Source organism: Agelaius phoeniceus, chromosome 9 (assembly GCF_051311805.1).
Source record: "Agelaius phoeniceus isolate bAgePho1 chromosome 9, bAgePho1.hap1, whole genome shotgun sequence".
Classification (NCBI taxonomy): domain Eukaryota; kingdom Metazoa; phylum Chordata; class Aves; order Passeriformes; family Icteridae; genus Agelaius; species Agelaius phoeniceus.
In genome coordinates, this window is record NC_135273.1 from 10,103,727 (window position 1) to 10,349,264 (window position 245,538).

Sequence of the window (245,538 nt, forward strand, 5' to 3'; positions counted from 1 at the left end):
AACCTGCATAGGGACTGACTGAGTGGCTGAAACCATCAGGGATAACCCGTGTAGGAGCTCAACCCAGATGTACTGGTACTTTCATCAGACACTGGAAGGTCACAAAAAACATATACAATCTTCTAGAACCCTCAAAACAGAGGTGAAGTCTTTTGTCTTCACAGTTAGTGCAGCTTTGTATAACTTCAGTTGACGAGAAAACCTTAAAAGTGCTCTTCTCATAAAAGCAACCACAGAAGAGATATTTCCCATTTCAGTTCTGTTTGTAAAAGTACAGAACTCAGGCTTTGCTTATGAGACAGCCTGGATGTCAGAAATGAGGTAAGTTTACTAATTCCCCTAAATCATGCCTCCCAGCTCTTCAAAGAAAGCAGCAGTGTCACTAAAGACATTTTACTCACACTACCTTTCTCATGCAGAAGAAAAGCAGAGCCATTCCCCACCAGGTGACCCCCTAAGGGACATTCTGTGCAGACTTGCTGACAGACCCCCACCCCACCTCCTCAGACACCTTGAATGATCCTACACTTCATCAGCGCCTTGTCCCAAATGTTGGGCTTGGAGAATACAACAAATAGCAGAGGTTGCCTTTCAGCCCTGGATGGGATACTCATGAAGTCATGTCTGCACTGAAAAACAGTGTCGACTGTGGTTTTTCCACCCTCAAACAATGCTTTGACTTGATCCTAAGCCAGCCCCATTCCTGCCGAACACAAGTGTGTCCCAGCGCCATCTAGCCAAAGTGCTTTAGAAACACACAGCAGCACCTGGAGAGCAAACCCCAGTGCAGAAATTACCCCTAAAAACACAAACCCCTCACTACCGAACCCAACACCCACAGCTGCTCTGGGCCCAACCTACACCTTTGCTTGCTAAATTTGCTAAAGGCCTCTTGAATTAAGTTGAACACAATGTTCAGCACCATTCAGAGACTGTTTCCATGCCTTTGCTACCAAAGACAAAAAGATAGCAAGGGAACTGTTGTGGCTTCAACGATTTTTTGTTTCAGGTTTTGTATTTCCTTTGAATGAAAGCAAGAAGTGAAACTTTTGGGCGAGAGTGCAGTGTAAATCCCCAGACAGATCAAATCAGATAAAAACTGGAGTCTTTGTTTGGCTCCATAACATGGCCTGACCTGCCTCAAAACTGGACCTTACTGAGAGGGAAGAATTTGCAATGAACTCCAAGCAGGAAATCCAGAAAGAACTCAAAGGTAAAAGGGTTGTAACAGAGGTGGAAGGAGAACCAGCACTAACACAAGTTAGCAGCTTTCATTACAGATTTGTTTCCATCACCAGTTTAAGCCATTCTGAGTCTGCTACCTCCCTGCCATAGACTGACATCAGGTCTCTTGTGTGGGTACTGATCATCACAGGGTTAATTGCTGTGCCAAACTGGCCTGCTGATCCAGCTGAAAATCAAAATCCTGAAAAGGAAAAGTCTTGGGACAGTCAGAAACTAATCTTTCTCCACATTCCAAGTGCAAGCACCAAGAATGGAGGTGGTAGGAAGATGTAGCCAGATGTTCAGGAGAGGGCAGGACTGCTGCTTTTGGCTACAGTGCAAACCTAAAGCATAAATCCACACTCCAAGCACTCTAGAGAATCCATTTTAATTTGGAACAGCTTGCTAGAGTACATGCTCAGCATCCCCACTGAGCATGCTCACCTCCAAGCTGAACTTTCGTGTGAAACTGAAGATGAGGTAGAGGAAACTAGAAACTGAACTGCAGTAGCAACATAATAGCACCACCTGCAAGGTGACAGGTTTAAATGCTGACCCTTTTTACTGAAAGTTCATTCTGCATCTGTCAGACATAATAATAGAAATAGATATTTGCTTCATCAGCTGCAAACCAACCTGTTTTGCATGTACTGGGGGTCCTTAACATTGATACAATACAAATAAAAATAAATTCCAAGGTAGAGTGGTTTACGTATATTAGCTGAGCCAATAATATTTCAGGATTAATTACATACATAATTATACATTAAAATATGAGAATCAGTACACTGCACAATTCCTTCTGGCCTCATGTGGGTACAGGACATTAAATTTTAGTGGCGGAAGCTCTGTGACAGCAGATTTTTCCTTTTTAGCAAACAGTATGCTGGATATCCATGCATGCAGTTCTGTAAAGCTGGGCTGATGTGAAGCATTGAACATCCTAATAATGAGTTTCTGGTTTGTGAATGTTTAATTTCAGAGAATATGGGATTGGCAGCCCTATTCCACTCACCTGAGCAATGTCAAATAATCTCAAGAGTGTTCTGCACTTCTGAAAAGAATATCAGCTTTAAGGTGGTCCACCTTGGTTCACTGGCCATGGAAGACTGTAGCCTAAATCTGCACATTGAAATGAGACATCCCTCTCAAATGAGAACTTTCCTTCTTTAGCAGGGAAAGCTGCAAGAGAAACAACACAAACCATAAAGAAATACTGCAAACATCAATTTAGAGACTTGAGCTTGATGCCCTCTACCTGTGGGGCTCCCTGAGCAGCAGCATAAGCACCAGTCGAACGTAGGATGTTCTTTTAGCAAATATCTCAACCCTGAGGGGATGGTCTCTCCCAGTAGACACTTAGGAGCCATTCAGACATTTCCCCCCAGTTCCCTGACACAGATGCCAGGCAGTGCAAAGGGCACAGGCGGTTCCTGGCAGTGTGGAAATAGCTCTCAACTGCCAAGTCATGGGAGAGTGACTTGAAATGTCCAGATTTGCTTGTCCCTGGGGCCACAATTTCCTCACTGCAGCATGTGGACAAGACTGATTTTTCCAAACCTCTCTCCAGAGAGACAAGGTAACCCTTCAACTTGCACCCGTTTGTCTGACCCACCCCATCTAGAAGATTCATTGGACTGGCAAAAAGCAAAAGGATATAATTTACATGAGTTATAACCCATCACTCATTTAAGAATTTGGCCTTTTGATTTGTAAATGTACCTTATTTTAATTTGTAAGGATTTTAGTCAAAATTGGAATCTATGCTTTCACAAACACTGGAAAAGCAAAAGGCTAAAATCTTCAGTCCAGGTCCACATCCAGGTCAGAACTTGGTGAAGAAACCCCTGACAAGATCCAGTGTTTCCATCTTTTTTCGGATCTTAATGCTGATAAAAACCTTCCACAATGTTACATGAACTTTGATACAACTGCTCAGTGGGTACAAAGGTGACAGCAAATTTGCTGAGATCTTTGTTTCACTCTTGCATCACCTGTGCCTGCATTAACCATGGCAGAGTTGGACTCTTCTGTGGATTTTCAAACAGAAAACAAGAATACATAGCTGAGGAATGTGCTTTAAAAAACCCCAAACAAACCCACCAAAAGAAACAAACCCAGAAGTTACTGAGCTCAGCACCAGGATGAACTTCTCTAGAAAAACATGTTTCAAGTCTGAAGAGCAGCAGCTAATTTCTGTGTTGTAAACCAGGGGAAAGGGAGCACAAATGGGGTTGCTTCTGAGAGCAATCAAAGTTCATGCCACTGGAGGAGAAGGAGATGTGCTGTATCCCTGATTCTGCTGTGAATATTGAGTCAATCTGGTCTGCAGCACCATGAGAACCTGGAAATCTCTCCTGGTCACCCATTTAGTTACCAGGCTGCCCAAATCAACACTTCAAGTAGCAAAATGGAAAATGAAGGAGTGAATTGGTGTCACACCATGAGCTAAGTAGGAATTTATGTAGGAAGCACTTATTTACATGTTGGCTATAAGAGAGCAACTCTGTTAGGGCTAGTTATTCACAAGTTGCTAAGATCACTGAGTTGATGCAGAAAGGAGCTGATATTTGGGTAGATTCTCTTTGTTTATCAAAGAGATGCACACAAGAGCTGGCCTGGCAGCAGCCTTTTCTATATAATAACATCACAGTGACAGGAAATGCATGCTGTTTTCCGGCGTTGAATTTCTAATTCTGGCATCTTGCTTCCCTCAAACAATTTTTGTCCTGTATGTAGCTGCACTAAAGCATTATTATCTTTTGAAAGCCTGGTTTGCAGCTTTTTGTGCTATAGTCAGGAAGGCTTTTTGGCTTTGTAAAGAGTAGTACATTATTACTTCATCAATGGGAAATATCAATAAATTTCTTTTGAGGCAGAGAGGAGTTCTGGAGGGAGAGAGGGAAGAAATATATCTGTAGCTTGTTATGGGCTTGATGGACATACTCTGCTGTTTTCGTCAGTAGCTGTACAGCCCTTATATAATATTTTTGGGCATTGGCCAGCTCAGCCCCACAGAACTGTTTTGATCAATGTTTTTGGAAAACAGGAAATGAATGGAATATATCTGATCTGTGAGTAATGGAACAAAACCCAAAGATTATGCAGTCAAAGCTGCAGGCCACATAAATGGCTTCTAAACAATCCTTGAGAAAGGGATTTTATCAGCAACTCTTACCTGGTTATGTGAGGCAAAAGTACAACTGAGTGCTGTGAAGACTAAGAATCCCAAAAGTATCCAGGACACTCCTATACAGGGAGATTATATTATGCATTAGCCAGTCCCCCAGTGCTGCTGGTGGAGTCCCATCTGTATCTAGCAGAGAGGTGCAGTTTGCAGAGCAGGAAGGAAATAAGTTGTGTTATATAAAGAAATTCTTCTTAGAACAGCAGCATAGCCACAAGCACCTTTGTCACTCTCATGTGGAAAAAAAAAAGAGAAGTAACCACACACCTGATCAGCACAGTTATACCAGTACCATGTGCCCCTGACACCTACAACAGGACAGCAGGCTGGGTAAAATGAGTACCAGTGATTTGGCATGACAAATAAAGCATTTGGAAATTACTGGAGAGCAGGAATCCTGGGCTGGCCACCAGGGACAAAAGTATCCCTGCATTGCATAATGCCTGTAACATTATTATGGTGTACATATTTACCTGAGGGTAAAAGGGAATGAATTCTATTGTGAAATATATTTCCTGCTTTGAAATGACCAGTGTTCCAGTAAATGCTGAAAAGCCTCTGGAGATGTCCCTGTTGATGCCCTACTCTATTAAAGCTGCTCTGGTGCAGTAATTGACTGTCACTGTGATTACTCCTCTTGCTTGTCCATTCAGGCAAACTAAGCACATGGCACTGTAATTTTGGGCTTGCTGAGCAGATGACTGGTTTGAATAGCCTGAAGTCAGTCTCCGAACTACAGCATCAATATCAAATTATATTATTCCAATTATTCCAGGATACACCTTAAGCAACCAGCTACTTTCTTGGATAGTCCCCTTCAGCTGCACCTTCAACTCCCTCTAGTGCACTTGTGATTGTTCCAGCTCTCATTCTGAAGCCTCAGTGGGACACATGTGTGCAGGGTGCAGCATCATCAGAGACTCCTGAGGCCCCAGAAGTACCAGCTGACATCAGGAAGGTGAAAGGAAGTGGTGAAAAGTCATTACTCCTGGTGGCATTAAACCATTAGATTGCATCATGTGAACAAGAATAGCCTCATAAACCCCTCTGTGCCTGCCTGGGGATTTTTGATTTCAATGTTTAATTATGAGCTGTGGCCAGATTTAGTTTCAACCTATGACATTCCTTTGTCATATTTGTTCCCATCTATATTCTTGATTCATCCTAAATTAGCCCATGGCCCAATCTAGACTGTAACAGTCAAGGACTCAATTACAACTTGTGTTGCAATCAGGTCTGGGAACAAATTATTTCCGTTTTGTGGTGTTGATGGGAACTGTGCCCATGAAAACTTGAACCCAGAGAAAGCCAGATGGTCACATCAACTCCCTTAATGGGGGAGAGGAGCAGTGCTGGCAGAGCTGCTTGTGCACTGTTGTGGTGGCCTATTATGAGAGCAAATTTCTTTCTCTGTCCTTTAACCCAATCTCACATACCCTTTTTTGATGGGTGGCACATCTGGCTCTCAAACTTATTGTTTCTCTGACTGACAGTTGGCAGAGGTTGGTGGGTGATTTTCATGACAAAAGGGCTTTTGTTTGCCATTCCTTTCCAGTGAGTAAATGAGAAGCAAAGACACAGAAATATTCAATGAACACAGCACAGCTTTCCAGGGATATTTTCTTTCTGAGCCTTTCCTGTAATAAAAATAGCTCCTTCACTGAAGTCTACACATTTCTGGAGAATTTTTATGTCTTTCTATATATATAGATACATATACACTATTGGTGTTACTCCTCCAGAATAAACATAGATATTTTAGCCAATCTGCTGGGAAGATTTTTCAGTTTGAGCAGCCTCCCCAAGAGAATCTCAAAAATGCACTGAACAGATTGAATTCAAGTTTCAACCTGAGATTCCCCTAACCAGTCTAAGCAAATTCAGCTCAGGTCTGAATCCTATAAATGTGAACCAACTTCCTCATACTGCTCTGAAATAAGGAATGACTGCCTGCATTATATAAGATTATTTCAGTCTTGCTCAGAAATCTGCTTGCCCAAGGTCGCAAGAATATTCTGGCAGAGGCAAGAATAAGAATCTTGGTATCTTCTCTCCCAATCTGCCCCTTAGGCAACTAAAACCAAACAAGTACCCTTGGGAAGGAGATATGCAAGCATCATGCCAAATTGGAAAGAGGAGGGGAAAAGAATTTGACATTGTGACAGGACAAATATTCTCTTCCTCATGGGAACTTGTATCTCTAAGGCCCCTTCCAGCAGATGCTGGAGCACAAAGAAGAGGCTGATCTTTGGTCTTGTACCTCAGAAGCACTGGGAACCCATAGACAAGCAATAAAACCAGAGCACCAACTTTTCCCATCCCTTTCCTGACATCCCAGGAGAGTTCACATCCAACACCAATCATGCTACTCACTCCAGGTGATTTTCAAATGCATATCAGTAAATTTTTAAGGTGTGTTTTCCTTTTTAGTAAATGCTTTTCTGTATGGCTTAAAGAAATGCCCATGAATGAAAGAATAAGGGAGGAAAAGTCAGAGAAGTGTGTGATTGTTCTCCTGTACCTCACTTCCCAAATAATTTAAAGTCTTGAATTATGAAACCATTCTTCAGCACATTGAAATACATTAAATCAAAGTTCAGTTCCATACTTTAGGTGCCCAGAGGTGCTCCCTTTGGATCTCTCAGCCCACCAATGCTGGCAGCTGGCACCCATCACCCCAGGTTCTCCCACTGTCTCTGGCTGGTAGCATTGCACTGCCCCCTGTGCCACCTTCCTTTCACTGCTGTCCCCTGGCTGGTGCTAAAGAGCAGCAGCCTTCACGAGAAAGGCCAGACAAACAGAAGAGGAGAAGAGGAGCTCCTCAGCTTTGCCAGCCTGGGGGGCACACTGTCCCCACAGCACACTCACCTCTGCACGTCTGTCCCCACCCAGCCATCCACCAGTCCATGAATCCCACTATGCAGCAGTGCTCTTGTGAGGCAGCAGGCTGACTCCACTGCCAAGGCAGTTTGCAGTATGTACATTTTTCTACCTTCCTCTGAGAAAACCTCCATAAAATGACCATGTAGCACCTGGCTGCTGAGAGGAAGAGCAGGTGGTAAACCTTCATTATGCCATGCTCACTCAGAAGCACCCTTTGACAGAGAACTCATGGGCTCTGGTTTTCTAAGTGTGAATTTGAAAGGGCTAAGGGTATGCAGTGGAAGACAACAAATGTCTAAATGTGGAAAAGGCAAATGAACTCTAAGACACCATGCTGTCAGGAATGTAATCAGGACTGGCTTGCCTGGATTACCACTGTTGCAGCAATGCCTAGGAGACTGGTCCTGGGCTGAGCCAGCCCAGGCTCCTCCACACGGTGCAAACACAGAGCAAAGTCCATCCTTATGTAAAGAATTTAGCACAGGATACACCAGCAGCAGAGAGCCACCAAAGCCACTCACCTCCAGCCACTGTCAGTACAATGAGTCCTTCAGGTGAGGGGAAAAAACAAAACTGTAAAAGCCTGTTGGGATCACTGGAAAAGGCCCTGAGTCCCTCCTACATGACATCTGTAAGAAAAAATAGGTTATATTGCATTGGCCTCTGAGGATAAGTCCTCATAATAAAGCCTGGGCCTGCTTAAGTTAGCAGGCATTAATACTGACAAGAGTTCAGGGTTCATCAGTCAAGCTAATTTGTTCAACATTACCCTGCTGTTGCTTATCTGGGATAATCTTTCCTGCTGGAGGAGAGTAGCTGCAGGCTAATGTATTTGGTCCCCCTTTGCATGAACTAGTTTTATCCTTCAGCCAGTGTTCCTGCTCTGTTATAGCATTTCTGTCTAAAAGTGACCATAAAGAGGAAAAGAATACACATAGGTGTCATTTTTCTTTCTATTTCACCATGTGCCAAATAGACAAAGAAGGATTATTCATTACTATCTTTACAGTTTCAGTGGCAGCGCTAGAGGGCTGATAACATGAGGAGGTGAAAGAAAGGATTTAGGAACAAATCCATTTTGAAAAGCCTCTGTGAAACTTGTTTATGATAACCCTGACTTTAATTTATTTTCTCAATACACACTTGGGAGAAAAAGTTGTGTAGGAGATATGCCTGACTCTTATCAGGAGCTGAGAAAACCTTTACTCATTGATTCACTTGTGAAATTCCCCAGCAAAAAAACAACTGCCTGAAACCTTGCAAAAACACAGAATGTGCAATACTAGAAGGAATCTGAAAATAACTCTTCTCTTCACAAAGACTTCAATGAAGGCAGAATAAATTGTGAGACCAGAGCACTTTAGCAGGGAAGCATCAATGGAATGAGGCAGGGGAAGGGCTGAGAGAGCATGTGTTCACTGAAGCATATGGTTACCAATTTGCTGGACATATGCTGTATTTCCCACAGGGCACGGGAGGACTTTTGGATTAAAGGGTGTAAATCATTGGTTGTCACCATAGAATTAAGTTCTATTCTAAATGTACAGAGGCTAAATATATACCTTTTTCTCCCCAGAGATTTCTTTCCCTAGTCACAGCTCAAAAAATCTACCAATCACACTGTGCAGTGCTTTTAAGAAAGAAAATGAAAATAGCAGTTCACACAGAATTTCTTCCCTTTATTATAATACTTTTGGGGGGCCAGGAGGGGTAGAAAAGGGCAGAGAGAAAGTAGAAAGACAGAAAAGTGTCTTGGGACATTTTATCCCATAATTTCCAGAGGAAGCCATTGATCACAGATGTGCTTTTACACCACAGCAGCACCTAATTATTTTTCAGGACTGTTGCAATACATGTTGAGGAATCTCTGAATAATAGAACCATATGGTAACATTGTCAGAAGGAGAAAAAAAGAACCCAGTAGGCTGGGGGGAGGGAGAAGGCATTAAAATGTGCTGGCTGTAAATAGAAAACAATTTGTCAAACAAAGAATGAGGAAAAAGCAGGCGTGTGAATTGTTGGAGATAAAAATTTTCTTCACATTCTCTGGAGAAGATTCCAAGAGCCTCATTCTTTGTTGTTCCCAGAACATCTGTCCTATGAGACTGGGTACAGAGCTGTCACAAAACTTTTGGAGGATGGCAGAGGAGCTTGGACAGTAGCAGTACAGCAAGGCAGGAGATCTGGACATGACATGTAGTTCTGGATGTGCCATAAGTTATGTGAGGACAGGTTCCTCTGAAAGCTTCTCCTGGTGTCCTGAAGGGTGTGGAAGGAGCTACAGAAGTACAAGAGGCTTTGCCATGGAACCTTTTGCTTGGCCTCATCTCCAGCTTCACAACCTTATGAACACAGAATTGAGGCACTGCACTCTTTCCCAAAGAAGCTAAGTCAGGAACCACTAAGGGTTTGGCTCTCACAGGCACACAGAAAGAGCTCTTTATAGGCCCTTTTTCACAGGGCACCTCAGAGGGAAGCAGATATCTGACTGAGGGACCACATGAGGAATGCGTAGTCTGGTATGTCCATGTTGGTGTGAGCTCCATTTTACACACACTGCAGTTACAGTTCACCCAGAGCCTTGGACCTTCTTATGCTCTGCACTTGCAGATGGACTGTGAGATATCCTAAAATCCCAAACCAGTATGAAAAATCCTCAAAATCCTCCTGGCCAAAATGCTCACTTAGAAAGAAGAGAGGTGCCTGAGGAATGCCTGAGGAATACCCATGCCCAGTATTTGGTAGGAGCATGCAGGAACACTACAGCAACTGATCTCCTTTCCCCTGGCTTAATCTACAGCCTCCTGCAGTGTGGGCAGCTCAGAGCTCACCTTCAAACACAGCCTGGGCTCTGATCTGCCTCACCAGATGGACAAGAACACCCAGGCCAACAGTGTGTGTGCACTGGCACAAGGACTCCTGGCCAGAGCTTTCTAGCACCTGGAGCTGGGGTGAGTCTCCAGGATAAACCTACAAGGCAGCCCTGGACACACAAGGGACGTGCACACACGCAGGAGGAGGCTTTTTCCAGCACACAGCTTGAGGTAGAGAGACTCCATATGCTGCTCATGGGTGTCTCTCAGTGCAGGAATCCCTTCCATCTGAAATCAAGGCATCACAAGGTGCCTGGGGCTATGCACGGTGGTGGAAGGAGCCTCTCCTGAACAAAAGGATGCCACTGCAGTGATCACAATGTCCCCACCATGAGGCAGGGGGAGCAGTAATTGTGCAAAGTGCTTTTCATTCATTAACATTCACTGAAGCTGTGTTCTTGAGTGAACCTCTCAAAAAAACCTCAGGGCCATTTCTTTCTTGTCCTCAGCAAGGTGCAATTTCCTTTCTCCTCCTGGAGAGTACATTTAATCATCCTGCAAGGGACAAACAACTTTAATGGGCCCAATGAACTAATTTTGTATCTTCAATCCTGACTTCACATTCACTTTAAATACATTCTAATAATGAGAAATAGACATGCTATCAATTTTGGAATCTCATTTTTCCAAGGGCCCCAGAAATCTTCAGTGCAGCTATATTCTTTTGCATATATAAATAACTATAGTCGCAAATGATAATTGTAAATTATCTGTCTAATGTGCAGAAAGCATCAGGTAGCCAGATCTCCTGAGGACTTTCACTGCAACCACAGCTGATTGCAGGAACAAAATTGGAAACTGCTTCCCACGCACCGGCCCATAATGTCACTGAAGGATTGTAAAGGGGTGGGAGAAATGAAGACTTATGTTCCTCCCCTCAAAAAACCCCAAGAACCTGAAGGAAAGCCAAGAGAAGTAACTACCTAGCCTCTGACAAACCAAAAATGACTATCAGTGTATTCAAAATAACTATAGATGATATTAAGATATATTGCCATCATGCTTGCTTAAATAAGAGTTTCAAAGAAATAAGAATAAACTCTTCATGTTATTTTTTTTAATTTTTTTTTTTTTGGCTAACAATAAAGGAGCTTGTCTGGGCACACATAATCTCCCTGCACACCAGAAAACTCTCTACAGGCTGGTTTATTCTGCTAAGACTCTGTTTACTGCTGATAAATAAAGCAATGTAATGTTTTGTACTGACCTGTCATTAATTTGGCCCACACAAACCCTTCTGGGCTGCCTCAGGTGCTGGCTAATGAAGGTAGAGACCATGTGTTAGTCAGGTCTAGCCTCAACAGTTTCTCTGATCAATCTCCTGACTACCACTCTTTCAAACACTTTCCAATTAGAAATTCTTGCTGCTTTTGCTTAATCTCCCTGTCCCTTCTGGCTTTTTTTAACCCTTATAATTTTCTAGATTTCTCTTTTGCACAATATGAATTTTGAATTATTTTCTTGTCAGAGTCAAAAGCCTGATAAAACCTAAACTCAATATTAATTCTGCCTACATTATTAATCCTCTAAAAATCACTTTGTAGTGTATTTGTCAATGGTGGTTGTCATAAAATCTCTCATATCTTGCCATGACCAGCTTTTAAGTATTTTGTTAACCTTTTTTGCTCCTGGTAGAGGAGGAATATTTTAAAGTTTCAGCTTGGCACTGGAAGACCCTGGCACACTCTTCAGGGGTCAAGGCATTGCACAGGAAATATGTTCCCTATAGACATTCCTAGATGACAGAGTGGGAGTTGCATGTGACAGACAAAACTGTTTTCTTAGTGATTCATACGAGATTTGCGTGCACAACAGACACCCAACAAAACAATAATTACATGTCTAAATCCTTAACAAACTACACTGCAGGGAAAGACTTCACAGATGCACTTATCAGAAAAAGCTTCAAGCAATAGCTTCTGCTGCTGCTGTGCTTGTACCTCTGAAAACAAACACTGCTTTCAGGCTAAGGGCAGAGTTTCAGTTTCTGAGTCTCATGTCACCACTACTTAACACTTATTCTTTTATTACTGAACAACAGCAAGTGCCAACAAAGAGGGTATTTCTGTAGATGTCCATGGGAACAAGACCCAGAGCATCTTATAAAAGAAATTAAATACATGAAAAAATGCTTGTTGCTCCAGACACAATGGGGCAAAACCCCAACAGTGTAGGCTGAAGGTGAAAAAATTCCTTGTGTACTTTGTCTTATGCTTGCAGAGATAGCCCTGTTCTCTGAATAGTCAATACACACAAAATTGCTGTAAACGTGGCACCTTAGATAAATCCTTGTTGGACAGCAGTCAGTCAGAGGAAGCTTTCTTAATGATGACATGAATTTGAAAGAACATATTTCTTAAAATCATGAAGGTGAGAAGTGAATTCAATAATTCAGCCTGTGATCTACTATTAGCTGTCCTTGGCCTAGACCTGCTATCAAAATCTGGGCAAGAATAGGCTCCATGGAGCTAAGGTTGGAGGCTTGTACACACTCTGAGGATGCCAGTCTTGGAGTGTAACCACACCTGTGCCCAGTCTTGTCCTGCTCCTTTTGTGACCCAGGAAGAAAATTTGAGGCTCAACTCTTAAAAATGGCCACCTAGAGATGGATGTACTTTCAGACTGTGCTGTAACACGAGTGAGCAGTGGGTATGCAGCAACAGATTCACATTTCCAGCTCATCAGCATCTCTGAGCATCCTTTCACAGTTTCTTTTTTGCACCCTGGCAGAGACTAATACATCATGAAGCAAGGTAATATGATTGAAGAGCTTGAGAGATATTAAACCAAAAAGATTGCAATGAAATTTGCACCATTCTAACTGCTTTCTTTTCCTGTTCTTGAGAAGAGCACAGGTGGGGAGAAAACCTAAAACCAGAAAAGGCCTTAAAAGCAATTCATGGGAATCCTTTGGTGCAGTAACTTGAAAGCTTGCCTTTACCCAAGAAAATTCCCAGCCATGCCAGTAAGCAGGAAGGAGAACAGAGAGGACCTTGATGCTAACCAGGACATTCCCTGTGCTGAGTGTGGCTCTGCCATGGTTCAGTGGAGAAATCCCCAGATGACTCAAGGAGATAAATAACATGTATTCATTACAACCTTAATTTTCTGCCCTTTATCCCAAATCTGAACCCACCCTCTGTTTATGATATATTTCTGGTTTAAGTTACTTCAATTTTCTTACTAGACCTTCTGCTGAGAAACTCCCAATTCCTTCAACTTTAGTATCATAATGACACAGTCTTCCTGAAAGAAAGAAACCAATGAAAGATAGAAAGGACAGAAAGAAGAAATAGAATAAAAACCAACTTGCTTAGAAGTACTACCAAGATGTGCTTCAAAACTACACAACTGTTCTTAAACCCTTGCACCAAAATCTAGCTATGATTAGCCAAAACAAGCTTGTGTAGCATTATTAATGACAATAACAGGTAAAATTACAATCAAGTTTCCACTGATTACACAGTACTGCAGCTCCATTACAAGGGTGTCTTATTAAAGAAACCTTAGGCATCTATTTAAAATTATTTTTTCCACAGAAATATTCTTACGGGATGTCCATAAAATTATAAATAATTAACACAATGTGATATTACCACTCCTTTGCTTTCACCAGAAAGGGGCCTGCAATGTCTGTTGACACATGGAAAACACAGATTTTGAAAGAAGCACACCTTCTCATTTTTGTTTCTTTATGAAATGATTTTCTAACTTAAGCTAACTTAACATCTTTCTACTTCTTACTTTTTAGTGGATTAAAATTTTTAATTCTTGACTGGACATGCCTTTTATTAAAGTTTCATTTCAACCTACTTTTACACCCCTGATATTTCCAGCTCTTTCCACAGAGTAAAAAATATATCTTTTTTTTGGTCATTCAGAACATCTTCTGGTGCTCATATTGTTCATCCACCTCTTTCAGCATTGACTCATCTCTGTGATGTCCACTATTATCTGTCCTGTCATTTCTAATTCATGCCTTATGGTATTATGACGCATTTTCCCTTCTACTCTGATGGACAGATATGGCTCAAAAGAGAGAAGTTATGGGGAAAAAAGAGGACTTTCCTACTGATCTCACATCAGCTGGTTACTCCACGATGACACATTTTTCATTAGAATCCCCACCAGCACAGGAGGAAACCTCTATTCTCCCAAAGAAAAGCCTTTCTTGAGCTGGATGTCATTAATCACCATTTGTTAATTCACTACATTTCCACTCAGTGCTGTTCTATGCACACTTTTGCACTTGTGTAACTAGAGGTTAAAGATGAGCCATTTCTCTAGGAAATGTCTATCAAACATGAGCTTTAAAATATGTCAGGAATAAGTCCTACTGGTATAGGGACCTCTGTTCTCATTTAACTGCTCCAGTTAGCAGACATGCTCATACCATGCAGACATGCCCTCATTCACAGTCCCATCGGCACAGACCAGGCACAAAGGTGTGCACACACTATTTCTGGCCCTGGAGCCCCCTGTGGCAGTCACCAAGGGCGGCTTAACCCCCTCAGGGATAGAGGATTTAAGGGTAATTGACCTAATCAAACACAACAAATAGCTACACTGACATGTTTCACAGGACCTATAATGCCCATCACTGTCCTTGGTAGTTTCACGGGTTTTGGCAGAAATCACATTAATGCCCATTAATACTTGTGTGGGTTACCACAAGCCAGACTAACCCAATCAGTTCTGCTTTAAAGAACAGGAATGCATTAACACAGAAGGCTTCTTCACATGAAAAAGATGAGTAGATAACAGGTGGTACTTAACAGCCCAAATGAGTAGTGAGAGAGTAGGATGTGATAAAAAGGCATTATTTAGGGAGACAGAAAAGAGACAAATCAAATCATTGGCAACAGCAATCTGAGGACAGATAGCCTCCCCAGGAAATAGCAACAGGAAAACAGCATTTTATGTTGTCACCTCCTGTTGTCCTGCAATCACCTTATGGCCTCATCTCACTGCCATCAGCAGTGCCCCATGCAGCTATTAGCACTGCTCCCAGCTCAGCACTCTGCTCCCTGATTTCCCACTTCAGTGCAACAAGTACTTCATGCTCTGATCACAACTCCTGTGTTGTTCCCTCCAACACTTCTGATGGAGAGGTCTCCACAGTTCTCCTGGAAATCACATCTGTGAAAGATATCCTGAGTATTATACCCACGGGTGTAACATTAGAATAATTCCTGATAAAAACCAAGTGAATCATGGTGACCTACAAAGAAGGCTAGAGGTCATTACTCTCACTTCTTACAACACTGAAAGGTAAATTATTGCACACTAACATCATACATGGCTCTTCCTGTGAACTACAGCAGTAGCAGGCTCCCAAATTGAGGAACAACAATGGACAGAAAAGTCAGCACCATCTAGTCCACTCTCATGCAGGCTGCAGAGCCCTGTGAGATCAGGTCTGTGATGGGGGAAGCTTCTGATCTGTCTCACGCAGCTTGTGGTCAGTGAGCATCACCCCCCAGCTGGACTCTCCTCAGCCTGAGCTGAGGTTTCAGCCACACGTTTGTGTTTTGCTCCAAGATTTGGCAACTGCTTGCTGTTTTGGAAATTTGAGGACAAGGAAACCAGCAGATTCTGCAGACTGGTCAGCAATACCGATTCACACACCCAGACAACTGGGCTGATCCAAGACAGACCATGTTTGGGAAGGGGAGAGCTGCAGGGAATCAGCTTTGCTCAGCAGCAGGTGATGTAATGTCTCTGGAAAGCAAGATGGGCAGAGAGCTCGGGAGCATCGTCTCTCCGTCACAAGAACTGGGGATGGAGAATATTCACACAAACGTGAGAAAAAGCAGAACAGAGGGAGGAAGGAACAAGCAGACGGGGAGGAGGAGGTGCTGAAAACCGGCAGGGGAACAGCTCTTTCTGGGAGAGAGTAGAAAGGATTTTGCAATGAGGAAAGCTGTCGCCAGTTATTTTTGTATGGTTTTAAAAGTTCAGCGAACCCAGCTCTGGAAGTTGCCTGTTGTGTTTTTGGCTGGCAATATCAACATAGCATATGGAGAAGCCTCAGCATGAGCTTTACAATATTGTTTGGATTTGATATTGACGTATTTTCATTACTGAACCTGCCTTGAACTGTATGTTCTTTTCTTTTGATGTACTACAGATGAGACAAACACATAAAAAAAAAAGCCAAAGAAGCAAAAACTAAAAACAACAAAAGAAATGCACAGGGAAATACCTGTATTTTGAATTAGACTGGAAATTCATTAACTCCAGTATCCTGTCTTTAACAGCATCTACCAGACATGGTGGATTCTAGACAATAGGAAGAGGCAAGAAACACTATACTACTGTAGATACCATGGATGCTGTTTTTCCATCTGTCTGTCCTGTTATATTGGAGTGCTTCCCTATTTTAGGGATTTGCTGCACTACTGGTGTAAAGGAAGGGAACACTCCAAAGATATTCCTTACATTTACTAGAGTAATATGAAATGGGCAAATGAAGGCAAACTCTCACCTTCCAGGCTCCAAGAAGATCCCTAGCAGAAAAGAATCGGGAAGAAAAAATTGCAATGGATGAAGGCATAGAGGCTGACATATAGGGTACTGAAGAACCAGAGATTCCAGAAATATGGGAGCTGCATCCTCTTCCTAGTTTCCCTTCCTGTGAAGATATTACACTGCACTGAAATTGTGCTTTCTGTACTTTGAAAAATCCAGGGCTTTTGTCACTCCTGAGTACTGATCACAGCTGCCAAAGACAAGGTGGTCAGTTAATTAAATGCCATGCAGCTGCCCTGGTCACAACACTTGGCATTGAAGCCTGGGGACCCCCTAAGGTGAGGAGAGCCACCACGGCCTTTAAGGGCAGCCCAGCTAATGCCTGAATGGAGCTGCTGAGAAAGAGCAGGAAAAGTCAGAGGGTGGGCTGTGAGTTTCCACCCATGAGAATCACTGTGAAGAGGGGAGGATGGCTTACTCCACACACCTGGCATCCTGTAAAGATATTAATTAATTACATGGGCCTTGGGCATGTGGAATAGGAGAGCCACAAGAAGAGTCCTCTGAGCTGCACAGAGGTGCTGCAAGAATACAAGGGAATTCTAAGGGAGGCTGTCTTCCTGAGGCCAAACCCAGCACGTGGGTGCCTAAAACCTGCTTGTGACTTTGTTTTGATTTTAGTTTATTGGGTTTTTTTGTTGTTTTGTTTTTAAAGAAGCATTAAAATTGTAAACTTTTTAGAACATGAGCACTGCTGACTACAACATTGCTGTTGTGCTTAACACCTTGTGTCTGTGTGCTGGATAGAGCTGCTTATTGCTACTGTAATAAGAAATCCAACAGCATCTAGCAAATACCCTGGGCTAGATTTGAACCCAAGGGCTGTGCAGTGCAAGATTTTGCATTTTCCAAGTCTCTCCTGTGAGTCACAGGCCCTGGCTGATATGTTTTGTTGCAATACACACATGTTAATAAAACTGTGTCTTCCTTTGCTAATTACCATCACCACCATGAAAGGAAGCAGTAGTAAAAAGCTTTCCCACACATCTGTTCCTCCTCCTTACAGCCCATACTGCTCCAAACCATGTATTTGCATTTTCAGAGACTGTTTGCCTGAAATGTAAATGAAGACATATAACTCATCTGTTGACAGTAACACATCACAGTAATTTCAGTGAGGCTTTAATGACAATTTCACTGCTAACAGGGCTATTTTTGATATGAAGTTAAAACAGAAGAAAGATGATGGTGAGATGGCCAGAAAACCCACATTGGGTAAAAAAGAAATGCTGCAGTATTCTTTGTTAGGCAAAAGATACATAAATATAAGAAAAACTATACTGTAGAGAATGTCTCTTTTCCCTTCCTGGAACTCCAGATGAGTTCCAGCTATGTGACTGCAGCACTGTGTGATACCAATCTGCAGCCAGTGTGGGTTGTACTGGGCAAGAACCCTGCCAGACATGATCCTGCTCCAAAACGTTTCTTGAGCATCTCTCTGACAGAGACTTCTCTACTCCCTTCCCTTGGCATCTCTGTCTGGCTTGTAGCTGTTTTTTCAGGCTACAGAGTATATCCATCTTCCAGGTAGCTGCAGGAGCCAGGCAACACAACTTCAAATTGCTGCTTGATTCAACTCATGGGAGTTTCTACTACTGGTCATGACCTCTGGTTTGTATTTATTAAAATCTGGTGATGTGGGTTGCTCAGTGCTCTGCAGCAGAACTAGAGACACAAGAATCTTCTTCACTGGTCTCTTGTCACCATGACTTGCAGAAAACATTGTGTTCAAAAAGATTTAGAAAGAAACACAGATAGCAAAGAGAGTTTTCCCATTAGGGTTAGAACCAAGGTTTCCTGTAGAAACAGTTTATTCGTTACACCAAGCATTGGCAGAGAAACTCAAGAAAACACTGGCCAATGTAGAACCAGGTCTCTGATCTCCCTGTAAATATTCAGTGGCTGAAAAAGCTGCACTGGATTAGATATTTTCCTGCACAAGTGGAAAAAAACAAAGGGAAAAGGCATAGAATTATTTTGAATCTGTGCTGAAGGTCACACTTAAAAACTGAAGCTACACCTTGGTGGGGGGAGCAAGAGAAAAACCTGTCCTTGATAATATCACTGAAATTATTTACCTAAATAAGTAGGTGTGTCTGATATCCCACTAGCCTACCTACTTGCTACTCAGTTCCTGACACTCCTCTAGAGCTTTCAAGACATTTTTCCACCTCTGCTTGTGCTGAGGTGAAGTTGGAACAGTGGGAAAAGAGGAAAAAAACTCAGCACTATGACTGTGCCCTCATTACTCCTTGTAAGATCATTGGTGTAACCCAGCTCTGTCACCTCATAATCTTTAAGGTATTTATTACCACAAGCACTGCTGAGGTAGGAAGCAGTCATATCATCCCCACCACGGGGCAGACTGAACCTTTGAGGGATCAGCTAATTTTCCCAAAGACTCAAAACAACTTAGGCTTGGCAAACCAAAGCACAGAACTATGCCACCTTCCAACTGGTTCAGCTGAATTCTGTGTTTCTCTTTTCTCCTATGCTGTCAGAATAGCCATCAGTTAACTTCCAGTTTTAAAAGACATTAAAAGAAACAATTATTCGAACAAAGAACAATTTTTATCTATCTGAAATCACAGCTGAGCACATTAAAAGTCATTCTGTAACCAATTTTCTCATTGAATTTCACAAAATGATTTGTTAAAGTTCTTAAAAACGGCCCATAGTTCAAGTCCTATTAACAGATTCCTGCTGTTAGCAAAATTCTTTCATGTCATCGCATGAGGGAGATTATAAAGCACTGATGAAATGATGTAGATTAACAGGATACAGCAAGCATTACTTAACTACTCTGACCCCATTGCAGTGGCTCAGTTGTTTTTTACAAAGATCTTACTCAAACAAAGACAGCTGGACAACATTGTTGACACTGAGCACACGTGCATAATTGTCAATTAACTTCAGACACTAAATGTACATGTAAAGTAGTATTTTTGGGAAATGGCTGTGATGAACCACAAAGAGTTTCAGTATAAAATAAACAGCAATCTGACAGGACAGAGAAGTCTGACCCATATCAGAAAGGTACAATTTCAGGTATTTCTTTTTCAAGGAACAAGGGAAGATATGTAAAGCAAACAAATAGAAATATTCTACCAACAGCCTGGAGTTGTTCTATTTATAAGGGAGATGACTATTAAGAGAGTAAAGCAGCCTTGCAAAATTGACTTCATAATTTTTAGGTTGGTGGATTTTGGTTATATTTTTGAATTCTTTTCCCCATCTCTGACCTTCTGGTGAGAAATGAAATACTAATCTTCTGGAGAAACAGCCAGGCCACCCCTCCTGCACTTTTCCAAACCCACTCAACACATGGAAGGATGGTTCCATGGTTAAGTCAACTCAGAGTCAGATTCTGTTCCCAGCTTTCCCTGTGGCCGTGGGTGGCTAAAAGCTATAAATCATGCCTCTGATAAAAGAGAGGCTGGAGTGGAATTCCATTCATCAGTGCATGCAAATATGCTGGAAATGAGAGCATTAGCATATGACAAAGTCTCCATGTGCAAACTGTCTGCATGTTTTGCAGGTGTAATTACCACTGCATTAATCAGGTATGTTATTGCAAAGGCAGCAGTGTGTGCAATAGGATACAATTGAATTATTTGCTACAAAGTTTTTTTAAAGAATCTTACTTAAAAAAAAAAAAAAGTTACTTATGTGAAAAGAGCAGCAAATGGAGGAACCACCCTGGCAGACAAGTCTTCACTGCCAATAGCCTGCAAGGTCCATTACAAACACAGGAGGCCTGAGGCTGTGAAGCATAGATTGCTTCAGCTCTATTTTTACCTGTGTTGCCTACAGGAATTTCAGCTTCCCATCTCTCACCTATTTACCTATTTATATTATGTCCCAAAAACAAAGCCCCAAAAGAATATATGAGCTGGTGGCAAGCTCTGCAATCTACCAAGCTGAAGTTGAAAATAAATCAGAGATTCTCCTATAACAAATAAATTGAGATGGACTAAGCCTTAAGCTGAGCCAGCAGCTGACAGAGACAGAAAACTCTCCTTTCACTGTCTCTATTTCTGCAGCATGTCTCTGAAGATACAGCTCTGCTCCAGTCCATCCCAGAGTTCATTAGGCAGACAGTGCATGATGCATCACATGTAGGTGTGTGTGGGAAGCAAACTTCATCATTTCACAAAGCGTTTTGCAAATGCTTTTCTAAGCACATGTGGTAGAGTTTACTTCAGCTATTTAAACCTTTGCACTCGGGGCTCAGCTCACCAGAATACTTCAAGGTACACAAAAAATATTAATTATAGCTTCATAAATATCTCTGTAAAGAAAATCATGTGAATTATGTGCGAGCAAAGGAGCCAAAACTGACTGACATTTCTATGAGCTCAATTCTTTGATTTACTTGCAAAACAGTCCAAGAGCAAAGCCAATTTTACTCCTACACAATACACATCAACCTGAGGAACTTCCCAGGAAAGACAGGAAAGAATGCACCCATTCATTCAATTCTGTCCTAAAACTACCAGCTAAGATAATATAGCTGGGAAGGGAGAAGAAAAATAAAAGCTCTATATGAGGCAGCCCCCTGCTTGTAACTGGAGTGATAAAGGCCACTGAATTATTTTAGATCATCTTTATAAGAACAACCACAAACAAACAAAAAACCCCAAAAAACCAACAAAAAACTCCACCCCAAAACCAGGAGGCATTTTTTCAAATCCAACCTTTCTGACAGGGAAAGGATAAACTCCTACCTACCCTACCCTTAGATGATTCTTTCAAGAAGAGATGAAAAACAGCACAAAAAAACCCCTTACAGTGGTGCTAGAACCATATGACCATTTCCATTATAGGAGTGCTTCAGCTTCCAGATACATTAAAAGAGAAGTGACATTTTATAAGCCTTTTGAAAAGAGAAATAAAGAAAAGCAATGAAGGGACCAGTTGTTTCCCCTGCCTTCCTTCCTCTCTTGCCTCTCCATAACTCATATACCCTCCAGGAAGAAAGATTTGACTCTTCTTTTACTTTTCAGAACAGTTGCTCTGTCTCAAACAAATGAGGTACCCAGAAGAGGAAGTTTTGGAGTGATTGAGCTGCTGAAAGACATAGCTGACCTCAGGGCATCACCTCCCCTTTACTGGAGAAACCCAACCCTTCCTAAATGCCAAAGTTGAGACATTTCCTCACAGTAATTCAGGAAAATCTTTGTGAGATGCATATTGCTAATACTTGTCGTTGCTCAAATCCCACTCTCTCTTTCATTTAAGAAATGCAAGAACAACCCAGCCACTGCTGTTTTGACAATTACTGAAAACTGCTGTGAGCTTTACCCCCAGGGAGCTATGATTTTGGGTAGAAATTGTAGAGATGTTTCTAAACAATCAGTGTCTTCTGACTTCTTTAGAAATGTGTCATTTGTTAGTGAGTTAAGCAGCACTAGATTTCCCCTAGACAAAGAGAATCAATAATTTCAGATCAGAAAAAGAGCTGCTGCATTTCAAACCAGATTAATAAAAAAAGCTTTCATGTCAAGTGTTGCAACGAGTGGGAGAGTCCCAAACAATCTGCCAAGAAAGAGTTTCATAGTTAATGAGAGAGTAATACTGATAGCAGGCTATCTGCATCATTGTTGCACATCAGCAGTAGCGCAAACTGAGAGCTACAGTCAGGGCAAGCAGAGGGACATTGTGTTCATTAAGGGTCACAGATGGTATTTAAAATGTCAGCAATTGCTGCAAACATTCTTTAAGCACCTCAGTTCAAATAGCAAACACAAAACACTACAGGAATTGCACATTCCTCAAGTCATTTCCAAAGCACCAGCCTCAGCAAAGACCAGGGGACCAAAAGCTGCCAATGCATGAGCAGATGGGTTTTTGAATGATGCTCCACACTCAGCATCAAAGGTGACACAGAGTCCACAGCAATGCTTGTCAGAAACGTTGTCCAGCAGACTGAATGACAAAGGGGAATGTTTTAATTATTATTGACAGCAACCCATTTTTAAGAGCTCCTAAATGTCTTGAACTTGTACCCAGATGCCTATAGATTGTCCAGAAAAGTCACTCTTAAATGCTTCATCTTGAAGCTCCCAACCATAAACCTGCCTCCACTGTCCCTGCATGCCCATGGATAGCTTGGACAGCATTGCATCAAGTCGTTGAACTCTATATCCAGCTCCTATTAGAGATGAAGTGGCAAATTTCTGCTAGAAGATCTTCATTCTGCTACAAACTGGCAGCAATTGAGAAGCAAGATCTGATCCCTGTCTCCAATTTCCAGCAGATGTGTGAAAAAGCTAGCTTGAGAGAGTCAAGCAGTGGTAATCTTTGGTTCAAGCATGTACTGCCATAACATACCATGAAATTATCATCTAGCAACGACTTAATCAGTGACCTGAGAAGAAACCCCCTGCCCAGGAGGGCAGAGCAAACTGTCCAATCAAAGGCTGTCACTCACAAACCAAGTGTTATTAGCCAGAGACACGTTGCTACTGTTAATAACTATAATGAATCCCAAGCAGAGACACCTTCCCTGGCAGGCTGCTGTTTGGGCTTGAAAAAAGGTTTCAGAATAAATAAAACAAAACCAGAAGCCATCACATTAGTTGCTGATTTTTTCACCTCCTACTCAAGCACTCCACAGAGATCCACTCCAGGCTCTCAAAAGCAAGCAGTTACTCTCAATCAGAGATATCTGGCATGGAGGGAGTGACTTAGTACATTCCTACGGGTGGGTGGGTATTTTTATACTAATTCAGATAATGGAACTGGCTTGCTGAGTGGGAGAGAACTACTCATTTCCAAGACTACCTCCCAGCCCCCCTTCCACTCCATTTCTTGATTTTTAACATACTCCCACTGCTTTATGACTGGTGCATTACACATAACCAGCTCCTGAGGTGACTGCTGCTGGGTAATAGGAGAGAATTGTTCGCATTCCAATGTTGGGAGAGCTAATTTCCTTTCTCTTCTCTTCTCTTCTCTTCTCTTCTCTTCTCTTCTCTTCTCTTCTCTTCTCTTCTCTTCTCTTCTCTTCTCTTCTCTTCTCTTCTCTTCTCTTCTCTTCTCTTCTCCCTTCCCTTCCCTTCCCTTCCCTTCCCTTCCCTTCCCTTCCCTTCCCTTCCCTTCCCTTCCCTTCCCTTCCCTTCCCTTCCCTTCCCTTCCCTTCCCTTCCCTTCCCTTCCCTTCCCTTTTTGTACTGTATATAGCAACCTATAAAATGTGTATTACACTGCACTGCAGCAAACTCACATTTTTCACCCCACCTGCCCTCAAAGCACATGATTTAGAAAACTGAGACTGTCAGGAACAAAGAAATCACAGGATGCCATGCTGCGGAAGGAGCTGGCCACAGCTTGTGCCTAGTTGGGCACAGCTGCTCTCAGAAGGTACCAGACTGGGGGACCAGTTATCTCAGCCAAAACCATGATGGCAAAAGACCTGATGTCTGATTTCAGGATGACATTTCTCACCTTTCTGGCCAGGGCTTTGAGCCAATATCCTGGGCTGATGTACAAATGTCTGGGCATATACAAAATGCTCCCCATTTTGCCAAGCCAGCATTTGTATTTCTGGTCCCTTTCCCTTGTTGTTGGCGGACAATGTGAGTCAAGAAAAAAGCCTTCACAGGCAAGCCAGGACAGTTCCAGGCACATTTCAGGCATACTGCTGGTACAGGCAGCTAATTCCAAATGACAGCCAAGACCTAGGACTCCATTTTCCACTTCCAGTTACCTGAAACTCATTACTCCTATCTTGAGCCCATTAAACTGTGTGTAAAATGAGGTTGTATCTCTACAGCCCTGCAAGAATTTGATGGTGTTTGTACACTACTCTTCAGTTCTTTATAGCTTTTTACAAAGCCTCTTATTTATTGATACAATCTCTTTGTAATCTTGTCAGTACATTTCAGGAAAAGAAACACAAGGGAAATGTTAATGTCATTCCCTAATAAGGCACTTCCCTACTAAGCACAGTAGACCAATTATGCCATGTTATCAGTTATGCCATGTTATTACTGCCAGCTTCTCAGCACAGAGGTGTTTTCCTAGAAGACAATTTACTAGATCTACTTTTGTTTAACCCAAAGGTTTGTCTTCCTTCCACTTTTGAGCACACATTCTCCAGAGCAGAACTAGAGAGGTATTTACCCCAGATTGCTGATGACAGAATTGGCTAAATCTCTTTCTAGCTTTATCTGTGCTAGACAGCTGCCAACTGTGGCTGTCTGTGTAATCAAAGAGAGACATTTTCAGGAGCTCTACTGGCAGCACACTGCAGCAGGAGAGCCTGCAATATAACAAGGCTGGGGTTTTTAGTACAGAGTACTTTTCTTGCAAAAAAGCACTTCCCTTGTCTGCAAAATGCTGCCTGATGTACACCAACTGCATTAGGAGCAAATAAATTAGAGTGGTACATCCAAATCTCAGCATTCACTACAGGGAAACCTTGTGAGCAAATTTTTCACCATGGGATACATAATACAGTCTTCAAATACATTATCACTAGTAGGAGACAGCTGAAAGTCAAACAGCAGCTCTAAACCCCTTTGAGATATGATAGTGGTACCTTACAAATGGATATTGTTCAACACTTTTCTGTAATTTCTACCACTTTATTTTCTCTTCCATTATGAATCATGCTGGTTTCTCTGATATAATGCACACCCCAAGCAGGTAAGGTAGCTGGCCAAAGAAAGCAAATAGCTCTGTATGATTCCACAATTATTCCACAATTAGTCATATACCTGTTCTTATCATTTAAAACAATTCAGAAGAAGGGATGTACCTGCCATTGAAAGTTTATTTAGCTTAAGATAGATAAGATTTAAAGACAATAGTAATCTTTGAACAATTTGCTGCTATTAACTAGAATAAGGCAGGCCTGCTGTGACATATCTTCTTGAAAGATTTGCCGTGCAAATAAAAGAAGTTAAGCTGAAGGAGGTACCATGTCTCCAGAATAATATATTATTATTAAATATTAAACCACTAAATTGAATATTGTGCAGATAAATTCTCAGAGTTTTTGAAAAACCACAACTCTTTACAATGAAGAAAGAGAGGATCAGTTATTTCTGAAATACCATGTCAAAACAAATATGCAAGAGCAGAAGAGGAGGGAAATATAATGGAAAAGGAAAAAAGCTTTTAAATTGGGTGATGCATAAGAAAACAAAAATCACTTCTCTCAACATAGCTATGCTGAGTTTTTCAGTTATATAAATTTAGGCTTCAAATCCAGACTCAGACCTGCATTGGTATCACAACAGAGTCACTCAGCTGACTGACACAGAGACAGAACTCTCCAACTGAAGAACTTACACCTTTGCCTATTCAAAACAGACAGTCTTCTTTTTTTTTTAAACATTTTGCTCTTCTTAGAAATATTGAGAGTTTTAAAATGGCACAGTATAAATGTTATAACACAGAAAATAAATTATCGTTTTGGACAAGAGCCAACCTACAACTGAAAACAAAAGTTACCTTCTGTGACAGCCTGGTTAATCTAAAGTTTAAAACCTATTTTACCACTTTATGTAACTTCCCATGAGTAAAGTTGAAGCCTACCCCATGAATCGTCGTCATGGGAAAAGCCACAGCTAAAGTCCTATGATGTTTGACAACTGAACACTGGTTTTACTGTGAAAGATATAGAAATAATCCCCATTGCACAAGTATTCCTGGAACTCTTGAAGGCTGAGAGTTAGTTAGTTAGTTGTGAAAGGCTAATGAATATTGAATGCACTAACAAACCCAGTATTTTGTCACTCAGTTCAAGAAGTTCTGACCACAGTGGTTACTACAATGATCTCATATTATTATGTATTTAAAATCAAGGGTTAAAATGAAAATTGCAACCCAATTGTGTATCTCACTGCCGATTAACCTGCAAGTTGTCTCTTAAACCACTATTAATAAGCAAAGAGTAGCTCTTTGTCATCCTAGCAGATGAGAGCACTTTTCCATTAGAGAGTCACTTGCCCATAGATCAGAGTTTATCAGGAGCAGCATTGGATGTGCGTAAGCAGAGGGTAAGAGAGGCGCTGGTGGAGCGAGCAGCCGGCAGAGCCAGCACGCCCAGCGCGCTGCACCGGACCCAATGTGCGGAGCACAGACGTGCAGCACAGCTAATGACATCTTTTCTTGCCAGCCTCCAAGATCCCATTAACGGGTGAATCATTCTACCATCTGCAAAAAGCAGGTCCTTCCTCCCCCATCCCCTCACTCAGGACAAGCAAAGGGGAAGCTTGAAAACAACTTTCAGCTCTCTTTATTTGTCCTTGTGAGCAGTTTCATAGTCTCCCTTGGTGGTGTAACAGATGATAGCTCCACTTCTCTCTCAATGGACTTTATTACAGAGCAATGTGACATGCAAAGACCAACAGGTTTCCAAGCTGCACATACAGCAGCATTCAAAATGTCAACCAAACCTGACACCTTTGATGGCAGCTGCACAGACAAATAGATTGTTTTGTGTTTACTGCCATTAAGCAAAGCAACATTCATTACAGAGCCAGGATTGAGGGAGCACAAAGTATTACAAGTTGGGAGACTAAATGATAAAATAGAATCTAGCTACCAGTTAAGCCCCCAGTCATCTTGCAGTTTCCAGAGACCCCAGGAATCTCCTGGCAGGTCAGACACAAAGGCTTTACTTGGTGGTTTGGTGCTCAGATGTCATACAAAAACCCAGACAGAACTCAAAGAAGGAACTCACATCACCTGCCTATCTTGAGCTGCTGGTTGATAACCACATGCCGGGAACTGCTTCGCTTCCTTGTTCCAAGGAAGCCAATTAGTCACTCATTAGGATGGCCAGACCAAGGACTGTTACAGTAGAGAGTTCCTGGTTCAAAAGTTACTGTTCTTGTGGTTCCCCCAAAATTTCCTTTGTAGCAGTCCAGTTCCCACATGATTCCCACTAGAGCTGGCATGGCTATTTGGACACCCACACTGGCAACCAGACTGGATGTACTGGATGGTTTTTGCTTCCAGATGTAAAAAAAAAAAAAAGGCATTTTTTGCTGTGCTAGTATCATTGGGAACTTGGCATGAAAGCTGGTCAACATGACTTCAGCAACTTTGCTGTAAAAAGCAAAACCACAGAAAAATAATCTGTTGTGTCTAGGAAGTTGTTTGATGATTTTATTTTGTTTAAGGTTATTTTCAAAATATTGAAAGCTGCAATTAAAACTGCATTACACAGTATCTCCTCCCTCACAATTTTTTCTTTTTAACACTCATCTGGCTTTCAGATCTAAAAAAGAGTGCCAATAATAGTCTTGAAATCAGAGTAGGGGAAAAAACCCCACCAACAAACCAATTGTCAGTCTAACCGATCCATACTCATTCAGTGAGATTCTTTCAGACTTAAAAACAGCAGCCCACAACACTAAAACCTGCTCCCTGCCCACGCCTGGTCCAGAACAAGGGTGGAGGGAGCCACTCCAAACACCCTCCCACCCTAATCTGTTATTCACATTCAGGCTCCAAATCCTATCACAGTAAAGATGATATACGGGTTGGACTGGGTGACTTCCAAAGGTCCCTTTCAACCTGAACTGTTCAATTCTAAGAGAAGAGCAACCTAGTGCTTGGCAGCCTTTTTTCCTAGCCATTTCCATGAAGTCTCATATTTAAATAAACAAGAATGAAACAGAAGAAGGAGGAGGTTGGGGTTATAGTTGTGCCACTTTCAAGGTCTTTATGCTGAACTGAACACAACACCTAAAATCATTCTTGTGAACTTGAAGGATCATACCTATCTCAAGAATGACTTTTGCAGACCTTGTGGTTTTGGGACTTTGTTTTTCTGTGTACAGACAACAACTAATTTAGAAGTTGAAGATATTGTTCAGCTAATGTGCAAACACCCATACTTCCTTATGGCATGAAGCATCTAATTTTTTCACTCTATATTGTAAAGAATGCATCCCTGGGTTTTTTGTTTTGGCTTTAAAGAGAGCATCATTAAGTGCTGTGCCAAGAAACCTGATTAAGACACTATTCTAACTTGTAAGTTCTTCTAAAACAAGCATTCATTTGACAGCTTTAAGCAGATGACAAATTAGCTTTTTTAAAAGAACATTTTAAAATCAAATAGGTAAACCAATTCTATCCCGCAAGAAGAAAAAATTATCAATTTGTTAGACTAGTTTGACACATATTCCATCAACAAAAGAATGCAGATTGTCACAACTGTCTTAAGCAGTGATTAGGAATGAGTTATTCAGATGTACTATCCCTTCCTTGATAAGAATGATGCAAATTATTTTACTACCACTGAGTATGATGGCACTGCACTGACAGTCTCCTGAGGGTTCCCCAACATCTGCAGCAGCTGGAAGTGGCAATTTTGCACCTTCCAAAAGAAAGCTCCTAAGCATGGGTAGTACATGGGCTACTGTGGGCTGTGCTCAGAGAAAAATGACATACTAAAACTTTACTGAACTCTCCAGGAACCTAGGGGTTCCTGGTTTTTTCTTTTTTTTTTTTTTTCCTTCTTCTTTTTGTTTCCTTATTCTAAGGTTCCACAAATAATCCATTAATAACTTAGTGGTTTAAGTTCCCTTTCTTAGTAATGACTTCTGTGCTTCATGGAAAGTGCTGGCAGCAGCAGCTGCTCAGGCAGTTCAGGTGATGCTGTTTGTGCTCTCTGATAGGATGAGCATCTCAGCACTGCACTGCAGTCGCCACTGAGGAAGCCTCAGTGCCTCTGGTGTGCCACAGACACCACCACCCCATAGGATTTCTCCTTCCTTCCCTTGCTACCTCCTCTGGTACCTTCAGCTTGGATGCTGGCCCTTTTAGCTTCCAAACAGTCCTCACTGGGGCTATAGTGGCAGATGGAGGAGTCTGGGGAGAGGAAACAGACATCTCACTGCTCTCTCTGCGTGTTGGTGAAAAAACAAAACACTATTTTATTACCTGCACAGCAGCTCAGGTAATGCCTCAGTATTAGACTCACAGGATATCAGAATTACTGAGGTGGAAAAGGATATGAGTAGCTGGGGAAGTGTTAATATGACATGTTTAAAGCAGGTCTTTCTGTCATCTTGCATCAGGCAGCTGTCAGTAACCCAACAAATTAAATTTATAATTTAAAAAGAAAAAAAAAAGAATAAATGAATTCATGCTTTTTTTATGGTAAAAAAAATCTGATAGAGCCACCACACAGAGCAAACAACTTTCTGTGCAAGTGTAGGTGGTGACTCTCCCTCTGGGAAAAGTTTTATTTTTCCCTTCGTGATTTATCCACCACTCAAACCTTTACATCCACCCCAGCCTTCAGCTGCTGCCAGGTCACACAGTGTTCTGTGACATGACTGTCACCAATGCATCATGAGGTTTTATAATGCCACCTCAGCTTTCCACTCTGACCAACCCTCTCTCCCCTATACTTCACACAGGGAAAGAATTTTAAAGAAACAAAAGAGGAGTCAGTCACCTAACCTCACAATGTGTGGCTGCAGCCTGAGCTGACTCAGAATCGTTTGAAATTGAGTCATTTTGTCTAGTTTGCTGTAAAGTGATAAGCTAGATGGGATAGAAATACTCTATATTATTACCCAGAATTATTTCAAACATGGAGCTAAGATAAAAGCAGAGTCCAGGGAGGGCTAATCTGTGCCTGTCAGCCCACACTTTAATCACATGCCGATTACTTTGTTAGTCATCTCTTCATCAGTGCTCTCAACCCACTCCTGCTCCTCCTGCAGTAAACTTTAATTAACCAAAGAAACACTGGAGTTACTCACTGAGAATAGAGAAACAGAAAAATGGAGGAGCTGAATGCTAAATTCCTCTCTTCATAAGTGAGAGTGAATCAGTTTGAAGGCAGTGGAAAAGACAACTCTTTAAACCCAAGCAGCAGGAATTCCTGTCTGTAAGCAAACATTTTGAAACAATCCAAAAGGAAAATTTCTGTACCATTGCACTTTTATGTTTCTTTCCCTGGCATATGTTTTGGGTTAGCAGCTGATCTTTTACAATAAATTAAACCGAGAAAAAAAGCAAATAGAACACATGGATCACCTGCGTGGAGAGTTCACTAAAATCACTGCTCTTCATCTGCTATGCATTATCCTCACTCTGATGGGATAACTGTTAGCTAAAAGTCAAAAACAAGCAAGTCACACAATAGCAATGTTTGTACTTTGGGCTGAGCCATCAGTTCTTTCTAATTTTAGTGAGCTAGCACCACCCTTACGTGGTAGGTAATCGTACAGATTACCACAACAGTAACAGCATCTGTCATGCCACCAGCAAGTAACATCTGAGGTGTTATGGTTTTGTTGTGCTCTTAGGGATAATAATGATGGAAAGGAAACCACCACAGTAAAGCATGATCCCACTGTACAACAAGTTGAACAAGTTGCCATGACTTGCTGAAGAAAATCCATGACAGAACTAAGGCGTTCTCTTCCTGGATCAGCATCCTTGCACTGGCACTGCACTCTTCCCCACCACATCAAAGCAGGCAGCACAAGATCTGGAAGGTGATTAGTATTCACTTGTGAACATTTCCATACCAGCTCCAGAATGCCAAAAACCTATTACATGACCTTAGCTATCAGGTGGCATATTGGAGAAACAAAACAGACTGCTGGATATTTCAACAGCAGCCAGTACTGTGAGTCACACAGAAGAGCTGTGCTTTGGACAAAAGCTGCCTATTAGTCTTGCACGCTCATGAGGGATTCTGAGCAGCATCCTGCACCCAGCATGCACCTGGCATATTTGCATAATTTGCAGTATTAGAGTAGAAAGAGGATTATGAAAACAATTACTGAGGCAATATTCAGCTCCAAATGGATGTTCTGCTACTACCTTACCACAGCAGACTGTTGACAGAGTGAGCTTCAGATAGATTTGTCACATCCTTTGCCTTGGTGTCCCTTCATTCTTCTCTTAACCTTTCCATTACTCTTACATAGATGACTCTCCCAGCTTCTCTTTCCTCCCACTTTTCACCATGATCTACTCAGCCACTGCACCACTCTCTCCCGCTCATGATGATGCCTCTCTTTGTGCCAGTGTCTCTGCTTCAGCCACAACAAACCACTATCACCTACAGGATCCTCCTTTTGACAGCAAATACTGGCACAGCTATGAAAAGACAGTAAGAATCAGCCTCTTTTTCCTCCATTTATGGAGCCATACCAGTTCTTCTGCCCCTCACCTTGCTGTCAGTCAGCCATTGCTCTCATGCCGGATACAAAAGATCCTAACAACTAGGTCTGAGAGGAAAAGGAGCAAAGCTTTACAAGAGCTCACCATCTGGGCAGTCCTTGGTAGAGAGCTGTCACTCAGTGCTAAATTCACATGCCAAGTCAGATCTATCATTACAGAGATGCCTGTGCACAGGAACCATATTCTCAGCTGAAGCAGTACAAATCTCAAAGAATTAATCTCAGTTTTCACACCTTCTCATCTCAGGCAATGTTGTAGAAGCAGTGTCCCTGATCTAGCATTTCAAGATGCTATTGCTGCATCTTGAAAATAGCATCTAGCATTTCAAGATGCTATTGCTGCATCATAGTGGAGATTGATGATTGGACTTGGATGGGTCATATGGCCAGGGCAACGTATATGGATAGTATTATGCTCTCCAAACATAGTAGGGTGGAGATTAGGTGGGTTCGGTGAAAGGCTAGGCCTAGGCTGCTTGGGGTAAAGGCTGAGTAGAAGCTTAGGTGGAGGTAGGACATAAAGAAAGTTATAGGGTGAGAGCTATAATTTGTTGAGTCGAAATCAACCGTCTTAGTTAGACTAACTTTCTGTTACTCTGCTCATTCTAGTCCGCCTTGAATTCATTCGTGTACCAGTCCTAGGGTAAGGAGGAGGATAAGTATGGAAGTTCAGGTTAAGGTGGCGGTCGGGGATTGTACTTGAGTAGCTCATGGTAGTGGAAGGAGTAGGGCGATTTCCAAGTCGAATAGAAGGAATAGGATGGCTGCTAGGAAAAAGCGGATTGAGAAAGGGAGTCGAGCAGATCCTAGGGGATCGAATCCGCATTCGTATGGGCATAGTTTTTCTGAGTCAGGGGTTATTTGGGCAAGTCAAACGTTTAGTGCGGTTAGGAGGATGCTCAGGGTTAGTGATAAGGTCAGTATGAACAAGATTATGTTTATTACTCTTCTCTGGATTTAAACCAGATTCTAAGGATTGGAAGTCGATTGTAATTAGTATACTAGAAGAGTAAGATCCTCATCAGTAGATAGAAATGTAGAGGAATAATCATACGACGTCTACGAAGTGTCAGTATCAGGCGGCTGCTTCAAATCCAAAGTGGTGGTTTGATGTGAAGTGGTATTTAATTAAGCGTAGGAGGCATACTAGTAGGAATGTAGAGCCGATAATTACATGTAGGCCGTAGAATCCGGTGGCAACAAAGAATGTTGAGCCATAGATTCCGTTGGCAATGGAAAAGGGTGCTTTGTTGTACTCTATGGCTTGTAGGGCGGTGAAGTAGAATCCTAGGAGGACTGTCAGGGATAGGGCCTGGATTGCTTGTTTTCGGTTATCTTCTGTGATGCTATGGTGAGCTCATGTGACAGTAAACCCTGAGGCTAGGAGGATGGCAGGGTTTAGGAGTGGGACTTGATTCCAACGAGTGGTCATTGTCCTCCTAGTTCGGGTGTGGGAGCCAGGCTTGAGTGGAAGAAAGCTCAGAAGAAGCCCAGGAAGAAGAAGACTTCTGATGTAATAAATAGGACTATTCTGTAGCGTAGCCCTTTTTGTACAGGGCTGCATACAAAAATGTCCCAAACAGCAACACAAGCTGTAATTTATCTTGTAAACCAAGAGTAGTGAGGAACTGCTCCTCTCAGGCACACTGCAAAGGGCAGAAAGAATCTTTCCCTGTTACCCTTAAACAATCTCAATTTTGCTGCAGCTAACTGCCATCTCTCTTCCCCTAATCAACCCCCCAGAGTGGTAAATGCACTTGGCCCTTCTGTGTTTCACAGTGTAGGAAAAGAGAATGCCTGTTGTGTTTGCACAGGAAGGAGGCGCAGGCAGCCATGCACAAACTTGCTGACCTGTCACAGCATTCAGCTCCAGCACACAACTGCTTTCCCAAGCAACTCACTGTTAGTGTTTAATTGAGAATGCTGTAGAAAAGGCCAAGGGATTTGGATGGAGGTTATGGGAAGCAAAGCATGATCTGGAATGCTCTTCTGCAGTCTAGAGAGCAGCTGGGTAAAGACAGCAGAGGCTGCCTGGGTATATGGGGAAGGCTGGAACTAGCACCATGCAACAGCCTGTCTCCAAGTGCAAGTAAGACTGGATTGCCACAGAAATCAATTTTCATACCTACTCTCACAGCCACTATAAAAAGCATATAAATCACATCAGTAACAACTCATGTAAGGATTGCATGATTGGATTCAGAGGTGGAAGGAGCAAAGGGAAAATTGATCTTTCCCGTCACAGACATCTTCCTTTCATCTCTGAGGGACCCTTCTTAAGTCCCTTCTGACACCCACTTCCTACCAGGAGCCGTAACTTACCATGTCACCCAGTTGAAACCCTGCTTAGGATATTAAAAAGAAAAAATATATGCTTCTCAAGAGAATTCTCCAGATTATCTAGCTGATTTTTAGAAATTAACAATAACAATGCTAAAACATCCAGCAGCCTAATTATCAGCCACTTCTCATTTATATTCCCATTAAATTCACAGCTGCTTTGCAAAGAGACAGGCTGATGTATGAAGACTGCCTCGTATGCTCTCACCCAAGCCTCTTCCATTTATTCCACTGAGAATGATGACACAAATAACTCAAATGCCTGCTTGGTATTTGGCAGGTGCTATTGGTGTATGACACACTATTCAAAAAAGCAAACAGCAAGAATTACATGATGTTCTAAAGTGAAAAACCAGGGCATTTTATTCCTCTCATGGAAACAAAACTCTTAATTTTCAAGTATCCGCTGACCTTTTCACCATCCAAAGGAATTTTACTGTGAGCTAAATCTGCCAGCTTACCTGTCCTGTAATGAACCATAGCTGAAAAGTGGGGAGCCATGAACACTGCGACTGCTATTGAGGGGTGGGGGGAAGAACTGATAAGCAAGGTGTCTGTGTGACTGGCACACTACAGAGAGACCCCAAGGTGTCACTGTGCCATCTTCCAAAACTCACCCAGCTGGGTTCCTTGGCAGGAATACCACAAAAAGAAGAAGGAACCTGCAATTGCATTTTCTTGGCTTTGAAATATGCTAAATTGATTTAATATGTGTCAGCTTCATGCAGTGAGATATTTCAACATCTCTAAAATGTATTTGCAGGTACATTTCTAATTCGCAAGGACATTCCCATGCCAAGTACCATGTGGGTACTTACCTGATGACACAAATCTACAGCAAGAACAAGTCAAAGAAATTAAGTAGTTTTGCTAGACAGAACTAGGCTGATTTCAGGCAAGATGTTATAAGGAAACACAGAGAGGTGTATTATACCTAAGGATTACATTAGCCCTGGAACTATTTGTTGCCTGTAAGGTGGTCTGACAAAACTGATGCTGTTTTTACACACAAATTCCTACCCACTGAGATGCAGGCTAGGATTCTCCCATCTGTTTCACATTTAGCAAAAGGCTCCCACTGTAAAATTTTACCTACTGCATATTCCAGCTGGAATAATCCAGATGACCTAAGGACAAATAGTCTAATGAAGAGACACCCTGAGACATTTTGTTTTCCAGGATCAACTAATCACACCCTGCCCAATAGCTTGATTCAGTGTCTTCAACAAAAGTGAGAAGCACAACTGAGAAGCACGACTGAGATATTTTCAAGTAATTACATTTTCACAGCAAGCAATTTTATCACCATGTAAATTGAAGTTGTTTCTATCCACTCATGCTACCCATAACTAAAAAACCAGGAAAAATGCAGAACATGTGAAATACTGTTTTTATAGCAGCCCTCAAAGCTCAAACACAACTTTTGTACTCAGCTGCTGTTTGCCTATTCCTGATTTCAAACAGCAAGAAAATGGGTTATTTGGGACATATTTGATTTAAAGGTTCTCTCAAACAGACTCTTCAAAGCCAGCCATATGATAGCGAACAAAACATTTATCTAAAACATTGAAAATGCTCAGTTTCTGAAGACATTGATTGTATTCAAAGAAGAAAAGTTTTTCATGAAAGAATGAGTAAGAATGAGAATGAGTAAAAGAGATGCTGGACTCCAGCAGAATACGAAGTAATACAATAAACATGTTCAGCAGTATTAGTTGACATGAAAGGTGACTTTAGGGTTTTAAGAGTTGTAAAAAATTATCCTTATTACAATCAGGGCTGCTGCACTGACAGCAATACTCCCAGTAAATATACTGGGGGCAGAGGTTGCTACATTTTATGCACAAAGATCTTGGAGCAGGTGCAGATTATAAACAACAAAACAACTCCATAGTTCAAGACGTAGGCTTAAATAACAATTTGCAGTAAATGCTACAACCTAGCTAAAATGAGAAAGAAAATTTGCACTTAGGATTTGAGGGGTTGACTTAGCCAAAAAGTCAACAAAACCACAATGAAACATGGGAAAGTACAATAAGCTTTGCAGGAATTTGTGATAAATCAGATGTCAAGTTTGGATTCAGCCTAGAATTTAGCAGGGTTTTTTTTTTTTGGTGGGGTAACCAAACTATGAATAATATACTTATTTTAAGTTCTGTTTCCATGTCCCTCAAAAAAACCTGTGAGTTTTACAGTCTCTTCTAAGTAACCTCAGCCAACATACACAGGTTACCCATAATATAAACTTGATGAATTACATCTGGTTTCATCACCATGCAGCTCATAAACCACAAAGCAGACCAAAAGCACGTTTTCACAAAATAATTTGGAGTCAGTCAGGTTCCAGAGCTTTAAGATTTTGAACTTGGAAATCAGGAGCTAAACACATGTGAATTTAAGGCAGTGTGTTTACTATCAATGATGTTTCCTCTCTTGCATGGCTATAAACATTTATAGTGGCTTATTTTTGGTGGAGTAAGGAAGAGGCGATGAAATTAGGTTCAATGATTCTGTTTGCTACAAGAAAACAAGATATTTTTATTTACAAGGCATATAGCTGAGTGCTCTGGGAGCTCTCCTGATAAATGCTTCACCAGCTGAGTCACAGTGCGCACAGGATTAGTCACGGCTGAGGAAGAGTCCCAAGGTTTCATTTACAGCCGCAGATTTACCTGATGTATATTAATTTCTCCTGTGAGCAGCAGCTCTCTGAAGATGTGTGCTTCAGGAGCCTTGCCTCTGTCATCGCCTCCACGTCACCACACCCTGGAAGACGAGGGCCAGAGTGCCAGCAGGCACAGGGTAAGGCCAGGCAGGGAAGAGGAACAGAGCAATGGAGGGCTCCCAGCCTGTACATCAACATATGTTCTGTGGGCCTCGGCAGAGCGCAGCATGCGTCACGCTCGCTTGACGCTATTTCAGGCGACAATGGGTAAATAAAATGACTTAGCTGAGTGACCCAGCACACTCCTTTCATTACGTGCTCCAGCAGAGAAGCCTGAGCAACTGGCAGTGCTTCTGTGCCTGTGAGCTTCTACCCACTGTGTTCCCACTCTGCACCTGGGGAGCAGGGACAAGAGGAAAATAACTTAGCCCAGGGTTTAACTGCAAATGGCTGACAGAATAAAACCCCTACCAATATCTCAGGCATCCAGGTTCCAAGTCACCCTCTCCATGTAACCCCTAAAAATCCTCTGCCTGAAGGATCTGACCTAGCAAAGCCTGGCTCTTCCATGAGAGCTGAGAGCTGTAAATAACTGCCTTCATTGGATCACCAAACAAATACAGGGCATCTCTGCTACCTTTCCTCACAAGCTTGAGCAGTCTGAACATGGGTGCATGCTCAAGTTGGCTGCACGTCTTCTCTTTTGAGAGGCTCAGATGAAGCAAAAAGAAGATCAAACCTGCCCACATGAGCACCTGCATAAAACCAGAAATGCAGGATTCCTAAATGGCTAAAGAGTGTAACCAGGCTTTGAACTCTAAGACGGTTGTGTTTCTGCACCTTACCTCCAGTTTTCACACAAATGTTGAATTTAGACATGGAGAGCCCTTGCACTGGTGCCCACATCCTCCTGCTGCTTGTGTGAATGATGCTGCTTTCCAAACAGGCTGTTCACATTCTGCCCAGGGGATGTCTACATCTTTCTGCATCTCAGAGCCTTGTCCCCAGCCAAGTGAACTACTGACACACTTGAAGTTTCTTCAAGTGAAAGTCTATCTTAATGAAAAAACACTGAAAAAAAAGAGAATTGTAAAGTAAAAATTATTAAAACTGCACTTAAAGGCCATGTTATTACAGAATTAGCACCTAAATAAACTTACAATCACTGTTGAATATATTTTTACACAAAAGCAAACCACAGTGAAGCTGCTCCATGCTGGCTTGTATTGTTTATAGCTTTGAATACAAATATAGAGGTCAATTTGTCTAATGAAAATAAACAGCTCCATGAAACAGTTCTGTTTCTTTTGAGGTGAATATACATTTTATCTAGTTTAGCATGTCCATTGGGTATGTGCTAAACATTGGCTCAATTTTGCATTTCTTCCTGCAGCAGAACACAAATTGTTAACTTTCACCTGTAGGTTAAACCATGCCTAGTTTCCTTCCTTCTATTATTCTGTATTCTCTTTCCTCTCTTCCTGTTTCTGCGCTAAGGAGACTGACATCTACTTATGATAAAATTTTCCTCCTTGCTTCCTACAATTTCTCCAATAGACAAATTGGAACTTTTAAAAAATTTCTCAAATCAACACATTTTTATAGAAGCTTATTTAGGCCTTGACAGAGAGTTCTTTAATACCCTGTAAATGTAAATATATTGCCTGAAAGCTTGACAAGTTCTGAAAAAGAAAAAATCAATATCTACCAAACACTCTGTACTAAAATTACTTGTATTATTAATACAACTGATGACAGGACTAGTTCACAGTGATTTAAAGTTTCAAAGCCAATAATGTTTTCTTGTTCAAATCTATACAGATGCCCCAAAGAGAAGGAAGATTATTTCCCAAGTGGTTTCACTGAAAAAAAAAGTATTAACATAGCTGATGTAATACTTCAACTGATTTGCACCACAGTTCCTGACAAGATCTCCCTCAAGGCTAGCCTTAAAATTATATGACAGCCTAATTTGCCTTGTTTTACATTAATCTGAAACCAAGCCTAGATTTTATTGATTTTATTTTACATTTTATCCAGATTAAACTTTTAATATGGTTTCATGGTTTGAAAAGCATCATCATCTACTGGTAGGGAGTTTTTAGTGCAGCGGGAAATGGAATTAGGAGAGAACCACTGACTTAATTGAAGATGCTACTAAAAGCTTTGCCAGTTGCAAATATCCTGCCCTTCTGACTTCAGCAGTGATCCTGGGAGGGAGTGTGGAGCAAACTAAAGAAAATAAAAAAGGAGAAATTTACTATGAAAACTCATCTGAATTCATGACAATAGTATTTCTTATGGTCACCATTCTGATTTAACCAGGCAGCTACCATATTCATTCTATTACAATAAAAGGGAGGTGGAGACTTCAAATAAATGCCCTAAGTCTAGGAATACTGACACCAGGAATGCTAGTGAAATAAGTCTGCCAGGAAATATCTCAAAAAAATTAAAAAGGCAGAAGAAAAAAATATCCCTGTTTGAGTTTTGCACCATGTTTTCTCTCTGTGTCTTAAGATACCAGTGTCATGACTCACTCTGGAGATTTGAATTGCTCCCTGGGCAACATGACCTTCTCATACCAGCTTCGTTCCTCATGCTAGCAAAAATTGGTCATCCATGAATACTGAATGAAGAAACTTCCTTATTAGTCATCTCTGGATCTATAAAACTAATACCGGAAAATTGTGTTTAAACAAGCCCACTGCTGCTTCAGGTATGTGGCCTTCCAACATTGCAAATCTAAATAGTTTCATCAGGTGTGGGAGGAAGGATAGAAAAGGGAAAAGAAGTTAGATACATAAGTCATCTGTCTCTAGATAAAATCTATGGATCAGCACTACTTTCAGCAGTTTGGATCTATATTTAGGTTTTCATGTTTATATGCCTGACTGGCAAATCCCTTGGCAATTTTGAAACCAATGCCTAAAAAAACCCCCTTGAAAACCCACCGAGCCTTCAAACTGAGAAGATTTCTGTTTCACTTTAGCTGGTTAGCTGTCCATCCTCATGTATGCTGTAAACCACTGTGACTTCTCATACTCATGTAAAAACTACAGATCAAATTCTCCTTCCAAACACAGGAAGAACAGGTATTTGTCTACACATAGTCTTGCCTGCACCTCTCCTGAAATAGTTCAGTACATTCCTGACTGTGCATGAAACTAAAAATTCAGAGCAAAGCATATGCATCTCAATAATTCATGTTACAGGCACATTGCCTCATTCAAAAGATAGTCAGTAATATCAAGTCATACCCATTATAATGGTCACTGACAAAAAAATGTCACCTTGTTCCCCTGGACATTGGTTGCTTTTTTGTTTAAGCTCTCTCTGCTGGTAACAGTACTGGCTCAAATTCCATTGAACAGCATATTACACCCTCTCACCAAATTATGTGAATAGGATTGACCAAGATGAGACAAACATCCCCATAATTGCAGGGGACCTAATCCATTGTCTGTCCCTAAGTTAACAAAGCACTAAGCTAAGTGCGAAGCGTTCCTGCAGGTCTAAAACTTTGAAAAGACTTCAGATTGATAACTACACCAAAGAACTGAAACTTTCTCACATAGGAAGCATAGCACAAGCAATCAAAATCCTCATGGAAATCCTCATTCCAGTGTATGAAACAGCACAACATATTAACTACACCTTTTCCTCTTTGTAACTAAAAGATGTGGACAGCACTGCACTCAGGCAATGCAAGATGAAACTTGAAAGAAAATTTTTTTTTAAAAATCCAATCAAACCCCTCCCATAGATTTTTAGCCAATATATAATGAGTAAAAATTATCCCAGAGCCCAAACTTAGTGTTGATATTTCTGTGTGAAAAAGAATCCTTACTATATCTCTAAATTGCAAATATCTTACTATACCCTTGGCAACCTGTTATCTTGGTTTCCCATTAAGATGGATACCACAATACATTTTTATTAAGTTTAGCATTTAAAGAAATATCCACCAGTAGCTCAACTATTTTTGCTTTCAAATGACATATAAATAGGAACATTGATAAAAATAGTTCTAAATGCCCATCTGATATACTCTTCTTTTATCAGCAGCCTCTGCAAGGTGCCAAGGATTTGCTGGCCAAGAATCCAATCTGACTTCATCTGTAAATGGCTGTAATGAGATGCGAGACAATTTCTGTAAGAGACATTTCAGTTTCATTTTCAAAGGAAACATCTTTAGAGGCATTTCCAGTTTCTCTAAGTGTTGGATCAGCTGTAGGATGTAAGACAACACTCTCTGATTACCAAAAACTCTGATTACCAGGAACAGGATGCTAAACCACATGAAAGCAGCCCTGCTGCTCAAGTATTAACTAACATGATGTAGAAGGAATGTTTAACAAGTTCGTTCATGTAATAGGATGGGTGAATGCCATCTCTCACCACCATGTGCACGCTCCAGAAATTCTCTCACTTCAGGAAAATGTGTCTGAAAGTCTATCACTAGAATGAAGGATGGAAAAGTTTGGAACAGTGATGCACATATTTTGCATTTTATGTAAATTGTACATGTTGTTTATATTACATCAATGCATGTGAATTCTACAGCTACTAGAACATAGTTAACCTTTTTAAAGGTTCATGTACAGTTAGCAAAAATAAACTTATCATAGTTCAGAAACAAAAATGTTAACTGCTGGCAACTTCTAGGTTCACAGGATGGAAGTACAATGTGGCATGACAAAGCCAGACTACAATAGTCCTTAACACTGCTCTGATGCCAGCTAATCACAATCTGTTTCTGCATCAGTACATCTCACTATTTGCCATGGACTCCTTGAATTCTATTTAGAAAGAGAATTCTTTATTTTCTCACTGGATTTCATTTGGTTTTCATCATTACTATGTGGCAACATTTTTTAATTGTTCATTTCTACAACATAAGGTATCTGTATTACCCCTTGTTCTAAAGGAGGGCAAAGAAACAAGAGGTACAGAGGTCCAAAGGTGTCCATGTGACTAATTAATATTTTGATGTTAACTTCAGAAGAGGCAGAAAATAATTAAAACCCTCTGTATTAATAACTCTGTTTCAAATCTCTTCCTATTTTTGACTACCCCCAAAACTACTCATATGGCCTAAGTAACACTGATCAGGAGTGGCAGCTCTTCCAAGACAAAATGCTATGAACTTTCAAAACCTAGGAAAGTATGACAGTTCCTAAAAGCAATCTAACCATGCCCCTGTGGCAGAAAAGTTACCTCCAGATGAATCAGAGCTTTTGTGGTCAGTTCTCAACTACAAGTCCCATGGGACAATCAGCTCTAAGTTACACTCTAAGCTTTTATTCCACACACAGATCTACATCACTCACAATATGTAGATACTCCTACACAGGAGAATAAACCCGGTTCTTTACAGGGCTATTCAGTAGCCCTCTTGCAAGGCTCTCTTCCTCTTCTTTCAGCTCACTTTCCTTTAAAATTCAGCAAACAGTAACACAGGACCCACAAACAACTGCCTATTTTTAACTGTGCATTTTTGGTTACTGTAAATCCTGTGTTCTGAACAGTGCTCAGACCAGGCTTGTGCAGCTCCCATGGGGGTGGACCACCAAGGACTGACTGCTGGCATGGAGCTGCAGCCGTGGGCCACAGCAGAGCAGCTCACAGCACCCGAGGCCACACAACTCGCGGTGGGTGGCTGCTGACCAGCTGCCACAATCCCCAGCCAGAGCGTGGCACGCAGCTGGCAGCAGCCCTGCCCCGGGGAAAACACACACAGTCGTCACTGCTGTCAGCTGCACCTCGTATCCCCTTCCTCTCCTTTCATGTGCTCTCCCTGTGCATAGAGAACCCTCCTGTTAGTCTGCCCTCACTGGGCAGGACCTGGGTCTCCTCTCCCCCGCAGCAGCCCCACAATCCATCCCAGCAGTCCATCTTGTTCCTTACTTCCCAGGTCCCGCCCCACACACTAACCAAAATACCCCCACGCTGTTCCCATGTTAACCTCAAGTTCCTGCTTCCCAAACCTCCCACACTGCTGGCTTGCTGCTTCAGCTCTTCTCCTAATGCTCCCAGGCTCCTCTACCCTCTGCAATGGCCCTTGCTCCCTACTTTCCAAACTTCCCTTATCTTCTCAGCATTCCTGCCACTCAAACACCTTCTGGATGTAAGGAGTCTCAGGAGTACAATTCCTGGCACCCCAAGAAGAAGAACCAGCATGTCCAGCTGCCTTCTCCTGCAGTGCCCAGGCCTTCAGGGCTGACTCTCCCTGACACAGATGGCAGAGTGTCTCAGAGAAAGACTTGGAATATTGCTCCCAACCAAAGGCTCACACGAAGCTGCAAATCCCATCTGACAGTCTGTGTTGTGTGGGCCAGATCAAAACCCAGTGAAGGGACCTGCTGCTTGTGCCAGTAAACAATCACACTGGAGGCTGTCATTTCCCACCTAAGCTGGCATTCCCACAAGCTGTCAGTTGCAAGGGAATGGAAATCCAAGAGCCTCAAATCCTTCTGAAGTGGATGACATCATGAAGGATGCAAGTTTTCAGTCCATTCTTTCTAATTCTGATATTTTCTTCTTATCCCCATGTTGCCCCACCCATGGATCTTATTCTTCATTGAGTTCTGATTCACTTTTCCTCCTCAGTTTTAGTCACTGTGCCTTTTTCACCAATGGGAATAATTTCTGCAATAATTCAGAGGACAGAACATGTTTGAACTCAGTTTCTTTGCTTAGCACCACAGTTTGTACTGATTACCTGGGCTGCAAAGAGTAAAATTATCTTCAGGATTGCACATACTACCCGACTTCCCTTCCACACAAACTTCTGTGTAAGCGGGCATTGAAAAATCTGACCATTAGGCCAAATTTCAGGAGAGTATACTGGCAAAAAATGGAGACTCAAAACACACAGAACTTCCCTGAGAAATGTTCAGCCCACGCTTTAAAGCAAAGAGGCACTTGAACCTCTCACCAGTGTAAGTGTGTATTTTAATCAAGTGCCTGGGAAAGCAGAATTTCTTTCTGAAACTTGCTTTTATAAGAGCCAAGCTTTGAACTGCTAAGTTCAACCAGACTCACACAGCTGGTGCAGAAAAAAACCCAAAATCAAGTGGTAGAAGTAAATTTTGCAGAAGCAACAACAACAAAATGCCTCATAATGGGAAATATTGCATAATGCATCTATGGACGAAGTTGACAGTCCATAGATGCAATTAATAATGACAAATGGTAATCCCTTCCTGCTTATAATGAAAAATGGCAATCCCTTCCTCCTAAAATAAAGCAATTTTTCCTTAGAGGCACTGGACAACTGAACAAAAAAACCTTCAGGAAAACAATCCTAAAAACTGAAATATTAATACAATATTTTCTTAATCCAAATTAATATACCAATAACTTTCAAGATGACATACTGCCCCACTGACAGAACAATGCCTGCCATGCAGGCAGCCTACCAGAAAAGCCTAAAAAGATCCAGTGTCTCCTTTCTGGCTAGACTTGGGATGCAATTTCTGTCATGAGGACAGACCAGTTTGTTTGCAGAAGCCAATTTTTGGCTAGTGGCTACGTCTCTGTGCTGAGCACAACAACACATCCATACAAAACTGAAAAACAGGACATTAAATCATTTTGACATAATAACATCTTCAAAGCATGCTGTTTTGAAGATGTTATATATATAACATAATAACATCTTCAAAGGTTGCTGCTCAGCACTCAGGTTTCTGATCCTTAAGTGCTTCAAGATTTAATGTTTAGGAATTCAGAACATTGTGGATTTAAGCGTACTTATTTACCAAAGCACATCCATGTTTCAAAAGACTGCATAATCCCAGTTGCCTTCAAAAACAACTTCCTATATATGTTCCCATTATCTAGGCATAAAAATCACGCAGCAGTCTGTAAAAAAGAGGCGGGATTGTGGAGCCGTAGCAGAGCTGTTTCCGAGCAGCCGGTTAAGCACGGCTGGCGATGCAGGCGTCTTGCGCAGCACCACCACCACCTCCTGGACAAGCCGAGTGGGGCTGCGGGAGCCGCCAGCGCCTCTCCCAGCCTTGATTTGGGGCAGGCACCCCTTCCTCCCAAAGCACGCCCAGCCATCCCCGCTGCTGCAAACCTCACCTTCCCACCCAGCCGGGCCATTCCCGGCTACCATTCCCAGCACGGCCACAAAGGCTCCGGTCACACCGATTTTACCTCGTTGTTCCGCAAGTACAGCCAGGTCAGTCGGACAGCTTCCCCTGGGAACCACAGCTGAAAGCCCCAGTGCCAATGGCAAAAGAGTTTGCCTTTGGTAAAAGGCAATTAAGTTGCCTTTTTTTTCTGTAGCTAAGTTACATGTATTGTTATAAGTAATAGTAATGTGCTACTATGTACGTATCCGTTCAAGCAGCAAACATTTAATGAACTATAAAACATATTTTAAAACAAGTGTAATCTGTAAGACAGCAGGAAGATGTCCTCCCTACACTGTTTTTCTCAATATAGTATAAAAGAGCTTCTTTAGTCAGAGACAGAAAAAAAGGTCTCTATTTTTAGGTGAAGATAAATCCAGTGTTAAGGATGCAATTAATGAGAATTTTCAATTTCTAGGAATTAAAGATCAGTCATTTCAGGATCTGGTTTGTCTTCCTATATATAGCATATATATATATATATATATTTTAATGTTGGTGCCTCTTTTTAGATGTCTGCAGATCACATAAAACTCCATACTCTACTTTAAACTACATACTCTACTATATAACCATAAATCTACTTCAGTATTAACTCTCACCAAACCTTTTATAGAAATAAAACGTCTCTTTATGCTTGCTCCTGCTGCTGCAACCACAGAAGTGTTCTCCTGTTTGCTGTTGCACCCTTTGGAGATAGCTGGACAGTGGATGCCTTCTCAGTCCCTCTTGATCCTACAGATAGAGCATAGATTTCTTAATTTCTTAATTCTTGTCCTGAAATGTGAAGTTGAAAGTGATTGTACTAATGCCTGTTCTAACTGATAGGTATGCTCACAAAGTCATTAGGATTGTTCTATATAAAAAAAATTTGTATGTATTTCAACAGTTGCTATGTCTGCAAAGTCTTATCAGAAAATGTTTCCTTAACTATTTCTAGTTTATTATTGCATAAAAATGAAAACACCAAAAAGCTGTTGTTGCTGTTTTCATTGTTACGCTTAGTCTCATCAATAATCCCTGAACAGTGTCCAGTAATTTCTGCATTTTAATTATCAAATCAATCACCAAGATACAGAAATTTGCTTCATTCTGGGTCAGGATATCCTCAGAGGACATACACCAAGTGCCATAGAACACAGTAGATATATTTTCCTCATAATACATAAACAAATCCAATGAGTGGAGTCAGCTTCCTGTGCAGCACCGTGTGCCTGTGACCATGAGGGCCAGGATGTTTGCAGGAGACACTGATCCTCCTGTTAATATGAAGAAAATTTTGGGCATCTACTTAATTTGCCTGGCTCACAGCCAAATTAATCAGTGGTTTTCCACCAGAATTTTTTTTTTTTTCCTGTGACAGGCCTGAAGAAGTCACTGAGCTTTTCTCCTCATTTTCCTGTCCTGTTGCAGGATGAAGATAGCAACTTACTCTCTCCTAAGCTGCTCAGTAGTAAGTTTTGCGTGGTTCTGATAATCATGTAAGCAAGCAGCCAGAGGGTGTTGCTGTACTTGGTATTGTCAGGAACATAGATGTGAGATGTGGGTCCAGGCAGGGTCAGGGACTCCTGGTCCCATGCAGCAGCATGTGCTCCGAAGCACAAATCCGCCATGGTTTCTAGAGCCCTGTACTTCTACAGTACAAATCTGCCATGGTTCCTAGAGCCGATCCGCACAGAGCGTTAAAGAAGGAATTGTAAATTCCCGGCGCCGCCCACCCCGGCTCCCAGCCGGCCCCTCAGCCTCGGCCCCGCCCCCTCACGGGGCTGTGGGCGGGGCACCCAGCCACGTGACCCGCTGGCCGCGTGACGCGCTAGCGGGCCGGTGGCACACGTGACCGCTCTCGCGAGCTCCGGCGCGCGCCGGCCGAGGCCCCGCCCCTGCCCCCCCCAGCCCGGCTGCGGCGGCGGAAGGAGCCGGAGAGCAGCGGCCGCGGCCTGACGGGACCCCGAGCGGAGCCCCCGGCCCGGGCACGGCCCGCACCCCGCACCGCCGAGGTGAGACCGCCGGATGGGCCCTGCCGGCCCCGCGCGATGAGCTCCTGCCCGCTCTGAGCGGCCCGGGGCCTGGGCTGGGCCCGGCCTGGGCCTGGGCAGGGCCCGCGCCAGAGCAGGCCCAGGCCCGTCTGTTCTCCCGCGCCGCTCCGAGCCCACGGGAGCCCCGGCAGGGCCCTGTTCTCGGGGCCCGCAGGGATTTCGGTGTGAGGCTCGCTGTGTGCGGCGCCCGGAGGGCACACACCGCCGTGCGCGGGGTTTGTTGGGACGCGCATTCATTTTCTAAGGAGCCGGGGCGGTGCGAGGCTTGCCCAAGGCCCCGCTGCTCACACGCTGTGTGTGAGCTGTGCCTGTACCCCGTGCACGGGCACGTGTTTCTGCCCTCTGTTCCTCACAAGTCTCTTAAGAGCAGCCGGAACTGCACAAAAATTAAATGAGCGGGTATCTATAGTGAAATTACTGAACAAATACTCATCATTGAAACTTAATGAGCTGTGTTTCTAACACGTTAGTAACAGCTTTTTTTGTTGTTGTCATTTCACCCACTTGGACCACAAAAGCAGCAAAGCCGTTGTTTTGATGTGGGGTTTGTATGTGTATGTGTTCCTTGTAGATGTCAGAAGACCTTGCTAAGCAGTTGGCCAGCTACAAAGCTCAGCTCCAGCAAGTCGAGGCTGCCTTATCTGGCAATGCAGACAATGAGGATTTACTGAAACTGAAGAAAGACTTACAGGTGAGAACTTGAGGGTAGGTGAAACATCAAGGTCTTTTGCAAGTGTTTTAATTTTCCTAAATATTTGTCCTGCAACAAAAACAGACACTTGGTGGGCTGGTTACTTTCATTCCATGTAGCTTGATATACTCACGGTAGGCTTAGTTTGGAAAAACCCAAAGTATGACCTATTTAAAATATTTTTTTAATTATTAAAAGAGATGTACTAATTTATACAGCAAACTCATTTTCTATAAACTTTGGCCAGAGAGGTGAAAGATATGCCAGTGCTGTCGTTACTATGTGCTGGGTTTAAATTTTTTTTCCCTGAAGCATTTCTCAAAGTCATTATTTTTTGTTGCTTTTACTAATGCTGAAGCCTCATGGTTTAGCTTACCATGATGTTCATACTAAGTTCTCAAATAACTTGATCCAGAACCTGCTTACTCATTAAATGCATTTGCAGTGTTTAAAGCTTTGGAGTGTAGTTCTGTATTCCTTGTGCATCTGAGTCTTGATTGTGTTTCTATATAAGAAAGGAAAAGAGTGGTGTTTTTCATTTGTCGCAAGAGCATAGTGTGTTCCTAACAGCTAAAACCCATTTCTGGTCCTTGGGATGTGGTTTAGTGACAGGAAGGCCACCAGCCTAATTTTAAAATATATGAGTGGTCTTTTAGATTCTTGTTCATAAAAAGACACATTGGCATATAGCAAATCCCAGCAGTGCTGTTAAAATCTGTCATGAGAGTGCAAGATGCTGCTTCATTTCTGTTGTGGATTGCTTTAGCCATCAGGTGTAAAAATATATAAAACTATCCAGTGCAAGGTTCAGTGACCACTGCTCTGTATGGAAATAACAGAAATAAATTGGGGCTTCAAAACCAAAACACAAGTAGTGCCTCCAAACAGTGATCTTTAGAATTCCTTTTAAACTGCAAAGGCTTTGTGCCCACAAGGCACTTTATAGATCATCTGAATGTGCTCTGTTGTACACTGTTAAAAGCATGTGTATATTTTTATATTTTTAAAATGCACAGCAAAACCCATATGGGATGATATTTCCGATACCAACACGACCTCGGCTTTGATATGCAGAGATCATTGATGTGAAAGGACAACTTGCAAACTTTTTAATAAAAGCTTTCTGCACAGAATGGGGAAGATCTTTACACTTTCGTCCCCAAAAGGTTTGCTATCCGTATGTTCCACCTTGAAAATGACATAATGTTTTGCAGACTTGATATATGCCAACTAAGCAAACAGCTGTAAGAGTGGGTTTGATGCATCAGTGTCCCAACTAAACAGCTTTTTGTCTGTTCAAAAAGATGGTTACTATGTTACTGAAACATCTTTTTCCTATTATAAATACTGATGCATTTTGTATGCTTAGATTATTCAAAATTAAATTATTAGAAGAAATTGTTAGAAGTACTTAGCTTTTTGCTTTTTGGTTCACCAAAACATTTCTAGGACAGTGTCTGTGCACCCAAAACCAAAGTTACCTTTTCTAGGCTTGATGGCAGCTGTCATCTTGTGTAATTGGAGATGAGATGTGTGGGCGTTGTGCTCTGGAGTGTAGGGCTCTGTCTGGCTTTGTGAAGACCAGTTGGTCAGGAAAAATCTTGGCAAACTAAGTAGTGTTCCCTGTGGGTCACACCTCCTTATCACAGGGATGTGGCACCAAGCCATGTTGTTCAACCTGTTTGGCTGTACTGAGCTGCTGTGGTAGTCCAAGTCCTGCTCAGAAATTTTCTTGGAATGATCTCCTCTCTTAAAGACTTGGGAACTGTCTCATGGCTTGCAATAAAATTAATGTCTCTATCTTGTGAGCCGAGCATTACGGTAGGGGGATATCAGATGAAGATTTTTACCAAAAGTTTGGTAATTTTAATGGCCTCGTGTGTAAGGGGCTTTATTAAATTCAGAGGATTCTTGGTAGACTTGTCTGAAACTATTCACATCCAAGTTCTAGAATAAGCCATCTCTGAGGCAAGAATTAGTCAACAGTTTGGTGCTACTTGGTAGTTGCAATACCTGAAACACTTGTTTTCAGGAGTGCCTTGTGCCTGATGTGATGTACTTGACCTGCTGAGAGAGATACTTAAGCCATGATGCCTCCTGGATTTGCAGAATACAGCTACCTGTATGTTAAGAAATTTTGCACCTGGGAGGGAAAATTAGGTTAATGCTGTATGTTCTCAAATTAGGTAACTTGATAATGTTAATCTGTTATGCTTTAGGAAAATGGTCAGCTAAGTAGTAGAAGTAATTGTGTGTTCCTGTGCTCACAGTTGCTACTGATTGTGCTCACTGGAGTACTTATTAACCAGCAGCTCCTCCAAAGCAAAGAGCAAAACTTCTTAGCTGTTGAAAATTCAGACATTAACATGCTGCAACAGAAACAAACTGTTAGGCCTTTGATGTTAGTTGTATAGTTTATCAGATAAAAGTGCTTGCAAGTTAATACATCATAAACTTGGGAAGTGCTTACAATCCTTTAGGTTCTTAAGGGATGATGAACAGCTCCTTTACTGCATTTTCCTGAGTCTTTGTATGCTCATAGCTGAAGTAAGATGTGAAATGGGGAGGGAAGTTCAGGCTTTGCATACTTTCTGTAACCCTCCCCTGACTTAGATGTTTACTGTTTGTTAGCAGAGTGACTGGTTTATGCTGAGGTACTCAAAGAATTGAAGACTTTTTCTTTAGGGCCAGCAAAGTTTCTCTGTATTATATATAAAGTTCATATGGCCCTTTAGATGCTGTCTCCTTTGACTTTTTAACCCTAGTGAAATCCAAGGGAGGTCTTGATTGCTTAGTTTTTGATGTAACATTTACAGGAAGTTGGGAGAGCTTTTTGCAAGCTCCTGCTTGCAAATGAATAATGTGTAAAGGAACTGGGAAATTTTGTTACTTTGTCATCTTGAATTAGCAAGGGGAAGGCCTGACCTGAAATCTCAAAGTCAGGGAGTTTAGGAAAAAAACAAACACTTCTATCAGAGTGACCTAAGGAAGCCAGTTCTTTAGTGTGCTCCTGGATGCTTTCTAGCAAAGAGAGAGGGCTTCACAGCTTGGAGGGTGCTCTGCCACCCTGACTCTGCATGCTACAGTTCAGCCAATGAGAGAAATGCTATAAAAAATAATAGGCTACTTTTTGAAAATTGGAGGAGGGCATGGGCAGCTTTACAGCAGTACAGTGAGGACCATACATATTTTTATCTACAATTGCAATTAATGAGTTTAATTAAATTATTAAAAAACCACAGCGAGTGTAATTCACACATCAGCAATGAATATAATATAGTAACTTAAAAAAAATCAAACCAAAACCAGTAAGCTTGGGGTAAATATATGCTTGGTAAGAAGAATTTGAGAAATTATTCTTTGTGGGTTTTTTGTCTTTTGTAGGAAGTCATAGAGTTAACCAAAGATCTCCTTTCAACACAACCTTCGGAAACCCTCGCGAGTTCCGACAGCTCCGCGTGCGCCCTCCCCAGTCACTCCTGGAAGGTTGGGGACAGGTGTATGGCCATATGGAGTGAGGATGGACAGTAAGTGTAGAAAACTTCTCTAACAGTTACATGAAATAGTTCAATGGTAAGAGACTTTCATTCAGTTTGAATTGACCAGGGTGACTAAAAGCAAAAAGAAAATACGAAATAAATGTGGTATTAAGTGTTCTTGGACTGTTTATTAAAGGTCAGTATTTTAGGTAACAAAGAGATGGGGGCCCTTTTTTTCACTAACCTTATAAAAGTAGGGTGGCTTTTGTAAATTACCATTTGCTGGTGTAACAAATGGTAGATGGAAAGAATTGGTCAGTTAGGACAGTCTTTTTTAAAGCTTTTGGGATGTGTAATTCATGATTTGTCATTGCATTCATATATGTGTGTCACTGATTACTATGAAGAAAAATTCTTGCTGTATCTCAGTTTGGGTCTCTAATTGGAAATTAATTTTCAATTTTAATTAAAAATGCTGGGTTTGGCTATAAAATAACTATGTAACGTAACTTTAGAATTAATCAACCTTTTGGGTTTGGTCTCATATATTATCCTGTGTAGTTCTGGGAACCCAAGCAAATCATTTTGACTCCATAAACTTTGAAATAAACATTTAGAAATGACTTTTCATACTGCAAATGTGTAACTATTGCAGCATTAAAAAAACTGCTTTCACAGGACCAATACTGCAATTGTTGCCACTTAGAGAGAGGCTCTGTTGTTGGATGAACCTGCTTCTCTTAACAATGTAATAGCCTTATAAAGATTTTGGTATAGCTCTTGATGTCTTAAGTAGAAAACTAGTCTAAAAGTGAACAGTTCTTCTGTTTATTAATGAGTAAAATGTTTTTGTGTTAGAACTTAAAAACTGAATCTTAGTCTTAGGTCACCACTGGATCATTGGTTTTGGTCTGATCCCTTGGTTACAGGATCAAAGCTTGGGGAAGAGTGTGTCAGAGTGTTCATGGAAGTGCATCTTATTGGACTTTATTGTTCTGCCTTTTTTAGAAAATCCTTCTTCTGTTGCAGCATTTCTTAAGAGCAGTGTTTCATAAAGAGCTAGCCAGAATTTTGGGTTTTCCTATGTTTGCACCTAACTCAGCTCAAGATGTTGGCCCACTGAAAACACACAAGAAATTAATTTAGTAAATGTTAATTGGAATACTGTCTATGAAACATTTCCTTTTTTTCCTCTGTTTGCTCTAGATATATCCTTTTGCCCTTAAGTTAGGCACAGTTATTTTAAATATTTTTGGAAATGTCACTTTTAAAATTTTTTTTAAATTTTTCCCATATTTACGTGTATGAAACACCAATGGACTGTGTTTTAGATTACTGTGATTACTGTGAAAATTTCAAAATTTCTGTTTTAAATCAACATGAAAGCTTTTAAGCTTTAAAGTGTTGAAGAGGGAATGTTTTGAAAGCTTCAGTTTTTCTTCGTTCTTTGTCTTATGGAGAAAAATGGAATGAAAGCTTTGCACTTCTGAGCTGACATTTTCTAAAACTCCTCAATGAATTCTGTGAATGCAGCTTTTTTTTTTTCTATCCCATGACTTGCCAGAACTAAAACCAAATCAGGATAGCTGATTAGATTGGCCCCAGCATGAATCATTAGTTGTGATAGCTGTGAGGGCATTGCTTGTTGAAGCTAAAGGTCAAATACAGCAGATTCCAGTCTTTGTACCTGTGTCCCTTTGACCTTAAGACAATAATCTCTTGGTTTGATTTGTGTATTACCCCTGAAAATGAAGGCTGGTATCTGCATATTTTTCACTTAGTGGCATTAGCTGGCTGATGTAGGTGTTGAAGGGCTGAGTATTAAAGCTTTACTCACATGCTTACAGCCATGATATCTTTACAGGTGTTACGAAGCTGAGATTGAAGAAATAGATGAGGAGAATGGAACAGCTGCAGTTACATTTGCTGGATATGGCAATGCTGAAGTCACACCTCTGTTCAACCTCAAGCCTGTGGAAGAGGGAAGGAAAGCAAAAGAGGACAGTGGCAACAAACCCATGTCCAAGTGAGTAATACACAGATGGAAGTCTGAATGCTGATTTGTGGTTGGTTTTGGGTTAGTTGTTTTTTCTTTTTCCTCCCTCAGCTATAAAAACTGGTTAATGAAATAGGTGTTTTTCTGTTTTGTTTGTGTTTTAAATTTACATTTACTTAGTATCCTGCTATGTCTAACACAGGAAGGTATTTGTAAGGGCTAAAAACTTTTTGTTTTTTTACTTTGGAAAAAACAAAAGGTACAGTTCCTCAGAGTTTGTTATAGCCAGTGATCCCTTCCCTAAAAGGTTGTTCTGAAGATGCTGCATTTGTGGTGGCATAGATTGACTCCTTCAACTTCCTTGTCTTCACTGAAGTAATCTCTGTCCTTTTCCTTCCATCCCTATCCAATGATTGGTAGCAGAGTCCTGCAGACCTCCAGAAAAGTTTGGGCTTTTCACTCCAATGGGTTATTCACACTTTCCAAACCCAAGATGTTCCTGAAATGTAGAAGTGCTGATAGGTCCCATTTCACCCAGAAATGAACTGCACCCAATGCCATGGGTTGCTGTGTTTGGCATGGGCTCCTCGGGTGTGCTTGGTGGTTGTTGTTATGCCAAATGCATCAATAAGTAAGGTAATGCTTATTAATGGATAGATTAGGTTTGGAATTTTAGGTTTTTGGGATTTTTTTTTTTACCTCCTAGAAATGATAATTATTTACAAGCTTTATTTCTGTAAATTCTGCGAACTTCTGGAAAGTTAATGTGCATGTCTGTTTTACAGTCAAATTGTAGTTTGTTACAGGAAGAGGCATAAACATGAAATGTGGGGTTTGTTTTTTGTTGTTTTTCCTTTTCTCCAGAAAAGAGATGATAGCCCAGCAACGAGAGTATAAAAAGAAGAAAGCTTTGAAAAAAGCTCAGAGAATTAAAGAACTTGAACAGGAACGAGAGGACCAGAAAGTCAAGTGGCAACAGTTTAACAACAGAGCCTATTCTAAAAACAAAAAAGGCCAGGTTTGTTTACTTTTGTCAGTATGTGAGTAGCAACAGGGCCCAGATTTCTGTGCAGTAACTTGGGAGAAAGGAGGTGGTTTTTAAAGGGATGCATCACAGGGATTTGGGTGTCTTTGGGATTCTGAAGTGTGCATTTTTGTATTTTGTGCACTTCAAATGCCTGTTTTTTTACTGGATTGTTTCAGAGGAGTGCTTCTCCTAAGTGGGTGAGCTTTCACTTGGCTGGGAGAACTAGGCTTGCATCAGGTGCCAGCTGATGTTTGTTGGAGCCAAGAACCTGAGGTCCCCTCTAAACCTCCAGGTCTGGCTTCTTGCTGTGTTTATGACCCAGGAGCACAGTGCTGAGGACGTGCCCTGGAACAGCAAGTGTGGGGTAAAAAAGGTAGCAAGGACATTAAGTCTTATTCCATTTCTGTCATGGCTTGACCAAGAGTTGCCAGACATAGTGGTAAAACTTCCTTTTGAGCAATTATTAGAGATGCCCTCATGAGAGGTGATTTTATTCCTTATTGGCCTGACCTGAGATCCTCAGTACCACAATCACATCCAGTATCGAGGTGCCAGAAGTTCCCAGCCCCATTGCTTCACTCAGTGACAACACATCACAGCTGGGCTGGCTGTTAAAAAGTGTCCCCATCTGTAGGGCAAAAGTTGAGAATGCTGAAGCACTTCAGATAGTAATGATTGCTTGTTTGTTTTGTTTGGTTTTTTTTTGTAAAATCCAGCTGGTAATTATTCAGCAATGGTGTTTTCTGTTTTATTTGCAGGTGAAAAGGAGTATTTTTGCTTCCCCTGAGAGCGTAACTGGCAAGGTTGGCGTTGGAACATGTGGAATTGCAGACAAACCTATGACACAGTATCAAGATACCTCTAAATATAATGTCAGGCATCTGATGCCTCAGTAACAGGTGGAAAAGGTGGAACTTCATCTCTGCAGGGCTTTACACTTACCTTTTTATCATTATATTTTTCTAAAAGTAAATTATTTGTTGGCACATAGTGAGTAGTCCATTTTGTCACCATCACTTTGGCTTCAGCTGATTTGAGCCTTAAATCTCCAGCTCTTGATTTGAACACCCCCAACCATTAAACTTTTTGTAGCAGGTAAACATTAATGAGTTCATGAACTGCTGTTGCCTGTTACTTTCAAAGCAGTATTTGTCTTCAGCTTTGAATCTTTCATTCATACCATTAGTGAAGGTTTTTTTTTTTTCCCTTCAAAAAAAGTGGTGGTATAAAAGTGGCACCTTAAGAGCCTCCCTGGTTTCTGTAGTCACGGTGCTGTCTGTGACATGCTCAACATTACAGAGCTGCTGCAGCTCTGGGAGAGAGCTGACATGTCACATGGAATTGCTAAGGAAGTTTAAATAACTCCCTTAAATAAATCCACTGTGGATCAGTTTGTACAGCTGTAAATGAGGGCAGAACAGAGCTGATTGGATCTTTATTACTAATGATCACTTACATTCTAGAAACAATAAATTTGACTTAATTCCAGTCCAAATTTCTTACACTTGAATTTCAGCAGAGGCGATGCTGTTTCTTGTTGGTTGTTTTTCTTTCTTTGTTTGTTTTATAAATACTCATCAAATTATAATAGGAAGTTAATGAAATGTAACCAGAAAACCATAGGACAAGGAACTGTACTTAAGAGTCCCCACCCATCCCCAGGGGTCAGAGCTGGTGCTGTGGAAAGGAGCTGTCCTGTCCTCCCTTGCAGATCTTGTAGTGTGTTGGTGCAGTCAGAGCAGTGACAGCCTGGGCCCCCATCCAGACACGGAGAACCACAGCACAGCAGATGTGAATGCCTGGATCCCACTTAGTTAGCTGTGAGTGAGTAAAGGTTAGCTGGGAATTTCTGTCCTTACATAACTGACTGGCCCTAGTGTCCATTGTACCTTCAGCTGTATTCCAGTGCTGCTGAGCCCCTTCAGTTTTCTTCAGGAACCCACGTGTAAAAGCTCTTGCTTTTTTGTACTCTCTGTGATTTGCTTTCCTCTGTTCCTTGTCTCGCACTTACGGTAGCGATGCCACCTCTGGACCCGTAATGTGTTTCAAGAAGTTAATGGGTAGCCCTGTATACAATGTAGATATTATTTTTGTAAAATCTAGGGCTGAGTTAATGGACAAGAGTACATCAGCTATTTCCCCCATTAAATAAAACGTGTGTCTTGTCCATTAACCCTGACCATTATTTCCCTGTATATTATGTTAATGTAGCTCATTTTGTAATTTGTTAACTAGATCAGGTCACGTCAGCAATTGTTGATGCACTGATTGGTGGAAATGTCCATCAGTTACCTGAGTCACAACTCAAGCTAAACTCTACAAGCAGTAGTTTAGAATCCATACATAGAAAAAGGTTCTCCCTGTAATGGGAGATGGTGATTTTTATGAATACAAAGTGTGTTAATTTCAGTTTTGTATGTTTAACTTTTATTAAATAAAGTGTTTAAAATCTGCTGGATATATTTGTTGAAGTGGAATTATTCATGGGGGGAAGATAATGGTAAATCAGGACAGGGGTGAGTACAGCAGAATCTGCTGGACAGAATGTCATACTCAAAAGTGGCTCTGAAGTACAACACACTCACTGCACCATAAGTAGGTGCTGCTTAATTCCTTATCTTCACTGGTAGCAGGGGGGTTAAATTTTCTTTTGCATAGAAAACATCACATGAGTAAAATAATCTGCTTTTTAGAAAGGGAGTTTGTGGTACAGCCTGCAGCTACAACCACATGTCCCAGCAGTGACATTAACTAGGTGACAGTTGTGCCACACTGACAGCTCAGTGCTGAGGAAGGTCACCTGTTGTCTTTCACAGGTGCCTGTGATACAGTGTCCCTTTCACTTATCCAAAACGAGCATCTTGAAGTCAGAACTGACACATGCTACAGCAGGCAGAACTGGAGTTTTCAGGAAGCCTATTCTGAACTCCACCTGTTCTTTTAACAGAAAACAGTCTTTGGAAAAGAAGGCTTAATCCATAGCTGACATGAGCTACATCTGCTTGTCTTTAATGTAATAAATACAATCAAGAGACCATCCCAGGGCTATTTATTTGTTCACTAGCTCTGGAAAGCAATAGAGTCATCAGAACACAATGGGTGCTGTAAGCCTCTGCAAGGGACAGTCCAGCCCAAGTTGTTTTGGCTGAACCTTTCAAAAATTTTAGCAAAACTTGTACCTTTCCACTGAGTAATTTACTCTCACCTCTTGTAATGGGGCTGCCTCATGGACTTTGGTGCAACTCTTCTGTTGGGCACTGCAAAGAAGTGCTGAAAGAAAGTTTTGACTGCCTTTTTTCTGAAACACCTTACCTGGAGTAAGTGAAACAATGAGACCACTGTGCCTGGGGTGGTCCAATCTATGAAGAGAATACATCTTGAGAACAACTTGTATAAACAAAAAAAGCTGCCCAACCACAACTGCTGTGTTGGCCACACAGCCATTCCTTAGAGCACATCAAGATTTTTTATGCTCTTGCCTCATCTGCAGGATGGGCCAGTTAATTGTAATCTGGCTTTGGAACACAGCCTTAGTAAAGTGGCTTGAGAAATTCATGTAATAAAAATAAATCTTGTGTGAAGCAATGCTGGTAATTGCCAAAACACAAGAGTTTCTTACATTACAAATTCTGAGTTGACCTGAAATGTGGCTGATGGTGTTTTGGTTGGTTGGGTTTCTTTTAGAATTTATTTTCCAGTTTTAATAACTGGTCTAGACAGCAAGAAGCCTGGGAACTCATGCTCTGGGCCTTTGCACACAAATTACCTACCCCAGTGCCAGCAAATCCTGCTATAGCCAGAGACTACTTAAAAACACTGAAATTACAGGGAAAGTTACTGTAAAAGTAAAGAGTTCAAGCCCCCCCAGGCTATAGAGATGGAAGAGATATTTGTCAGAGATTTGTGCTTGTCAGATAAGGGTACTGTGCAAAATGACCAGTATGGGCTGCATGTTTCCTCTTCAACCATTTCCTATAAGGCCTTACTTTTATCTAGCACAGCCTCAGTCCTGTGCAAACTGAAACCCATAGTGGAAATTAAACCAGTATAAACTTCACTCAGATCTAGGATTGCCCCAGTCAGTTTAAGTATTTAGAAGTCTCAACAGTAGCAAATTGAAATTCTCATGGTCATGGCAATCCATTTCTACTTTGCCTTCCCTAAAGCCAGTGAATGCTGTGTCACTTCTTATTTATGTAGCTGCTCGGTCTCACAGGTTTGTAAATACAAAAAGGGACTTTATCTGAGAGGACTGCAATTCAAGAGTGGAGATCTTCAGAAGGCAAAACCTACAGCAAACTTCTGTGCTTCCCCTTGAGGTTCTGCTCACCTGCAGCAGCTGTGGCAGGGTCTTGGGAACAACCACTCTCTTTGCAACAGTTCTGTGAAGAGTGAGGCTGCTGAAAACATTCCTGGGTCAGGCCCAAGAGAAGGATTGCTGCTGCCTGGGAGCTGGTGCTGCTCTTTGCATTGTAATTTGTCCAATCTTCATCTGGGCTCTAAAAACTTTCACTTAGACAGTAAAATAAGGAGGGACATTTGCATGAGGATGATGGTGCCACCCACCCAAGCCAGCTCTGGTCTTGAGCAAAAGGCTCTGCTACATAAAAGCACTTGCATTGCTTCCTTCTGCAAAGCAATTCCCTTTCTACACTGAACTCACCTCACAATGACTCCTTGGTCTGTACAGAAGTGCAAAAACTTCTTACAGTGGGTGCTGATTGAAAAAAGTTTGCTCTCACCTAGACTGAAAGGTGCTGTTACTTCCCAAAGAGACTTTATCCATGAGGAATATGAGTGAGCTGCATTTTACACCTTACCTGTCTGACTGACCTGCTGAAACTGGGATTTCCTGGGGTGATGGATACTATTTCATACAGTTATCCAGCACTCTGGGATAGGAAAGAGCTTTTGTATTTCCCCATCAAGCCTTCCAGGAGGAGATCCAAAACAATTAATTGAGACATATTTTTGAAAAGGGATTAAATGGAAAGAATTTCCTAACCTTAGCTGAATGGAGCATTAGCAAGAGCACTGGTAGCCCAAGTTATGGCCTAGGCCTGTGCACATTTTAACAAGAAACCGCAATATTAAAACCACCATAAAATACTTTAAATTCCTTCATGGCTTATTCTGCTTTGCTGCAACATCCCTCAAGATCAAAATTAATCCTTGCTGAAGCTGTATCCTTGCTGTATTAAAATAAAGCTTCATCACATGTCTGCAGCACAGAGGTCTGCAAGCCAAGATGTTGGATGACTTGCTGAAGGCCAAAACTACTCAGCTCACCCCACCATTTGCTGCAGGCCTCACTGGGGTACTACAAACCAAGGTGCTGATTTTTTCCAGTATGATAAAAATAAATTGCTGCCCACAGCTTTTACAGCATGGCTAATGTTGAAGATCTTTCCCCAAATAAATTACATTTCACACCTTTGACCTGCATCAGCCAGGCCAGCAGCACAATGTGACTCAGCTATTCAGCTCTGTATGAGCCCACACCTTGAAGGACACATCCACCCTTCTCAGCCATCCCTGATCCTTGACACTTTTGAAGGGATCTCAACACATGCATGTTGCGAGACAACTCCACAAACAGGACCCCTCCATAAAAGGTATTTAGTACCACAGCCAAAACACCAGTACCCACAGACTCCCTGTTCCTGCCTCTGCCTAACAACTACACCATCAGCCCTCTTTGCAGGAGGAAATAAGCAGAGAAGAAGAGGCCGGTGCTGGTGTATTATTCCCAGTTAAACAACCTGCCTTTCAGTAAAAGGAAAACTTTGCCTGTGCAAATACCACTCTCCTGTATTCATCCTCCCAAATGTCACTCAGATGTGTTGGCACATTTCAAGAAGATGTGACAGCACATCAGTGTTCTCTAGGTATTCTGTGCAAACTGGGGAACAGAGAGGCAGAAGGACACACTCCTCTACCCCGAGGGTCCCACAGGACAATTCAGAGATCACATTGCTGATGCAGAGGAGTTTCAGTCACTATCCAGTCACGGAATTTCTCCCTCACTGGACAATGTGTCCATGGGAGAAAGCTCCAGGAAAAAAAATAGGACTTTATTCTACTTTTATATAGCTTTTCATTGTTATCACCTCTCTAACCTCAGAATGAAGTCCTGTTTTTTACCATTCTCTTCCAGGAAGTGACCTTGATTTCTCTCTCCAATGATGCATGTTTGGTGTCAGAAAAAATGCAAGAAAATCCTATGATCCTGGGTGGGGAGGAAAGAGAACAACTATCTCCAGTTAGGGCACCCAATGGATCCCACTTCCACTGAAACCAAATGTTTCACCCATTCCAACAGGGCAACACAACAAACAGGGAACAGTGAGTACATGAGAACAAAGCAGAAAAGCAGGAGGCCGGAGCTCACAAAAAGATGGCAGCAAACAAGCAAACAAACAGACAAAAGGAAAACACAATCACCCACCCCAGAAAATGATAAGTCTGTCTAGTTAACCCCCTTTCTATTGACCTACAGATTTCTTGAGACAGACAGATGTGAGACCACCTTCGTCACTGACATGCTGCTAATGGAACGGACGTTAAAATGACCTTCAAGTGACAACTTGCCACAGGATAACCGTGACAAATGCAGCCAGATAGTCATCTCCACCTTGTCTGCAGACACGAGGTGACATTCCATAATACACTCGTGTCAAAAGAAGGAAAATGCTGGATGGTCTTTTTAATGGGTTTGTCTGTAGCAAAGAGACCCACTGGGGATCTAATTTACAGAGGGAGGACTTGACAGAATGAGCTTATGAGGGAGCTGTGCGTGCGTGTGCATGTCTGCCTACTGCATGGGAAGGCTGCCTCAGGAAAGCGCATCCAATTCTGCTTTTACAGGAAAAGTCACCATATTCTTGTAAAATTATACCAACACCTCTAAAAATGGGTTATCTTGAACACTGCAACAGAAAAGACCAGAACAGTGAAGGGAGATTTGAGGAGGATGGCAGCTGTGTGAGGTGAGAAAATGCAGGATCCACAAAGCAGAAATAAAGCAAGGCAGAACAACTTTGAAAGGCCAGAGAAATGTTTCATCACATAAGAAATTATCAAAACTCTGGCTGAAATCTGCTAGGATCTGCTACAAAGAACCCACCAGCACCAGAGCAACCAATCCCAGGTCTTTGGAGTTATTAGAAAGGTTCTTAGATTTGTTTTCTTCCTTGACCTCCCCCTGGCTGGACCATTGCTGCTGAGCATTCAGGCAGGTGGCTGGTGATGGAAGTTCATCTCCTGTGACATTTTCCCCATTTACTTGCACTTGAGATCAGGATCCCTTTGAGACCACAGTACTAGAAAAGGTAGGAGATACCAAACTGCCCCAGAGCATTACAAACAAACATTTTAAAAGCATTTATTCCAACCATAGACATGTCACTGTTTTATACCAACTAGGAGAGCAGGGCCATTCTCCATCCCTTGAACTTCAGTGCTTCTCAGCTGTTGTATTGCTTTCCCAAGTGGGCATTTAACACAAACAGGAATAACAGGAAAAGAGGTGCTGTGACAGCTACAGAAAAGGGCTCATAAATAAATAAATCCAACTGGTATCCAACTGCTCAGCACCAGCACTGCCAGTTGTCAACACTTCCAAGGAGAATAATAATGAATAAATAAGACCTTGCTAGAGCTGAAGTTTCCTACCTTTCACCACTCTACAGACTGTTTCAAGCCTTGTGTCATCCAGATATCATATAGATCCCAAAAGTAAATTCAAGTAGCATTTCTTCTTTCAAAGCCCTTGGGCTCCATTTGTAACCTAGAGCTTAATTCACTCTGTGGCAGACTCCTGCTCCTGCCAGGTAACCTCCCAGAAAGAAGAACAGATGGATTGAGACACTGGATTACATGCACACAAGTGAAAACACGTTTAACAACTGCAACCAGATGCAAACTTAGTAAGCAAATTAAAAAAAAAAACCCAGACTGGAGAGAAATCATTCATTACAGCCATGGAAAGATTATTTCTCTACTCAAGCATGTGTGTTGTGCCTCTTACAGGGAATGACACATTTTGGAGAGTGGAAGAAACATCAGAGTATTTAAACACAGGCAACTTATCACAGTGCAAAAGTCTACATGAGACTTGCTCAGGATGTCACTGCAGGACCAAAGGGCACAAGAAGAACAGCAGCTGGCTGAAGTGACAGGAATGACCAAGATGGAAGAACACAACTCATTTCAGATACAGAAATGTTTAATGGCGTTAAAGTGCTACTTTAATGGGGACCATATGCTAACATTTAAACACAATTCCACTGCACTGCTAAATATGGTTGTCTTTATTTTTTTTTACTTTATTTTACCTCTTTTTACCCAACCCTATCTAAAACAATAAAATAAAATCTAAAGGACTGAAATTAACAACCCATTCAAATCAGCAATAAGTTATGAATTTTATAAAGCATTTTTTCCTCTTTTTTTCTTAGTAATGAGGGGTAATTAAATTACTTAAGGATATACAAAGTTTCAAACAATGCCATAGGTGAAGACTCTATTAAGGTTTTTAAAACTTGGAAAACAAAATAATCCTGGCCATTAAAAAGACAAAAATAAAAAAGCAAAGCCCTCAAAGTGCAGGTTAGAATGCTTGTCTTGGAGAAAATTAGAAAACATTCGCTATAACAGCTCTTAACAGCACCTGCACAGATAAGGTGGCAAGGCCCTTGGGAACAGGACGTGCAGTCAAAACGTTACATTAACATGAGAGACGTGCTGAGCTTAACTAGGTTAACTACTGGACTGGAACTTCAAAAGTCAGCAAAGGGAATGATTCTAAAAAGAAAACTGAAGAAACCCCCACCAAACCTGGCCTCTTCCAGCTTAGCACAGCCTTCATCCATTGTGTGCATGGCAAAAAAATGTTCTTTGCATTTCATTGGGTCAAGTGCTTCATCAAAACAGAGATCTTTTCATGGCATAAATTCATATAAAAGACATCTAAGGTTTCATATGGACAAGCTCTAAAAAGATGCATCAGACTTGGGGTGTTTTCCCTCCCAACACATTTACAAATGTTTATCAAAAAATCACTTCAAATAAAAAGGTCATAGTGGCTCAGTATCTGGGCATGACTGTCTGGTGTGTCAGCTCTCGAGTGCTGGTTTCGTTCTGCCCTCAGCTGGCCGTGTGCCTGCGAGGGGCACACATCTACCAGGGACCTGCTGGCGCTGGCACAGCCCCAGGCCTGACAGCCCACCCTGTGCTGGTAGGTTACAGGTGTGTACCTCTCGCTTTAGCCACGCTTCTGAGGTACTCACTGTTCAAATGATGTCCAACAGAAAGCTGAGTTGAATGGTGTTCTCCCCTGAACATCGCTGCCCCTCTCCCTCTGGGCACAGAATGAGACCTTCATCATTATCGGCACTGTTATTCCTAGGCTACGTAAGCCTTCTTAGATTTCCTAGTACATTATGACAGCATTAGATTGTGGTAAACTGTAGGATACAGTCCTCTCAGGACCACAAAAGCTCTTCAGAAGGGCCTAAATTAGGTTGTTCAATCTGAATGCGGTGTAAGAAATTTTGACATTTCTCAGATCTCATGACAGAAAGAGAGGGATGAGTTTCTAGTATCCTCTTTCAAACAATTTCAAATAAATTCAAAACAAAGTGTTTCATCACTAAGGTCTAGATCCAGGTCCCACAGAAACAAACGGATTTCATTGACTGCAAAGGGACTAGTATTTGGCTAACTTTTTGCCAGCAGAAATTGGGATTGGTAACATGACCAAATGAACAAATATGGGTTTCTGGGGAGGCTTCCTTCACCCAAAAAGCTCTATATACAGGTCTCTCCAGGCCTAGCTGTCAATATGTCAATTCTGAAAGAGGATACTGGCATCTAGGACCCAGTTTGATCATCCCAGTGAAATCATTCACCCTGCACTGTTGTCTCACTTGGTTCTAGGAAGCAAACGAGAGCTTGACACTGGCGCTGGAGTAACCCTCATCACTCCCAATACTCTGCAAGCTGCTGTGATCATCAATGTCACTGATGCTGGTTGTGCTGATATTGTCCACTTCTCCATGGGAGAACTCTGTGCTTTCAACGTCCACTTCAATCTCTTCTAGAAAGGGAAATGAGAGAAATGCACACAGGTTAGCACTACACACCCAACTGCCCCTTCATGCCAGTAAGCTCCTGGGACTCCCCTAACACTGAAGGGAACTGAAGCAGTCATCTGGCAGGTTCCCCCTGGAATGGGCTGTGGTCATCGTTTATAAAAAGACTAATACCAGCTTGGAGGTTTTTGTAGGGATTTGGCAAATGGATTTCACTCCTCCACACACCAGCCACACTGTCAGCGTAGTTGAGCCACCCCACATACTGAGCTTGTCATACCACCTCTTTCTTTGGACCTCTAATACCCCAGTGTTAAAAAAAAGAAAAAACAAATAAAATTGAGTGCAAGAGAGAAAATGGAGCATGAAGTCAACCCTAAACATGCTAGCTGCTTGACTTTATATTGCCAAAGCCAGGACCACACACAATTACAATGCATTACCATGGGAATCTGGGTTACTTTCACACATGCTCAGTGGATTTTGGAACAGACATCTTGTTTTTAAGAAAGACTTAAAAAGCAAAGATCTAATTAACCAGGTATCTTGGTTCCCATATTGTTCAGGAATTTTCCAAAGGATTTTTGTTTTAAACTATAGATTCATACCCAAACTATCTATCATCTTCTGGTCTGTCAGTAAATATCAAACCATCTATTGTGCCTAATGGTCTGTCCACTGCAGGGATATATTTAAAAAGGAAGTTATCTTAATTCAGTTAGCCATTCAGATATATCTAGCCAGTTTTGACTGAAGAGGTGAGCTCAATGGGAAGTTTGGTGGGGGGGCTGGGGGGTAGGTGTGTGAAACATTGGTTCCAGTTTTATTGATATCTTACATTTTCCTCTTTTTGTTGCCAAGAGATTCAGCAGACCAAAAATCACAATGAGCATCTCAACTTTACCATCTCTTTCAATGCCATGGAAATCAGTTCAAGTTGACAGCAACAACAATTCTTCCAGACTTAGAATTAATGCAAAATACTAAACTCTCTATATGTATGTGTGTGTATGTGCCTGTGTATGAGCAGAATCAGCAACCTAAACACCAAAGGCCATGAGAAGGGGAAGCTGAGAGATAAGAAATGGATGAATCTCATTCTCTCACTTCAGAGTCCTGGCAATTCCGTGCTGGTTCAGCAACACCCACCTCGCTCCGAGTCCGAGTGATCCGAGGAAATGGTAGATCCAATGCTGTCCATTCGTATTCGCTCTATCTCCTGAGGACCCTGTAGCTGTTCCAGTCTTCTCTTTAGGAATCTTTGTTCTCGTTCCAGGTTCTCAAGCTGGTGTTGGCTTCTCCTCTCAGCCTCTTCAAGTTTCTGAGATGATCAAATATAACTCAGTAATTGCTTTTATCCTTTTCTCCTTCCCTCCCACCTCCACTGCCCTGCCACCTGCCTTGCTTAGACCTTCCCAGTCCCAGAAGGATTCAAGTTCAAGTGCCCTGAACCAAGCTGCCTCGCAGTCTCCAAGCACAATGCTTTCTCCCCACATCTTTCCACCTCTCAGCTCCTGATAAATCATACCCATTAGTACGAAGAGTCTCTGAGGACTGAGGCTCTCCGGGGGACGCGCTGTGAATGGCAGCAGTCTGTGGTCATCCCACCCGGCATCAGACACCTGCATTACCGCCTGTGCCCACGGAGGGGCCTCACACCCCCAAACCAATCCACTCCAGGGTTTGTTACGAGCTGCTCCAACATAAAAACGTGGCCCGGGAGTTCTGTGTTCTTTACTGCATGGTTTAGAAGGATTTCTCAGAAACAGTTTTCTATTCAGTGAGTGATTTACATAACCTACTACAGATTTCTTTGATCACAGCTGGGAAATCTACCAGGGCACTGTTCTTTGTTTCCTACGACAAGCACATTGCATAAGGAGGAGTCATTTCAGGCTAACTCTGTCCCTTTGGCAGCACTTTTCCTCCCTCATCACCCATCTTCCCTCTCTATATCCTGACCTGCAACGAAGTATTTCAGCCTCTCCCAGATACTGACAATGCTGCATTCTCTTTTCACATCTCTCTTTGCCAAAAGTGGAGCTGGAAGAGCTAGGCTAGCTGGAAGGTTCACACATGGAACTCCAGCAAGCCAAACCTGTCTCACACTCTTGTGGTTTGTGCTTATGCTTTGGCAGTGGAAACTCAGTAGCACACCAGAAAAAAAGCTGCATTTCCCATCAAAATGCAGTCACTCAGCAGTAGGTATGTTTTTCTTTAAAGAGATACAGCTGTCAACAAATGATCACAATACAGAACAAGATCTTTGCTCTTCAAATCCATCATTTTTGTACTTAAGGAGTTCATTATGGACTCTTCCAACAATGTGGCTTGTGGCAATGATAAATGGCTAACCAAGGGGGCAAGGCTTGCTTGCTCTTTTTATTTATTTATTTACGTTTTAACTGTGTTCAACAGAGTTAGCTCTAGGCAGCAAGGACGACACTTGCGTTGCACTTCCCAAGAGCCCATGCTGAAAGCAGCAGGGAAAGGCAGCTCTTACCTTGATATGTGCTTTGGCTTTGTTGAGCAGCCCAAGCGTGGTGTGCCGGGTGCAGTCTGGTCCGAGCGGTATCAGAACTTTTAAGCGTTCTAGACACAGGCGGAGGTGAGCTCGGCTACAAGGGGAGAACAGGAGGATCAGAGCCATGCTTTCTGCAAGGGAATGTCACTTCTTTTATTGCTGCCCCCCTATGAGGCAGTTTTCAGGCTTCCCTGTTTCCAGGCATGACAAGATTCCCCTCAGGTACCAGCACAGACTGCCGCTGAACTATTTACGCTTCAAACATCAGCTGCTCACCAATACTTTCATTATTGCTAACCTCTGACAGACACTGTTTATTTTCTTGCTGTCTGAACAGATAATCTGACCCATCTGGATGAACTTTGTGCAGGGGCAAAGGCACAGAAGAAAATGGTACAAGTATCTCATGGATTTCCACTCTCTCTGAGCTATTTGCTATCTGTTTTGCTGAGAAGAACTTTTGTGAAAGCAGTTTTGAATGACTGCTACCCCCTGCATGCTTGTCCATTGCTAGCTCAGGGACATTTGCTATGAACTGACCTGAACACCTTCTTTTTGCATGAAATTAAGACCATCAATGGAAAAATGGTCAATTCAAAACACTGAAACAATCCCTGGCAATTCAAGGAGCAACAGAGATAGTAGTTCCCAAGAACTGCACTCTTTCTCCTTCCTGGGCCCAGGTCTGAAATGTTGCTGGGGGTGCAAGGTCTGTGGGAATGAGAGAACCCAAGACCTTCCCCCAGGCAGACTTCTGACCTTGGCTACAAAGACAGGCTCCAGCACAACAGCACTGCTGGTGATATGATCCATTTTCTGCAGTACATGGCAACATGTTCTGGGGTAAATGGTTCAGGCAGCAGTGACAACCCACATCGTCCTCAGGCTGCAGAGGAAAACTGTTCCCACTGTCTCTTCCTCTGGATCACATATGCAGGGATGAACAGCAGATTTATGGAAAACTATCGAGTGTGCGTTGCCTTTTTCCCCTCCCTCTCTCTTTCCCAGACATTAATGATTTATGTCCAAAGTTGTCATCCCAATCAATAACACAATGACATCAGCTTTACCATTCACATGCAAGAAACACCAGTGCAAAAGACTCCTGAAAGCCTATCCCAGCCCCTGCTCATGCACAAAGAAACTGAATCTTAGCCTGATCCATCTCAATGCAGGGGAAGGAAAAAAAAAAAGAAAGAAAAAAAGAGCATGGACAGTTCATTTCCATTTGTTTTTCAAATGCACTATTGCACCCAGTTTGAAAGGGGTGGGGGAGAGGAGTCTGTAATCAGGCAATTATGTCAGTGACAAGCAAGGATGATTAAGGGTGGAAGGGTCAGGGGTTTTGCTGATGAACTGTCAGCACAGGGGAGTGTTCACTGGCCGTGCTGTAGAAGTGAGCTCCTCACAGTTTCTACCATAAATCTCTTTACGAAGGGTTCATCATTCTGTTTCAATAACAGTCACAGGGCTGCATATTACCAGCAAGAGCCTTGAAGAAAGCATGTTTTCCATTAAACATTAACAAATACAGGGGTGGGGAAAGGGAAATCATAATCCAAAAATCAAACTGAAAGAACAGTAATCACATCAATCTCATCTCCTACTTCTTAAGTTGCTCTAGGGCAAACCCCACTGTCATTAAACTCATATGGTTGACATGGGGGGGATTTATTTTTACCTGAAAGCCAGTTTTCAACACAGAGCTTGGTCAGGAGTGTGCACTCACTACAGGTGTTTGGCCTGTGTCCCATGATGACCAAAAGGGGAAGCAATGAAAAAGTATTGCTGGTTCACAGTGGCACTACAGTTCATGTCATCTCTTGGGACCCTGGACACTGACTTCTTGCACAGAAATGAATCTTGTGGTCAAAGAGGGGTTTGAAACCAATTTTTGGATATGGCACAGACTTCCTGAATGGCCACACAGGCAAGTCACTGAGTCAGAGGTGTCAGAGCACAGCCACTAAGCTGCAGCATGGAGCAGCATGTGTCTCCTCACAGCACAAGTATCAGCTCCAGCCACACACTTCACCTACAGACCTGCCCAAGTAAAACACACTGATCAAGCAGAGCCCAGATCTGGGGCTCCACCTAACAGCAGAGTGCTACACAGCATCTGCTACAGGCAGGTACCACAGACCTGGAGGCAGCTCCCAGCCCATGGTGAAAATCAAATTATTTGTGTAACAGTAACAAAAGTTTGGGGAATCAACATCCAACCAGTAACAAAGACATCACAGTCCACTCTTGAATGCAGAAAGAAATGGACAACACATCTACAGCCTGAGCTTTGGGCTGATTCTCAGCACTGTGTTTTACCAGGAACTGGGAAGGTGCTGCACCAGGAACTGCAATTCCTGGAACCAGAGATCAGCTTCAGGCAGGAGCAAGCACTGGCTGGATTGCTGAGACAGCGATCAAGGGTGGCACTGATCTGCCACGTCAAAAGCTGGGTTGTGTGCAGACTGAACAAGATCAACCCTGTTAAGCACCTGAAAGCTACAGGCAAAGGTCCAGCCATGTAATAAAACCCCAGACACTTGAAAACCTTCCCATTGTGCCCCAGGATCACAGAGGAGTGAAGAAGGTTACTGCTTGTCCCAGGCTCATGCAGACCATTTTCAGAGAAGCCACTCCTGCACCTGGCTCTGCTGGCTGCTGGCCAAAGGCTGTGGCCTGCAGCAGGGGCGATGGCCTGTGCCAGCACACCAGGCATCAGGAGGGGCCACCTGCCTGGGGTACAAGTGTGGTGTGAGCTGATAAGCTCCCAACGGCTCACAGCACGGCTCGGGCTGGAAGCACACAGCAGGGGCAGGTGGTGTTGGCTGAGCTAAGGCAGGTTTTGAAGAGGTCTGACCAAAGCTGGTACTTCTGTGCTGCCACTGGATTTTCCCCCTATTTTGCACTTCAAGCTGAGCCACACTGGGATGGGAAGGAGCAAACAAGCCTGCAAACTGTCCTGGCATGTGAGCATGTTGCTTTCCTTCAGAGATCCAACTAAACATCTTCCCCAGCTGTCACCCCTCTGCAGCATTCAATACCTTCCTTACTTTTTTATTTTTAAAATCTAACCCAATCACAGTCCCTGACCTCAACTTCCAACAGCCCCAGTGGACCAAGATGGGTTCTTAAACTGCAGAGCACACACTGCAGGTCTGACAGACTGGTGGGTGCATCAGAAATAAAACTCCTGAGCCCTGGGAGCAGATGGAGTCACTGCTCACTGAACTAGATGTTGCACAGAGGGCTATGGTCTAGCTGACAAAATGGTGATCGGTCAAAGGTTGAACTCAATGGTCTTGAAAGTCTTTTCCACTGAAATGACTTTGTGATTCTTTGAAAACCATCACAGAAGACTTAGTTAAAAGACCATTTCAGAGAGAAAGCAATTGCAAAGCCATTAATCTTTTTTATCAAGTCCTGGAGCTGCCCCTGGGCAGCTGTAATTCCCCAGGTCAGGCCATGATGTGAGTGCCTTTTCCCCTTGTTTACCTGGACTCTGCTGCAACGTGGCTTTGACAATGCTGCAGGCTCTTGTTTTCAATGAAAATAGCAGCATTGTGCAGCCTCCAGACAGAGCCAGACGGCTTTCCATGTAAACCACTGGATTATGCCAATATTTGACGCATCTGCCAATATCTAGAAAAACAAGTCTAAAAGCCCATATTGTTATATAACAGAGAAACAAGGCAGGCTTGGTGCAAAGGGCTGCTGCCTCTTGCTCTCTTGATCCTCAGGAAGACAGAGGATGACAGAAGGAGAATTCCAGTTTCAGCAGAGGCCGAAGCTTTTGCATGCTAGCTGCAGGGGAGATGGGAAAAGCTGCAGCCCTTCCTCCTGCCAAAGTGGGAATAAATCAGGCTCTCACAGCAGCATACTGAGCACATTGTAGATGCTTCATGTGTTGAAAGAGAAATCTGTAAAAGATTTGAAAGAAAGGGGCTCTCCACTTTCCCAAGGGCTGAGCCTGGTCCCCTCTTCCTGCTCAGCCTGATGAGAGGGAAAATTCCTGTTTGAGATTCCCATGTTGGGGGGGCATCAGAATGGCCAAAAAGGAGGAAAACACCTGAGAGGTTTCAGGAAGTCAGAGCCAAACACAAGCCCTGTCCCGAAGAGCTGAGGATCACCTTTATCTTGTTTCACCTGGCCACTCTGGCTAGGACAGAGCCCCTCTGTTTGTGCTTCTTTGCCTGTGTGGGGCCAGGAAGAGACTAGAAGCAAGTTTCTCTGGGATGTGGAGGGAAGGAAAGCAAGGATGCCCTCTCTTCTCTACCAGGAGCTGCAATAGGCCAGGAGACTGAAGCAGAAGAAGGATGAAAAAGCCCAGCAGCCCCATAGCCCTTCCAGCAGATTCATAAACTGTAGAAGACTGCATACAGAGGAAGGGATTGCTGGCCCTTGAAATGGCAGCCCCAGTGCTGCTCACTAGGCACCTGCTGTTCTCCCTGCTTTCCCTTTGTGCCTGTGCAAGAGCTTCTGACTGTATTTGGATTATCTGACTGTATCAGGATTATCTACTTCTACCCCCAGCTCCCCTCCAAAGTCCTCTGTCCTGAGCCTGTATCAGAGGGGAGCCTGGCTCTTGCTCTGTGCAGCCCCCCCTTGCACTTGGCTCTGTCTGGCTGCAGAGGGCTGTAATTTCACAGCCTGCTCTCCTCTCCAGCTCCCAATGACATCACCCACTCTGATTATATAAAGCACAGGGAGGAAGCCTTTATTTATGCGTGCTTTTTGCTCACAGCTTCAGCTGTCTCAGTGTACAACACACATGCAAATCCCACTGCAGGAACTGGGCTCTCTTTTGCCTGAATCAAAACTGCACTGCAGAAAAAGGTGTGGGTGCAAAAAAAAGTCTCTGTTTCCTTCCCCCACACCTCTGAATACGTTTTTGAGGAGTTTGGGTAGGAATCAACCTAGCACAACACTCTGCACCATAGCAAGCTGGGCACAAAGCCATCAGCTTCCTCCCTGCTGGGAAGTCCCCAGAGAGCTGAGGGACCTGTGCTGGCAGCTCCAAGCCCTCTGTCTGCTGTTCACAAAGCGGCTACACAGGGGCTGGAAACCTAACCCCCAACAATGCCCAACAGGGTCCCTACAAGGGCCAGCCCAGGGCTGTAAGGCCAGGGAGAGTTTCCCTTGCTGAGCCCAAGCCCCTGTGCAGCCCCTGACAAGGGGTGACCCCCACTGCCTGCTCCATCCTCCTCTGGCCCATGCTGCAGAAACGCTGCAGACACGAGCAATCCCTGAATGTTAACATTGCCAGAGAGACAGCAGCTTCTTTGCCAGAAGTGGTTTGGGATTTGTGCAGGGTCGTTGCCAACTTCCACCATGGGAAGAAGCGATGGAAACTGAGAAAAGAAACTTTCTCTGCTGAGGAGTCAGGCAAACGCACGCACACTCAGCTCTGGAGCAGCAGCTTTATCAGACTCAGCACTATCCCCCCGTCAGACACTGCTGAGAGACTTTGCTGAATCAAGGCCTGAACATCTGCAAAACACACACACAGACACACACACACAAACTCTCTTCCCATCTTTGAAAGATCAAGCCTCCCTCCCAGCAGGAAATGACCAACTCGCCTCCAGCAGCAGTTCAAAATGCTGAATTCTTAATTTTGTATGTTGAAAGAAGGGAGCATCTGAGGGAAAAGAAAAGCATTTCCCAGATATTTTTGTACTTATGCCTCCAGGTCTATAGGGCTTGAATTCAACAGTGGATTTAAGCATGTGCTCAACATTAGGAATATGCTCAAGTTCCACTGATGCTAAATCAGACACTTGATCTTTGTGAGATGTTAAAAAAATAGAAGCAAACCAAAAGAAGCACCAAAAGAACCAGAAGAAGGAGGATCCTAATATGGAGAAGGACATTATCATATGTCTCCTCTTCCCTCAAAGCCTTTTCAAAGTCGAATCTAATTCAACCCTGAAATCAGAAACCACCAACTTTGTTTGATTTCAGAGCCTAACAGATTGTTTAAAAAATTCAGGAGGGATCACTGGTTAAAGAAAGCAATTCCTGGAGAAACACATGTGACCCCACATCAATAATTCAATGTACGGGAATGATTCTGAGATAAAAGTAATGAGAAACACATGCAAAAACCACAGGGCAGGGAAAATAGGCTTTCCTTCTAAAAGCAGTTCACAGGTCAGAGGCTGCTTATCTCCAACAGCCATCATACGACTCGATGTTTTTTCCTTACTCTTGTCCCTGACCCCCAGCCCAGCCCTCTCAGCGAGGTATCCGCTCCCTGCTTTAGCCACGCTTGTCTCCAGAGGTTTTCCCAAGCGCTGGCTGCGGGCTGGAGGAGGCAGGAGCGGGCAGAGCCCGCTGTGTGTCGGTGCTGCAGCGCGTTATGCAACTGCTGCGAGCCCTCCGGGCAGGCAGCAGCGCTGCGGCGGCGCCCGGCCAGGCTGCGATGGATGAGCGGCCAGCCCCGCTCAGCCCGAGCGCGCAGGGCACCACGGACACGGCCTTCAGGAGGAAATCGGACTCACAAATGCACAGCTGAAAGTCAATGTTCTCCACCTGAGCTGTGAAATCGCTCGCAACAAGCCTTGCTTTCAGATTTTAAATCAGGTCTCTCCTGATGATTGTTTTCGTGCCTTTGCTCCCAGTTGGAAGGGGATATTTGCTCATCTTACCCTGTTTCCAGTCAGTTTCTACCGATGGCTCCCTGGCATGTATGAGTATTTGTATTCCAAAAGCTAATAACATCTGCCATAAAAATTAACTGAAAAAAATCCTTCATATTTTTAAATTTTTAGATGTAAAGATCTACCATTTAAAATAAACAAAGAAATGAAAATTTAAGCCCGACAATAAAAAGAGTTGACAACATACTATAAATAGGAATTTAAAGGAACAAAAAAGTTCTACAAGCAACATTTTCAACCTTATCTTAACCATGTCAGGTCTGTCTGCAAAAGTCAGAGATGAACATGCACCCAACTGTGTTCTCAAGTCAAGGCCAAAGGAAAAACAAACTGCAAATGATGAGATCTGTGACCTAACAATGGTAAAACAATAATAGAAATAATTTAAAAAATCCAACCCCAAGGCAATGCAGTTTTTCACAGTCACACAAATCAATGTACCTCTGCCTGGTCACAAGCCATGCACCAGGCAGATAAGGGGTGGCACAGTGAATAAGAAAGCTGAGTTGTGATTCAAGGCCACAAGTGGAAACAAAATACAAACAGCAATGTACTGATGTACTCCACAACTGCAGAGCTTTGTCCAAAGGCCACCTCAGAGACAAAACCAAAACCAGGTACCCTGGGAAAGGGAGCATCTTACCAAGCAACTGAAATACTCAGGAAAAAATGGCTGATTTTGGGGCACAGAAACCCTCCTCCCCATCTGCAACAGAAGCTGCAAGCCTTAAGGTAAGCATAAAGCAAGGTTTTACCTGAAAATGTACTGCCCACACTCTCCACTGTACACTTTGAAAGCGTCCATGCTACAAACCCTGACTGTCCCTGAGCCCTGTGAGGCCTTGCACTGCAGTGTGAGTGTATGGCCACCTTACACAGAAATTACTTCTAGATGGGAAGACTCATCACTGATGTCAACTTTGGAAGAGTTTCAGGTTCTTGGCAAACAGAAGCTGCAAGCCCAACAAACCTTGTGCCAAGTGATGTCTTGCCACCACTGGTCCATTCCAACATGGACCTTTCTAGCCTACTACTGCAGTCTGGAGAAAGACATGCTCCTCCACCTCCCTCTGCATCCCAGAGCTGTCAAAATCTCTGCATTTCCTGGGATCCTTCTGGGTATAAAACTGAATATTGTTGAGAGGCCTCTCCTAATTATGTTATGATTTTGAAGGCAAATTCCTAAATCAAGCAGATCCCAAATAATTATACTAAAGCAACACTATGATTCTGAAGCTGAAGTGATATATCTGGGACTAATTTTATTCACAGCATAACTTCTGGGCCTTTGGGTCCTATTTGTTGCACATCTTGAGGTTTCCTGCTTTGAACTATACGGCTAGAAGACAGAAGCTTTATTTAAATGAATAAAATAATTTCTAAAAAAGAGAGACTACCTATAATCTCATGACTTCCAAAACTAGAAAAGGCAATGTCAAAAACTTTTGAATACTGATGCTCCCAGTAATAAAAATGATGCCATTTTGGAAGGTTCCTCCTCCAGAATGAACTCACAGTTGCTCGGTAACACAACTGCTCATCCTTTCATAACCCCTTTGATCTTCAGAGGCGCTGATGAGACAGGGCTGCTTCAACTCAGTAGAAAAAGATCAAATGCAATAACCTGGGCTTCACAATGAGAAGGTGATGAGAGCAGCATAGGTGGCCATCTGCCCAGCAAAGGAATGGAATCAATCAATGCCTGGCATTTTCTCTCACCCTTTCATTTTCATACAGATCTCACACTGACCTCAGCGCCTGTCCACCACTTTCTCTTCCCAACTCCCAGCTCCTCTTTGTCATTCCTTGCAAGAAACTTGGACATTTATTAAGAGATGTCAAATAGCAACAGATGCTCTGGAGCAGATTTTCCCCTGAATTTATATATTGAGGATCTCCTATTATCAATATTGGTCATTGTCAGAGAGTATTTTAATCCCTGGTGAATATAATTATATTATATTTTAGTGTAGCACAGAAGACAATGTTACCAGCTAAACCCCTTTTAGGCTGAGCTGTGCTCACAACATTCTAAACCCAACAGCCACCACAGGCCACAGATGCTTTACATCATGTTCTCCTTCTGACTTGAGAACACAGCCCAGGTGCTGCCTGTATGGCCACATGTAGGTAAAAATCATTTGCCACCAACTTTTCAATGTGCTGCCAAGCATGCAGGTATTGCAATTTCCTACCCTGGCCATAAGATATGGTGACAATCCTGCATTTGACTATCAGGAAACATGCAAAGAAAGCTGTAAACATCAACAGACAACCCAGGCTGGTTAATTATAAAGCCCAGTCTAATAAAAACTCCATCTTTGTTAAAAGGTGGTTAAAAATAGACCTGCTCTTTAAATAGCCAGCGGTGTCCTGTGCCCTGGTTCTCACTAATACCATTGTAATTATCCTTCTAGGGATACACAGTGTGCTCCAAGCCAAGTCAGTGCAGAGTCCTCCTGCACACTGCCAACATGCCTGCAAAGCAGCTGTGCCATTCATCAGGAACCTGCCTCCTTGCAGAGGAGGCACTAACCTGGTTTGCTGCAATCTATGGATTTTCAGCTTTACTGCTAGAATTAGGTCACCAGCAAAGATAGCCAAGATTTCCCAAACTCTCCAGCTATTCTTGATTATTCTGTTCAGAGGTTTCCTGGCTAAGCACAATGCCTTTGAAATGAAGAGGTGTTTTGGGCTCCTGCAAGGCTTCTGCAGTCAAACTCTGAGAAGCAGAGATGCTCTCATTCCATATCCTTAATGGCCTCTAAAACTGCCAGGCAATGGGAAAGTTCTCCAGCTCAGATCTACTGCCACCAGGTCCTTCCAGCCTCTCCAGAAGAAATCAAAGATGGTGCACACCAGAAAACAGAGGAATTAGCAAGGATCTGCAGGGACCCCTGAAGACCCATGCCTGCACTTGAGCCTGGCAGAACCCGAGGCAGCAGAGAGCTTCCCAGCAGGCAGCTGGAGAGTAGCCAGGGACTGATCTGCTTCATAAGACTGACATTTGTACATCACTGAAAGAGGAAAGGATGCTATTAACTTGTTATTTCAGAAAACATATTGCCTGGTTTTAAAATCATGAGTGGGAAATTTGTCAATATCAAGAATAAATTCTTATCTGGTACTAGAAGTTCTTTTTGTCATTAACATAATTTTTAAAATTACACAGGTAAGTTATACCACTAAGAATTTTTCCATCACATGCATCTATTTTCTGAAGCTTATCTCATGGAAGAAAATTCCTAATGAAAGTATATTCTAAGAATGTAACCATTTGACATACTTGTTTACACAAAATCTTTTATGCCAGAAGGAAAGCATGTGCTCTTCATCTAATATCTCTTCACACTGTCAGAAATATTTAAGGAGTCATCAAATATCTACTGTACCTTTCAGGTATAGAGGGCATACATCTGGAACAAGGGAAGCAGTGCATGTAATTTCACCTTGTAAAATTATTTTAAATTTAACCTCAAACTTCCCAGGGAAAATGAATTACCAACCAAGGTCATTCTTTGATGTATGTTTGGAAAAAAAAGCAGTAGGAAGTAGAACTTGAAACATCCTAGCAGGCCTTTCCCTACTGGACATAAGGATTTTTGCACAGAAAAACCAGCAATACTGTATTTCACGAGGCTAGGAGTTGGCTAACATTAAGTGACAAATGGTTTTAATTCAAATTACCTATACTTGTTACTCAGGAGGGGAGCCTGAACAGAGCACAGCTCCCAGCACATTGACAGCAGGTGAGCCCTGTCCTGAACTCACACATACAGAGGTACCAGCGAAAAAAAAGAGTTTTTGAAAGGAGGCACCAGAGAGTGTGAAAACACACCTTGCCTCCGTTTAGCTGGTGTGATGTGCTAATACAATCTCCTTCTCAATACAGTTCTTCCAAAGAGGAGCCAAGTTTATTGTCTAGAAAATTAAAACAAGATAAACCTCAGGGGGAAAGAACAATACAAACCCCCTGCCTTTCTCTCTCCCTTTAACTGGGCACCTTCCTTATATCTTCTTCCTGTCCTGTAGGAGTGTGTGAAGGCCAAGAGATGCAAGATGGCTCAAACCTCAAACAAGGAAAAAGCATGGAGCTGGCTGCTTGGAAACAACATTCTCTGGGCTGGAAGCAAGAAAAGAATGTATCTGTAAGACATGCAAATTGCTCCATTTGCTTCAGCTCAACTACAAAACTTCTAGTGCTTTCAATTGGGCTCAAAAATCATTATATTAAGCACAGGATGCTCTACCTAGTGAACTTTTGATCAGCTAAAGAAGACTATTATGACCCCTGTCTGGGTCTTCAATGCCACAAATGGATACAAATTTGATTCTCCAAACCAAGAACAGCTGTAGTTGAGTAAACTAACATTTGTAGGAGGATTAGCTGCCTTATGCTTGCTGACCCTGTATTTTCCCAGCAGGAAAAGGGTTAGGACCCCACTTGGAACAAACCAGACACTGAAAGGTTCATGGCTTTTTTTGGAAAGAAAAATTATTTAAAAAGACAAAAAAAAAGAGGGAGGAGCTGGAACACCTACTCCTCTGGTTTAGTGGAAACTGGTTTCCATTTGCTCTGCTATCAGAGCAGTATTAAGAAAATAACAACATGACCTTACAGAAATACCTGCAGCAGCACCACTTTATAATCACAATCCCACCCTCCTTCCCTGCTCTTTTGTAGTGCTTATGTCACTCTCAGGGCCTCATGAACTTAGGCAATATTCATTACTGTTTCACCAATCAGATATTTTATTTTCTATGTTGCATCCCATCCTGGGATGACTCCTTGTTGGTTTCAAAAAACATTACTGTTAAAAATCATAGCTAAAAAACAACAAAAAAGGTAATTTTTCCCAAACATAATTCACCTAGAGAGAGCCTGTGGTGGGTTTCCTCAGCACGAGAGCTGAACTACAAACCAGAAGGAGGAACTTTTTGACTTTCCTAGTGCTGTGCTAGCCAGGAGCTGGCAGAGCTTGCAGGCACTTTCAGGAAGGGCAGAGCAGCAAACCGGAGATGACATTTCCACAAGCAGGAAAGGGCGATGCAGCAGGCAGGACCTTGGAGTGAGAATCAGACCTGTCCACAGACAGCTTGCATGACCCCAGGGAAACCCTGCAGGAACTGAAGCACACACCACTCATCCACAAAATGGTGCTAATCCTAATTCCTTCATACAGTACTGCACAGCTACAGCTACTCCTGGCTTTCAGGAGCTCATGCAGCTCAGCAATGACAAAGGTGTGGGAAGAGCCAAGAGTCTGGGATTCTCTGAAAGCCAATTCATCCAGCTTCCTCTGGTAGTTAATGAGGCTCAGAGTACAACATGGCCACATTTCCCAAAATGGATCAGTAATTCCTCACTACTCCATATATGCAACAAAAATCTGTCTGAGGTCTTCTGTTATCTCTGTCCCAAGAAATTCTCAAGATGGAATTTCAAAGGAGTTTAGTCATAATCAGGAAGACAAGATGAAGGCTGTATTGTTGACACTGCAATCACGCAGTCATAAAGCTTTTTACTTCTTAAAACCCTTTAGTTCTGATGTCCTACTGTTAATCCCATTATGGTTTAGGCCCCATTAAAAAAATATACACCATAGTAGCTCAGACATCACACTATTCTAAAAAACAAACACCTACATAGGATGTTTCCTCTTCTTTCTGTTTTTTAAGTACAAAGGTTACATTGGCTCATTGGTTTTGTGTGGAGGATAGGAAACACTTAACTCTGGGTGCTGGGTTGCCCCAAGCACCACCAGAATTGTAGGGAAGATTATAAGGGTTGGCAAGATTAATAATATTTTTCACTTTAAATAACAGAACAATTAAAAAAGAAGGATCCTTTGAAATGAAAAAATAAAAAATTGCTTAAGCACCTTGTGCAATTTGCTTTTCCTGGATGGCTGAGCGAAAGCACAAGCCAGTGCTGTCTGCACAGAGCTGGGAGCCAGCCTGGAGGGCTTACAGGAGTCCCCTGCTTGTGTACCACAGCCTTCCACTCTGACAGCTGCTGAACACTTCCAGTGTGCCCAGCACACAGTACAAACCCCTTCCCACTCTGCTCTTTCCCCACCATGTGTACTCTGTGCAGAGATCACCACAACACACAACTCAAAGAAGCTCCAAGAGACATTCATGACTCCAGAGTGCCTTCACATGTTTTCCTGAAGTATATGACACTAGATGTAAGATTTTGCTTCTCCTTTCCTTTTGCAATCCCTTCACTGAAATGTATCCCTATATGTGCTTTTTCCAGTGAATACCAAGCCTGTAAGCTGCTCTTCCAAGCCAAGAAAAGTTTAAAAGAGGTCACACCACAGAGAACAGGCTCTGCACATTTCCTAAGAGGGTCATATTACATAGAATATCCATGGGAGATGAAGTGTTCCCATCCAGTTTCCCACTTTTTTTGGCATCGAAGTTGCTCTTTGGGTTAGGTGAAGTGGGAAATGCTTACATTGGAAAAAGAAAAGATCCATTTTATTTGTTCCCCACATTTGCCTATCTCAGCCAGAACTCCTCAGCATACTTTGAGGGTCTAACAGAGTGATTCTTGCTAGGAAAGTTGACTGCTATATTCAGCATTTGGGACTCTTCATATTCACAGAGCCACTCAGCTTTGGATGGCCTTTTTTCTTCCCTTGAACAATGCTGAAATAATGTTCTTCTTAGTCAGATGTTAGACAAAACTTTCTAGCAGTAACCACAGTTAATCAGGGCAATAGGCTGCACTGTTTCCCTATGCAATCCTGCTGACAAATGCTTTTAAGGCCATGCTAGATTGGCACCTGCCAGAAAAGCTTTAGATGGGGCTTATCCTGCCTTGGGATGAGGGCACTAAATGAGTGCTGTAGGCCCCTCTCAGCTCCATCCCTGACAGCTTCAGAAACCACAGACATCTGAAGAACACAGTTTCTTGTTCTCCTTTAGATACTGGGCCTGAGCCAGCTGCAGGGGCACTGAGTCTCCAGAAACCTCTTTGAGAGCAGAAGATCTGCTCCAGAGTGGCAGCTGCAGCTGGCAAAGGGCATTAATGCCATGTGTGTAGGAGCAAGTGGGCAAAGCAAAAGGGAGGATCTCGAGGCCTCTGCAAAGCACTGTTTCCATTAGCAGAATGAGACAGCTCCCTGCAGTGCAGGTTGGCAAGGAAAGACCAGGAGCAAAGCAAACAACAGGAGGGATTGCAGGGAAGAGGAACCCCCCACCCAAACTGCTGAAACCAGCTCACCCCAGCAAGCTCTGCAGTTACACAGCTGCAAACTTGGAAAAGGGCAGACAGCTCTGAGGAGCGCCAGGATCCACTCTATGAGAAACACTGGAAACAAACACACATCAAAGGGAAACACCAAGCTGTATACACAGCTGGGGCTGCTTCCCCTGTTAAAAAGAGAAGGGCACGTAGCTTTTAACTGCAAGCTCTTTGTGAGTGCTTGCACGTAACCGTGCATCTGGGCAAAGGCGCGCACCCGCCCCACGCTCGGCCTCCTGGCATTACCGGGGTGTAGCTCATGAATGCCATTTTCCAAGCTCCATGGAAGATTCCCACACAGCTGGGCAAAACCTGACTGGGCAGCCCACAACTCAACCCACCCCAGGGAACAAGGCCAAATAGGTGGAAATAAAAGACATTGGAGATACAAAGCAACCTCTGTTTTAGCCTCTTATTCCTACAATAAACCTGCTGCACTGCTCCTCCATTTAGAATCAATCATTTGAACGATTTCATTGAGTTTCCAGAAGGAGCAGAACAATTCCCATCTAAGGGCTGGGCTTTGACCATGTGGAATTGTAATTAACTACCCAACTCTTCAGCAGGTTGTGTCTTTATGTACTACTGTCAAGTGTCTCCTGAGAGGAAAATGTGGAGGACACATTGCCCAGAACTTCCTGGGACAGCCAAAGCAATCTCTCCTGCACAGTCCAGCTCTGAGAGAAAGAGGAGATTACCTACACTATAGCAGCACATGGAAATGCTGGTGGCTTCCTCTTGTCATGTCCTGGAACACTCTTGGCTGACCAGGCTCTTCTTCAAGGCTAGTGACAGTCACAGTGGGCTCCTCAGTGCTGATCTCACCTCTGAACCTTCCTGTTCTGTTCCTTTTCTTTCCTGGGATGCTCATAGGGAGATCTTCCCGTACGCAAATAAGCAGCAAAATCAAGTCTGGCATCAACTACCTTTCCACATATCCCTCCTGATGGTTGTATGGCTTTGGCAGCCTTCACCCATGTGGAAGGGTCCTTGCCCTTTTACTACAAACACACCCACTTAATCAGGAGAAGAGCAGTGTCTATCAAATGCCCTCCTTTTGTTTTTGCCTTATTCACTGTCCTGGACAGCAAGGAACCCTTGGCACTGCTCCCCAAATGACTCGGCACAACTACAGCACTGTAGAGACAACCAGAGAGGAGCAACAACTGCCCAAGTGAAGGAGCAAGTATTCACCAGAGAGCCATTAAGAGCTGTGCTTCTAAATGATTCAGATGCTTTTAGATATTCCACCCTGGCTCAGCAACCAGACAACTCAGAGATAGCAGCCTGCACTTGACTTTGCAAGCATGACTAAATTTGTGCAGCTGTTTATGACCTACCATGAGAAAAACCACACCCTTACCATAGGAGCTGCTACCAGTCTGGACCATGTGTGAACTCACTGATACCATGCACAGAGTCTGCTTCTATAAAAGTAATGCTGCCTTTCAAACTCATGTCCTGTTTCCACTGGTGGCTTCATGAATAAGCTTTTCTGTACCAATGCTCCTTTCCCTCAGCCCCTCCTGTGCAGAAACCCTTGTACAGACAGTTACAAGATCATTCTGTAACTGCTACATCCCCTTTCCTGCCTCACCTTTTGTGAGCTGAACATGCTCATTTGCAAAATCTACCATTCACAGCAATCTGTTCTTCATCCTTAGCCTTATAAGCACTGAACTCCCAGGCAAAAAAAAAAAAAAAAGAGAAAAGGCATCCATGCTTTGCAAGAGCTTTTCATTTTCCCCCTAAATAAGTCATGTTGCTTTATGAATGTACTCTCAAAGGTAAATAATTAAGAGGCAAGAGGGACAGAAAATCTTATTACATGGCTAATGGGAAGTGATGCTCAGGCAGCAGTGTACCCATAAAGTATAGCTTCAAAAGGCAGCCCCTAGGCCTTCTTAATGGAACACTGGGCTGAAAACCTGACTCATGCAGGGATTCCTCTGTATTCCTTCAGACTCAGACAAATACAAAATCTTTATCTGAGGTTTAGCCTGCATCTAACAGACTGAAGTCTGTTTCACTTCTGAAAAACAGGATACTCCAATTTTGCACAGGCACTGTAAGGAACAACCACAAAGAGCACTAGGCAGAGATGATCAGTATTTCCACACAAATTCAAACTCCCAAGGACAGAAGGAACACTGGTAGATTACACCATCTACTGCTATGTTCTGCCATAGCCCTGTCCATGTTATCCACTTGTTTCATGTGAGGAAAATTCCTGACCCTTGGTTCTACATTGCTTATTTAATTGTTTTATGGTTCTCTCATGCACTGTTTGGGAAGAAAACTTTGAGGGCTGTTTGCCCACAGTTACACAAACTACTCAGGGTGATCAGCACCATTTGCAGCCAGAGAAGAACCACAGCAATTGCAAGATGAAGCCCTTCACTCCTTTCCCAGACAAGGTTGTGAACACCTGTCACACACTTGCATTCACCATCACAGCATCCAAAACTAGGGGTTAGACCATACTGCTGCCTCCAAAGCAGCCTACACTTTGTGTTCCCCTTCTCTTGCCTTATGGGAGAAGGTACCCAGCAGCACCTCCTGGCCCTGGCCAACACTGAGGGGACAGAAGGACACTGAGAGGGACACAAGCAGTGAGCATGAAGTTTTGAAGGAAGGTGGGAGAGGGGAAACCTGTGTGAAGGAGAGAAAAGGCAAGCAACCAGCCAGAGATGTGGATCAATGAGGCAAAGGACTGGGTCAATGCAACCTTGTCCCTGCTCCTTTTCTCCATCCAGGCACCAGCTCTGTGCATGTTTCTGCTTCTCACCTGGCACAGGCCACACCAGCAGACACCTGGGGTGTCCCATTCTTCCCATGTTCCCTTGCAATATAAGATTAGAGGTTATCCAAGCTGTCATACTTCAGTACATACAGAAAAGAGAACAAAAGCATGTTTCCTTCATTTCCTACCCCACTTCCTTTGGTTATTACAAGCCTGCATGGGCTACATTATTACATGTACCAGATGTAGATCAACACATACAACTTCAACTTCTGCCCCAAGAGTACAAGGTCCTGAAATTTGTCGTTAACAGGTGATCTGTCTCAAAATTATGTTCCTATTACCTCATCTTTCCTACAGCAGAAATTCCCAACTGGCTTTTAGCTAGTAATGCTTTCAGGCCCACGAGCAATGTTAGTCACTTGAACAAGAAAAGTTGTTGCATCAGGACTGCTGGCTCTCAGCACCTCAAAAAGCACCCTGGAAAAAAAAATAGCAAGCCTGCAAAGTCTCCAGAGATCCATTTAGGAGAGAAATGGTAAGTACAGAGCTATGATATGACTGAAAATGGAGCCAGGAAAGCTGAATGCTTGACTTCCTACTTGAGACCAGAGGTCCAAGCTCACTGATTAGAGGGGGCATTTGCCCAGTCTTTGTAATTTTTTGAGGACAGCCATAAATATACAGAACTGGAGAGGGTTCAACCTGAAACAAAACTATGGCAATGCACCCAAGTAGAAATCTGAGGATGCAAGTTTGGGAGGAGATTCAGGAACCACAGCTGGCAATGATGCACTCCAAATCAGACTGGTGACCTCTGATTTGGTGCAGAGACCTGACTGCAGAGAATGTTTCTTTCCAAGATGGGGGTTTCCTCTCAGGTCTCCCTTCTGGGAGGCAGGATGATGAAAGCATTCTCAGCATCAGACCATTATGACAAGGCCAAGCAGATTGTGCTGACAGTTCTTTCTACACCATGGGAGAAAAACATCAAAAAGTGCCCCAAACATGTCTTAGTTAAGAAGGGCTTTGTGATAAATATCTGTTTCTGAAAAATGGCTTATAACAGTGATTTTATTGTGTAACATTGTTGAAACAAAAACATTTTTCTTTGTGACAGTTTATCCAAAATAGTAGTATTGGGTTTTTTTCCTCTTCTTTCTTCAACAGCTATTGGATTCCTAAGGGAGGTGCAGAGATCTGGGAGCAGAAGGGATGACAGGCACGCATACATTCTTCACTGCATCACTTTGAATGAAAAAATAAATCATATTGAAACTAGAAATTCCTATATGAGCAGTACTACAGGATTTGAAATGTAGATCATTTTGTTTCCTTCAAATCTTGGCATAGAGACTAACTGTCCCTTTGCAGCAGCTGTACTCAGAGTTCAGAATGTTCAGCAACCCAGCCAGTGTGAAACAAAGCCTTTGCAGACTTTCAGTTGTAACTGAATCAAAATGCAGCTTCTGCCCAAGGAGGCACTTTGCATGAGCAAGTGTGCTGGTCAGCCTTCCCCAGTGTTACACCAGTGACTGGCAAGTTCTCAGAGCTGTGCAAAGAAATAGCAAAAGGTAGATTGACACTAAATAATGCTGGCTGAGCCTGAACATACCCAGAAAGAACAGCTCTCTGACAGCCTTACTCCAAAAACCACCAGCTTCACCCTCTCAGGTTAAGCAAAAACAGCAACAGCACTGTAATAAGTTATCCAGATCTAAAACAGAGAAACATGCTGCAGCTCTGTTGAAAATTGTTAGTCCCAGCTGAAAACAGAGGCATCTGTCATCCAAACAACAGAGTTGAAGACAGCTAACTACCTCCAGCTCTTGTTCCACATTGGCCTTGGAGACAGGAGAGTTTAGCTACAGTTCCCACAAGGAGCAAGTTGGATCAGTGCATGCTCTGACCTTTGGATGTGTCAAAGAAAGATGCATGCTCAGCTGTGTTGGATACGGTTTGACTGCTGCAAGGAACATCACAGGTTCCAAGTTTTATTAATGAGGAAAACAATATGTACTGTCAACGTTTGCTACATGAAGTTAGCATGAAAACAAAACCCACTCCAGAGAACAAATGAAATTTACTGGATTAGTTTCTTGTTCCAGCTCTCCTGATAAATAGCACTGAACTCAACACCACATTGATTAGCTGGTTCAAGACAAACACTGATCAGATTGCCTTGGCAAGTATATATAGCACTACAAAAGCACAATCATCCTTGTCTATTCAGAGTAGCAAGGATTCACCATACTTTCATTTCCCTTCCTTCTATCTTTCCCAGCCTAGACAGCTTGTCTGCACTATTTAAAAGCTCTACCTTAAAAGCTTTTCCTAAGACATACTCAAAGCCCTTATTCTAAAGAAACAGAACCAAACGGTGCAAATGCTGCAGAGCCTCAGAAGGGCCCCATGTTTCAGTGCAAGCTGACCCAGGTCACTGTTCTCTCCTCAACTTTCAGTAGGGTTTTTTTTTATCTTATCCACTACCTCAGATAGGCAACTGAGCACAACAGTCAGCTTTGGGTGAGAAACCGCCTTGGAAAACCACTCTGCAATAAACAGTCTCTCACGTCAAAGAAAGAATGGGTGAGGAGCCACAAGATGGGGAATTCTGGTAAGAGTCAGGCTAAAAACCACAGTACTTGATCCTTGCTATGTGTTTGTCTTCTTTGCTTCTGATCATGTCAAAAGATATCAGAGAGAAAGGATGTTACACCGCTTCACTCTGTGCTTTTACATGCAACAAACTTTTAGCAACTTGGTTTAGAAGTTTGTCTCCTTTAGACTTTTTCCTTTTTCTTTCTAAATGAAGTACTTTTGCAAAGCCACAAATTCTGCAAGATCTTCAGAAAATTCTATTTTCAGTGATCCTGAGGCCTCTTTACCTCCTTGATCTATCTTTTGTTTGAACTGAATTATTGTTACCGTAAGAAAAATATGCTCTCATAACTCATTCTTTACCCAATTACTCAGCTTTGTTTTCCTTCCTTCTGCTGCATTACAAAGCAATCATCATCAAAACCTAATAGAACAATGTATGATCTACAGAAAAATGCTGGGTGGTTTTTTTTTTGGTTTTATTTTTTATTTTTTTAATCTGATCAACAGCATTACAAAACTCTTTCTTGCTCTGTCAGGAGATGTAACTTTTCTGACAGACATCACCGCTGTATTGGTCTACCAGAACTGCCACTTCACAGAGCAGCAGGATGTCACCTCAGAGCTGTGTGTCTCCCCCTAATACCACACTGACCGCATCCTCCCAACACTGGCATGTGTCTTAAAATGTTCACAGACAACAGCTAACACCACTATCTGTATAACACACAACATTTACCTTTAACCTGGATTTCAGTTGTTATCCTTTTTTAGAAAATATTACACTTGCAAACTTCATCTTTCAGTCACACGCTTTATCTTCTTTTCTTTCAGAAAACAATGAAGAGTGTTGCTTACACATCAGGTTTTTTGGTAGGCGTGTTAAAGGACTAAAAAATATCATTTTAGTTACATATTGCAGCAGATGAGAAGAATGCTGGTTTCTTGTTTAAATGCAAGCTATGACTCATCCTAAGCAGAGATAAACTGAAATACATACCCATTAAATAAAATTTTTCAGTGTGAGGATTAATGACAGATAATAAGTATAAATTAACTTTAATCTTTTACAACAAACGAAGTCCCTTATATAAATGTCACTGCAATCTTTTCAAATTAAAAAACCCAAATCAAAGCCAGAAGAGGAATCATTTAAATATTACAGCAAATGTTTGGTACCAAATCAAACAGCTCCTTAGCAGAACCAGTGGAGTGTTCTGGAGCAAAATATTTTCAAGCAGTAAACCTTAAAAAATTGCTTTAATTTTTTTAAAGTACATTTTTAGGGTGTTTTCTACATTAAAGGGGTACACATTAAAACATCATCAGCTCTGTAATACTGAGTCCAAGTTAAATCACATATTCAGAAAGGAGAAGATCATTTTGTTTCACTAATATTCTCTTGCTACTGCTTAAAACAAACTCTGTGTAATTGTTGAATGGGTTAAACCAAAATTTAACTGAACATAAGAAGACTGCTGTTCACAGACAAGAAGAGAAAAAAACAGAGTCAGAGACCTAATAGTGGACAATTTTGAAAATTATAGTGTGTGTCAATAATGGAGATAACAGTGAGATTCAGAAGGAATAATCTCAAATAATAGGGAAAATGAGCACCTGTCAGCCACAAAGCCATTAGTATCAGGGCTTTTATATTTGCAACAGTTAAGTCTGGAGACACTGACAAACTTAACAACACAGCAAATAAAAAAAGGACCTGGGGAACACAGGAAGCAATCCCCCTCACTCAGAAAACACTGCTGTGGAGTTTGAAAATAAATGCTTCCAGTTTGAAACTCGCTGCCCAAATCACTGGTAATGAACACTGCAAACACAGCAAAGGCATCACAGCATCTAGCTGGGTTTGCAGATGTGAGTAGCTGATCAAGCTACAGCATCTGCATCAAGGGACAGAATCCCAAACCAGGAACATCAGACTCCTGAGCAAAGTTCCCAGATACAGGAGTTGCCTGTACAGAGCACCCAACATGATCAAACTTGTGCCCTTCCCAGAAGGATGAAAACCAAAGGCTTGTAAAACCATGTCTGAGACAGACCTGGAATACAGTGCCCCGGAATGGGAAGCCCTGGAGGAAAGACCTTGCTGAGAAGGCTGATGGTTAGGAATCTTCAGCCTGGAGCAGGTGGGGACTAAGGAGAATAACAGACAAAAGGAGAGGAAGAGAGAGATATTACACCAAATGAAAATGGAAGGACAAATTCTGCAACAAGCAAACACCTTGTCAATATTTAGGAAAAGGAGGCATAAAGGGAAGCTCAAGTAATAACACTCCTCTCGCAAGTAACACTTCCTGACCTGCTAGTCAATAGTTAATCCTTATGGTATCCCCACCTCAGATACTGTAACTGTCCTCAGTAAAAGACAGGGAATCAAGGCAGGAACTTCCTCAACTCACACAGACAAGTGGTACCCAGCACATCCCAATCCCATCAGTTGATAGAGTCCTTAGCTGGACAGTAAGTATGCAACACTGGCTGCTAAGAATTTGAAGTTTTGCTGCCTGCCCTCAGGCTAGAAGAAGATGATCACATATCCATGCAAACTTGGCCAATGTGATAGGACCAGGCTGGTCCAGGGAAAGATGGAGACAGTTCTGCTCTAAAGCTGTACTGAGTAAAAACAGCATTTGCAGTAACAATTAGATATGCAAATAAGCACATTGAAGATTAGTGACGGTTTACTGTTGTCATGGAGAAATAAGCACCTTCAGTTCTGGGTCAGGCCCAAGGACTGCATTTTCTTTCCCTCACTGGTAAATAGAACCAGTGAGAGCACTGGAAAACCCAGGAGCCAACACTCCTCAACACAGCTCAACCAGGGATTGGAAAGGCTGAAGCTCAGGGAGCAACACAACCCAAATAAAAAACCTTCCCTGCATCAACCCAGAGAGATAAGACCATGGCAATTCTGTAGATACTAAAAAATACCAGGAGGGAGAGCACAGGCTGGAAGGAAACACCCACACCATGCAAAGGCCAAGCTGCTTCCCAGCATTGCTGCACAAAGGGGTAGGCAGATGTGGGGGAAACTGAGGCAACACAATTCATGAGGTACTCAGCTACAATTCCCTTGAAGGGGAAGATCTTGTCTGGATGAAAATACACACTTGGCTCAAAGGCTCTGTGTGTCTTTGGCCATCCTCACAGTCCTCCCATCCCTTGTTAAATGATGGCTGCTAAGAGAGGAGGCAATCAACCTATTTAGACTCAGCTTTCCTTCCCACCCTGGGGGTTTCTTCATAGGAGCAGCTGGCCAAAGCACCGCCTTTGTTACAGCAGCCACAAAAAACACAGACACCCACCCTCAGCCCCCCTAAAATCCCACAGAAGAGCCAAGATAAGTTTATAATGGAAACCCTGCCACAACCTTAACTATAGCATCCTGAATGGAAGGCGATAATCTGATCTGTGTGTGAACTGGCTCCCCTTGTCTCAATGGTATTTATCTTACTTTAACTCCTGTTACAAAAGGGTTGAGTCATTAGAAGAGCCAGCCAAGTAACAAAACTGCAGGGCTTGCTAAAACATCAGATTCAAGGATAAACAGGCGCAACCCTAGAACAGGTTAGGAGAGGCTCTGCAGGAGCACAGGTAGCCAGAGCTCCAAGCCTCTGGACAATGGTATTTTCTTCTGTGCTACAGAGACTATGACAGCCCAGTGCAGGGTGGGGGGAGAGGGTGCAGAGCACAGGGCTCTGCCCTTTGCTTCATGGTAACACATAGTACCCAGCGCCCAAGAAACCTGATCCCGTAGCAACCTCATGTATGGAAAGTGCCCCAATCAGATTTCACTGTGTCAGGAGAAGAACAGTATTTACTCTGCATACAGATTAGTCACAAAACTGGGTCACTTCTTGCCTTTTCAGAGAGAGAGAAAAAAAAACCCAACCAAAAACAAAGCTTCTTTTTCAGATCTTTTTGTGTCTTCCCCCCAACTTTTAAAACTACATGATGCAGTGTGGTCACTCACAGCTGTCTAAGCTGATCAAACAGCACCTGCATGAGTAAGGTCAAAACACATTACACTCACCAGGCTTACATTTTTTAGAATTCAGCTCATTAGCTACTTACCGGTTCTTTTCTAGTTCGTTGTGCGTAGACCTGGAAAATAAAAAAAAAATTGGATTAGCCACCTTTGACCTCTGAGCACTGAAGTTCAACTGCTGCAAGCCGTGCACATCCCCACTGGCACATCATACTGCAAAACCAACCAACTACATACATTAAAATCTATAACCTTGCTGACAAGACGTTCCTTCCCTCCAGTGCAAATGCTGGTACCCTTACTGCTAAAGAAAATGTTCCCTAGAGACTTTAATGCACACAAAATCTTAAAGAGAGGCAATGATTAGAATAAGGGACCAGAGCCTGTCACTTCCAGACTCCTGGCACTGCCACCAACTCAATACAGGACTGAAGTTGTTTCTTTGTGCTTTAATTTCTTCATTCACGCTATAAAAATATCAGTACCATCTTCTAATGCAGGAGCTCATAGAGAATTAATTTGTGCATCAAATACATGGGAACCTTCCTTCCAGCAGAACTGGCCCTGTAGGGACAGCCCCTGGAGCCCATCAGCCATCACATGCCGGATTTAGCCAATTTAGCAGAAGCAGACAGGGCCAGCATTTGGGCACAAAATGGGATAGCCAGTAGTGCCCTGTTTGCAAACATCTCTGGCACTGCATAGCACATTTAGGATGCCTGGAAACCCCTTGGGGATGGGAACAGCACTGCCACAACACCAGCATGCAGTGAAGTGACCCATAAAGTGACACTGTGACACTCCACAAAGGAGGGGGCTTTGTCTTTATACCTGCCCACCACACCAAGCACACTGCCAATATTCCTTAATTTGGAGCTTTGCAGCTTGAAAATGAAACCAACTAGAAACAAAAGGGAAACGGGCAAGTTCATTCTCCTTGCCTCTGTGATGATAGAATGAGTGGCAAAAAAAGTTTAAATCCATTCAGGATTTCTAATCTAACCCAGGTAAGGTTGTTGAGGATTATTTAAAAGGATAGCCATTTGTCCAACATTTCTCTTTAACAGAAGGTCACCTTAAAATAAGAGTAAAAAGAACCCAAGAGCTTAATAAAAAGGATCTATTTTCTTTAATTTGGCATCACATTTCTTCCGAAGCTCTGAGAAGATTATCCTCTATCCCCCATCTGGAGAATCCCACAGAGAATTCTACAATTAGGGAACTGAATGGAGGATGTGCTCCAAGGGAAACCCTGTCATAATTAAATGCTTCTCCAAAAAAAAAGGAAGGAGGAGTGCCTAACAGGTGTTAGAACTGCATTGAAAATGATTACTAAACTGTGGATGCCTGCAAAAAACAAGGTAAATGAGCCTTAGCTGACCATGGCTGAGAGCAGAGGAAAAACAAAATGTTAGCATACACCTGTGCAAGCCACCCTGCTCAGCAGGACATGGGATACCCGAAAGGCAAGGCATACTACAGTCATACTCTTCATATTGAGAAAACTCCTGAATTCCCTCCCTAAAGAGGTGGATGCCTTCATTCTAGCTCCCAGGAATCAGAAACATGAACATAAAATTTAGTCAGAAAGTCTCCCAAATCAACCCCCCCCCCCTCACCCCCCCTGAGTCTAAACCAGCAAAATCCTTTGTCCAGGCAACCTGGACCCAAATGAACCCATCAGGACTGAGCTGAGGCCCTTTAGAACCACTGCCCATACATAGTTTGAAACATGCTTATTGTTCTTTTTTACTGTATGCTCCTGCAGGAGACTGTGCACTCTTCTTGGCTATGACATTAGCAGTTATAAGGCCAAAGATATGCAATGGCTTGAATTCCTGTATTATATTGAGCCAATTACCAAGGCCAGCACTGAAAGAACAAAGTTTGGCCCGCTGCTGTGAACAAAATTAAAACAGCAGGTTCTCCTTACTCCTCTCACACAGGAGACTCTTTATTACCTATCTGCCTTCTGATGAACAAGACAACTGAGAGAGGTCACAGGCTTTTCACCAAGTCAGGAAATATTCGCTGTGACTTTTAACCATGTCTGTGGCAAGGAAAAAAAAGCAACCCCCCTAACACCTTCCCACTGAAGCTGAATGGAAATGAAAGAATCTCAGCAGTATTGAATCAATCCTACAGGGAGGCTTCTTCTCTTAGCTGCCTATGTTTTGCTTGGTCTCTGGGACCATCTGGAAAAGTTTTAATTTTTTATTTCACCCAAATTCAGGAAAAAAGTCCAGCACTGCTCCCCACTATCACCATTCACTAATTTAAATTTTCTGTAACAGTTTCCTTTTGCTTGGACAACACAAAAAGGGAAACAATCCTCTCTCTTCTGTTCATTACTCATTTCACTTTCTATAGCTCCTAATCTAAAGATTAGTTTTTACCCCTCATCTTTGGGCAGCACGTGTTACTAAGATTTATTTGGAGTTAAACAAGGACAGTGCTGTCAGTGAAGTGGAAAAAAGTGGAGGAGCCTCTACTGATACAAGTCAGAAAAATAAGTGTCTTAAATAGGTCCAGAAACAAATGTAACTGGATCTCTTTAACTGAGCTGGTTTTATCTCTTAACTGAGAACTTAGAGACTATCAGCAGACTGAAATCAAGGCCTCATCCTGGTGCACTATCACCAGCTTTTTGATGGGTACAGGACGAACACCACAGCTGAAAACTGTCGCCAAAACTCGGGGAACACTCTGGCTGTAGGGCAGCAAGTGACCAGTGTGCTCAGGGTGCCACTGCTGTGCTGCTGCTGACAGTCAGCCACTGCCTGTGCCACCCAGGGAACAAGGACACAAACCAGGGGAATTCACATCCCTGCTGTCAGGTGGGCAGGGCAGGCAGAACCTGCAAAGCTGAAACCAGAGCTGGGCGGGTATGGACACATTCAGAGGGGAAAACAAAAGACCAAGCACATGTACTGGCACTGCTCAAAACAGCAGCTGCAGTTTAAAAGTAGCTCCAGCACAAATCGTCTGCAGGGTCCTCATTTAAAAGTCAGGTTTCTATAGCAGTCATTCTTTAGCAGTCAATTTAAAACACGCAAACTGATAACTACTCCTAAAAACTGAAGAAATGTTATTAAGGAGGAGGATCCTGCTCACTACATTTTGAAAACAGCTTGGAAAAAGATCAAGAATGAGTTTCAGAAGCTTAAGATAAAGGGGCCAAGCAAACAACAACAAAAATAGCAGAGCAGTCCCTGTCTATGCAACAAAAAGTTGAAAGAGGACAAAGTCAAGTTATCCCAATTTACCCCAGATACCTGAAACTGCATACAGAATAGGAAGAAAGAGGGAAGCAGAAATTGTCAGTCATTCTAATTTAAGGTCAAATGCAACAACCTTTTTGTCCAGTTACAGTGATATCCCCTGCAACCTTGCTATCCAACACAGTAACAAGGTGTTGTTGAAACATTAAGCTCCACTGAAGTCCCCCAGTACATGAGAATCTGCAAGTAATTTGCACTTTACCCCATTTTTATTTATTTAAATAAAATTTCTTCTACCATGGCAGAGGCAGCCCAACTTTGTCCAGGCACAGGTAAGGCAACACAACTAACTGCAGCAGAAAGGAACAAGCTCTAAAGAGCATTGAATTCATTTGTCATTGGGCTTTTTACTGTAATTAAAATCACAAAGCTGCCACATGACATTAAACACAGCTGACCTTTCTGGTTTACACATTTATTATTGATAAATGGGCAAATACATGCACTTGCAGAACATCTGCATTTTGGTTTGGGTTCTCAGTGAGGTAACTATTTTCTACTGAGGAGAACACAGTCCTTGAGAGCCCTTGTCCTATGCAATACACAGATGGCATTTAGACCCCATGATCTGTCATCTCTCCTGAACCTGGTTATCTTCCTACCTGAATTTGGCATCAGCTCCTGGCTCCAGAGGAGTCCAGGACTCCAAGAGCTCCATCTGTACCACAATGGATAGATTGTTGTCTCAGAGGGTGCTGCTGGCTACAAGTAAGGGGCTCCTCCAGTACATCCTTAATGCCTACACAGACCCAGTGCTTCTCCTCCAAATTCACTCACCCCACTCAGCTTTATCAAGAGTTTAATAACGAAAGAAATATCCCATAGCTTGTGTAAATTAGAGTACCTGAATCATGTTTAGCAAAACAAGAACATTCATCTGCACACCAGGCCAACTGCTTTCTGTCTTACTTCACTCAGGTTCAGCTATGTCTCCTGCTTATGCATTGTCACACCATATACAATCTCATTCTTCCTCATTTTACAGACCCTTCCCAGCTTCTAGCTCAGCTGACACCCATTCACTGGGCCACTAAATTCCCCTGCAGGAAATGCCTTCCTCCATTACCCAAGCCGAGAATAACCAACCTTTCTGAAACCAGTGAACTACATTACTGCTCTCTTTTATGCAAGTTCTTCCTCAAAAATGACAAAATAAAATAATGGAAAAGAAGGGTGGTCAACAGCTTTTTTACATTTTAAATCCACCTGTGTCCACAAAACAGAACTTACTGGCTGAAGTGTTTTGCCAGTGTTTTGCCAGGGTTCCAAGTGGATCAACACCACAGTAGCCTATGAAGCCAGGGCAGAAGCCAGCCTGGGAAACCCACAAAGAACCTTCAGCACCAGCAGCATGTGAGGCTCCCAGCCCAATGGCAAGACAAATGAAGGCTGCACAAGAGTTAACTCTTCCTACCCAGACAGAGATGCTCAAGGGCTCTTTCTAAGGGAGCTGTGAGCCTTCCTCACCTCTGAGAGGCCCAGAAGTTTGGTCCTCAGAGAGCTGCAGGGGAGCCTTGGGAACACAGCAACTTACTGTACTCAACATTGGCATGAGCTCCTACAGTGAGGAGGAGCAAAATGCAGCTGAACAGAAGATGGCACAGCCAGAGCAGGAGTCCTTCTGCTGCCATCCTTATGCCCTCTGCAAGTAGCAGCCTCAAGTCTAACAAGAACATCACCTCAGTCTTGCATATCAGCAAATCTAACAAAAGGTTTCCTTCCAAGCAGTACCAGAGACAAAAATTATCTTAAGCCATTACTACCTCATGATCCCCTACAGTGTCTGGCCTTGAGGTCCAGAGTAAATTCTTCTCCATGAGGAGTTGAGGTGAGGGGATGGAACAGACTGTTTCACCTTCTCACTGACGTCAGTGGAGATGCACCAGATTAACCTGGCCCCAAACTCTGGCTAGTTTTTCTGTGGCTCTTAGACGGACACAGTATCAGATTCCTCCTAAGGCTCTGATCAAAGCTGTTTTCCCAGGATCAAGCCAGACCTTTCCAAAGTTCACATTCTCCGTCTCCAACAGAGAAGGGAACGCAGCCGTACTGGCATCTGTTCATGTTTGTTCATCTTTGGAAAAGGAGAAATGGCCCCACAGTCTGTTTTCAGCTCAAAGAGCAGAAGAGAGCTCTTCCACGTGGTTCACAACTGTAGAAAGCCACCTACCCCTGGGTTTCTACATAGTATTGGGAAAGTGTCCTGCAAGACCCAGTCAAAACAACTCTAAAAAGTACACTGCATACTTCCCTTCAAGAAGTAAATATATTCTAAGTCACCTACAGTATTTATACAGCCTCTCTCAATTTGGTACCTGCTCCCCATAACCATTATTTCTGTTTGCAACATTTCTAAATTAAGTCTTCTGTAATACTTTTTATGCAGGGGGACAACACCAACACACAGAAATTAGAAATAATTTTCCCAAGTCACACAAGAAACTTGTGGCAGAGCAGGGTACTTAATCTGGGTCCCCTGAACCCCGGGATAAGGTAGCTGTTCTCAGGCATCCCAGAGACAGCTAACATGAACACTCATGCCATCTGACTCTTGGGTCAAATACCCCCAAAAAAATCACATAACCATTGTGAAGTTTAAGTGGAAAAGTGAGAAAAAAGCCCACAACCAACAAACCCAAACCTAAACCAGCCTTGATGTCTTGCCCACTGTCTGCCAAATGAGCTAACCTGACCCTCAAACACCACTGTACAAAGTGCCAGAGAACAATCTAAAATGGGAGCCAATAACAAAGCAGTATTAATTTACTGATAAAACTCAAAACCAACAGACGTATCAGACATAACCCTCATCTGGGGAAGCAACATTGTTCTGATGGTGCAGTTCTGCTTTTTCAGCACACAGGAGAACAGAGCAGGAAGACAGCTCCTCCTTGCTGAGCACCACAAGTTTATCCCAGTTCCAGAGCTGAGCTCCCCCAAACCAGACCAACATCCTAATAAGCAGCACAAGGTGGCACTCTGCAGGGAAAGGTTTTCCAGGCCAGGCAACATAACAGCAGGAATGTTGTTTGCATTCAGTGCTGCAGTCTGGGGCCAGCAAAGAAGTCCCCAGCTGGCTTCCCTCCCCACTGTGCAGGCTGGGAGCAAGTATGCTGGTGTGGGCTTTTTCCTGCACCACCTGAGACCCTACATGCTCCTCCTAGCCCCAAATACTAGAGGAAAACTGTCCTCATGCAGGGCCCTGCACAGCCAAGAGGAACTGGGTTTGCTGAACAAGCAGCTATTCAATATTTTGTTTTCTCTTCATTGTTCAACGTGTGGCCTCAAGCCAAGCCCTGCTCTAAATACAGAACTGGTGCTTTCCTTACAGGCTTTTTGACAGGCTCACTGAGAGCAGTGGCTGGGCAGTTCACAAGCACATTTATCGTCATGCATCCTCACTTTCCAAACTGAAAGCTAAGAAACAGGGAAATCAGAATTGCATCTTCATGTCCCTCTGAGTACTTCCACGAAGACCCCCAAGGACTTTGTTTTCTGGGCCACTTTGCATGTTCTAAGCACAAGCCCTGCTGGTGCCTCCCCTGGCTGTGCACCACCAGCACTTCCACAGTCCAGATCCCAGGTTCATATCTCAGAAAAGATCAGTGTGAGGAACAGACAGTTTGGGGTCTCCCATAAGCTGGCCTGAAAGAGGCTTGCTGACTGGACACCAGGCAGCTGACAGCAGCCAAGAGTGAAGCAAGTTCTCCAAAGTGTATTCATTGCTCCATTTGTCTGCCTTCTAACTCCTCTCACAAGTGAGCAGAAGTCCTACAGAAACCACTTTCTTCTCTTCCCAGCCCACAGTTAACCATGTCAAAGGGGGCTGGTACACACAGATCAGACACAGAGGCTGATGTATGTTCAGTTGGTGAAGTACCTCAGCCATTTCAGTAGAGAAACCCTAGTCCATCCCCCTTGGACATGCAGCAGACAACATCTTCTCTAAAAATTTAGAACTCAGACAATTCAGGTAGATTCTCACATGTCAGGAAGAAGAATATTTTTGCCTTCACCAAGGCAAGACTCTGGTCTGTGATCCATGATGCAAGGGAGTTTGAGCTTCTTGTAAACAGATTCTTGCCTTTTTTTAATATATTGACAAAACTGTGTATTTCATGACCTGCTGAAGAAAAATGTCACCATGCACTTCCAAGCTCTCCCATGCACAAGGAAGAGCATGACAAAGAATGAGGACAGGAAAATACACTTTTCTATGTGGTCCTTGTCCTGCTGACTTCTAGCAGGCTATATGAGTCTCACTGCATGGTCAGGGACTCGGCCCCTTCCAAGGCCACAGCAGAACCAGTATCCCAGTTGCTGGTACCTGCATTGCAGTGGTTCACAGAAAAAGAATAAAGACACAGGAGGCAATTTTCAAATCTACCTAGAAAACTCAGGAGCTTAAGTCTCATCTTCTTTAAAACAGTTACAAGCTCCAAAACATCTATAGCTTCTAGAAAACAGGATTAGAAAAGTGTGTGCATTACCCCAATGTACAGATGGTGGGAACCATGTAATGTGCAGATGGTAGGAGCCATGTAGGTCATCTGACGTGCCCAGATCGTGCAGCCTTTCGGCAGCAGACTCAGGAAATGATCCAAGGCCCAGCATGCCCGGCCCTTGCCCTGTAACGTGCTTCTTCCCACACATAGCATTGCCCTTTTGAGGAAGATGGTCACTTCCAGAAATAGCCTAGGCAGTGCCCTCTGCAGTGCAGCAGTCTGTTTGGGGAACACATACTTCTCTGCAAACACACATCTTCTGCCCTCAAGAAACTGCCTTCAGATGCACTGGGGAAAGTGAGGCTTTTTGAGTAAACACCACCTGACTGAACTGCACTTTGTTTGAAAAGAAACTGATGGCATTTATATGGCTGTGGGCCAGGCCAGACTTCCTTCACTTCTATTTAGGCTTGTTAGTTATCTCTCATGTTACAACCATACTGCTGCAATACTGTGCCTGGAGATGAAGGCAGGGGGAAATATACTTTAAATCAGGAAAATACATTGACAATACTGTTAGCTGCATGCTGTACTAGGGAAACTGAGGCACAAAGACTCCACAGGCTGTAAGAAAAACAGGAAGAGAACTCAGATGTCCTTATGTCTGGGACTGTATTCTGTCAACAGGGACACACTCATCCAGCATTTGGGAGATCCATGGAAAAGAAAGGCTGAGAAAAATGGAAGAGCTTCGATTTCTTCTGTTCTTACAGTTCTGGCTCACAAGCAGCACCAACCATGAAGGCTGCAAGGTGGCTACCTCCCACAGCTCCCAGATGGCCAGGCTGCTTGTAAAACAGTTCATGAACTGCTGCACTTTGTAGCCTCACTGTTAAAGGCAAATCAGAAGCTGTGCCATGTTACCTTACCATGCCTATATGCTGCTTTAGGGCTGCCCAGGCACCTGGGCAATGGCCCCTGGAGCAGCAGCCCCAGCAGCAATCCCAATGTCATCTGTCCTTTCTCACAACTTCTCCCTTCTTGATGGTGTAACAGATGGTAGGAGATAAATGAGAAGCTTTCAGAAAATAATCGACTATTTTATGGAGAGGAGCTTTAATCAAAACTGAGGCAAAAGGATTGCTCTCAGTCCACATGCCTGCTTGTCACAGAGCAAACAGCAAAGCATAAACAAGTAATTAAGATAATATTGGAAATCATCTAAGGCTACTTCAAACTGGATTCATAAAGCAACAGAACTGAAGTGAAATCACTTTCATATCAGAGAATGAAAGGACTGAAAGTACAGTAGGGAACACAGAAAAGAGAGATGGGAATATATCCAGCAAGATGGAAAAAGCAGGCCTGTTCTCTCTGAGCTGATCAACAAGGCAGTGTCTCATAGAGAAGAGATCCAGGCAAAGGCCAGCCAAGTGCACAGCCCCAGAGACCCACAGCCTCTGATCAAGAGAGCCCAAAATAAGTCAACAAAAACAAATCCTATCTTTGTTGGTTCAAAGAAGGTAGGGAGTAAGAGCCAACACTCTCAGGAGGAGAACAAATAGCAGCCAGTCTTTGAATTTGGGCAGAAGTTTGTCAGGAGGGTTCAGGAGATGATGAACAGCAGGAACTCCAACAAGCAAGACAATTAACTCAGCAGCAGGACATTGACCAGTCTGTTTGGGTCAGAAATAGAAATGGATTTAAAAGCTCCATCAGGAGCAGGAAAGGAAAAAGTCAGTCTTACCTACAAACAGGAGAACAGATGGAAACAACACTACAGGTGACAACCAATTCACTGCTGAGCACAGCACCAGGTCAGGTTAAACAAAAGCATGAAGGATAAATCCCTGCATGTGTTGTGGATGAAACATTACACAGAGAAGATATAAAAAGGGTACAAATGTGCTGAGATGGGAAGAAAACCAAAACAACTGACAAAGAAGGAATATGACTTAAACCAGAGAACTGCCTGTACAGTGAATACAATGGAAAGAGAAAACAAGAGAATTGTGGCAACAGTTGACCAGGTTTGGCCCAAATATTCTCCCCACCATCCCAGGACACAAAATTTCTCTAGGGGCTGGGTCTAACAAGCTTCACATTTCAAAAGACCCTGAGAACATAAGAAAATGTGAAATTTCCTGCCATCACACCAGCACTGTGATCAGTGATGCAAATCAGCCCATGGCAGCTGCAGCACAGCTCTAACTGGGCAGTGCTGCAACACCAACAGCACGAGCCCTGACTGACTCCCACTGCTGTGAAACAACACTCCTGTGGAGGATTCCCCCAAACCTGGGAGGACAAAGGGATCAGGAGCCTTCAGCCACACACAGTGACACTTCACAGCAGACAGATGCTGCAGCAGAGAATTACAGCTTGGTTGCAGATAACATCAACAACTGGGCCTACTTCTAGTTTACACAAAGGCCTCTTTGCACAACTTGGATAGTCTAAAGAGAACACAAATTACATTTTACAACTACTGAAAGTACCAAGTATAAATTGAGCCTAGAATTGTGGGTTTCTGCATAGACTCCCTGCCACCCAGATATCCCTATACACAGCTATACTGCTAACACACAAAGGAAAACAGGAACTGCAGCTCTGCAGGATCTTCTTCCTTGGAGGCTTATAAAGTAAACAGGGTGACAAAGAGGAACACAGTGGGTTCCCCCATGGAAATTGCTACATCAGCTCTTGCACTTCTGGAGGCCTCATTCCTCACCAGGGAGTGGGGTTTATGCTTCTCATGCCATTTGCTGGGTTCACCCCACTTTCTGTGTTTTTCCTGGTAACCTGCCAGCTGTACTGCAAAGCCAAGCACCACTGAGAAGACACTGCATACAAAACCTCACTTACATGGGGTACTTCTTTGTTTTCCAAATCATGTCAGGATCTCACACCATGGCAGGTTCAGAAACTCCAGCATCACTGGGAGTTGCTCATCTACACCTGCAGATTGCAGTGGGGCAAATGGGCAGAGGGGATGTGCTGAGGCTGAACAGAGTTCAGTACAGTCCTACCTGCCAGCCTTCTCTGAGCATCTGTATGCAGGTACAAACCTACAAAGACAGTGGGATTTGAATATGGGGTGAATATTTGCCTCTTGTGCATGGACCACCAATCCAGCTTCCCAGCCCAGCATTTATACTGTTATTATGCTTTCTCAAAAAGAAGTCATGCACATATCTCACTATACTCAATACTGCTGGCCAGTCTCCCTCAATATCTCTAAGAGAAAAGCAATCCTTAACAGCTCAGCTTCATTCAGCTTCCCTTTCTTGGAAAATTAACCAGCATATTCAGGTATACCCTCTACTGGGAGGCAAGATTCTGACTCCAAGTATGTCCAGACAAAGTTTGAAGAGCAAGATGAAGCTTCCAGATACTAATCACACTGCTTGTACATGATCAAAATGAAGCATAACTCAAAACATGGCACGGCAGATCTCACTGTAAACTCTTGTTTTACATGTGTGGATTTGTACTCTGTAAAGCAAAGCCAGGTCCTGAGCCATGAATAGAGCTTCACTACAAGGCACTACAAGGTTTGAGGCAGAAAGCATCCCCCCCATATTACACAAGGGCCAGATTCTAACCCACCTACACATAGCGAGTCAAAACTCAACTCCCACTAGCTGTGGAGTGAAGCGTGATCCAGTGCAAGAGGATTAAAAAAACCCCAAAAAACTCACAAGCAAATAAACAAAGTATCATCCAGAAACAAGTAACAACTATAGAGCCTAGGAAGCAGGAAAGCTGTGGACGGAAAGTCTCAGACACCAGGTCTCTGGGACATGAAGATAGGGGTGGGGGCTTTGTGCAGAAAAATAGATCAACAAGAGCTGACACAGCAATTTGCTCTTTCAGGAATTCCTTACACAAGACAGGCAAACCACTCAGCCACCTGCACACCCTCTCTCCCAATAAAATCATAATTACAGCACTGTCCTAACTCCAGAGGCTCCAGGAAGGACTGAAAATTGCCAGGTACTCAGTCAGCAGCACGATGTGGGGGGAGGAGAGTGGAAACCTCCTTTGACAGAAAAGATAAAACATATTGAAACTGTGCAATGTTCACCAACCCCCCTACTCCTCCCCTGCACAGTGAGGTACAGCTGCACAGCACTGCTGCTGTGGTAAATCAGCTTTCTTGTGCACCAGACACCCAAGGGTGACTTGCAGATTCACCTGCAGCCACACCCTCTGAGCTTCTGCACCCATGTTTGTGAACCTGTGCCACATTAAGCCATCACCTAAGGCACACGGAGTACCTAATGCACAGCTACACACCCACCCCACAGTACTTGCTCTGGGACACTGTGAGCAAACCAAGCTTAAAGCCAAGCATACCTGAGGGTTTCAGCAGTACAGTCCCCATATGGACCCTCAGGAGAGAATTTCAAAGGATATGAGAGCAAAGGCCTACAGAGAAGTTCAGCACAAAACCAAGTGATGGGATTTAGAAGTGGAAAAAAAGTTTCATATGGGTAGATGAGAGTGCAACAACAGAGAAAATGAGGAGCTGCACCAGTAGAACAGCCAGAAGGGCAAAGAAACCCAGACACCCAGATTTCCAAGATAACATGCCCAAAATGCCTTACCATACTCATCACAGCTGCTGACTCCAAGCTCTGCAAGCAACCTGCTATCAGACTGTAGGTGTATGAAAGGCCCTTGGGAGGCAGTGCCAGACACAAGGGAGGATAATGGGAAGAGAGGAAAATGAAACGAAAAAGAAACTGGACAGAGATCAAACCCTCCCCCATGGAACTGAGCAATAGATTATTTGAGAGCCCTTAAAACATGGGCCTCCTGGGAGAGCTGAGGGCTCCCAGTGCTGCTGGGAGGATGCTTGGTATTTCCCCAGGATTAGACCAAAAAAACAACAAGCTTTCTACATGCCTGAGAGCCTAAATAACAACAAAACAGAAATGACAATCTAATATTGTAACGCAATTTCAGATTTCGTTATAAATCTTAACTTCATTAAATTGACGGCATTATTGGGGGAAAAATAATTTAGCAACCCTACTGTTTATTTTATTTCCTGCTGACACAATGATTTAATTGATTAAAAAGTCTTCTCAATTATTTTCCAAAATGTATAAATATCAAGCCAGGCTAATCCTAACTAAATATAATGAACCTTTCAAATAATTGAGTCTATTAGAACTGCACATGTAGGGTCCATGGCAGCAGTTTCCAGTGACACTGAGTGCAAGTTAATGTACCCACAGAATTTCACTCCCAGCACAGACTACTTCACTTCTCTAGCAACGTTTTAGAAACTCAGGTTCTGCCCCAGAAACATCTTCTGAAAGAAGTAATGTTAAATAAGTGATACTACATGCTGTAACAAACCGCTGTTCATTTTCCAACCCATTCCACAAATCAGAAGATAATTTTGTCAAGAGCATATTTAAGGAGGCAATACTCAATTCAAATGTAACACATGTTGGCTAACTTGAGTTTTTAATTTGCTTGGGGTTTTGCTTTTATCTATGTGTTAAGTTGGATTTGTTAAAGAAAAAGTTTCCCTCGTCTATTATAAACACCAGGTAACAGCTACTGTGATTCTCCAATTATTTTCTGCAGGTGGATAATTTCCCATACCAAAATATCCCCAACTAAAGCAAAACTGTATTTTTAAATACGTTCATGTTTTAACTCGAACTCACTATATCTTACAAATATCTGCACAAAACACTGCACATTCATGTAGATAATGATTGCAGAGGGAAGCCCTCTGAAGCAATCTCCATGCTGTTGGTTGCACAACAGAGACAAGCAAAGGAAAAGAGAACCTGAGCCACATCCTTCCTTAAAATTGCATCACAAGAATTAGAAACTATGAAGCAATTTTTTTCCTCTTATCTGCATACCCCTATTTGGGGTAGAAAAGAATTATTTTGCTGAGACTGTGAAATCACCATAGTTCTGTAAGGATAAGAATTGCTCTGCCACTGCCATCCAGAACTGGGCTGTCTGCTCCTCAGAACTTTCTGGGTGTTTGTGCAATGACAGCACAGAGCCTGTTGGGAGGAAATAGCTGTCATGTCTGGGCTGCAAATGCTGAAGGGAAATACTTGGAATTAAAATATTAATCAAACAAGCAGCCAGGCTTCATAAATACCCTGTACCACAAAATCATGGATTATTTGGTTCAATAAAGACCATCAACAAGGTACATGTGCCAATTTGTAAAAGAATTTGTAGAAGTGTATAAATAAAAAAAAAAGGAAAACATTGTCGCTTTCCCAAGGTTGCCTGAGAGACATTTTTACAGGAGGCTGTTTTATTACAAGATCTGCATGAGATCTAAATGCATTATTCCTCTACACTAATGAAACATTTTGAGACAAAAGCAATCTAAGAAAATCTCTTGTCCACACATGAAATGTAAGTTTTGTTCCTCATCAAGGACTTGATATTTAATTCAAAGTCCATTCCAACTCCACCAGACAGAACTTACTGAATTGCCCCTTTGATTTTAACAGGAAGAGATGATACAGAGCCTTCCTTAAACAAGGCTGATGCTATACTCAGCATCACACAAAAGACACTGCAGTGAATTTGGAGGCACCCTAAACTTCACAGTTGTCACTTCCCGGCACTTCAGCCATCTGGAAGGCCTGCCATCTCCTACAGCAAGTGCAAGCTGCTACGACTTGTGCTAAAAGAAACTTCCATTTCCAACTGTGCATGTAAGCTCTGAGCTCCCCAAAAGACCCACTCTGGTCCCTGCCTGGAGCAGACCTGACACTGGTCACTCCCTGAGGCTGAAACAACCACAGGAGGAAACGCTCTGGGTAACAACGTTATCACTCTAAAGATTCAATTTGGCCTCAGTATTCCTTGCATAAAGAAGGTTTAGGTAAGACTAGAAAGTACCTCTTCTGCTTCTCTGCTGCCTTTCCACCCACAGGAACATATTCAGCCTGTCAGGCTCAAGGGCCCAGCGGGCTGGTGTCAGCACCAGAGCTGCCCCAGGAGAGCTGTGCCTGGAGCTCTGTGCTGGCAGGGCCTGCTGAGCACCCTGGCCCCAGGGACTGGGAGTGCTCTGCATCCCTCTCCAGCCTACAGGCTGCTGGATTCAGTGCTAAGGAGTTCCTGAGGGGGATGTGCTTCCAGCCCTCCTCTGGAGAAGGGCAGGTTGCCATGACAAAGGCCTTTGAGACAAAGAGGTGTGGGATGGAAAAATAGTATGTGGGAAACCTAGAGAGAAAAATACCGACCTCAATTCAGCATTTGCCACCATTTTCCAACACAAAGTCACAGGACTGGGGGCTTTGGTTCACAGTAAACAGCAAAGAGCTACAAAGGCCCTCAAATTAGGAGAGGCTGGATGAAGTAGAGAAGCAAATACAAACATTGAGCACACAAAGAGCTCAAGATATGCTGATCCTGATGAAGAAAACTTCCCTACAACAAGGTGTCCTAACATTGCTTCAAACAACCTTTATTATCAAATGCTGCCGAAGCAGAATTGCTGCAAGCAAAGGCACCTTCCCCTTAGGCCTTTACAGGTCCTTCCCAATGGCCTTAAGAAAGCCTTAATCACCTGAGCCACCTGCCACCATTTTATGGATTGCACAGGCCTTGCTGCAGTAAAAGCAAGCTTGCAAATGCCTTTTCAAAGGCATACTCTATGTTTCTAAAGTTTCCCTATCCCAGAAGGTCTCAACAAGGTCTGAAAAAACCTACAGAAGGTAGCAAACAAAAATAAAAAGAACAGGAATGAGGGGGAAGAGGTAGATGCAACCACAGCACCAGGCAATAGGCTCAATCCTATTGTCTCTTCTAGATTTAAGAAACCAAAAAACATGCCATTGTATAATAAGAAAAGTGTCAAAAACATGGAGTTCTACAATTACCAAGCTATCAAAAGCTGGGAAATCCCACTGCCCTAAAAGGCAGACTGAAACACAGCTTTGTTTTCCTGAACTGAATTTTTAACATGTTGTACATTACAGTCAGTCATCTCCCTCTCTCCCATTTGTTGTAGGGGATCCATTTCAAAACATTTCCTTGCTTCAAATCATGCCTGTCATTACAATCCCAAAGCACCCAGGCTGCACATGCACTATCCCTTAAAAGCAGTGATTTCTGGGTTGGAAAGACATCAGCTGTATATAATGGGAATAGCTATTGCCTACCTCCTCCCTAAACCTTGTGAACAGATCTCCCTATTCCCCTTCCCTCTGCAGCATCTGAGACTTGGCATGGTGTCAGCTGGCAGTGCCATTTCAGATCCAGCTCCCCTGTGTCCCCCTCTACTTCCAGTGCTATAGATCCAGAATGGACACTGCACTTGCGTGCCCCAGCTCGGAATCCTTCTAGCTGTTCAGATTCTCTTCCCATTTTTCCAAGAGAGCAAGTTTCTCTCCACTGCCTCCAGCTTTCTTCTGCAGCTTTGACCCCCAGGCAGCCCTGCCCACAGTGTACCTGGTGGCAATACTGGCAATGCTGCCACTGCCGCTGTATTTCCGTGCCCGGCTCAGCCTCCGCGTGGGCTTTGGGTCTTGTAGTCCAGGGCTTGGGACTGAGGGGAAGGTCGAGGCATAGCCGTGCTCACACTCTGCAAGAGAATCAACAGGCAAGGCGTTAAAAACAAAAACCAACAACCAAAAAAAAAAAAAAGAGAAAAAAAAATAAAAAAGGAAAAAATAAAGAAGTCAGCAGGCAGGCCTCACCACTAACCTGCTGGCCTAGCTGGGGAGGCCCTTAATCACAACAGCTCAGGGAAATGACTGAGGATATATTCACTTCACAGGGAAGTGGACTGGGGTTGGAGAAAAGGGAGGAAGGGAAGTATAAAGTCTCTGCCAACCCTGGAGGAAGGTCACCACTACTCAAACATTGAAAATATAAAAAAAAACATGACAGTCTAGAGAGTGCCTCATCTTCCTCCTCCTGCCCAACCTATCTGAACCAGGCAAACCAGATGTATTTCACTGTGCCACTGACGTCTCTGCTGAGCCAGAGCCACCCACCACCATCCCTCCTGCCCAGTGGAAAACTTTCACACCAAATACCCCCTTTTCCTCCCAGAAACCACATCCACGTCAACCTCCCCCACTCTGCAAAAACATTCCACCTCATCCACCACCTTCAGGAGGGCTCATCATCCCGCTCCTTCATCCAGCTGGGGATTTACCACCATCCCGCCAGCAAACACCGGCTCTGATCCCTTCTCCGGGGTCACTCTCGCCCCTCGGCGGGGATCTGACCCCAGCCCCGTTCCCCTCACGGAGGGCACCCATCCTCCCCCCATTACCTCTCTCCCTTCGCTCCAGATACTCGGCCGCCTCCAGCAGCCGCTGGATGTTGATCATCTGGACCTGCTCCATGGCCGGGGGGCTCCGCAGCCCCGGGCCGCCCTCCGCCCCCACGCTCCCGGCTCCCCCGCTGGACACGGGGGCAGCTGCGGCGGGGAGGCGCCGGGGATCGCCGTCTCTGCCCAGTGCCCGGGCCTCGTCACACCGTGCCGGGGGCGGCTCTCCTGGGAGGGCGAGGGGCGGCAAGGGAACACGCCGGAGGAAATGCCGGAGGAAGGAGCCGCTCCGGGATGCTCCTGCCAGGGAGCGGCGAGCGCTTATTCCTGCCCCAGCCCCGTCCCCAGCGCCCGGCCGAGCGCTGCCCCCGCGGCCAGCCCCGATGCGCCCCGGCGCCGAGCCCTGCCAGGATCCAGCCCCGGCCCCCTCGGCCCGGCAGCCCCGCGGCGGGACCGGCCCCTCCGGCCGCCGCCCCGCCCGCCGCCTCGCAGCACTTTGTTTACCTCTGCCCGGCGCTCACGGGCGGGCGGAGCGGAGCGGAGCGGGGCGGGCTGGGAAATGCAGTTCCCGGGAGCACCGAGGCACCGCCGGAGCGAGGCGGGGGCAGCTCCCGGGGCAATGGCTGTGTGTCCCCGCGCCTGAGGGGATGGCTCCGTGCCCACCCAGACCCCGAGGGGGTGGTGATGGTGGTGGTCAGGTCACAGAATGACAGAGTGGGTCACGCTGGGAGGGATCACGGTGGGTCAGCTCCCAGCTAAGCAGGGTCACTCCAGAGCACAGTGTGCAGGATTGCATCCAGATGGCTGCAACCTCCACAACCTCTCTGGGCAACCTGTGCCAGTGCTCAGTTACTTGCACAGTTCCTCATATTCAGGTGGGACTGCTGTGTATCATCTTCTGCCCCTTGCCACTTGTCCCATTGCTGGGCACCACCACAAAGAACCTGGTCCAACCTCTCTGACACCTCCCTTCCAACAGACAGACATTAATAAAATCCCCTCTCAGACATCTCTTCTTGAGGCTGAGCAGGCCCAGCTCCCTCATCCTTTGAAGAGAGACGCTCCAGTCCCTGGATCAACTCTGTAGCCCTCCAGTGCACCTGCTCGAGGAGCTCAGTGTCCTCTTGAACTGAGAGGCCCAGGACTGGACACAGCAGCCACGCCAGGTGAGGGCTCCATGCCCACCCACATGGAACTGGCAGGGCTGTGGCAAGAATAAAGCAGAGAGGCTACAAAAGACAAAGCCACAGCCGCAATGTGGAAACCTTCCACATCTCACCTGTGGAGATGGAACTCCACAGGTTCCAGGTGCCTGGAATTCCCACCTGGAGTGACTGATAGATTGTTTTTCATAGGAGGTTAAGGAGCACGGCCCATTTTTCAATGTGCACAGATTAATTAAGAGCATAGACAAGAGATACCATAGACAGCAAATTCACTATACTTGAAGTGCCACATTAACAAGGCACAACAGTGATCATCTCAACATTTTAACAAATGCTTTCAGTATGATCGCTCTTTTCAGAATTTTAATAATGTATTTACATCCTTATTTTCATGTAGGTACAAACTCTTGGATCACTTCTATCACCTTGAATTTTACCAAATTCAGCATTAGCTGGAATGGAGCTTAAAAACCTGGTAACATAGAATTGTATTATACCAATCTCTAAAATATTTGACTTACTTGAAAAGGATGCACTCAGAAAACATTCAAGATCAGAATCAGAACATTCATAGTAAATATCTGAATCTCCAACTGATTCTGACTTAGAATTCCCCAAGGACTGTTTTGTAGTTCTGACTGGGATATTTTCTGAACCTTTAGGCCATGACTGGTTACATTTGCAAACACTCCTCCATCACAACAGGAGACAGAAAAGTACCTTGAAAAAAATCCCGAAAAAGCAGAAATTCTCAACCAATGGCTTATGTCTGGTAGCAAGGGCTTTAGGCAGAGCACAAAGTATCAGGAGACTCGTGATGGAGTTGCAAGAGTCGGCAGCACTCAACTAGAGAAGAGCTGAAAAAAGTGGATTCAGGGTAGCTAACTTTTCTCTACACACAATTTGCTGATTCACCATTTCTGAGGCTTCTTCAGAAAACTGCAGGCTTGCAGCTGATGGAGGTAAAAATAATACCACTATTCAGTTCTTACACAGACCTTTTCATCTCCAAATCTCTAGGGCTTGATTTGTTTTGTTTCTATTAAGGTGGGATAGCTCAAAAATAAAGGAAGCTGGGACACCTCCAGGGACATCCCTCCCTCATTCTGGGAAAGACAGTCCTAGCCCTTGCTCGGACAGGGGAGTCTCCACTCATGCACCTACACCCAGCCAGACCACAGCACAGGCAAAGACTGGCTTTTGGCTGGGGGAGAACTCAGGGAATGAAGCATTCTCTCTCCCCACCTCATATTTCTACACTGGAAACTGCCCATAGAGGAGACTGTTAAAAGCACATGGAAAATTCCAAATTTGGGCAGTCTCAAGGACTACTCATAAGATGTTGGATTAAGGAAGAGGACACAGGTGCTCAGACAGCTCCCCACCAGTGAAGTTAACACAAGAGCATTTCTGGGCTCTAACTGAGCTTCCTTTAACATACTTCCAAAACCAATGAGCCATTTGCTTCTCAGGATTAGCAACACTAAACATTAAAAAAAACCAAATCCTGCAACTCCAACGCCCCAAACTCACTGTAAAACAGGTCTTTGGGAGCATCCACTGCCATTAGCTTTTCTGATGGCACATTGGGAGATATGTGGTGCCACTCTAGGGGTTAAAAGGGAAACCCATGGCTGGAAAATGAAGGGGTAGGTTAGGCGCATATCAGAGTGTCAGCTCATGAAGGTAAAGTTCAAGATACAAAACAAGAGAGGATGAAGGAGGGGGATCCTGATACACATGGTGAATTAAATCAGCCTGGAAAGAAGTAACAGCAGGATCAGTTCTGTGTGAAATGATGTAGGATAAGCTCTTGCATTTACACTTCAGCTCAGCTTCCAAGTCTTTGTTTCTGAAGTAAACAATGGAAATTAGAAAAAAAAAATCTGTGTGAAACAAAGACAAATTTGGGAGTAAAATGTGGCACATTTCCCCAAAGAAGGAGCCCTAGAGAAGAGGCAAGTAACTATGGAGCCACATCAGATTTGTAAAATCTTGCAACTGCCACCCCAAGTGCTCGTGTGGGCAGGTCAGCCTGCAAAATGCCAGAGTGTGACAGAAACAAAAGTGGGTGGAAAGTAAATAGCACGAAGAGGCCCAATGCCATTCAACTGCTGACCAAAAAGCCCCCAAAGTCAGATTTTAAATGTGGTTGAGCAATCCACAGGCAACACTGGGGAGGGGCTAAGGGAAGATATTTTAGGGGAGAATGAGATCATTTAATTTAGTAGCTCCGAATGATCTGTAAGTACAGTTTTCTGATTATAAGTGCTTGCTGCTGGCATCCCTTCTGGCAGCTGTGATTCACTTTCATTGTGTGTTCTGCTGCTTCGCCCTTTAGAAAGGGGCTTTTTACATTTTATTAAATGGCACTTCGGCAACCCTCCATTTCCAGCCTTAATAATGGATTTGTTAATCTCCCTGATAGCCTTTCCCTCCTCCTTAGCAATAATTTAAATATCCAAGAAGAAATCTGCAGTGCAGAAATCAATTAATATTTACATCTGAAATGCTGCTGTACTATTTTCATCAAGTATAACAGATGTGATCTGTTTTTTATCAACATCACCATCACTTACGTTAAACTAGCAACTTCCATCAGGGAAATTTTCTAAGAGCTTTCCAAAAGTAATGCTTTAAGCTTCTCAAACCCAAAATTACTTTAGCTATTTTCTTTCCACTCGACAGGAAGGGAAACTGAGGTGTAAGCAGCATAATTACTCACATGAAGACACACCCTAAGTCAGAGGTGGAACAGGAACACGTCTCACAAATCAAGATGCCCAGCCCTCTGCTTTGAACACAAACCTTAGAAATAACACAATGCTTTGCAACGTGGAAGTTATTTTCAATAAGGGCAATCCCTTTGGCTAAGCTGCCTTGTTTTTCATTCTGTATTTGGCTTTTTCTAAAATCCTCCTGTTCCCAGCCTCCTGTGCATTTTCTGGGAGGAACATCAAGATGGCAACAGCCATAAGTGCTTCCTTTGCCCACCTTCACACAAACCCTCCAAACTCTTAATATTGTTTTCAAATCCTTGAAATCTAACACTTATGCAATCAAAGCATGAACAGAGATCCCCAGTAGGAACCATTTTCTGGCACTGTCACAACAGTGCAAAGACTCAGTGATTCCCCAAATTTCTGGGAACAGCAGATCCATACCACTCCTGTTTCTCTAGTGAGGGGAGCAACATCTGAACAACATAATCAGCACACACTGTAACAAACAGGTCTCTGTTCTTGTAGTCACGATTGTAGTAGCTCAGAATTGCAGGACTTGCAGCAGCAGACTGGAGCACAACCCAAGTCCCACCTACTCAACTGCCTTCCAAGGCTTGCAATACCTTCACTAAGGGACCTACAAGTGCCTACAGGACATGGCCTCATTTCTCATCCGAGAGCTTCACTCTTCTGCAAGGCATCAGATAATCCATTTCAGCACTCCCACTGGTACCTGGAACCCATCCACCACTGAGGACAGACATTTCTCAGAACCAAACCTCTGGGATATCCAAGAGTTTGAGCAGGAATACAGTGCACGCTCTGATTCAAAGACGAAGCTCTGCCAAACAATAAGATAAAAGCCACAGATCTATTGGCTCTTTGGGTCACTTGTTCCTTCTCTCTAGGAGATGTGCTCTGTTTTCAGCCCTGTGCTGTGCCCAAATTTATACTGAGTCAGTGACTTACTTTGTAACTTTGATTAAGTCACTTAACTGATCCAGCTGCAAAATTAAGAGGAATGTCCACAAGAAAAAATATACAGAGTCCTTCAGCTAAATAACAAGAAAGTAGGGTTCTTCAGCCAGTGGCAGAATGTGCTTCTTTTCTGGCTCTCAGGATGCTCTGCTGACAAGGGATGCAATTGGTTCTCAGCAGTGCTTCCAGCACAGTTCCATGGTTCTACCTCTGCCCTATCATTTCTCCTGCTGTGGCTTCCTTCTGAATTCTATGCTGAGATCCAAACAGGATGAGTCAAAACACCCCAACCTGGAAGTGGCTAACACATGAATCACTGTGGCCAGGTCATGAACCAGGAGGAAAGAAAGGGGTTTACTGTGAGTTGGATGAAAAATATATAAATAAAGGGATCCCTTTATGCTCTATACATCATATCACCATAAGATTCAAGACCATTTACACTGACCTTGAGCCACTTGGTCAGCTCTCATTGATACAATGGGAGCTCTGCATGGAGACCAAAGGCAGTCTCAGCTTCTTCTACCCTCAGCTAATTACAGGTTTCTGACATTTCTTTGGTTTGTCAGAAAAAGACACCAAACAGTACACAAACAATGGAAGGAGCCACATGATGAAGATACTGTTAATTCATCCCCAAGGCTCAGTTGTCTTCCCCCTCAGAGAGAATTATTCAGGAGCAAAGGACAAATCTAAGATCATCCATTTGTTATTCCTGGTCAGAAGATCAATAAACATAGCCAGCACTTGAAGAAGATCTAGCTGTCTCCTGCAAGGGGCCAAGGTCCGCTGTCCCATGCATGCACACCTCTATTAGACTTGTGAACTTGTCACCCCTGTTACAGAGACTTGATTGCCTTCATGCTTTTGGAAGAGGATATGGCAACACAGGTCTGTATCTGTAGTGAGATCAGAATGTATTACACACCATGCCTATTACAGATAAGTCATCGTATCCGAAGGATTCATCACGTGTTTGTGCAACTCCTACTGACAAAAACATGAGTCCATACACACAAAGGGGATGCCTGGCACAACATTAAACCTCAGCTGAGTTTACTCCAGGTCCCTTTAAAAACGTCTTCCAAATCCCAGCATTTCAACTGCTACAGATTTTCAGCCCTGCTTACTCATGAAGTGGCATTTGCAGAGGTTACAGATGTATCAACAGAGCTGCCCTCAGCACAACTTGCATTTCTGAAAACAGCCACTGTAACTTTCTTCGTGTGACGTTTCTATTCCTTGGATACCAAGCTTAAATTTCTAGAAACAGGTAATTTGGAAACCTGTACATGTCAGTTAGCAAGGTGTGTTGGGATTGGGTGTTGTGGTCTCACCATGAGAACTGCAGCAAGCAGGCAGGCAGCACTGTTATTCACTCCCAGAGGCTCAGCTGAAAAAATAATTCAGTAATATCTCAGTAGCTAAAATACTCCAGCTTACCCAAGGAGTCTGATAAGAGGATTCTAATCTTCCCTGTCACCATATTGTAACACAGGTCATTTTTATTCTAATATTTTAAAATATAAGTGAATACTATAAGGGTGGTGCTGAGAGGCCACTCCTGAACACTGCCTCCCCCTGCCATAGCCCTGACGGTATATCCTACCCTGCTCCATGGCTCTCTGCCCTGTGGTTCTGTTTCCACACTACCCAGCCAACCCATGGCCCCTCAGCTATTATGCATGGCCACAACGATAGGATGTGGGACCTATAAATGTAAATCATCATCATCTCCATATTTCTGCCTGAGCTTCAGGCAGGGAGCAAACTCCTGCCTTATCTCAAAGTCCTGCCCTAGACATGGAAGGCTCTGCTGTCTGCCTTGTACCACTGACCTGCAGACAAGGGTGGGTGTGTTTTGGAGGCTGAAAACATCCTTGTAGTTGCTCCTCTATCACCAGAAGGTGTGACATGCACATCTGGGATATCCAAGCACTTGGATCCACAAGAGAAGAGGTTGTGTCCACCCCTCAGGGGGCTCCTCTACCAAACAGCATCTGCTCCTGCTGAGGACAGTGTTTGGAGAAGGTGAATAACATGGCACAGCCACCAAAGGCTTGGAAGAATGAATGAGGACACTGAGTGTAATTTATCAGAAACCATAAAACTATGAGGAAAACCACTTGAGCTCTCAGAGCCTTAATAGCCCTTCCTTAGATTCCTTCCTATGGCTACTGAAGCCCTTCAGCTTCCATACCACTGTGATGCTGATCCCAACCAGCTTTACCCAGCTCTGTCCCTGTCACCCATCCTGGCCAGGAAGAGACAAACATCTATCTGTCACCTCTATTTTTTTAAGACTGTTTCCTTGGGGCAGGGCACCGTCACTCCCCTGCGTGTACAGCACCTGGCACAACAGGGCTGTGACTCAGCCACCTTCATGATGGGAGTAACACCAAAATAGCTCATTACACCCTTCATAACACCATGGTCAAGTGACCTGGGCATCCTGCAGGAAGCAGGAAAGCACCAAGTCTGACTGAAACCGAGTCTGGCAGTCTCCATCACCAAACTTTTTTGAGCTGCTCCCCTCTATTATTGTGAATTGTGAGTTGAGAGAGTGTAACGAGGAGTGATCATTAGAAACATCTCTGCCAGGCTGCCAGCACTGGGTGCACTGAGGAATCACCCCTGCCCTGGCAGATGAAAGGGCACAGCATTCTCTTGGTGCAACAACCTGAGCTCTGCATGCAAATCCCTTCCCAGAAAGGAGATGTATATACATTAGGATACAACGCTCCTGCTTCTGCAGCTGTTCCTTAGTTTAGATAGGGCCAGTAAGGCTCAGAGATTGTTTTCCAATCCCAGCAGCATTTTTCTTTGTTTGGGAGCAACACGTAAAAGCTGCCTGGTTTATGACAGTCACGTTCAGAACAGCACGTTCACCAGCTGAACCTTTGGTTAAATGGGACTTTTCACCCTAAAATGTCCTGATTGCACATTAAAATACTGAAAGGTTTTGCAGAATTTCCTAATAAAAGTGATGATTTTCAACATTATGACCTCGACAATTACTAGTGAAAGCTTCCGTGAAAACAAGTGCTCAGGAATGGAGTTGTTTAGATGCAAACACCTCTTTTAAAAATCCAGCAATAAAAAATCCTGTATCCTGCAGTCCTACTCATTTTCCAGTTCCAAACAAGGAACCGTGTAAAATGATGCATTTTTAAATGGAGCGTGTAAAAGATCAGATACTATCCATCTCAACGGCAAGGAAAATTCTATCTCTCCCCACCCCAAAAAAAGCCATGATTTTGACAGTTCCCCTTCATAATAAGAGCGCTCGTTGAGAAAAAAACAGACCTAAACCCGCGGTCTGACACTCAGTTTCCAAACCAGGGATGCTTCTGTTTTCACACTCAAACCCAGTTCTTGCTGGTGTCTCCTGTCATTTTCCTGCTCGCAGCTGCTGCTCACGGCGCAGCTCAGCTCCTCAGGCGCTTGGCTTTGCAGATTCATTACGAAACAACAATTAGCACGTGAGAAAAAAAATCCCACCCCAAAATTAACTCAACTTTCCAAAACAGAAGAGCAGCCTGGATTTGTTCTGGGCGAGCAAAGAACAAGGGCTGTTGGCTGCAGCTTTAGCGGCAGAGCAGCTCCTCCGCAGTGGGATCCCTTTCCCCGGGAGCCTGCGTGCACGCAGCTTTTCCCGCAGAACAAGGGCACCCTATACCGGCACCTGCTCGGGACCTGCAGCTGCCATAGGGGTGAACGGCGAGGAGAGGCTGATGGTGCGATGGAGACGCGTGGCGAGGGACTCGCCGATGCCTTTGTAAAGTTAAACGGAAAACAAAACGCAGCACATGCTCCACGGAGGAGAAAAAGGGGGGAGGGGGGGAAAACCCCAAACATGAAAGCGAGGAGGGCAGGGAAATTAAAAAAAGAAAAAGTAGAAAATTTAAAAAAAAAGTAGAAAATTAAAAAAAAAAATTAAAAAAAGGCTAAAACAAAGAGTAACAGAGAAACCTGAGGAAAACGAGGGCAAAGCGCCGGTGGCGAAGCGGAGCCCGGGGCTCCCTGCGAGGTGTCCGTGTGACACCCCCGGGCCCGCAGGTCCCGAACCCCCCGGGCCGAACCCCCCGGCCGAGCCCCCCCGGCCCCGCGCCCCCCCGGCCCGCTCGGCAACGCGTGACGTCACACGGGGGACCCCGGCGCCGCGCATTGGCGGAGCGGGACGCGCGGCCCCGCCCCCGGGAGGCGGCGGCCAATGAGCGCGGCGCGCTGGCTCCATGTGCGAACCATGTGTCCGCCCGCGGGGCGGGGCCCGCCGGGCGCAGCGCCGCTGAAGCGCGCTCCGCCACCGCGCGGGGTCCGCGGCCGCGCTCCGCCGCGGGCCACGGCCGCCCCTTTGTTCCCTAAGCGCTTCTTCCTCGCGGTGCCGCCGTCCTTCGCGGCTCGCCTGCCCGCTCGGGAGACCGCTCCGCGGGGCAAAGCCGCGGGCTACGCGCACCCTCCGCGCCCGCGGAGCAGGAGGCTAGCGGCGCTGCTGGCCACCGCCCCGCACCGGACGCTTGCCCTGCCTTGCCCTGCACTGCACTGCTCTGCCCTGCCCTCTCCTCCCCTCCCCGCCGGCTACCTGGCGAGCGCTGCCACTTGCCTACGTGACTCTGCCCATGCCCCGGCGGGGGGAGCGGGGACGTGTCATCGCCTCCTCCCCCGCCGCTCCGGCTCCGCGCGGGGCCCGCCGCCCCCCCGGCCCCTCTCGGTGCCACTCCGAGCCCGCTCTCCCCGAGAACCGGAGATGCGCCCCCCCTCCCCGCGCCGTCCCGCTCCACTCTCCATCCCAAACTTTCCCCCGGGCCCGTCTCCCCAGTGGCGGCGGGGGTCGCACGCACGCCTCTGCCGCGGAGGGTGCAGGCCAGCCCTGGCGCCCTTTGTCACCGCATCCCCGGCCCCTGCAGCCAGCCGAAAGTTTGGTTTATTTTCCTTACTCCCCTTGACCGCCCCGCGGTCACGCACACGCGCGGCCACGGCCGCCAGCCCGCACTTACTTTTATTCTCCTTCTCGATCCGCTCCAGGTAGCTGGCGGCCTCCAGGAGCACCTGCACATTGTACAGGAAGGTGTCCATGCCCGCCGCGGGGCTCGTGTTGCAGATGTCCCCGAGGGGGCACCGGGCCCCGCCGGCCGCCCCTGCGCTCCGCGGCTCGCTCCGCGGCTCCCTCCGCGGCCGGCCGCGCTTCCCCATGCCCCGCCGCCTCTCCGTGCTGCGCTGCCTCCGTCCGTCCGTCCGTCCGTCCGTCTGCCGGTGAGCCCGGCGGCCGCCGCGGTCCCAGCGCTGCCGCCGCCCGCCCCGCCGCTGTGTCGCCCCACGGGCCGCCGCCGTCCCGCCCCCCCCGCGCCCCGGCGGGGCGGCCCGGCCCGGCCGCGCCTGCGGAGTGCGAGCGCCGGCGGCTGCGCGGCGCCCGGCGCGGGGGGGCGGCCGGCGGGGCAGGGCCGGGCTTGTCCCGGGGCGGCGGGGACCGGCGCGTCGCCGCTCAGCAGCCCCGGGATGTGTTACAGCTCCGCGGGGGGAACGACCCCTCGGAAAGGGGCGCCGGCGGTGGTGGCACCGCGCCCCGGGGATGGTGGCACTGGTGGGGGCCCAGCTGCACCCGCCCCCAGGACACAGAGGCACAGCCGAGCCTGCCCTGCCTCTTGTCACCCCGTGTCACCTCCCGCCCTGCCCCAGGGTCTGTCCCTGGTCAGGGACCCAGCGTGACAGGCGGACTGGGGAGCCCATGCTGCGTCCAGCGCTGGGGGCGATGGGGCCAGCACTGCAGGCCAGCCCCGAACTCCAAAGGGGCCCCTCGGCATGAAGCACTAGCGGTTTAATGTCACGTCGCTCCTCCTCTGTTATGCAGTGCCCCCAGAAAGCTCTCTCTGGGTGCAAACTCTAAAAGCAATTAATAAATTATTTTTTTTTCCAAAGTAAATCGAAGGCGGAGAGCAGGCAAGGGATGCATCAGCCTCCCTCACCCCCTCCGTATCCATCCCTGCAGACCTGGGGTCAGGGCCGGGCACACTGCAGCTTGTTTTGCCCTTGTTTTGCAGTCAGGGAGGTGAGAAAGAGCAGCTGCGCCCGGAGGAGAGAGCGCAGGACCTGACCCAGACTGAGGAGAAGGGCAAGGACTTGCACTTCCAGAAGTCATTTGCAATTTCGAGTCCATGAATTTTGAGGGGGTAGGCGGAGTGGAGTCCACCAGCACCAGGCTGGCAGCAGGTGACCTCCAGCACCCTCCTCGCTCCCCTTCTGTCCGTGACAGCAGCACCGAAGCACGGTGCTGCGTTTGCAGCATAAAGCCCCGCTCCTGCCCGGCCGGTCGGGTTGGTCTGGTTCCTCTGAGGAGCCCTGTGGGAGCGGCTGGGGAGAAGCATCGCCCCGGAGATGTGCTGGGGCGTGGGGACCTGCTCACACCTGGCTGCCGTGGGGCTCCGTGGGTCTCGCCGGGCTCACCGGCCTCCCAGAGACCGGAACGGGCCGGAGAGCAGAGCAGAGAGGTCGTGGTGGCGTTTAGGAGGACAGTATTAGTAATGCTAATGGTACCTGGAGCCCGCAGCATCACAGGGACCTGAATCACCTGAGAGGGGACGGTGCCCCGGACTGCAGCCATGCAATGAAATCCCTGCGGCACCCAATTGCTGGGGGCCAGCGGGCTATTTTTGGGAAGCATGGCTGCAGGATTTCGTCGGTCACATGCCCTTCCCACGGCACATGCCGGGGCCGGGCCAGCTCCCGTGCAGGGCGGCTCAACGCAGCCTCTCCCGCGGCCAGATGGCACCTCCTCCGTGCCGGCAGCACCACATGGCTGCTGCCACATCGACAATACCACGACTTGTCCCATCGCTGCGTTTGGCAGCCCAGAGAGGAATGGTGTAGGGGGGAGGACACCCAGCATCATCTGGATTTAGAAGAGTGAAGAAGGCAGAGCCTGGTGAGCCGGGAGTGGGGCGGGACAGAACGCCGCTGCCAGGCTCGGGTGTGCTCAGCACCCCAGGGACTGGCCATCCCTAAGAGCAGGATTTCAGCTGGGAAAGCAAGGGCTGAGCAGAGGTGGGAGCCAGGCTGAGCCATAGGGCACATCCAGGCAAGTGAAGGACTCAGAATGTACTTGGATTTTATTAACTCCGCTGACTAGCTGAGATAAGACACGATTCCTGCTTTACAAGCCTGCATGGGCAAACACTCCCATTAAAACTTCAGCCAGAAAGTCTCTGGCTTTCTAATTGTGCAGGGATTGAGCCGGTGGAGGGATGGCTCTAATCAACCTGGACACAAGGTCCAGCCTGGCTGGACACTGAGGGCCCCTCTCTGCTGGCTCACCATCGGGCAGAAGGCTTTCCATGACCTCACTGTAAAGTACGAGAGGTCATTGCTGAAAGCACACCAAAGGCACCAGAGGCAGCCAGCATCAGATTGCTTAAAAATCAGATGATTTAAAAATCTCAGGCACTCTCCCAGAGGATGAGGATGTGTTTGGCCGCCCAGAGTCCATACTGAACCTCTAAAGCTTCTACTTAATTTCCTTTGAAATCCCTCCTTACAATCCTGTAAGGATTGGTCCTCCTCAAAATCCTGTGTGGTGCCCTCTGATCTCCTGATCTCAGCATTCTTGTGCCTAATGGCAGCATCCTCTGTTACCTACTGCATTTCTTGGTCCTCTTTGTGCACCTGCACAACACTTCTCTAGTGATTTTTGGAATACTTTGTGTGAATTGGTGCTGATTCAGCAGGTATCACTTTTCACAGTGACTTCCCAGGTTTGAAGCCAGAATAATCATAATTTTGATCCCTTTCCTTTCTAGCCTAGTCCCAGGATAATTTCTCTTTAAAGGCACTTCCACAGAGAAAAGTATTCCCGAGGGAATGGTCCAAGGGCAGGTATTCAAAGGGAACTGGCTCAAGAAGAATGGAGGCTTTAGGGCACGTGGGCTGTGGGGTACAAAAAGAAAAGGGTGGGCAATGGAAAGCACCCAGAATCAGAGAGGCAACACAGGAGTGATAAGGGAAGAAGTTTGTCAGTATTGCCAGCTCTGCACATCCAGCAGCCATGGTCCAGCACCCTCATCCACTGCAGCCTTCTAAATACAGCCATTTAAGGGCAAACTCTCTTTATTTCCCTTCTCTTGTACTTTGTTTAACCTTTGAGCTCATCCTGAAGTCTCACTGTCAATTTTTTCTCTGCAAGGCAATGGGGAAGCTGCTTCTCAGGCAAAAGTGGAAGATCTGAGTGCAGCCCCATGGGCCCATGGCAATGGGAGTTGGGGTGAGCTGGGGTGAGCCACTGGCTCAGTCCCACCACCCACACCATTGGCACGGCCTCTGCTTCCAGGCATGTGGCCAAGGCAGCTCTCACATCATGGGACATCCCTGCACCTTTTATCAGCAGCCTGTGGCTGCAGGCTGCCCTCAGTTCAGTGTGGCACAGCAAGGGCAGCGTGGCCCAGGGGTGCAGAGGCCACAGGGATGTTGCCAAATTCACACCTGTAAAAGTGGGGAAAATATCCACCCCATCATTTGGGGATTGGATTAGATAAGAGGTAAGGTTGCTGGAGTGCTTTATTTTGCAGTGCTGCACAACATAGCAAGGTGTGAGTTTAGGTGCAAAGCTGCCAGGGTGTGTGAGGTGCCATGAGAAACCCCCAGGGTAGAGAGTGAGCATCCCTTCCCCTCTGCCATGGGAATCACCTCATGTGTGTGTGTGTGTGGTGCCCATGTTGGGCTGAACAGAGGAAAACAGAGCCACTGCTCTGAGCACAAATGCTCAGTCCCCTTTGGTGGGTGTATTCTGACCTTGTTCTGCTGGTATCACACACAGCAGCTGTTTCCCACATCGCAGGTGTTATCCATCCAGTTTGTTCCAGTGGCAGCACCAGTGTAAATCACCCCCTGGACAGACCTGGCAGGGTTCAGAGAGGGTTTTAAAGGGTGGGAGCCAAGACAACCCTGGATTTTGGTTTGCAAGAGCTCCTGGAAGCACCTGTTCTCTTTCCTTTCAGGCTAATCCCAATGTAATCCCTTTAAAATTTCACCTGCATTTAAAAGTCTGCTGCAGTCCTTTTGGAAGGACTAACTCATTTTCCAGGTAGTGCTGGAAGGACTAACTCATTTTCCAGATAGTTGTGCTGCCTGTCTGCCATGGGCAGGCATTTCTTGCTGCACAAGAGTGATACAAAGATATTGAAAAATTGTTTTGAGGCTATCACGTGTCTTCTTTTTCTTTTTTAATGGACGCAGTTGTTGTGGTGGGGATGGGCTAGAGCTGGTCTGGAGCAGCTGTACCCTGGAGGGAGAGGAGATCTCTCGTGAAACCTGGGTGACTCCTAAAACCTTGATTTTGCTGTTGGACCCAGGAAGTGTTACTGGCATCACTCCTTATGGCCCCAGCCCAGTGGTGAGTGCAGGTGTCACCCCTCTCCATGCCCAAGCATGATTTAATTGGGGTGCAGAAATCTGCCTGCGCACAGAGGTCAGTGAAATCTCATATCTCTTCTTTCACTAGTCAATAATTAATACATGGAGCTCTCTCCTGCAGCACTGGCTCCAGGCTGTCCTGCAGGCCCTGGCTGCCACCTGCTCTTGCTGCCTGTTGTCCCTTGTCCCAGGGTGTGACATGGGACTGTGATTTACAGCAGGGCCACACATCCTGCTGTGGGGCTGCTAGATGTTTGCATCCCTAAGGGCTCCCTGTCCTTAGGGACGCTCTCAGAGCCTGACTCTCACTTGGCCAGACCCAGAGTGGGGTGTGCATCCAGCCCTCTTATGAAGCCATCATTACAATGGCCTTTCACTTCCCCACTGCTCCCTAAATGGAACAAGGACAACTCAGGGGTGCTCCAGGAGAAAGGCCCTTGTCAGGGTTTCAGGTGCCTGCTCCAGCAGCTGTCATGCAGGCTGGGTGCTCAGGCTTTGGAGCACTCCTGATGCTCTGCTGGGGCTCAGGAAGCTTCATGGTTTCACTGGGTGTCTCTGCCTGCCCACGCTGCCACATCGCCTCTGCAATCTGTCCTTGATGCTCTCTTTTGGTGTGTGCTGGAAATAACTTAGCTACAAATAGTGGTGATGGTCCTGCCTTGCCTAGCCATACTGCTTCTCTCAGGTCCATTTATGATGCTGGTATTTTATTAGCTTCATCCTACTTGTACCTCTAAAGCTTCTACTTAATTTCCTTTGAAATCCCTCCTTACAATCCTGTAAGGAATGGTCCTCCTTGAAATCCTGTGTGGTTCCCTCTGATCTCCTGATCTCAGCATTCATCAAGCAAACCTGAGCTCTGATCTCTGCTTTTACAATAAGCTTTTTTTTTTTTTCACTTCCAGCCTCCTAACTGCCCTCCTCACTCTCCATCTTTGTAATAAATAGTAGGTTTTCTGCCTCAGAGGCTGGGAGATGGCAGCTCCTACTAGTTCTCTGCCATTCACATTTGGCCTTTCACAGTAGTTGCCATGCAGTTCTGATATAAAAATAATAAAGATTTTTTTCTTGCCCACCCTTAAGGGAAAGCACACATATGGTCTGAAGTTGCCTTGTGCCAGCAGAAAAAAGGCACATCTCTTGGTGGGTGGATTAAATGCTGAATATTCCTGGTGGGTCTGGGCAGGTGGGCGTGGATGGGACCTGCTAAGGCAGTGGGAGGATGGATGTGGCACAAGGTCCAAGAGTGTCTCTCCTGGTGAAAGGAGCCAAGTGGAGAATCTAGTTCTCCATCTGTTCAACTGAAAGCTTTACATCACTCCTAGGAGTGCACCAATTGATCCTTGAGTCTGGGCTGGCAGATCAAGAGAAGGTCATTTGACATTGCTCCAGGCAGGAGGATCTTGCAATATTCTCAGTGTGCAATTTTGCACGCTTCAGCTTTGAGTTTTTATGTTAGACTCAGTAATGTGACATCCAACACATTTCTGGGATTTGTGCTTTCTGGGCTCGGGCTGAGGAGCCATTAGAACAAGCCCAGCAGGATTCACTGTGGGAAGAGCAGAGAAAGAGCATCCCACACCTCCCATTGGAGGTTTGATGCTCTTGTCACTTTGGAATGCTTTGTGTCCCTCCACTCAGCTGGCCTTTTAACTGATGTCATAGCACACAACCTCCTGGTCCCCCTGTGTTTTAATGCCTTAGCTCAGGATGGCCTTCCTGAGGTGGTGGCTGTTATGAAACCAGGCATCTCTGGGGTTGTGCACAAACTGCACCTGCTCAGTGCCTCATTTTTCCCTTTCACCCCCTCAGGCCTCGTGTCTTGGCAAACTGGCTGCGGGAGATAAAGCGTAGAGGAAAAGAAAGGCAGAGGCTTTACAAGGGGAAGTGTCCTGGGAGGTTTCCAGCCATCCCCACCCCGAGATGGAGCATGCAGAAATGATGCCCAGAGTTTTGGAGGGGCTCAGTTTTGGCCTCCCCAGACTGTCCTCCAGCAATTCCTTATTTCTGCTTTGCCAAAGCTTTCGCAGCTTGGACTCACCAGACAGCTTCTGCAAAGAGGAGATCCTCATTTGCACAGTAAAATTGGTTTCCTTGGATTTCATGGCTAACCTGGGCTTTGTGGTGCTTGGGTCTGATGTTAATGTGGGGAAATCCATCAGAGCACAGCTGACACTTGACTCCAGCAACAGCAGCAACTAAATAATAGTGAAAATTACATTCTTCCCTTCAAAGGAAGGGAAGAATGCTGGTCATTCCAAATAAAAGGCTGGATGAAGGTTTAACTTTAAAAATTTGTTAAACTTCAGAAAAAATATCATGGGTTGAAGAGGTCATGCTCAGACTTGGAGTTACTGCTCACCTGCAGGCAGAAAAAGGCTCAGTGCACAGGGAAAGACTGCAGGAACCTGAAGGGCAAAGGCTGCTGGGGTTGATCTGGAGGCTGGGGGGCACAAGGATGCTGCTCTTGGCCCTAATGTCACTCCACAGTGGGCAGGGGAAGGCAGCCCCTGGCTGTGGAGCCACAGTGATGGCACCAGCTGGGCAAGGGAGCATATGGCTTGGAGGGGACAATGCTTCCAGGAGGAGCTCATTTGGGAGGAACCCTGGGAGCCTCCAGTGCCATCAGCCAGCAGCTCTGCTGGTTCAGTGCAATGCATTGAGAGACAGCTCGTGTCTCTTGCAGTGTAATTGCTGTTGCCTAATGATTTCCTTCATTTCTTACAAGCATCTCCCTCCAATACAGCTCACTGCACCTCTGCAGGCCACTGGCAGGCAAGTTTTGACCCCAGAAGCTGATGCAGGAGGGTTTTCTGGTGCATCTCAAGAACAGAAAAAGCACACCAGTGTTTGGATGCAGTTTTTCTCATTTTTACTTGCTTGGCACCCTAATATTCAAATACAAATAGACCAGCCCTGCTGCTACTCCAAGCACCTGGTGCCATAAGGGGAGGGCAAAACCAGAGGGGATAGGCAGGGTCATTTAGTCCAACTATTCTGAGCAGCCACGTCATATAATCCCCTTCACAAATTTCCCAGTCTCCCAGCAGCCCCCACCACTTAATACCCATTTGTTCATGTGCCAACATTCGCTGAGGTTTAAAAGATATTTCCTCTCCCCAGTATTTCCCTACAGCTTCCTCCTCATCTTCCTCTGCCCCCTGTCACTGTAACCAAGGAGAAGGATTGTGCATCCTCCAGGCTGATCCTGCCTGGCATCCTCTGTCCCCACCCCGGCCGTGCTTGATCATTGCAGCAGCACCAGGGACAAGTCTCAGCATCCCAGCCCCTGGTTTGCTGCCCACAGTGATCCCACAGGGATGGCTTCCAATGGACTGAGATCCCCACAATCTTATGGCAGTCATGTCACAGCAAAACCCTCTGCTGCTGGTCCTGACTCTTCTTTTGTGCAGTTTCCAGCTCTGCTGGGTGGGGGTGATGCCCCCAGCCCTTCTGCTCCCCTCCCCTCCCTGGCCAGTGCATTACTCACTTTGCAATCCATTCCCTAATCCTCACCTGCTCTGATTCCACTGATGATGACTCTCACTGTGCTGGCAGATACCTGTCTGAAGAAGACATTTGATCTGTTGCACTGCCTGGCCTAGAAAAATCTCTGGCTGTAAAGACAATAATCAGCGTGACCCGTTCATTGCACTTTTAACCCCGTGCCCTTCCCTGTGACTGTTGTTTCCCCCAGGACTTGGATTCTGTAGGATCCCCCAAAGAGCAAACAACTTGCAGAGTAAAACCACATAAAATGCCCCAAACCAATGTGCAGGGCAGGAAAGAGTGACTGTGGGTTCCTGATAGGGCCAACCTGGCAAATTGTGGGCAATGGCTTTGGCAGGAACATGGCTGTTCCCTGTTATTGAAGTGCTGCCCTGCCGTGGGTATTCCCCTTCCTGGGAACCCCCTGTGCACCCTTTGTTTAGGGCTCACAAAACCCTCTATAAACCTGGGACTGCTGGCTCTCAGACAGCTGGTAACAGTGAGCAGCACAAATTACCTGCTCTACATTTCAGATGGCTGAGCTTGGTGGCAGATGACTTGGTCCACACAGCCAGCTTAAATCCTTGGCTCCCACGAGACTCCAGTGGTGATTTTCTCATTGCCTGCTCCAGGTGCCAGAGCACTTCACCATGAACATCACTTCAGTGATTCTTAAAGATGCTGTTTGCAACGGTGGCCCTCTAAATCCACCCAGAAACTCTCTCAGCACCTGCCGGAAGCTGATTCCAGAGATCCCGGTTCAAACCCACCCCTGTTTATTTGTATAACACTAAGAAAACACTCCAGGCCACAGCAAAATGGCTCCCTCCCCTACAGTGCTCACAGCATCTGGGGAGAAAAAATGATTCATTAGGGTGTCCAGGATTAGCAACAGGATTCGTGGTCTACAAAACACTCGGGGTGATTCAGCACTGGAGGCTGAGGGATAGAGATGTGAGTGTGCTGTTGATCATGGCAGGTGAAGCAGGAAGGGGACAGAAAATCTCACCTGGGCACAGCACAGGAGGCTGCTGGTGGGGTGGCACCGACACAAGGTCAGTGTCAGAAGCTTGGGCACAAGGGCACTGAAGAAGATGCCATAGAAAACCAGGGTTGATTTGAGGGGACACTGAGCTGGAGCGCTAAATCGTCGAGGGATGCACAGGATGTGCCTGCAAGAACAGCCCACAGGGCTGCAAAGCAGCTGGAGGAATGCCCTGCAGGGCAAAAGCAAAGGCCTGTGACCTCTGGTGACCTGACCCAGCACCACACAGGATGGGCACCAGCAGCCACTTGGGCTGGAGCCAAACCAGTGAAAACTCACTGGATCCAGGCACAATCCCTGCCTGCTTCCTGCCAAACCCTGCCCCACGCAGGTTTCACCCGGCCGGGCAGGCAGACACGGCAGAGGGCAGAGCAAAGACACAAACAGAGAGGTTGACGTTTTCCACCCGTCTGTCCCAGCTGCCAGGCAGATTGCAGCTGTTTCTCCCCAGTCACGCTGGCCGCAATACTCGTTGGGTTGGTATTTAATTGCCTCTCCCTAACGACGCATTAGGCAGGGTGTAATTTGCTGGCGCTGGCCAAACAATACAGATAAACCCGGTTTGCACACAAAGGCAGCGGAGCGGGGAAGCTCCGCCGGCTGATGCTGCTCCCCTTTGGAGCTGCTGGCTCCAGACATGGGCGGGATATGGACAGACAGACGTCTCGGCCTTGGGGAGGAGGAAGGGGAATGTCAAACAACTGGAGCCACCCGCTTGCACTGCGGCCAGCCGGGGTGAAGTCATGAGTACCCAGCGCGTCACCAGGGCTGGGCTGCCCTGTGCCAGCACAGGGGCTGCCCACGTGCTCTTGCAGCTCAGCACATCCCTTTTCCTGGCTTGGCTTTTTCTTCTTCCTGAATTTCAGGTGTCAAGATATTTTAAGACTTCTCTCTCTGCTATTTCTTAACCTTAGTGGTTAAGATAGGGGAGATGGCAACTTCAATCTTCCTTGGGAATGACCCTGCTGGATATTAAAACCCAACAGGTTTTTTTAACTTAGGAGGCAGAAGGCCTGTCATAACACCTCTGCTAGCCCTCAGTGTTTCTCAGCAGGTTGGTTGCAGCAGAAGTAGTGAAAAAGGAACAAAAAGGGAAAGCTTCATTCATACCCATAGCTCACCTTAGCATCATGATGCTCAGGGCATCCCTGCTCTCCCCAGCTCTGCTTGTACCCCAGGCTCCAGTCAATGGGCACAATTCACTCAGATGCTGTGAATATTAGGAGAGAGTTAAAAATTAGCCTGCCCTTGCAGTGCAAGTGCTGAAAAAGCAAAACACGCCCTTCCTTGTGTTGGCCCAGGGCACAGACCTGCATTTATGACCACATCTAATACAGCCATGTACTACATGAGCAATCCCCAATATTGATACAGAGAGAAGGGCACTTATATAGACCATGGGTGGATTTTAATGTTCCTTAAATATTTACCCAATAGATGCTGGTGACCAGAATTGCTGTTAAACAGTTGCAAATTGCCAGGAAGGAGTTCTAAAATGCCTAGAAATTAAGTAGCACCATTAAAATTAATTGGGGAATTACCTAATTTTAAGCACTCCAGTATTTTTAGGATAGTGTGATGCTGTCCGGGCAGCAGTGAATCCTTTGGCTCACCCACTTCATGCTTGGATTTGAAGGAGCTGGACTGCTCTGCCTCACCCTGTAGAGGGAAGACTTGTTTGGGACAGCACCAGGCTCCCATATCCCATCCCCAGACTTCTCAGCATCCTCCTCCCACTGCTAACATGCTGCACATGCAATAAACCCAGCTGCTTTGCCACCAAGTTGCACATTAACACCCACACCTACAACATGGGGTAATTTATGGGAAGCTGGCAGATAACCCTGTCCCCAGCACTCGGCATCCTGGCACCAGGCACTGCCACCGGCGCCTGCTCCCACACGGGCTGGGAGGAAGCAAACCAACAACAAAATAAGGAGCTGTTTGTTTGAAGGCCTCTGGAACAGGAGGAAATCAAGGCTGCGTCAAAATGGGAAAGCACAAAGACAGCAGGGAAACGGGGTTTATTTATAAACTTGGAGAGGATGGCTGTGAACAATAGGGTGGGTGGTTTTTATCCCACCAAGAGATGGAAGAGGAGTCTGTGTCTGTCAGGCCCCAGCCCAGCAGGATGGGCTGGCTGGAGAGCCCTGGCCAAGTGCTCAGTCTGGGGGTCAGGGGGTCTCCAGAACGTGGCTCCACTGCCTTGCAGAGCTGCATCCTTGGCAGGCAGGCATGGGATGTTTCCTGGCTTCCTCCAAAGCTCCACCACACCAAAGTCTCTATGTGGGCAATGGCAAAGGGCTGCACAGCACCCACAGTGCATGTTTCTCTGTGGGGTGGTTGGGAGCACCCATCAGGGGGTGGGTTTGTGGCAGGTCCTGTTCCTGTGCAGCAGTGCTCCTGAGCATGTTTGGGAGCAGGTGATGCAACAGCAAACCTCACTCCTGCTCATTGGCTCTCTGGGAGCTGCTAGTGACTTACTGCACATCCTTGTTACCATCTTATTGCAAAGCTTCCATGCCTTCTCAGTGATTTCTCATGTGCCGCTCCTCACAGCACTGACTCTTTCATCTTCACAGCACAGCCAACAAACTCCATCTCTCTCCTCACCCAGCTACCCCACTCTTTTGTAGCACTCATCTTCTTATTGGACACAGCCGTGGCCTGTTGAGGGCAGGCCTGTTCCTAATCTTTGGTGATCAGTACAGCTGCAGCTCCTCAGGTGTGAGACTGCCTTCTGCACTATTTTCTTACATTCTATCCCTCCACACATCCTCACTTCTGGTGACTTTTGTCTTGTCTGTCAGCACAGCAGAGGTGAGCCATGGCTGGTGGTAAATCACACCCTGGTGTTGTTTCCCAGGTGTTGGGCTGGGTGGGATTGGGCAGAATGGGCAGAGCTTTGGCAGTGCTGTTGGAACAGCTCCTGTTCACTGCCACCCAAGGGGCCTTTCACCTCTCTGCCTAAGTGATGTTTAGAGAAGCTCAGTTACACTCCCATTCTCCCTTGCCATGGTAAATGCTCTCTGATAGCCCCAGCTGGATGAACTGGGGTGGCACAGGCATCAATGAGACTGGCAAGGTAACTCAAGAGACAGGAAATGGACACTAAAGGGATGAAGGGAGCCACCTTGGCACTGTCCCTGCTGCCCAAAGTGCAGCACAGGGCATCCAACAGCCCCTGGCTGGCAGGGAGGAGCATCCTCCCCACCACTGGAGCTGGGCCATGGAAATAGCCATCCCAGCCCCTGGCCACAGCATTTTGGTTAACACAGGAGCTAAGAGGTGCTGTCATTCCTTTATGACTGGAGGAATTGCATTGTCTAAATCCCAAAATCAATTAATAACTTCATCTATCAAATTGAAGGCAGCTGCCAAAAGTGGCACTTGCACACGTGCTCTTGTGTTGCTCCAAGAGCCCGTCTGGCTTCATGCAGCAAAAGCTATTTAATTCATATGCTGGGCATGGGCTGACACTGGGGAATGCTTCCTGCTTGCCAGACCTTCTCTTCTAATGGGAATATGCCCATACTGGAACTGGAAAGGCAGAAACCAAGCCAAGCGGAGTAAGGCAGCCCAAAATATCTCTTTATTAGAAAACTACTCCAATACCCAAATATTCTCCCATTAGACTGACAGTGGCAGAGCAAATTCTGCCCAATGTGCCTCTTCCAGGTCATTTGTGAAGTTAGCTCCATTTAATAAATCCAGGAAGAACCAGCTGCTCCAGCTGAAGGTGAATGATCACATGTAGGTGACATGCCAGCCAGGAGATCAGGACTTAAATGGATGTGGTTACTTATTAGTTGTAAACACTGTTGAATAAATCTAAATAAACTCTACTTATTTATACAGCATATTCCTAATGTTGGTTGGATGCTGCCAACTTTAAAATAAAACTGAAGTCAAGCAGGGTAAATGTTTTAATGTCTCTGTAGATATAATTAGCATGTGTAATATGTATATACAAATATACATAATATATGTAATTATAGGTATTGGTGTTTGAGAGAGCTGTCTAGCCAGATGGAAAGAGTAAGTATTGAAAACACTGTACCTCTGCCTGCTAGAAAGGGGAGGATGCTTATACTCACTGGAATAAGAAATTGGTAGTTCCTGTTTGGGAAAGGGAGTTATTGTCCCACATTCCCATTCTGCTGAGTGGATTTAATAGCCAGCTTCTGTCTTGTCCATCCACTTAAAGAAGGATTGGGGCTGAAAGTGTCCAACATCCATGGGGAAAGCACTGTGTATAAACTGCAGCTGCTGCAGTGTGTTCAGAGTTTTCTGCAGGTCCTTTTTGGCACCCAGCAAAGGTACCATTCAGGAGATGAGGTGCCTTTGGTCCTCTGGAGCACCTCTGAGGCTCCAGCTCAGCACCTGTCTGGGTACATGTCCGCCCCACATGGCCATTGTGCAGGGACCTGAGGTGTCCCCAAGCTTTAGTGCCACTGTGCCAAACACCAGCTCAAGAGACAAGCTCAGGCTTGGTTGGCTCAGGTCCCCACGCTGCCATTCACACTCAGAGACCCCCAGTGTGGCATGTTTATTAGGGAGCAGTTAGCTGCTCTCAACACCCTGGACACAGAAGTTCAGCCTCCTGCAGCAACCTTTCCTTTTCCACCCCAGTGGGGGCATGGAGGAGAGGGAAGGGCCTGGGCTGACAGGATTTCACTGAGAAATTCAGTCCTTGCAAGGTCCTCAAGCACAGCTCGTCAAAATGCTCATGTTGGGGGCTACATTTCCCCTGCAGGTCAGGGATTATTTGGCTCTCACTGCCTCAAGCTGAGGGCTAAACCACTTGCTCTTCTGCAGCTCTCCCTAGCATGGCTAAGTGCTCAGCCTTTCTAGAAAAGCCAGGCCATTAAGTTAAACACCTCACTTGAGTGGATGTTTGAACTTTCTCTACCTTTGGGAGGAGAGGGATGAGTGCTGTGCCTGGGAGGTCAGAGAGCAGCCAGCAGCTGACATGCCAAAGGTCAAAGCCAGCACCAGCTGCCAATGTCAGCCAGGGCTGGGAGCGGTCAGGACCATGCCCAGGACCACGTCACCACCCCAGAGAATTGCTCCTTACAGAGTTCAACCACTCACCATCCTGATAACCCAGGGTACAAGTTTTGTTTCTACAAATAACATTTGCAAATTAAAAATTTGCAAAAGCTCCAGCAGAGTCCAGAGACATGCAGTTGTATCGAGCTACTGCTGCAAATGTGAAAGGAAATGCACCTGGAATTCAGGATGTGGGAGCAGGTGAGACAGAAGGGTGTGGGGACCTTTGGCACCAGGGCACTTCCACTGGGGTCTCCTGGGTCTTCTGCCCCAGCCTCCAGAACCACTGAGAAGTCTCTGGGCTGTGGGTAAGGTCGATAGAGAGAAAATACTGAAAAAATAGATATTATTCTGCTTAGTGGAGTGAGTTAAAAAGTTCAAAAACACTTCACCAACATTTTTAGATTGTTGCAAAAGGATGGAGGGGAGAGGAGGAGTCTTGCCTCCCTGACAAAGCCTGCTCCATTGCTGGATTTTGAAATGAATCAATATAGAAAATGAGTCCGGCAGCCAGATGTCTGCTTTCATCTCTCTGCACTAACTGGAATAAAGCCCACAAAATCTCCACCAAAAATACCTTCTTTGAAAGCGCTTTGTTGGTGGCTTTGCGACTGCGGGGAACAAAGGCAGCAAACGCGAGGGTCTGATGCCACCTAAAGGCCGCTTGAATTCTCACCTCCCGGAGGCTCTGCTTAACTTTGGAACTCTCAACCACAATTTCGGAGCGTGAACTCTTGTTCAACCTCCAGTTCCCATCATTAGGCTTTGTTTTGTTTGCATTTCAGTTGATCAAACTTGACCGAAGCTGTCCATGCTGTGTGCTGCTCCACGTGAGAACTGCCTGGGTGTGTTTGCATGTACTGCTGGCACATGTATAAAGTACAGCTACTGTACCCCAACACCTCCAAAGGACAAAGCTGTACAGAAAGGCAAGTTTTTTCATATTGTATTCTATCAATCTTTTCTTTTGGAAACTTAAATTATTGCTGGCTTTGAAACTGAGATTAGAAACTGTGGTGAAGGGCTGAGCAATGTTTATATTGAGGATGGGCTTTCTACTGTTCTCCCAAGAGTCTGTGCAAGTTTGGCCCAGCTGCAAGGCTCTGGCAGAGCAGCTCCTGCAGGCTGTGTGACAGGCAGCATGCCAGCAGTGCCCACCCTCACTGAATGCTGTCCTGGTGTTCCCAGCATGCTGTGAACGATGCCCACAGCCAGGCTGGCCCCGCTCCAGCTGCCCACACACACACGGCCAGGCAGCTCCTGGCCACTGCCTCCCAGAGCCCTGCACCTCTGGGAACACCCTGGGTCTTTGGAAGGACAAACACCAACCCACACAGCAGCCCCATGGCTGAGGGATGTGTTTCCCTGCCAGTCTGCAGAAAGGAAGAGAGAGAACATCGGTGCCCACGTCAGAAGTTTCCATCAGACCCATGTGCACAGCATGGGACACTGGGTCCTTTCTCACTGTCCTTGGATACACCACAGTACATCCTGTTTGAGAAGTTTCCATGGGCTCAAATAGTGAAAACTCAACAGTTTTGCAAACTGGATATGTAGAAAATAGAAAATCCTCCACTACTTGCCCCAGAGATGACAGCAGTTTATGCCACGTGCTCAACAGTGTGTAATGGGACTCAACTGGCAAGGCAGGAAAATATGAGTCAAAATGGCCTATTACAGCCCTAACCATGACATTATTCTGTCTCCTTGTGGCATCTAAAGCCTGATACAACTCATTCTGCAGATTCTGCAAAATCTGCTTTGCTATGTAACACTTATCTCCAGAACAGCTGGAAGTCTGTAAAAGACAACAACAGACAATCACCTGGATGTACAGCTTTATAAATCCTTTTTAATGTTCTTGCTTGGTAGCTTGCATGCAATTCCTCACAGTAAACACTGCTTCTCTGTATTGCTCTCTCTTGGGTTAAGCAGCCTAATGACAATAGTTATTTCCTATCCTATTAATGATCCATTTTGAAGCTCATCCTTCCAAGGGCTCCTATTTCCCAAAACTTCTTTTAAGTTTATTATGCCTGTTACAAACATCTACTTTTGCTTTGGCTTGCAGAATCTCAGATTCTTTGAGTAACACTGTGAAAGAGTAAGATTTAAATGAAAATGAAGGGTCTGATGTGGTTTGTAGACTCTTGGGAATAAAAAGAACCTGAAGAAGTAAATAATGTATGCTGTTGGCCTTACAGTGGACGCTCCTCCGAGTTGATACAGTGTTTCCTTTCACATTAGTGCAGCACTAAAAAGATTGTAGATGCTTCTGGAGACAAATTATAGTCAGAAAAATACTAAAATCTTGGTCAAGATTTATTTAAAATGCTAAACCAAAATTATTCTATGACATGGGGACTGAGTTCATCAAACTGTCACCAGACTCAGAGGACTGAATTTTGACTTTCTTGTAAACAGAAACAAAAGGCTGATTTGTGGAAGGACGAGGAAAATAAACATTTGTGCTGTCCTTAAAGACATTTCACAGAGTTGATACAGCTACAAAAACAAAACACTGCAACTTCTGCAGCTTCACAGGCTCCGACATAGACCATATGTTGGCAGGGCGTGACACAGATATCTTCAAATAACTTTGCATTGAGCTTTTTCTATAAGAAAACCTTTGTTTTATTAATAATTAAAAAAGGTAATTTCTCTGAGCTGTTTTCTTGCTCTGTACTTACTCAGCACTAAAACCACCCCAGTCCCTCATGTCACCTGTGATGCCATGGTGTGCAGAGCAGGAGGCAGCCCAGCATGGGCAAGCACAGACCTCCCTGGGCTCAGAACAACTGCCTGGCAGTGCCCTGCTTTTTACCAAGGGCCTGTCCTCTTTCCTCCCAGCACCTGTGACAGAGACAAAAGCTGTTCAACTCAAGATCAGGTTATTTTCTTGCAGAGCTCTCAGGATAAGCACAAGCAAGAAGTCCTCTCCAGAATAAATTCTGGAGAAGCAACGTGCAAAATCAAAGCATCTTCTCTACAAGCAAGAGATGTAAGTGCATAAAAAAAAGGCTGCTATATGAAATCCATCTATTTAAAATACTGTTTATTTGTGATTTAACATTAATTAGCATTACATCTATGAGCAATTTCAGATAACATTTATATATTTTCCACAGGACACAAGAGTTGGCTGGCTCATTCTTTATGCCAAAGCAAGTAAATAGAGGCATTAGCAAAAGGTGCAAATAGTTCACGGTTGCATTTTAAAAAATATTTATGCACATTGCATTCATTTAGATATATTTTTAAAAAAGTTATGAAAAGCGTAGTTCACAGGTTACTGTTTCTACATATGTTGTAATACAACACAAATAATGTAGAACATAAAAAACAAAGTAAGCAACTGAAAGTTTCCACTATGATTAAAAACACTGATTCCAGTATTTAGTGACAGCTAGAAAATTGTTTCCAGGATCCATTCCAACATTGCATTATCACACTTACACGGTCAAAGCTAACCAGCCCCCAAACATGCTATAATCAACATTTTTGCATGCCAAACCACTCTCCAGCCATATTTAACAATTATATATTGTATAATATTTCAACTGGTAATTTGGGAATCACATGGATCTTAAAAGATGTACTTCCTATTGGATGACTGATTTACAGACATTTGACACAGCGAAGAAACCCCTATGTTAATCTCTATGTTTAGTTTATATTTACAATACAGTAAAAGTACTAAAATGACAACACAAGTAAAAATGAGTAAGTGGCAGTACCACCCTTACCCATGGCACTAGGCTCTGATTTGCTCTGGGTTCATCCAAAGGACAACACAGATTCACGAGACCCTTTTACAACTTGAATGAAACTGAAGAAAAAACCCAAAGTGTTGCACTCTGCATGAATCCATACAAATTATTTAAAACATCTAATATGGAAATGTCACTCTGCTGATTTAATAAAAATATCCCGCAATCCGTATCATATATTTAAAAAAAATAATCACCGAACTTTTACTTTCTTTGTCTCCTCCTATTTCCCTACTATTTCACTTTCCCTTTTAACATTTTTGTTTCCTTCATTTGGTTATGTTAAGAGATTATTTTTCTTCATTCATTAGCAATACCATGAGAGAGAAAAAGAACAATCCACAAATAATTTTTAAACATGAATCCAGTTCAATTTTATATGCTTTTATCCTTTGATTTTGAAGTCCCTGGATTCCTGAATTATATTTAAGTATACTCTAAACCAAGCATTCTTAAATACATTCTAACTATTAAATGCTTGGTTCACATGCTTATAATACCTTTATACTGAATGGTATACAAACATTTGAACATATAAAATCTTCTTTTTGTTTTGTCAGTTAAACTAAATTATCAATGTTAAGTGTATAAAATCCCCCTTCTTGAAAAATAAGGGTTTCCCCCACCCCAACTGATAGAATAAAAAAGAAGTCTTCAAAAATTATATTTCACTAAAATGAAATATTTGGCAAAAAAGTTATTGAATAATGGAATTCTTTAGACATTTTGTATAATTCCAAATAAACTTTCTCTTACACAGTTTTTCCCCTAGTATTATGTGCCAGTGTATATTATTTCTATATGAGCTAATCTTAAAAAAGATGTAAAGGTGTGCTGTTAATATGTACCCACTCAAATAGGGGTACAGAAACATAAAATATATGGTCAAAAACCACAATACAAAAATGTATGATCTGGTTTCCAAATGAGACAGCAGTTTTAAAAAGTCATATGATCACTCAACAGTAACTTTAATAAAGACTTTAACTGTACTGAAAATTTTAAGGTCTGCAAAATACTCTGAGCAGAACTTGCTGCTGCATACTGTGATGGTATTTGACCTTGCTATGATGGTAATTGAGCACCTGCCAGTGTAGTTCTACATGAAACTAATCAATGTTTCCAACCCTCATAGCAATTTTGGACACAGCTAAGTGAGAGATGAATTAATTTGCAATTAACATGAAAGGTTTTCTTGTTTGTCTCTTTGTTTGGTTTCTTTAAAGCAAAACCTCTTCCAGTTTCTACTTGTTTAGGTTAAAAGTCCAGTTACTGCACACCCCTAACACTACGCTGTTAATGGTCAACTTAAAGGTTTAAAATGTGCAATGTCTCCTCACAACAGAACTGCACTTACGCTTCTACCTTCTCCTTCTTTTTACTCTTTTTCAGGAAGGATGGGGTGCGGAATTTCTTCTTTTTCTTTGAAGGGGATTTGGAAGGTGACCCTTCAGGGGACAGAGCCTCTTCTATCTTTTCAGAGCCTTTAATGGTAATCTCCACACTCTCCACAGTACTCAACTGACTGACCCTCCTGGTGAGATCCTCTTCCACGTCGTGTGCATCTTCCTTCCCGTTCACCACCACAACTGGCATCTCCATGGATATTAGGTTGGCATTCTGGCTGTAGAAATCCTCGTGATTTTCTAAAAGAGCAAATGATTTTGCAATTATTTATGCACACTTTCATGCAAAAAAAAACCCCAGTGTTGAGACAAAGCCTGCGAGTCTGGACTGTGATCCAAAGAATGAAACCCGAAGTGCTTAGATGTGGTTTTTTTCCCCTTTATCCACAGCCTTAGTTGCTGTAGGCAGACAACACAGTCAAAATGTCATTAAGGGAAAATGGGCTGAAAAATTTAACCTTATCTCTGCCAGGTGCATACACAGCTCAAGCTGTATAGAGTATGTACAAATATAGTCTACACAGCATACACAGCCTCAAGCACAGTCAGAATTACATTTTACTGCAAGAGACTGATTTATGAAAACACAGCCAATCCATACAGAAGGAATTGGAGAACTTGCCTTTTAAAATGCCTACTTAGACTTCTGGAAGTCTTAGGCAAAAGAACTCTTCTTAATATTTTCAGTAAAATCAAATATAGTATCTATTTGCTCCACCTGGTTAATATCTAAGTTTCAGCACGCCCTGAGTTGTTTTCTGTTTGTGAGAATGTTGTACTAGAAAAAATGGGGAAAAAATAGTTTTCTGGACAGAGTACCACCCAAACTTTTTAAAAGAGGGCTCCCTGTGACTCAGTCGACTTCATGCAAGTGTAAAAGTGCAGCAGAAGAGTCGAGGACTTGGGTTATTGGAGCCCTTGGCATCAAACAGAAATTGCATTAGAATACCTTCTAATCTTTCTGGGACATTTTGCGGGGATTGAGTTTGTGACTGAATTTGTGACACAGATGAACCGTCATCTGAGAATAATTCCTGTTCAGCATCTGCAGGACAAGATGTGAGTTAGTAGCCAAGCAAAAGTGAAAATCAAGCAAGAGTGTCAGTGTTGATGCTACAAGATTTACAGGTCTGCTACAGCTTTGTGTTGCTCATGCTGACAACAGCACAAAGTTACAATACACAGTTGAAATTCTGAAGAATTATGGATTTATCTGATAAAAATTGGTATGTATTAGCTCTTTATTAGAAAGCATTAAGAAAGGTGGCAGGGCTGCATTCCAAGCCCCATGGTTTTATCTTGTCACAGTCTGCTGGTACAGTAAGCAGTTACACTATATCCTGAGTGTGACATATAGCAAAGTTGTTTTATTACACAGTTATTAGTGAAGATGAATTCATAGTAAGTGTTATTGTTAAAACTTAAAATCAACCCTGAATTAGTAATTCTCTATGGAATAGTAGTATTCGAAGAAGATATGAAAAGTGAAAGTAGATGAGACTTGCACACTGAGAGAACAGAAGTAAAATTAGAGAAGCCAGGGCCAAACATCTCAGTAAACTTTTGCTCAGTTGGGCACAGACTTGGATACTTTATCTAACTTTAGTATCAGCTCTGAGGAGGAGCTGGATTAACATGACCTTTGTGGACTCTTCCACCTTAAGATATTCTATGATTCTGACACAAAAATTCATTATGGTTAATTGTGTTTTAGTCAACCGCATTTCTCTGCAAACCTTTAATTGCTTTAATTTCAGCACTAACTAAAATAAAAGAATAAACCACATTTAACAAAAGAATTCTACCACCTCAAGGAATGATTCGTTCTAAGCTAGATGCCAGCAGTATATGCTAATAATTAACATGTACACATTTTTTACAGTAGATATTTTCGGGCTTATTATTAAAATGTAAACCCCAGCAGTTCAAACCACACTGCTGACCTTCCAACCCCTGCTGCTTGCGCTCAATGGTTTTCTTGTACTCTTCCAGTTCCTTTTCAGTGAGGTGGCTGAACGGGTTGGGCGGTGCTGGCGGCGCATGCTCATCATCAAACTGCACTGGCTGGGAAAAAGAAAGCCACAGAATTTAACAGTTTAAAAATATGAAGCAAAAAACAAAACTTTTTTTTTTTTTTTGGCCAAAGTTTGATGACAAAGTTTTGGCAGGGAATACAGAGTTAAAACACAGATGTACTAACTGTTGGATAGCTGGAAACTCTTAGAATTCCAATTCACCACAGTATGTTGATAACCTTATTAGGGATATCTCTTATCTATAGTGTTTGGAAGCATATTCTATTCAAGAAAAGATTAATATGGGCAATAGAAACCCTGTTTCTAATGAAAGCTGCCTTTTACATTGTCACATCCCACCTTTTTAACTCAGCTACCTCTTGGACTCAGTTGTTATCTTAAGCATCACTTCCACAGACTAATGAAGGCTATTTTTGGCCCCATGCATTCCAAAGTTCTTCCTCTCTCACTTAAATGAGCTTAGACAAGGATCCTACTTCATTAACATTAATGGTGGCAAACTTAACATGCACATCTCAATTTGAAACTATCTTTTTAAACCTTTAAAATGAAACATGAATAACATGTATCACACCTCTAAAACTGGCATTAAAATAATCAGTTCTAACAAAACATTCAGAACAAAAATGGCCCAAGCTGACATTTGAAACACAGGCAGCCAAATTACCTGAACAGCTATAAATCAGTTAATTATGTTGTACTCACTGAACTTGGCTTTTTATCCACAACAATCCCTGCCAGCAGCTGAGACTGAGGTCCTGCTGTCTTTAGGTCATATCGGTTTTGCTCCCTTATCTATAGAGAGAAAACAAACCAGGTTAGAAAAAATTATTTCTCTTTAACAAACCCTATGCCCATCAGCTTTGCAAAGCCACTAACACAGGCAGCAGTGAATGGCTGAAGAATCAAACTGTGTGCTGCTGCACCAAAAATTAAGAACTCTTCTTCCACCTCTAAATACCCAGCATATGTTGTTTGGCTCTTTCAGTGCTTACAAATACTTACCCCAGTCCCAGTTCTTGCACTTCATGTAAGCCAACATTTAGAAATAAGCTCCCAGGAATAGCCCCATAATTGTCCTCTCCTCTTCCAAACCTCATAAAAGGATGCATGTTCAGCTGTTGGAGGAAACTCTGTCCTTACAAAGTTTGGTAAAGTTTTTCCTTTTGTGAATAGCTTATTGTTTTCCCTAAAGTAACAGCCCTAACTTCTAATTGTCAGAGCGTAAGACATGGGCAGATCAGATATAAATACAAATACAGATCATATTAAAAAAATCCTACAGCAGAGAATTAGGAATAAACTCTCTGTGAGCCAGTGACATGCATGAATTTAAAAATCATTGCCTGGGATAATTAATGTATTATTAATCTCTGGATGATGAGAGGGTGCCTTTCCAGTTCTGAGGAAGGGAGTTGCTCCTTCTAACTCCACTTCAGTCCCCAAGGACGCTGATACAGTGCTTTCCAAGAAAGAAAAAGATAAGCAATCCAATGAAAAGTGTCCTGAATATCTGCTAATATAGTTATGCTGAGGGTGGAGTATTTGATCAGTCAGATAATCAGTGTCTTTCATGCTGGAAGGGAAAGGCAGAGAGATATTTCTGTTTACAGAGAGATCCAACAATAATCTCTGATTTTCTTTTTTTTTTACTGCCATTAGAAATTCCAGCTTAACAAGCACTAGGAAAATTAAAACAGAACAGAACAAGATTAGAGTCTGAGATTGAATCATGCTGCAGATGATGTACAGCAATTCTGTTGGTGTTGACACCTAATTATCTACTAAATAAAATGATAAATAACAGGGACTACCATTCCCAATCTATCATTTCCAGAGTTAACACTCATCTTTCATCAGACTACTGCACTCAAAATTTAAATATATAAATAGTACATACGTATCTACAGATTTTATGTATATCACACATTTAAATACATGTTTTTGGTGCCAAAAATCACATATAGTGTAAGAACCTTCTTAATAAAATCAAAACATTTGAAAATGTTATTTTACTGCTCTGCTGAATCATTACTTGAACACATAATTTTATTTGGAAATGTTACAATTTTCAGTTCATTTTACCTTATTTCTCTTTTCCAACACTTCACTTGGGTTTGTGTTTAGAGGAACAAATTGGTTTGGATCTTCAATTTTGATTGGTGTTCCTCCACTGGTCTTGGAGGAGTCATCAGCTTTCATCCACTTAAAGAGGGAAAAAATAAGACAGAAGCTAAAATAGCCAGTATGATGGAAAGGAACAATTCTCTGTGCTCTTACTGTTAAAGAGATATCAAGAAAGGACTTTCTGACTTTATTTTCACTTCCACACGACACCTAAAAAAAATAATCCCAATTCCTTTACAGGTTTGTGTGTTTGCCCAAAAGGATTTTAACTTGCCTTGAACACGACTACTTTTTGTAAATACTGACATACATTCCTGAAAAATGCAGTGTTAGCTGTGTATTAATGATGCTGTATTTAGAAAGGATCACACTTTCTAGTAACTGGCATGTAGATAAGAGCCCTCGTTCATGCAACCAACTTCCACCTCCACCGACCACACATTGACTACAGTTTTTTTCCCTTCTCAAGCAGGGTTCTGAGGATTTTTTTCCCCAGCTCAAGTTTAGAAACCTGCCAGCCTGCCAGCAGGAGGAGCTGATGCTTTTGCAGTTGTACTGGAAGTAGCTGAAGAGCATTAAGATGCTCTGCAGTCCCACGAGGGCCACCTCTCTGCAGGCAGGAAACCAAGTGTAAGCATCTTGCTGAGCTGCAGGAGGGGGAAAATCTTCATCATCATTGAAAGCCTGTAGCACGAACAGACCTTTCAAAAGCTGTTTTCAGAAGACTCACAAATAGAAAGGGGACAGCAAGAGATGAATTAGAGCTTGTGTCTCCCTCATGTAAAAGAACAACCCACGGTTGACTTAAAGCCTTACTATATTTGATGGATAACTAATAGCATAAGAAGAAGTGGTAGAAAAACTGTTTTCTACTTCAGGAATAAGAAGAGATGGTTAGAACTCTTAGATGGTGAAATCATTGTTAAATTTTATCATGAAGTGTTACTCTTACAGTCAACCCCTCTCTCCTCTAAGAGAGGAGACCCTTAGTACCAATGTCATTAAGGCTCTGAAAAGCCTATTTTAATTTGCTCAATAAACTTATTTGCCAATCCTATTCAAGATTTCCTCATATAAACTGTGTATAACTTACTTTCAAGTAGGGCAAAACCAAAGTGACTGTCCAACACATCAACCTACCGTGATCTTAGTCCTGGGACTGGTTTCCCCGTTCCAGGACTCCTCAGGCACATTCACTTTCAAGTATGTGTTTGGAGAGTTCAGCCATCTTGTCTTCTCTCTCTGTTGCCTCTGTGCAAGGAATTTCAGGGGGGAAAGTGGGACTGTGTCATCTTCAAAGGAAAAGGCAGTCACAGTGGCTGGAATCTCAACATCACTCTTATGTCTGGGTTTTTCCCTGACTAATGGCTGCCTATAGGCATAGCCAGTTCTGTATCCCTGTGGAGGAGAAAAAGTAGAAAAGAATGTTTAAAAAAATTAAAGCAAAGATTTTTACTATTAAGTTACTACACATTTGTAAGAATGGTGGGACAAAATTGAAGCTCAAAGCATTATAAATTCTTATTAAGACAGAATACTGCTGTCAGAAAGAGTATGAATAAAAAATTATTTGCTTTACAGAATCCAATCCTACACTCAAAACCTTACAGGTCTACATTGATACCACCAGCAACGTGCTCTCACCAGGTTGTCCAGCATCCTCATGAGGGCTTCAAATTCTTGCTCCCCAACTTTCCATTTTTGTTGTGAAGCCATATTAACTCCACCTCCTCCCATTGCTGCCACGGCATGTGTGGAAGGCTTGAACTTCTGCAGATCCAGTAGTAGGAGATTGTCTATCCCACCTGCCCCGGCCAATGCATGAACCTGGAGACATCAAGGAGTGTATTTCATTTGTGGAAAAACTTTTGTATGCTCTGCTTTTCTGAATTTGCAGCAGGAGGTTGTTTAAATACATGCTGTGGTTACTTCTCAAGCTAGTTTTCTACTGTCCAAAAAATGCATTAAAATACATAGCAAGTGACTGCTACAGAAAGCATTATATCATCTGCTATCAATTGCACCTTAAAAGGGCTAGACTGAAACACCTGCTTTCAGAGTACCCTTAAAATCTTTCTGCATCACAAGATTAAAAATTGTTCCTTTTTCTCGCTGTTTCAAAATGAGAGAGTGTCTGAACTCAAGATGAATGGTAGGGCAAGGAAGGAAAGGAATGGGAGCCTGCCATTTGCACACCCAAATGTATCTTTGGGAGGACAGGATCACTGGGGAACAAGAACAAAGTGATGAAGTTTCTGGGGATGGCCTTAAAACTCATGAAAGGTGAGAACACTTTCAGTGGTCTCTCTTCACATGTAATAGATAGTATCTGGATACCTAACCAGGTAGCTAAAGTTAGTCAGAATGGAAACACTGAATTTGTGATTTAAGTTATTTTTAAATATGCCACCCACTACCATTGCTCTAAAGACCTTCTTTTAATTTGGTTTCACAAATCTGAGATCACAGAGAGAAGCTTCTTTTCTTGTCACAACATTCAGCTTCAGTAAAGGAGCTGGATCTTCAGTCTCACTTCCCCATGCAGTGAGTACCAGCAACTCTATCATCTGACAGATTCCCTGCATGAGGCCCACTCTGCACAGCATGGAACAAAACCTTCTGTGTGCTTTGGAGTGTAGCACCACTGAGACTGTGTCAGTGTTCCTAGAGTGAGTATTTGTGCCATTCCCTCGGTGATTCCCTGACCACTCCAGTCTCTCTTTGACCAGGTATACAGGATTCCTGGATTCCACAACTCCAAAACTGTGTGATGTAAGAGGAATTCCCATCTGGGCTACAATCTGTAACTCTGCAGCATAAGTGTTTGAAATGAAACACAGATAAATTCTCACTCACCTGTGTTTCACAGGCCAGTTGCACATTGAAAATATAGTGGAATGCTTCTTCCAGTGTCTCTCCTAGTGTTACCACACCATGGTTTCTCAAAACTAATACCTAGTAAATGAAGACACTAATGTTAAATGGTAGAAACTGGAGCAGGACATGAACATTGTTTAGGAAGAGCATAAATGAGGTTGAATACCTTGCAACTGGGTCCAAGAACTTTTTGAAGCTGAATTCTCTCTTCCTGTTCATCAAGAGATCCCTGGTAGTTGTAATAAGCAACATCTCCCAGAATCAGAGCCTCTTGTGATATGGGAAGGATGCCACACTTCATAGAAGAAACCTGTTTCATGAAAATGAAATGCTGGTTAACTAGGGAAAAATGGAACTCTTAAAATTCATATCTCAACCACCCAAGCCTTAGCAGGGTGTACTTTGTTAGAAGAGAGACAAACTCCATAGGGAGAGCTTAGGAACAACCTCCCAGCAGTCTAATTTGCAATAGGGTGCTGCTACCCAGTCTAGGGACATATTTATTGAAGGAAATTTTTGTGAATTTTATTAATGCTAAATTCTCAGCTTACTTAATGGTTTATCCTTCTTTCTCACATTTATTACTTGAAAAAGCTGGTATAAAAGGAATTATTAATTCCTTTATATTTTGTCTGTAACCAAGGAATGTATATGTATGTGTGTGTGTGTGTGTGTGTATTTCTAGATAAAATAATAGGAATTTAGTTATTTTAAACCAATTCTTTCAGGCCTTCTTACATTTTTATCATTATTATCCAGACCATTTAAAGTTTATGTTAACTATAACATTTAAATACCAAGGTAAATCCAAACAACTAATCAAACCACTTAAAAATGGAGCTGCATAATGCAAATGAAGATGATTTATACAGCACATGATATTATCTAGGATGCTATAAATGAAGCCTGTGTAAACTATTTGCTTTACAACCTCCTCAACCTCAGTATAATAATCTCTGAGCATCAATTTATTACGATGCCATTCCACTGTGGTGGCCCAGCCCTCTCTCACACTTTTATTTACCAGTGCAGAGTTGATATTAAAACCAAAATGAAACTGCTGTGAGAAGAAATATGCCCTCAGCTGTTTTCTTTCATTCTGTGCCAAAGGAAGACTTACAGCAGCTGTGGCAGGGGTGTGGATGTGTATGACACATCTGACGTCGGGGCGGGTGGAGTAGATGGCCACATGTGGACTGAAGCCCACACTGTCAATACTGAGAGCTGTGCTTCCCTGGTCCACTACATCTCCTAGGATGTTCACCTTAACCTGAAAAAGGCAAACAGACAAATGACACTCAGAAAAGTTGTGACAACTTCAGTTATCTAGAAAATAGCCTTCCCTTCTTATTTAGTACCAAATTTCCCCACACACACTCAAGGCTCAGAGCACAAAAATGTAGGAGAGCAGCCATGAATGTGTGTGTCAATGAACCACCCTGCTGCACTTGCCCTTCACAGCTGTTGGAAGCTCAGACATGGAAGAAGTAAGGATCAGACCCTGATACAACATATATTCTACTCCAGTCTAACTGACCTTTCCTTGTTTCTGACTTTCAAAAATGCATTCCATTAACATTTCCTACATTTTAAATATGAAGATAACTCAGAGCCTGAGAAAATTCCAGTAAGAATATTCAATGCACAAGGAATTTTCAGATTCATTGGAACATTAAAATAGTAATTCCTGGATCAACAAAAAACTACAGCAGGGTCATGTGTCATGGTATTTTGGTTCTGTGCTTGCTGTGTAGTAGTATCAATCTCATTTTGGTCCCCCTTTCACCTTGAGGCAGTTTCTTTACAGATATGCACTGACATGAAGAGCATATGGCAGGTTCTACAACAAAAGATGTGTGATTTAGCAGCAACCACTGCCTAAATACCAGCCTGTAACTTCACCCAGCTCATTTACTGGGCCTGGGGAAGATTATTTGACTTTATCAGCTCACTTCCAAAGGTAAGAGGTGATTCTGATAACACTACTCCTACAGACTCATTTCACATGTATTGCCACACTCTCAGGTTATAAAAGGCTACACTGAGGTTACTGCTGAGTTTCATCAGACAGGAACACAAAACTTTGCTGCTCCACATGGAAGCTGGAGACAAAGAAACAGAAAGTAAAACTAAACCCAAGAAGAAATACTGGCAACAAAGGCTGCTACTATCTAGGCAGGTGATCAGCTTTTCATCTGGTGGGTAAATATTAAAAAACCCCAAACAACAGCATAATTACAGAAGTCCATTTAAGCAGCCACAAAAGCATTTGAGAAAACAGGATGAGCCTTGCTGGTTATTACAGCAGGTGAATCACATACCAGATTAGAAGCTGAAGCTTCAGAAAAAGACAGCCCTCTTGGAATAATTAGAATGTGGTCATGTTCTTTGCTTACTCTTACCTGCAAAGGAGACAGGAAATGGATTACTGATCTAATTTACATTAATCAGGGGGAAAAATAATTTGAATGAATAGTGAGATTCTAAGTAAGTTTTTTTTCTCTGAAATACTTACTGTGATATAGGTATTTGGCAAATGTGCCCACCCAAACAAGTCAGCCAATCTGTACAAACTGGCTAACTTGCAACGAGTGAGTTTTTCTCCCTTAACAAACGAGGAGGTATCTACCCCAGGCAGGTCATTGATGGGTGTAATCATTCCATGGCCTGAAAAACAGACAAAAACAGATGATGGCCAGTTGGACAATTAAATATGTTTCCAACTATGCCATGATCTTCCAGATGCAGTGTATTTAAATGGTTAGCAAAGCATACCAGCGTTTATGAGACTGAATAAAGGTTTTTCTGAGCTGTCTCCTGAATCAATATCCTACATAGGACTGGAACTGGGCTCTAAGACATTTGTCACTAATGAAGTATTTTTATATGTTACTTTGAGGTTTGTTTTTGTTACAGGAGAAGACATTCCTTGTAGGCTTCTGACACCAGCAAAACTAATTTGAAGAGATATCTCAGTCTTAGCACTTCAATTCAGCCCTAATGAAGAAATTAGGATTAGTGCAAGAGTTCTCAAATCCTTAGACAGAAGGTATCACCTCTTAACAGAGAAATCATCAATATCAATTTCTGTCTTTGACTTGTGACTACACAAACATACCCCTCTCCCCTTCATGAATGCATGACAGCCTTCTGAAAGCTCACAACCTTTGTTCAGAGGGAAAGTTAAGATCAAAAGAGGTAAAAGTCATTTTGGTTTTTAGGAAAAGAAGTGTGCACTTTGAGATCTGTCCCCATTGTCCCTGGCAAACACAGCAGAAACAACAGTGGGACACAGAGTCTCAGCAACCAACCAGAGACATGAACACGAGGTTATTTGGGCTCTCTGTTCTCTTCCACTTGTTTTGTTAAATAAACCCTGAAGTACCATTTTGGGACCAAATCTCCAAAGATGATGAATGCTGACAGCTGCCACTGTACTTCAGGCTTGTAAGCTCCCATATGATGTCCACCCACAGAACTTAAATTGACTAGAATGTCTCAGTGCTTCATGACTTGGAAAGAACTTGGGTGTTAACTGCGAGATCCCAGTGACATCTTTACAAGTAGAGTGCAGACTAGGAGCTGTTCTTAACTGTGGGAGCTGTTTATCTGATAATTCAGTTTGCCAGGGGATTCTCCCCATCTCAGGGCTCTTGGGTTTCTTTTAGTAACAATTTATATGCAAGAGTAGAAAAATAAAGAAACTAAATGGTAATGTATTTCACATCTCAGTTTATATTCATGTTAATCTCCTAATAGTAACAGAACACAACATTTTGTTCCCCATGTCAGTTCAACTTTTATTAACAAATTACAGAATAACTGAGTTTGAGGATTCCAACCACTTTGGATATCATTATACAAGTCAAAGAATTTGAGAGAATGAAGCCTAAAAAGGCAAGTTAAGGCCACCATCTGTACTACTTCACAGCTGAAGCAAGCTCTGACAGAATTTTTATTCAAGGAAAGAGGAGATCCCAGCATTCCTAAGCCCTGCTAACAAATTAAAAAAAAAAAGAAAAAAAAAGAAGAGCAGTTTATGTATAATTCACTTACTGAGTGAAGATGAAGAAAAACCTGTAAAAGTGCTTGCTGTAATGTACTCAGCAATCTGCTGTAATGCAAGCAGTCCAGTGGGGTTATTGCCCTTCTTCATCTGTTCTTGAATAAGGCATTCCAGATCTTCTCTAAAAGCCTGTAGAAACATTTGAAAAACATCAAGGAAACCCAGCCTTGATAACCTTATTTTTATTATAGGTGGGGCTGCTAGTTTTGCCTCTAATTAACGTTACATGAAACTTCCCCATAGAATTTGTTTTTAGCTGTTTTAACTTTGCCAGACTTAATCATCTGACCTAAACTTTGCATGCTAGGTACTGGCAATTTGTGGGGCAGAAAGGAGGAGTTTGGTCACAGAGGATTTACTATTTCCCAGTACACAACAAGATAAAATGTATTTTTTTAAAATTATTGAACCCATTTTTATCAGTAATTAAATTGTTATCCGTATTTTGGAAGAGATACTTGAAATTCGATCAGGATGTGTTGCTTTCTGTGCTGGATATTTTTTTTATAATGTAATCTCTCTGAAAACCCATTCAAATTTGATAAAGTTATAAACAACTGGAAAACTGGAGCTTATCCATGCTCAAGTAATATCACAGACATGCAAAAACTAGAAGGAATGCTATCTCCTCTCTACTTTTCCTTCCCAAAGGGAAAAACCCTTCCTTCTTTTTCTCAATAAAGTGATTGCAAGCCCAAGAGATAAACTCTTGCAGAATATATAATGAAAAAGTTTTCATAGTATCAAATTTAATATACTATGCACTGTGGACAAAGCCTGTTCCTTTGAGATGATAAACAGATTATTCCCTATCTACAACAACCCCCTGTCCTAGGACCACTGCAGTCCTGACATTCCTAGACTAAATAAATTCTGTTCCTTCAAACTTATAGGATACATTTTCTAGCCCTCTCATTACTTCTTGGCAGCATCTTGCAGCTCTTTCCCAAACTTGCAGTACCCAAAGCTGAGGTGGATTGTGAACACTCCTGGTTCCTTCCAAAAACACATTTGGTGTCTTTACCACGCAGCTGGCTCCTATTATAACTCCAGACTATTCCCTGTAAGTAATTGCTCCTTAACAGTTTGCCTTCCTTGGCAGAGCACTTGCTCTCAATTAAAGAAAGAAAACAGTTCTGTATGACAAATGTAATTTCTTCACTGAATTTTAATTCAGTCCTTCAAAACACCCACTCTGTTGGGCAAAATCCACCAATCCCTTGGGTCTATTCACCAACAGGTTTTGATTAGTAAGAGAGAGTGCTACTGAGCCCCACAGAGTCATCCTCATGACTCTACTTGACACAGCCTCCTCAGCTGGACAGTTGAGTCTCCAGGACCCCTAATTACCAACTCTTCAGATATCCATGCTCTCCTTAGAATAATTTTGTCAGGATCATGTTTGTACCTGAGACTTGCTAGATTTTCCTAAGTAAAGCCTCTAAAAATTCCCCTGACTGACTCTGAATGGATCTGCTGCACAGATCTCTCAGTGCAAACCAGAATATTCATGTGGCATCTCCCCAACAGCTGAAGAACCTCTCACCAGCCTGAAGATGCACAGGCAAAGTCAGATTTTTCTCTTTTGTGGCTGCTGTTGGTAAGGTCTATGCAGCAGGAGAAAAGAGCAGATGAGGAAAAGGAAAGAAAAAACATAGAACTGAGAGAGGAAAAAAACCCAGCTAGGGGAGAAGAAGTGGAGGACAGTGAGCAATGGCCATAAACTGAAAGGTGCAAAGCTCCAGCTCAACATGAGGAAGAACTTTAGATCAAGGGTAGCAGAGAACTGGATCAGGCTGCCCAGTTCTCTGCATTATATTAAATTATTCCTCCTTCAATTCAACAAGGACTATAAAAAAGATCTGCAAAAACATTAATAGTAAACCCTCATTAGTCATATTCAGACTTCTGGAGGCGTTTTTAGCCTGTACAAGTAATGTTACTTCCATAGTAGAAAAAAGGTAATGTAATATATTCGGGAAATTTTTGAAAGAAAGATTTTTTAGTTTATTGTATATTGTATTTTTAATTCTTCTGCTTTTTCATCATGTTGTTTTCCTTCTTTTGAGCTTAATTTTGCACCTTAATGCTAGCAGTAGTATGTTACACATTTGCTGAGACTACTAGAAATGAGGATTTAGTGTTGTATCAACAGCTTTGTGAAACCAAACGAGCAATTTCCCTTAAAAACAGTTTTAGAAATAAGAGAAGATAGGTAAGAGCCAGGAAAGTAGCAAGTATGGAAGTTTGGGATGAGTTGTAAAGCAGGTGAGAATATGGATGAAGTGCATAAAATCAGGTATGCAATTTATCCACATGCCAGTGCATAATGATGTTGGCTAGCAGCCCTCAGCCTGCCACATGGGTATCTATGAATATTTCACTACATTTCACCCACTGCTACAGACCTCTGAGACTTGGAACTGTTAAGTAACCACCCCACATGTGCTAGCACAACCTTCTTCCATTTCTGGTAATCTCAGTGGGCTCCTATGAAGGGCACCACCTTCTTGTGGTCAACAATTTACCTTTAATAAGAGCCATTAAATGAATGATATTTATTTCACTGTACAAGACTGATTTCTGTAAAACCACTAGCTTGCAGGGTTCTGATTCTGGGATCTGACCAGAGCAACAGGAGCCTGCTTCTAAAAACCTAACTAGAGCCTGGAGACCAAATTGTTTGGTTTTGCTTTAATTCATGAGATTGTAATATATTTATATATGTGTGGCATTATACTGCCCACAAGTGATCAAGCAAAAGCCAAACAAGTAAGTCATACTGGAGAGAGAGATGCTTTCAAAGAGATGACAAACATGCTGCTCTGGCACAAAGCAGATATTTTTCAAGCAGAAAGGTAATTTCAGATGTAGTATTTGACAAGAAAATGCTGACAAAGGAAAAATTGTACTGTCAGATGAATGAAAAATGATGTTATTCAGCTGTATGCTCAGCATTGCTCAATCAAGAGGAAGTTTCAGGGATTTAGTAGGCTTTTCGGGTACATGTGCAGTGGTTTGTCTGTTTGTTTGTTTGTTTGAAACCATGACAACTTTAGACATGAGACACTAAAAGCAGTGACTTTCTGCAGTGGGGTACAAATCCCAAAGTGAGCAGCAGAGCACCTCTTGGCTGCCCATGATCCTGCCAACACAGCTGGACTCAACACCTGCCTGTGCCTGCACACAGCAAGGACGTAGCCAGGCTAACCCACCCCTCACAGCTGGGAATCATTTCCTGTTTGCACAAGCATCCTTCTGTCTTCAGGGACCTCACCTGCCCAGCCAAGCACCTGTGTCCCCCCCACTTGTGCTGAAGCAGCACATCAAGCATCAGACTGAAGGTCTGATAGGAAATATCCCATGGTGTGAGAACTGGGCCCCTGACAGCTTCTGGGAAGGAGGTACAGAGACATTTCAGACAGGATACACAACCAGGAGGATGCTGAGTGGGGCTTTTACTTTAGACACCCAAGAGAGTAGCCTGACCTTGGTAGAATGCAGGCTGCTGCTCTGCTTCCATCTCACCCACTTTCTGAGTGCCACTCCACCAGCTTGCTCTGAGACATGAATTTCCCCACCACTCACCAGTAAAAATGAAAAGGGCAGCTCAGCCTATTCCTAAAACTGTTTCCAGAATTCCACTCTTTCCAAAACTGTAGTCAGCTTTTTTACACCAGCTTAGACAGCCTTACATGGTGCTGCACAGCCTGCAGAACAGACACAGCTTTTCTTGATGGAGTCATTAGTAGGATGATTAGGTCAAGGTCTTTCTAATATCATAAAATAGTTCTTCTCCTATTTGCAATCATCTTCCAAATACACATCATAGGTTCAGGCAGTTTAGATGGAAAAATCTTTCAACTTAGATCGGCTGAAAGTCAAGAGCAAAGTTAACAAGCTCGGTTCTGACTCATTTGCTTCCATCTTCTTTCAGAAGTACAGTCTAACTGTGAGCTGACAGTGTAAATTTGGGCTTTTAAGAATCAAAGCAACATTTGCATGTACCAGTTGACAACTAGTATTTTTCAGGAAGAACTAGAATAATTAACTTGCTAGAATAACCTATTTTACATGGATACACACATACATAGTGCAGAATAATGATGTTACTAAAAAACTTTGTATTAGTCTCTTCATCTTGCTAGGCAGCTCTCTAAGGATGTTAAGAAGTACAAAGGCTTATAAGTATTTTGACTACCTATGCTGTTTCTTTTTTGTTGACCACTGATTTCTACATGTATCCAATCAAAAGAAGTAGAAATAAAATAATAAACAAATAATAATGGTATACAAGTAATCTACAAATACTCCACACCACTGCAAACCTTTAAGAGGGGAAAGCACGTGCTCACATTAGGACTAATAACAGTAATGACTAAACAGTTTCACATCATTCTACAGGAAAGTAGTTGAAAAATACATGTGAGGTCCCTACCTTTCACAGCAGCACTGCTGTTAGACTAAAAACTGCCAAATGATCCAAAAACCCATTCAACCATTGTCACTTTAGCCCATTTTGATCAGAGTTTCTACTATCTTCAATCCATTTTTAAAAAGGGCATAATTCAACTTATCTAAACATACCCACACAGAGTCTCTAAGCTAAATCTCCACCACTGAAGAAAAGTTTCAAAACTTAACTGGTGCTTTGTCCTCGAGAGTGAAGAGACGTTAATTTTGGTTCCTGTGCTGTAAACACGGCTGCCCGTGAGAGGAAGACCTTCACTGAAACAGCCAACACAGCTCCTAAGAGGCTCTTTCAAGACTGAAGTTTAGATACCAACAGCCAGAGCCCTCAGTGGAAAAGGGTGGAGCTGGCCACAAAAAAACCGCCAGGGAGCGAAGGCTGGCGGGGAGAAGATAAGAGTCACAAAAAGTGTTTGTCAATGCTGTGAAAGAGAACAAGGGGGATGGGGCTTCTGTGTCAAGACAAAAAGAAGTAGCCTTGGTAATAAGTGTGGGGAATTAGCTGAAGTTATAATAATCTCTTCACTTGCACTGAAGGGTGAGGGTACCTGGGCTGGATTTAGCCTTGGGCTGACAGCAAGGCACTCCTCACACAGAGCTCAGCCTGTGCCAGTTTTTCCAGCTCCTCTAACCTGGTGTACACTGGCTTTCCTCCATGAGCTGCAGCAGAGTGTTCACTCCTATGATAAGCAGCCTAGAGATACCCCATGATTACAGCCAAACCTGAAGCACTCAACTCCTCTGCCAAGCCCATCCCCACCAACCCAGAGCCAGCCACACACACAACTGCTGCTCTGCATGGGGTGTGGGTCCCTCCCTCGTGTTCTCTCGTGGAGTAGAGCCATACCATACATCCTGCTAAATGGAATGTAAATGAAATGTAATGAATGTAAATGGAATGTACAATGAAATGTAAAATGCTAGACAAAATCAAATTTCAGCTCGTCAGGGGTCTCACGCATTTCTGAGCATAATTAACTGGGATTTTCAGTAAGTGCAGGACTTGGAAGGGTGGGAGCACACATGGTGAGGATGCTCTAGGAGGGATGGCAGAGCTCTTGCAGGGTGTTCTGGATGCACATGCTCCTGCAGCCAAGAAGAAAAGTCACCAGTCATGGCTTTCCAAGGTTTTCCAGGTATTGTTCAACATGTATCTGGTGGCATTTATATCTAATGAGAAAAAAACACAGTTCAAACTAAGTGGAAAGGAGCAATATGGAAATAGAGTGGAGTGAAGAGAACCCAGTTTTATAGTGAGAAAGAAGGGAAATTCTCACTATGTGCCCTTGTGGTGCAGGACATTGGTGTGAATTTACAGTGCTCATCACAGCTACAGAAATGAATGATAGCTGGGCAGGGGGATTTCTTGGGTCCCCACAGAGATCTAGTGCATGGCCTTGATTTGAGACAATGTTGCCCTGACCACAAACTCCCTCTCACTTAAAATTTTGTCACACTGGACAGGGGATCTTTAAGGGACATTTTGTAGTATGTCTTCAATGACATATCAAGTTGAGCTCTTGCCTCTGGGTGAACAAAATGCTGCACAGGTTATATGATGAAAGCATGCAGCTAAATAAGCCATTGCAGGGGGAGGAGAGTCATGACTTCCCAGCAGGATATTGGGAAGATGTCAGAGAAGACAAAAGCCAGAGCAGGGAGCTGCAGGGCGAGAGGACTGCCCAGTCAGGAGGTCCTCAGGTGATGCAAAAGGTTGTGTGTCCTTTGTGGCCAAAAGGCTGAGGCTTCTGAAGGATGCAAAAGGCTTTTGAACTTCTGAGAAAAGAGCAGTAAAAGCCGAAACATATGAGAAACTGAAAGGACTTTGATATTTTTAAGAAAATAAACTGCCCCAAAAGGGAGTGGTATTGCAAAAATACTGGATGTTCCCTTGATACAAACTAAAGTAAGCTAAACAACTGTAAAAGTTGGGGGAAAAAAATAAATTAAATCATCCTTCATCTCTGTCCTGATGGTTTGAAAATAACATATCCAAGAAAAAAATTCAAGTGTGGGTGGGATTGCTTGTTTTTGAGGAGAAAAATCTGCCTGCATGCTGCATGCTAAGGCAGACCTCTGAATAGAAGAGTTGCTAAGCTGTATAGTTATCTCCCCATGTTTTTTTGGGCAAGACCGGCTAGTGTGGGAGGCAGGGGTGGTTTGCATGTGCAAGGCAGGAAGGGAGGCACACAAAAGAAGTACATTTTTAACCTCAGTACAACCCCCCAAAATTTTTCAGTCTGGATAGTTTCACCTGAGCCTTCCTGCAATGGCAGTACCAAGCCAGAGTGGCCCTGAATTCCCTGCAGAGTCACGGTGGGTTGGTAGACACTCTCTAGATCCAGAATTAAATTAAAGTCAAGTTTGATGGGATCCTGCCAACACAGAGCTCAACTTTAGGAAAAAAAACCCCTGAGCTCCAAATAGCTGTGTTTTATATGTAAAAATAGCCAGTGCACATCCAATGGGTCTCAAGAAGCCACACAAAACTTCACTGGTAAATTAAAAACATAAACTGCACATTTAAATTTTAGTAACTGGGCATTTTTATGTTTACATAAAACAGCTGTTCCACTCATTGCTCCAGACACAACTTCTTTTTATATTAGTAAAAATAATGAACATATATATCTCTATATATCTATATATAAAACATATATATATATAATATACAAACACATCTTTTGTACAGGAATCCATCCTCTCCCATTTCCATCCTCACCTCTAGCTTTCCTTCCAATACACCAATATAAAGGGATGGAGGGTACTCCTCAGAGCAACCTAAGCCCGGACCCTAATTTCCTGTTGGGTTACACACATTTTCCTGCCAGCTCCAGCCTGTAGAAGCTTTTCTGCTGGGTGGATAGTTTCACATAGTCTCACTCCACTGGAAGCAGTGTGACACTGCTGCCTGCCTGCAGAAACACCCAACACCTTCCCTGCTTCACCATGGCTGTGGGGATCTTCTCCCAGTCTGTACCTGGATGTTCACTCAGCTCCTCAGTGCTGAACTGGCTGCTCAGTTTCCATAAACACCATAACTGCACAACCACTGCCCTTTTTTTTTTGAAGTGTTTTAAGAGTTTCTGGTTGCTATGGTGACAGCATCAGAGAAATGCTAGAAGGAAATAAAGGCCAGAAGGACTTGTATAACATAAGTGAAGTAAGGAGTTTGATGGTACAGCAAATATATTTTTGCTCTGTGAAAAACATAGTAACTCTGTGTAACAAGCAACATATGACTGTTTAGCATACAGACAAAACTGTTTTTAATTGCAGAGTTAAGTTGGAAAATATAAAAAGCCCTACAACAACCAACCCATTTTTTCAGATTTTGGATATATTATAGGGCAATTATCTTGAACCCAATAAGCAATAAAACTAGTCCACTGTATAAATGTAGTACCTTTCTTTAAAAATAACAACATGCTACCCAAATCCTCTGAAACTGAAGATGTTACTAAAATAAACCTAAATGGCTTCATGCTAAAATTGGCCAGCAGTACTTCTGGATGCTATCACACTGCTCAGGCCTAGCTGATTTTAATTTCTTTCCACTTTTCTAACAGACACAGAAGAGCAAACATGTTCAGTTTATCAGATTCTCCAGGCTATCAGATGCTCAGGGGCTACATGCAGCATTAGGCAAACACATCTGAGAGCTTACTGATAATGTCAGGACATTCTCCATGGGCAATGGTCAGAAAACAACTATGATTTGTTTAAGGTTTAATAAGAACAGACTCCAAGACATTAGCAAACATCAGAGGTAATGGAAATAGCTTTTCAGTAGCTTTTAAATTATTTAATTTAGGAAAGGGAAATTGCACATCAGAGAGGAGTATTCAGATTGCACACTAGTATGGGCACCAAACAGTACATCAGAGAGATGCAGCAGCTTGATGTCTGAAGGTGTCTGATCAGGCCTGTAGCCCTTACAATAACATGCACTGAGTAAAATATACTGTGGTTCCTGAAATATATTCTCTAATTTATTTTCTTGCTAAAGGATTTAGATTTTCCTACTTGAAAGAAATAAATAAATAAAGCTTGTTAATATAACCAGATTAAATTAGTACCTAAGCTTCCTACTATGTGACAATGATTAACCCTTTAGTTTTGCACCTCTGCTCACAGAAAATGCATCTTCAGAGCTCACCTCAATATATCACCACCACAACAAGCTTGTGTACTTTTAAGACAGCTGCTATCCTTGCTAGATACACTTCACATTTACTAATACTTGCCAGAAGAGGCAATTGACTATTTCTTTGATCTGAATGCATTTATCAAGGCTTGGTGAAGATGTGCATTTATATATGTAAGACTGGGTGAAGATTCACCAGCAAAACAAGTTCTTCCTTAAACTGCATCTCATAATTTCTCTTCTTCTATACACCTTACAACTATATCTCATAATTTCTCCTCTTCTAAACACCTTACAACTATATCTCATAATTTCTCCTCTTCTAAACACTCTACAACTATATTCTCTCTGTCAAGTGGAATAATCCAGAAAAGCAACAAAGTTCCATGAAAATATCTAACACAATGTAATTCTGCAGCTATAGAACAAAACCACTATGGACTATGCTCATCAATTCACTCCTGAACCTGTGCTACACAGACTGGTAACAGGAACAATACTTTCTGGCCATTGTGTGATAAATTTTAAATTCAAGAGAACAAGGCAAAGGTTTTCAGTCCTGAGTCCCAGGGACAGTATGGCACTCAGCAGCTGGAGCCTGGAGCCTGGCACACTGCACCTTCCACCCCAAATAAATGCTGAAATTCTCTTGATGGACATTTGCTCACAGATACTGTATAAAAATGCTTTCATTTCCTTGCGTGAGAAATCACTGCACAGTTCCTCTAAATTTTCTGTATCAGGAAAAGGGAGGATAAAAGGAGATACTTGAGGGGAAGTGGGAGCTCAGACAACTCCTCTTCGTGCCTGATCCCACACTCAGCTCCCACGTTCCCATTTCTCTCTAAGCCAAGCAGGCAGCAGGCCCCTGGCTTATTTGGACAACTGTTCCCTTACACAACAAAAACTTGCAACTTATTGGCAGCTCTGAACAGTCACTTTCCAAAAAGTGCTGGGCTCAGCTTCTCTTGCAGCAGGACACTGACAGCAGCCCAGCAGCTCTCTGTCCTGCAGCCTTCTGTTAAAACAGCAGCCTAAACTCGGGGGTTCATACCCCTCTTCACACCCCTTCCTAAAATCTGCATGCTGACACTCCATCTACTAAAAAAAACACCACAGAGGCTGCAGCAAAGGGACTTCAATTACATCTGGCAGACTTGGCAAAAGATGCCACAAAATGTTAATGAAATAGTTACACTCATCAGATTCAATACTGTCATCAAAAGGACCAAAAAACCACCATCACGGACAAAACCAAATGATCTCTCCAACTTATTTTTATCTGTTAGGCTAAAGATGTAGTCTTTCTGTGAGTCCTGGCTACTCATAATGTGAATATTTTAACAGGAATGAGTAGATTCTGATCACATTTTACAATTGAGTATTTAACATAAAATGATCATAATTAAAACATTATGCAGTACCTCCTTAGAGTATTTTCCTTATAAAAGAGCCTGGCTGCAAACCCAAGCTTGCACAAATTGACTTGAAAAATAATAAATTCCTTAGTCAACAGGTTCATGTTATACTCAAAGCAACACACGGATCCAAGAGACACTCCAGGACAACACTTTAGCAAACAATCCTGTTATTCATGGATGACTATAATAGGGTGATTACTAACAGCTGTTTGCAATCTCTTTACATATGGAAAAGCTTCAAAAAAATTACAGAAGCACCCCAATTTACAGAGGAACTGAAGACAGAAGGATCTGTAAAGCTGCTTAGCCCCTTCCCAGTCCCATTATCCTCAACACTGGCATTACACATGGATACCCCTAAAGGATCATTCCACAGGCCTTACTCACTGCCTATGGCTTCAAAATACTCAAAGCAACAGCATTACTTTCCAATGTATTCATCAGGTTAAACTCAAAGAATACAGGTATTAAAATATAAATTAAAACTACTACAAAAGTGGTTCAATAGATTGAATAGTTTTATATGTAGTCTACACAAGTACTGAACTTATACAACCAGTAGATGAGCATTAATGTGGCTAAGTAGGGGTATGATCACCCTCAAGGACATAAAAAGAACATAGTCTAGCTTTTAAATAAACTTAACCCAATTATAAATGTTAATTAAAGCATTCCTGATGCAAATGATAGGTTAATATTCAAACCCAGAAAGCAGAACACCACGTAATGCCCTAATTTGTTCCTATTTGACCAGTGACTCCTTCGCTCTCTTCCCCGTCCCTAAGTTTTAATTAGGAACCCTGCAGCCAGCCACATCTTTCTGTAACAGTGCAATGAACCATAAGAATATAAAAGTATCAGAGGAAAAAAACAACACTATAAAGGCTGCTTGTCCACAGACAAAACACCACACCAACAAAATGCTCGATAATCTGTTTAGCGACTTTTCTTGGAAGATGGTCCAGAGATATTCCAGCTAGCTGTGACACAGATTTCTTTTTTTACAACACCCTTTCCATTTTACTCCCCACTTGTGGCACTCACAGGGCTCTGCAGTATCTGGGTGACCCTCTTCCTCTGCTCCATCATATTGAAGTCCTGTCTGAGGTCGGGGGACATGTTCCTCTCCCGGATGTACTCTGGGTCATTCTCATTGATGCGATCGAAGTACCGCTCCTTGTGAGGCATCGTGGCAGGGGGAGGAGTGGTGATCACCTGGCTGGCATCAGCACTCATGCTTCAACACTGTGCAGGGAAGGCTTTCCCTGAAACAAAAGGAAAGCAGGGAAAAGTGTTAGTTCAAAGGAGGCCAGTGCATGGAACTTCCAGGTCTGGACACAACTAATGTCCCTTTGCATCTCTGCAGATCATCTAAAATGAAAGGAGACCAAGTGAGTAACTATGACAATCAGAAAATTTAGGAAAGATTCTAGAAAAATGGTTAAAAACCATTAGTAAGTTCTCTGATAGTGCACAATCATCTTTATTTGAGGTAAAATAAAAACCAAAAAGCATACAATTAGGAGTGACATTTGAAATGACCATTGAACATTTTATGACAAACTTTTGTCTGCAATTTTGCACTACACTAACATCTCCCAAAGTTTTTGTACATCTCTCCTTCCTGAGCTATTCAAGCAAACACCCAGAAGAGAAGGCCTGTTTAATATCTGCCCAGAGCTCATCTCCCAGCTTGAATGAAGAAATTCCTCAATTACAGCACTTTCAAAGCATCTCATAACCACAGCTTAAAGATAATGCTTCAGGACTCAAGGACCACCAGGGAATTTCCACTGAGCTCCAGCTGGTGCCTGCTCTTTCACAAAGCACTTGGAGACATTGAGGGAACTGCAGAGGTTGTATGTTGGCTTACACAGCACTGAGGCCACATCCATAACAAACAGCTGAGCTTTAGTTTTTCTCCTTTTGTGTGCAATTGTATGCAAAGACTCTCACTGAAGCTCATTAGATTAGGAAAAGAAAAAAAAACCAAACCAATAAAAATACTTTCATGTCTTGGTAGAAAGCTTAAAAATCTCATTAAGAAACCTGATAAGCATTTGTAAACACAAACAAAACTGGATCAAAAGGAAAGAAGCAGACACCTGAATTTTCATACAAAGAATCAGGCTCAAAAGCACACTCAGGAACACCATTCCTCAAAAGCTACTGAAGAGGGACACTTTCTCAGGTTTGAGGAACAAAGAGAAGCAGGATTTGAAGGACGAGATAAGTTTATTATGAAAATACATTTTAACATGCAAATATCTACAGTCAATAATACATTTAGTATAAAAATATTTGCATGAAAAAAATATTTGGTATGTAAATTCAAATCTTCAGAGGAAAAAAGCCCAAGTCAAGCAGTGTTCAACAGCGTGGTTTGACATTCTGGTATCAGTGGATCAAAGTGTCCTTGCTCTGTGGCACAGTTCACCCACCCTTGTTTGTGTCACTGCAATTACCATTTGGGGTGTTCTGTGAACAGTGAGCCAACGTGGAGCATCCAGACTGCCTCCACTGTAATCTCAAATATTTCCCAGGTGGAACACTGGGAACAGGGAACCCCTGTCAAAACAGGGAACCCCTGTCAAAACCAGCTTCAGCAGCCCAAGCCCTCCTCCTGCCTGCAGCAAGTCCTTTCAGTCCTTGTAACACCCTCTGCTGCTCAGCCACACCATGACCCAGGCTGGCAGGAGGATGCAAACTGGTGTTCAGCCAGTTTCCCACACTGTTCCCACATGGCTTTGCTGACAGTGCAAGGGAGAGCACAAGGATGAAATCCTGAGGCACTGCAGCCCTGTAACCAAGTATGAAACCCCAGACAGGAACCACCAACAGAGCTGGGAAAGCATTAGCAGGTAAGAGCCAAGAAAACTATGCCTATGACTTTCTTGTCTACTACAGATTATGATAAAATTTGGGATTGAGATAAAACACAACAGTTCCTATAGGTTTAATTTGGTTTGCCCTTCCTGCCTTTTTTTTTTTCCACAGAGAGAGAGAAAAAGAAAACATCATCTGGGATGCAACATTATCCAGCTGCACACACAGAGCTCCCAGGAGGTACCTGGCATGCTGGATGAACATACCATGTTCTGGGATGTATAATTCACATCCTGGAGACAAGCTCCATGAACTCTGATGGCTTCATTCCAGAGGCTGAGGAAACACATTGGTGAGTTCTGCATGTGCTGCTCGGGTGCAGTAGGAGTTCATTCAGCATTTGCTGACTGACCTCTGGAAAGCCTGGGATGTGGGATCAGTTTGGGGATGCTGGGGAGAAAATGGGGTTTGCTTCAAGGAAGTGAGAGTTTGGGAAAAATCTGGTAGAAGTATGAAAGGAGCTTAAGTTTTTCTAAAGAATTAACTCTTGGGATGGTGTCTGGGGATCTGACCACCACTCAGCTTAGGAAAAATACCCTTATAAATATAATTGTGTATTATGTCTCTGCTCCACTGCCCTGTGTGTACCTTCCCTCTCACCCTTGCCCAAAATGGCAAGGTTTAAGAAGAAAAAGAAAAAAAGCATCAGGAGAAAACATAAGACCATGAGATCACTGGCTAAATGCCACAAGGTAAGAAAAACTTGAGACCAGACCTGTCAGCCTTCACTGCTCTCCATCTGTGTTGGGATAAGAACCTCCATCTGAGCCAGAACAGACACCTCCCATCACCTGCAGGTAACTAAAAGCAGTCTAGAAAGCCAGATAGGAAGAACCTTGCTTGAACTGGTGACCAGCTGTGACTCCTGCTCTTTTCCTCCTTCCCTGGAGTTGTCTTATCTGACCATTTATTTCCCTAAAACCTGACCTGTTAACCCCAAGTAGGAGACTTGCTCAGCTGCTGATCAACTCAGTTGGCTGGATCAACTACACGCATGTCTGAACTTCAAAACACATTTATTGTTATTATTATAGGTTTATAGGACATAATTAGTTCAAGTCCATTACTTTACAATTCATTCTTACAGTGACAGAAAAGCCCATTCATCTGTAAAAATGGCACAAATGTGACTGGCAATACCCAAAATCCACGAAAGAGATTTTTCTAATTGCCTTGGACTTTAGTTTTTCCTCTTTCCTTTCAGCCTGGTTTGTTACCTCTAGCCATTAAGATTACAACACTGAAGTCCTTGTAGTACAAAACCCCTCCATTATTGAACATAATATGGGTGTTGGGTCCAGTTGTTCTTATTAGGTCTGGTTCAATGCCCGCTCTGTTGGGTCCAGGCTGACTCTCATATAACCCCTACTGTTTCCTGGAAAATTTTCAAACAAATCAACCATTCTTTTATTATTTATTTGCATCTTTTTTTAAATGATTTTTTTTTTTAAATGATTTTTTTTAAAGAAAGAGGATATTTGTTAAAAATGCCATCAGTTTTAGGGGGCCAAAAAATTAGTATCTCCTTCTCAGCATAGAACCAGCATTAAGACAAAAGTATTTACAGGAAATCCAGATCTCAATAGCTACGAATTGTGATAGAGGATCCTCTCCCCCACCTTTTTTTTTTCTTTTTTTTTTTTTAGATTTTTTTTTTTTTTAAGGTTGTGTGTGTGTGATACTTGTGCCTAGAGAAGAAATCAGCTTTGCTGCAAGACTACCTTTGGCTACCCCCTCCAATGCTGTTTATGAATTAAAGAAAGTGAGATACCACCTTCTTGAACAGTACTAGCTAACATTTCTTATGCATGCTCCAGAGTGGTTGCAGAGACTGAGGCACAGGTAGAAATGAGAGACCCTATAGCAACAAGACACTGTATCTAGACTGCTCAGAACAGAGAAACATACACAGAAATCAAATATAAACTCAGATCTGATTCTATCCTGGTGAGAGCCATCACTCCTGGCCTGCTGAGGCACACATTTTAGCCCACATTTTGACCTAACATGCACATGCTGACATGCTAAAAAGAGATTCAAAGTTAAAGAAGAGCCCACACTTGGGCTCATGGTTTTCCCACACTTGGTTCAACTGCTCCAATGTCGGGCCTAACTAAGAACTGAAATTCAGAATGGATAAATTTTTGTTGCACAGAATCCTCATCTCAGCTGAAAACATTTGTAAGGACCTGTAAAACAAAAAGGCTCACAAGGTCTTGCTACAACGTAACTTGTTAATCTAACACCACTTCCCCCTCCGAGCTCTGCCCTCCTGGCTCATGCTGAACTGAATTCTGATACAAAAGAAAACAGGTCGCGTCCTCCAGTGCTTTGATGCCTTATATAGCTCATGGGTTTGGCTTCCATATCCTGTTCTGTATTTTATACCCGTAACTGGGCTACACAGAGAAAGTAGAACATACCCCCTCTGCCAGGAAGCTGTTTATCTCTCTACTTAGGAGTTAGTCTCATTTAATGAGAGCTTCAATTTTTTTCCAGGAACTTGGAACTGTTGATTTTAGGTTGCAACATTACATCCTGAGCATCCCCATCTGACACTTTGTAAAACCTAAGTAACCTAATTATTGCTTTTGTTGCAATAATTATTTTCAATGTCAAATCACAAAAATAATAATGAGGTCAGAGAAAAAAGAAGTACTAAAGTAAAAAAGAAAGTGCAGGAGACCAAATGCGAGGAAAATTTATATTGAGAAAGAACCCCCCAAGAAGCACTGACTTGATATATTTATATCTTTCATAATGCACTGAATGTATATAAAAATAAATACCACCAGACAGAATAACAGTGAAAGGACCAAATTATTAGATCACCTAGCAACGGAACATTAACCTACCTTTTATGCTGATCTTTTCTGGCTGGGTTCAGACATCTCCATTTTATCTATGCAGTGCAATCCATCTTACTGAGAGCTCCCAGCACTGCAAGCCAGCAGTGTGTGCACAGCATCATTAACTGCTGTGGCTGATTTGGGGTCCGAGCACTCGGGCTGGGCCAGCCCTCATCGGAGCAGCTCCTCTCAGGAGCACGTTGAGCTGCTCTGCTCCTGCGATTCCTCGCCTGCTTGTTTTTAAGGAACAGTCTGCTCTCTCTCCCCCCCACCCCCCCTCCAATATCTTGTCTGCCAGGAGACTTGTTGGAAGCAAACTGGGCGTCTCTTGATCTCAGTTCCAGCCTCCCCATGAAACAGGTTCCAGTCTGAATCAAAGACTTGGCTTTAGCAAACACCGTCAGCTACCTACGTCAGCTGGCAGCAGCACACACACTTCAGGAATATGGGGGAACGGTTGAGAGGGATGGGGAAATATGTAGGAGAATGTGGACTGACAAGAGGGTCACCAATGTTATTTTTTGGCACTAGAAAGTTAACTGTTCATCCTCCCTCCTACATATTTTAGTAATGACACACAAATTAATAACTGCAACTCTTGCAAGGCAAAAAAAAAAATGGGGTAAGCACCTCAAAATTAAATTAATTCTGAAATTCAACTGACGGGGACTTCAAATACCATAAATACCTGAGTAGAAAGATTTTATTTATTTTTTTTAAATCTTGCAATGGATTTGTGATTTTCTTACTTTACACATTGTTCAGGTGAGTAAGATGTGTGTTCAGATGTATTTCCTAAACTCAATTTGTGGAACTGGAAATAACTAGATAGGTAGCATTTGTTCAAAATTTTATTAACTGATTTTACTAATACACAGGAATTCCTTACACTAGCACTCAAGCCAAACTACACCCTTAAATTGACACAAATTAATTTGCATTTAAAAATAGCCATATCTCCTCCCAGCCTGCCTAGGCATTCAATCTTTTCCCCTTTATCACATCTTCAGATTCATACCAGCAAATGATTGTAAGGGTTTTTTTAGTTGTTTTCTTTTTTTTTTTTAAATGGATTAATTTTCAGCTGTATCAGTTACCCTGCCAGTTAGCTGCATATCTACACAAATGTTTGTTCTGAAATAAAGATAATGATGATACAGGAGTGTCAAACACCATTTCTTCCAGTAGCAATGCAGCCATAAACAATTTGTCATACTACAGCCCAAACTGGTTACTAATCAAATAGTCTAATCCAGCACTGCATATTTAAGCCTCCCTGCTTTTTAACAGAGCAAGGTAATAAAATGATCATCTCTTCAGACACCACATTAAAGAGACTGTATGGCATCATGATATTTTTTTTTCCTAAGAAATAAACACTTGAGTGCATTTGAACCTTGTTTTTGTGTTGCTGTGCTAAATCTAAAGCATTATTTTTTTCCCAGTTACATCATGCAATGGTAAAGTCAACACAAATAGTCAAGCTGTGCAACTCACTCTTTACTCAGTGTAAACTGGAACTGAGCCAGACACACTTTATTGTCAAGAAGTGAGAACTAAGTGGGTCGCTGACAGCCACACAGAACATGAGAATTTGAGGCCTGTAGCTTTACCTTTAACTGCAGGGGTGATGTTTTTTCTCTGTTAAGGAAGGTTCCTTATAATGCATTCAGCCTGCAGCAGGTGCAGCCTGCACCTCCACATTTGCAGCCTGGCTTGCCAACATTTTTCAGCACAAGTGAGGAAAAAACTTCCGGAGCCCAGAATGCTGGTTTGATGTATCCAATATGCTCTACCACATGGCCATAAATGCTATTTGCATGTGTGGAGTCTCATAAATGAACTTGCATGCTTAACCCTGTAGACCCAAACTATTTCCTTCACTGCTGCATCAGTTTTTCATGTAAAAAAAGGGAGGGAACCCTTGATAAGCAAATTATCCAGTCACCCTTTTCTGAGAGTCAGTATGACAAAAGACAAACCAGTCTCAAAAGCATAACCCTGGGAGCTCAGCTCCCTCTGCCCATGTGGAACCTCTTGTGCCAAGGAAAGGCAGTACATAACCAGGATGTTGCCATCACTGCATTGCATGACACCTGAGCAATCAGCAGTGCAATGGTTTTCTTGCTCTGCTCCATGAAGTGTTTTCTTTTTTTACACAAAAACTGTTAAGATTGTGCAGACATTATGAACATTTTGAGATTATCATGTTCTGTAGACAAAACACGCAAGTCAGAACAAATCCAGTCACACAGGCAAACTAGTTACAGAAAAGCAGCAGAAGAGGAATACAGTTTGTTGGTGAAACAATTCACATAGGTGACAATGAAAAGCACTTTATTTTTAAAGACTCACCCCTGCTTATCTACATAATCACTTGTACTTAAGTCACCTAAAAATATTTCACGAGTTAGCAGACAACAGAGCGCTAAATTAAAAGATTACATTCTGGTAGCACTTATCCGTATTAAGCTGTGAAAGTAGGCACACACACACAGCCCACACACAGAGACAATGGCTGAACAATGTCCCTGTGTCACCTGGAATACATGAAACCTGGGTTCCTCCACAGTATAAAATAAGAACTTCTCTGTGAAAAGAAAACTTTACTGGAAAAGCTGATGGCAGTCCCAGCCTTCCATATTTTGCAATGCTCTTCCTCTCTCCCTCTCCTGCAAAGTCTCCTGCTTCCTCTGGTGACTTTTTTATTGGGCTGTCCCTGACCTGCACAGATGCAGGGGAAAAAAATTCTACTTTATATACAGATCTACATAAGGTTATGGAGTAGAAGAAAGAAGTCTGTTATGTAAATACTTTTTTTGAAATCCATTGATTCACATTAACCTGGATAGAGCCATTTGGAGTAACAAGGACTACTCCCAGCAACCCGCAGGAGCTCTCCTGGGTCACTGGTAAAATGTGTGACACTGGAGAACAGGGAAACCTCTTATCAGTTCCAGGGCACATGAAAAGTCTTTGTGATTTATGGCAGTTTGATTATCCTGAGAAATGTCATGGCCAAAGCAGCTGCCCCCTGGGTTTTGCTGGAGGGTCAGAGGCTGCGACAGTGGGCAATCCAGATGATCGACATGAGGCAACTGCTGGATTTTACAAATACTTACACCAACAACCAATTTTGTGTATGGTAGCACACAGCTAAACCTTTTTATAGCCCAAACCCCTGGAGTTCCTCTCTCTTCACATCAAATCCTGACCTTTAGCAACACTGACAGCTCAGTGTAGACCCCATTTAACACCACCACCGTGCACTGACCATACAGAATTGCAGCACAGCGCCCTCCATAACTCACAAGTGAGCACTGGGAAACCTGGCCAACAGCTAATCTCAGTAGGACAATTGTAACTGGAAACTTGAAGAAAAGATGAGATTGTGCCAGGTCTTCGATCATACAGTCTTCAGGACAAATTGTATCTTTATTAATATTATGCACCACACCCTGCACAACTCTCCCCAGTTCATCTTGGGATCTCTGAATCACTCTGCCATAAATTTTATATGAAGAGCAATAACATAAGTCACATTAATACACCAATATCAATTTGACTATGTCAAAATAAACTGGCTAGCCTTGCAAAAAGGAATTTTAACATTTTACTGACTTACACATCATTCTCACATTAAACAGAAAACAAGAGCATTTCAACAAGCTGATTTATGATAGCTGTAGTTAAAAACTCAAAATATATTAGATAAAATGACACAACTACATATATTGATTTCACATAAGAAGAAGAGGCTTAGTGTAAATGTTATGGTTGCCTTAAGGTATTTAACTATCATTTACAAATAGTAATTTTAGGGATTGATAAAAGTGTGAGACAAATGATGCCAGCCAAGCCCAGGCCTGACTGTACAGCAGGCACATTGCCACTGAATGGCCATGAGCAAGGGAAAAAACCTTAGGCATTGTGAGAAAAGAGCTATCCCCCTTACTCTAGCAAATCCTTAAAAAAGGCAAGCTCAAATTGAGGTGTAGAGGGAAGGCTCTGTTAATAGGACTAACAGCTTATATCAGCCATGAGATGGCACAAGGCACAAAAAACTGTAAATCTCTATTCACAGATTATGCTGAGAGTGTCTCTTCTCACCCCATTCAAGGCTCCAAGACTTTCTTTTTTCTCCATTACCAAAATTAGTCTTGCTTTAGCATATGGGACATTTTTTCCCCTCCTTGGTCCATTTACAAACAAATGTTTGTGACTGTCAAAACATAACAAGGGAAAAGTGAACAAACACACAGAATTTGATGGAGGTTATAGTTGCATCCCTAATACTTAAAAAATTGTCATCTTTAGAGGACTTAAGTTACACATACCTTATGCTACAATTTTTCATGTTTTCCTGACTGCCTTGAGACAATCCTGCCCCTCCCAGAGCACATGTTTCAGTCCCCCACCTCTGAAAATACCATTCCCTAATTGTGCTAAGCACATCTCTCCATGAAGCTTGAGTCTACAGTGGTTACACAAAGGCAGGAGGGTTAAAAATAATCTGGGGGAGGAGAGCAGGGGAAAGCATGGAGCAGAGCAGGGTCACAAGGACCTGCCTGACCTACTCAAAAGTTCAAAAGGCAACTACTTTATTAGCTATGTTCACAGCATGTTGCTTTTATTATCCTTCCCAGGGAAATCCCTAGGATTTACAGTAGTGAGAAACACTTTTTCTGTGTATAGTCACATGGTTAGTACCGTCTTCAGCTTGCTTGAAAATAATTAACCCACCCCAACAAACTACACAACTAGCATATGCAGAAAGTTTCACATGCATTCAAAGTTTAACCTATACAAATATGCACATCAATCTCAATTGACTTGGCCTGAATTTGACCTCCTTCTTGTGTCTGCCACCTTTTGCTCACGGTATTAGAAAAGCAAATTGAATTTAGAGAGCCAAAGATCTTCTACACCTTCAGGAATGGAAAACTATTCCCCTGAATTTCAAGCAAGCCCAGCTGATGGCAGAGGGTCACTTTGGACTTAACCACAGCACTGAACAGAGAAGCAGATGTGCCCAGAGCAGCAGCCAGCACATCTCTGAACAAGTGCTGAAGATTTACTAGCAAAAGCTTTGGTAAGACAAACAGTGAGGGGTAGGGTGAGTCAGCATCAAGCCCAGTAGTAAGAGCAGTATTTTAAAAGTCAAAAGCAGAATACATAAATATTTCATAATTAGGTTACTATTATTTTCCAGCACAAGCAAGCAATTATGTACTGTTATCCCATAATTCTCCTCCTCCATCATCACTTGTAAGCCCTGAAAACTTGGATAAAATAAAAGACACTCCACAGCAAACTACTCTGGTACTACAGAGCATGGATGCATCCTGGCATGCTACACAAAACCATGGGGACTTGCACACATCCATGATTGTTCTTAGAATGGAACACCAGCTGACACTGAACACTTGTCCTAGAGACTCAAACCATCCTCTCCTCTGATCTCAGTTGCATGAAGCATGAATATTTCATGTCTAAAGAGGAGATGGTCCAATGTACTGACAACAGAACTTCCCAGCAGCCAAGGTGGCTCAAGCAACCATCCACCCCAGACTGCTTCAGAAGACACTCGCTTTATACTACAGCATTATCATGCAAGTGAAGAATGAAGAAAAACTTCCTGGTTTCTCCTCTAACTTGAAGAAGCTGCAGCACCAGTAACTCAGAATTCCAGTTCCAAAGACTGTGATAATTTTGAAGGCACTTGCAGCCTTTGATCATGCAGCACTAGAGACTCTCCCTCAAATCCTTCCCCAAACAATTCTTCCAATTTTGCCTTCTACTGGTTTTTTTTTATTTGTAATTTCAAGAATATTCTGAAGCCAACAAATGTATTAGATGGATCTGTCTTCTTGTTAACTAAATACTCAAGAGTAATTATATTTGAATTTCCAAAGCTCATGAGTAAACCTGGCCTGAAAATGCTATTGGCTTGTTTGCAAATAAACCTGTGTATGTTTATACTGGGCAGCAGTATCTGACACCTTACCCATGGGCTGAAGTTCAGAGCCTGAAATGTAGAGGTAAATTCTTCTCACAACTCTAACATTAAGAATTAAAGGCAACAAATTTAAAAGTCAATTAGTGATTTTTAGAAAAATGACATTATGTTCTGAGCTTTGGTGATGATTTTTTCCCCTCAATATTTGAATAACTGATGGAAATGATCCTAGGTAAACAGCATTTCACCTTACACCATAAGAAAATTATTTATGATACAAAAAAAGTCTGAGGCTATGGAGAGTCCATCTATTTGATGAATAAAGGTAAATAACATCTTTTCTAGGTTTTTCAGGTTTTTTTTTCACTTTTGTGTTGGGTGCTTCCTGAGTTTTTTAATAAACATCTGTAAAAACCTAACACTGTTCAAAGAATTAAAGATCTCCATGCAAGAACATGCCCAAAAAATACCACAAAACTTGATTAACACAGTGCTGAATAGTAGGTGATTAGATGCTTGCCAAGGGCTCCTTCCTGACAGCTCTCACAGACGTGCTGGAATGCTGTGGAGGACAGCACTGACCCAGGGCAGCCAGAGCTCTGCCTTAACCACAGTGGGGATAAGGAGGAACCACATCTTTTTTTTTGAAATCATTTCTTAATCCAAAGAGGGAAAAAGGAATCTGCAGGACTGATCTGGTCTCAGGAGTTTGATGTCAAAGGTTTCTGGAAGAACAGGAGTAGGTGCTACTTTTAGAGTTGGGCAGTACTTAAATTTATTTTTTTCCTATAAGATGTGTTCTTCTAACTTGCTAATTTATTGCAGCATTTTGGGCAGGGAGATAGCTGGATTGCTATTTTTATTTTAATTACTGAGTGATGCTTCCAGTGTGCATTGAAACAAGCATGTAAGATACCATTTGGGGGTTGCTGTGGGTTTATAATTGTGTTCTTTTTAATTCTCTGGCAAATTGCTAAGGAATTTTGATTTTGGCCTGCCTCATCAGTACATGTTCTCTCTCTGTGATAAATTATCAAAACTAATCAAAGTTTGTACTGAAAAGCTTTCAGTATGATGTGATGAAAGCATGCAAAGTTTTGTGTTATAAGAACAGACTTTTTCTTGAGACTTCTGGCTTTAAACTCAGGAAAGTGGAATTCATAATGAGAAACACTCCTACCTGGCACACAACCCCAGTCCCTCAGAGAGTGCAATTATACAATTATGCTGGATGAAACTTGAAGAAAGGTTTTCATTACATCTATCCTGTGTTCGTTTCCATGTCATATTTAACATGTTGTTTGTGTGATACTGGACTGGGAGAGCAGTGGTTTCTAGAAGACTAAAATGGATGGTTTATTTTTTTGAAGTTATTTTTAACTGTCACATTCACGAGGCACTGGATATGAAGCCTTTAATAATTATACATCTGATATATAAATAGCAAAACATGAGAAATAAGTAAACAAACAAAGCCATCCCTTCCTGGCCACTCTTGGCATGGTGCAGGAGGTTGTGGGCATGCCTGGCTGTCCAAAAGTAAATCAGCAGCCATCCTGAGCTAACAGCACATTCCACCTTTTCATTCTCTGTTAGAAACTGTCTCCCACAACAATAAGTTCTCCAAGTTGGCTGTTTCATTCTTTTATCCACAAAAAGTAAGTGCTGCCTTGTGTAATTATGACAGCACCTTCACAAGTACAGAAACACAATGCCTTAATGTTACTTGTCTGTTTAAGATTGCAATATTTTATACACTTAAAAGGTTTCTGCCCTTTTTCAGGAAAGTATGTTTTAGTCTTTAAAACTGAGAATTTTAATTATCTCTTGATTCTGCAAACTTGTGATTGGGTTCAGTTAATTATCTACATTAACCTGGATTTTCTTTTAGTCAGTGCCCTATAATCAGATGGACTGAGCAACTTGTGCTTCAGGTACTGAGGATGCTGCTCAGCATCAAAATCCTCCATCTTTAACCAGATATCAGCCTCTGTAAAGCACACGCAAATTATGTTTTTACCTTTGTACCAAGTTTGGCTTAAAGTAAGCAATAGGCTCAAAAGTTAAGTGGCAGGAATGAATACATGCACAGCATGATGAGGTATGATCTCACTTTCATAGAGCAGGTGAACAAGCAGTACCTGGACCTCTCTCTGCAGCATGAGCCCAGACACAGATTCAGTCATTTAAAATAATCTCCCATGATAATTAAGCTGAAGTTGTGAACAAGCATCATTTAGCAAACATAGACTATCAAAGGGGAACCTGGATATAGAAGAGTCAATAATTTTCCTTCTTCTTAATAAGTAGTGTTTGTGCCCAAGTTGGGAGTACTTCTGAAACACGAACAAAGCAACAGGTATGTTTGGAAATTTAAATCTGCAGGTTAAATTTAAAAACATCATGTACCCTCATAGTATACTAAAGGCTAGCCAGTGTTAAAACTGCTATCTCTAAAATAGCATAAGTTCATATAAGTTCATTGTTCTGAGAGGAGACCAGCATTAAAAATTTTCCAGGTGCCAGTGAGCAATGACCCAAGTTAATTCTACCTGAGCAATAAAAGCACTTGACAAAAATGAGAAATGTACTAGTAGGGGTTGATTTTTTTTTTTTGGTGCCCTCTTCTTCCATTTCCAATTGCATCATTACCACTAACAGAAAGGTAAGTCAATTCAAATAATGACACTCAAGTGATCCCATCTGAAAAAAAAAAAAAAGAAAAAAGAACCACATTTTCATTTCTTGCATCTCATCTGACCTCCTCAGTACAACCATGAAAAAGACAAGGGGGGGGCGGGAAGGAGGAAAAACAAAAGACCGAACCAAAAATCTGAACAAATTGCTGCAGAGGCTCAGAATATCAGTTAAGAAATATAGCTGCTCTGAAACATTTCAAGAGAATATAAAAGGGCCTCTACAATAGTATAACCTTTGCCTCTGTCTGCCAGCATCACAGTTTACACGGTTTCCATGGAAACCCTCTGCAAACATACGAATGTGCTTGTTGCGTTAGATGTCGAACAGAAAATCCTTTGTGGCAACTCTGGAGGGCCATGGCCAGTGCCAACCTCCCAGAGGAATAATGCCCTTCACTATGCCTTGCCCAGCAGGCTCATGACACACTCGCTCACACGGCACAGCTGCTGCCACCGCTTGTTTTTCCCCAACTGATAAAAAAAGAAAAAAAAACAAACTCAAAGAAATATGTGCACATCATAACTATCAAATATTTCCTCCTTCATGGAGAGCCTGTTTTGCCTTCACCAACCTGACAGCAAAGTCTTTGGTTCTGGACTCTCAGATGCAATGCAGGAACTGTTCAGTGAGGACTGACTGGGAGGCTTCCAGCAGGGCATTGGGAATACATTTGCATATTGAGTAGATAGCTACCCAGGAAGGGGATGCCACAATTCTTCATTATTATGTGCTTTGAGAAAAACACATTAAAAAATACACATAAAACCTGAGCATGCAATAGGTACACCCGTCCAAAATACAAAACTAGTTTCATCACCTTGTTATTTCTCATCATGGGAAGACCAGCTGACCTACAAATAACTCATTGGATGAGATCCTCTTTCAGCCCTGGAGGCAGGAAAATTCTAGCCAAGAAAGGGAAGTGTCATCAGGAGGGGTGGTTTCTTTTTTTTTTCGTTGTTAGGGGTATGTGTGTAAGTGAAAGCTGAGGAACTAAAAAACTGGTTTCTGCTTTACAAAAGAGGAGTATTGCTACAGGCAAACATCTGGCTGTTGTGTGCCTTCTGGATTTTCTAAAAATTCATGTCCACTCTCTAGCTGTACATGTTTTACCAGCATTAAAATATGAGTGCTTCTAATAAAAGTGGACCTTCAAGACCAGCAGCATACATACCTGGAACATACCTTGTCTGTAGGCTAAAACATTGTCTTTCATCCTTATTCCTCTGAAAAAACAAATTTTTGGTACAGCAAAATAGACATTAGAAAAAGCTTCTTCAACCAGAGGGTGGTTGGGCACTGGAACAGTTCCCCAGGGCAGTGGTCACAGCACCAAGTCTGACAGAGTTCAAGAAATGCTTGGACAACACTCTTGGACACATTGTGTGATTCTGGGGATGTTTCTTTGCAGGGCTAAGAATTGGACCTGATTTTTGTGTGTCCCTTCCAACTCAGTCTGTTCTATGATCCTGGGACTCTGACTTCTGAGATATCAATGGCGTAATCTACCCAATTGCTCATCGATGTGCACAGCTTCGGGGGGATGACCCTCAGGGAGGATGACACCTCCAAAGGCCACATTTAAGATCAAAGTCTTTGGACCCTGCATGGGATGGGAAAGCCTGACTGTGCCATTCCATGTAGAACTGGGGAGGTCAGCACCCTTCTGCTTCTGACCAGACACTTCACCTGCCATTCAGCCATTTCCAGCCACTTTTACTGTCGGTGGCAAAAAACAGCAATGTAACGGTTTTGTCTTAAAAGCTGAAGAACGAAGGAAAAAGGATTTTGTACTAGAAAGAGAAAACAAACTGAACACTTTCAACTTTGCCAGCTCTCTGTTTTTGTGTTTACTTCTTTCCCTTTCCCAGAGAGAGCCCTGAGGGGAAGCCCTCCCTGCTCCCTCATGGCCACCCTCACCTCACACCCACCGCCAGCCCAGGCCCCCAGGCAGCAGCTGCCAAATTAACTCTGAGGGCAGCCAATCTCTGCTTTTAGCCTCGCCTGCAGAACACAGGAGCGCGGGGGTCACTCAAAGCCCGTGTTGTTCCAATGCTCTAATAACCCATTGTTCCCCCGCGGCCGCCTCAGCGAGATAAAACGAAAGGCCGCGTTTTCCGAGGGTAAGCGAATTCCCGCTGCCAGCCAAGGGCTCGGCCTCACATGGGGCCAGCCCATCCTGCGGCTCGGCAGGGACCTGGTGGGTTTGTTTTTGTTAGTGGGGGTTTGCAGGAACATCTGCTCAATGAAGGGATGGTGTGGGTCTCGCCATCGCCTTCCCCACAGGGCTGTGCAAAGCTGTGTTCACTCCCTCTGCACTCATAAAGATACTGCATTGACAGTCCCACGGCTAAAATCTGGCTCCTACCTGCTGGATGTTTATAATCTGCTTCCTACCCGAGGCTGCAGAAGGATTGACAATCTAATGGTTTCTACTGTAACTTTTCCAGGACAGGGGAGCCACAGCATGGGCTCAGGGCAGAGAGCCCCGGCAGCAGGGCTGAAGCACCCCCAGCATCACATCCACCAGACTCCAGGTACACCATGTGTAAGTACTGGGACGGGAGAAAGGACAAAACAGGCAGAAATTATTCCAACAATACAGGAAATTATAAGATTAAAAAGCCACTCGTTTTATATTTTCACCACATCCTCTCGTCCAGTAATGAAGTTCGCTGAACATCATTAACATTCCGCTAATGAGACATCCAACTGCCCAGAACGGCAATAACGAACGTGAGCTCTGTTTCCACCAAATCTACCAGAAAGATTTTTAAGGGTCTGCTTTCCCACTGACATGAACACATGACTCCCATTAGCCTTAATAAAGGAACAGTGCATTCAGTGGGAGAGAAACTTCCCAAGGTTGCATAACTGAACTGCAGCATGCTCAAGACACAGTATAGACTGCTAAAAGAAGTTAGCAGTCCCAAAACTACAGGGACAGGCCAAATTCTTCCATTACTTTCCCATTAACTTTTGTCATAGTTCAGACTTCATTGCTTTAGGCAGTGAGAGTACTCAAAGCTTTTTTTATGACAGAAAAAGGGAAACGTAAATTTTTTAATGGAAAAACAAATCAGGCAGTGGGATGTTTAAATTCTATTTTTAGGCTGAAATAAATTAACTTCAGATATGGACTTTCTTAATGCATTGTCCCTACACACTATTCTTGACTCCATGGTATATAAATTCTTACTTTTCTAACAATGCAAATTTGTTGACAGGATGACAGGTTAAAGTTTATCTTTCAGGCTGCTTCCCTTGCCCCAGTCACAAAAATCTAGTTATGTCAATTTATGTCCCTTTCAGTGTTCAGTGAGGCGAGGAAATGGAGTGGAGTGCCAGAATGTAGAAACAATGCAAAAAAACTAATACCAGAACTTAGTATTTGCCTCTTAGGCTAAGCTCTGCTCACCCTCACAAAGCTTTGGAATTAATATTGTGTATCTCAAAACTGTGCTCAAGAAAAACCTTCATTCCAGATGTTGAAAACATGATGAATCTACTGAAAGTTAGAAACTTTTTGTTCATCTCTTCTCCCCAGTTTATATATTTTAAAATACTTGGGTACTTAGCTCTTGGTTTTTTTTTTTTTCTTTGACCAGGGTGCATGTATGCTTTTGGATACTAGAAAATTGAATTTAATAGACTACTTAAAACTAGTTGGTCATGCCTTTACCATAAGAATCTCTCTGATTCTGGTGTAATGAAAGAATCTGATGTAATTTAAGAAATTAAATACAATTGCAGCATACATTAATGAAGGCTGCCTCATGCACTCTGCTATAGCTTTAAATGAGAATAGACTTCTCTATTATCTATCACACTGCAGTGACTAATATGGGAGAATATCTAGTCTGCTACTACTCACACACATGATAAAAACTCATTAGCACACATACAGAATCTGAACTACTTTGATACAGTAAAGAGAGATGGGGAACTACATCTCTCTTTACAATTGCTATAACTGTGTGACCAGTAATGAGCTGTTTTAGAGAGCCATGTGTTTAAACATATCAAGATTACCTACCTATAAAAAACCCCCAAACCAACAACAATTAAAAAAAACAACTCCAAACCAAACTCAACCACAAACCAAAATATAAGTGATTCGATTTATTTCACAGACTTAAAAGCTCAAAGGTACAGGGAGCCATGGTACTGCAGCACAGTGCAATTAGCCCTGTGCCCTACGAGGCTGTGCTGACTTTAGCTGCCAATAAACACTCAAAACTCTGAGCCCAGTCCTACTGAGTCTGATGTTCTCCTTGGCTTAAGCAGAAGCAAAATCAGATCTCATTTCCTTTAAAAAAAACCAAAACAAAAAACCAACAAACCCATCCCATAATATACAGAATGACCACTGCTAACAGGCTGATTTATGGATACATGATACTAACTACAGTAGGAAACTCCATTCAAACAGAGAAACTGTAACTCACCAGTCATGTCACAACACTGAAGATAAAAATCATGCTGGTGTCAAATAGAAGACACTCAAATTACAAGACAACTATCTGCAGCATCCATCCCCAACCATTCTGTCAAACACACAACTGCAATAGCACAAAGCATCTTTATGACAGGAATAAAAGGCTCTTTAAATGCTCCTTTTATTTTTTTATTGAATGAACCCACTCTTACACAAAGTTCACTCAACGATGTCTCGAGCTTTAGCACTGCCAAATCCTGTATTTCATTAGTCAACTATGGCTTGTCAGTCACACACAGAACAATCTGAAGTATTTATTGACTGCATACAATTTCTTCATGTAGTAGGTCAGGTGGTTGTTTAAGACACTGAACTTATTACTACAGTGATAAATGTAGTTGTCAGGACAAGAATCTTTTCAGTGTTACCCCACAGCTGACCAAACATTTCCCTGCTCCAAGTTACTGGCAAAACTCAAAGGGAGTTAAAAACCAAAGCCACAGACTCCTCCCAGGCAGTGTTAGTTTCAGCATTTTCTGTAGCTGACTCTTCTCACAGATCAGTAATCTTTACTAACAGTGCCTCCCTCCAAGGAAGCACACTGCACCACACCTCCCAATTGTTTTAGAAGTACACATATACAAAGACCACAGTTGAAAAAGATACCATCAGAGCTGGCGAGTCCAGAGAAATCTTGTCCTAAATATTTTTCAAGTTTATGCATGAGAAAAGGGTGGAGAAAGAAACCACAGCTGAAAGATTCACAAACATGAACTCAGGTTTGCAAAGCAAATCATGCCACCAACCTGTCACGTAACCCACAGGAAAACACAGTGCAGACAGTCTGGATCAAGATACTCACTGTCAGATGAATTAAATTGCCCAACTCCTATATGAGTTCCTTAAAACTGGCTGGATTTTTTTGCCACTCTTAATCTCGCAGTCAGACAGGCACTAGATTAAAGTGAAGGCAGAGCAGAGAACAGCCAGTCTCTAACCTTTAACAACTTCTTACATGCCGGGGTAATTAAGAACACTGTTCTCATACCCTGTTTATTGCCTTGAAAGGATCACCAGTTGGTTACTGGCCATAAAAACAACTGCAGCTCTATAATTCCTTAAATATTTACTAACAACATACACCAGAGTGCAAACCCCAGAACTCTATTCTTGATAGTCAGACCTTTCTGTGCAAACACAAATTGACAAAAAGACCTTCTGGCAAAACCACTCCAGAATGCTTTTACTCTTCGGTTTTGAAGCAGAGATCTGCCTTTTTCCCCTCCCTACAACACCACCCACTCTTCCAAACAAATAAGTAATCCAGTGTTGCACAGGAATTTTAATTGTTTCCATAACTTCTACTACCTGCCAAAAAAGTACTTAGTATGACAGATATGGAACAGGGTGCCTATGATACATGTATATTTATAATAAGATATGACCATATATATGGATATGTACAACATACAACTTATGTAATAGTTAACTTTTGTATAGCTATAAAAACTAAAAGCCCTTCAAGGAGGCAACCTTCGTTCTTTGAAGTAACAGCCATGATTTGAGTTACTGACTCTCAGGCTCAGATTTACAATCAAATTACTACAGCTGAACTTCCTGCATACCACGTGAGCCAGACTTGGGTTGGTGTCCCCTTGCGTGCTCTTAGCCACGACAGACAAGGTCGCAGTGGAAATCCCTTGCATGGAAGGCTGAAAAACTAGGATGTAAGTGTGCACTCTGTTTTTGCTGGAAGTACAATCCCACAGCTCTCTGCAGCAGTCTCTGCAAGAGTTTGGCTGATTTGGGTGCTGAGACTGAAAGTTTGGCTCCTTCCAAGAGTTGTGCAATTTCTATTTATTTATTTATTAAAGATCTTGGTCTGTCAACCCTTCCTCACTCTGCACAGCATTTACCACAAATAATGGCCCTGGTTTCAGTGGGACCTTTGAAATACTCATCTTAAGATACGAGGAGTTACACAACCCAAGCTGGTGGGGACATTTTCAACATATTTGTACAACTTCATTTATTTAGTTATTAAGACCAGGTCTTAAAACAACAAAACCTTTTTCAAGCATTTGTTTAAACAATTCATTCCAGGTATGAGACTATTTATAAATATATGGTATGCAAATACTGTGTACTAGTAAAATACTTATGAGAGTTGTAATTATTTTGGCAAAAGAGCTTAGAGATCTTCCCCTGAGTAAACTGCATGTCAGCATAAGCCTACTAGCAGGGGAGGTGTAACAATTCCATAAAACAAAAGTGCATTTAAAACAGTTTAATACACAAGGGAAAAAATATCTGTTATACATTCATACTGGAAGCTCACAAAGTATTATCTTCAACAACAGGTACCACACATTTTTCCACTGATTTTACAACTAAGCCCAGCATGCTGCAGCTTCTGATAGCATTAGGGCTTAGAACCTACTTTTGACAGCATTTTTTCATTTGTGATGGGTGGTTTGTTTTTGGATTGTTATGGGCTGGGTGAAGCCTCGAGGCAGACATGCAGCCCTGTTGATAACATATGTATTTTCCAACCCCGTGATAAATTTCCCATAACTGCTGGGCTGGAACATGACTTTCAGCAACTTGACTCTTTCACATTTGGCTAAAGCAGCATCAGTCCATTTTATAAATTAGCTCCAAGAGAATGCATGGAAGACAACCCTTTTCATAACAGATTGCTTTCAACGCTCAACTTCAGACTCCTATGTTCAGATAATAACGATTACTGCTTTCAGAATTCCAAATCTCCTCAGCCAGAATTTTTCCTCAAGCTGGAAATCCAAAGTCAGAAATTAATTTCACAGAGTGCACCTGGAATTTGAATATCGACATCAACAGTGCTGGTTGCTACATCTTAGGAGAGATTTTACTTCGTATGCAAATCCTAAACTACAGATATATTTCAGTACTCTTACATTACTCCCACTGAAAAGGTCTGCGCTGTTTTTAAAGCCTTAAAACCTTGCCTTTCACAGCTGCAAAGGAAATGACAAGAGAAGAAAAACACAGCCCAGTGCATATCAGCAATTAATTCCATCCACAACTGCCCAGCTGTTTGTGCATGGAGGAACTGGGCTGTTTCCCCTCTGAGCTTGGGCCACTGAAAGCTGATACGGCCCTTTCGGAGATGTGGGCTGCTGGTAACGCGTCAGGAATGCGCGCGCGATCACACGGAGCTGCAGGGGAAGAAATGAAATCCAGACTGAGTATCTGTGCTATGAGGATAAAGTTATCTGGGGCAGAGAGAGGCCGAGGGGGACGGGGAGCTGCCAGTGAAGCCAGGCTCAGCCTGCAGGGCACAACCATCACTGGCAGAGACAAGGTGGGATGAGCTCAGAAACCTGCATGTCTGTGTCAGCTCTGCCAAGGTGTTTTTATGTTGGCTGATGTCAGACAGGCAGATCTGGGGGCACTTCACAAAAGCTGGTACTTTCACTTGGGATCATGCTTTCCCAGCAAAGTTGCAACAGAGACTTGGCTCCATCCATTCTAGAGTAAGACTTATTAGTAAGTAATCTCACCAATGCTTGCAGCCCTGGGGCCCCAGAACTTAAGGCAGAATTCAGTCCTTTAGAATCTTTCCTATGAATGAAATCCCCTCATGCCACCCTTGGGATTTCAGGAAAGGCACAGAGTATATAAAAGGGGGATGCTCTTGGTACCATTGACAAACCGCACCCTGTTAGAGCCCTGGAAATTTCTGCCCACTCAAATTCACCAGTTTACATGAACAGCTCATTTTTTCCTCTAATACTTTTAATAATTTAAAACTGCAAGACAACATGTATTTTTTTCCTCCGTTAATCTAAACCCGTCCCCATATAAAAACTCCAAATTGCTGGGTAAAGCCACAAACAGCAAAACACTTCTAATATATATTATTGGCATTTTTTTCTTCAGCTCCAACACCACCAGTAAAAAAATAGCTCCTTTGATTTTTGGTAGCAGCAAGTCATTGGATGGAGCAATCAATCCTCTCAAAACTGCACAGGTATTCAAAAGAATGACACTAATAAGAAAGTATTTTCACTTGACCATTTTCAAGACCAGTGCCTATGGTAAGAAGAGTAACTACCACAGGGCTATTCCCTTCACAAAAAGCAATGAAGTACCAGCTTGTGTATTTTGCTGAATAAACTGAGTCTGCTAAAACTACACACTTGTGCCCCAATGTGTGGAAAGAAAAACATTCTGCAGAAATAAAACTGTGAAATGTCCATACAGCAATAAAACAAATTGTAGAAAAATATCCTTCTAGCAAACAAGATTGATGAAATATTTAAACATTACCTTTTCAAGGAAGGATCTCTAAAGTTTAGAGCTATGCTTCCGGAAGCTTGGTATAATCTCCAAAACCATGATACAAGCATGCAGTGTTAAAATTTGGAAACCAGAAAAGCAGAGGACTTTCAGTAATTTACAGCTTCTCAAGGAAAGTAAATCCAAACCCTATGGTTGACTGGAAGATATAAATTTGTACAAACAGCTTAAAATATCATCCCTTTTTTCTGTCTTGGAACCAATGACTCAATAAAGGCTAAACAGAAGCAGCACATTTTTAAATCAGAAGCATAGCACAATTTAGACTGCATGTAATCTCACTATATTGCTGCATGAACAGTTCCACTGCTGCTGGAAAGCAAGAACAGCACTCATCATTCTTCCCACAATTTCATTTTTAGCTACTCAACATTGGGCAAATCCATTGGGGGATGATTTCCTACGTTGCTTATTGTCTGCCACAGCAAAACCTGGCTTTCTCACATATTAGAAACATGCACAGAAAGTTTCTGGATGTGATCAGTCAATCACATCACAATGAGCAATTCCAAGACCTCCAAGGTACATAGGTCACCTTCCCAAGACCATTAGTTCTTTTCACATGAAGTTCAGCAATGCTAATAATTTTTTTTCTTAATATCCTACTTATTCTAAATATTGGACAATACAAGCCAAAAGTATTTTTAAACAGCAGAACATGGAGAAGTCTTTAAAAATCCCAGAAGGACTAAAGGCTTTTTTAGACTTACCTCAAAATGGAAGATATCTCAGTAAAGAAGGGAATGGTGATAGAGCTGCAGATGCCTTAAAAAGTTATGTAGCTTAAAAATTCCTCCTCCCCCAGCCACACTAACTAGAATGGGTGTTAGTTATTGATTTCAAATTTGTTTCTCAGGCTCAGTTTTCAGCAATATTTTGATAGAAGGCTGTGAAAATACTGATAGATGCTAAAAGTGATAACAGTAAGTTTCACTGCATCAGTGGAACTCAGCTGAGCACTACAAATAGAAATCATTCAAGTGAATCTTGCAAGTGCACATATGCCAACTGGCTAACTAAACACAGCTCTTCACTGACTAGTCTCTTCTGTTTGCTACTTCTCCAGAGCAAAATTCTCTCTTGTGAAGCAAACCTATCCAAGATCTATGTACTCTTTAAAAGCATGGAAGATCTATCCCAGAAATACACAATTCTTCAGCTTGTAAGGATTTACCATTTAAATTTAGGCAAGATGCTTCAAGCTGGAGATAAATTTTAGTCACTAAGGCTAAAATTCAGATGCAGAGAGGGTTCCAAGCCCACATACCACTTATGTCCCAAACCAGACTCACAGATGAGTAATAGTGAGGTTTAGCTGCGCACACCTCTCAGATTTGATACACAGCAAAAAATTTCACACCAAAAGAATGAAAAAGGGGTTAGAAAGTCCCTAATTTTCACATCCAGCTGTAATACATAAATTGTTTTACTTATACTGAATATGAACACATATCACATTTGCTGGAATAATTATTGAAATGTGGAAGTTGTTTGATTGTGCCTAGAAATGCTTACATCACATAATAGTTAAGGATAAATAGCACCATCTGAACTTGCAAGAGAAGTTCATACTTCACAGTTAAATAATTTGTGAGTCACTTGGGATGACTTAAGTTCTTCTCTCTCCGAGATGTGAATCAGGAACAAAGTTGCTCAATGTCTAAAAGTTCCCAGTTCGAAAGAAAAATTCCTAAGTCCTAAAGTAACAGTTTTCATTTATCATCTATATTATCTACTGAGTACTGAAATTTAACATCTTCATGTTCAGCATTTGTGTTTGTGAAACCATTAGGTCGTAGAGTGCAATTCTTTCTGCCTAACTTCAGATAATTACACAGCACTTGAATTCACTGTCTAACTAAGCTCTCTCTGGCATGAAGTGAGTAATTATCTAGACTTCATTGGCTGTGCCATAGACTTAGAGTTGTTCCAACAGAGGCACACAATCCACAAGCAGGCACTGATATTGCAGAGATCTCGAGTTATGCAAGGCACGTGCTGCTCTGAAACACTGACAAGCTACAGGCAAGACAGAATGAACATGTGAAAAGAGATCATTTAACTATTTTATTAGCCCAGGGGAAAAAAATCCAAGTGGCAGATAAAAAACCAATTCATTAAATTCTTGCAATTCACGTGCACAACGGGTAATACACTTTTCTATTCATCTCACAACCAGAGGTCTTTTTTTACATTGCCCAAGTCAACACCACATATTACAGACTAATTCTCAGCAGTGAGATACAACACAGTATAAAATGAGAACCTCAGTGCCAAGCACATCCCAAGATCTGGCAACAGTGTGAGTGTAGACTAAAATATGCTGTGAGAAACTGTCACCAGGCACAAACAAGGTTTCAGAATACCAAGTGCAACAGCTGCCAACATAACAATAATTAAGTAAAAATATATGACCAATTCCTCAAAAAATATAAAAAACCAAAATCTCAACATGTAGGGAATAGAACAGGAGGAGGAACAAAAATCTCAACATGTAGGGAATAGAAAAGGAAGGAGGAACAGAAGAAAGGTAGCAGATATGTTATATTTGGTTTGCAATCAAAATACAAATTAAATTTATTTGATTACAAAAATGTTCATCCATGGAGACTACTATAAGACAAACAAGCTTAATGGGAAATAGTGTTTAACAAGTTCCATAAATGATTTTTAAAGTAATGACAAAGCTTTCTCTCCCATTCTCAGTAAGTGCTTGAAGCTAATGTACATCTCAAAGACTGTCTTCTGTATTTTACTGTTGCTGTCAAGAAAGAAAAATGAGCCAAAAAGTTAGCAAATGCACTGCACAACTAACACTTGACATCAATGTGGAACTAGAGCTGCTACATCTCAGCGTTAGCATGACATGTAAAGAAACAAAGGACTCCTTTATAGTAGAAATCCTTTAATGGTTCATGCTGAAAGTGGAGTAAGGCAACAACAAACTCCTCGTAGCCATCAGCCCACTACAAGCACCTTGCAGTATTCATGGCAATAAAGAGTTTATTGCAGTGAAATGTACTGAATGCACTGCACTGAAATGTATTTTTTAAAAGCTGATTTATGCTCTCCTCCTTACATGACAGTTAGATGAGCCAGGGTTGAATTGGCATGATGCATGACAAACACACAACACCAAGTTATGGTGACGATGAGAGGATTTTTGAATACTTTTCTAAATCATAAAAGCTTATCAGTACCCACCTACAAACATATGCTTTCTTCCATATGACACAATGTGCAAAATAGCAATGGTGCAAACTTCATGCTTTATGCTTGAAAGAGAATAGCATAATTTTATCTACAGTGTATACTCCCAAAGCCTAAGGGAGAGATTTGGTGAAAGAAAATAGTTCCATGGAAGTAACCTTATCTTTCTGGTAACCTTTGGCCATTTTGTAATTCTTTGGTATAAAACTGGTATAAAGCTGACAGATGTTGGAGAGGGCCTTTCAGCTGCTCTAGTAAATCTGTTTCACTTTAAAGCTATTTCACCATCATTAAGTACCTTAAAATGGCTCTAACTGTGAAAAAGCTTGAAGCTGCTTTTAGTCCAAACTACATTTTCTTCGTAAAGCCTGATATGATGCCAATATGACACTTTACCTTATTTATTTTGTATCTTCTTACCAATAAATTTGTGTTATCAGTAATGTAAGAAAGAGTCACGAACATTCAGTATGATGTGTGCCAATGACATACAAAGACAGGAGAAAATTCAGACTTGGCAGATTTCATAGGAGTCTGTTGACTGACAATGCCACACATACCACAAAGTAAGCTTCACCTACATCTTGTGGTCAGAACCTGACCAAAATTAAACAAACATTCACATCTAAATTAACGTACACGGGCAGTCAAAGATTTTTATTACATATGTGTCATTAAGTGTTCTTGAGGCAACACAGTTAATTTCAGCCCAATGTTTCTTATAATCCAGTTACTTATTGGGGTCCATCTAATTTATCACAAAGTTACATTGTGGTATAGTATTCTGTTCCTGGCTGTTAAGTAAGTACATTTTTCAAAAAGTTACACGATTACAGATGATTTGGGTTTTTTTTTGCATTTCACACCAGCAAGTTCAACTCTACAGGCTGAAGAGGAGGAAAACAAGACCTAAATAACTGAATGTCCCACCCTAAGGTTAAAGGCCATCTATCTGAAATGCACATGAGCACTTCCCTCAAATCCTGAGATAAGTTTTTGCCCACGCATCTGCCACGTGTTTACCGATTTTGTGGTCTTTGTTCCTGATGAAACACACCACCTTGCCTGTACAGACCTGCAGCTCTGTGGTGCCCTGGCTATTCCTGGAATGCTTTTAATACATTGAAATTGTGTTTGTCTATCTTCCAGCTCTGATCTCACAGCCATTTTAAGCAACAGATCACAGTTGCCAGATCAATGTTGTCACTGGTGGTTACCGTAAGCTCTCTTGGGTAAATGGTATCTGCTCCTGGCAATTTGCCACTTTTTTTTTTTCTAAATTCTAAAAATCTTTTTAACCAACATTTCAATTTGAGACCAATTCTCAAAATATGACCTACAAAGTGAAGTTTCTGCCCTAAAGTCTCTCAGGAAAAAATCTTGGATAAAAACCATTTAGCTTTTTTACTGTGCCCTATGTTCACCATGTATTTCTTCTATATTCAGTCATCTATCAGCTCTCCAGTCTGTCTGGCAGGATGTTCATTCCTGATGTACTTGAAATGATTCAATTTAAAGGATTTATTGCTGGCTCTGGTATCTTTAGCAAATTGTTTCTCAGAATATCTTTTGGCCAGACTTATTATACTTTAAAATTTAATTTGTGAGAGAGTTTTTTTTTCCCCCTTCTATTTTCTTCAGCAAAAACTTCAACTTTTGAAAGATGGTTCCTTGTTGCTAAGAGATTCCTAAACCCTCCTATAAACCCCTCCTTGCCTCTTAAAAATAAAAAAGTAGCAACAACAAAAAGTTTGAAGTCTTCAGTAAATGGGTATATTTTTTCCAACTTCTAATTCATTCTTTTAAAAGCCACTTTACTACCTGCAGGCTTTAACTTCTTATAACAAGTATTTTCATTTTTATGACTAGCAAAGGTAGGAGGCTGGCAAGGAAATTGCACTGCTCAGACCACTGAACTTGAATCAGACAACCACATTCCTGGGAGCCAGGGAAGAACAGCTTTGCTATTCCAGACACAAATGTTCTGAGAGCAACACTGATGCTTTCTGCAGTCACTGCCTTCAACAAGCTTGAGACTTGTTTCCACAAGATTTGGAAACACAAAATTGCTTCCTTCCATACTTTCATGGTAGCAGGTTGCTGCCCCAAACATCAAGGTGATGTTAAATGTAGTATAACCACTATTGGTATTGTAGGTTACAATGTTTCAAAACTTTTTATTTAAGAAACACATACTCAAACACGACAAACAGAATGCAGATGGGTTTGTTTTATCGTGGTTTAATTGCAATATTTGAGGGATTGACTGCTTTAGTTTATTAAAAGAATTAACCCAATCTAAAGTAACAGCCTATGTGAAGTGTAAGTACTCCATTTCCATGGAGAATAAACACATTTCATTTAGCAATTCGCTCACCAATTTGTGTAGCTGCACTACTGTTAGTCCAAAAAATGTGATTAAATTGAATTTAGAATTAAGATAATTATAGGTTTCTCCAGTTAATGGTATAAATAACCTTCAAACTGAACTTCTTGACATGAAACCCTCCTCATTTCTATGTTAAGGTGTAGACACTGGGCAATAGCAGCAACTGTTCCTGAATGTGGAGCATAAAGGAATCAGACTTTCATGTTTTGTTAGTGATTTTTTCTACCCCATTCTCCTTCAACCAAGACTCCCCTCAGCCTAAGATGACACACCACAAATCACAGTTCCTAGCACTCCACACTGATAACCAGCAGAGACTTGAGTGTTGGCAAGTCTCAGTTAGCAGCCGAAGCTCTGCAGGAGGAGCAGAATTAAGGGAGCATCAGCTACAAAGAACTTGACTGAGTTTGTTTTAACATGACATACAACAAAACCAAGCTTTAAACTTACTTCCACATTTAACAAACTCTTCTCCATGAAGAGTCATTGGTCATTAGCAGACAGAGAAAACCTTCATGTTACTACAACTGAACTGTCAAGAAGTTATACAAATCCAGCTTCAGCAGAGGGGAAGAAAAAACTGACTTTCTAAATATCAACATTTGTTAAGGACGTTATAATCTCTGAATACAGCTCAATAAGTGAAGGGGGGGAAAATCACAAACCCACAGGCTGCTGCTGAAGTTAAATTGGTACTGAGTGGGAGAGTTTCAAGGTTTATAACTACTTTAGAAAAAAAATCCAGTTTTAAAACACATATTCCTCATTCACTCTACACAGCTGATTAATAAAGCCAGACCTGATAAAATCCAACAATCTCCACAGTAAACACACAATGGTGAGCTAATACCCATGTAGCCACATTTGGGTTTTTTATGTTTTACAAAGATTCAGCAGTTTTAAGTCATCAGGAACAGATTTATTCTTACACAAAGGAATAATTAAAAAAAATTAAGTACAATGTGTTAGATGTGGAGAGACACAATTAAAGCCATTTCATTAATAGTTATAATGGTAGAAAAATAGAATGAGTTTATCTTTTGGAAAAAATATTTAATTTTAAGGTAGATCTATTCTCTTGCAGTTATAAGCCTGATCGCTTAAAATATACCACTCAGCAACTTTGAATAGCATTTCCAGCTTTAATTCCATCATCACAGAGAAAGAGCTGAAAATCTGATCACCATGTCACAAGCAACTGAACAGTTACATCAGCTCCTCTTTGCAGAGCTGTTCTTCATTAATTTATAATTAACAGGATGTGATAAAACAATCTGTATTACTAACTTTTAACAGCCTTCTTGTGTCAGCTGGAAATGTTTTTGTGTGGTGAACCCCAGAGCTCCAATGCTTCTCTCCCATGCCTAGCACCTCCCCAAAATTCCATCTGGAGGTGCCCACCAAGCTCCTCTGCCCCCTGCTGCAATCAGAGACTTCACATGAATGCTGTCCTCTTCCTCCTCCTGCCTCCCATGAAACTCTTTATCACATGGACTGAGGAATTTGACTGGGAATGAGATACAGACACTTATCTGCTGCCAAGCAAACTGTTTCCATGAAAGGGACCTTGGAAAGGGAAAATGGCAAAGAGCAATCCAACACTCTTCAACATGTTCCAGGCACTCAAGAGGAACAAAAAGCAAAAGACAAAAGGGGGGGAAAAAAAAAGCAAAACCAACAATTCAGTATTTTAACAAAAGTGAAATAAAGCCTTCGAAAGCTGTGCTGTCTTGGAAGGCCTGAATGTCTTTTTCCTAAATCCTCAGCAGAAGTTCTGTAACAGCTACAGAAATTCTGTACAAACTCAGGGATTAGCAGCATGCCTGAGGAGGAAGTGGGATATTTGCTTCAAGCACCCTCTTCACATTTAAAAGGTTGTAGGAATTTGGATAAGCCTTCCTTACAGCTATGCATCATCCTAGTAGCAGCAATTCTGAAAATATCCTAGGGTGATGTTTTCCTTTTTTACTTATTAATCTTCCTCATCCTCAACTTCTAAGCTACTCCAGCTTTTCATCACAGCGAGAGAAGCAGGACAAGTGCTCAAATTTAGTCTGTTTATGCCAGAGAAACTTTATGTTTGGCTTTTTTGAGACAAGACAATCATCACTTGATGCTGACATTACAGAGAACCAGGTTCTATTTTGTAACAACAATCTATGCTGAAAATTATTGTGTTTTTAAAATAATGATTAAAGACACAACCAACAACCCCACAGCTCTTTCACATATGTACTAAAAGCAACAGGAGCTACACACAAAGCAAGTGTTTTTTCAGAAGAAAGGCAACAACTATAGAAATGTTGAACAGGATCTCCTTTTATCTTTGTTTTTTTTTTAATTCTCTTTGATTACTTTAACTTGCACAATATATATCCCACATTTTATTTCATTTGTTATGAATATCTGGGCAGAGCTCCAGTGCTTTGGTGAACTGGTCACAGTGAACAGCTCAGTTCAGCATGAGCACTACCACCAGCAGGGAAAGCTGGAGAAGTGGAGGAGATAAAACACCATTGTCACATCCATACAGGACAAGGCTGAGACAGCCAAGTAAACAGGAACTGAGTTCCAGAGAGTTTCTTCATCTCAACAGGAAAGAGAGGTCCAACCAATGTAGGACTTTAAATGCAAATCCTCTTCACAATTAATGTGGTTACCTTTCAATCTGAACAAGAAAAACAGATTGCAGACACAGCATGAACAAATATTACTGTCTGCAACTACAAACATTTGATGAAATAAAAGCAAAGACTCAGACTTCTATGCATTGAAACTTCTCATACTAGGAATAAAAAAAGCTTTAAATTTATTCTCTAGAGAAAAAAGCATCAGATTACATAGTTGTATGAAATGTGCATAAGCCCAAATCCGTGTTTAATTTTGTCTTTGTTATCAGACTGCAAGACAACTTCTTTTTACTGGAAACAGGCATTTAAGGCAGAAATATACTTGTGTCACATATTCTGTTTCATCATTCATGCAGACAGGATTATCTACAGTCACTGACATTTGAAGAGCCACATCTGGGCTCTTAAACAGCACCAATTAAAAAATGGACCAAAATCAGGAAGTTCACTCACAATGGGGCTCAGAGAAGACAATAAATTTACATTTAACCAGAGGACCCCAGGCTTTTGGGATGACTAAATATGATTCCATCAGGGCTGGTAGCTGAGACAGAAGATGGAGAACACAATCTTTCCATATTTGCATGAACACATTCAGGAGTAAACACTTTCCCTTGCTTGACCCTAGGAAGCATCATGCCTAAAGGGATTTTTGAGCCAATGCTCATCCCAGTTCCTCCCTGATGGGCTGGAAGGGTGAGGGCTGTTTGGAGAATGGAGAGGGAATGTTGAAAGATGCTGGGCAGGGTGGGAGGAAAGCACTCAAGAGCATGCTTAAAATAGTCCCACAAACACATCTAGCCTCTTTCAAAGATTAGAAAGCCCAGGGGCTCAAAACCATCAACACCACTGCAGCCTAGTTAGGAACATGACCTTCAGCAGAGCTGGAAAACAGAGTGTGTGCAGGTGGCAGGAATGGGACACTAAAGGCTGACACTTCAGTAGGGCACAGACAAAAGGTTTTGTCAACTCCACACTGGTAACATGCGGATGTGTAACTTTGGGAACTGTCCTGCTCTGCCTTACCTTGACCTCTTCCTCAGTACTATGTGTAAGGGCATTTTAGCAGTCTAAATGAGTAATGCCACCTGCAGCTTAGAAATATGCTTCATATCAGAGAGAGACATTAAAAAAGAAATATCAACTTTACCAACTTGCTGAATCTTAGAGTTCTGTGAGATGTTTTCAAAAACAACCCCAACAAACCCTTTGAACAATTCAAGATCTGTGCTCTCCTCACGCAAACCATGGAGAGAGTGCAGCTTTCCCAACAGCTAAGAGACAACGTTGAATTTTATTTGACCAAGTGAAATGGTTATGGGTAATACAGCTACACTATATGTATTTCAGGGAGGGCTTGGGGTTTTATTGTTATTTTTAAAAGAAAAATCAATTCAGGTGATAGATTGGAAGACAGATTCCTGTTAGTCATGCATCTTACTGTATTTTTGTACAGTTTCCTTTTAGATTGTTCCTTAGAGCAGGAAATAAAAAGGCCATTGTTTTACCATGTTCTCCTATCATTATAATGAGATGCATCAGATTGGAGTTATTGAATAAGCTCCAAACTCCTCAGGTTACATTCTTCTTCATCTTCAGCCTCACCTTTCAAGCGAGCTTAACTCTTATTAAAAGGATCAGGGCTGTCCTCAGGCATACCCTGTCTTTAAACATGAAGCCCCAACCACATTTTATGGAAAAGAACTGTCAGTCTCTACCTTTGCCAAACTCCATAGCAGGTTTAAATGATTATGCAAGACAGTAGATTTTTATTCCAGGCTCCTCTTACTCAATATCAAGTCCTAAAAATAATATTTTTCTTTCTGCTAGGGCACCTCCAAATAGTGATGATCCAACGGCATTAAAGAAAAAAAAAGTTACAACTTAAAGAGCGTGACACAGATTATGAATAAAGAAACCCTTCCCATATGGAAAAGTTTTAAAAATTTGACATTTCTTTTCAATATGTGTTAATCAGAAAGACAGTAGTGAGTTCTCACTGCTTCAGACAGAAAAGAATCAAACCTCTTGGGACACATTACACAAAGGCAACTGCAAAGAAGAGAGAACAATCCTGTAGTTTCTTTTAAAACCATACTCTGTGTTTTTTTAAATGGCTGGGAAAGTCAGCAGTTTGGAGCCAGCCACATGTTACTTATCAATGCTTCAAATGCAGGGTGAGTTAGAAAGGCCATGCCTGGTTCCTTTTGCAATTGGGAAAAATCTCTTTTGAAGTCTTTTTGAGGGACTGACGGGGGAGAAAGTGTCAGGAAAAGGATTTGACAGGTTCTGCACAGTGAGGGGCAAAAAAACGTCAAGAGTAAAATCCCTTGTCTAAAATGAGCAAAGAGATAGAAACCTCTCCTTCAGCACTGGAGACGCCAGATAAAATGTCTAAGAGTCCCTTGTATCTTTTTTCCAGCTACACATTAATTCCTTTTTATGCTTTTTGCCAGCTTCTCATCTTACCAGGAGCCTGCAGGAGAAGCCAGTCCAACACTGCAGGGAATGCAGCCACACTGGGGCTCCATGTCTAGCACTCTCCCAAGATCCCGGGAAAACATCTTGTATTTTAAATACCCCAAGCATCACAGAAGACCTCAGTTTCAAGGTGGAACCAATGATCTGAATCATCTCAAAGCAAAAGTGAAGGGACCAAGAAATTACCCAGTTTCTTGAAATGAAAAGCATTATTGACGAATGAAAAGGCATCATTGACAACAACACTGTTGGTTTTGCTCTTGGACAGCAGACAGGTTTTGCTCTCCTGTATTTTCAATTCTGTCTAAATAACAGATATGAGTAGTTTTGTATCACATGCAATGTAAGCATAACTACCACCAGCATGTCAAGAACTGAACACATTTTGTTTTTACTGGGACCATAAGTTGCGCTGCCCTTTCTTTTACATTCTCGCATTCTTCAAACAAAATGTCCATTATTTTTTCCATCAATCACAAAGACTTCATGTAACTCATCTCTGAAAGCTGTATTTATAGCAGAAATTTGAGAAATTAATTCCATATAAACTCTCATCTGTAGCAAACTGCTTTTGCATATGTGGCACAAGCAACTTACACAGCTACAAACAACACAAACTTAGCATCCACAGGACAGAAAGGAACCAGAGTTCACTACATCACTACTCACAGGTAACAAGTTGATGCACTCTCAGTGGAAGAAGGCAGCTCAGCTCCTCTCAATTTGAAGTGTACAGAAGTACAAAATCAGCTTTTATTACTGAAAGCCATTGTCTTTCCATTTTGATGAAGTGATAATATTTTGACTTCTTCCTTGCTTCTGCCTCATAGTGTTCTATTTGCAAGGTACGTGTAGCATCTCACAGATAATACTTCACAGCAAAGAAAGGAGAAAAACTTTCTCCAACTAAGAAAAATCTTTCTAAAGAACCCTATCCAAGTGCTAGCAACAGGATTATTTTAATATAGTCTTTTTAGTTACATAACAGACATGAAAATGCAAGTTATAACACTGTCTTATTTTAATAAAGACCTGGGGAGCTAGATAAAAGAGTGCTAGACAAAAAATACTTCAGATAAGAGATTAGGCACTCAAATCCCTAAAATATTCCACTGTAAGAGTGTTTGCTGCCTATTATTATAAAGACCACAACACATGTTATCTATACCACAGAGACACTTTTAAGACATTAACAGAAGTGTCTGAAAAATGTATAAAAGAATCCCCAGTTCAGCTTGTAGAATCCAGGCTGCTGTCAGGTCCTGCCATCTTCCCACCACTCCTTTTGCATCTTTAGAGCTGTACATGGAGCAGTTAACTGCTGTTAGCTAAGCCTGCTAACTGCCCTGAAGAAAGTCAAAGCTGCAGTCACCACACTCGCTCATTTGATGATATTTATCATCAGCTGGTGCCTGTACCCCACTGTAGAAAGAGGGAATATCCACCTCACTGGGGCTGGAACTTGCAGAACACCTCACTACCCCTATGTCTGTGCAGTTCTATTATATATTTACAGCAAGTATTATGCAGCTTTGTTCAGACTCTTGTACGCACACCAAAGCTAAGGTAAAACTTCATCCCACAGAAGTACTTTGCACAACATTAATGAGATTATTGTGATGGGGTTTTTTGTCTGTGGTTTTTAATAAAACCATTTTAAAAGTGGCAGGTCACTGATTCAGTTCCCTCTTCCCCCTTAATATTGTTACACTAGAATACAGCAAGAATTCAGGCAGTAAAATGTTTTAGGTACCTTGAGTTTTTCCACAGCTCTCCTCCTCTCCAGTAATACAGTTGACCTGTAAAACAGAAAAAAGACATGACTGACTTGTAGTAGGCTTGCCAACATAACTGGAATATACTGTATACTGTATATTTATCTTCTTGAACCCGTTTTCAGAATTTTTCATTGAATTAAATTTTAGTTTGTTATCACATAATGCATTTTGCATATAACAAAATCTCAGAGTAGTCCCATTTAAGAGTGCCTAGCTGGAAATCTCAGGTTACAACTCACAAAATCCGGACTACCTGCTGCATTTTTAAAGCAGAGCATAACAGCCACAATCCATAACTCCTCTGGTAGCCCTGAGGAAGCTGAACCCCAGAGCAGAGGCTGAGGTGGGGCAGGAGCAGAGCACAGGAACACAACACCTCCCTTTGAGCACTGACCAGTGCCCAGAGCTCCTACGGAAACAACCGCCCTGCTCTGACCCTTTCCCTCCACCAAACAGGAATGCGTTTTCCTCTTGCATTCATCTTCTAACATTAATGTAAAATGAGTAAATAAAATAGCAATTGTTTACTTCTATCATCTTTTGTCTTCACAGGCTTTGACCACAAGTTATCTTCAGTCAAACCCGACAAATTATTTCTAGCACCTTCCTTTTTCCCTCAGCCACTCCACCAAGAAAAAACAGTTATTTCCTGGGGGACAGGGGCCAGGCTCCTTCCTTTCATGCATCCATACAAAACATATGCTACATTTTCTAAGATCTGTACATTGCAAATTAGACATTTTATGCATTGTGAAAACACTGGGCTCAGCCTACCATGAGGCAAGGCTGGTACCTCTCACCAACTTGTTACCCCATTTGAATTCATCGGGTTGCAACAGACTCTTTCACCCATTCTCTCCTCAAGCATTACTGCTTAGGTTTTCTCAGCATATCACACTACAAATACTTCACCAGTTTCAACACTTCAGCAGCCTGGTTATCCCATTTCCCATCAGCACTAAAATCTTGATTATTCAATGTGCTCTATGAATTTCAGAAGTAAAGAACTGACTTGCAAAAAAAAAACCAATGTGCAAAAAAATAATGCAAGTAGAATTACGCAAAATTACTGGAAGACACTATAATTACAAGATACTCTAAAGCAAAAAACCAAATTCCAAGAGAAGTAAAAATAAGATGTTATTGTGTCTTGCTATTGCTCAAATTGTCTATTTCCCCTGAATTATTTACTTATATAAAGTCAATGCCTTGCTCAGCAAGTTTGCATTTAGAAATGAACAATGTACTTATACGTGTAATACAGGTAAACAGCCACAAGACTATTTCATCTACTTTTAGAGCTGACAGAAGTACAGATTTAGGAGAGATTTAGAGGACAGAATTCTTTACCTAGGTGCTCTCTGTGGGGCTTGGGCATATTTGCTCATTTTGCTGTCTTGCCAACTGCTCCCTGGCAGAGTACACAAAGCAATGGCAGTGACTGGGAAAGAAGAAGAGATTCATTGGCACCAAAATGCCACGCTAGAGCGTGAGTACTCCACAGCAGGAGTTTAAACAGGAATTTAAACACTCTAACGTGACTGTTTATTCTTGGCATGAGTACAGTTTATTTTTCATCTACTTCACACTGTTAGAGATAAGGGAACACTATTTTTACGCAAGCTCCTGATATGTTATTTTAAGCGTAGCCGTCACAGGCAAGGAGAGCCTCTCTTCCAGGCTAGCAGCTACTGTTTCCAGAGGGCATTGACAGACCGCTCTCAGACAGCAAAATTTCAGTCTCTCCAACTTTCCAGCTTCAGGTCTAGTAGCACTGGTTTGCAGAACACAGAGGTGCCCCTATCTGAGGTGTTGGACACCCCTTCAGTCTCCCTAGCATGGCACAGCCCTGCTCCTGCCTAGCACAGCCCCAGGACAGCAATGGGCAGCTTGCTCAGCTCTGTCCCCACCTCTGGGCACTGCACAGGCTGGACATCCTACAGCTCTCACTAGAAGGAGGTGCTGTAGGAGAAAGCCAGAAACTGTGACACTGCAAACATAAAATGCTCTTGAGCAAATTTTTCTCCTGTCCTTTGTCACAAGCTCTTTGTTACAATCTTTTTCTTCTGCTTCACATCCCTTCTCCCTATTACCACTCAATGCACTTTCACAAGCTTTTCGTCCCTCCCCACTTCAAAATTCTCATTATTAAAACAATAACAAAAATATGTGACAATTATCAAACTACTCTGCCATTTAGTGCTATGACTTAATTCCCTCTGCTTAATCCAGTAGAGGGAATTTCCCATTCATCCTGTTCTACCCACTCCTGGAGTATGAGCAAGAAACTTTGACACAGGCACTGGTCAGGAAATGTCTTCACTGCACTTTGCATTGTTTAGGTGACATTCTCAGCTCTTGTTCATCAGTTATATGACTCCATGCCCAAAATAAAATTATATAATCAGTAACAAAGGATGCAGATCATATCAAGAATGGGAAAAAGAAAATCTGGGAAGAAGTAACAGTCACACATTAAACAATAAACTCAGAGTCACCTCTCAGATCAGGGAAAACAGCAATATACATTCTTGGATGAATAAATTGGGAGGAGAAATGGATTTTAACTAAGAGATGACAGCAGTGAGACAGATATTGAACATGAACAGCTTTGGAAAAATTTTCAATACATTTGAATAGCTGCATATGTCAGAAATCAGACATACTACACAAATCCTAACAGGATATTGAAAATGCAAGTACAAATTAAATGCTAAATGTGGGCTTCAGTCTGTAAGACAAAAGAATTTTTCTGTCAGAAAAACCATTTATCTTGAGCATTAAAGTGCAAAAGTCACTTGGTTACTTGAGAGCTACCTCTGCCTCTCTTAGAGAAGTAATGTTTTAGAGCTGTATCCAGAAACTATGAGTAATCACAATGATGGATAGTCCAGGAACTGGTGGGATATCCCAAAGAAACATGCCCTGGAATGAAATTATAATCTTCCTCAGCTACTCATATTATAATGGCTGATCAGTGTGCATTAGGAAAATACACTTCTGGTTTGAATCCAAACCTTGAGTATAAAAGCAAAGCTCTAGTAAATATTTAAGATAATTTTGAGTTCCAAACTGAAGAGCTGGCAACTAAGTTCTTTCTCTTTTTTTTCTTTTTTTTTTCTAACAAACAAAACCATCAAAAGATTGTGCAACTCTAAGAGCCCTTAAGGAAACAATTGGGAATTTTTCATAACATGGTATTTCCTTATACTGCTGACCACAGGAATGCAAACAGTTCCACCAAACAGAGATTCTTCATTGGAAACAACTGACAATCTAACCATGTTTCCATCTTTTCCATTCTCAGCACTCAGCATACAAAACAGATGATATAATAGAACACAGAACTGTCATACCAGGGCCACAAGACATCTTTACTATAAATCAGCACCTGAGAAACTTAACAAAAAGAAAGGCAGGTGAGGCACAAAAACATGGGCTGATACTCAACTGTGTTAGTGAAAGGAAAAGCAAGGCTACACTTTGTACCTTAGAAGACATCCGTGTAAATCTAATGGATAAATTTCCTCACCACCTTCTTCATTTAGGATTATTTGAGCAATGTCAACTGATACCATGAATCCCTCCAAAGGAAGCTGGAAATGTTTGTGTACCTGTACAGAAATGGTGCTCAGAACTGACATTCTACCAGAAACTGCACAAGGAGAGCAAGTACCTCAAGGGAAAGGCAAGACAGGACTTACAAAGAGACCTAATTTTCCTGACAGATAATTAACAAGTCACTAGAGAAAGCAATTTACACTCTGTGCTGAACTCCATGCTGTGAAGAGAGAAATATAGGATAAATGAACATAGGCAACTGAAAACACAGTATTGTCAGAATTCAGGAAGGCACCAGGAATGGGAAAGGTGCTACATCAGCGCCCTGACCAATACATGTCATTGCAAATTTGCAACTCAATTAAGGCAAGATTTTAATCAGAGCTACAACTGCAGTTAATTCTCTCAATTCAAGCTGAAGGAAAGCAAGAGGAACAAGTCATGAAAGGAGAACAAAACTGGAATGTGCTACAAAGAGACCAAATTGTTTTCAAAAGGAAAAACCAAAACAAACAAAGCCAATGAAAGACAAAGCTTTATGGAGTTAGTTTGCCAAACAAGTCAAGAATTTTGGATGGTAGAAAAGACAGACAAACGTCTTAACTTCAGATAGAGACATAAAAAGACTTTGCTAGTGTGGAAATGTTTACAATCCATGGCAGAGAGTATTATTCTTGTAGTCAAGGAAACCACTCTTACAGGATTTCAAATTTTGGAATTCCCCTTTCAAGAGGGAACACAGGAATATCCTCCATGCTCTTCTAAAAGGAGAATGAATATGGCTTTAGTGTTCCAAACAGGGCCACAAGGCTTTGACAACAAACTGGTTCCAATGGCTCCACAGAGGAAGAGGTCACCATCATAAATGAAACATGCACTTTCACAGATCATCAATGATAAAATAGCCACTACATCCTATAATATTTTCACATACAAAACTATCTACCAGGAGTAGCTAAAATTTTCAAGCTAGGCTTTATTTAAATTACTGCATCTCTTGATGTTTTCTTTCAAAGGGATGCCCACTGAACTCTCAAAAGCTGACCTTTCATCACAGCACACTGCTGGTCTTGCAGAATTCAACTTTTCTGAAGTTACAAACATGTGAAACCTCCCCTCCTGTTTAGATGATTCTGAAGCTCTAAACATAAATTATACAAAGAAACAGCTTGGTTTAATTATAATAGTAGAGCAAAACTTATTTTTCCAGTTTTTATCTTAACTAGATAACAAAACCCCACTTCAGCTGATACATCAAAGCGTGCTGAGATTTAGAAGAGAACTCAAAAACTATCTTTTATTTTTATTGCTGTCAACATCCTAAGAAAAAAATATGCACCAAAAACTTTTCAATTTAATCTCTCTGGTGTTGCTAGAGAACTACCCAGCTTCTGCAGACTATAAAGCAAGGCAGCACTTACAGCACACCACGATCACCATAATTAGAACATAGTAATACCAAGTGATGCAAGAAATTATTTGCTGGTTTTCATTAAAATGCACAGTTCATTTTTAATTTTTCCTACAGTCACTGCACCAAGACGCATGTTCAGAATGGCAAGAAACTACTAGGCAAAATTTATGTAACATTCATACTCAAGTTGAATTAGCACTACAATCACTAGAAGCTTTGGTGCTGATAAGGAAGCAGAGACTGATTTTAGAAAAATATTACAAATTAAAGCTATTGAAGAGTAACTGAAAACCTTTAATTATGACTTCTGGCTGAAATAAATACATATGAAAACGAAGGTGTTAATTCACACTTACCTTATGGGTTATTGTTTATAGTAACTGGCTATTTAATTTTACCTCTGTCATCTGATAAACCCCACTAACAAAGGCCCAGTGCTCAACAGTTTGGTTTTGTAAAGAATAGAGCTGCTGTCTGGTACCTATCTTAATGACTGTTTCTCAGCAAGAATAAAATTAGTTTCAGGTGGGGTATTTTAAGTACTGCACTACTAAGTTTTCACATAAATACAGCCTAAGCAATGGGAAATGACACTGTCAGAAATCATCTGAATGGCCTTATCTGACTGCTGGGTGCAGTTTTGCAATAGACCTTCTAACTGGCCTCAGGGAAGTAATTCCTGCATTATGTAACTTCTGCTCCCCTTGCTCCCTTTCAAATGAGGTGAGGTCTCTGCTGAGACTGTCATGAGAGAAGGTGTGTGTTAATATACTATAATACACTGCATCTCTTCCAGTAATGGCTATGTCAAACCAGACAAAACACAAGTGCTAACTGCAGCTTCAAAAAGCCTGTCAAGAGGAGGCAGACAGTGCTCCTTTAGCCTTCCTTACAAAAAACGAAAAAGCACTGGTTAAAGCTACACCAAATCCATTTAAGTAAAATAATTTTCAAGCCACGTCCAAGGTTTGGGCCATTGTGAAGAAAAGGACACCTAGCATTTTTCAGCTGCTATTTAATGCCCCTGAACCTGTTTTTTCCCCCTCTCTGCTTCTTTTTTGTCTCACTCCACATATATTCTTGTATTCAGACTTCTCAGATTTTAAGTCTCTCCTGAAAGAAAAAATATCTTACATTCCTTTATAAAAAAGGAAATGTGAAGGCCCAGCATGACTCCTTTCTCACTTTTTGGTAACACAGGTTTCCTGCTTTCTTCTCCCCAAGACAAAATCTTCCATTTTCTACCAATCTCTCAGTGTCAACTTCAACCCATTAGCTTCTACTGCAGTCTCACTTCTGTCCTCTGACCCCACCTACTAATGTACAATGGTCATTGCCAAAGCTGCTCTCGGTTTCTCACCAGAAACCATCTGCTCCAATCACTCCTTCCCTGTGGTTTGCAGGATCCCACTCCTGGCACTGCATGCCCCTTCCAGAACACCAAGACTACTAATGGTTGTAAGAAATCCTACCCTGCACCCACTGCAAGTCCCTTCTGTCACGCTACTTCTGCATTCTGTTTTCAGCACCACCAGCCCATTCCTCCTCTTCCACTGCCCTGTGAACTCCTGGAATGGGAACTGCCCAGACACGTTGTGCTGGCCAACCACCTCAAATGCACAACTGGAAGCAACTTCTTGGTGCTGTACACAGACCACCCACCTCCTACTCTGTCCAAGGGACCCAGCACAGCCTCAAAGCTTCAAGAAAGGAATGGGCACTTCATGGAGCAAGACTTCTGCTCCCTTGGGTTCCATTTCCCACACAAGGAAACAAGACCAACTTCCCAACTTGCTCAGGTATGTGCAGGTATTTTGAGACTCCCTTCTCACTAGTGTGAGTGTACAAAATACACTGAAATATTCACACTTGTAACACTATAGTATAGCAGTAGTGGTCTGCCTAAGGGTACAAAGCAAGGCAAGATTCATATGGACTCTTTCCATATGTTTTCTCCCATAAAGTAAAAGCAAGACCTAGCACACTCTTACTCTACGTTTAATTTCTCAGCAATTCTTTTTGCAAGCTGCCTTTGTCGCGTCAGTCCTAAAAATGTCCATTAAGGATGTTTTTACTAAGAAGGGGTTCTTCCTAAATTGATGCTTCAACCACCAGAGCAGACACTGATTCCCTTCTATGCTCACCTTTTCCTTTAATGCTACTTTGGTTTTATTTTGCAAGCCATCAAATCCACAGCAGCTCTTAACCTGCACTCCCATAGAGCTTTGTCTTTCAGCTCTGCAGCTGAAGTGTTACTCTCACTCTACTGCAGCAATATTACTTCTGAGCATTCCCAGCAAGGTTACTGGCACTATGCAGCTCTTTCTGAGACTGACAAAACTCCTCTCATACTGTGCCTGCAAACAGGAAGAGAATGGTGGAAGTAAAAGTGAAGGCCTGCAGCTGAGGTTTGAGGGGGCTGGAGAGGATTTTCCCCATGCTCCCAATGGTGATCAGTGGGGCAATTAGCCCAGTTGCATCAAGGCAGGACAAAACCACCACAAGGAATCTTTGCCTGACAACAGATGATCAGAAGATATTTCACAACATAAACTTCAGATGTATGATATTATTTTCTTCCAGCATTAACCTATGGATAAAGCCATAGCTGGATTCATGACACCAAATTATTGCTGCAAAGCTAATAATGTACATAAAGATCTTGAAACACTTTTCCTCCTCTCTGAAATACCAAGCCCCTCATTTATTAGAACAAGCTGTATTTGGAAGTTGAGGTTATGATTTGTTTACAAACTGACCAACTTCACTGGTGAAAGAAAAATAGGTTCTCATCAGTATTCATCTTACTTTATAATGACATTATGAACAGAAACATTGCCTCTTTATATTCTTTTATTTAATTATGCTCATGAAACAGTCAATTCAGCCCCCAAACCTGAGAAAGGATCAAAACCAACTACAGTTTTATTTTTTTAAACTCTGTATCTCACTCGCTCACTTTTGACTTCTGCAAAGCTTAATTCAGCCAACCTCCACCCTAACCCCTGGGAGCATCTTGTACTTTCCAGCCATCTGGACTGTATTTACATTACTAAGAAGAAAGTCAAACTTGCTCATGAACCAAGAAAATCTCCTTACTTTCTGTCTTGTCCCCACCGTTATCTTTTAAGTTCTTATTTTTTCAAAAAAATTACTGTTCTCTCTAGGGACCTCACTCAATCTCCCTCATGAGCTCTACTGATGTCATACAACTTCTTCGCTTATAATTTCCTAGTGCTGCCTTTAAAAAAAAAAATTAAAAATAGAAATTACTATTTTTCCCCTCAGTTTTCACCCTCTCTTCACAAAAGCCCTTACAAACAGCATGAAAGTTCATGAATGATGGATTAGGATAGAAGCAATTGTACCCAAGTGTTTATTTAGACAGTAAAAGTGACAGCTTTGCAAATAAAATGAACTATTGCAAAACTAAGATCAGAGACAAATTTTAAGAGGTACATGGACAAACATTTACTTTTGAACTTGTATCCATTTTAATGATATTCCTCCCTCTGGCAGTGACTGCTGCATCTTGGCTCCTCCAGAACAGAGGAGCATGCAATTTTTTAAAATTGCATTTTCATCAAACTGTCTGTGCTGTGACCCCTCTCCCAACACTGCTGATCCAGTGTGCTGAGGAAATCTGAAGAAAAAGCACAAACTGCAGAAGACAAGAAACTACTTCAAACTGGTTTTACTTTCAACCATATGTCCTTAAACCCCACCATTTTTTACTTTATCTGAGCTGCAGTATTAGTCTGCCTTTAGTATTTTATAACTCTATTTTTCAGGGCACATTATCTCTTTTGATCAAAGGTAGTCTATAACTACAGCTTATCATTAAAAGCTATTTTGCAGATTTACTCTGCTCCAGTTGACATGCACCAGAAATCTGCATCAAGTTTAAATGAAAGCCAGATTGGTGTCTTAGTTACCCAGAAAATTGATGAAAGCAATGAGTGATGCTTGACATTCAGCTTTTTAACCAGGAATTGAAGAGCCCCAATGCTTTTTGATGCCTGACCCAAACATCTGACTAATTGCAAATATTAATTCAGTTTAATGAATTTAAAACCTGTATAAGGGAAAAATGCCAATGTAACATAAATTAGAAAATACTTACTAGGAAGAAAAATACATTTCTAGAGGGGTGTTTGCTTAAAGAGAACTACCTACTGTTGTTTATTTTCAAGCTGAACCTCTGAATTCAATTCAACAAAGTGACCCTTCAGTGGCATAATGACTTTCAATGATCATGTCAAGTAACTTCTTGTCTCTTCAGCAGCTCTTCTGGAATACCAAGGAGTAGAAGTTCAACTACAGATGTATGGTAGGCTGCACACCACAGCCACAGTAAGATCATTAGAGCAAGAAATACACAGCAGAGAAGTAACAATCAATTAAAAATGCAATGAATATGCCCACATGAAAAAATAACTACTGAAATAACTCACCCAAACACTACCACATTCGGCTTGCTTTCTTTTAAAGATGCCAGTTTCTAGAATGATTCAACATTGGCCCTTCCAGTTTTTTCCTCCTCATCTCCAAAACTCAAAAGACCAGCAGAGCAAATAAACACGGTTTGTCATTAAAAGTAGCTGAAGTGCTGTGAAGATGCAACATTCTGCTGGCCTCTGCTTTAGGGAAGCACAGCCAAATTACTTATCAGAAACAAAACCCCAGGAGATCTGATATCATTTGAGCAATACCTCTATTAAAAAGGACTTCTCCCCCTCCATTTCAAGCTGTTCAAATTTTCCCCCAAATTTGCAATATTTTTTCTTTTTGAAGACATGGACAATAAACAGTCAGGCAACCCTAAACTTCCTTTTCTTGAGACACAAGCTGAACATTTTATGCAAACTACTAAAAATAAGTTTTACTTCCAGCAGTGACAACTCCTCACAGCTTTAATCAAAGGAATAGCAATCACAGCCTAATGGGCCCTGTTCTCTAGAGCATCCAAGTTGAAAAATTATTAGTAGGAGAATATTTGCTGCAAAGAAGAGAAGAATCTGCCAAGAAGCGAGGACTAATATATTTGCACTTAGTCTGCCTCAATTTGGTTTTACATGTTTCTAACAGAGAGAACAAAAAGTGACTTGATGCTCAGTCTGCAGCTATGGTATGAAATTAGTTTCTAAGGAAACAGGGCAGAATCCAAGGGACAAAATTTCTGTGTTTGTGCTGCTTCTGTAGCAAACACAGCATCTGCTGCAGAAGGCACGTGAAGCAAAACTCCAGACTGATTAAGGGACTGGACCTTTGGCATCCTGAACCAGCAATTTAACTGGCAGCCTCACTGGTGAGGCACTCATCTGTTTGAGGAGAGCACAGAGGTGTAAGCAGGATGCACAGCAGCTCACAGCCACTGCCAGCCTACTCCTCTCAACTGCAGTGCAGAAAGAGACACTAAAAATAATACAGCTGGCACTGAATATAGTCTGCTCCTCCAGGCATGCACAGGCTCTGCTGTGACTTTTAGAAAATCTGACTGCCCACATCTCGTGGTTCCTCTTTCAGAGGAAAAACAAATCTTTAACTACTGAGGCAGAAAACTTTTCTGTCCAAGAACTCAAAGTGGGTCAGATTATAGGTGCTGATTTTCAAGAGAGGTTTCCACACCATGAATGCCAAGCAGGTTTCCCTGCTGTGATGAGTACTGGGCTTTGGAGAGCATCCCTCAACCTGATGGCAAGGGGCTGCTCTGGATGCTCTCCCCAGCTGCTGCTGCACCCTACGTGCAGGGATTGCACTCAGGATGCAGACAGGCAAGAAGGGCAGCGACACCAGGGAGCTCCAGATGATGAGATCCTCCAGGCCAAAATAATCAGAATTCCTTGGAGAATTTCAAACTTCTGAGGTTTGTGGTGCACTCTGAAATGAAACATTCCTCCTATCAACCAGCCACATAACTCACTGCTTAGCAACAGAGGTTGCACACGTGTACCTGTCTGCAAGAGGGAAAACAACTCTTGTTATCCATCATTCTCACAACACAATTTCTCTCTGAGTATACACAGGGTTTGTTGTTTGTTTTTTTAAATGATCTTAAACTCACATTTCAATATAAATCCAGGTCCTCTCTATATCCAGTGAAAACTAGATTGTGAATTGAAAATTGAATGTTTCTAAAGCAGTTTCAATATAGGTGCTTGAGTAAGGCTAATTTCAACTCAAGAGGGAACTCTCCTTGGTTTGCTGTGTCAATTTGGGCAGTGACAGTTCTTTTTGCACAGCTTTCCTTTGCAGAAGGAAAACATGAATGCACCTCAAAACCTCAGTGTTAAGAGTCTACTGCTAAAACTGTTTGCCTGATGGCCAGAGGTGACACCCAGCCCTGAAATCTCAAATACATTGCCACAGGCTGGGGTATTATTTCCACTGTGCTATTCCACTGCAGAACACACATCAATACTCATCTCTGTCCATAAATCAATGGAACCTATTTTAGGCACAAAAGCTTCAAAATAAATCCTTCTGACCAACCTCTCAAATTAATTATGCAAATGCTGTATCAAAGTGCACAGATAATTTTTACTTCAAATTTTTAAAATCTGCACAGATTCTCTGAAAGATACTAAATGCCTAATTATACACACTGAATAATCCAGATAATGGCCTGTCACATGCATCATTCTGAATGCAAATCAGAACAACGGTTTTAGCTGTAAACACAATGTGGAAACATCAAGTAACTTTGATCTTGTCTTTGGCAAGAACACACTTTCTCAAGATTACCTTCTGTATTCAGTGGGATATATATATATTTATTATTATTATATTATATATATATATATATATATATAATATAATGAAGTCTTTTTTCCCTGTTGAATCTCAAAGCCTTTCCTTACAAAACATACTCTATGAATTATTCCAAGAGAGATGAATTGTATTTCTCCAAACAAAAGGACACTGCCTCTGACTGCCCAGCTAGAAACGCTAAAAGCAAAAAAAAACCTTGTTTGATCCTTTACTTTCATTCAAGCAAAGTGTGTTTGGTTTTGTATTCAAAACATCCACAAAGTGTGGCTGTACCCAAAAGCTCCTGTGCTGAGGAGCACATACCAGCTTGGGAGAGAGGAAGAAAGCCATACCCAGAGCAAGCAGCTGACCTCCTAATGCCTGCTGTGGAAATGAGTCCTAGCACACACTCCAGGCATGTTTAGGAGGTAGGATTTTCTTCATTTCAGCCCACTTCTTCCTAACACAGCAAGCCAACCATGCAGAAATCAAGTAACCTACCAAAGGAAGGGCTAAAACTGAATAAATGTGAATGCTCAGGTTGGACATGCCAGGGAGGCAGTGGAAACCACTGCTGTCCTCTTTGCCTAGTACTAAAAAATTCCTTGTACTACTGCCCATGCTATTAAGACAAATTTCAGCAAGTGTAAAAACTAATTTCATGACGTTGTTAGTAAGGGGAGATTAGGCTTTTAATGCAACAGTTCCACAGCTTAAGAAACTGAGGCTGGAAATTAAAAATTAGGAATTTCAGTGGTGACTATGGCTAACAGTGACTGAAAGGTCTAAGTGCAACAGGAAAGTCTGTAGGGTGCAGCAGTCCTCCCTCACTTGCCATCCAGCTTTGCCTTCCAACACCTTTTGCCACTTACAGATAAAACACAAGATACTAAATTTCATGTTGTGGTTTTATTAGTTTTAATGTATGAAGAAAGTATATGAAAGTAACAATACAGGAAAATAAATTAACAACTTTAAAGTCACCTCTCAGTAGCTGTATTTCTAACAAGATCCTCACCTCTCAGTAGCTGTATTTCTAACAAGATCCTCAGCTAAAGGCATTTATTGCACACACCTGGATCCCTTCAACAAAAATTACTTTAAAGGAGGGAAGGGAACGTGTGCTGATCAAACAGAACACTCCATTAAATGGGTGATGCAAGACTGCATGAGATACACATTGAAGGCCAGCAGAATTGATCCACACCCAGGTCTAAAATAAAACAGTACTACAGAATTGTAAGATTTCCTGAGTATGTGCACCTCAGCCAACTTACACAAGCCCTTACCTATCTCTGCAATTCACTTTTTTCCACTGCTGAAACCGCCAAACTCAAGAAAAAAACCAGCCACTTTCAAGGCAGTCACACTGAGAACTTGTACATCAAATTCAGTTAGGAAAGTGAACAAAACTAGGACAGACACCTTCAGCTTGAATTTGTTGAATGTTTAAATGATTCAAGTCTAATTGTGAGGTTTTAGCTAGGCTTTTCTTTTTACTTTTTTACAGTAATCTCTGCTTATCCAGACCAGGTTTCAAAATGTAAACAAGGACTTGTTACCTGCTTAAACAGAACTCCTATCCAGTGTAACATTTGTTATGACACTACTTAAAACACTGTCTGTATTCTCCCCTCTCTGTCTTCTGACATGAACTCATCCCTCATTTGCTGTTCCATTCAACAAACTTTTGTTACTTGGTCATTTCTGTTGGCAAAATGCACAAGTTTGTGTGTTTGTAGGAAAACAACCATATACCTTAGGAATTGCAAGTTGCAATTATCAAAACATCTTATGATCTTTCTCCTAAGCTTGCATCAGCCTATAGGCTTGCTAGCAAACGACAGTCGTGCATGCAAGTTTCCTGTTTTAGTATTCCTCCTCCTCCTTTTTTAAGCAAGATTATTCTCATCCTTAGAAACAGGAAGTCATTAAGTTAAAAATGTTTATACTAAATGAAAACACACACATTGCCGTGACTTCTACTCAGTGACTATTGGGTGGTCTCAATCTGAATCCACTTTCTGACCAGCAAGTGCTTCCCTTAGAGAAATTATCAAAGCATGGCCTCAGAGACCAAGGATTGGAAAGGTATAAACTATCAGCTACTATAATTACAGTACAGGATTTAAAATTTTTTTAGAAGACTTTACTATACCCCAACAAAACTCCCAAACATCTGTTTTCAGTAAGTATTTAAATAAATGTTTTTCCTGAGCTATATCAGAAATTGGCTGGTGCTGTGTGTTTCTTGGGATGAGGTCAGCAGTGTGTGTTGGTGCAGAGCCTTTGCTGCAGCAATCACCATGTTTATTTGTGGCAGAGTGTGGTTGAGGGGGGAAACCCACAGCCCACTGGCATGCTCCACCTTCAGAACCCATCCGCAACCACCTGGGACCAGTGCCTCCAACGTGCCAGCTCTGGTCACACTCTTCTTATTCATGAACTCCTCATCTTTCCTCTTGAATTTAATAAACTTAAAAAAAAAAAAAATCTTCATTTTACTCCTGTGATAACAATACACTGATGGGTGGCCCACAAAGACTCCCCATGCACAGAACATCTGACTACAACTCTCCCCACACTAAGAAAAATCTGTCACTTTTGTCAAACTTATTACTGTTTGTTTTTTATGGATATAAAGTACATCTCAGGAAAAACCAAACTTCAGTCCACCAGCACACATTTTCAATTGCTTTTTCAACACCACCTGTCCCTATTACAGGAAAATGGACTTCCTCCCAACCTCAATATTTTAATTATTAAATAATTGGAAGAAGTGAAGAATGCTTCTCAGAAGGGAGCTGCACAGCAGTTCCTCAGTGATTATGAGCACTTTCAGAAAACTTGAATGCTCTTCCAGCACGCCCACTTGCTTCCTGTGAACAACCAACGTGCAGAATTATTTGGAGAGGTCTTCCAAAGCGCTGAGAACATGATTTCTGTGCATTTTGATGCTCTATGAATCACCAAGAACAGAATATGAAGCCAAGAAACAGTAAAACATGCACATGCACATACAACAAAATAAGAGCTGCTAAGACTAAAAATACCAAAATATATCCTGAAAATAGCAGGAAAAGGCCAACAGGAAGCTACACACTATGCCACTTCCACCTGAGACTCTTTACTTTTGTTTGGACCCAGAGATCAATATGAGTGTCAGGAATTAATAAAGCTAAGCAGGAGAGATCAGCTCTCCAGAGAGCAGCCACATCTGCTCAGCAATGCCAAGCTGCCAGCTGGACAGAGTCCCAAAAGCCTTTAAAGGGTCATCATGCACAGCAAAAGCTTGTACTCGAGTAAAAACCTTTTAGCTTAGCAACTAAAAAGGTAATAGATATTCTGTTAATTACATCAAGTAATTAAGTCATGTTTAGCTCTGTTAATTAGGGTGCCTAATTTTAAAAGGTCTAATAGCCACAATATTTAAATTTCTGGTTTGTTTGGGTAATGCAAGAAAAATCTATTCTAAACCACTGTCATTTTTTTTTGACTGACTCAAAAGAAGAAGTTATGCTGCTAACAGAAAAGTTAATCAGTTGCAATGAAGAGTCAAATAAATTATTACTTGTTGAGTACTGCATATTCTAAGCAGCTTTAGTGTATGAATAATCAGTTAAGAAATGCAAAATGAAAGACACCCTGGATCTCAGTCGAGATCATCAAGCACACAAGGATACTTTATCTGGGTACAAATTGTCAAAATGCTCTTTCCTTGTGCACATTTGATAGAAATCTGTTCAGGGAAGACATAAACCCTGCAGCAGATGACATTTGCCTCCCTCCCCAGTATGTCCCTCACTGACACACAAAGTCTGGCAGGGTAGAAAAGCTCCCATCGAGCTTTTGATACTTGAAGCTATTTCTGAAATAATTGCTGGCCTATGTGGAAATTGCTCCTTCCAAATATCTCAGATTCAGGAGCACAGTACCATCCATGCTCAGTTAAACCCAGCTTCTTCTACAGCTTCTACAGCTGCAGGTGGCTCAACTTCCATGTGACAAAGACACAGCTGACACCCTTCAATACCTGGGCAGGCACATGCTGAGCAGATCTGCTGTTTGGGATTTCAGCAGCTGAAACCCCACTGGGAGCTCCTCCTGCTCCCAGGGCATCACTGCCCAACACAGGATATCACACTGCTGATGTCTGCAAGGCATTTCCAGTTCTTACCTTCTGGCTTCTTTCCAAGCAGAGCCCAAGAGGTGAGTCCAGGCTGGACCACTACCAGCCCCACAGACAGCTTGTGCTGTAAGCAAAGAAGCCACTTCTGAGAGCCCAGTTAAGATTAGCCTGCTGAAATAAGTCTGAGCAATTCATGCTCAGCACAGCAACTGCAGGGCTGGCCATTTTAATAAAAGCAAATCTCTGCTCTCAAATTTTACTCAGAGCAGTGGCCACTACCAGAGGGTTACTAGCAGTCCTAAAGGCATTGTGTCTGTGAAGGTTTGTCCCTGCACAGTAAGGCTCCTTCTGACCCCATGCAATGCAGCAGGAGCACTTCCAGCATCACACACCCACTACAGAATGTGGGACACTCCCCATGAAGGCACCTGGAATTATTAGCCCCCATTCAATTAGCAAATTCAGCTACTAATTTTATATGCCTTTAAGCAGGGCTTATAAACCACACAACACAGTGCCCCAAACCAGCCATCTGGAAATGCAGATGTCATCTGCTCACCTTGGTAATCTGCTGCAAGGTTTTTCAGATGAAGATGTTTTTCATCTTGTGGTGCTATATAAATAAACAAAGTATTATAAACAATCACTTTATCTGGCTGGGGTTATGTCATATGGTTTGCTTTCTCTATGAAAGAAAACATGTACATAAAGTGCAACCAGATGTTGTTGGCAGAGAATCCATTTAATATGGACTCATTTCTAAAAACATGATTACAGATGTGGCCTACATCCTGAACCCAGTGTTTAAGGAAAAATTCTCTCTATGTGAATTTCACCCATTTTCTACGTTTTCTCTAGGTCTCCTAACTCACAAAGAAAATGTTTCCTAGAACTGAAAAAGTTGCATGCCCTCCCCTTTCACAAATAATCAAAAGAAATAATTGAAGCACATCCTTAGAAAAAACCTGATCATGTACTGAGGAAACCCTGCTCTGCAGCAGCTCACTGCTATAGCAGCTGTGAGAAGGCAACGATGCAGGTCACAACCAAGCCTAGACTGAGCTTCCTTGCCACAAACAATACTTAGCTAGCACTGCACCTGACTTGTAATTTGATTTTCAAAGTGCAAAAATAGTTACTACAACTCTGCTTACAGAACTGTGAAAACTGTAGATACTCTAAGCAATTATTTGCAGTGTTTTAAGTAAAGAAAATTAAAATTCAGCTGAAACATACCAAAGGTTTTGATTAATAATATCATCCTTGAAATATCTTACAAATTTAGCAAGCTCTCAGTAAGGCAATTAAAATATAAAATAAAGATTTAATTGGTGTACTATAGGATTGCTTAGGATATAGAAGGTTGTTGAATTCTGATAAAAGCAAGAATTTTGTCTGAGCAACCAACAAAAAGAACAGAAACAAGAGAAAAGTTTTAAATTCAAAATCAGTAAAGTCTGAATAAGAACTCCACTGTTTCATGCTTGTTGGTTTATAAAATCCTATCTAGAGCCTCAAGAAAATTAGAATAAAGCTCAAACTCTTTTCAAAACAGAAGAGAAACAGTACAGAAAGACTGACTGCATCATTCCACATCTGAACCCAAGAGATTTTCACCATATTTGATAGCCAAGTATTGAATTAATTAAGAACAGTCCTCTTAACAAACACACTCCTGAATTAGAACAGACAAGTTCTTACTCATATGAACAGAGAATCCAATGCTTAAGAAAAATTGTCTCTCTTTAGAATCATTACTCTCACTCCACATCCATGAGCATGTGAAGTTAAAGTAGAAAACCCCCCAAATGTTACTGAGACTTTTCCCTTAGCAATGCATTTATTGAAAGAACAAAAATACCTGAAAAGCTGGGTTAGTTAACTGCCAGTGACATCACTGAGAACCAACAGTTGAAAAGAAAGCAACCCCTTTCCCCAAATTATTTTTGATTACACCTTCAAAAAATTAAACTAAGTAACTCCTTCAGAGGACAGCACCACGCAGGAGCACCTACATTTATTGGTAAAGCTCATATATTTGATTAATCTAGATTATCTTTTCCAGTAAGGTATTTAAAAGGTCATATGAAATGATGAAAAAGTCAAAAAATAAAAATCAAAACAGAGGAAAGTCCTACTTTCTCCTAAGAAATTTTGTGTCAGATGATGTGAATGGAAGTGAAATTTTAAAATCCTCTCAAGATCAGCCAATTTCTAACCAACAGGTACACTGCTACTTGCTTCTGGAGGCTGGAAGATGGGACAACTGGAATTTTACACAACTCTTTAAAATGTCCCAAGTGACCTTTAACGAGAGCTTTAAACATCTGTTTTGAGAATCATTTTCAACAGGAATTAAATATATAATGCATGGTTGTAGAAAGCCTGTCTTTAGCAGGGGAATCAGGCTGATTTAAAGTGTGGTTACACCTCGCTCAGAGAGGAAGCTCTGGGAAGGATGGATAAACAAACACTGAGCCCAGAGGTGAGCAAAGGCTCTTTCAGTGAGAGGCTGCTCAAGTGCCCAAGCTCTGAAGCTCAGCTGTGCTCTCACCCAAGGGTTTGCAGCTACTGTGGTGGCTCTGCCCACGTGCAGTCTATCTGCAGAGCATTTAAAAATTACCTCCCAACTTCAACTGCTCCAGCCTCACTTAAAAAGACAGCCCTGATGTGTAGGTGCACTCACCTACTATTTATAACAGAAGCCTTGACAGCAAAGCCTTTTCTTTAAACCTAAAAGAAACCCCAGTTTGAGAAGCTTACCTATGGATGGGGGTAGGAAAAACAAATGAGGATGTGTGTGTATTTTTTATTTTCTTCAGAGACAAGACAAATAAATGGAATTGCTTGAGAACCCAAAACCTTACAGGTGGTTTCTGTACACATTAATGAATCAATGGCAAAACCTTCATTCACCTACTAGTTGCCTCACAGGAAGGGTTTAACTGTTGCCAAGATGGGTGAACATGAACAGCTGTCACATCAGTATGGGATAAAAGATCTTAAAAGGAGAAAAATAACATACTGCAGCACTTACACAGCTTGTGTTAAGAAGTTTGAAAAAAAAAAAAACCTCACAGCCCAAGTCTTCTCAGAGATTAAGCCAAAATCCAGACAGAATATTTAAATATAACAGCAATCTGAATAACGAGCTGAGAATTAACAGAGTTGTTATCTGGGTGTTATCTGCACAGAGCTGAGAGGACCCACAGGTCCAGGTCCCTGGTACCAAGACTCTGTATGCAGGAATAACAACCCCAGTGTGCCACTCACTGCTCTGCTGGGGCACCTTAATTAGCCAGCCAAGCCTGACTGGAGTCTGCCTTGTTTTAAGGCTTCCAGCATCCTTAGAGTGTTCTCCAAACAGCAATTCAAAGCAGGAATGTGATTAAGGGGAAAGCCCTGGCTGGCCACAAACAGTGCTGTGAATACCTCCTGCCTTTCTGCCCCCTGAAGGGCTGAGCCAAAGAAAGAGCTGTGGCTCAAGAGAACATCCTGGGTCTGAGTGTGGGTCCAAGTCCAGTGCAAATTCCTCTCCACAAGATGCTACAAGGAAGTCTCTGCATCTCAGGGTGATAACAGTTCTCCTTTCTGCTTTTACAGCCACCACTCCTCAGAGCTGATCTATCAAATACACAAAAGAGAGCACTCTCAGTAGAGAGCTGCACAATTGCACACTTTTGGTCATTTGTGCTAGCTCAGTGTTTACCACAAAGAACAAACAACTACAAGATCAGATTACCTTACAGTGAATAACATCACTCAGACCTCTCAGGAAACTTAATTTCACACAACTGCAAGGTAAATAAATAAATTGAAGATATCAGCTGCAACCTTTTATGTTTTTCACACCATGTTACACAACCTTACAGCCTCAAAACCCACAGGTTCCTGTAGATGTGTAGGACTCTACAAAGCATCCACACTTGTGTCACCTCTGGTCAGAAGTAGACATTGCAATAAACTTCTGGACAGACAAATCCTATTTTTACAAATGCTTCAATAACTTAGGCACTTCAGGGCAGATTTTTTTCTTTCTTATGTAATGCCCATTGCTGGAATCCAGAGAAATATTTCTAAAATTTTATCCTTGGGACAATATGTAGTTTTACTCCTTCTGTCAGCTTGCCTTCTTTCTTTCATCAAGCAGAATCCTCCTGTACCACATATTGCATAAAAAGACTAGAAACACTGTGTCCAGTACATTTGACCATAATGCACAGGGCTGATGCACTGCAAGTGCTAATCTCAAATCACATACAGCTTTTTGCTCCATGATGAATCTAGTTTTCATCTTCCAAAATGCTACATATTAGGCCACTGTAAGGGCTTTCATTTTTACCATTTTTACTTTTAAGCCACTAAAGGTAGAAAAGATGCAGGAGCAGAACTTAAAGCTATGCCATTGAACCCTAATAAGGGAAGGAGCATTAGGAAAGCTTCTCCTAAATTTCTGTGAATAAAGAATTGGATATGGTACATTGAAGAGCACATGCAGAAAGAGATGGGAAGAGGAAAGAGTTTTGTGTACTGGATATGATTCAACCACTGCATCCAATGTGCAGGGACACAGAAGTTTTTGAGAATAAGGGTGGGGAAAAATACCCCAAAGCATTCTAAAATAATTTAAAGGACATTTAAAAAACAGTTACAGCTTTGACTTCAGCTTTATGTAATATCTCTTAGTTTGTAAATGTCAAAACCAATACTACTTTTTTCTCCTCCTCTCTCTCCTTGAGAAGTATCTGCAGAAAACTACAGGAGTGCACACTCTCTACCCTGAAGGACCACTGTTCTGGCACAGCAGAGGCAGTGAAAAACAGATTCAACAGCATTCCCCTTCTGGCAGTGCTGAACATGAGAAAGAGAGAGAGCCACCAGCATACCCTGTGTTCTTGCTTCACACTGTATTTCTGGCTGGCAGTCATTTATTTACAGAATCTCACAGCAATTTTGCTTGCATCCTGAAGTGCATTCTGATTATTTTATCCCTATTTTAGCACATTACAGTTAATAACATTTTATAAGTGTAGTAAAACACAAAATATACCAATAGCAGCTAAGGGAGTAGCAGCAAGTGAGAGGCTACAGAAGTGCAGGTCAGGTACTCACTCTGCCAGAAAACAGCAGCTTCTCACTAAGCACGAGCTCAATGCTTGGAATCAGTGTTTCAGAAACCCCAGGCACAGGCAGGTCTGTCACACTGGCTTTAGTGATAGTCCTTTGAGTGAATCTGGATGTCTCCTGTTGGATTTACTGCTCTAATGGCATTTGAATCAAGGCAACTTCCTGAGTAAGCCAGAATTCAAAATAAATGCACAAAGATAGGATATAATGATTAAAAGTATTGCCCAAATCATCTGCTATTGGTCTCTCAGTTCCTTCAGGCACTCAAACTGCCTCAATTTTAAACTCTGCTTAAAGTAAAATGAATGAACGCCAATAAAAAAGTTGGATGGAAAATCCAACATCAGCCAAATCTGGCATTGTTTGTTTCAGTTATATGGAATCATTGTGTCCGGTCCTTGAATCCTCTTTATTATACCCTCATTTCCCCTGACTGAAGAAACCTCTGTAACAGAAAACCCTCAGGAGCCATAATTTAACAAAGACAGCATCCAAACTTGATACAACTGTATGAATGAAGCCAGTAATCTGGGTATGGTTAGAGTTGAAAAAAAAAATAAATTTCCAATAGACAAAATGAAAAACTACATTTGATAATAAATCTTCTTTTTATGAGTAGGCTTAATACTCTTCCTCTTGATACAAGAATGTAATACTGTCTTCCTTGCCAAGAAAAAAAAAAGGACAGAAAACCCACACATGACAAGAACTGTAAAACACAGAATAAACATCACATACACAAAGCATTTTCAAAAAGTTCTCATTAAAAGTTCTCCCAGACTTTTTAAGAACATCAGTGCTTTAAATGAGTCTTCAGAAAGGCAGCAGAAGTCAGAGACACACCAGGGCTGGGGCAAAATGAGACAATTGCAGAGGAAATACTAGAAAAGTCCCTCCACACACTATACTATGACAAGAAAGCAGCAGGCTACACGTGTGCAAGCATGGCATTCACACACAGACCTCGGGCTGGAAAATACCCACACCACCTTTCTACTACAAACAGCTGAGAACACAAAACTAACTGAGCTTAAATGAGGGTGGTGTTTGCACCCAAACCCAGGCACTGCTATTTTCACAATGTGAACAAGAGCAAAACTGCTGCTTCTCCTGCTTGTGCGTTCAAGAGGTGCCCACTACAACAAGCTCTCTCTGAAGCCATTTGGCTGCTCACTTGTAAAATTCAGGGGCTCTATTTTGGTTTATCTAACACTGAAATGCTACCAACAGAAACTAAGTTCACACTGGGGCAATACTGCAACAGGCAAAGTAATTTTCAGAAGCTCTTTCTGTTGAAGTCAGTATCAGGTCGTCCAACACGCTGACACAGCTAGAGCAGTTATTTTTAAACACAGCCATAGTCTATTTAACTAAAGCATCTTTACTCTGACTGAGCCAGTATTACTTTGATAAGACTCCTTAAGTCTCTACACTGAAGCCTGCATATCATATGAAACAGAGCAAATGCAAACTTTGGAAGACAATCCTTCTCTGCAGCTAGAAGAGGAGAAAAAAGGAGAAGAGAGGTGCAGGAGAAAGCTGGGAGGACCTGGCACTGGGGACAATAAAGTGCTATCTGCAGGACAGCTGCTCACACTGAGAGCTTCTATCACCCACCACCTGCACAGAGATGCCCTGGAACGATTTCAGTCAACTCCAGCAGCAAAGAGCTTTCTGCTCTTAGGAGCTCAGCATTACACTCCTAAAACAATTCTTCTGCCAGGTTTTCTTACACATTCTTTAACTGATGAGAACCTGGATGGAAGGAGAAGAGAGGCAATGCCATTGTGAAAGGCACCTAAGAGGCTGCAAGCTAGAATTAGCATTTTGGGCGGCTCGCTGAGATATGCTAAGCAACTTATTTGTATACATTTTCTTCAATGGAATTCTGAATTCTTTAAATATAAAGTTGTCTTGTAAACATATGCAGAAGTTCATTACTAGAACCAAGAGCAGCCTCACCCTTCCCTCTCACCAAAGAAAGAATTTGTTCTATACATATAGACAGTGTGGCCTACTTGATGTAATAAAGTTCTCCTATGGCAGTATTTAGCCTCCACTTCTTATATATAACTTATGAAATAAAGAAAAAGTAAGAGAAGCAATGGTAGGCACTACTCAGTAGTGCAAACCTTTGCATTTTACTATAGAAAAATTAGTTGTGCATCTTGTGCTACGCATGGATACTGCAGGCTCTGGAGGCATGGGAAGGCTGCTGTGGAAAGCAACACCAAGTGCCCAAGACCAGCATACCACACAGGATTGTCACCCCTGGAAAGCCACACAGAGCTGGGATATGCATAGGGTGCTGAGATTATTTTAATTAAAATATATTTGAAATTATGTCATTTTGCCAAAACCTTGCATTTATCCCAGAATCTCCCTTTAAACATGACACCCTCCCAGTGCTCTCAGAATCTGAGGGGGAGCAAAGGGGGAACCTCGCAATCTGGGGGCTGCTGCATGGTATCTCAAAGCCCAGAGAAATGGTTTGATCACTTTTGCTGTCCTACCTTGCAAGTTCCCTTGCAGAAGACTCGGCTCACTGACACCTGCCAGTGCTGCAGGCAGTGCCTGGCTGCAGAGCATCATCACACCAGGAATCTCAACCTGGAGCCCAGCACTGACAGCGCCCCATCTTCTCAACCCCCCTTTTCCCTGCTTCTCCCCAGTGCCTTCAATGGCACCTTGAACACCCAGTGCTCACTCTACCCTCTCTTGAGTTAATTCAACTGCTTAAAGAGAGTTAATGCAGTCAGAGGGGGGAGAGGAGCTTTTCTGCTGCAATTCACAGCGAATTGCACAAGTTCAGCAAGCAGCAGGGCTTACACAAGAGAGGATGAGGCAGGACCACAGGGCCAGGAGGGAAGAGCAGGGTATCCCCTTTAGCTTGGTTGTAATGCACAACCCAAATATTTCAATCTCACGGAAATCTGTCCTAGAGAGGAGTGACTGCACTAAATAGGTGATTATATTTATTGGAACAGTGACATACAGACTTCTTATTCGACAGGGCTCTTAAATAGGATTACAGGGCTTTAATTTGGCTCTTTAAATTGGTTTTGGAGAGAGAGAGAGAAACACAAAAAAAGTTCAGAGAGAGAGTGGAATAACCTTGGAGGGAGTACACTATATTATGCCATGTCAACCATAATAGCTTCCCTAGCACAAATATATGCTCGTGCACATTCTCCAAGTTAACTAATAAACAAAGGACCCATAAAAAAAGATAATTACTTACACTATGTATTTGCACACTGCAACTAGTAATTTTGTAGCTTTAGTTCCATCTTTCAAGTATCACTTATATTGACAAGGAACAGTGGCAGCAGTGTATATCACAAAATGAGTAAACAAATGACCTTTATCTGACTTTATTAAAGTAATAAAGGACAGACTTTTTTTTTTTACTTACTTCAAAGAGAGTTTTATAGCTAGCTACCAGCAGGGTGTGGACTGAAGCTAAAAACTTTGAAATGGGTCCCTGTGAAATCTGAAACCAAAATACAGCAGAGGTCACCTCTCTGTGAAGAACCGCCTTGTCTGTACATATACTATATGCAAAGCTCTGTTAGCTCAGCCTCGGTAATAATGTAATTCAACTTAGCCCCTGGGAATAGCAACAACATCAGGTTTCTACTACAAAGATAAATTTACTGCCCACAATATCTGTTACTATATATTTGCAGCATGTTTGATAGTAGCCAGACACTAGTGTTACATGCTATACCTCAAGCTATTTTCTCTTGTTAAAGGCTAGCCCAGGCTATAAATAAATTTTTATTCTTACTCTCACCATTAGCCAATTCTTTTTAATCAACATTGCACATACATTAGTTTTATGCAATGTACTAGCTAATATTAATAGGAAAGGAAGCGATACATCTGGGAGTTTTTGGTTTTAATTTTTAAATATTTTTCCCATACAGGGGAGAATTCCAACCCTTTTCAACAAGGAAACTGATCATTTTTCCAGTGGAGAGAGAGAGAATCTCCTAAGACAAGTATTGTCCCAATAAGACCAATATACTTTGGTCTGTCTCACGGGTTCCTGTGAAACAGTTCACTGACCCAAGCTCGGTGACAAGCACTCGAGGTCCTTGGAAAGGGACCATGCACACACTGCTCTGCTGACACACATGGCCTAGGCTGCCTGTTCCTGCAGCTCTAGGAAAGGAGCAGGCAGAGGAAGCTGCTGGCCCTGGAAGCACTGGGTGAGCCTGGGCTCCTGCTGGCCCTGCCTGCGGAGCAGAGCGCTCCCATCTCCTGCCCCCATTCAGAGCTCTCCATCCCTTGCACCCCAAGGTCCCTTCTGTGGGTTTGCCAAATCTCTCCTCAGATGGAAATCTCCACATGTAAGCAAAGATTTCCCAAAGCACTGGACTGAAGTGTTGCTGGATGACACCTCTCTGGTACAGAAGAAATAATAACCACACTTAACAGCCTCCATCGGCCACTTTGGGTCCATTGCTTGAATGACAGCGCCTTGATCCAGGCAACTGGAGACTTTCAGACTTAAGATACTTTGAAGGCCACAGGATCCCACCAGGCAATACATTATGTGCCACTTGATTTGATTAGAAGCATTGGCATGCAATAAAATAGTCATGTTAGGAATGGCAAGGAAAAAGAACACTTTCCACTGACCAGACAGCAAAAGTTTCCATTTTGAATGGCGTGGTGCTTGAGAAGAACTAAGCAGTCTTTGAAACCCAGCCCTTAACCAGGAGCTGTTTTAGGACATGTTAAAACTAGGGGCACAGATCTTAAAAAGCATCTAAGTTTTAGCAAACACACACAAAGAGCATAATGTATATGCAACAACCCTTTAAAGAGGAAGCAGTATTTCAGTTTCTCCCCAAGTTCTTGGCTCACAGGAAAACATCTGATGTAAAAAGGGAACCAACCCAATCTGCTCCCCTGCCACCTCAGGGCAAATTATCCAGGCACCTATAAAAAAAACCTCCTGATGCTTTACAGCTTGAATGTTTTATATAGTTAAACTGAGTTGTCTTGAGTTCACATACTTTATGTTATTTGATATGTTTTAACTAGGAAGCTACCTGGATCCATTTCAAGATTTTCTTTTTTTTTTTCCCCCTTTTTTTTGAACTAACCTGTTTTTGAGCACAGACTCTCTCATGCTAGCACTACACAGATGTATTCAATCTCTGTGCATGCTGCAGAAGTATTTAAACAAAGTTTGAAACAGAGTAAAAAAATGGAGGGGGAAACCTGACTGCCAGACCACTTGCTTTGGGTCCTGCTTTTGTGTTGGGTTCATTTATTTATTTTGAAACACCATAAATTTCAATGTATTTGCAATTTCTTCTGCATTTTTTTTCCTGCTCCATACCAGACCCATAATTTTGATCAGGTTGATAAAGAACAAAACAAACAGCTAAAGAGGGCTTTGCTGGTTACAGACATACTGGGCTTTACAAAACATTGTACTAGCCATTATTAAAACATGCATCACAAGTCCTCTTTTCTTCTTGAGATGCTCAGAATTAAATCTCTGCAATAAAAATATTTATGAAATTTTGACTGCGAGATCTACTTTGGACAGTTTGTCTTGGAAGATGGAGTTTTTTGTTCCCAATCATGCACACACAGAGGTATCTGCCAAGCTCTCCAACTGTGTCACTCCAGTCCTTAAGCCATTTAACACAGAACACGCACGTGTCCTTTGAATGCCAAGTCAGCTACGTGTCAAAGACAAACAGCTCTGCACAGCCAACCCATTCCAATCAGCACATCAGTAAGAAATCTCATTTTGTATTCAGGATTATGCCCACTGGTGGGAATGGGGGAAAAAAAAAATTAACACATACCCACAAATGCTTTTACAACCTCAGTAACTTTAGGAATAAGAAAGTTACACAGACTTTGGCCTGAAAAGACACAGTTTGCTCCAGGGGGGAACAGCTTCTATTTAGTGGGTGAATTAAAGACCATGAACATCTTTGCCTTCTGCCTTGATGGCTGGGTCCAAAAACATTTGGGTTACCAGAAGCGTTTTGCCTTTGCCTATATGTTTAGACATATTTAGGCATTTAAAGACAGTTGCAATTGAAAGCCAGAAATTGTACAGATTAACTGTGAACACTACGAGGACAATTATCCCTTAACCAGGTATTTAGTGCAAAGCTTCATCTGCAATCAAGATCTGAAACAGGGTGATGGGCTTGTTATGGGTACTATCACAATTTAATCAGAGTAACAGAAATATATATTGAACTAGGTATTAATTTATTATTGCAGTAATGCTGTAACAGGAGAGCTGCATAGGCTAATGTAGCATAGGCATGCCAGGTATTATTTTCATATACAAGTTCTTACACCCTAAATCTCAGCACCTTCAAAGAACTGTAGTCAATACAGTTGAAAATAATCATTTGAGAAAATCTGATCTGACCTTCCACAGGGCAAGCCTTCAAATACTGTATAACGTCTGTATGTTCCAAGAAAAAAAATTTAGGTTAGGTTTTGGTGGTTTAGGATACACAGCAAATATGGTATGTTGCATGGTGTGTAGCAATAATTTAAATAATATTAAAAGGCAGCTTGCTTAAATTGTGTTTTACTCCTGTTTTAGCACTGACCAGGAGCCTAGAGAAATTGTTATGCAATTCATTAACACTCCTAAAAATGGTTGTGTATCTGAGTCAGGAAAAAACAGAGGTACTTGTGAGGTCAGTACTTTCAAGTTATTGTATTCAGTTCTAGACAGAGCTGGATGCACTGCCTAGTATTGTCCACTGTTTCCGTCCCAAAATTCTATTTTCAATTTCACCTAATTTTTCATGTTAGGCTGAAGGTTGCCTCTGCTAAGTGTCTGCTAGATCTGAAGCATCTGAGCCAAAACACTTCTCTCTTTCTGACATCAGGGCTCCTAAGTGTACTTTCCAATGCTGTAATTTAATTTTTAAATTGAGGATATTTTCTTTGGAAAGCACTACCCAGCTTTCAAATACTTGACTTTGTGGCCTTAGTGATGCTCTTTATAAATACAGAGGTTTTTTGTATATACATCCATAAAGACTAAAACATCATATGGGTTGTTAAGACAGTACTGGGATACTGGATTATATGAAATGACTTACATTAATACCAGCAATCTCTTTGAACCCAGCCAATTTATAATTTACATTGCTCTAGAAACTATTTATTTGAATCAGACAGACAACTTCAGTACCAAGCTGCTCCCACAGCATTCTGCCAAGACTTCTAGAGCTGTCCAAAAAAAAAAAAAAAAAAAGAAAAGCTGGTCTACATTTGTAGGGGGGAGATATAATATATATTTCAAATTATATTTTTCCTTCCTTGTTTTGACTGTATTGAATAGTTAAGCAAGCTTTACCCATCAAGTAAGCTTTCCTATTTTGCACTCCATTTACCACAGGACACATGCAGGTGTCCTTCCAGGGCTGACATTTACTGTGCATTTGCAAACAGAATATGCAGCTCCACCTGGCCTCTAACCTAGGTTGTGTTTAGTGTAATAGCAGTGGATAATATGCACAGGGATATTCTTTGTTTTCTAAAACTAAAAAAAGCCAAACAGAAGCAAAACAATGAAACTCCTGTATAATTTTACACTTGAATATAAGCATTAATACTTAAAAAAAAAGTTTGAGATCAGTTATTACAGGTATAGATGAAGACAACAAGCAGAGATTTTCAAAGCAGTTCAATGAATCCTCTTTGGCCAACACAGCAGAGTTCAGCTCCTGGCTGAAGCGCTGCAGTAACACCAGGTAAGGGCAGCAATGGGAACAGCAGCAAGCTGCTGTCAACTCTGTGCTGCTCAGGGCTGCCACGTACTTCAGCTGCAGGAGTAACTTCAGGAGATTCCAACTGCACAGGGGAGAAGGGATTTACCAGCTGTCAGCCGCTGTGGGTCAAGAAAACACAAGGTGAAATGCCACAAAGCAAGCCCCAGCTCTCACACCAGCCTGCGATTTACGGATTTCACCTCAGCCTGCCGACTCACATGAAACTGCCTCCTGCTTTGATGTCACTTGGATTTTAACACGCCAGACAATACAAGGCAAGAAAAGAGTTTCTTCCTAGCCAAGACCCCAACAGTCTAACAGAGAGAACAATGAATGAGGCTATTAGAATGTTTCCCTCATTAGCACTTTGTAACAGCTGATTGCATCCTTGTCGAGTGGAATTGACATTACCACCATAAGACACAAACGATGTTTAATATGCTCCCAGAGGCCTATATAAACAGATACCTACATCACATTCACCAGACTGTAAAGATCCAGGGGGCAACACAACACCTGGAGCCATCACCCTCACACTGAGGTGGGATGCTCTCAAGCCTTCTCCCACTATCCAACTTCTCAATGAATCTGTAGATAATGTCAAGTTTTTAGTAGCCAACATTTTCCAGTTTACTCTACAGTTCTGAACTGCCATCCCTCTGCCACCAGCCCAGATTCAGAGCTTGCCATAACTGAACATACTTTCTTATCTAACCAATTAAAATTTGTTTCTCTTAATTAATAATCTGGATCACAAATTATCTGCAAAAAAGCCATGTACTTGCTAGGATATCTTTAAATGAAATACCTCAAAATCCCATTTGTGATGATGTACAATGACATGTGTTATCTTGAATACAGAAAAGAAACAAAAGTGTTTTCCCACATGTCAAGTGACTCAGAGTTAGTATAGAAGCAGAGTAGACTCTGTGGGCAAACAGAACTAATATTAGCACACAATGAGTAAGTTACTGCTTGTTCCCTAAGGGTCAAGTAGTTTTGATTCATCTTCATCTGCCAAAAAACACTACACAAAAGACAACTAACCCCCAAGAATCCTACCAGAAGCCACACCACCATCTCTCATATGGCAACAGGCATTTCAAAACATAGCTTGAAGAAAAGCCTGTGATGTAAGGGGAAGCAATGCCATTAAAAAATATAGATTGCATTCTTCTAAGTCAATACCAAAACAATGACCTACTCGGTTTTTGAAACAGCAGCACTATGAAAATGCAAAATTGATTTACAAGGGAAATAATAGCCAGAGGTTACTATGGCTGCTAAAGTTACAGGACATTTTTAAAAGAAACTAGAATTCATATCCAGTTTAAAAAGCGCTAGCAAAAAGGCAATTTTATGCACCATCTCAAAGTGAAGCAAGTTATTCCCCTAAATTAAAATTGTTTTTTTTAAGCATTATCATTCCAGCACCATCCACAGCACAGCAAGGACAACACTGCAGTTTTAACTGGCAATGATGATTTTAACAAGGGAAAAACCAGCAGCCTTTTGCCTTCTTTCAGTTCAGTTCTTGATCCGTAAAACATTCCCTTACAAAGGGAAACAAACTAATGTCGGCTTTTCTTAAAACAGTTTTCATTTCTCGCCTCTTACATGTTAATTTCTCACGATTTTCACTCTTACATGTTAATTTCTCACGATTTTCACAGCAAAGAGAGTCTAATGCCAGGTCATTTGGCCTCTAACAAGTGGAGCTGAACAAAAGCCGGCGGCCCCTGTGTGCAATGTCACCTCTAACATCACATGCAACAGGGACCGTTCCAGCACAGCTACACCGAGCCCAGCTGGGCTCAGCCAGCCCTGTCCACCAGCTCATTTCATAACCAGCAGAGGGGCACTGCAAGGGCTGCAGTACACCTTGCTGGCCAAGGCAGTGAAACTGCTCTGTTCCCCCAGGTCGCTCCAGTCCAACCTCCCTGCAAAGCCTGCGGAGTCAGAGGCAGCTCCTGGACCCTCTCTTTGGGTTACATGATTGTGGGGTACATGGCAGCTTGAATGCACCACCCTAAAATCACCTTTCCCTTAAATAATGTCAGCTGCCTCAATCCTCAGGCAAGAGTCAAGGATAATGACTGATTTAACCAAGAGACCATTAAATCCCCAGATATCCTAAAGCATAGCAGCACTCCATCTATTGGTCAGGAATTAAGGACGTGCTTAATCATCATCATCATCATGCACTAACCTCTATCATTAAACACTCAACCCCTAAGCAGCCCACCCCTTCCTGCCTGGGACTTCACATTCTTCCAGCAAAAATGAAACTCAAGTAATAGTATCTTCTGAGAAATAATGCAACTAACACTAAAAGCATTAACATGACAACATCTAAACTTAAAACTGGTATACTCTATTAGTTACACAATTATCATTTTGTTTCATTGAGAAATACACACACTTCTTACTCAAATCAGCATTGAGGAGCTTGTCTGATAACAGCCCAAGAGCTCATGCTGTCCCCTGAGCTGACACTTTCTTTCCTGCAAGGACTGGATGCCACCAAGGAGGTTTGTACAGTTCGTTCACACGCAGTTTCCAGCCAGCAAGGCCACTGAAGTGACGGGGTGTGTAGCCCTGAGAACTCCCTGGTACACAGCAAACCCTGGCAGGGAGGCAAAAGGGAGTTTTTCACAGCAGAACTGCTGTCAAAGCAGACACATGCAGAACCTGCCCTGTCTTGCACCACTCCCCCCAAAAGCCACCACCATCCCCTCCCAGCAGATCACACACAGCCATGCTTCTGCCACACCTGTGCTTCACTCCAGTCATCAGCAACTGGACCAGAAGGTAAGCGAGACAGCTGCCCCAGGCACACCAAAGCGCTCTTTGAAAGGCTGAGGTTACGTATGTCAGCTTCATTCCTCTGGTACCAAAGCTCATTTAAGCAGCAACTTCTCCCACACAATTCAGCAATTCCATACATTCATGCTTTTATAACCTTTGGCCATTCATTTTTTGGCCCAGATATTCATTGCCATTGATTTTATCTGTTTTTTTTTTTTTTTAAACTAAACTCCTCCACATAGTGGAACTACACAGATGAGGCACATGCCTACACATTTTCCCTCCACTTGGTATCACATCACTACCCTCCAGACACGAGTCCAGGACATGTGAATGAAAACCAGCAGATTCAGGCTCAACCTGCCTGTAACATAATGATGCTGAGACAGAAACAGAGGCAACCCACCTCCACGACTGTGCTGTTGCTTTTTGAGGCGTGCTCTACCCTCTTTATAGAGCCACTCCAAGGCTTCCTTGCCAAAATCCCATGGTTCAGTCATGCACACGCTGCCTGCCCTGAAGTCTGCAGTGAACACTGACTGAGAACTCCACTCTGAATTCTTAAATAAGCTTTTTAATGCGAGATGAAAACTGACCAACACCGAGGAACAAACTCCCAAAAGGCCCATCGTAAATCCTCCTTTCTGGAGCCTAAAGTTCAAGGCAGCAATCCTGAATTTCCTCCTCCCTAAGACAGGCACAGAATGGAGATAATTCCAAGCTGCGAGCAGGGCAGGGGGCCGGGTGGCCACGACGAGCCCGCAGCAGCGAGCGGCTGGGGCTGATGCCGGTCACGCCGGTGGCTCCGCGCTGCCGTGACCGGAATGCCTGAGCCTGCACCGGGCAGCGCAATCCCGGGCTCTCCGCACCGCGATCCACGGCCAAGGTGGAGCTGCGCGCCACTATAAAAACCCCAAATCATGTGGATTTTAAGAAGTTTTCCGAGAGGCGTAGGGAGCCCGGAGCCTTGCGGTGGAGGAAGGACAGCCCGCAGTTACAACACTCACTCCCAAGGTTTTATTTGATTAGCGGAGTTTCGGAGCGGAGGCGCAATTATTTAAAGCCCCGTCCTCCTCCTCAGCCCAGCGCCGAGGCAGAACGGCAGCACTGCAGCATCTCCCCCGGCGGAGAGCTGGCGCAGAGCCGCGGGCAAGCCCCCCTCGGCCCCGCGGTGCCCCCGCTCGGCCCCATCCCGCCGCCGGCCGCGGCCCCGCGCTCCCCCCGCAGCCCCGGGGCGGCCGCGGCAACGCGCGGAGCGCTCGGGGCCTCCGGCCGCCGCCGCCCCCCTTCCCCGAGCGCGGCTCCGGGCCGGCCCCGGCCCCGCGCTGGGCGGGAAGGGAGATCCCCGCTGCCCCGCCGCCTCCGTGCCGGTGCCCGCAGCCCGGGCAGCGTTACCTCAGCGGGCCCGCGCCTTTGTGCTGCAGTCCATCCCCGCGCCCGGCGGCGGGAGCGCCAGCACCACCGGGAGCGGGCGGGGAAAGGGGCGGCGCACTATGTGGCAGGAAGGGACACCTGGGCTCCTCCTCCCGCGCCCGCCCGCCCGCCAAGGATCACTATCTGGCAGCGCGAGGGGTCTCGCCCGCCGCCCTTCCCCGGCCGCCCCTCGGCCAAGTTGGAATCTCGGCCGCCTTCCCTCGCCCTTCCACGGCTTCCAACTTGGCCGAGGGGCGGCGGCACCGCCAGCGTCCTCCCCCCGGCTGCCCTCCATTGTTGCGGCCCGCCCCGCGCCCCGGCGGTACCTGCAGTGCGGGGCTGAGCATCGGTCCCGAGGGGCCGCGCCGCCCGAGAGCGGCTCCGGGAGCCAGCACGGCTGGGACCTGCAGCGAGGTGCGTGCGGGAAAAATGAATAAAGAACCCACGCCCCCTGAACAAACAACAACAACAAAACCCTGGGTTGGAAGTGAAATTGTGAGAAATTTAAACAGTTGTTGGGGCTGGAAGGCGGCAGACGGCTTCTCCAGATGGCTCGTGCTGCTCAGGAGAAAGCTCTTTTGCCGAGAGCAACCCTGGCTAAAAAAAGCTGCACAAAATGCTAAAGTCATATTGGCAAACACTGTCCGTTCTTTCGCTCTCATTTTTTTTACTCCCTGTTTTTTGTTTTCTTGGCTTTCTGTAGTTGTTCCGCTTTGCGGCTGAAATCATCCTTGTTCTTGGTTCCCCACCCAAAGTTACTTGGTTTCTCGGTTTCAGGGCTGGTTTTGTTGCATCTGAGCGGCTCTGATCAGACGTTTGAAGCCACGAAAGCACTGGGTGATAGTTCTCCTTTTTATGCAAAAACAAAACAAAACAAAAACTAAACCAGAACAAACAAAAAACTCCTCTGTATTTTAATTGTGTTTTTAATTATTTCTAAGACGCAGAAGTCCTCAAATCCAACAAGTCCCCATGATCCAGGCTAGGAGTGAATTACAAGTAGGATAAAGTAGAAACTTTGTAAAGTATGCTTGAAAAGTCTTAGACGGTCCCTTTGAAATCAGCACTGCTGTTTACAGGTGTAAAATTACACATTAACTAACTCCATGGAGGTTCGGGGGACAAAACCTTTTAATTCTGGGTGCTGCTTGCCTTTAAAGAGCCCCTGGAGGACTGTGGTGATGGGGAAAGCAGCAGGGCTGGAGCAGGGCTGGATGAAGACCCTGTGGGCCAGGAGCCCCTTCTGATGGAGTCACAGAGGCTCCAGCCCGGCCGGCTGCTGCCACCACATCAGTGCAGGAGCTCCAGGAGCATCACAGAAAAGTGAGCAAGGGCCCTTGGGAGCTAGAGAGGTCCTTGGAGAAAAAAGTGCCTGAGGCACCAAACTGTCCAGCCATGGGGTGTCTGATTTGAATATGGAGAGGGTGCAGAACACGTTTTAACTTTGCAAATGTGTACCCAGCACTGAGATGGCTCCACCTGACTGCACCAGCACCACGGGAACCTGCAGGTACCAGCCACTAATAAGGGGATGAGGTGGCACAGCATCTGTTATTTAATACAGGACTTTTAACTATCTGGTGGCTGTTGGAAATGAAAACTTACCTTGGGCACAGGAAGAATAAGTAACTACATGTGGAGTGTGCTCTGAAGGTTGGAGCAATTGGCTTTCTCCAATTTGCCTCTTAATTCAGCTTAACACTCATGGAATTAGTAGGGCTGTTCATCTCCTCATTTTTATTTCCTTTTGGAAAAAAATTTACAGCTGTATCATGTTTTAATAAATCTTGAATCTGAAGAGGCCAATAAATTACAAACTTTAGGTGTGGTTTTGAAATCAGTGGATTGGGATTTGCCTTGAATTCTGAGCTCTGGCCCAGACAACTGCTGAGCTAGAGAGGGTGCAGGCACATGAGTGATTGAATAGGAACTGGCCACACACGAATTTCAGCTGGAAACCAGAAGAGAGTTGTTAACCATTAGAGCAATCAAATACTGCCTTTTCCGAGGGGGGTATTTGGAATGGAAATCTCACTGCTTTTAAGCTGTAGTTTATTAAAGTCATTATACAATGCATTGTCTGCAGCAGCAGGGGACAGACTTGATGTCTCAGGTGTGCTAAGGTGCTGTGTGACATTGATCACACACCCTGATATTTGAATTTCAGAGGCAGCAGTTGCTTATCCCAGCAGGTTTATTGTAGGGTGAGTTTTCTTCTCCTGGGCATGTAGATGAGTTCTACTTTAGTCTAGGAAGGATTATGAAGCTGACATGTACTGATGATTCAGGCTATAAATGGATTACAAGCATGATCAAGGAGAGACTTTCCTGCATGGAATAGACTTCTCCCATTAGTTCTGGAGCTTTTGCTCCCTCCTTCAAAAGAGCTGCCAGGTGCTTCTAGAGAGTGAGTGGTGTGGACTCTCTAACTCTCTAGCTAGACAGATCTCTGTGCTGCAGCTCCTGCAGGTGATGCAGCAAATGGACACCTCTGCCTGTGCAGACATCCTGCTGTGGGGTGGGACAGGTCACAGATGACTGAGCAGGCAGGACTGTTCTTTTGGGGTTGGACTGTATCTTAGCATCAAATCCCTCCCTTAACAAGTGAAACCAAACACACAACAAGCTGCAGCAACAGAGATCTGTCTAGCTAGAGAGTTAGAGAGTCTCCAACTTTTGGGGAGTGACCCCTCAGACATACACCTGCCTTTGTTACCCTCTCTGGACCTCACACTGTTTTTCTCTGTTGGCCATGTCAAGGAAACCCTCTCTGTGTACATTTCTTGCTAAATACATTGAAAAAAAATCCACAGAAGAAGTAAAGTGTTTCCTTCTCAGGAACCCAGTGTGGCAGAAATGCTTTGCCACTCTTTGCCACTTTACATGCTAGGGCAGCCTTTTCACCCTCCATAAAGCCACGTGTCTCATCAGTGGACCTAGCTGAGCTACTCATTAGAAACTTGGCCAAACCACAAACATTTGTTTCCTTGCTTTATGCCAAACTCAGAGAAAGGACGAGGGAGTGGCATGGAGCTCATGTTAATGAGTCCTTCATTCCCCACAGAGAGATAATCAGAGCACTGCTCAGAGATTCATCAACTTTTTTTTTATTAGCACTTTAATGACCTACATGTTTGGGTTTTTTTTGAGAAGTTACTTCAGCTAAGAGCCGGATAATTCCTCATGCAGCTGTGGTTTAGGAAGCAGCTCAGGGGACACATATGCCAAATTACTTTAGCTCTAGTTAAAAAAAAAATAAATATACCACAAGGTTTCCTGGGTGCCTCCCTTTTCAATCAAGGGCATTATGTCCTCAATCCATCTCTTCTGGGTCACGTGTGGGGGGTTGGTTTCTTTTTCAATCTTTGCAGCTCCGTGAGCAGTACAGCAGAATGCCAAACACTGGTGGTACTGCATGTTCCCCACAGACAAAGGGCTGTACAGCTCCCTGACCCCGCTCACTCGGGGAGGGAGGCTCCCTTGGGAGCAGTTAAAGCATTTCCAGGGACCAGCACAGATCCCACAGAACCCAGTGGCTGCCTGAGGAGCAGAGCTGCTAAATGCTGGGAGCTGGAACATTTTCCATGTTGCTGCAGGGTGAACCTCTAACCAAGGGATTCTGCAGTGCCTGCTGAGGAGTCTCTGGCCCTGCCCGTGTGGTGGGAACTCACTGCAACCATCAACACGTTACAGTGAACGCCAATGGCAACAAAAATCTCTCACAGGCTTGGCAGAGGCTACTCAGAAATTATCCAAAGTTTGGTATTTGCAGCTTTCCTCATGTAAGGAACTGCTTATGGTGGCAGTCAATAATGGCAGCTGCTCAGCAGTCCCTTTGGTTTAAAAGTGAAGAGCTGCTGGCCTTTTGCTGTCACTCAGGAAGGCCATCGGATGGAAAATGTTGTAAAATCTCTTCCCATGCCTCCCCTGCTCCCCAGTGACCAGATTTCCTTCTGGTCTTCTGGAGAGAGCTGTGAGAATATATACATTAAAGACAGGGATGTAGCCAGATACTGCAGGATAACCAGGGTTATGAGAGTGTTATAAAGGGATAGGATTTACTTTTTCCTGAATCAAGCCCCAAGTGTTTCCTGTCAGACCTCGGTACAATGGGATACAAATACACAGTCCATTACGTTCACATTTCCTCCAAACTGCTGTCTCTTTCCTTGAACACAGGAAAGGATGCTTTCTGCCCCCACTCATGTCTCTCAACTGACTTTATCTCATTCGAAAAGGGAATTGAGACATTTAGCATGCACTGTCTTCAGTAGGTTGCCTCCCTTCTAATGTCTTTTGCCTTAGGATGAGAGAGGTTGTAAACATGGAGGAATGCCTTTGATATCAGAGAGTTTCATTGGAGTAACATCAGCATGAATGAATGCAAAATTAGGTCCATGGGGAATGAAATGCTAAGGCTGGGGAGAAAAAAAATCAAGATTCACAGCACTAGTCCAGAAGAATAGTAGCTCATACCATATGAGAACCCCATAGTTCTCATTTCCTCCTTATCCCTTCAGGACAGGAAAGAACATCCTGCTCTTCTAATATGAACAAAATAAAAGTTATTTTTGGAAGGAAAAACTCATGTTCAGAGCACATTTTTAAAAAGACATCGCTAATCTGTGATTCTGATGATGCATTTGGAGCACAGCACATCCCTTTGCAACAAGAAGCCCACATTTGTTGGCTCAGCACCATCTACACCCAGGCAAAAGGTTTGGGTTGGTTGAACAACAAGGTGGGGATTCTTTGTCACCACATGAATGGTGACTTAAACCTCAAGTGCCATCTCTGACATGGGTGTGCTGTCACCATACACACACCAGCTGGGAGAGAGGAGCGTGGAAGTGTGGGAGCCAAAGGTCATGGCACACTGATAGATGTGCATGCTGACTCAGTAAATCTGAAAAAGGTTCTCTGTAACTACCCTGGAGTTCCATTTTCTTCTTCATTACCCCAAGACAAATTGAATATGGGACAAAGACAGAGTCCCCCGTCCTCAGTTTTGAGGTATCTTGGCATGCTGAGCTTTTTGTGCCATCTCAGGGCTCACAGAGGAGCATGTGGTGTAATTTCCTGGACAAATGTTTCGAAATTTAGAGCATCAAGTCAAATTCAGAGCTGTTTGGGGCAACTGGTGCCTTTCATATTTGATGGATCACTTGAAAGGACAGCAAGGCAATGAAATCAGCCTCAGATTTGTTAATATGCCTAAACAATATTAATTCATGAAGAATGTTTTATTTTGGATTTTGATAAGTAATCGTCACTCCCGCAGCTTCTTAGGAGGCAAGTAAGATAGAAGAATGTGTATTAGTGCAGTATCTAACAATGAGGATAAACAAATTGTAGAGGAGTTAATAGTTTACCCATTCAAGATTAGCAAACAGCTAATGTACTATAAAAAGAGTTCCACTTTCCCTTTAAAACCATTCATAGAGTATAAGATTTTGGCTCCTCTCAGTGTCAAGGGCCCCAAATACCTAAGCAGACTCTTGGGAATGACCTCATCTGTAGTTTCTGAGTGTATTCCCAGGGATGTGTAATGCTAGGAATGGCTGGATCGAAAGCTGGGGGCAGGAGCTCGCTGCCCCAGCACAGCAGGGCTCCCCAAATTGCAGCACAGGCCAGCAGTGCCTACAGAGAGCCCCTGGCACCAGCCTGCAGCTGCCAGAGTGTGCTCAGGGCAGTGTCCTTCTGTCACTGCAGCCATGGAGCAGCCTGAAAAAACCATCCCGAGATATTCCTATGAAGTCAGTGGATTACTCACATTCTTAAAGCACTGATTTCCCTGGTGGGACAAGTTGTGTTCAGTGGTTTTCATACGAAAGGATGTGAGATTGCTGCTGCTGACTGTCTCCATTTGTTCTCAGACAGGAAGTGGAGAAGGGCAGTGGGACCGATGATCAGGTCTGTGCAAACAGACACTGGAAACTCAAAACAAATCAGTCACAGAAGTATGTGGATAGAGAGAAAAGAGAAAAACCTTTGCTTCTCTTTGCCCAGCAAATCCTGGTAATTCTTCAGAATGTGTACTAACCAGTTCCAAGTCTGTCTCTTACCCTGTGATGATTTACCCTAAATTGCAAAGTCTGTGGTTTTAACTGGGATATCTGAACTCTCTGGGACTCCACAGGGGAAAGATAAATGAATCTACAGAGCAGACTTCAGTGTCACAGCTGAGGGAGATAAAGAAACTGTGGAGAAGTAAAAGCACAAATTCCCTTTAAGAAGAATGTGTAATTCTACGTAGCATCACTTACATACCAGAAAATAATACACAGATCCACTATCTAATTAGAGTTCTGAATGTGTGTGTTATACAGCAGATGAAGCAGCTCAAGCTACTGTGCAGAAAACAGACCTTGGATTGTCTAAAGATAGATGGTGAAAAACTATCAAACATCCAGAGTTTCCTAGACCTCACCAGAGTGAGAGGTACATCAGTACAAATTGTCTCTGGCCTCCTGGAGCTCTGCAAATCATCAAAAAGGACATTAATGTCATTAGCAAAACCAACAAACGTGCCTATACTTATTACTTGTTTGTAATAAGATTTGGCTAGTGTATAATTAGCAGGCTGCAGAAGTCTTTTACGACCTCTGAGAACAGTCTCTGCCATGCTGAGGCTCACCAGAAAATTCCCATTCTTTCCATGTAGTTACAACTTCCCCATTGGTTTCTACCTCATCAGACAGACTGACATAAGATAAGTATATCCAACATGTCATATGAATCCATGTGAAATATATATATGCATATATATATATATATATTTCATGTGGATTCATATGACAAATTGCATATATATATATACATATATATATACATACACATGCATTAGTTTGGTTTGATTTGGTAGAATAAAATTCTACAAGGATAATCTTTGACCAGGAAGAAGGCTTGTTCCCCAACAGGCAATAACACTCTTCTGCCAAGCAGGACAGTGAGTTATCTTGTGTATTTGTGGTAGGTAGACACAGGATTACCCATTAGTTGGCTTGAACACATCTCACTGTGCGTGGTTGATTGAGCTGGTTCTCTGCCCTGCTGCTGGGATGCTTTTTTCTCAGGGCTTAAGCATGGCTGTAGTGGGTTCTTCAAACATGTCTAACTAAGGCAAGGGAGGCTGGAATGGGACAAGTCACTGAATAGCTGCTGAACTGGGGCCCTGATTTGGATCCCAGTGCCAGATAGGTGCCAGAAAATGGCACTGAACAAGACAGCAATTCATGTCACAACCCTATAGAAAGCTGGAGGAATGTTTTTCTTTGGTTTAGGCTTGTATGATGCTGGATGGGAAAATGGCACACAAGTGTTCATCTGACACTGAAGCAGATGAGAACAGCGGTGTTGGAGTTGGCCCTCTGTCAAGCTGAACTGCAGCTACAGATCAGGCATCCTGCCTGGCTTTCAGATAGGAAACCAGCTCCAGACCTCGCAGCTCTGCTGCGCTTTTCTACAACGGGGGGCTTTTCAAAGTTGTTGAACCTATACATGAGAACCGGCTGTTCCACTTCCTTTTCCAACACCAGAGGTGTAAAGAGGCCAGCAAGCAGCCAAGAAATGGGGCCCTGAGTCAGCTGGGATTTTCTGAGCATCTGACTGATAGCTCCCCTTCCTCAGACGGAGCACTCCAGCTGCTGGAGATGGCTGCTGCTGCTAGGGGCCAGCTCTCAGGTTGCTTTAATGTTCTCTGTGCTGTGCTCTGCAGCTCAGCTCAATGATACAAGTGCTTTGGGAAGCTAGTGTGGAGGGACCTGTTTTGTGATACACCTTCTGTCCCTTGCACCAGTGTTGTGCCCCCCATGCTTTGGGAGAACTGCTCTTGGTTGCAAAATGTGTAACTCAGATGTTGCCTCTCTGCCTTGCAAGCGGGTGCTTGGGACAGCAATGCGCTGGGACTGTGGGAGTGATCCCTTCCCATCTCATGGATGAACAATACATTCCCTTCACTTGTGATATTGTTATCAATGATTCAAAATGAGATAGCACAAATTCTTTCCATGCTGTGTAACGAGCTTCCTAGCAGAGAGATCCAGCTGCAGATATGATACTCATGCTCTGGTGCTTTCAAGGATTATCAGTGTAATGTTGGATGCTAATGGAAAGATACACTGAGCGTTAAAAAAAACCCCAAACAACTGCAGTAATAAAACAAGACTGTAGTTCTGTTGCTGCTACAAACTTGGTGTATGAACATGGGCAGATCTTCAGGAGAAAACATCAAGTTTGCATACCCATCTCAAAATTTTCCATGTCCTGATAGCTGGTCTTTCAAATCCCATTACAGCAGGTATGGTCATAATTCATAACCTTTCTTCTACCTGGGTGCTCATTTTCCCAACCCTTGACTAAAGTGTCCTGAGCCACTGATTTGTCTGACTGGATCCAACACTATGCTTCTGTTTCAAAGCCTGCTAGCAGGCAGGCAACACCAGCCAACTTTACTTACAGAGCCCCTCTGGTTTCTGAGGAACTTTCATTTCTCTCAAAGTCAAACTGGCGATTCAAGACTAATGAACTGCTGTGAATACTCTGCTTTATCAGAGGAAATAGTTGGAGGCTGAAGTCTTGGTCCCTAACAAGTCTTTGCGAAGATATTAAAGTGTCTTGCCAAGACCTAGTAATTCCCTCGCAGCCAATGCAACATTCCTCAGAGGCCATAAGGCAAGGCTGGAAAGGGGGATCATGTGGCTGGGCCCAAGCTGAATTTGCTGCTCCAGAGAAACGCCCTGAGCACGTGACTTCTTTGCAGACACGGATCTAAAGCAACAAACCCACCTGATTTTGGTGAATCCATTCAAGACATCTATTCTCAAGATGTCTTATGCAAGAAAAATAAGAATACATTTTCCAAAGTGAAACTAAGAACTGTACATGCAATGTTATAACCATAAGAAAAGAAATAGACTTGATGATTGGGGTAAATAAAAGGAAGTGGGGAAGAAGACATTGCCCCAGCTATGCTTACATTTTATTTGCTTGTTCTCCTGTGAGGAAAGTGTCAGGACAAGAAAAACAGAAAGATGCTACATGTATCCCCTGTAACTGATTATGCAAAATACTGTCCTTCTGGGAGCTGCTTAGAATAAGTTAAACCTGACTTTCAGGGATGAACAGCAGGTTTTCAATTATGGCATTTGAGACCTCCGGAATGAGGATTATGAGAAGACAGCATAAGTCAGATGGCCCTTTTGAGACGTGCTTTTTATTCAGTGACAGACGAGCCCTCACACTGGTACTCCTGCAAGCACTCAAGGTATGTACAGTAAAGGGCAGCACCAAGATCTTCAAACAGGCTCCAGGAGCAGTGGAGCACGGTTTGGGCTGGGGGAGGATCAGTGCCTTGGATCCCAGGGTGTCACCATGGCCGTGCCTCTGCTCAAATGCCATGCAGCTAATTAGTTGTGGGAGCAGCCTTGGTGCCTGCTGGTTACCTCTGTGCCACATGCTATTGCTGAGCTATTTCTCCAGCCTGAAGGGCAGAAGGAATCTTACCAGCAGGTTCAGTGAAAACAGGCCAGCAGGCAGTGCTTTGCATCTCCTACACTAAGAATCTTTACTTGGTTCACCACTCATTGTTCTGACAGTTGTCTCATTTATTCACTTTTTACATCAAAATCCATTCCTCTGAAGCTTATGTTTAGCCTAAAGCTTCAGCATGTGCTAATAGTATTAATCATTCTGGAAATAGCTCTGTCTGCTCTGCTATCAGTAGCTATCTCGATGACACACTGTCCCAGCTCCACATTGCTTCCCTGCTCTCTGGGGGTGTCTCTCCAGCAAGGGCACAGCAGGGAAGGGGGACAGGAGGCAGAAGGAAGCAGAGGGGGCTGCCCTTGGGCTGTGCATCCATATTTTAGAGGCTGTGCCAAGGTGCATTTAGCTGCAGTGCTTTTCAGCCCTGGCTCGTTCTGGGGGATCTGAGCTTCCCCTGTGTGTCCCATCTGTCCTGGAGGAGGCATCACACAACAGGTTCAGGCTGGTTAACATGGTCTAGAAAGCTTCCAAGAGGGATCCCATTGTCACAGGCTTTAGGGGCAGATGGGACTTGCAGATAGGAGAGCCAGGTCTTGGAAGTGCTCCGGGGTCCTGCAGTTCAGCTAAATGTTGGTGTTGCTGTGTGACCTGCCCATATGGTTTTGCCTTTTTGCTAGCCTGACTTCTGTGTATGCTTCCCTTCAGAAAAAGGAAGGATATTCTGGAGGGCTTCAAAAGCTTCTCCTGAATATATTAAGAAATAACACCATGTGTGGAATCACCAGCAGAGAAATTAAACTAAGACTAAAAATAGAGTTTCCTCTTGCTTTCTTATTAAAATAATAAAAAAAAATGCAAATGCCCAGATCTTGGACTCTCATGTTTTGTTATCTAATGGACAGTCTCCAAACAAAAACATCCTCTGGGGCAATGCCATGTTCCCTTCACAATTGCCTGAACCAGTTTTTCCCTTCTTTCTGATTGTATAATATCTCACAGTTAGCTATGGCAATTGTGGAAAAATGCCAGTAACAGTAGTAAGGGTGCAAGTAACACATTGCCAGCTTTTTTGAATATAATTTAGCTGCTAAAAACCAAATGATGGCTACAAGCATATGACCAGTCACCTGCCTGCTTCCTGGCCCACGGCTTAAGAACTTAAAAATAGCACAAAAATATTTGCCACTTAATTAAAAAACCTGACTTTTATGAAGGTCAATAGAGATGGCTCTGCTGAGGAATGCACACACAAAAAAATTCCAGCACAATTGGCAAACCACTTCCCATGTCTTAGTTTCCCATTTTAATATAATAGAAAGTACTTGCAGACCTGACTTTTCCATGATCCACAGCAGGTGCCAGAAGAACAAATTCCCACACAGGGCATTTGCTCAGGTGGAGTACTACTGTACTGAAAGTTGCACATGATGGAGTAGTCATTGAATAGGAAAACATGAGGTCATTTTTAGCTATTGATAATTCATGGAAATGTAAAATATATGGGGAATAAGTGGGAGTGGAACGGAATACTGCTATGGTAATTGTCCAAGAAATTTTATGCTTTTATTCACAAATCATTTGACAAGTCAGCAAGTTCATCTGAGATTATTGTGTATCTGAGTTACTTCTGCAGTACTTGAATTTTAGAACCCTAGTATCCCATAGCAATGTAAAAATATTGTATGTGTAGTTGAAATTAACGTAATTACCTGACTTCTTCAGCACTGATCATTTATTTTGACTCTGTGGTCCTTGGGGTAATATTCTTCCTTCAATTCAGAGTATACTGTCAGCATTAACAGTGAATCATAGACAGGAGAGAATAATCAGCTTGCAGCTTCATCTCTTTTCCAGCTAACCTTTCACTATGAAGCATTTTTAAAAGGCTGGAAATGAACATAAAATTGAAAGTTGACTGAGCTACTTCATGGTTTTTACTACAGCAGTAACAATATTTGTGCCACTAAACAAATTTACTGAGAAAATTATTTTTGCTGTCAACACTGTTGGGAAAAAGCCAAAGTTCCCATTCAAATTACAGCAGCACTGCCCAGGCTAAACAAATTTAAAAAGTGAGGATTTTGTGATTTTGTTTTCACTCTCTCCAAAAATGCATCACAAGCTAAGACATCCTGTTCAGCCACATTATTTTTTAATCAAATGCTTTCCTTTACCTATTGCTTGACATTAACCCATTGCTCCTCCTCTGGATCCTCTCCTCCATATTTGTGCTCCCATTTCCTTTCTGCTGCTGTGCTTTTTAAGTTAACATAAATTTTAAAAGTTCCCTTTTAATCAGCCCAGGCCTGCTGGCATGAGCTGTCAGCAGTATTCATTTCTCTAGGCTCTTGCCTTGTGTTGCATTGCCTTGGCAACAAGATTTAGCAGCAAGGCAACAGTCTTGAACTTGTCAGAGGCTGTTGCAACGCGCCGAGCATGTATTACTCTCCAGCACCTCCGGTTGCTATAACAACTACTAACAATAAAACTCATCTCCTGGCTTTTAAATACAGGAACTTCCACAGTCTATTTCCTGGCAGGGCTGCAGCAATATTATGTGATTCCTGGCTGCGCTTGTTTTGCCTTCTCCTTCCTTTGTGCACATGATAGCAGCCTGCAGGAGGGAGGCACGAGGCACGGGAAGGAGCTCGGCATGGGCAGCACAGCTGTGTTGGTGACCACGGGCACTGCCAGGGCTGGGAGTGGGGAGCAAAATGCCAAGGGATCCCAGGGACAGTGCAGGGCACAGAGCCCCAGCAACAAACCATAAATGCTCCAGACTGGTGATGCCCAGCACCTGTACCAGGCCCTTGGCTGTGGCATTTTCGGTTTTTTCCCATTACAGCAAAATACACCTTGTGTGGTAACAGCATCCTGGGGAGGAGACTGCAGCCAGAAGAGAGGCACTTTTGGTCTCTAGCAGCACAGAGTGCTTTCTCCTATCTTTGCAAATGTTCTGCTGGCAGTACTGATGATAATATAGGAGCAGTGTAGTGTGGAAAGTTGGGCAAGGGACCAATGACAGTCATCAGATCATATAATATCTCAAGCTGGAAGAGACCCATGAGGATCATTGAGTCGAATTCCCTGCTCCTCACAGTATTACCTACAAATAAACCCTATGACTGAGAGCATCCTCTAGATGCTCCTTGAACTCTGGCAGAGTTGGTGCAATAACCAACTCCCAGGGAGTCTGTTCCAGAGATCAACACCCTCTCAGTAAAGAACCTTTTCCTAGTGTCCAGTCTGAACTTCCCCTGACACAGCTTCATTCCTGTCCTATTGCTGGTCACCCGAGAGAGATCAGCACCTGCCCATCTCCTGCCTGCTGTGAGGAAGCTGCAGACTGCTATGCTGCTATGAAGACACCCTTCAGTCTCCTCTTCTCCAAGTCTTCTGCAAATTAAGTCTGAATCACTGGTGCTAGGTATTTAAAAAACCTTTTAGCACAGACAAGACTGTTAGTGCCAGAGGAGCCCTTTATGAGGAACATTTTCAGTCAATGAAAATGCAGGATGAGGATGCAAATTGAGCCAGTGCAGAATAACAAACCATGGAAATTTCTCAGCAGCTCACCCAGTGCCCTGTCACATCTCCTTCCTGTGGCTTCATTCATGAGGACAGAGCAAAGCACTCATCCTTTTCCTGTATGTCACATCCATGAGTATCTCATGCAGACTCAACACCATTCTCACTTTTCCATAACATGGCTCATATTTCTTCAAAGGGACAGAATCCATAACCCGTGACGTGAACAATGGGAAGGCTCGTACAAGAATAACTCAGGATACAGCTCATTGCAAGTGTGGTGAGGGATGCAAACAGGAACAGAAAAGAAGCAGCAGATTTTCCTCCTTTATGAGTGAAGCTCAGGTTCTGCAGCAGGAAGCACTGCCACAGTGGGATGTGGAAGGAGGCAAAGCTCTCTCTGAGCAAAGGTCTGTTTGTTTAAGCAGATTTTATAATGTAAAAATGGTGCTTTTCATTTTCTGCAGTTGCTGCCAGCTGAAGGACAGTGGTTGCAGATGACAGGAGCTGCTGGAGATCTGGTCACACTGTTTTGCACTGGCTGCCTTCCTGTGGGGCCAAAGGCTGAGATCCCTCAGGGTCCCCAAGCACAGAGCACAGCCTGGACCCTCAGGTCTTCTAGAATTGACCCCAAACAGGACTCATGTGGGTAATGCTGATGATAAAAGAATCACTGCAGGCCACAAAAGTTGCAGGCAAGGAGCATCCCTGGATATGCATGATCTTTCTACAGAGAGAAAAGTTATCTCATTTGATTTCTCAGGCTCCTGCTTTCTCCTGTACAGAGTTTTGAGTAAACATTCCCTGTATGAAGTTGCTAAGAGTCAAGGGGCCAGCCTGACAGAGACACCCTGGCCCCCAGATTTCTCTGGAGTGCCTCATATTTCATATTTCATTTGGGAAAAAAAAAAGAAAAATCAGCCCAGGTTTTCTCACTCCTAATCTAGAGTTTTGGTTTAACAGACAAAACCAACTAATCAAATATAATGAGCCTTTATTTTAAGGAAAAGAGCTAATTTGAAAAGACCAGTTCTGCAGTTAGATCTCAGGACAGCAGTGTCTAAAGAATTGAAATGTCATAGGTGGGTCTCAGATGTCCCAAATCTCTCATAGATATCAGCTATGGATCACTGTCCCTTGGGCATGAGTTAAGGAACACGGCCAGACACCAAAGTAAAGCACCCAAGCCTCAGTTTGGTGTCATGTGCAGGCCATGTGCCAGCATCCAGTTTGTGCCCAGGTGCTGATCACAGCCTGGGAATGCCTCATGGCAACTGCAGGTTTGTTCCCCTAAGGCCAGGCACACAACCTGGGCTACATTTTTAAGGTTTAAAGTTTCTACACTGAACACATGTAGAATGTTTAATCCCAACTTTTCTCTGCTTTGTACTGTTATCTGAGACAGACAGTAACCCAATACTTTGTGTCTGGACGCGTGCACTCACTGGAATAAACATCTGTTTCTTGTACTGTGATTCATTTAATATATTATACAGCTTGGGACACCAAATTATTTCAACACATTCAGGCTCAAGGGATTTTTCAGCAGGTAAGTGGGCTTTGCTCACAAAGGCAGTGACTTTAGGTGGGAACTGGGCTTGTAAAATGTGGCATTTTTATATATTTATACAAATAAATGTCTACTACCCTGCAGATATTAATTAGAAACAAAATCCACTGGCAATCTCAGATGCTAAACTGGTGTTAACACTGGGAGGAGTGCTGCTATCCCAAGCCATGGCAGGAGCTCACAGGAGGGCTCTCATTTGCCTCCCAAGCAGACAGGACCTAGCAGACAGCTGGCTCCATTAGTTTTATTGCTGGAGCAGATAAGGAAACCCTGTGTAATAAAAATATTTCCCAGGTGTCAGGCTAAAACACGAGCAGGTCACTGCAGCCTGTTAATGTTTGTGCTAGTGAAGACTGAGGAAGAATGGCATCACAGAAACTGGGTAAAGTCTCTGTTGTGCAATGAGCATGATTTTAAAATTTATACATGGAATATATTCATAAATATATGCAATTCATCAGGATATACTTCCTTGGCAGAATGGAGTTTCATGCAGGCTGAACAAATGGTCTCCTAAAGCATTTAACACCAGTGCTGCACCAGTGACCACTGTAGTCTCTTTTGCTTACATTAGATCTAGCTTTCCCCATCTCTTTTCCTGCTAGAATGGACAAGGGAAAACTAAGGAGTCCTGGGAATAGCCACAAGGCTCAAATCTGGGCCATTTGCAAAGAGGATAGTGCAGGTGACAGGGGATGTGTGTGCACTATGTGGTGTTGAAATGGAGCCAGGCAGAGAATGCAGCAAACATTTCGTTTTCCTCTGAGTCGTTAAAGGTTTGCAGGCAGAGCCTGAACATCTGGTATTCCACTTAAAGGAGCAGACGTGGAAGTACTCAGATATCTACCTGGCCTACTGCTGCCTCCCTTTCCTTTCCAAATGTGGCTGCTGGGAACCACCCAACCATGATCAACTTCCAGTGCTGGCCAGATAAATTGTCCTCCCAAGAAAAACGAAGATAAGATCTCCAGATAGGCTTGTTTCTTCTCTCCCTGCTATCTTTTCCCCCAAACACAACATTTGTTGTTGCAGTTTCTAGTTTCACTGTTTCCAAACATACAAAATTTATTTTAAACATGATCCAAGAGGACTCATGCCACATGTTTGAAACCTTCATTTAACTCAGAGCTGAGAGCTAAAAATACAAACAATTTTTTGCTGTTCTCAGGCCCTTCCTTGTCTTGGCACATTACAGCACTGCTGTTATATACTACCAAAACACTGGCATTAATTGTTGTTAGGTAATTTTCTAGGGTGGAAATAGGAAGAAAACTGGACTTGCTGTTCCCCACATGGACATAAGTGTGCCCCTGGGCTGGGAGAATGTGACCCTGCCCAGCCAGCACTGAGATGCTCACTTGGGTTGTTTTGAGTAAAACTTTCACGTGACAGTTTGCAGGACAGTCCCTGGAAACACAAACACAAGAGGGTGGGATATTGTCCAGGCAATCCCAGCACGCATATCGATGGGAGGGACTGCTCAGTCATGTGTGCAACCTTGTAAAAATGTGTTTTGGACCTGTGTTGGCAGGGAGGAAATGATCCCACACTTCACCTCCAACCCCCTGCGTGTCTCCTGCTGCGTTTCCCAGCTTGGAAACGGTGCTGAGGCTGTGGCACTGTGGGGCCATGGCAAAGAGCCCAGTGGTGCTGGTGGCACTGGCCTCTGTGTCAGGGAAGCTGGGCTGAGAGCACCCTTTCATCTGTCCTGTGGCCAGGAGATGTCCCAAGCCACTGGCAGACACCACTGGCATCCCCTGTCCTTGGTGAGAGCTGTAGATGCTCAGCCCCCTACTACAAATCCCCGGTTGCCATTGCTTTCTCCCACAACAATCTGCATTACTTTGAGGGGGAAAAAATAAGTCCTGGTCACAGACTGGTTGCTGGGTCACTTCTGACACCACAATCTCACCAAGGTGCCAAACAGCAGCTGCCATCAAAAGGCTGTGGGATGCTCGAGATGGGCAGGGGGCATTTTTGGTGATTAGATTGCAAAGCAGGAGTCTAAATATCACAGGTGCCCCAAAAGAAGAAGGTGGAGGAAATGAAAGTTACAACCACAATAAAGGTATAATGGGTATTGGAGGGTTGATAAGATAAAGCAAGTTCTTTTATGGCTTATTTCCTGGCCTTGATCACTTGATACAGATCAAGATTACAACAGTTAATGGCTGTTATTTGGTGACGTTGGTCTCTGAGAATTTTGGTTGCTTCTCTTCAGGTCTTTCTCCCTCACTCCTCTCTTTGGTTATCTGATGCAAAGGACATAAAAGATAGCCCAATTAGGAAAACTTAATCCAAAGCAAGGTAGATTGAAGTGCTCTCATAAAATTCTTTGCATCAGAATTTTCACCATTTTATTTGAGGTCAAACAACCACTTAGAAAGGACATTTTCATCTCTTTGAACATTTAATAACATATATCATAGACAGCTCTGCCTGATACATTAATTATTAAAGATTTTACATTATCTACACTGGCAAGTTCATTAGGACCACTTCAAAGCTTCCCAGAGACTCAAAATGCTCAGGAAACAAGCATCAAACCTTTTGGCTTAACCGGAAAGCTCACTCTGCCTTCTCTTATTTAACTTATTAGCCATATATTATTCAAATGAAATAAATAGTGCTGCTTCCTCTGCTCATCCAGGCAAAGCCTGTAGCAGCAATCCACTGGCTCATTCAGCCTGGGCATGCACCAACCCCCATGCAATCCAGAGCCCCTCAGGGCTCACCCATGGGCTAAACACTGCTCCTGTTGGCTCAGGGGGTACTGAGATGCTCGCAGTGCTCAGAGCCAGGTCCCTGCAGACAGGCAGGACAGCAGCTCACATGGCACACTCACACCTCCACCTGTGACATGGCTGTTCACTGCAGAGGACTTGTCACCAGCACAGGCAGGAGATATCTGCACAATGCTTTGTGACATGAAAATATCTTTTCTTACAAGATCATTAGTCTTCTGGAATGAGGTTCCCATGCAGAATACCCATCAGTTTGTCATTATTAATTCTATCAGGAAGGAAAGCAAATTAGTCTAAATTTCAGTGCTCAATGAGTCAGAACCAGTTAGAAGTCACCTCTGGGTACAGAAACCTTAACAATGTGGCTCTGCAATACCAGGCACTCAGTAACAACCTAGAAGCTCTTCCAGACATCAATATTTTCCCTTCTGTTTTCTGCTTTCTTTAGCACATTTTTTAGGAGATGGGAATGAAGCTTTTTTTACCTTTATTAAATAAAGAACTTGATGAGGAAGACAGAATGGGGACACATTTTGGCCACCAGACAATGCAGTAAGGTGCTTTTGAGTGGTGGCTTAATTCATTTTAAATTACATAGAGACATCAATACCACATTGATAGTCTGTCCACAGTGATGCTTGTTATTTCTGCCCTGAACTGGGTCCAAAGTAGAGAAAGTTAATAAAATTCAATCCTCCTGGTTTGTTCTCCTCTCTTGCTGAGGCTGTAGGAGGAGGGACCTGCTTTCACACTGTAGTTGTTTTCCTTGGACTGGCTGTGGACAGGCAGAATGGCATCTCTAGACCTGGAGCAACTGGGCCAAGTTCTGTGCAGATGCTGAGCTTTCCCCTTCCCTGCCCTCCCCCTGGTACACTGGGATCTGCCAGCAGCTTGATTATTTCATACTGTGCACGCTCCCCAAGTCACACTCCCACATACAAGAAGTATTTTCTTTCCTCCCTGTATTTGATTGCCACTGCTCCCACGGTCCATGAGCTAGCCCAAAGTGATATAATAATGATTTGCTGGCAAAAAACAATCAAACAAACAATTTCAGAGGCACAGGCTGATTACCTTGTGTTTAGCATCTGTCCTAAATTCAAACAAACTGAAAATGCTGCAGAACAGGAGAGGAGAAGGCGTCCCCACTTGGAGAGCTGAAAAGGCACATGACAAACATTTGAAATGTTTTGGACTGATCCTTTTCCCTTCCCTGGGCTGGTGCACAGCTCTGGCAGGTGCAGTTTTCCACAACCCTCTATTAAGAGCCACAGCCAAATTCAAAATCTAACCCCAAATTATTATTATTACTGTTATTGTGAGTCAGAGGAGGCTGAAAGGACTATTTCACAACCCTGATTGGATTCAGCTGCAGAGTTCACCATCAGCAAATGATGGTGATCATCGTGCCAATGTTGCAGTGCTTTTAAAATGTCCTGACACGTGCTTTAGTATGAACATTGCTGGATTCTGGCTGGTTTCCAAGAAATTAATCTTCTCAGCAAATATTCTGCAGGGTGAGCATAATGTGGTCTGTAACACAAATGCAAAACACGGCTGTAGTTTACCCTGAGGGGGACACTGATGTGTGATGAACTAAATGGGCCTTTTTGGCCCAGACTGCCAGGATTGTAGGAGTCCCTTGTGGGCAAGACTGAAAGATAAGGTGAGAATAATCGAGAAACAGCAATTAGCTTCACCCAAGGAGGTTAATGAGGAAAGAAATTTTCCTGTTATAACAGTCCTGGTCACCAGCCTCTCCCTTCCCTCTCTCTTGTCCCTCCTCAGGGACAGTCTGCAATGCCAGCCCCAGCCAATGATCCTTCCCAATACTGGGATGCAGGTTGCAAACAGACCTTTTATTCTCTTCTGTTGGATTACAAGTTTTGCTGTGCTGTGTTGTACCCTACATTGTATTCCAGGGACCTGCAGTGTGGAGCACACCACAGTTGCTGGCCAGGCCTGACTGCAGGGGAGCTGGAAATGCTGAGTCTGGAGAACAGTCTGAGAGAAAAAGAAGCCAGACCCTTTCCAGATGTGCACAGCAAAAGGTCAAGGAGCAAGCTGCAATGCGAGAAATCTGCTTGGGTATCTGAAATAAACCTTTTTGCCCCAAGGCGGTCAGCACTAGCACCAGCTGCCCAGGGTGGCTGTGCTCCTTTCTTGGAGATACTCAAAACCCCAAAGGACAGTCCCTACACAGCTTGCTCTAGCTTTGAAGCTGGCCTTGCTTTAGCAGAGAGTTGGACTGGAAACCT

At 42.9% G+C, this 245,538-nt stretch overlaps 3 protein-coding genes and 2 long non-coding RNA genes across 11 annotated transcripts; 3 read left to right on the top strand and 2 right to left on the bottom strand.

Annotated features, from left to right (window-relative positions):
* The first annotated feature begins 46,859 nt into the window (after positions 1–46,859).
* SMNDC1 (survival motor neuron domain containing 1) lies at positions 46,860–56,703 on the top strand. Of its 2 annotated transcripts, none has more exons than XM_054637761.2 (6): positions 46,860–47,013; positions 47,624–47,743; positions 51,128–51,270; positions 53,087–53,248; positions 54,083–54,236; positions 55,004–56,703. In XM_054637761.2, exons 2-6 carry the CDS (start codon positions 47,624–47,626, stop codon positions 55,139–55,141), a joined length of 717 nt encoding a protein of 238 aa, XP_054493736.1. In that variant the 5' UTR covers positions 46,860–47,013; the 3' UTR covers positions 55,142–56,703. The 2 variants fall into 2 exon arrangements, with proteins under 2 accessions (XP_054493736.1, XP_054493738.1); XM_054637763.2 differs by lacking the exon at positions 46,860–47,013 and adding an exon at positions 47,086–47,517.
* A 5,751-nt stretch (positions 56,704–62,454) lies between these two features.
* Positions 62,455–117,338, bottom strand: MXI1 (MAX interactor 1, dimerization protein). 2 transcript variants are annotated; one of them, XM_054637758.2, is made up of 6 exons: positions 117,004–117,338; positions 106,311–106,443; positions 90,217–90,246; positions 66,843–66,957; positions 65,489–65,660; positions 62,455–64,344 (listed from the first exon to the last, which is right to left on the bottom strand). In XM_054637758.2, the coding sequence occupies exons 1-6, from the start codon at positions 117,197–117,199 to the stop codon at positions 64,181–64,183; spliced, it is 810 nt and encodes a 269-aa protein (XP_054493733.1). In that variant the 5' UTR covers positions 117,200–117,338; the 3' UTR covers positions 62,455–64,180. The 2 variants fall into 2 exon arrangements, with proteins under 2 accessions (XP_054493733.1, XP_054493734.1); XM_054637759.2 differs by lacking the exon at positions 117,004–117,338 and adding an exon at positions 107,143–107,548.
* On the top strand, positions 69,171–86,192 carry LOC129123427 (uncharacterized). 2 transcript variants are annotated; one of them, XR_013183446.1, is made up of 3 exons: positions 69,183–76,697; positions 77,558–84,061; positions 84,694–86,192. It is a non-coding gene; the product is annotated as an uncharacterized LOC129123427 (long non-coding RNA). The 2 variants fall into 2 exon arrangements; XR_008534691.2 differs by lacking the exon at positions 84,694–86,192 and having other exon boundaries at positions 69,171–76,697; positions 77,558–79,406.
* Positions 117,339–134,029: 16,691 nt separating the features above from the next.
* ADD3 (adducin 3) lies at positions 134,030–226,297 on the bottom strand. Of its 4 annotated transcripts, none has more exons than XM_077182894.1 (16): positions 226,279–226,297; positions 192,948–192,993; positions 158,356–158,576; positions 147,264–147,402; positions 145,723–145,874; positions 145,529–145,609; positions 144,328–144,477; positions 143,374–143,517; positions 143,187–143,285; positions 141,975–142,157; positions 141,471–141,728; positions 140,289–140,408; positions 138,909–138,998; positions 138,111–138,231; positions 137,117–137,212; positions 134,030–136,407 (listed from the first exon to the last, which is right to left on the bottom strand). In XM_077182894.1, the coding sequence occupies exons 3-16, from the start codon at positions 158,545–158,547 to the stop codon at positions 136,115–136,117; spliced, it is 2,118 nt and encodes a 705-aa protein (XP_077039009.1). In that variant the 5' UTR covers positions 158,548–158,576; positions 192,948–192,993; positions 226,279–226,297; the 3' UTR covers positions 134,030–136,114. The 4 variants fall into 4 exon arrangements, with proteins under 4 accessions (XP_077039009.1, XP_054493230.2, XP_077039010.1 ...); XM_054637255.2 differs by lacking the exon at positions 226,279–226,297 and adding an exon at positions 225,935–226,140; XM_077182895.1 differs by lacking the exons at positions 137,117–137,212; positions 226,279–226,297 and adding an exon at positions 225,935–226,135.
* On the top strand, positions 173,737–191,817 carry LOC143694823 (uncharacterized). The gene is made up of 3 exons (XR_013183540.1): positions 173,737–173,828; positions 174,156–174,253; positions 191,170–191,817. It is a non-coding gene; the product is annotated as an uncharacterized LOC143694823 (long non-coding RNA).
* Positions 226,298–245,538: the final 19,241 nt, after the last annotated feature.

Coding starts and splice junctions, on each gene's coding strand:
- SMNDC1 (XM_054637761.2), top strand. CDS start 47,624: ATGTCAGAAGACCTTGCTAAGCAGTTGGCCAGCTACAAAGCTCAGCTC. Junction 47,744..51,127: donor AACTGAAGAAAGACTTACAG/GTGAGAACTTGA, acceptor TGTCTTTTGTAG/GAAGTCATAGAGTTAACCAA. Junction 54,237..55,003: donor CTAAAAACAAAAAAGGCCAG/GTTTGTTTACTT, acceptor TTTTATTTGCAG/GTGAAAAGGAGTATTTTTGC.
- MXI1 (XM_054637758.2), bottom strand. CDS start 117,199: ATGGGGAAGCGCGGCCGGCCGCGGAGGGAGCCGCGGAGCGAGCCGCGG. Junction 106,444..117,003: donor GATCGAGAAGGAGAATAAAA/GTAAGTGCGGGC, acceptor ATTCTCTTGCAG/AGTGTGAGCACGGCTATGCC. Junction 90,247..106,310: donor ATTGCCAGTATTGCCACCAG/GTACACTGTGGG, acceptor TTTATTTTCCAG/GTCTACGCACAACGAACTAG.
- ADD3 (XM_077182894.1), bottom strand. CDS start 158,547: ATGAGTGCTGATGCCAGCCAGGTGATCACCACTCCTCCCCCTGCCACG. Junction 143,518..144,327: donor ACACCCCTGCCACAGCTGCT/GTAAGTCTTCCT, acceptor TTCATGAAACAG/GTTTCTTCTATGAAGTGTGG. Junction 138,999..140,288: donor TGTTGGAAAAGAGAAATAAG/GTAAAATGAACT, acceptor TTCTCTCTATAG/ATAAGGGAGCAAAACCGATA.